General features: G+C 41.8%; 4 protein-coding genes across 23 annotated transcripts in view; 2 read left to right on the top strand and 2 right to left on the bottom strand.

Moving 5' to 3' along the window:
* Window positions 1-3,085: 3,085 nt before the first annotated feature.
* On the bottom strand, window positions 3,086-42,557 carry DCUN1D3 (defective in cullin neddylation 1 domain containing 3). Of its 6 annotated transcripts, none has more exons than XM_043560362.1 (6): window positions 42,446-42,557; window positions 40,162-40,262; window positions 37,632-37,718; window positions 18,737-18,867; window positions 10,134-10,669; window positions 3,086-8,377 (listed from the first exon to the last, which is right to left on the bottom strand). In XM_043560362.1, exons 5-6 carry the CDS (start codon window positions 10,562-10,564, stop codon window positions 7,894-7,896), a joined length of 915 nt encoding a protein of 304 aa, XP_043416297.1. In that variant the 5' UTR covers window positions 10,565-10,669; window positions 18,737-18,867; window positions 37,632-37,718; window positions 40,162-40,262; window positions 42,446-42,557; the 3' UTR covers window positions 3,086-7,893. The 6 variants fall into 6 exon arrangements, with proteins under 6 accessions (XP_043416297.1, XP_043416294.1, XP_043416296.1 ...); XM_043560359.1 differs by lacking the exon at window positions 42,446-42,557 and adding an exon at window positions 41,916-42,183; XM_043560361.1 differs by lacking the exons at window positions 18,737-18,867; window positions 42,446-42,557 and adding an exon at window positions 41,916-42,183.
* On the top strand, window positions 41,601-63,664 carry LYRM1 (LYR motif containing 1). 10 transcript variants are annotated; one of them, XM_043560374.1, is made up of 5 exons: window positions 42,701-43,420; window positions 52,975-53,113; window positions 56,925-57,084; window positions 61,416-61,508; window positions 62,628-63,664. In XM_043560374.1, exons 3-5 carry the CDS (start codon window positions 56,926-56,928, stop codon window positions 62,742-62,744), a joined length of 369 nt encoding a protein of 122 aa, XP_043416309.1. In that variant the 5' UTR covers window positions 42,701-43,420; window positions 52,975-53,113; window position 56,925; the 3' UTR covers window positions 62,745-63,664. The 10 variants fall into 10 exon arrangements, with proteins under 10 accessions (XP_043416311.1, XP_043416304.1, XP_043416303.1 ...); XM_043560376.1 differs by lacking the exons at window positions 42,701-43,420; window positions 52,975-53,113 and adding an exon at window positions 41,601-41,716; XM_043560369.1 differs by lacking the exon at window positions 52,975-53,113 and having other exon boundaries at window positions 42,316-43,420.
* A 3,371-nt stretch (window positions 63,665-67,035) lies between these two features.
* DNAH3 (dynein axonemal heavy chain 3) lies at window positions 67,036-231,585 on the bottom strand. The gene is made up of 61 exons (XM_043560338.1): window positions 231,102-231,585; window positions 226,501-226,605; window positions 225,744-225,966; window positions 222,539-222,611; window positions 221,287-221,461; window positions 219,246-219,435; window positions 217,315-217,510; window positions 212,876-213,001; window positions 211,510-211,705; window positions 209,655-209,834; window positions 204,213-204,349; window positions 201,874-201,979; window positions 201,512-201,690; window positions 198,331-198,515; window positions 196,997-197,120; window positions 194,098-194,251; window positions 193,165-193,309; window positions 187,713-187,924; window positions 183,284-183,375; window positions 178,521-178,635; window positions 176,441-176,557; window positions 175,472-175,651; window positions 173,955-174,091; window positions 169,880-170,081; window positions 168,633-168,725; window positions 167,179-167,289; window positions 163,895-164,009; window positions 160,446-160,644; window positions 158,857-158,965; window positions 158,517-158,630; window positions 157,584-157,760; window positions 155,481-155,572; window positions 154,163-154,382; window positions 153,237-153,371; window positions 151,410-151,521; window positions 149,316-149,557; window positions 142,577-142,677; window positions 141,084-141,189; window positions 138,779-138,908; window positions 136,078-136,323; window positions 118,560-118,663; window positions 115,987-116,281; window positions 113,792-113,971; window positions 109,601-109,724; window positions 109,354-109,510; window positions 108,980-109,123; window positions 107,362-108,028; window positions 105,952-106,117; window positions 103,766-103,982; window positions 102,030-102,212; window positions 95,864-96,062; window positions 90,653-92,794; window positions 83,571-83,796; window positions 80,885-81,129; window positions 79,188-79,304; window positions 75,171-75,325; window positions 74,174-74,341; window positions 72,380-72,522; window positions 69,839-70,043; window positions 68,822-68,959; window positions 67,036-67,434 (listed from the first exon to the last, which is right to left on the bottom strand). The coding sequence occupies exons 1-61, from the start codon at window positions 231,138-231,140 to the stop codon at window positions 67,081-67,083; spliced, it is 12,219 nt and encodes a 4,072-aa protein (XP_043416273.1). The 5' UTR covers window positions 231,141-231,585; the 3' UTR covers window positions 67,036-67,080.
* Window positions 231,586-236,535: 4,950 nt separating this feature from the next.
* Window positions 236,536-245,107, top strand: part of LDAF1 (lipid droplet assembly factor 1) — a 19,382-nt gene continuing 10,810 nt past the window's right edge. Inside the window, exons 1-2 of one of the 6 annotated variants that reach the window (XM_043560331.1) lie at window positions 236,536-236,684; window positions 239,265-239,464. In XM_043560331.1, the coding sequence (XP_043416266.1) occupies window positions 239,369-239,464 (96 nt within the window). In that variant the 5' untranslated portion in view covers window positions 236,536-236,684; window positions 239,265-239,368. Of the gene's footprint in view, window positions 236,685-237,410; window positions 237,505-237,525; window positions 237,588-239,084; window positions 239,465-245,107 lie in introns of those variants that run through there. The other 5 variants (XM_043560332.1, XM_043560334.1, XM_043560333.1 and 2 more) reach the window with 5 other exon arrangements.

Raw genomic sequence — 245,107 nt, 5'->3', positions numbered from 1 at the left:
TTCCTCCCACACCCTTCTAGGCAGCCAATGCAGAGCTGCCAAGGCAGCTGCTAGAGAAGCAGCTTCTCGTTTGTGGGGGAAAAAAGCAAGTCCCAAGAGTTTTTACAGAACTCTTGGTTTAGGCTTTGAACATATTACTCCCAAATTTCTAACCTCCTCACCCATAGAATTATTCAGGACACTTAGCCATGTGCAATTTCCTTTTGTCCCCCTTTTTGTAAAAAACCTCTTCCCTATTATAAAGAGGACCAATTAACGGCAACTTGGAAAATCCAGAAAAGTTAGTCACATCTGTTCCCACCACTTAGAGTCAACAACTGCCCCTATTTTAGTCTATCATACTTTTTCCATTATTTAAAAGCAGAGATTTTAACAGCTGCATAATATTCCAACATGTTGATATGTGCCATAATTTCTAAAACTGCCCCCTATTGTTGACACTGAAGTTGTTCCCAACTAATGCTACCAATTATATCCTTGCACAACATCTTTGACAGATAATATTTCTTGAGGAAACATTCCTAGAAGTGAAATTATTGGGTTAAAGAGTACTGACACTTAAGGTTTTTTTTTTTTTTAATTCCATATAAGCTTTTACCTTGTGTTTACTAACATGGATTTGTTTCAAATCTTGCCAGTTTGATAGATTAAAATAAAAATTAAAAAAAAAAAACTTTTCAGTACAGCTTTAATTTCTATTTATTTGAATATACTGTAGATTCACATCTATTTTTTTCAGAAGTTTTTTGGCCAGTTGTTTTTCTTTAAGGTCTCCCTATGGATTAAGTACAGTGTCCCATTGGTTCATTATTGTAAAAATGTTTCTACTTTTTAAAGATAGTTTTAGAAGTCTTTTATGATTTGTTCTATTTGCTCTTGTATTTAGAAAGTCTTCTTGATTCAGAGATTAATAGCCACTGACAAGTGTGTGTGTATATATATATTTTTAAATAATTTAATTTTTACACTTTTATTCTTCCTGTAATTTATTTTGGCATGTGACAACTTTTCCCCAAATATTTAGATTTTACCCATTTATCTATCTCTACTTACCCAATCACGGAGGATGTGTCCTTTACTATGTAAGGCCATGTATGCAAGAGCCTGTGTCACTGTTTTCTTCTGTCTTTTCTTACAAAAGGTGCCTTACCATTTTGTAGCTCTATATTTTAACATACTAGCAATTTCAGCAGCACCACCCCAGATAAACACAGGGCCATGGAGAGTCCCCATCAGCATGGATTATACAACACTACAGTCAGATGCTTTGTTGTTGACTGCACTGCTGCCATATTTCACTAGGACTTTTTCAGCACCCCTAAGGCAAGAGAATCAAGGTTGGAACATTACATAGGAAGAATATTAAGCCCAGATAAGAGCCTTATGGCTTTCAAAAGACAGGGCCTCCTGAGAAGTCATAGCAAAGGAAAGGAAATGGGAGAAGTTGGGCTGGCTCCCTTACCTTTCCTTTCCAGGCAGACTAACCCTTTTGAGCCTAGATCAAAACCCAGAGCTAAGAGAGGACTTCTAGAGGCAACCCAGCCATGTGCTTTTGGCAACTGGATTTGAGAAGAGAGAAGAGGCCAGTGCTAGGGTGACTCTTCTGTACGTCTCTGGACCCTTAGCACTACCTTCTGTTGTATCTCTCTTGCTACGAACTGTCCATTCTATATGCAGAGTTAAGCTCATCTCTAGTGTGAAGAAGTTGCTTGCCCCTCATCAAAAAATAAATTGGATTTTAGCCCTATATTATCTATACAGCTGTATAGCACCATAACAACACTTTGAATAGCTCCAGGCTCTATATAAGCACCCAAATCAGTATCTTTCACTGTGTAATTCTCCAAACCTCTGTTTGTTAAGGCCCTGGCTGGGCTCAATACCTCAGAAAGGCCAAAGCACAGCAGACACAAGCCCAAGAGCCAATTGGGGAATAAGTACATGTTTTGGAGATGCACTTTAAGTGAGGGGAAAAAAGTCACCACTCCTCCCCTAGGTTTCCTTCCAGCCTCCATCTGATGCTAACCTTGGTAATAAGGGTAAGAGAAGAAAAAAAATTCCAGTTCATTGAGGAAACCCTATAACCCTGTCCCTAGCTAGAGGATGTAGCCATGACTCCCAAATCCTTTCCAACTGAAAGGAAAAACAAAAGCACATCTAGTCCCACCACTGTACTTACTTATTTTTAGGAGATACCAACATGAGGCTGGAAGTCTTTAGGAAGGTCATTAGGGCCTCCATCAAAGAAGTGAGTAAGATGGCTGGCCAATAGCTTTCCTGAATACAAACAATAACAAGACAGAAAATACAATGAAAGGAAGCTAAGGGTCATAACTGGTCTACCATAATCAGACTTCTAGGATGTATGAGCCAAAGAGAGCCATCAGGGATCATGTTAGTCTAAGCACTCCCATCCCCCCACCCCCCAATTTGGCACAGAGGGACGTTAAGCCCCCAGGAGGGGTAGTGACTTGTCAAAGGTTATGTGTGATCATGCCAACCCCCCCATCTCCTCTTCTCTGGATTCCTTGCCATTACTCACCTGACATCCTTTTGGAAACCTTAAACTTACGTGATTTAGGTGCTTTTTATAAAGACTCTTTTAAATCCTAACACTCTGATGGAAATAGTCTCTTGAGTTTACAGATGAGTATAAGGAAACTCAGAATTTCACTAACTTGCCAAAGGTCACACAGCAGTGGCACTTGACAGTTTCAGCTGGTCTCCTTTGCCTTAATCACTGCCAACCTGATGTAGGAGCCATCCATTAGCACAGTGCTCACATTCACTTTTTGTTCCTCATGGGAATCCAAATCAGTTGTTCTGGTAAGACTATTTAAGTAGTGGCCCTCTGAGGACTCATTTGCCTTTTGCCTACAAGTATTATGACCCAAAGGCCTTTAAGTTTGTGAGTGGGAAGTCAACATCCATGTTTGAAGTCTGAGGATCCTGTACCATCTGGATTATTTTCCAAAGCATAGAAACTGCTATCCAATATCACGTTGGAAGAGGCTCCTGGTGGGTAAATCTTGCCCCAGAATTAAGTCACTGGTTTTGTTTTGTTTTTTTCTCTCTCACAATTGTCAACAGTCAGGTAAACAAATTTATTAAATCCAACAGCAGGTAACCTTTCAAATAAAAAAACAAAAACATCAAAAGAAAAATGTAGACAAAGACCAAAACGTGTGTAACAAGTTAAAAATATTCAAGGGGCCATTTGGAGAGTGCAACAGTGCAGAGAATACAAACAAAAGTATTGACCTTTGTCAACAAGTTTGTACAACCTCAAGAAACAGACAGACTGGTCACAAACCAAGAGGAATCCACAAAGGTGGAGGGTCACATGAGTAGTGGACTCATCACCTCAGTGGGTTAAGGCAGGGTATCTGTAGGACCAATTCATCCAAGCCCCATTTGCCTATTGCTTCAAATTCCCCCTTTGAAACCTAGAATTATATTCATTAGTGCAACAGGTAAGAGGAGTTTATTACAGATTCGGGGCTGGGGACCAGAGTCAGAGGGAAGACACTTCCCCCAGAATAAATGGCAGGGGTGGTGGGTGGGGGGGGAGGTGTGCTTCTGTTGAATGGCTTCCTTTGGCATTATCCAAGATTATATTGAAAGAAGGGAAGGTGCATGGTGGAAAAAGGTATCTATGAAAGCAGGCTTAGTTTCCAAGAGGAATAGGGAGGATGTGATGCCGCAGTACCTGACGGTTACTCAAAGCTATATAAATCATCTTGGCGTCTGCAACCAGTGCTCAAGTCTGTCTTTCAGTAAGAAAAAACACCTGCAGATCCTCACTAAAACACAGCCCCCAGTCCAGATTAAACTGGATATATGCTATAATTACAGCTTATAGGAATAAATTCTGAAAGGGGAACCACCCTATAAGATTCAAAAAACAGATTATGGAGTAAGTTGAGGATCAATGTGAATGTCCTCAAGTGAGTCTCAACATACTGTATTAACTTTTAATAGTCCTTTCTAAACAAGATACTGCTAGAGCCCACCACTGAAGACCTTTGTCAGTTGCCAAGATGTTCAGGTCATCACTAATCAAACATTAGAGACACAAGAAAAAGGCGAAAGCAGGCAGCTAAAACAAAACAAACCTAGCAGCATCTTCTCTCCAGCCCTTATAATTGCATAATTGGGTCTACTTCTGGGCTTCACTACACTCAAGACTTAACTTTAAATGGGGCAAACCAAAGTCCTAAATATGGATATTTTGGTTCTTCAACTTTTAGACCCAAGTCCTTATCCCAGTAATTTCCCACTATTGTTTAATGCAATTTGGCATAGTGTAGAGTATTTGAGGCCATCACACGAACTATGGAGTCCCACATCCTACAGGCTCCAGCAATGAGGGCTGAATTTGGCATCAGCCTCTGGGAAATCAAGACTGTTTCAAAGACTGATTAAATACTTTGTGGCTTAATCCCTTCTTCCTAAGAAGGCTAGTTTGTGCCTTCCTTAGGAAAGTTTTAATGTCAAAAACACTGCCCTGTACATTTTCAGTTGGATTTCTTTGGGCCTGTGGGCTTGGTTGAAATTGGGATCTTTACCCAGCTCTAATACTTCTTATCGGAAGGGTAGACATGGTGTCTGGGACCTATCTCACATCTCACAGATGTGAGCACATCTGGCACAGATGAGGAAATACTGTTGAGGCAACCAGCTGAAGCACAGCAAAGTCATTACAATAGGTGGGGTTAATGATACATTCAAATATGGCAGGGATGGGGGAAGAGCATTTCAATGAAGCAACACTTCATCTCATACAGCTTTCTAATCACTAACCACAAACTCAGCCATTTGCTGAAAACCAAGAATTTCCCAATACGTATTCAATGTATTGTAGTTCCCCTCAAATATTTGCCTATTTTCAAAATTGCATCCATATCCTGCCCCTCTTCACACCACCCTGGTGTTACATTGTTAAAGTGAAGAGTGCACTGGCTTACCTGAGGGGCACGCATTTGGCCTCTTCCACACAATTACTGCTCACCCATTAAACAGAAAACCTGTTTCTAGGTTAAAAGGACCAGAGACCTTTCACTTCCCAGAAATGACTACAAATCCTACATACACACCCATCTTCGATCCCTTTGCAAAACTGCTTTTCCTGTAGTCAAACATTGGCGCAGAGCTACTGTGGAAGCTTGAATTCCTTGCATCATGAAGTCAAACCTGGAAGGACCCTTTAAGTCCTTCCCTAACGGCTCCCTTTTCTGGTTTCTCATTTGCATTTCTGTAACAAATACATCATTAAAAATATAACCAAAAATAATTTCTTTACTGGCCCTTTTCTGGGGGGTGGGGAGGCTGAATAGTTAATTTACAAAATCCAGCCAGTCTAGTACACCTCATGCATGGAATGCTACCTTGTAGGCTGGGAAAGGAATCCAGTTTCTCCAGAGTCCTCAGGATCCTCAGTGCCTCCCTCTTTTGTGCACTTCTCTCCATATACCCTTGTCATCTAAGAAGAGAGCCTTACCGGACTAGGAGAAGCAGCCTGCCTTTCTCCCTTTTCAACCTTGACCCAGTCCAGAATCAGGAAAAACTAGAGGTCGCAGACTGGCTGGATAAAAAGGCATTCCCCCTTTAAGACCTCAGTCTGGGCACCCTGACTACAGTTGAGCCCACAAAACCCAATGGGCCCCTAAAAACTCTCTTTATTCAAGGAACTTGTGTCTTAGGCTAGAACAAAAGCCAGACATCTGGCCTGAGACCCTCTTCAGCTTTCCAGCAGTACTGCTAACTTGCTGTGGCTGATTTGAAAGTTTCCCTTCTAGTCCTCTAGAAGAAGCAACTGTAAGGTTTAGGGGCTTTAAAAAAAAAAAAAATCAACCCCCCAAGTACATTTCCTAGGTCATTGTCAATCTTAGAAAACATCGACCGCAGAAACTCTTTAAATAATCCTCTTTGGAAAGATGGGAGTCTGGAGCCATAGGCTACTAATAAAGGAACTCAAAATAAGCAAATTCTGCCCAGGCTGAGAAACATACCTGGGAGGCAGATGGGAGTAGTTAGGGAAGAAAACTCCAAATGTTTAATAGACAAACTCTCATTATCTCAAGAGTATAAATATTTTAAAAGTTTTTATTCAAAAGATTCCCTTTTCAATCTATTCCAAAGTGTTGGAAGCTGAACTATACAAGTTCCTGCCACCCACCCTTCCAGTACAGTTTTTTGAGGCCGTTTTTTTAAATGGAAAAATAACAAGAGGACCCTCTACTGAAACTGGGTAGGACCAGAGTCAGCTCCCGTGTGGCAGTATGGCCAAAGCAGACCTTATGGAGCGAGCACGTAAAGGAGTCTGGGGAACTGGCCCTCCCTCGTATGAGGAAAGGGCTGAGAAAATTCATCTTCTCTTTAGTGAAAATGGTCCAAATTCAGATTCAAAAGCCTCCATTTATGACATTCCCTGGCACTCTTCTTATGCTTTATATATTGAAGGCAGCTCCCTCTTTTATGGCCAGTTTTAGCAGGCAAAGAAATAAAGGAATATAGATACATATATGTGTATATATATATTTTATATAGGTAAAATATATACATATCTTATATATGTATATATACATATTTGGGGGTAGGGAAAAAGAGAGGAGGGTCATGTAAACCTAAACAGTTATCACATTACCCCAAATGAGCTTGACATTAACAAAGAAGGTAATAAATAACTCCTGGGGATTAAGTGACAACATGGGTGCAGCAAGAAGGGAAAGGGCACAAGTTTAACTATTAAATACACTTCTATATTTGTTTGGCAGAGTTCAGGCCAGTCCCAGGCTTCTGCACTTGCCAGACAAGTAAGCTGATGATAATCAAAAATTTAAAAAAAAAAAAAAAAAAATTCAAGCAGAGCTCCATACCACAGTTTTCCTTCAAGTCAGTTGGCCGGCAGGCACAGTTTTCCGACCACCAGGAACAGAAACTTTGGCTCCAAGGCAAATGAAAAAAAAAAAAAAAAAAAAAAAGGTATTTTCACCTACAACATGAAAATACAGAAAATTCATCAAAAAAAAAAAAAAAAAAAGAAAACTATCAAAGTCTACTTCCAGCAAAACTGAGGTAGCACTGCTTTCTCTGCATTCAATGCTTAAGTGGTTCTCAGTACAATGTGGTATAAAAAAAACTGCTCACTTGACTGACAGGTGCAGCATGTTGATGGATAAATGCAACATGAAATGAAATAGGTCAAAGAAGGAATGAGCAAGAAGTGAAGAAAAGGGGTTCGGATAAATTAGCTTAAAAGGGGGTTGTCACCAGACTACAAATGCTCTTGGCTGGCCTTGGCTCTCCAAGAGCTTTAAATCGCCTGGGAATTAATGCAATATGGTTAACAGTTAACACTGCTATTCAATTCTGTGTAAATCTTTTAAAATAATTATTATAACCTAAATCCAACCATGTAAACAGCACTACACACAGTACAGACCTGCCCTGAAAAACAGAATATGCAAAACTGAGATCTGGCACTGTATCATCTTGTAATGTTAATTCAACCTAACCATCCCATTCCCCCCTCCCTGCTCTATACCCTCCCCCACAAAAAAAAAAAAAAAAAAATCTAATTTGTGCAAGAAATGGCAGGCTTATTCTATCTGAAGGCTTCAAAAAAAAGATACACAACATGTAGCCAGGTTCAAATATTTTGGGGGAACCCCCCCAAAAAAAGAAATAACCAAAATAACCAAAAAGTGAAGAAAGTGCCTAAAACATGATACAGCATTTTAGAGCCCTTTCAGATACAAGGCAGAGAAAGGTGTAAAGTAGAAAATATCTGGATCTTCAGTAATTTCCAGAAAGGTCCAATCCCTCAGTTGGCTACAGAGCAGCAGGCAGATCCTTGCTGCGGCTGCTGCTGCTGCTCCTGGGATAGAGCCACTAAGTCTGCTCCTCGGGACACAAGCCCTCGGGCCCTGAGCTGAGTGCACCTCTCCCTTCCCCTTCTCTTTTCCTTCGCTCCATTTCCCACTCCACAAAGGTATCGAAGAGACTTGGCCAGGCCTCATCTTCACTGTAGTTGCTGAGGTCTGGGCCAATCACCTGAGTGAAGTTAAGGAACATGTTCCAAGTGTCCCGGGAGATGCCCTTGATCCCCGAGGGGTTCTCCGTTAGGAAGTTTAGCCATTGGTCCAATACTGGAGGATTGTTCTGGGTAAAGACTAGTTTCCACAGGGCAATGGCTATTTCCCGGTGCAGTGACCGCTGCCCTTCTTCAGAGTCCAGGCCAAACTGAAATGTAAACCGGTAGAGATCCTTGAATTTATCCTCTTGTTTGGCTTCTGTTAAGAGGCTAGGGAACCGTGCACAGATCCCATCAATGCTGTCTGCACTTATTGCTTTGCAGCCATCAAAAAACTCCTTCCTGCAACAGGAAGGAAGAGGCACAATTAATAATTGTAAACACTATCATCTGCTGAGAGGCAATATAGCATAGTAATTAAGAGCATGGCTTTGAGTCTGGATGGCCTGGATTTGAATTCCAGCTCCTCCACTAATTAAATTAGTCCTATTTCTTCATCTGTCAAATGGTGAGATTACCACCTAACTTCTAGGGGTTTGGTGAGGACTAAACAAGTTAATACGTGTCAACTGCATCTAACAGTGCCTAGCACATGGTAGACAGCTAATAGTGGCTCATTCATTCACTTACTCATCTTTCCAAAGATGAAACTCAAGGCTCCTGCTCAATTTCCCATTTGGCAGTAGTAATTAAGCTGCAGACTCCCCTCCCAGACAGGAAGTCTTCCTGCTTTCCTTTTGATTCTCCATGGGTTGTTTGTTTTCGGAATATTTTTGGTGACTCCCAAGGGAGATTTTTGGAGTCAAAGATTCTGGATAAACCTAGGTAACTCTGCCACCAGAGGCCAAAGTTCTGTTATTAAAAAATGAAAACTGGGGCGCCTGGGTGGCTCAGTTGGTTAAGCGTCCGACTTCAGCTCAGGTCACAATCTTGCGGTTTGTGAGTTCGAGCCCCATGTTGGGCTCTGTTCTGACAGCTCGGAGGCTGAAGCCTGCTTTGGATTCTGTGTCTCCTTCTATCTCTGCCCCTCCCCAGCTTGTACTGTCTCTTTCTATCAAAAATAAAATAAATGTAAAAAAAAAACAAAAAAAACAAAAAACTGTGGGGGTGCCTGGGTGGCTCAGTCGGTTAAGTGTCCAACTTCGGCTCAGGTCATGATCTCATGGTTCATGGGTTGGAGTCCCATGTCGGGCTCTGTGCTGACAGCTCAGAGCCTGGTGTCTGCTTTGGATTCTGTGTGTGTGTGTGTGTGTGTGTGTGTGTGTGTGCGCGCGCGCGCACGCGCGCGCGTGCCCCTCCCCTGCTCATGCACACTCTCTCTCTCAAAAATAAACATTAAAAAAAAAAAAAACCACGAAAACTGAATATGTATTTTTAATATCTATGTAGCATTTTTAGGTTCCAACAAGGTTTCTCACTGATCATCTTCTCAGAGATTGCTGTATCAGCTAAAGATATAAGGCATCTAAAGTCTGTCGGGTAATCTACGCAGGGGCTGGAAAATGGGGGGTGGAGGTGGGGGGGGTCTCAAAGTCACTTCTTGTTTATAACCCAGTGCTCTGGAAACCACACCTTGAGGTGACCCTGCCCCTCCGTCCCCACAAACAACCTCTACAGGGACGTATGACCATGGAGATGTGCACAACTACTGCTTGGTCACGGGGGCCCGCTGTCCTTTTTGGTGCGCATGCTGGCTAAGGGGCATGTATGCAAAGCTAGAAGGGGCAACTGGCTTCACGCAGTGACAGAGGCAGACACCAAAGGTGCTCCCCAAACTGGCACTCACAGCGCCTGGCACAGGAGAGGTGCATGGTAAGTATCGAGTGAGTGAGGAAGTGAGGGAAATGACAAGTGAAGGAGTGAAAGAAGAGATAAACGTCTGGGGCAACAGTGGGGCTGGGCAGCAGAGCTCCACGTGGGTTATTCCTCGCTTAACTTTAGGCAAAGCTGAATTGCTTTAGAGAAATCGGTCAGAAAAAGACAGACTTACCCAAAACCCTAAGAAGCCAACCCAGTTCTACCCCAACTGGGCACTACTGCCCAGTAGTACATTCTCCCTCCTCTGCTCACCTGGTGACATTAAGTATTTGTGACTAACCTGGTGAATTTGCACATGGTAGCAGCCTGGAACTTCCAAGCCAAGAGCAGCACTCGAAATTCCGTGGGGTCAACACATAAGTCATTGCAAAAGCGCTCCATGCCTTCCTCCAAAATTGCATCCTCCCGCTCGTCCTTGTAACGCCTGAACAGTTCTTCCAACCTCTGCAGGGAAGACTCCTCGGCATTGGACTTGGGCTCCCTCCCAGCATCTCCAGAGGACGTTGGCAGCTGGCAGGGTTCGGTGACAGCCTCTGCCTTCTTGGTCCCATTGACAAGGATATCCCCACCTGGCTTGCCACAGGCTGGTGGCTGTTCCTCGCGATGGCCTGCACCCCGCCTGCTGTGTGACTTGCTGCTGGGGTCACGGTCTCCATTCTTGCTGCCCAGGGTTGATGAGGGATTCTTGCACTTGGTGACGCACTGGCCCATGGTGCTGGTGGCCTGGCCTCTAGAGTGGCCCCCTCTGGATCAGATGCCCTCGCTGCCACTGGCCCATGTGCCTCAACATGCCATCAGCCAGAGGAGCTAGCCAACCTAGAAGAAAATCAGAGAACAGTTACCACTGGATAAGGAGACAGGAGTACAGGGACTGCGCCCCGGGGCCCCATTCTCTTTCATTGAGCCAACCATGAGAGACCCAGAGTTCATCACCACCTCCCCATAAGCTCTGTACCTTCACACTGGAAATGCAGGGCTGGGCACATATGGAGAATCAATAAGGAAAATTCCTAAAATTCTTAAGGTAACATAGGTTACAAAGAGGTTGATTCATGTGCAGAACACATCAGGGAAGACTGCAGTTTTGCCAGAAATATTCCAGAGGAAATCTGTCTTGCCAACTTGCCATCACATAAGAAAGTTGTTTGGTCCTGGATTCAGCCAGAAGGTGCAAATAAAAAGTTCATCTCCTAGTTTCTAATGTCAAAATCCTCAGATTTTCTTTTTAAGTAGGATGGGTAGGGAGAAAGGGTAGCCACATTTAAGAGTTTCATAATGGCCTGAAAATGAGGTAAAGGATTTGTGGAGTCAAGACTACAGTGTCCTAGCCAAATAGCTAAGTAAAATCTGTCTCTGATCTCTTCAAATTCCTCTCTGGGACTCTCTCATGCAGTAAGTGAAATGCCCTTTCTCCACCCTTCCTCTGCCCACCCACAGGAGCCAAACATCAAGCCTGTACTCCATGCCAAGGTTCCTGGTCTTCCAGTTTCTCTCTCTCCCCACTCAGGTCCTCCTCAAGGCTGTATGTAGAGTGCAAGCCAAGTCCACACTAAAATGGAAGGTCCTAGAAGACCTGCAAGCTCCGTCCTCCAAGAGGAGGTCTCCATCTTAAAAAGAAGTGCTGATTGGGGCGCCTGGGTGGCGCAGTCGGTTAAGTGTCCGACTTCAGCCAGGTCACGATCTCTCGGTCCGGGAGTTCGAGCCCCGCGTCAGGCTCTGGGCTGATGGCTCAGAGCCTGGAGCCTGTTTCCGATTCTGTGTCTCCCTCTCTCTCTCTGCCCCTCCCCCATTCATGCTCTGTCTCTCTCTGTCCCAAAAATAAATAAACGTTGAAAAAAAAAAATTTTAAAAAAAAAAAAATAAAAAAAAAAAAGAAGTGCTGATTTACCTCAATATAATCTCTAAATAGTAGGATAATTGCTAGCTAAAAAACAAGAGTGTGCGCTGATACAAACTCCTCATGGTGGTTTATTACTTACGTTATTTAAAAGTGTGTTTTGTGTGTCTTTAAAACATTGTTAGAAATTTCCTGGCCAGGGGTGAGGTGATTTCTCTGCAAACTGTGTCTTAACTAGTCCACAAGAAGATCCAGCCACAACTTAGTATCTAAAATACTACCACCTGCCATAGTAATTGCGGCCACCAAAGTTACAATGTTAACAGAACTTCAGACCAGGAGCCAGAAGTAGAGCAGGTAAAGTGGACCAAAATCCATGTCAGTCCCATGCCTGCTCCGCTCTAGGAAGCGTTCATGGACCTTTATGATCCAAATTCAAAGCTCTTAGGAGACAGGCAGTGGGGCAGAAGGGTGCTTTTCATGGAAGGTTGGAGCTTAAACTTTACCTAAAGAACTTTCCTCTCCTCCAAATAGTGCCTAGATACATTTGGGGCTATCTTCATAAGGAATTCTACAGGTAAATTCTGGATGTACAAGTTTAAAATGACCACCAGGATCACTCTTCTAGTTATCGGAGACTCAACTGTATCAGGGTGTGTCCTATTCTCCACCCTCAAAGAGAATAAATTGACAGAAAGACATGCCCATACGTGCCCTCAAAAGACTTGCAGTTCCACTTAGGCTTCAAAAAAAACACTGAAAGGCTGAAGGGTTTTGGTGTGGGGAAAGATCCAATTAAGTTTCCTTAAGTCTTTCTGTGCCTTAATAGTACAGCAAATAAGCCATAAGAACAAGCTATTTAAAATTTTAAAAGGCAAGGGGTTAATTCTTGGAAGACCAGCATGCAAGGAAAGCAACTGTTGGAGCCGAATTATCTCAAAACAAGCAGGACTATACCATGTGGAGGGTCTGGTTTCCAGATTGGTGTTTCTAAAGACTACAGTGCTAAAAGAAACAAAAGGCCCAAACTCATACAAACCCCACATGCTCACAGACTGGCAGCTCTAATTCCCAGGCATGCTGACTCACCAGGGTTTGCTGCTCAGCTCCTGCTGCAGAGGGAGGCCCGGGTACCTGGCAGAGTAAGAGGATTTCCTGGCCTCTGTCTGACCCACCTACCCCAGGCCTCTCACCCTCATCCCCACCCCCACGGGACAGATGCTTCCTTGTACCAGCTTCCTCCAAATCCTGGCGCCTAGGCCTTCAGGTAAGGACAGAACAGATGGGCCTCCCAAAGAGGCCCTAATCCCATTTACCCAAACGGCCCTCCACATAAGAGCATCTTTGATGACCTGACACAGCAGAACCTGAAGGCTTTTAACATGCCCAGCAGATAAGGAGGGGAAAATCAATGTAAACAGATGATCCATCAGCAAGTGCCAGAAGGTCAGATCTCTTTCTTCCATTCTGGTCCCCTTCTGTGAGATGCCCCCATTCCACAGGAGTGTAGAGGCAACTGATGACCTCAAGCCAGAGCACAATGTTTTCAGATCTGATGGGAAGTCCAGCCCCGATTATTCAATGGTCCCCCTTCTTTTGTATCTACCTCTTTCCTTGGGAAAACACTTATGCTCTCAGAGCTTTCTCGAGGCTGAGTCTCACAAGCCCTATGTCCCAGGCTGGCAGCACTTCAGATGTTTTAAAGTCATAAGTCTCCCTGGACTTGCTAGCTGTTGGCTAATAGCTAATAATAGCAGCTGTCATTTATTGAACCCTTGATAGCATGCCTGGCACTACACTAAGCACTTTATGGACATTAAAACTCGTATATGCTCACCACAACCCCACTGAAAGATGGGGACACTGAGGCACAAGGTAGATCATTCAACATCACATAAAGAGGACCTAGTATGTCTGGCTCGAGAAACCTAGCCTTTACCACTAGGCTGGGCGGCTGAGTCCACCTACGTGAGAGCACCCAGGGAAAGCCCACCAACGGATGGGTCCTGAGCTCCGAAGTCACCACACTGATCTCAGAAGAGTAAGTTCTACCATCAGCCACTGGAAAGAGAATGACAAACTGTCCCTGCCCAGTGCTCAAGAAGGGTGTCCTGCCCACTGCCCTCTCCCAGTGAGCCCTGCCACTGTGATCCAGGCAGTCAAGATTCCTTGGGCTCAGCCTCACCAGAGATGCCCTAAAGCAGTGATGTTTCAGTCCATCGACATGGTTCAAAGCTCCAGGTTTGAAATCAAAGGCCAACTCTGCCAGTTATTATTGCTGATCCTGACTGAAACCTTTTATTTCCTCAACCGGCAGAATAGTATCTGCCTCACAGAGCTGTTGTTAAGGATTCAGTCAGGTAATACAGATAAAGAGTACCTGCCACACAGTGCCCCACTCCCCAGAAAGAAATGATAGGACAGCTATCAGTCATTATTATTAACAGCAAAGTAATATCTGGTTACCTGATGAAAACCGCAGCTTGTCCCATCAGAACAATGGGTGCCAGGCTTCAGCTTTTCCAGATCCAGCCAGGACGCCTACCCCTGCCTTGAGTCACATGTTTGGGTCTTGCTCAAGAATAGTCTCTTGAGAGGCACATGTGTGGCTCAGTTGGTTAGGTTAAACAGCAACTCCTGATTTCGACTCAGGTCATGATCTCACAGTTCAGGAGTATGAGACCTGCAGTGGGCTCTGTGCTGACAGTGACGAGCCTACTTGGGATTCTCTCTCTCCCTTCTCTGGCCCTCTCCCACTCGTGTTCTCTTGCTCTCTCAAAATAAATAAATAAACTTAAAAAAAAAAAATCTCTTAAACCACAGCACTGACCCTGCTCAAATGTACCACTGCCCAGAAACACCTGGAGGGTTGAGTTCTCCACAGGATAAGACTGCCTTGTGATTGATGCTGAATAAAATCAAGCTAGGTATCTGCTGTGCTCTACGGACACCACGAATCCAATGGTTACCCCCGACCCTAACCTGGGGCAAGCTTCCAGCCAGTTCCAGATTTCTTCCCCTTTCTACTTAGTCCCAGATCTGTAGGTTTAAAAAAGACAGGATTTCTGGCTTACTATTTATTTATACTAATTTGATGGAACTGCCTTTCCAGCTGGTCATCCCAGCCACCTCTGAAGTAGGCAGCCTCAGCACAATCTGGGCACCCTCAGAGGCAAATTTGATCAGCAACAAAGCACCACTGTGTATTTAGTAGGATATTATAATAGCTATAAATGTAGCTCTGTGAAATGGTTATCCCCATTTCATAGGAAAAGAAATGGAGGCATACTAAGGTCAAGGAGCTATTCCAGGAAGGGAAAAACAGGAGCAGAGTAACGAAGAGGATGAGCTCTTGGAGCAGACAAACCTGGATGTGAATTACAGTGATGGCACCAACTGTGACTGTCAGCAATAACTTTAAAATGGGGCAGCTGTACCCCAAGTTAGAGTAAATGAGATAATCCATAGATGTTCTGCCCACACAAAGTATTCAGTACATGTTAACCTTTATCGTAACTGCTGCTGTTATTGCAAAGACAGTGACAGAATCAAGCCTCCCTGCTCCTAGAACAGTGCTCTTTTCAGTGGCCAGTGCAGCTCTTATGGGGGTGGGGGCAGCTCAGGTAAGCAGGACTCCCCAGGTACCCACAGCAGCAACCTGTTCTTGCAGGGATTCTGCTCTCCTGCTTTAGCTAAGAGGCATTAATGAGTTGAACAGAGCCAGGGACGAGGAGGGGCACGGAGAAAGCAAAGGCAGGAAGAAAAATGAAGAAAAAACAAACACACATACACACACACCCCTGGAAACCTACTTCTAGCACAATTATAATTTGGGGGTTTACCTGAAAGATTGATGCCAGTTATCTCTCAGCTCAGTTTATGCTGGACCACAATCAGCCTCCAGCTTTTCTCCTTCAATCTCAGCTCCAAATGATTCTGTCACCCTCCCTCTCTGCACATCAGCCCTAGTCTCCCCTCCCCCCCTCACAGTACCAGCCCTGGCTGCTGTTCATGGGGATGGGCTTGGCTGCCTGCCTGGCCCCATGCCTGGAGCCGGCACTGCTGGCCAGGGGCGATCCCAGAGGCTGTGGTCCCTGTGGATGCTCTGGCTCCAAAGAGGGATCAGGAGCTGATTTATCCTGTAGGCAGTTTCGTGAAGCGAGATCAGGTAAGTCCCTGGGTCAGGTAAGTCCCTGGGTCTTCTCAGGTTTACTATCTACCTGTTATGGAAGATAATGACCATGACGGGCTAAACCACACAAGGACACAGGGTGACTGGAGACAGGAAAAGGAGAGAGGTGTGTGAATTAGTGTTACGGAAAGAAAGGTGGAGGGCTGACTAAGGGGAAGTGATGTGTGTGATGTGCACAGGGCTGCACGCTTCCTATGTATCATCCGCCTTTGACCTCACAGACACCTAGAGCTTGTCAGAGTTTTTACAGATGAGCAAACCGAGGTTTCTTAACTACTAAGCAGGGGAACTAGGAAATAAAACCAGCCTGTCAGACTCCAAAGTTCACCCTGTGGGAAAGTTTCAGAGAAGCGGGTCTTGTTTGGTCTTTAAATGACTGGAAACACCACATGGAAAGAGTCAAGAGTCAAAGGGTCAATCTGGTTGGTCCATGTGGAAAGGAGATTTAAAACATTTAGTAATAGTGGTATCTTTTAAATTACACATATGTACTGAGGGGATTCACATTAACTGTCACATTTAACCCACTACAAACCATATGAGGAAGTTACTACAATTCTTTTTACAGAGAAGAGAACTCAAGAGTTTAAGGGATTTGGCCTCCAGTCCCAGAGCCAGTCTACAAAGGAAAAGGGATTCAAATCCAGGCAGTCTGATTTCTACACTCTCCATTCTTCATCACTGGCCTACTATTCTCTGCTATGACGTGTCCCAAAGATACACCTTTCTCCCATGGAGATGGGTACATTAGCAACACCTCAGTGTACCAGAGATACAGAGTAAACTCCCAGGAAGCCTTGGTTCTGGTCTGGTATCTCTAAGCAGTGTGGGACATTGAACAAGTCACTTAACCTCGCTGAGTCTGTGTGATCCCAACATTAAAATGAGGAGTTTAGACTAGTCCTTCCAAGTTTAATGTTCTGGGACCACCTTCACTTTTTGGCATGCAAAGAGGCTAACGATCAAAATTTGCAAGACTGCTTAGTAAACAGTTCTCTCTTGCCCAAGCCTGTCAGACCCAAGAGAAAATAAGACAAGAAGTCGTAAAGGAGGAGAGAGAAAGCGGGGGCTACTCCAGTCTGAATAAGGGGTGAAAGATTATACTATTTTTGCAGGTCTGCCTCTCTGTAGTCATCTTAGTTTGATCTCTTCAGGGTCAGCAATAGGCCCTGGCATATGGAAAACAGACCAGAGCGAGCTGGCTCATTGCTGCAGCTGGTTGGGTCAGGAAGGCTCACTCAGAGGAATGCTGTGTTGGCTGCTAATGGGGAGCCTGTCACCCAAGGAACAACCTTGTGAAATGAGGAGCTAAAACACAGGAGGCAAATGCTGGCACCAAAAATCAGTGTCAACAAGGCACTTGCAATCTACTTTGAGACTTCCTGGAGAGAAGGGACCAGTCTGATTTAACCATTCCATTCTGTTCCCATCTAGTGTCTATTCAGAAGCAAGAAACCACTGACAAATGCTGGTATTTCTATACAGTGACAATGAGAAACCCCTTTCCAACTTTCATCAGTCTGTGGAGCCAGCTGGGTGCATGTTTTTATGTCTTACTATATATGCCAGACACCAAAGGGCCAGAGAACATGATTTCCTCAGACAGCTTTTCTCCAACTGCCAGGGGCTAATGCGCTGTACTTGCAGAAACCATCCCCCCCTTGGGAGTCTCAAAGGAAGCCCACAAGAGCCTCTTGATCCCACCTGGCAGCTACAGATGCTGAATGACCTGAGAAAAAGATAGGAAATGGGTGGTGGCCATTTGTAAACTACTTCCTAGAAAGTAAACTTGCAAAAATAACAAGGAGGTTAAGAGTGAAGGAGTACTTTAAATGCAGAGTCGCCTGCTGTCACTTGGAACTTGGGCCTTACAAGATCACCTTTGGAGATTAGGTCTTACCCAGAGCTACTTGGGAGGGAAAGCTGTTCCCTCTGCCAAAGCAAACGAGACCCGTCTGCTGCTATTTTCATGCTTTTAAAAGACTTTTTGTCCTAAAATGTACTACAGCAGCAAGCTAAGACAGCACTTCCAGTTAGGGTTGGATAGGAACACATGACTTTCTACATCAACAAATCTCAAAAGCGCAAATGAAAAGGGCTTAAAGAAGGCGTTGGGGAGGGGGGGGACTTAAAAAAAAATAAACCAACTGGTTATATTTCTATAAAATAATCTTAGGTCACATGACTAAGACCAGCCAGCTTTCCACAGAGTAATTTTCTTTTCTTTTTAAAGTGTTCTTACTGTTCCTTACCTTGCATACTTCAAATATACTAGAGTAAGAATATATATCCAACTAAGGCCAGAGGACTGAGGCCAGTATGGGCTGGCTAGAACAAATACCACTTGCCAAATGCAACCAAGCCAACACACACATGTACTATAAAGTTTCCAAATACCAAATAATGAAGCATTTTTGGTCTCTGAGCTCCAGTAATGAGCTACATGTTTAATCCCATATGACTCAAAATAACCAAAAAAGGGCCATATCATTTTACTGACCCACACTTGGAATCTTTTTGCTATCACTATTGATCAGGACAAACTACCCACTTATGTGCAAAGTGGGCATCATTAAGGGGCACCAGATTTCTAGGTTGACTACTCTGTTTCTGTACAAACTTTTTCAATTTCCTTCCTGGTTTAAGACCTGAGGGCTGTCTTGGATCTGTGCTCTGTGGCACTGTAATAAAAATGGCATGCCTGCTTGCACTCTTCATCTCTGGCTCTACGCTGCTTGTTTTCTTTCTTAGGACGCAGCAGCCTCATTAGGCCCTGCTGAAGGTAAACCAGTGATTAGGCACTAATTCCCGGCTTCCAGTTAGCATATGGATACCAGCCACCCTAGAGGCTTACCTGATTGTGGTTGATTAGTCCTCAAACACCCAATTACCACATCACCTGTGCACTTTTCAGTCTCCTTCTGAGGAATTCAGTAGTCACAAATTGAAAATTAGTTAACTAGAGATCAGCTTTGTTTTTTGCCCCTAAGTAAAAGAAAGGCAAGAAAGGAAACTGAAATGAGTCAAAGGATGAGGAAGCAACCCAATATAAAGATGATAAATGACTGCATCCAAACGTCTAAAGGGGCACCAGAAGTACCACAAATGTATAGATGTGGTTTCTACAGCCACATTTCCTCTAAGAATGCCTCAGGTTCATCATGTGGTAACTAATCAATCTCTTAAATGTCTGCTAATTCTTTAAAAAAAAAAATCCAAATCCATTAAGGCCACATTTATCAGTTTTTTCCTAGAGGCCCATGATGGAAGCTGACTGCTAATGCACAGCAGACGGGAAGAAGCAGAAGGAGAGAAGAGCTGTATAATAAAAGAATATCTGTTTTCAACCACATCAGTAAACTGGTCAGAGAAGTGAGGCCACTAAGGCTTTCTTTCCTGCTGCCAAATTCACAAATATTACATAGTTAGTCTGTAAAGTTTAGAAAATAGAAGCATGAAGATAAAAAAAAAAAAAAAAAGAAGTCCCCTAGTATCCCACTACTTGCAATTAATATCTGAGTATGTCTTTTCAGTCTTTTATATGAGCACATATGGATGGCACAAGTAAAATACATGCATGTCCATATTATGCACATGGACTTTCAAACAAATGTGGGGTCATACCGTACATTCTATTTTGTAATCGTTTCCGTTGAACATTTTTTCATATAAATCTTGTGCTCTCATCCAACGCTTTTAAAGAGCAGCAATTCAATGGTAGTACTGGTATCACCACTAACACACTAGTTACGTTATGTAACCCAGAGACTATTTATAGCCTACCATTCATTCTGTCAAAAATTCGGTGCTGTACTGCAGAGGGTGTGCAAAAAAAAAGGTTGAGAGGGGCACCTGGGTGGCCCAGTCAGATAAGCGTCCGACTTCGGCTCAGGTCATGATCTCACAGTTCACGGGTTTGAGTCCCATGTCAGGCTCTGTACTGACAATTCAGAGCCTGGAGCCTGCTTCATTTTCTGTGTTTCCCTCTCTCTCTCTGCCCCTCCCCACTTGTGCTCTGTCTCTCTCTCTCTCTCAAAAATAAATAAACATTAAAATTTTTTTAAAAAAAGATTGAGATTCTCTGTTGAAACATATTTAATATTCAGATAAGTCTTCCCCTGAATGGAGGTACCATAATAGGCTGATTTATGTCTCATTGTTGGACATTTAGCTTGCTTCCAATATTCACTATTATAAATAATACTGTGATAATAAACAGAACAGGCAGTTAAAACTCAGCACATTTATAATTATTTCCTGAGAATAAATTCCTGTAAGTGGAACCAACAGATCAAAGGATTTGCAAACACACACACACACACATACACAATTCCAATCTGAATTCCAAAGAATATCAACTTGTATAATGGCAATGTACTGGGAGTGTATTTCTCCCAACATTATCTTGTGATATTTGTCAACTAATTCAACCTCTTTTGAAAAATCCTTACCAAAAGCACATTAAGACATTATATTGAAGGGGAAATATCAAACCACCAAAGGAGAATGGAAACAGGTAAAGAAAGATCACTTGCTTCACTGTAAATCACATCAAAAAGGCTGACAAATCCAAGGATTCTGGCTTCAAGGATTTCAAGACAGTGTTGTTAAATGATGCGGAGTGGGGGACAGAAAAAGATTACTCGTAAGGACACCTTTTAATTCTATCTAAATTGACACCCACTTGTCTGCTTCCTCAGTACCTAGGCTCTGCATCAGGTGATTACCTAGTTTTCACCAGGTAAGAGCCTTCTCTTGAACTCTTGGCCACATAGTTCAGGGGCTAAGAGTTCACCCAAGAGTTGGGTGGGGTTCATAATTGACTATGTGACTCAGGCCCACCAGAGCCTCACATGCCCTTGGCTTCAACTGACTGGGTTAGGGTTATGCAAGAGACCTAAGCAGACAGTGAATCTTAGCACTGCAAGTATGGGAAGTTGGAGCTGCTGTAGTCATCTTGAAAGGGCCACCAGAGAAAATAATAATGCCTATCAAAGAGTCACTGTGAGATTAAATGGTCCCTTCTTATCAAATGGGTCTCAACTTAAATGTATATAAGACTCAAGAATAAAATCACTGCCAAGAGACAAGGATAAAATGAGTTTTCAAGGCATTATCTGTACCCAGAATCCAACTGTACTACCTAAAGTCAGATCAAAGCCTGAACTCCAGTTATGTGAGCCAATAAATTCTTTTGCATAAACCGGGTATCAGGTTTACTGTCACAACAGAAAGAGTCCCTACCAACACACTGCTATGTCACTCCAAAGAAAGAAGGTCTGATACCTAGGCTCTCTGATTCATCATCCAGAACCAATTTACTAGGCCACAATTTCAACCCAATACATCAAAGGAATCCATTAGCTGAACACCAGGACCAATAATCCCAAACTCAAGCAAACTGTAAAATTCTATTACAAGTGGGTGGGCCACTAGGATGCCATTTAAAAGTTGATGTTACTAATGAGCAAAAGAACCTTTCCAACTGCAATTTTTATCACCTTTGGCCTCCTTCAAGCAGACAGGCCACAGAGCACTTAACAGCTGCTTTATTCTGTTGTGTATACTTTCTGTCATCTTCATGTTCCCAAGGAGGAACCTCCTCCCAGCACTCAGACACCACGTGAAAAGCTGTAAAGCAAGAGCTCCTGGAAGTCTTCCTCTGTATAGTAACAACATGATCAATCTTCCAGCTGAAATAGGTATCTCATCTAAACCACATCCTATGAAACTGAAAGACCAGATCTGACCAGAATTTGACTGCCCTCTTGGTTTCAGTTACTATTGCTGAAACCATTTCTCTTTGGTTTCAAGCACTGAAGAGCCTATTTAGAAAGTATTCCGGTTTTTTGACATCGAGCCCCATGTTGGGCTCCATGCTAGACTGGAGCCTGTTGAAGATTCTCTCTCCAGGGGCACCTGGGTGGCTCATTCAGTTAAGCGTCCAACTCCTGATTTCAGCTCAGGTCTTGATCTCACAGTTAGTGAGTTTGAGCCCCACATGGGGTTTTGCACTGATAGTATGGAGCCTGCTTGGGATTTTCTTAATGGATAAAATAAACTTAAAAAAAAAAAAAAAAGATTCAGGGTGCCTGGGTGGCTCAGTCAGTTGGCATCTGACTTCGGCTCAGGTCATGATCTCACAATTCTTGAGTTCAAGCCCCATGTCGGGCTCTGTGCTAACAGCTCAGGGCCTGGAGCCTGCTTCGGATTCTGTGTCCCCCTCTCTCTCTGCCCCTCTGCCACTCCAGCTCTGTCTCTCTCAATAGTAAATAAACATTAAAAAAAAATTATCTCTCTCCCTCTCTCTGCCCCTCCCCCGCTCATTCACACGTGCACCCATTCTCTCTCCCTCTTGAAAGACAGCAAGACAGAAAGCAAGAAAGAATTCAGGTTTTAAAAACTGTGACAGTAAATGCTCATTTTTGTGTGTCTTTATTGGAAATCCATTCCCTGCAGGCTGAAACTTGAGGCCCCGAGGTTTGGGCTTCCCCCAACCCCCCCCCCCCCCCCCCGTTACTTATTTCACAGATGCGTACTCACATGGCATGAAGCCAAAGTATTCATTAACACGTGTAAAGATAAGCAGATAATTAAATCAAAATAGACCCCTATACCTGATGGCTGGGATCACAGTATTAGAGACTTGGTAAAAGACACATCTGATGATTCCAGCCCAGTTCTTGCCCACTTCCCGCTCATATTGACCTGCCAAAATTGCTGCCACCAAATGGTCACTGCAAAGCTATCAAAACTCTGCCCTAACAGCTAGGCCCTATTTTCATAAAACCGATTATGAGGAAATCCTAAAATAAAGCAGCAGTACCATAAGCTCTTTTGGTCATCAGTATCTTTGAAAATCTGATAGGACAGCTTTGGACCCAGAATAATCTGTAGATACATACAAATACACGCAAAGCTTGCATCCAATGACTGAGGTCTATGAAAATACATGGAACTTTTCCAAAATGCATCAGGATTTTATCCACACTGCAACCACATTGGTTCTGTCCATCCAGAAAACCCACTTGCAGATAGTGTAGCTCCTACAGCTGCCCCAGTACAGTCTCATGCCTTCGGAGAAAGGCAGGACATGCTCTGCACACAGATGACTGAGTCTGTACAGTTCAGCTCTGTCTGCGCCCAGCACATACTTAATCACCCGTGCCTCAGTTTTCTCACCTAAAAACTAGGAAAATCAAAGGGTCACCGTGAAGAATAAATGGCTCCTTCGCATCAGGTGGGACTCAGTTCTAATGCTGAGATGCCTTTACTGTTCAACCAACCTCAAATTCCATCTCCATCCAATCTGACACACTATTTTATTTCTTCTCAGCACATTCCACTCTCTGAAATTCTTGTTAACTTACCTGTTGTCTGCTCCCACTACTAGAAGGCAAATGCCACAGGAGCAGGGATTTTATCTTATTCACCTGTTTGTCCTGTGCACCTAAGTTGTGTCACATAAGCAACAGTTTGATAAATATCTGTTGAGTGAATAACAGTCGCTGAGATCTACTGAACGCTTCTATACAAGGCACTCACTAGTCTATGTACATTAAGTGTATTAACTCATGATTGAATAAATGAGGAGTCCAACATACTTAGCACTGTCCCTAGCACAAGTTAGAACTCAACAACTGGTAGCCATTTATACCAATTCTATGATGTTACCAAATACTAAAAGGGGGATAAGCCCTAAGTATGGAGAATTTAATTTCACTTCTCCAGAACTGCTTCCTAAGGTCTAACTTCTCCTGGACTCCTCTCCTCCCAGTACTTCACTACCTTCAGAGAGAAGAGAGAGTAGGAACTGTCCCCTTATTCCCTACCTCATCATTTCCCAGATAATGTAAAACACAGCTTCTCAGCCAGCATATACCACTCTCCACATGCCACAAGCTAATTTTCACCTCAAACCCAAAAAGAGCCAAAGTTAAAGTTGAAATAGAACATGTTCATCCTGTCGAGCCTCTCTTTAACCTGCACCCCAGTCCCTTGGAAAAAATTCACATTAATGATGGATATCAATATCACTCCGGCCTCTCCTTTTAGCAAGGGAGAAAGTCCAAAGAGTTCATTCAAGCCACTGCCATGTGGCACTCTAGGAAGCTCCAAGGGTTTGCCAATCAGGTGAACTCCAGTAAAAAGCCTTCTGGTGCTGGTCTGAACTAGATCTTCTCTACCTCAGTAAACTAAGGCATCACACATTTAAGGTGTTTGGAGATGCAAGAGCAAAACCCAGCAGTTTTCTTGAATACTGCATACTGAACATGAAGGACACACAGCCATTTTATACTGCTATTCCACTGTTGTATTTACTAAAAGTCGCTTGATGACACAGTGGCTTTTAACTCTCAGGGTTCAAGAGCATACCTCATCAAAGATAGTAAGAGATACGGACCATCAAAGTCCTGCATCTCGTTAGAACCACAGGGGACAACGGACTATGTTTTAGATGACAGCAAGAAAAGAAAGGCCAAGAACGAAGGGCCTTCAAAGCTAGATGCATTTGCCAAGAAAGCAAAGGGCAGATTCCACCTCCGCTGGCTGGCAGGCAGGCCCACACATTCTGCTTAACCATGTGAAACAGCTAGCTTTTGCTCTCTCCGCCCCCGGGCCCAGTTATGATATTTGGGTAGCAACACCAGTGACTTTTCTAGGAGAGTGTTTTATAAAAATAGAGCTTCCAATTTTAGGTCTAAAATTGAAAAGAAAAATAGCCAGAATTAGAAATCTGTTTTAACACAATACATTGAAAATTACAAGTTTAAGTGCTGGTAGCTAAGGACGGGGATCACACCACCACATGACTTCTCAGTGAGTCACAAAAGATAGTACCGGTTTGTTGAACAGTGGACACCGGTAATAAGAGTTAAAGAGGTCCACTTGTGTCAGATGATGGAAAACCAAACGGACACTCCTGTATTTGTTTCAGCAATGGCAAAACAAACACAAATGAACGGCAGCAGCAATTTACAAGACAGAAATATTCATACACCTTTTGTGAGGCTAGTCAAAGAGGAAATATTTGAAACCCTGAATATGACTCATTTTTCAAAAGTTAAATCAGTTTAACAAGAAAAAAAGTCCTCTACACTATTAATAAATCACTAACTGAAACATTTCTGGATTTCTAATAGCCATTCTTGATTAACATACCTTTGTGTCAAAGCAAAAGCCAAGTGCAGGCATTTCACAGCAAACTGCTACCCTTTCAGTTATGAGAACCACTCTGGTGGAACTAGATGGGAGCAACAAGAATTAATCTTCAGGCCTAGATGGATACTGTCTTGATAATAAGACAATAAAGACCTCCCCAAAGGGCTTCTGGGTGCCATAAATTATATAACAAATCCACTTCTGCCAGGCAGCCAGGATTAACTCCTATTCACCCAGGGCACTACTCCTCAGTATCACCAACTGGCTTATCAAAATGAAAGTCATCATCCACCACTGCCCTGAGAAAGGCACAGCACGTTTCTCACTGCTCATCAGTTGGCTGACAGCAACTACTCACTGCAAGAGAAATCAACCTAACAATCTTATAAACAAATTTGATACTTGTTTCTTGCAGGCCAAAAGTTTTTTTTAATCCAGAAAGGAAAGTATTTTGTTGGTTTCTCCTCCAGTAAATTCTCCTGACTGAATTTTTATAGGAACTGCCTATGCTGACATTTTATTATAGTAGACAATTTGGGTGTTTTTTTTTTTAATTTTTTTTTTTATTCATTTTTGAAGGAGAGAGAGAGAGAGAGAGACAGAGCATGAGCGGTAGGAGGAGCAGAGAGAGAGAGACACAGAATTCGAAGCAGGCTCCAGGCTCTATGCTGTCAGCACAGAGCCTGACGCAGGGCTCAAACCCACGAACCATGAGATCATGACCTGAGCGGAAGTCAGACGCTCAACCGACTGAGCCATCCAGGCGCACCTATAATAGACAATTTGTTATTTCTATTATGCATTCAAAGCTTGAATGCATTATGTATCCTTTATCCTATTGAACATAAACATTCATGACACCAAAGCAGATAGCCAAAAATAACACGTGCACAGAAGATAAAGGATATTATTATTATTACATCTTAGATTACAAGTTCTAAGAAGGCAGGGAGTGTGCATGGTAACGTGAAAAGAGCTAACTGGCACCTAACAAACATTTTCTAAAGAATAAGCACCTACTTTGTACCAAGCACACCGCACAAATCTACCTACATGCATGGTACTAGCCAGTTTTACACAATCACGTCCACAAATGCTTACATGAGTTTTACAATGTACCACCCAACATTTTCAAAACATTTTACACTAATCCAACAATCATACCCTAGTAGGTAGGTATTATCATTGTTTTATAGATGAGAAAACTAAGACACAGAAAATACCAATAACTTATATAAGGGCACACAGCTAGCAAGTGGCAAAGCTAAAATTCAAACCCATGTTTTACTGTTTTTCATAATTAAGGATAATGCTTTTCAAACCCACAGTTTTTAAAATATGGAAATTTAAACTAACTCTTTCAAAAACCATACTAAAATAGTTTTTTGGGGTGCCTAGCTGGCTCAGTAGGTAAAACATGCAACTCTTGATCTCAGCGTTGTAAGTTCGAGCCCCAAGTTGGGTACAGAGATTACTTAAAAATAAAATCGTTAGGGGTGCCTGGGTGGCTCAGGCAGTTAAGTGTCTGACTCTTGATTTCGGCTCAGGTCATGATCTCACAGTCCTGAGACTGAGCCCCGTGTCGGGCTCTGCACTGGGCATGGAGCCTACTTGGGATTCTCTCTCTCCTCCCCGTCCCCCGTGTGTGCTCTCACCTCTCTTTCAAATAAAATAAAATCTTAAAAAAAATTTTTTTAATGTTTATTTATTTTTTAGAGAGAGGCAGGCAGAGTGTGAGCAGGGGAGGGGCAGAGAGAGAGAGAGACACAGAATCTGAAACAACTCCAGGCTCTGAGCTGGCAGCACAGAGTCCAATGTGGGGCTTGAACCCACAAACCATGAGACCATGACCCGAGCCAAAGTCAGACGCTTAACCAACTGAGCCACTCAGGCGCCCCAAAATAAATTCTTAAAAAAAAATTTTTTAAATAAAATGAATAGTTTTTTGTGTGGTATGTATAAGCTTTCAGTTACTGTGAAATGAGAGACAGAACAAGATCAGTGCCTTCCACTTTAACTGCAGCCTTCAGTGAGAATGAACACTACCCCCTGACCAAATACACATGTAAATACACATATAACTCAAAAGTTTCATGAAGCAATATTTACCTTACCCTCACTTCTAGGATGCACTATAATTTATTCCTTTTCTTTAATTTGGTTTTTAACTTTTGATTATACTCACTAGATATGACCCACAGTGAGAAACTCTCAAGATCAAACTTAAAGGTCCCCTTCAATAGCCTTATTGTGCCAGACAGAATACTAGGCATTTTAGAGTCATGACAGCAGTTAATCCCCACATCTACCCTACGAAGTTGGTACTGCTGATACACTGAAATAATCTCAGAAAAAACCCACTTTACCCAAATCCCTACACTGTGGCACAGAAAAGCTCACCAAATGGTCCATCTGCTCCCCCAGTTTCCCAGGTTCTTTTCAGTGAGGTGGGGAAATGTGTCTATTTCTGGCCAATGAGCTGTAGGCAGTTGTGATTCTTACCGTTTCTAACCCTAAACACTGAGCTGGCACGTGACATCTCAGCCATCTTTTCCCCTGCCATGGTTACCAAGATAGTACACAAGAGTGGAATCTCCATTAGCCTGGGCCTCTGAGTGACTGTATAGAACAGGGCACCCTTCAGCCTACTGACCCATGCGGGACATCCAAACAATAAAGTTTTATCAGATTAAGGCCGACTTTGTAAATTCTTACTCTTGACTATCTACCCATCCTCAGTAATTCTACAGTTCAGGCCCCTGACATCTTTATTGGAGCACCCTCACAAATAGTTTCCCTACTTCTGGGATTGCTCCCTCCAACCTCTTTCACACTGTCACTGGAATGATCTTTTACACACACACACACACACACACACACACACACACACACACACACTTGACTATGCTGCGTCCCTACTCAAAATTATTTAATAGTTCCCCTTCACCTACAAAACACAATCCCAAACTCAATAAGGCATACAAAGAAAGCCCTTCTGAGTCTGGCCTCAACTACTGTCATTCTCCCCATCTCATATATTCCCCATCCCTCAGCCATAAACACCTGCCATTCCCCAAAATGCCACGGCTTCTCATGCTTAGGTTTACACATCCTGTTACCTCTACTGAACGCCATCTCACTCTCTGGTCTATGTCTGTCAAGCTCAGCTGAGATTTTTACCTCCCACAGGACTCCTCTCCTGACTCCTTCAAGCTGACCTAGAGCCTTTCTGCCCCTCCACATCTTCATTTATGGCACTGATATTTTTTGGCAACGGTTTTACATTTTCTAGTTGTTCTTATGTCACTTTTCCTACCACATCATAAGGGCCTTAAGAACAAGATACACAAAAGGCACTTAAATGTACCGGAATGAATAGCTGGCAACCTATAAACACATGTTGTGCATCCAATCCTAGTGTCAGTCCTTTAAGAAAAATTCAGACCACACACACTTCATTTTGAATACAATGGTGAAAGCATCTAATCTGAAGGCCAAATTTTTCTAGGTTACAAAGCTAGTTTTGAGTTTCAGAAGTTCCCTATGAATGATCCACATCCTGTCTGGGAAAGCTGGTCCCCTTCTCATATACGTCTAATTTGAAAACTATATAGGATGGTTCTTAGAATATCTTGCATCTGTTTGGAAACTGAGAGTGCTATTAACAGTGTGTTTTTAAAAGTTTTGTTGGGGCGCCTGGGTGGCTCCGTCAGTTAAGCGTCCGACTTCGGCTCAGGTCATGACCTTGCGGTTTGTGAGTTCAAGCCCTGCGTCGGGCTCTGTGCTGACACCTCAGAGCCTGGAGCCTGCTTCCAATTCTGTGTCTCCCTCTCTCTCTGCCCCTCCCCTGTTCATGCTCTGTCTCTCAATAATAAATAAACATTAAAAAAATTAAAAATAAAAGTTTTGTTCTGTTAAGCTGCGACTGTAATCAAAAGCTCTTTCACTTCATTGGGCTGAGTCAGAAGCATTAAATGTAGAAGACCTGCAGAACTTGGTGTTGAGGGAGTCAACTTAAGCATTGTATGCAAATAGTAAAGCGACAAATCAGACTGAGGGGAAACTTAGGCCAAACTACACAGAGGGAAGGAAAAACTGTATCCTTCCAAATGGGGAAAAGGCAACTGGAAAGATTTTTACCTGTTGCATAACATTTTATTATCTCTTTCTGCTAGGCCGAGCAATGGTTTTGAGCTGGAACTTAGAAAAGCAAATGCCCTGACAAACTAAGTAATTCTGGTTCTTTGATTAGGGAGGTTTAGAGTTAAGAGTTAAAGCCGGCAATTATTATTTTTTTTTTTTACTTCAAGTTACCATGAAAGTTCAATTTCCAACAAGAATTAAAATGTTAGTCTTCCATGAGAACACCAGAGTAAGTCGTCTTACTTCCAGTAAGTGCTGGAAACATGGAAGAATGACTTGAGAAGGTTTGGAACTCTACCACTGTTTGTACATCTTTCATTCTGACTCTAAATTACATTTTATCTTTTTAAATGTGTGATCTTGAATGCTTACACTTCTGTGGAGATTCTACTACCATGGAGATAATTATTTGTATGACTGGGAAAGAATAGTATTTCATGGGGCTCTCATCTTTAAAGGCCCAACGACTCAGCTGCCCACAAGATATCTTAACCAAGACTCATTGATCCAATGGCAATTTTCCAAGAAGAGAAAGAAATAAACAACCTCACTCTAGCTTTGCAAATCCTAGTCTACAGACCAAGGGCAAATGTCACGACTCCTCTCCATCCCCTTTTAGGATTTCCCCCGACTCACCAGCAATAATATATAAGTAATGACTAAACTCTGCGCCAAGGAAAATGGACTCTGAAAGACATCTACAATGAGTAAGGTAGTCTTGTGAATCTGCACAAAGAATGAATGTCATCTATGTCATGAAACAGATTTTACTGGAGAAAAAAAGATTTTTTAATCCTGCAAAATCATAGGCCTGAGTAAAGGCTTTTTCCCTTTCCCAGTGTGCCCAATACCGCAAGTCACCACTTCTCTCAGGAGACAAAACTGTATGAATGACAAAACGAAAATTTACCAAGTATTGAGGGCTTGTGGCTTGGAACGTTAGATTTACCTCAGTTGGGAAACATCTGAAGAGTTTCTCATTATGAAACCAAGTAGAAACTCTGTATTAAATAAATGAAGGAGGAAAATCATCTTGGGCTACATCATTGTCACCACTGTGCTCAATTTTGACCTCATCTTGACTAGATAACACATAGCACGAAAGGTAATAGACACGGAACCATCTTTATAGCAATTCTTTTAAATTACAATTTGAAACATTAAACTATTACATGGAACTATACCAGATGCATGGGCCTTTATGCTGAAGTAATTACAGAACACTATCACTTGCAGAACACTGGCCAACAAGCAAAGTAGATAATGAAAGATGACAGTGTGAAGATACACAGAAAATGTCAAGGGAACACAGGTAATTAAGGTTCAAAACAAAACAAAAAAACAATCTCAAGAAAACAGACTACATGTGAAAGCAACTTTCTTGGCTCCTATTATGCAATCAAGATTTCAGTTTTATTCTAGGGTTTTACTTAAAAAGAAAGCACCTCCCACAATACTTTTGTTTCTTTCTTTCTTTTTTTTTTTTAAACCATTGCTCAGTTTACTTCTCAAGACCCCCATTGAGTTATGAGCCAATAAAACAAAAGTGAAATAAAATTTTAAATAAAGCTTGTCTCCGTGTTTAACTTCATTTTAGGGCAGGTGTCACACTATACCTTTAAAGAAGTTACCAGTAAGATTAAGATAGGGCACAGCCTCAGCCTTCCAGAACCTAGAATACATGCACTAGCATGCATTCAAGAGAGAGGGCTGGCAATAAATAAATAAATAAATAAATAAATAAATAAATAGTAAGTAGATAGATCGATAAATAAATAAGTAAGAGTGAGAGAGAGCACGAGGGTTGGCTTTTTCTCCCTCCCCAACAGAATAGGTCAGAATCCTAGCTGCTTCTATGGGGAGTCCCAACCTCAAAAAGTGAAAGGAAAAAAGATCAATCCAGGTTGTAGGAAAACTGCTTAGAGTGAAAGAGAAAGCATTACTACTTATTTTTCATTCGTTAAAAAAAAAGCCACCACTACTAACATCTACAATATTTTAAATTCTATACAGCCTACTTACAGATATCTTCACCATGAATGCAGAAATAGAAATTTGTCAATTTGCTTGAGTGAGGCAAGTCTTTAAATCCACTCAAATTTGAACCTGTTCTGCTGTGTCCCCCAGAGGACTTCATGAAGGTGTGGCACTGGAGCAGAATTAATGAACCTTAGAATTACAAACTTCAGCCTTTCCTAGACAGCCTTTATGATCTTACATATCCATTTACCATCAACTATTGTTCACCCAATATTTTTCTTAAAAGCATAAAAAAATCATATCCACTTTAATATTATCTTAAGCAACACTATCCATGAAGTCACAGGTCTGGGCATGCTAGTTTTGTTTTCATTAATACACAGTAAAATACAGAACTAGTAAACAAAAAGGTCTCATCTGTGTACCACCAAAAATCTTATGTACCATCAATAGTACAAAAAAAAACACTTTTGCGTGCTCATTTCAGCAGCATATACACTAAAAATATAACCAAAGCCACACTGTGCGAAACAGTGATTTCATCTCAAATCCTTTATGTCACAGTTAAGGAAACAGACTCAAAGAGGGCCTGTAACTTGCTCAAAAATACAGAATAACTGGTGGTGGAGCCCAGACTAGGATCTAAGTCCAGTGGTGGTCCCACCAGAGTAGAATCTCCAGATGGGTGAGCTACAGGGAGAATTAGAGAGCTGGCCTTAGGGGAGTTCACCAACAACTGAACCTCAAGCAGCTGGTAAGCCCTTTACCAGTGTATCTGGGCTTTTCACTTTCTCTGAGAAGCACACACACAACATAGTACTTGGCTAGCTGACTCTCCAAGGTTTTTCTAGACTGGCTGAAATAGACTTGCTGTTTCCTTCCCAAAGTCTCATGTGATTATGCCCAATTCAATGCACTCAAGGTATACTGCAAAAGATAAAAATGTCTCCTGGATCAGTTTCCCTTTTTTTTGGTTTAACAGTACCTTTGCTACTGAGCCCCAGTGCCCATTGCTAGACTCCTGCATGCTCTATAGTTTCAGGGAGATTTTCCATCTCTTAGTTTTAGGCCAGCTCTGGAAATGGGCTGGAAGTTTCCATCACAGAGTCACTCCTATACTTCCCAGATACCCAGAGCAGGTTTTATTTTCAAGTGACAGATAACCTGTGTCTACTGTGTGCCCAGCAATGTTTTATACGCTGTCCTATATGTCTCCCTATAAAAGGAAGTAAAATGATATAGTTCCTGGCCCCTTGGGACGTGCCAACCCAGGTGAGCTTAGCTATGTATGCACATAGCTAATAACAGCTGATGTTCTTAGATTATATATATATATATATACACACACACACACACATATATATTCGCATGCCAGGCACGGTGCCAAAGCCTTCAAATGGACTGTCTTACTGACTTACAAGTATTTGCTATGATTATCCTCCCTTTATACATGAAAAATATAAAAATGAGACTTAGAGATGTTAAGTGGCTCATCCAAGATCAACATTTAAGTAGGTGGTAAAGTTCAGACTAAAACCCAGACTAGGCTGATGCTCTTAACCAGTGCACTACGTACACCTGAATCTTTTTAACGTCACACCAAAAGAAAACATGAATATTGTGTAATTGATTTCTTATTAAGGGAGCTCATTTCTTGCACTAGGCAAGTCTAGAGCTACAGCATCTGTGAAATCCAAGAAACTATAACACATTCTGAGTATGCCATTTCATATTGACTGAGGGAGAAGTTTGTTCTTTTGTAATCTGAAGCTATTTAATTTGCACTCTCTTGACCAAAACCTCCATCAAATTAACAGTAAATGCATACTGTTACTTCTCACCTAAATTAACTTTAGGTAGCCTTCTCTAGGTAGCATCTACTTATGGAATGCAAAGCTGGATTATTAGTGTAGTAGAATAAAAAAATATATTTGGTCTTTGTCCCCAGTTTGTGCCAGAGCTCCTAAAACTCTTGGTATGTCCTTACAGATAGACGTGTCCTTTGTTATTCATAAGGATCCTGGTTGGACCACACTGGAACTTATGCTAATGAGGTGACTCAGGGTGGGCCCTTAGACACCTTCAAGGCAGAGGCTGGCCTCACCAGAAAGAGCAGACACAAGATTAAAAGGTTGGAACTTTCAGCCTCATCTCCAGACCACAGGGAAGGGGAGCAAAGGGTGGCTGGAGTTTAATCACCAGGCTGATGATTCAATCAGTTATGACTACATCAAGGAACCTCAACTGAAACTAAAACCAGGCTAGGGGAGCTCCAGGCTTGGTGAACACACTGGTGTACTGGGAGGCAGCAATAACCAAGGGGGGACATGCAAGCTGTACCAATTCAGATCTTGTCTTATGCCCCTCTTCCAATTGGCTGTTCCTGGTTTGTATCCTTTATAGTGAAACTGTAATCATAAATACACTTTCCCCAGTTCTGTGAGTCAAATGTTCTGGCAATTATTGAACCTGGGGGAGGGAGGTTGTGAGGAACCCCAAATTTTTAGCCCGTCAGGCAGCAGTGCAGGTACTCTGGGGCTACCTGATACTTGTGGCTGTTATCTGAAGTGGGGCAATCTTATGAGACTGAAACATTAACTTGTGGGGTATGCACTCACTCCAGGCAGTTTGTGTCAGAATTGAATTGTTGGACACTCAGGTTGTGTCAGAGAATTGTTGTTGGAACATAATTAATAACCTCAGAAAAAGAGGTTTACGTTAAAACCAATCTAACTGGTGCTCAGAAGCCACTTCCCTGCTTGATCTAATCATTAAATCTATAGCTGTCACCAATTCAGAGCACTACCTGACATTTTCAGTGCAAGCAGAAAATATGGCTCTATGGACAGATCTGCAGGTACCTGGTAGAATAAAATTTCTTTTAAAAGAAGAAAGCTCATGGACTAATTTGACCTGCTAAAGAAAACATGGAATGTTGTAGAAATTGAAACCAAAAATGATTATTCTTTAATAATTTAAGTTGTGATTTATTCCACATTTATTATAGTCTCCATGAGATTCTCTCCCATGAGAGAATCACGAATTACCTCGATAGTTTACATTAACTGTTCCCTCTGGATAGCAGATGATGCTAAATGACAATCACCACCCCCTAGTATTTGCTTCATTTGTACTTTTACCCAAACTCTAATGTGACCAAGGACATTACATTCCCTCCTGTTTACCAACTTCTGATTTGTCAAAAGTAAAATCAAAAGAGACAGAGATCTCAAAAAACTTAGGCCAGCACTCAGTAAGCAATCTTTAAGACCAATCTGGTCAAACCAGATACTGCATCCCTGCATTCACCCCTCCCCATCAGAAATATACTTTCCAGTAATGAGAGAGAACACTTGTGGTCAGAGACCTGGTCAGGGCCCCTGGATTACCCAACTCCACAGGTTCCCCGTCCCTCTCCTTGGGAACACTGTTCCCTGAAGTTGGGCAATCTTGTGGGCCTGCTCCTTCCCTACCCACTCTTCCCCCCCTAAGTGCCATAGTTAGCGTTTTCTACCCTTTCCCAGTTGGACCACCAATGGACATTTCTCTTCACCCTATATATACACCCAGTCCACAATACCACTACCACCACCCTGACCACCTCGCCTTCCCAAAGTCCTTCCCTACACACCCTCTTCTTCCACCACTGAACCCACCTATCTAAATGCCTTCAGGGGTGCCTGGGTGGCGCAGTCGGTTAAGCGTCCGACTTCAGCCAGGTCACGATCTCACGGTCCGTGAGTTCGAGCCCCGCGTCAGGCTCTGGGCTGATGGCTCAGAGCCTGGAGCCTGTTTCCGATTCTGTGTCTCCTTCTCTCTCTGCCCCTCCCCTGTTCGTGCTCTGTCTCTCTCTGTCCCAAAAATAAATAAACGTTGAAAAAAAAAAATTTTTTTTTTAAATAAATGCCTTCAGGGGGCACTTCAGTGGCTCAGTCAGTTGAGCTTCCGACTCTTGATTTCAGCTCTATTTCAGCTCGGGTCATATTCTTGGGTTTGTGGGACTGAGCGCTGTGTTGGGGGAGGCTGCTTGGGATTCTCTCTCTCTCTCTCTCTCTCTCTCTCTCTTCTCTCTGCCCCTCCCCCCCCAAGTAAATAAACAGTAAAATAAAATAAAATAAAATAAAATAAAATAAAATAAAATAAAATAAAATAAAATAAAATGAAATAAAATAAAAGCCTTCAAAAGTCTTTAGACTTTTCTCTTTCATAAAATGTTAGGAAACCCGCAAACTTTTCCTTACCATAGGCATTAGCCATAACCAACTGTTTTGAGTAAATGACTGAACAAATGACTAGTTGTTTCAAAAAAAACTAATTTACTAGAGAAAAAGAACCATGGAAACATTCTAAAAAATGGAAACAGGGCATTCACTCTATCACTTCTCACTTTTGAATTCTACTCGGAAGCAACAAAGTGTCATTCGAACTGAGAAAAATGTCTCCTCTGAGGACCTGGGAATTCCAGCGTATCCACGATCCTGCCACCTAGAACCCAGGCTACTAGAGTGCCAGCCCTCACTGCAGTGGATTCCTACCCTTCCCTTTCAGTTTAAAGAGCAGCCACTAGGTAATCAAGTAGATATAAAGCTAGAGTTTAACTGAAAACAAATTTGCTTCACAAAGAAAAAAAGAAAAAAAAAAAGGAATGTGGCCATTGTAGTTCTTTCCCAGAGCTGTTCTAAAACTGTTCTGTCAATGGATATACCCAGGTTTTCCTGTTCGGATTCCAGGGCAAGTCACTGGGAAAAGGAAGTAGTGTATTTGGTTCAGCATTTTGAATAGGTATTCTCTACAGCCCACTGGCTTAAGAAATTACAGAGATAAAGCCTCAACTCCTATTTGAGAGAACTACTGTCACTTTCAGGAATACTGAGGAGAAAGGGCCAGCTACTTACAGGTGCCATTACTCACTTATAGCCTCATTTCGCATATGCTTCAAAGGTGGTTATAAGGAGTCTTCTCTGAAAGAACAGCAGTTTGTGACAAAATGTTTGAGTAAAGAACTAAGAATATATAAAAGACCAAGCAGCAAGGATTTCAATTCAACTCAAACAAAGTGCCTACAAAGACACATATGAAGTAAAGTAAATGAGAAAACAAAATTAGCACAAAGAAGGCCCGATTCTAGTCCTATAGTTGCCAGTACTCCGCTCTGTAACTTCAAGCAAGTTTACTGTAACCTTTCTAGATTTCCATTTCCCGACTAAATCACCACTTTTCAACCTGTTTTTGGTCTCAGAACGTTTTGTTCCATTGAAATCTTCTGTGGAAGCCCAATATAAGAGAATATTAAAGTTAACTTTCACAGAGTGAAGCACAGTGGGCTGAAATGGAAGGGAGACAGCAAAACTCCCTCATCCCAACCACAAATGTACTCCAGCAACGACCCACAAGAGCTCCACAGAGCCCAGTTTGAAACAAACACCACACCAGATAGTAAGGTTCTTTGAGGGTCTTTTTCCGGCTTCTTCCTAAACTGGAGAAAGAGGAATGAACTGCATTCAATACATTAAATGCTATCACTTGACTCTTACTCAGAATCAAAATTATAGATCACACACCAACCCACTTTAAGCCAACACTGGAGAGACCAAACCCTTCATCAACCAACAAGAACTAAAAACTAGAACCAAACCCTGCTGTCCTGATAGGTGGAAGCAATCTATTAATAAAATAAGGGGAGGCAAGTCTTTCCAGCACACTGTCTCCTAGAATGACAAGCAGAGACTGGGGCAGTAGCTACAAAAGATGCTAAACAACTCTCCAAAAACAGAAGTCCTACACTATGCAGGGGGTACTATCCAAGATCCTCTGTCAGTCATATCTGGTCTGGCCTCAGTTACAGAATTATTTCCGGTCCTCAAGTCCTCAGGTTGAGCCCTCCAGCAGAGCATGGCACAACAGGGACAAAGAGAATGTTTCCTATAGCAATCTAAGCTTCCACACTGCAATTCAGCCCAAAACCCAACAACACAGCACAGCTCAAAGGATAGTCCTGAGCAAAGCCACACCCTCAGGAAGTCAGGAGGAGTCATTAACATGATGCCTACCTTTCCATGCACTCAGGCTGGTATATGGGCACTGGCCATAGGTGGCTTATTTTGCCACAAGGGCTAATCACCATCTCAACACTGACTTACTGATCTTCCCTATTCTGATGTACAGTATTTAAATAAAGTTTCATTCACACACATCTAAAAGAAGATCATGTGGGACTTTCTTTCCCCCTCCCATTTTTTCCTTTCAGCACATCACAACTTCAAAGAATTTGAAGTTTGAGCTTCCAACCCTTTTTCTCATTATTTTATTAAATTAATATGTTGAGTTATACTTTGTAATCGTTAATTAAATGGTGAGGTACTGTGATAATCTCTTTGTTCTCCCAAAAGAAATAAGACCTTCCATCACCTAGAAAAACAGACACAAGAACCAGTGAAACTAGATTTGAAGTGAAAGACACTAACTCAAACTCACTGGTCCTTTGTACAAAGAGCTTCAGAACACTGTGCAACATTTAGGGAGAACTGATCCTGGTTCACTGGTATCAACATCTGTAAAGAGACACAAAGAAGTAATTGTAAGTTATCAAGAGCTGGGGAAATAGGAGTTACCACGTAATTACCATTGTTTCAATCTGAGTTACCACATCTTCACCTCAAAACAACTGGCAGCCAGTGTACAATTAACTCTTACTACAGCACAGATACCAAAACAGCAAAATCAGATTAATTTTAAGTCTATTGCAATACAGCTCCAAAACTAAGTGGCATCAACTGGCCTCCTAGGTTGCCCACCTCTCAGAAGAGTTTGTCCAAAAGACCCCAAAGTTCAAGAAAGAAATCAACTGGTACCCTAGATTAAAAGGCCAGCTCAACTCCAAGACTCCACATTCATTTAGATTGGTGGATTCTTTCCCCAAACACAATCAGTGGCCAACGTAGGAGTCAATGGCTTCTCCCCATGTTCAAGTCCCCTCCTACATATCCACCCCCTTTCAGAAATTAGAAAAGAGCCACTAGTCTACAAACTAGCTGATAATATTTCAACCTACAGGATATTTTCATACCTGAGTTATAATAAGCCATTGAAATGAAGATGAATAGTAGACAGCTTAATAATCCATTGGCCAGAGCATCTGAAGCCCAGCATTAGCATACAAAGTCCAAAACTCTTTAACCTAGACATATATATATATATATATATATATATATATATATATTTAACCTATATATATTATATATATATTTAACCTATATATTTAACCTATATATATTATATATATATCATCAGTTCTCCAATCTTTGACTTAGTCTGCAGTACAGAAGAGTGGAGTCTATTGTTTTCCTGGTCCTAGCTGTTCACTTCAGTCACTTGCTTGCTAACTAAAAGACTTTCCATTGGTATTCAAGTCGGAATTCAGTAATTCAGTACCAGGCTCTATTCCACCCCCCTCATTACCCTGAGGACTGCCCAGCAAGCCCTATTCGTTAGTTCTGGCAATCCACCTACCAATTCTACTAAAGTAGCAGAACTTAAAACAGGTGACAAGTCCTCAATTTCAGATTTGTTTTCCCCCAAACACTAAAAGGTTTTACTTAGCATTTCTAATACCGACTTTACTACAAACAGCCCAAGCAACATTTAAGTCTCTCAACCACATGGCTCAAAGGGCCAATTCACTCAAAGAACACACTAGTCACTGTTGTGGGGTTCAAAAGAAGAAAACAGCGTATTCTTTCTGTTTCAGCCCACTGTGACATGGCAGAAGAGGGCCAAATCAAGGAGGAGTCCTGATTGGGCTTCTCAAGTGGACAATCTGGTCAAGGTGAGGCTGAAAAGCAGCTGACTATTGGAGATGAATGGCCCCAACAGAAGGCAAAAGTAGGTTACATCCCCTGGTTACATGCCAGCCCAAAGATGCCGACATAGTGGGATTCAGCCCACAATGGTCATTTATCTACTGTAATCCACCGAGTGAACTTTTAGCACCAACCTACACCTCAGCTCAGTGTTATTAGTCATCAGGCAGACCAGACAAGAGTGGAAATGTTGCAACATAAAACCTGCCTCCCTACAAAAAACAACTTCAAACTTAGATCCTGATGGACATCTTTGTAGACCAACGGGGTTATATTATTATCACTTGCCCAACCTTCAACCCTAAATTCATACACAGCTGGAAGCAAAGGAGGATTCATTTACTAGAACATATTCAGGGTACCCACTATGCAATTTTAAATAGCATACAAGACAAAATCCTCTAAGGAGAAAAAGTGTGCTCTCAGTTGAACATTTTGTTGAATTCTGAACACAGCTTGACATTTATCTGCCAGAAAAGACCCAGGTGACCACAGACGGCTCCTCTCCCACTCTCAGCAGGGCAACTTTTTTTTTTTTTAATTGCCAACAGTCCAACAGTACCTGCAAAACAGTAAGTGATAATACTCTACGAAAGGAAATAGAATTGATCAGAAAGGAGCATCACTTTCTATTTCCTTCTTCTTGCTCTTATTTTGCCTACCTGTTCTGAGCCTAGCCTCTACCTCTCTGACCTAGACTTTTTTCATTTCCTCTTTGCTCACTAGGCTCTGGCTGTTACTGCCTCCTCTTTCCCATCCTCCCTCACCTCCCTACCCCCTTTCCACCCCACCCCTTTCTTCCCAGACCCTGGAACTTGCCAAAGTCACTTCAGCCAGTTTCTGCACTAGCTAGTCCAAGAAGCTGGAAGGCTTTTCCCCTATACTTGCATGGCTGGCTTCTTTTTATTTAAAGCTCAGCTTGAGTGTTACCTCCTCAAGAAAGGTCTTCCTTGACTGCATCCCAATCACTTTCTATCACATCACTCTACTTCCTTCAGCATTTATTAAAATCTGATTTATTTGCTTATTTATTCTCTGTCCCCACACTCTCTAATGTAAGCTCCATGAAAGCTCAGACCTTATGCTTGTGTTCACCTTTGCCCACCCAGAACCCAAAATACTGGCTAGCACTTACTTGCTCGTCAATAATGCTTGCTGAATGAATGAATTTTGGACTTTTTATACAATGGTTCCAAATCAATTGTGAGAACAGTAGTCATTCTTTTTGTTACAGTTCTGTGAAACACATAAACAAGCTGTTACTTGTACAATCAAGGCATTAAATATTCTGTTTTATCAGGCTTGAAAGCCCTAATGAGTCGGATGGGACCCGTTATGATAATTCTCCTAGCAATATGCACATAAACTCAGTTATAGAGGGCCAGGATTTATGGACACTTTCTAATCAAAGGATCCCTAATATTTAGGCACTATCTATTAAAGTTCTTCAGAAAACACAGTTCAACATTCAACAGATTTCCAAAGAAAATATCAACACCAAAATAGGAATTCTTACATTTCACTCTAAAACTTCTAAGACAAGCTAAAAGAGCACTACTTGGTGATTTTTTTTTTTTTTAAACCAAGAGAACATCCATAAAGAGGTCTTTCCAGTCATTACCTGCCTTGTTCAAATAATTTTTGCACATCCGTTATTGGTTTGTATTCTTCTTTAAAACAACACACCACATTTTCTCATTTAAGACCACCTATACACAAAGAATCAGCTAAATAAGATGGAAATCAGCACAAATCATATGTGCCACTGAAGACCTGTGTGACCAACAAATGTAGAAAAAGATTAAAAACCTATTGTCCAACCGCAGAAACAAAAAAGTAATATGGGGTTTTCTGTTCTCTGAAGTGCATCATGAAGTGTGGGTGGAGAGAAACACAGAAATCCAGAATTAGCCTAACATCAAATCATTTTGGGAAGAGTTGACAACATGTAAATTCCTCACACATAAAGTATTTAGAACAAGAGACTTTGATTCCTGGGCTATGATGCCATTTAGGAATCCTTGCAAGGCCTTAGGAATTCCAGTATTCATAGGAGAAAATGCTCATCTTAATTTGGAGCTACCAGGCATTGAGAGGTACTCCCAATGTGACACAGCCTGTAACTGAAGTATTACAAAGCTTGCAGTAAGATCTGGGATAGAGGCTGAACACCAAATTCGAAAGAGGTAATCAAGGTACCAAGTGACATAAAGGGGGGGGGAAAAAAAAAGAAAAAAGAAAAACCACCATGATTACCACCTAGCCACAGAGAACTGAAGTGGAAACGAGGGGTGTATATGGGAGAAGAAAAGGGGTGAAAGGGAATGGAAAAAAAACAATACATTTGTCACCCCGTACCACTTCCTATACAGGACACGGGCAAAGCTTCCAGCCCCATTACCTCGGGCACAGATGGTTATCGTTTGTAGCAAAGGTGCATAGAAAGGCCTTCAGGTCTGAGCCCCTTAATTCCAGGGCTGTTAATGATTAAAGAGAAGGATGGGGGTGGGGAGTGAAATGAGGGAGGAGGGAGCTGGAGATTCACCCACCACCTCCCGCTTGGACTCCTACCTTACGGCGCTTACCCGGGGCATAGAACCAGAGTCTGCACCCTCTCCAGGGCAGCTCCAGCCCCCAGATCCCCAGGCCTGGGTTGAGGGGTGCTGGCGGTGGGGAGGCAGGGACCGTAGGTAAGTTTTCTTGAGCCCTGCGGCTGACACGCCACAGGCTCCCCTCACAGCCTCTTCCTCCAAAGGGACCAGTCCAGACAAGGCGCTGATTTCCACTCCTCCCCTTCCACCCCCTTTTCTCGAAGGTACCCAACCCCCGCCCCTTCATCTCTCAATGCTCCCCCCTTTTCCTCAAAAGCCCCCTCCCCCCCAAACTCACAGCTGCTCCAGAGGTTCCTCCAGTCAAACCCTTTCTGGAAACGACGGCGGCCTGGCGGGTCCAAACCACCTACCATCCCCGCTCGCGTTTCCAGGCTCCCTACCCGCGCCGCCGCCGCCTCTTCTTCCACCACTGCCGCCGCCTCCTCTTCATCTGCGGCCCACCGGCGGCAGCCGCCCCCAAACCCCGCCCCCTCCATCGCCTCCTGCATCATCACTTCCGGTAACCCCGCAGGCCGCCGACTCCAGGAGGGAGAATTGAAGAGGGGCGGGGAGGAACGGGTGGAAGATTGCGTCACGACGTACGCAAAGACGCACGAAGCTATAGCCAAGTAAGGGCAAAGACCTAGCGACGAGGAGGGAGGGCTAGGAGGTGCTGGACTGGACCATTTTTTTGACTAGAGTGGGGGGAACGATAGCGGAAAGGGTAAAGAGAAACTAGGGAGAGGATGAAGTTGGCTATATTGTTTGTATACGGCGGAATATGGGCTACAGTATGAAGTGTAAGGGACACTCGTGGCTACTCCCGACCTGGAACTAATGCTCCCACAGAGGTCCTCCCGGTGGTTTGGTCCGGCCTGGCCTACCGGACCTGCCCGACCTCCGTCGCCCGCGGCTCAGCTAGACTCCTGGCGCCGCCTCCTCCTAGCCCACGGTAGGCTGCGGCGCTTCTGTGGGTGGGGGAAGGCAGGACTGACGCAGAGTGAGTGTAGGGGATGGAGACGCTGACTCCTGGCGCGGGAGACTGGGGGAAGGGGTTGGCTCCCCAGGGGCAGGGATGGGGTGGGGGCGGGGGTGCGACGTTGCTAGGAGACGTGCTTGTGTGACCCCTGCCTCGCGAGGGCGGCTCGGTGTCATCGCCCCTGGCCTCGAGAACTTGCCTTGGGAAGTGGCCCGAAGGCCAGGAAGGGAAGGCCTGGTTTGGGGACTCTGAGATGCCGATTTGGGGCCCATCTCAAACTTTGCTGAATCGCTTGGATCCCCGAATATAAATAGGAGATTAACAGGGGCTATTCTGGGGCGAGAGGCGTCAAGCTGGGGAAGGTTGACCCAAACGAGGGCCCGTACAAGCTACGGAGACTTTCTAGGATACTGAGAACTAGCTTCTTATTGCCTCTATTTACAAATGAGAGCGAGAACGGAGGCCTTGCTCGGTGACTTCGAGTCCGGAAGAAAGTTAAAATGTAGAGTTAAAGTTAAAATGTAAATCAGGAAGGAAGATATCCGCAAGTAAGACAATAGTACCGGATGAAGTGGTAGAAGATAGGGGGAGGGCCACTCTAAAATGGGGTAGAGCTCTTCAGAGAAGGCCGGGTTTCACAGAGATTCGAGAAAAGAAAGAAGCTAGGGAATGGACTGTCTAGGTGGAGAAAAGAGCCAACCGACAGGGTTCTGAGGAAGGAAACGGCGAGAAAGCCAGGTTGCTGGAGCAGAAAAAACAAGGGCCAAAGTGGTCTGTGATGGAGAAATGACAGGGCCTGAACAAGCACAGCATTTTAGCCCAAGGTAAGGGTTTGGCTGTTGTGTTACCTGAGGGTTTTGAGAAGGGGAGTGACCTGACCTGATTTACATTTTTAAAAAAAATCACTTGGTTGCTAGACAGAGAAGGGTAGAATTTGTCAGAACTGTTAGGACCCTGTTACAGTAGGCCAAGAAGTATTGTCAGTGGAAATGCCGATCATTAAATTCAGAATGCATTTTGGAAGTAGAGTTTGCAAGACTTAATGCCTGATTGGGTGTGAAGTGTATGGGAGGAAGAGGAACCAAGGAGGACTACTAAGGGGAAACTGGAACGGAATATCCTAAGTTCTCTTGAATATACTAGGTTCGATAAGTCTACTAACCATCCAGGTGAAGATGTCGGAGAAGTTAGATATACAAGTCAGGGGAAAAGTCCCAGAGAAAATACACAGGAGTTTTTAGAGACATTCAGAGATTCCCCGGAGAAGAACAGAAGCCAGCAAAGGAGACTTGACACAGATAAGGCCTCAGAGATAAAAGCAGGATCCCTTAATATCCTGCAATAGTGAGACTCACTCTCATAATCCGTGAGACTCATTCACCCACCAGCCAGCTTCTATTCATCCTCTAAGCCCTGGCTCAAATCTCTTCCTTCCCTTCCTCCCCCAGCTGTCATTGCTTTTGGACTTGTGTGCAGGTGATTTGTGTCCATTACAGCAAGCCTGACTTTGCTTGTTAATTGTTATGTCTGACTCCCCTGTGGGCTATTTCTTCTTTGTGTCTTGCTTCTAGTATAGAGCTTTGCCCAAAGGGCCCAATATGTGGTTATAGCTAGGTAGGAATACTGTATTCATAAGGTATCAGTCACGGACTTCAGCAGCTCTGACAAAGGAGCTTTTGTCCTGCTGATGCTGCCACTGCCAGCCACAATCTAGATATGGTTAATCTCATAAAATCTAGAAAGAATATCAGAAGTATCAGAAGGCCTGGGTTTCAATCTTGGATCTGCTACTGATCAGCAGTGGCATTCATTGGAGAAGGTCTTTTTCTTTGAGCTGAAGGGGTTGGCCTAAATTAGAGATTGCAAATGGAAATACATCTATTGCCTACAAACATATCATTCAGCCCCCAAAATGATTTAAATTTAAATTCTTTTTAAAATTGACTTGCCGGGGCGCCTGGGTGGCGCAGTCGGTTAAGCGGCCGACTTCAGCCAGGTCACGATCTCGCGGTCCGTGAGTTCGAGCCCCGCGTCGTCGGGCTCTGGGCTGATGGCTCAGAGCCTGGAGCCTGTTTCCGATTCTGTGTCTCCCTCTCTCTCTGCCCCTCCCCCGTTCATGCTCTGTCTCTCTCTGTCCCAAAAATAAATAAACGTTGAAAAAAAAAATTTAAAATTGACTTGCCAACATTTAAAAATTAGACATCAAAATCCAGATTTTCAGCTTCATTGAAAAAAGAATCTGGCAACACACCTGGAGCCAATAAAGCTTCTCCCCGCCACCGCACCCCCCCCCCCCCCCCCGCCTTTGTATGTGGCTCAGTGCCAAAGGCCTCCTCTCTTTTCAGCTGTCTGCCTGACCCTTGTGGGCATTTGATTTGCAGTTCTTGGTCTTGAACTGTGCTGTTCCCCAGTAGCCACTGGCTACATGTTGCTATTTATTTTTTACATGTAGGTACTTAAATACACTTTTAAATGCCAGTTTCTCAGATGCAGTAACCATATTTCATGTGGCCAGTGGCTAGCTACCCTGCTGGACATCACAGTTATAGAATATTTCCATCATTGAAATACATTCTGTGGGGGTGCCCGGATAGCTCAGTTGGATGAGCATCCAACTCTTGATTTTGGCTCAGGTCATGATATCAGGGTCGTGGTATTGAGCCCTGGGTCAGGCTCAGCGCTGAGCACAGAGCCTGCTTAAGATTCTAACTCCCTCTGCCACCCTTCCCTGTTCATGCTCTAAATAAATAAACAAATAAATAAAGTAAAAAGGAAATACATTCTGTGGGTCAGCACTGAACTGCAGGAGCTTGAAGGTATTCTGGGTGCAATAGTTCCACACACATAAGGATGGACAGTCATTGCTCCTGCTGTCAAGGGATTTTGTCTAGTAAGGAGCTCTGTTGCCTCTGCAGATGAGAAAAGTTGCTCATTTGGTAGTTACTTGATAGGTGGAGGGTATTTGGAAACTGTTGTGAAGGCAGGGACCACTACTCAATGTGAGGTTATTCGTCAGATGGTTGGATCAAGGGTCAGGTGCTAGAAAACTCCAGCTGTATCTAATGTTATAACCAAAGCCCTTTTGTCAGTTTCCTAATCCATTTCCCTAGGAAATTATCACAAAGGATTTAAATGCTAATTTAAACTTAAGTGTTTCTTGCTCTGACTTTCCTAGTTCCTATGAAGGGGTGAAATTCTGGGTAGTTATGAATGAATGACTGGGGTTGATTTTTAGCGTTGACCTAGTTTTCATCTATTTCCAGCACACACACACCCACCCACACACATCTAACACCTCATCCTACTTCTGCTAACTGGTTCTTACCCCCTCTGACTGACCCTTACTTTTGTCTCTTAAAATATGCTGATAAGGAAACAAATACTTCCATTTCTTTTGAATTGAAGGGCAGAAACTTGGTTTCCATTCAGAATTTCTGTCTGAGGGGAAAAAGAGCTGTATCTCTCTTGGTTACAAAAGCCTAATTGGAGTTCCCCCTTACAAGTATAATCTTGTGTATGCTCCTATGCTGGTATATTTAGAATGAGCATACTTGCCTCATATGATTTTGTTTTGGATAATTTAGAAGCCTTTCAGACATCAGTATTTTTGGTTTTTCCCTGTGTTCTGGAGATTTCCCATATTACAGGGCCTAACCTAATTCTATTCCTTTAAGTAAAATGAAAACACGATCTACCTTCCACTCCCTGCCTCCTATCTCTGACACACCATATTGTCACTTTCTGTGTAAAAAGATGCTGTTTCAGAGAATAGCTGTGGTATGATTAAGTACACCACACAAGCATATCCTGAGATTTGCAGAACAGTGTGTGGCATTACACTTCCCTTTTTGGATTCTAGTAACCAAAAACTGAATCCAGGACAGGAAACAAGTCTGTGGGGTGTGTGTGTCTGCCTGTCTGTTAATTGAGAGGAGTGGAGGATAGAGGGCAGTGATGTGTGGGGCACAGCTTAACTTGAAGGTTATTCGATTTGGGTAAGGATGATACTGTATAGGATATGGGTGTACACCAGAAAGTAGGAAATATAAGAGATGTAGGAGAAAAACAAGCCAAAGGATAAGCAAGGAGTAAGAGATAAAGGAAGAAAAATAGGAAGTCTGGTCATGCCTTCAGTGTTGGCACCTGCATTATATTTCCAGTAAGAAGTATGTGCTGTGGTCTGAAGATAAGCAGTGCATCTGACTGGGTTATTTGCTCATACTGAAGAACAATAGCCCTTTACTGTACAGGGATTATTAATGATCAGAGGGAAACAGCTTTAGGAAAATCCATCAGTATCACAAAGCAATAAATTTGCCAACAGGCAACATGCTTCTTTTCCCACTTCTGCAGACAAAGCTTAGCATAGATAAAAGAGGCGTCATTGTTCCTCCTTTATTTCCTCCTATTTAGGTAACATTTGCCTTTGTTAACTCCCAATGCTAAGTGATTTACATGGATTATCTCTTGAGTAATCCTTACCCCAACTCTTTGAAGAGGGTTCTATTGTTACCCCATTTCACTTTTTCAGAAACTGAGGCTCAGGAAGACTTGACCAATGTAGTGAAGTCGGGATTGAAACCCACTTTTGACCATTCCAGAACCCATTTGTTCAATAGTTGCATTTTATCTTCTGTTCCTTACATATGTGGAAAAACTTTGAATGCCTAAAACCAAGACAATCATTCTGTCCTCTGCTTTCCTGGGCAAGAAAATCTGTTTGCTTGTTCCAAATAACAATTTTGGAGGTTGGTTTTGATCCCCGATCATTTGGTTGCAATAGATCTTATTCCCAAGAAGGATTTTTTTTTTCTCAAGAGAAAATGTGTCCGAGCCATATTTTTTCTATATGTTTGGTTCTAAGCTTCATGAAAACATAGTAAATCATTTCATTCCAGTGGACCAACACTTACTGGCTTTTAAAGAACTTCAGAGTATGGGTTACATTATTATAACTGTAAGGATGGAACTGATAAGGCCTCCTCCCCAAACCTGACACCCACAGCACCACTCTTGAAAACATCATTGTGAGGGTTAATTAGTATTTTTAAATGTTCTAGGGTCTTCACTTGGGAAACCTGGCCCACATACCACTGTGTGTGTTTCAGAATGAGAATGGACATTACTGGTGACTATTCTTCGTGTGTAAATGTATTATTCTTCTAACAAATATATTTCAAGCTCCAACGTTGTGCCCAGTCTTAAGAGTGTGATGAATGAGGCATAGTCCCAACCTTCTTTCTCCCTCCCCAAAACACGCACAGTGGAAGAAGAAAGGTAAGCCAACCAGAAAATTACACTAGAATAGAATGAACTTATGATACAAGTGTGCTGGAGGTGCCTGGAGTACACATAGCAGAGTCACTGAACCTGTTTCAGCATGAAGATGGCACCCTATGAAAAGTAATGGAAATCCAAGAATGAGAATCAACAGCTAGGCAAAGAAAGAATATTTCAGTTGTGTGAATTTGGACCTTCATTTGGCAAAAAGAAGGGGTGCCAGATCTAAGGAGATTGGGCAGCAGGACAGGGACTGGCCAGCATGGGTGCACAATGAACACATGAGACAGTGATTTCATTTGGGTGAGTTTCATAATCTCCACCACCCACCCAATCATAAAGTACTTGGGAGAGAAATTTAACTCTATTACATTCATTAGTTATGATGAGAAAAAGAAAAATTCCACCTAGGAGCAGATACTGAAAGAATGGCAAGTCTTTCCTTCTGCCTGGGGCTGGAAAGTCAGTTAATTCCCATTGCCTTTTCTGTCCCTTGTTTATACTGCAACACTTTTTCTTAAGTAGAAGGCAAAGCCTCATGAGAGTCCAACACTGGGAATTTTGACATTCCTGAGACCAGAGTCATACTTCTATAAATTTCATCTGGAGAAGGAATTTTCATCTCTGCTCTTAAACTCCTCAGTGTTCATGCTGTGATGGTCTTTCCAAAGGTGGGGGAAAGGGTGAAGTGGATAAATCCCCTAATACTAGCATATCTTCACGCAGACATCCCGAAAAGCCAAACCTAAACATGCCGTGTGTCTACACGTGCTGTATAGAGTGGGTTCTTGGAACCTACCAGACCTTTCACTATTTCCACTCATCACGGAGTAGAAGAGTGAGTAGGTGGTGTGTTTCGTTTGGTTTTAGGAGATTAATTACTGCCCCATTACTGACTCCAAAATAAAAATGGGAAAACTCTTGGTCAGGGAAATAATCATCTAGGTTTATTGGCTCTTAATCCCAAATCTCCTGTCAATTAGGTGGCATTAGGCAAAACTTTTTTCACCATGTGCAAGATACAATTTGAAATCCAGCACATTTTTTTTTAGTGTGTGTTTGTTTTGAGAGAGAGAGCAAGCACAAGTACAAGCATGGGAGGAGCGGAGAGAAAAAGGAGAACAAATACCAAGCAGGCTCCACACTGTGGATCAGGCTGTGGAGCCTGACATTGGGCTCAATCTCAAACCTTGAGATCATTACCTGAGATGAAATCAAGAGTTGGATGCTCAACTGACTGAGCCACCCAGGTGCCCCCAAATCCAGCACATTTTAAAAGATGTAAATTAAGGGCATCTGGGTGGCTCAGTCAGTTGAGCATCTAACTTCAGCTCAGGTCATAATCTTGTGTTCACGGGTTTGAGCCCTGCATGGGGGTCTGTGCTGACCGCTCAGAGCCTGGAGCCTGCTTTGGATTCTGTGTCTCCCTCTCTCTCCGCCCCTCCTCTGCTCACTCTCTGTCTCAAAAAATAAAACGTTAAAATTTTTTTAAAGGATAGAATAAATGCAAATTAGACCATGGTACTCCAGCTTGCTTAAAATCAGCCAATGTCTTCCTTTTGTTTTGTTCTTAGATTACAAGCTGAACTCCTTTCCAGGGCCTCCGCTCCCAACCTGTCCTAGATTTCTGCTCACCTGTGGCCCCACCTTCCCCACAGGTTCTTGCTGCATTAACATTGACTTGTTTACCACCTCTTAGCCTTTGTTGGTTGCCACCCTCTTCCTGAACCACCCTTCCCTTAACTCTTCCCTTGAATAGGCTCAGGCTCCTTCATGTCATTCAGGACTCAAATGGCACTAACTACCCAAAATAAAATAACCCTGCCTCTGTTCATTTGAATCCTATTACTGTTTCATTCCTAGAGAGCACATACCACCATCAGAAATTGTTTTTCTTGTATGTCATCTACTTGGCCACTAGAATGTAAGCTTCAGGAAGGCAGGGACTAAGGCTGCTTGTTTATCAAGGTTGTGTATCCCTAGAATCTCCTGTGTGTGGTCCCAGTGGGTACTGAAAGGATAGATGCTTGGGAGGGACCAGTAAGGCCTGCAGAGTGGTAGCACTGTAATGAGCCCTGGTGAGTCTTCTATGATGTCCACTCCTTTTGGAGTGATGGAACAGAGTTGCCATAGCAAATGGAAGAGCAGCCCAGTCCTGCCAGGTGCACAGCATCTTTTAATGTGCTGATGTGCAACACAATTATTAAGGAAGGACAATTGCCCTTCCCCCAGTCACTCATGTACACTCTTACTCTCTCAAAATAAGTAAGTAAACTTTTTAAAAAAGTCAGGAGTGGGGGGCGGTGTGCCTGGGTGGCTCAGTCAGTTAAGTGTCCATTTCTTGATTTCTGCTCAGGTCATGAATTCGAACCGAGTTGGGCTTCGCACTGACTGCTTAGGATTCTCTCTCCTCCTTTTCTCTGCCCTTCCCCTGCTCACAGTCTCTCTCTCTCAAAATAAATAAATGTAAAAAAAAAAAAAGCAAGGGCAGATGGCATATGGAAAACCTTATTAAAAGGTTATTCATATCAAGGTGCAAAACAATGGTTTTTTGCTGTTGTGGGAAGGGAATAAAATTGAGTTCCCTTTGTCACAAACTAGCCAAGCTCTTTAAAGCAGTTAACAGACATTCAACCACATTTACTGAGATTGAGCATCCTATTTAGTGATTAAACATTTGGGCTGGACTCTAGACTGTCTGGGTCTGGGTTTGAATCCTGGCCTCACCTCTTTTTTTTTTTTTTTTTTTTAATGTTTATTTATTTTTGAGAGACAGAGTGAGAGTGTGTGAGGTGCAGAGAGAGAGGGGAGACACAGAATCTGAGGCAGGCTCCAGGCTCTGAGCTTTCAGCATAGAGCCTCACACAGGGCTTGAACTCACAATCCATGAGATCATGACCTGAGCTGAAGTCGGATGCCAATCGACTGAGCCACCCAGATTCCCCGTTTTTTTGTTTTGTTTTGTTTTGTTTTGTTTTGTTTTGTTTTGTTTTGTTTTGTTTTGTTTTGTTTTGAAGTGAGGTCTACAACCAACTTGAGGCTTGACTCACAGCCCTGAGATGAGTCTCTGGTGACTGAGCCAGAGAGGTGCCTCCAGCCTTACCTCTTAATATAGCTGATGTGACTTTGGGCAAGTTACTTAACCTCTCTTTGCATCAGGTTTCTGCTTTGTAAAGGGGTAATGGTAGTTACCTACCTTATAGAATTGTGATTTGGGGAGTTAACATACATAAAGCACCTAGCAAAGCCTCTAGCACAGTTAGTACAGAGCAAAGTGTAGTATTATTATAATTACTCTAATGTGCAAAACAGTCTGAGCCCTGCAGGAATTCAGAGACTGTGAAGAAAAAGACACAATGAAATAGCAAAATATCAATAGCTGGCTTAGGAGAGAAGCAGAGAAAAGGGGGCTGCAGAAAAACTTGGGAGCAAATAGGTATCTAGTAGGTGGGGTGTGATAACTAGCAGAAAGCAAGCATTTTAAGTGGATGATAGAATAAACACCAAGGCATGACCCTGCAGGGTGCCTTAGAGCTGTAGCTTTAAAACTTGTGTGTTTCATACTCTGCATCACAATTTTTACTATTATTACCCATATTTTAGGCCAGCTTTAAAAACTTTTCTAATACAGGGGCACCTGGGTGGCTCAATTGGTTAAGTGTCTGACTCGTGATTTCAGCTCAGGTCATGATCTCACGGTTCATGAGCTGGAGCCCCACATCAAGCTCTGTGGTGAAGCACCAAATCTGCTTGAGATTCTCTCTCTCTGTCTCTGTCTCTCCCTCTCCCTGCTTCTCTCTGCCCATCTCTCGTTGCCCCTCCCCTGCTTGTGCATGCTCACTCCCTCAAAATAAACATTAAAAAAAAACTTTTATAATACATTCATCTCAAAGAAGCTCTATATTATGCTGTGAAATCAAAATCATGCTATTAAATTATGAGTTTGATAGGCTATTACAGTACATTATAAAATACTTGTACATCCAAAAAATAACCTCCCCAACCAATCTTTGGGACACCTGCTGTCGGGAAAACTTCTCCCAACTGTGACCAGAGACCAAACCACACTAGCAGCAACATTTATCAGCCTTTTCTTAGTGGCCCAGGCTTCACTTGGAAGATGCTTAGTTGTGAATTTTTTCTTGGTACTATGTATATATGGGGTACGATTTTAAGAAACGGCCAATTTCGAGGCACCTGGGTGGCTCAGTTGGTTAAACGTCCAGCTCTTGATTTCGGCTGAAGTCATGATAGTGAGATCAGGTTGGTAAGATAGAGCCTGGTGTCAGGATCTCTGCTGACAGCACGGAGTCTGGGAGTCCCTCTCCCTCTCTGCCCCTCCCCTGCTCATGTGCGCACGCCCTCTCTCTCTCTCTCTCTCTCTCTCTCTCTCTCTCTTTCAAAATAAACATTAAAAGAAGAAGAAGAAAAGGCCGGTTTCTAGTCACATTTCCTCCCAGGAACACTTCATATCTCTTACCTTTCCTCATTCTGGGGCTTTGGGGTTAAGGAAGTAAAGTGAAACAGTTTGACCAAATGTCAATCTCATAATCAAAGTTATAAAACTTTAAAAATTCTGTAAGAGATTTCATGGCCAGTTGAGTGAGACTGGTTCAGTTGTGGTCCTCTAGGAGCACCTGGCTGGCTCAGTCAGTGGAGCCTGCACCTTTTGATCTCAAGGTTGTGAGTTCGATCCCCATGTTGAGTGTAGAGATTACTTAAAAATAAAATCCTTTTTAAAAATGTGGACCTCAATAATTTGATATTTCTCATGTTGCCTGTGGGAAAATCCCAGCAGACCTCAGTACATTGGATCGACCCATAATACTAGTAAAGAAAAGAGCCATCTCAGCCTTGCATCAGTAGTGAGAAATCATTGATAGTTCCGGAGGAATAAATGTTGGTTTCAAGTCATTGAATCCATAGGAAGGAACACTCTTAGGGAAAAAGCACTTTTTCTAAACAGGTTGCTTCCTAGGAACAAAGACAAAAATATAAATCAAAGGGGAAAGAGCTTGGAAAAAAATTTTTTTATACGGTCAGTTTTGTTTCTAGAATCCCAAGCTTTCTGTATCATGAGATATTTTTATTTATTCAGCATTTGTGGAACACCAATTACAGACCTGGGTAGGTGCCAAGAATTGAGCAGTAAATAAGATGGATGTCATAACTGTCCCCATAAACGTAAGGATCAATTGGGAGAAGACAGGCACTAACAAACCATAATTACTTGAGTGGTAAGTACCACAAAGAAGAAATTCAAGAATCCATGGGAAGGTTCAACAGACCTGACCCAGTGCATGTGGTGACAGGAGGGAGAAGGATTCTCTGAGGTGTCCAGGTTTTCACTGGGAATTGAAGGATGAGTAGGGGTTGGTCAGGTAAAAGAGAGAGGGTCAGGAAAAAGCCTTCTAGAAAGAGGGAACAGCATGCGTGTATACCCCTACCTACAGTAAGAAAAATGTGATTCCCTCAAAGAACCGAAAGAAATCCAGTAAGAAAACAACAAAGGAGGCATTTTTCTTTTCTTGCCTATTCTCTGAAGATTGGGAAGTGTTGTTAAGCTAGACTTGCTAATAGTGCACAATGGGGAATACAGCCTTAGACCCTTCTCCGGAAATCTTTCAGACTTGGGTTTTCTGGGTCACCTGATGGTGGAGAGGGAGATATCAATCTCCCTTTCAGGATTAGTTTTCAAAACACTGTATACGTTAATTAAAGTGTTTTGAAAATAGACCTATTAAGTACTGATTGTTGGTACTGCCTATGACCTTGAGTACCCTAATTGCAGGGCTTGTGTATCCGATTATGGCATATGACCAGTTACAGTTTGAAGTTGTGGCTCTTACGAGTAGTAGAAAAAAAACAAAGGCTTTGGAGAAGGTTGCTACTGCTTTAATATGCCATACCTCCGTCACTTTCCTCAAGTGTCATGCAGTCAGAGACGTTTCATCTGTTAAGGAAGTGAAGCAATCATTAATCGTAGTTACAGACTCTATGCCCCTCACAGGAACTGACTCACGTATTTTCATATGAAACCATGGAGTTTTAGGGAGAACCAGAAACTCAGAAACCTGTTTCCTTACCAGGAAAAGTCATCATGTCATGGGTTTTTATTAAGATTAGCCACAAAGAATGATGTTCTCTCCTGGTTTTTATGAATTTCTTCTAAGCATTTTTTTCTGTGAGGTATCCATGGACATCAGAATTGGTGTTGATTATAACTTTCATCTTAACTTTGAATTGGGTGAAGCAGTGCTTTCAACCTTTTCAGCAAGTGATTAAGCCTTGGTTCATTACTCATTGCTTAAGAAAGGTCACCAGGGTCAGGGGACAGGGAGGCAATCCTATTCAAAAGAAATTCTAAGGTAAATACCTTGCAGGTACTTAGAACTTCTAGATGAACTCACTCTTCCCAGCTCCCATCTGCATTTACCTGCCCAAGTCCTCAGGAGCTCAGGACCACCCTAAAGCATACAGTCTCTGTATGTTACACCTCCACCTTGAGTTGGAAATGGGTCCTCTTCTCAAAGGGCAGTGAGCAGCCTACTTCCCCATCCTGATGAGCCTGTTTGAGGAAAGCCCAGTACTCGTGAGGTGTTCCAGTGCCTGGCCCTGCTACTCACCAGATGTGTTCTTGTCTTCCCAGCCTACCCTTTTGTTAAAGACCGTACAATATATTCATTCTCTAAAATGTGACTAATCAGAATCCTCTAGTTTTGAGACTTCTTTTTTCTGTCTTCCCTGAATTTCTTTTAGATATAGTAGTAAAGACATATATATAGTAAAGACATAGTCTGAAGTTTTTGCATAAGTAAAAAGAGAAAGAAAAAGGAAAACACCTAATGTCCCATCATTAGAACATTAGCAGGAGAAGAGACAATATACTGGGACTGAATTGCAGTATTGAGAATATATGAGCTAGGGTTACATGTAACAACATCGGTGAATCATACAAACATGAGCAAAAAAAGCAAGTTGCAGAAGGACATAATACCTTTTACATAGAGAGTTGACCCTTAAACAACATGGGTTTGAATTATGCAGGTCCACTTAGACACAGATTTCTTTTGCAAATACAGAACAGTACTATAAATGTATTTTCTTTTCCTCATGATTTTCTTAACATTTTCCTTTCTCTAGCATATTTCATTGTAAGAATATAGTATATGATACATATACATACATATGTGTTCATTGACTGCTTATGTTCTCAGTAAGGCTTCATGTCAACAGTAGGCTATTAGTAAAGTTTTGGGGAGTCAAAAGTTATTGTAGATTTTTGACTACGTGGAGGTCAGTGCTCCTATGCCCCATATTGTTCAAGGGTCAGCTGTATAAGGTTTGTAAACTTGCTAAGCAATACTATAGAATGTTAAGTGTAAAGATATGTGTGAGAAGATTAATAACAAGTTCAGGACAGTGGTTCCTTCTAGCACAGAGGAAGGGAAATTTGACTGGAAGGGATACAGTAGGGGTATATATATATATATATATATATATATATATATATATATAATTTATTTAAGATCCATTGTGAATATATGGCTGTTTAATTATATTCTCTATATCCTTTTGTATATCTGAAATATTTCATAATAAAAATAAAAATGACAGGAATTTAATTTTTTTTAATGCATATAGGGGTGTCTGGATGCCTCAGTTGGTCAGACATCTGACTTCAGCTCAGGTCATGATCTCATGGTCCATGGGTCACGTTGGGCTCTGTGCTGACAGCTCAGAGCCTGGAGCCTCCTTCAGATTCTGTATCTCTGTCTCTGCCCCTCCCACTCACTCTCTCTCTCTCTCTCTTTCTCTCTCTCTCTCTCTAAATGAATGAATGAATGAATGCATTTAGCTTTGGGAATATACTTAGGTTGGGACTCACTTAGCCAAGTTTCCTGAAATTAAAACTGATGTTTCAGAGTAAAAACCCAAAGAGGCCACAAGCTCTTTAGTCATCATCAGCAAGATCTTCCGTTATACTTACTGTATGGTTCTCACATGGACAAGGAAGCAGACCAACAATTTTGAGAAATATCTTCAACAAGGTTATGATGAACTAAAAGAGAGGTTGCAACCTGCCAGCCTCTGGGTAGAATTGAGCCTGCAGACTCAATGTGTTTGGCTTTCATGATACTCACACTTTCGAAAAGAATGAATTAGTGTCTTGAGATTTCACATTTAAAAAATATGGATTGCTACCTACTGTTAAACTATCAGGAAATCTGGCATTCCTAGGCCCTCATTTCTCCATGGCAGTAGCTGCCTGATACTGAGTAGCAACTGTACCTTTTGGGGGGGGGGCGGGGGGATTTCCTCTCCTGGCCATTGTCTCTACCTAGCCAGGTTCCCTCATTTTGTTACCTGCCAGACCCTGGATATGCTTGAATTTGAGATCCCTGCATTAAACTCAAGTTACTTAACTAGAAATTTTAGTTATTTGGGGCACCTGGGTGGCTCAGTTGGTTGAGCATCTGACTCTTGATTTCGGCTCAGGTCATGATCTCACAGTTTATGGGTTTTAGCCCCACGTCAGGCTCCATGCTGACAGGACAGAACGTGCTTGGGATTCTCTCTCCCTCTATCTTTTCCCCTTTTCTGCTCATGCTCGCGCATGCGCACTCTGAGAATAAATAAACTTAAAAAAAATTAGTTTTTCAAAATGTGCCTTTTCCAGGCACTCTGGTAAGTACTGCAATCTTATAAAAATACACACTAAAAGCATCATTCCCAAGATATTCTGGTAAAGAATTTACTGCTTTAAAGTATAGTAAATTTGAATTTTGGTTTGCCATGTTTGTAAAAATTGCCATCGTAGCAAACATGAACTCTGAACCATAGGGTGATATACCAGCATGGCTGAGAGAGATCTGGTGTTCCTATAGCACATTCTGGCAATGCTACCAAACAGATCTGTTGAGAAAGAGCAATTATTTCCAGACTAATTAAAAAGCTTGATTAAAAAAAATGTACATCTGCCTAGCTGCCTACTGTCAAATTGAATTTTCATGCAAATTTCCCCTCTTCTATTTTGGTGGGTCTGAGGATGACAACAGCAACACGACAAGAAGTTCTTGGCCTCTACCGCAGAATTTTCAGGCTTGTGAGGAAATGGCAGGCGGCATCAGGGCAGATGGAAGACACCATTAAAGAAAAACAGTACATATTAAATGAAGCCAGAACGCTGTTCCAGAAAAACAAAAATGTAAGTAGGCCCCAATTGGAAACTGTAAGGAGGAGGGCAGTGTCTTGTGATACTTGTTCTTTTTCGTCCTAAAATTGAGAGGACTGAGCAGCACAGGTCACAGTGGCAGAGTGTGGGGCAGGAAGGGCTCAGAGGCACGGCCCAGCTAGCTTGCCCAACTACTGGGAAGCAGAGCCCAGCCTGGGTTCCTCCCGTCATTTGTTTCAGGTCTCAGTCCAGCCTGTCAGTGTCTTAGCGTCCTCGTCCTTGTAAGACCCCATGAGCCAGGTGACAGGAGCCAGGCCAGTGAGGGTTTTCGGAGGAGGAGCAGTTCGCAATCACTGTGCCTGTTCCCGGCCCCTCCCACAGGAGGTGCACAGTGAAACTTTTTTTTTTTCTTCAACTCATAAACTATTCAAGGCCTCTAAGTATAAACCCATTCAGAAGAAAGAGAATAGGATAAAGACACAGGGTTCCCTTCACAACTTCACTCTGAACTCAAGCCTCTTTGGCTAGCAGAGTGAGTTTGCCCTTTGAGACCACAGAATTGGGTAAGAAAGTGCCTCCATTAAGTAGTTTAACGGAACTGCACACCTAGACATCAGGGAGCCAAAAACCATTTGTAAGAGGCTTGATGTGACCCATCCCACAGACTATAAAGCATTGGCTCTTAGCTCCTTACAAAGACTGCCTGGCACTAAGCATGGAAAGAGGCTTTCAGCTTCTTACTTTCCTTGCCTCCTTCTCACTGATCTCATGAAGTCAGTGCTGTCACTGTTCCCCTCATGACACTTCCTGACAATCCACTCTTTACTTTTCCTCTCTGACCCCTGTCTCTGTGTCCTTTTGGACACACCCTCCTGCCACACACCCTCCTGCCAGCTGTAAGGATCCTCTGAAAGTCAGCCCTCTGCACTGAGGCCCAGAGACTGTGCAACCACTTGATGGTTTCAGCTCCCATATCTGAAAACCCAGCCTCAGCCCCTCACCAGCCTCCTGAAGGGCCTTACACCAAGTGTAACGATCCAAAGCAGAACACCTCTTTCCACCAGGATGCCTCCCCTCTCCAGCTTGCCTATTTCTGCCATAGCTCCCATCACCACTCTGCAACTCTCTGCTCTCATTCTTTCATTCAGCAAGTATTTGAGTGCCCACCATGTGCCAAACATTGGACTAGATGTTGAGGACATAAAATGAGCAAAACCAAGACAGGATCCCTCAAAGATGTTTCAGAGTTAGATGGTAAGAAATTAAAAAAATTACAATTGGGGTAAGCACTACAAAGAAACCCTCCCAAACAACACTATCTTCCCCATCTCAGAATCTGAATCCTGTCTGCTTCATAAAACCAACCTGCTCAGGAAGCTTCTGCCTTTCCGGCCTTCCTCCAGCTTCTCCAAACTTTTCCATGCCACACATCACAATGTATATGCCCAATGAAGTCCTTAAACAGTTCTCTGAGAAATGGAAATAAAATACTGCAAGTGCTATTTCTCTTTATTTTTTATTGCATCCTTTAAAAATGTCTGTTCATGGGGTGCCTTGCTGGCTCAGCTGGGAGAGCATGTGACTCTTGATCTCGGGGTTGTGAGTTTGAGCCCCACACTACGTGTAGAGATTACTAAAAAAATAAACTTTAAAAAATAAAAAAAAATTAAAATGTGTATTTGGTGTATACTTATAAGGTTTTTGATGTATTTAATGCACTTATTAATATATTTTATAAATCAGTATGAGTACATGTATAGGAGCTATGGGCTCAGAAATTTTTACTGAAAGCAGTAAATAATCAAAAAGTTGGGAGATGTCTGTCCCTATGTAGTTGGTCACATTCCTTCTTGTTTGTTTCATTTATGTTGGTGTGGTCTCCCCAACAAGACTGCCACTTCCTCGAGCAAAGAGACAATGTCTTATACTTTCTTATATATCCCATGGGACCTGCCTTGTGGTTGTCACTAAATTCATGAGCCTTCACTCAACCCTGTGACAGTGACCTATTCTAAACTCCTCTAGAGCAGTCTGCAGCAGTCACTGCCCTGTTGATTACATGCCTCCATGCCTTTTCTGTAGCTTTATGCATCAGAGTTGTTCTGCCCATGTAATAACCTTGATAGTTGAAGGCAAGAATCATGGCCTCACAGTGTCTAGCCCGGTGCTGAAGAGATATCATAGCAGGATGTGCCCAGTAAACCTTTTCAGGCTCACTCATGTGAGGACTGATCAAGGCCCTTAGGGTTTTCAGTTATGGCAGTAATCAATCCTTCCTTTGCCTCAGCTTGGGCTGGCCCAGTGCGGTGTGAGTCAGAGGGAAGTGTATGTGCCAGTGATGTGACATAAATAAGATTATTTTGTTGTGTCTGGGGAGAAGGTACATGGGTTTTTAAGATACGTATTTTGCCATGTGTTAGAAAATAGCATATCAGATAACGCCACAAATATTATGCTTAGGAGACAGTACATTTAAAGAGAAAGCTTAATGTTAGTATAAATGGTATGTGGATATAGCAGAATCATGAAGGCAGCCAATGAATGAATTTGGAGAGCTCTAACCCAGATTTGTTCAAATGGACAGCTGCAGTCCCAGGAGCCCTCAGCCCCCTTAACCATACGTATCTTTATGACGGGCTTCTTTCTCCCCAGTCCCTTACGCAGACTTAAGTCGTTTCTTAGAACTTCACTTGCTGTGAGATTTTAATAATAATTCAGAGGTATCTCATGAATTGCTCTGAATCCTAATGGGCAAATGGGAACATGGAAATCTATTCCCAATGTGGACATCAGAGCAACAGCTTCTGAGAAGCAGAGGTCAGGAAGCAGACCCTCTGCCCCAGGGGACCCAGCTGTAGTTCTGTGCACTGCAGTTCCTAGAACTCTTCTCTGCTCCAAAAGGTGCCATAGAATAGGCACGCCCTTGGAATTTCCAAGCCTTTCTGGCCCAGACGTCACTGTGGGTGTCATCTGGGACTGGTGCAATCCCAGCTCTGCTTTGAGGCCCACTTGCAAACTCTTAGCAGAGCCACATGTTGACTCATTTTCCATCCTTGAAATGTAAGGGTTTCTCCCCTTCTACCTGGTGTTCTGTTTTTTAGAATGAATTTGTCATCCCTTTACTTGAAACTGGACTACCACAATTTGACTATTTGGGAATTTAAAAAGCCATTTCTTCCCCTTACCAGTGAACAAGGCAGTTTACAGTTCAAAATAAGAAGTGGATCATTCTCCAATATCTTACTTGGGGGGTTTCTGGACAGCACTTGCTGAAACAGTTGGGTTCAAGTTTGATCCACATGGAGAGGAGGTGGAGAAGCATTCTCATCAGGGTGTTGGTGGGACTATAAATTGGTACACTCTTAGAGGGTAATTTGAATCTAGAGGGAATATCTGAAAGAATTAAACATGCATGAACATACACCCTTTAACCCAGCAGTTCTCTAGGAATTTATCTTTTAGATATATTTGCGTGTAAGCCAAAAACAACTTTAGTGGGATCCATAACAGAATTGTTTATAATGGAAAAAAAACTGGAAATAACCTAAATATCCATCAGGAAAAGACTGATTAAATTATAACACGGCCTTATGTTTGAATTTTGTGCAGCTCTTAGAAAGAATGGGCAGCTCTCTGGGGCGCCTGGGTGGCTCAGTCAGTTAAGCGTCCGACTTTGGCTCAGGTCGTGATCTCATGGTTCTTGGGTTCGAGCCCCGCGTCAAGCACTGTGCTGACAGCTCGGAGCCTGGAGCCTACTTTGGATTCCGTGTCTCCCTCTCTGTCTGCCCCTTCCCTGCCCATGCTGTGTTTCTCTCTCTCTCTCTCTCTCTCTCTCTCTCTCTCTCTCTCTCTCTCTCTTTCTCTCTCTCTCTCTCTCAAAAATAAATAAACATTAAAAAAAATGGGCAGCTCTCTGTGTAAATATAAAAGGAGCTACACATTGTTAGGGGAAAAAGCAAAGTTCAGAGCAAAGAGAGCTATTGTGTGTAAGGGAAAAAAAAGTGTATATATACACATATGCTTTTATCTACATAGAATATCCCTGGGAGGACAAACACTGCCAATAATTGTGGTCCTTGAGAAGGGGGAACTGTGAGAGGGGTAAAAAGGAGACTTTGTTTTTATATTATATCCTTTTGTGTTATTTGAATAATGTTTTACTGTGTGCAGGTATTACCTATTGCCATAATTTTTTAAAAAGTTTAATCCACAGTAAATTTTATACTAAATTGCTTTTGATTTTTCAAAGTATCAGCATTGAATTTACTGGCTGGTGAGTTGAGAAAGTTGAAGAAGATGTACACCTCTACATAAGGAGCATTAGAAAGATGCTAAGAACCTCACCTGTTTTCCTCTTTTAATAGCTCACAGACACAGACCTGATTAAACAGTGTATAGATGAATGCACAGCAAGGATTGAAATTGGACTGCATTACCAGATTCCTTATCCACGGCCAGTAAGTGTGACAGTTAACATGTGGCGGGTACTTCTCCTCACCAACCCAGTTATTTCCAAGAACGTGTACCAAGAGGGCCAGTGTTTGTCGAGCAGTCTAGAGCTTCTGTGGGAGGCATGTTGGAAGTAAGCTATCCTTGCATGCCGCCAACCCATCACAACAAGCTAAAATGTCAATGAATGCCTGATTTCTCCTACTCATACAACTTTCCCACATATAGAAGGGAAAGCTAGCCCATATTTAGATAGCTTTCTCTTTTTGACTTTCACCTTTTTTATGGAAGTATTTTTATTTTCCTTATAATAAAAGTAAGGTTTGTTGTTAATAGCATTAAAAGAGTGCATGAGGTAGAAAGTGAAAATGGTCCAAAATTCTCACCCTGTGGAAGTAACCACTGTAACTGTTAGGTTGCACTATATGAAACTGCCAATATTCTACTCTTAACCTATAATACAAAAACAGCAATTTTACCCGGTATTGGCTCAACCTAATAGTTTGGTAATATCTTATATTTTTTTCTATATTCGTGTACCTACGTTTTCTTAAAGTACATGGGATCCTGGACATACTGTTTTCTGCTTACTTAGTTTATGTCATCTGTCCTGGCCATCTCTGCCTCCCATCTTTTTAAATGGTTGCCACTGGATCCTGTTACAAGAATATACCATAATTTACCCAGCAGCTCTTTAGTAGGCATTTAGATTACTCCCAGTTTTCCACTCTGCGCAGAATAGCTTTGTCTACCCAAACTTTTTTTCTCGCCTTCTTTGGATTCTCATCTCACCATGTGATTTGTGGTCATTGTTCCTTCCATGCAGGCAGTATGACAAAGAAGAGCACAAGCTCTGGAATGTGATCTGGAATGCAAATCTTGGCTCTACCACTTAATGTGTATATAAGATTGAGCAAGTTATTTAACTTCTGAGCCTCCATTGTCTCATCTATAAATATTATCTAATTCCTTATGAGATTATTGTAAGGATTAATGTGTGTAAGGATTTTAAGGATTAATGAGTCAGCGTAGATTTAGTGCTTAGCAGGGAGCACGGTACTTAGTAAATCCTCAATGAATAAGCTGCTCTGGTGATTATAATTCTTAATATTATTCTTCCTATTCAGATTCATCTGCCTCCAATGGGCCTTACCCCACTACGAGGCCGGGGACTTCGAAGCCAGGAAAAACTGAGGAAACTTTCCAAACCAGTATATCTCAAGTCTCATGATGAGATTTCCTAACCCAGAAGAAAATTTATTTCTCAGAATGATGAGCCGACTAGATCTTGAATGTAAACCAGATGATGAAACCCTTCTCTTCAATTAGGGGTAAAAATTTAAATATCTTCTTAAAAACCTCTAAAATATTGGTATTCACCCCAAGATCTGTGCTCACTCCTCCTGACACTTCATCAGGGTCTTGTTGCCTAAAGTGGATGACATAACCCTAGAGGTCATGGACCTTATATACCCTCACTGAAGCATCTTTGGAAACAAGGCCAAGGCCTGTAGAAGGAAGATAAGGATGACAAAGATTTTCATGGAAATGTCATTTGCCAGTCATGTCAGCTGATAGGAAGAAACCAGCCAGCTGCTGAAAGTCTTCGTAGCTACCATAAAACTACACTGCCTTCAGAATATTTTTTGGCTTCTTTCTCCCTAATTTTTGCTTAAAAAAAAAGGTTTGCTTAAAAGTGGGCTTCTTTGTATATGTTTTGCTGTCTTTTGACCATCCCAGTTTCCAGATAAACTACCCTTAAAAAGTGCATCATTGGATTTATCGTGGTTTTTCATGGAAATTTTACATGACACCCTGCCCCTGACATATACATACGTAAAAGTACTTGTCTTAGGTAAATGCGTATGTTTACTTTATCTTAAAGCCTGTGATTACTTAGGATCCACTTAGGATTTGAAAGGCTTACTTGAAACTCATACTGCATTCATTATGAATATTTTATCTTAACATAATTAGGAAGTACAAGGGCCAAGCTGGTTTTCAAACTATGTCTAAACAGCAATGGCACAAAGAGAAATCAAAACACAAAGGATTTATACTCCTGCATGTGTGGAATCCCATGGCAAGTCACACACACCTTGTTAACATTCCTTCTGACTTCCAAAGACGACGAGCATCACCAATAAAAACAAATTTTTATCGATTTTGGTCTCTCTGTATTCTTTTCCAAAATGGCTCCGAGACCCTCAAAAGTAGCATATGGTAACTTCCAGCCCATACCTAGATTTAGGATTCTCTTGTCACACAGTTCCTCTAATTCAAAGTAAGCATTACATTTCAATCTCAAAGCCTGCTCCTGTGAGCAGAAGCATACACTTTAATGCTGAGGGTAAGTATTGCAGAGTTTGGCAATGATGTGGAGAACAAATATATCACTGTAGTAATAGCAAATGCATATTTAACATGGTTGCCACATAAACCCCAGCTTGGCTTCAACTGGGAGACATCTGCTGTTCCATCAGTAACTCTCCTTCTATCTGGTCTCATTGTGGAAGCATCTCCCTGTTCAGAGGTGGTTCTAGTGTTTACACATTTTGTCATGCAACATAGGGCCTGTGAAATCAAGTCAAGTACTTCATCTGGGGGTCAACCATTGAAACAGTGATCTGTTCTCGCATTGGTGGAAAAACTGGCTCTGCTGGGCCAAGTGAGACGTGACTTGCCTATCTCTGTCCTCGTCCTTTTCTAAGTAACTCAAGGTGATTTTGACTGTGCAGTTTTTGTCTTTAACTCTGTTGAGTGAAGAAAGCAACCTTCCCACCCAGCCTCTTCCAAAATGGAAGTTGATCTAATTGCTAGCTAGCCTCCTGAGTGTCTTCTATGTGCCAGGAATCTTACCTAACTGAATTTTATATGACTAGCCTCCTTTGCAAAGGTGCATGTCCTATTACACAGTAACATAATTACCAATTTACTACCAAAACTTTCATATAAACAATGTTTATAATAGCTTTTATTTCTCCCATTTTCTCTCCAAGACTATAAAATCTCCATCTTCGTTCTTCTAAAGGCCAAACCTATCTTCCCTACATCCCCTCTTTCAATGAAATTTTCTTCCAGTACTGACAAGGACTGAAAATTCTTTACCCAACAGCTAGATTTTTAAAGAGAAATGACTAGCTTGGTGACAATGTTTGTCTGATGTCATCTGCTGCACTATTTATTGGCAGGAACTGCAGCTTCTCACCAAACTGATCTCTGGCCATCTCTGCCCCAAGACTCCAGCCTCTAACTCACCAGGATTTCTGAAAGAACATACAGCTCTTTCCCAGGGGGAAACATTAAATACCCCATCGGCCCTAGTAGAAAATGACCTCAAATTTAGGGCACTGTTTCTTTTCAAAGTGGAGGAAATTTTTTAAATTACAAAAATTTAATCCATCATACAGAAACATTCTGTCCCTTGACCCCTGAGGAATGAAACAGTCAGTCCCTGCCTCCTTCAGCTTTTTGTTGCTGAATCTGGGAGTTAGACAACTAATTAAAATCCAATTGTTCTCTTAGCAACCCCCTCACTGCCTTAAAACTTACAATACAACTTAGCCTAACCAGTCCAAGATTCAGGCAGTTGGGATCCTGACCATCTTTCCATCTCACATGACCAACAATCTTACTTGGAATGATAATGCAGTTTCAGCTCTCTTTTCATTCTGATTTTCTTTCCCTCATTGGAAAAAGTAAAAATTAAAAAACTGTCTTTCTCGAAAAAATAACTATTAAGCTACCTGCTTTGAGTTGGAAGAGACTGCTCCTCTTTATTGCCTCCTGGCAAGATTTGGAGAACTCCCCTTTTGCACTTAATGTCTCAGATCTCTCAGATAATTCTGCTGATCTCAGCATTTAGGGTTCTTTTTAAATTTTTTAATGTTTGTTTGTTTTTTGAGAGAGAGAGACAGAGCACAAGAGGGAGAGGAGCAGAAAGAGGGAGACAGAATTCAAAGCAGGCTCCAGGCCCTAAGACAGCAGAGAGCTTGACATGGGGCTCGAACCCATGAACCGTGAGATCATGACCTGAGCCAAAGTTGGACGCTTAACCAACCGAGCCACCCAGGCACCCCTAATTTAGGGTTCTTAATCAGAATTTTATCAACTCCATGTTTCCATGAAGAGATTTCTGGAGTATGTATGTTTGGTTCTCTGAAGCTTCCCACATTCAGGAAAAATAAAAAAACCTGAGGACCTTTCTTCTAGTGAAGAGGCAGAGAAACCGAAAGACACATTAAGACCCTCAAACAACTCTTAAAAAATGAGAACAAACTGAGGGCTGATGGGGGGTGGGAGGGAGGAGAGGGTGGGTGATGGGTATTGAGGGCATCTTTTGGGATGAGCACTTTGACAATTTGACAACAAATTTCATATATTTAAAAAAATACATTCAGAAACTGTTCTAAAAAAAAAAAAGACCCTCAAACAGCCTTATGTCTTTGCTCAACTATGAACTGACCACTGGAATGCCCTGAAGTCACTTAGAGCCAAAGAGCTAAATGAAAGAGTTAGTCGAGAAGTAATATATAAAGAATTTGATTTTTATATTCCTTAGGATTCTCTTTTAGCTGGCTCTGGGGGAAAACAGGAAAGTGATAAACTAGAAATTTTTTGGACATGGTTGTTGGAGCTACACATTTAAGATTCTACATCATAACATAGCCAAGTCATTGGCAGGGAGGCAGCATGTGGCAGTGAAAAATGCATGGGTTCTAGAGCCAGACAGACCTTGGCTCTGCAATGTCAAAGAGCTGGATGATCTTAGGCAAGTTACATAATCTCCAGAGGGAGAGACAATGGTACCCACCACATAGGAAAAAACAAGGTATCTAAAGGATATCTTGTCACAACCCATGGCACATAGTAGGCATGCAACAAATGCTGGTTTTTTCATGTCTCCTTCCTGAAATTTCTGCCCATTTGTCGCAGGCTAGTAGAGAAGTATTTGGGTTCCATTTCTATCACTGATGAGTTGTGAAACCTTGAACTAGTTGGGTTTTTTTTTAATGTTTTTATTATTATTATTATTATTATTATTATTATTATTATTATTAGAGACAGAGACAGAGTGGGAGAGGGGCAGAAAGAGAGGAAGACACAGAATCTGAAGCAGGCTCCAGGCTCTGAGCTGTCAGCACAGTGGCTCAAGCCTTTTTGAACCTGAGAGGCTGTGATGTTAGTGCTAGGAAACAGCACTAGGAAAGCAGCAATTAAAGTTCAGTGGAAGTTACAGCAAAACAACAGGAAATAAAACACAAAGGAGTTTAGCCAAATGGCTAAAGGTCTAGGTTGAAGAGTCCCATCATCTGTGTTCAAATCCAGGCTCCACTATTTTAGTAGCTATCTGATTTGGGAGATCTTACTTACCTTCTCTGTATCATGGTTTCTGTGGCCATAAAATGAGGATAATAATAACCTACTTTATAGGGCTGCTCTGAAATACTGACTCGTAGCAAGTGCTCTATTAATATAACTGCCGCCATCATCATCATACCATGTGTCTCTTATGAAAGGAAAGCTAGGTTGTGGTTGAGAATGAGATGCCTTTTATTTTCTGCATTGAGATGGATGCCATCAATTATCCAGCTGGCACAGAGAGGCTACCCCTCGGTTTATCCAGTGCTTCTGGGGCCTGTCTGTTGGGAGTTCAATGGAGAGGACATAGTTGGTGGAGTGGCCTGTGGTGGAGAGGATGCCTCTTCGTGCACTTGTTTTGTAGACTGGACATACATAAATGTTCTGATGTGGAAACATTGCACTTTTCCCGGGTTTCAGCCAAATAACGGGCAGTGGATCATAGAGAATTTTGGGGAAAGACTCCTCAATCTGCACTGTTTCCCTGTCCCAGCGGGCACCTTCTAAAAAGAGTCCTTTTATGTAGGCCCCATCTTCTGGGTTACTCTCCATGACTGTTTCTTGTGTGGTTACCTGGAAGAGAGAGAGCTGTAAGTTCCATTACCTGCAATTTCCCTAAATGGGGCAGCATCAAGAGATCAGAAAATCTGTTGCAATGTCTGCCTTTCCCAATATACATTTCCCAGGACACTGTGGCTTCTGTGATAATACTCCTGCCTTCACAAATGAACCAGGTCTGATTCCTAGTCAGCATGCTGTGCTCCTATATGGTAGGCATAGAGAATGCACTAAAGTAGGAGCTGGGGGATCACATTAACTGTAACTAGCTTAGTGACCTTGCACAATTGGGACCTGGACCCATAAAGTGAGAGGTAAGATTCAGATGCATGCTGGTAAAACAGCTGTCTGGCAGGGAGAAATAAAGCCTTGATTTGCAGTTTTTGTCAATTTCTATTGTGTACATGTTTCAGGCTATTAAAACTATGTAATAACCAGCTCCACCCGGGTCTGGTGAGTTGATATGAGCCAGCTCCAGCACACCACTGTTTAAATTCAGAGGTAGTAAAGTCAAATTCCTTAAGGTGAGTGCAGAAAATGGTCCAGGTGTAGGAGAATAAAGAGTGGTGGGGATTATGATGAACCAGAGAAGACAAGCTCCATTTAAAATCATTCAAACTCTCTTTCTGTTGTTGTGAATAGAATATTTTTCTCATTTTTACTAAGTACTTATTGCTAGAATAGGAAAGGCTATTGGTTTTTGTATATTTAACCAGTATCCGAGTATCCAATCACCATATCAGTATTCTGATACCTATTATCTATCAGTATTCTGACAGGTGTAGTTTTAGAGTCTTTAGGGTTTCTAGGTATACAATCATTTCAACATCAAAAAAGATGGATTTATCTATTTTCCAATATTTATCCCAGTTATTTTGTTACCTTATTGCATTAATTTCAGCTTCATGTTGCCTTCGAAGATTATCAAGTTCATTCATAAACTAAATTAAGACCTATCAACCAGTCTGCAACCTCTGGACAAGATGATCTTACTCTTTTCTCTCCATATATGGACAAAGGTGATACTTGATTATCGGTCATTCCTTTGACTTCACTCCAAGGAAAGCACTACCCAAGACCATTAACATCTTTCCAAATGAAGAGTCCACCATGATGAATAAACAATAGGGAAGCATGCTTTAATTTTTCTTGGTATAATGGTGGCAGAGTTTTTCTCTGGAAATATTCTTTATGTATACACAGCAACAAAGCCTTGGGAATTCTCTGATTCTGTCTGGAATAAATTTTGGAGCTATTTTTAAGTCATACTAAATACTTCACTTGTACCATCTCAGAAGCATTTGGGCCTTAACACATCCAAATGTTTGGACTCATTAAAAAACAGGCAACATTGCTTTCTCTGGTTGGTCCCTTGAGCTGGCCTAACCCAAAGTATGTCTACCTCAAACTCAAATCCGATGTGGTCAATGGGGATGGTGTATTTCCGGGCATAATTCTGAGAAACACCGGTCAAAAATGACTGTGTGAAGTAAAATCCAGAGATCCAAAAGACCACAGGGGGCCCGCGGTCAATCCATTCCTGGAGAGTCACAGAAATAAAAATTCAAAATCAACAGCACATCAAAGATAGTTCAAAGGCAGGTAATGTAAATGGGTTCCGTTAAGAAAGATGTTTTTTCTCTTTTTTCTCAAAACAGGTAGCCCTCTCAGTTTAGTTTGTATTTTCCCACTTTTTTCCCCCACTTTTGAAATGAAGGTACAAACATATATTTCTACTTTAAGAAAAGCACAGGTGCAAGCTGGTGTCGGGGTATAATAGACACTGGCAGGGAATGTAATGGTGGAAACTATGTGCCTTGCCTAAACTGAGCAACAGCCACTCATCTCATAATAGTTGCCATGCAGGAATGCAGGCTCATTGTTTCAGCTCTTCCTTTTTTTGCAGGACAAACATCTGGATTGTTATGTATAATAATTCAATGTTTACATGCTATCTCAAAAAATTTTAAATTAGGGGCACCTGGGTGGCTCAGTCAGTTAAGCATCTGACTCCTGATTTCAGCTCATGTAATGATCTCACAGTCAAGCCCCGCATCAGGGGAACAATGCCCCGCATCAGGCTCTGCACTGAGCATGGAGTCTGCTTGAGATTCTCTCTCCCCCCCTCTCTCTCTGCCCCTTCCCTGCACACGCTCACACATGCACACTCTCTCTCTCTCTCTCTCAAAATAAATAAATAAACTTAAAAAAATTTTTTTTAATTACCAGGCAGCCAAACCAAATATATCTATTAGTCAAATCTGGCCCATGAGCCACTAGTTTGTGACATTTATTCTAGTTCCGACTCCTGCCCTCAATTCTGGCAAGACTGTTTCCAGTAGTTGCTCAATCCATTTCAGAATGTCCTCTCTACCTGAATGCGTGTGCCAGGTGCCCAGCTGCCCTGACTCCCAGGTACCTGGAAGAAGGCCAGGCGGGCCAGCAGGTCAGCCACATAGCCCCCCAGGGGCTTTAGGGATGGGTAGGACTTGGCCATCCACATGGCTGGCACTTTACCCACGATCACGCTACTGAAGACATCCTCCAGCTCTGAGGACATCAGGACCTGTCCTTTGATGGCTCGGCCAAGATCAATGAGGCTTCTGCGAACGACCTTGGTCAGCCTGCAAGAACAAAGGAGCTGGCTCAGCCAGCTTCTCCAGCTTTACCCTACCCAAATACCCTGACTCAGGTCTCCTTTCACTTTTCCCCTCTTTGAAAGGTCAGACAAGTAATATACATTCATGATGGAAAAATTATAAAGATGAGAAAAAAATGAAATCACCTGGTATCTCACCACCTAAAGATAACTTTGATGTTTATCTTTCCAAATTTTTCTATATGTAAACATAAATTATTTTTAATGGTATTAACTATATTACTTTTTTGTAATCTGTTTTTCTCTCTTAGCGTATAGGGAGCATCTTTCCAATTCAATAGAGACCTAAATCATCCTTTTTTAATGACTACAAGGTATTTCATTTTATTTAACCATTTCCCTATTGCTGAAACATGTTATTTCTAGGTTTGTTATCACTGTTAACAACATTGCTAGGAACATCCATCCATATCAATCTTTGTGGAAACTTATAATAATTTTCCTATGAAAGGTAGAATTTCTAGGTCAAAAGGTAATACAATTTGAAGGGGTTTGATCCATATTGCCAAAGTTCTTTTCATAGATTATGAGGTCCATACCTGAGAAAAGGCAGCCTGGGAGATGCCAAGATTGCCTGCCTCTCTCTCTGGCCTCTACGTTTTGAGGCCTAGCTAAGCCCAGAGGGAATTCACCTGAGAGTGCCAAAGAATATGCCACCAGAAATAACTTGTCATCTCTAGCAATTTTTGGAATCCCAGCCAAGTGGATATGAGAATGATCATATGCAAGAAAGGGATTCCTAGACGTGTAATCACTTAATATTCATATTAAGAGGAATTTAAGGGTCAGAACTTTGGTTCATGTGCTTGGCTAAGGAGTCAAGGGGCAAAGTTACTATCTGAAGGATTATTCCACAGACCTTTGGCTATTACACCTAAAGACTTACTTGTAAGAGTTTTTCTATTTTTTTTTTTTTTAACTATGTGCTCTGCTAGTTTCAAGGTTTTAGGAAGTAACATTTGCCTCAGAAGACACAGTAATGATTCCCCTGAACTGGAAACTGAACTGTCACCTAATCATTTTGATATTCTCATACCACATGGTGAACAGGCCAAAAAAAAGTGATTGGTGAGGATGTGGGGGTAGATTACTCAATGTGATTAATCCTGACCGTCATTGGAAAATAAGATTGCTGTTACCCTGTTCTCTTCTATTACAATGACCAGTGGTAAAGGCTAGTGAAGGCCCCTACAACCACTAAGGAAGAGTTCCTGTGACCTTAGGAGAGGATGGATGGCAGAAGAGCAAAGCCATTAGGCTTGGCATCTGGATGAATGACAACTACATCCCATCATGCAAAGTATCTGACTCACAGCAGTGCTGCTGCATCCTTAGCTCACACCCTATACTTTGCTTCGTTCCCCCATATGGTCAACTGTCTGTTGACTCTAGAGTTGACTCTAATCCTAACACTGAGAAGGCAAGGAATACTTAGATGACATTCTTCCAGTTCTTTAGTACTTCAGAGTTTAGGGATGTCCCTAAAACTAAGCAATGATCAATGAGGCAAAATGGAGACAGTAACAGATGGAGAGCTGGGAGCAGTGAGAACCTTTGATTTGAAGACAGAAGTGATGAGTTTTCTCCTTTGGTATATATGGTCTTTGAGAACGCTTTCAGTTTTATTTAGAAGTCAAATCAAGATGATCTATTGGGTTCTCTGCTGTAGTAACTAGAGAAGTAAGGAGGGCCAGAGACCCTTAGCTCCATGGCCAGCCCATCACACCCCTTCTCTACCTGTGTGGTAGGGGCAATGGGATAAACTTCTCTCCACCCTTTTCTATATTCACCCTGATTTCACATATTGGGTAAGTGTATGGGCTCTGGAATCAGACAGCCTGGGTTCAAACTCCATTCTGTCACTGAATTACTGTATGACCTTGTGCAAGTTGTATAACTCTTCTGGGTCTGTTTTCTCACCTTTAAAATGGGGGCAGAGGGATTACTAACTGTTCCTATTTCAAAAGACTATTACATGGTTTGAATGCAAACACATACATGGTGCTTGGAGCTATACCTGGCACTAAGAGCTCAAGAAAAGTGGCTCTGATAATTACTTTTACTATGAGTCTGCTTGGTATTGGTTTTAAGCTGATTTTACAGGTGTACTATCAATGAGTGGAAGAGAATGACTAGAAAAATTGAGTTAAACTTGGGTCAACACATGCTGGGATGGTCCTATTCACAGCCCTCCCCATAGGTGGGGCAAACCACTTATCAAGTGCACATGTCAGTTACTGCCCATGAGATCATACCCCTACACTCCCACTCCAAGGATCCAAGTAAGACCATCCAGCCCACCTGTTGAATCTGATGAGCTCCTGCCTTAGGACAGTGTTCATGGATTCCTCATAGACCACAGGGTACAACTTCACGACCACTTCCAGGTCAAAGTCTTTGGGAAGCTTGGAGAGTATGTCCTGAGCCAGCTCCTCAATGACTTCCTTAAAGTACAGACATAGAGAGGTGAATGAGAAACAAGGCTGTGCACTGTGGCTTTGTCTGGGTAAACCTGAAGCAGTGAGCATTGGTCTTTTTAATCACAGCCTACAGGACCTTCCTGGGAACTCTCCTACAAAAGCCAATTCTGCCTGGGGGAAAGGAGGTCACTTACCTCTCTACCAGTCTTCTTGAAGGCATCACCTCTTGGCCCAGAAGGTAAAAAAACCTAAGCAATAAGAGCCCTATTCTTACACCTGAAGCAAGGTTCTGACGGCTGGATAGGTAGCCTCAGGCAGTGCTGAACCCAGCCAAACTCCTCCTAGGAGAGCATCTCCCACAGCTCTCTCAGCCAGCCCCTCATAACCAGCTCATGGTACAGATGGGACTCTTGCTCAGTGCCAGTGACCGTATAGGACACCTGGGAAAGCGGTAAGCCATTCCTCAGCATCGAGCAAGAATAGCCCAGGGCAATGGGGTTGGCCAAGTAGGGGAGGGGACAGGCCTAGAGGAGCAAGGAGTAGGACCTGGGTGTGGGAGAGACACACAGCTCTGCCATCCTGTGGATCTGAAAGGCTTGGAACACACACTTCCTTCCCTCTTCTCACAGTGAGGGGAATTTCCATCCCTAAACTGAAACCAAGCAGGCTGCTCTATCTTTATACCTATTATCATTTATGGCACTATGAGCCAAATCAAGAGAAACCCACAGCTGAGAGGGCTTGAACATGGAGTAGCTCAGAAGATGGAGAAGGGAAGGGAAGGATAGGAAAGAAGAGGGTGTGGTGGAGTCAGGAGATGGCAGTCCTGGATCTGGCTCTGCCTCTGAGTTGATGAATGCTTTGAAGCAGGTCTCTTCCTCCCACTGGGCTATTTCACCCCCATCTGTAGACTGAGGATGGTGGACCAGGTCTGTGCCTCATAAAGCATGGACTGCAAGAGGCACCCAAGCTGTTTCTAGGTGTTTCCAGGACATGGAACACATCATGTTGAATCACATGGTGATAAAGTCATTCTCTTTCCAAGTTTCAGCTGCCTTTCTCTTTTCATTCTTCTCAAGGACAAAGTCTCAGATCAGTGCTAACTAAACGCTCTGTAACACTGGCTGATCCTCCTCTTTTCACAAGCAGCCAGCAGGGCCTCAGCAACATAATCTGCGAAGAACCTAATAACCGTTTAGTTTTCATTTTCTTTTTGTGGCTGTTGTGACTTTATGGAAGTGACATTGGGTTTCCATTTATGGTACTGATGTGCAGAGCTTTTTTAAATATTTTATTTTTTAAGTAATCTCTACACCCAATGTAAGGCTTTAACCCATGACCCCCAGATCAAGAGTCGCATGATATGCAGTGTTTAAAAGAAATGTTTTTAAGAGATTTTGTTTTAAATATTATGTAAATGTAGTATAGATGACATATGGGTAGAGCAATGACTCCTGAGGGTTATATAGGAGCAGCTGACAATCCGGAAACACTGCTGCTCTTCCAGCTCTGTATTTAAGGACTCTCAGCAGGAAGACCAGAGCACCCATGCCCCACGGAGTCTGCCAAGCCTCCGATCGTCAGCCTTCTAGGTTATCATCCACAATCCTGCATGACCACCAGACGGACAACTGTCTGTGAATGGAATTACGTCTCCCACCCAAAGCCCAATTACCTGAGGGGACTTCCCACTCCCTCCTGACTGCCTAGGGAGGGTCAGCAGCACTCCTTGAAACAGCTGGTTGGTTTCCTGGTTGTCCTTGGTGATGTCAGCATTCTCATGGAGGCCAAAGACTTCTGGGTGGGTTGTGATGGGTAGGTTCCTAAGATACTCGATATAGGACTGGAAAGGAAATGTTCAGTTGACACAAACCCAGGTCCTCTGGGGTCCCAGAGATCACTCAGGGCTTAGCTGTCCCCAACCCAAGCAAGAATCACATTGGATTGGTAGCACAGGCCACATCTGCCCACCACCCCACACACCAACCAACCAACCACACACACACACACACACACACACACACACACACGGTGAATACACCCCAAGCTGTTCCTCATACAGTCTTCTGGGGAGTGAGTATGAAGGCAGAAGGACCGAGTATCTCCCCTCCCACCCCTAGCTTCTTCCTGCTCCCCCTGCAGTTCTGGCTTTACAGTCAGACTGAACTGGGTTTGGATCCTAGCTCTACTGAAAACTAACTGTGTAACCTTGACCCCCAGTTTCCTTATCTGTAAATGGGAAGATAAGTGAAGTTACAAAGTAATAGGCCTTGGCATATAACAGGTGTTTAATAAAAGAAATCCCTCTTAAAGCTCTTACAGATTTCCTGTTTTCTTCTTCCTGTTCTCATTCTCCCATCCAGTTTTTCTGTCCTTCCCCTTTAGCCACTTTCTGAACCTTTGTTTTCAAGTAGCAATTTGCAACCAGATTACTACCAAGGCTTCATTTTAACCATCCTTCCCCTTAACTCCCCAAGATGGGCCCCACATTTTGAAAAGATCTTGTCTATCAAATACCCAGTTTTCATTCAATAATAATAATGTCTCTCTTAGAGGCTTTTTGGAATATTGGAAATAACTTATGGTCCCAAGTCAGGAAGCCCAACGCTACCCCTGGCTCTCCTTGGCTATACCGCAGCCCCTAGCCACATGGAGACTGCCAAGCCCCTCACCTGGTAGGAGCCATGAGGAGGAATGTAGTAAGTGTCTCCAGGAGCGAGGGAGTAATGGTCCTGCTCAATTTCCTTACAGTAGAACGTGGACAGAAGGGATAGCAGGAGACGCCTGTCTTTGTCATCAGTCACTCTGCCCCCGTAATTACATTCCCCTGTGGACAACCAACAGGAAGAAGTTGAGCTCAAGGAAGGTCATAATGAACTTGGTCATTAACCTAAAACAGAGGATTCTTCCAGCCAAGAAACTCTGCTTAGATGCAGGGTTGCTGAAACCAATGCTCACATTGGGATGAGATCAGGCCTTTCTGGTATTATGTTTGCCACAAAAATAGTACTTATTCACCACATTAGAAATTAGGAAGTAAAAATAAACTGAAAGAAAAAACCAATACAATCACCAATAATTCCATCAAAGGTAACTGTGAACATTTAGGCATCTTCTTCATGTGTGTGGTTGTGTGTGTGTGTGTGTGTGTGTGTGTACATACATGAAAGGCATTACATAAAGGTGGTTCAGGGCAAGCACTTTGGCATAAGACAGTCCTGGGTTCCAATCCCAGCAGTTTCTCATCTGTCGAGAAGCAGAGATAATTGCAGTACCCATCTTACAAGGTTGTGGTTAATAATGCTTATAAAACATTTAGCACAATATATAGCACACAGAAAGTATTCAATTTATTACAGCTATTACAAATAAATATATTTTTGAAAATTGTGATTATCCCATACATACTGCTTTGGGATACTCCACCCCCATCACTAATATCATTCTCTGAGACTCAGGTTTCTACACTCAGATTTCTACAAAAATAATTAGGTAATTCTTTGGAAGCCACATCAAATCCATCTCGCCAAGCCCATGACGCATTTTCTAGCTGGTCCAGATTCCATAGTATGTGGGTGCCACCTGGTATTTGGTAGTTAATGGACAACACACTAGTCTTCAAGGAGGAAACACATCTGTGTGTATATGCATGTGTGGACACACATATGCAGGCTCATTTCCAATTCCAACCATTCCAGGAAGACACAGGTCTACAGACAAGAAACAGAAGGTATGGCCTAAGGTGGGGGCAGGAGGCCTCAGCTTCTCTTGGTCTTGGAGGGGTCTAAACGTGAAGGAGGAGGATATGGGTGGCTCATTAAGGGCAGAGTAAGGGCCTATTTACTTTTTGAGTAATTTGAGCCCTGCAGATGCTGTTTTACCTTAAGCCAGACCATCTAGATTTCTGAGGCTCTCTCAATGGACTTTTCCAGGCGTTTAGCAAAGTTCAGTTTGAACATTACAGTTGGTCTCAGCTATAAACAAGCTTTTGATAGCACTATATTAAATATAACAATTAAAAATATAACATCAAAGGCGCAGTGGTTTTCCCTCACTGAAGTCAGCATGGCAGAGCTCGAGGTCACCCAAAAGTGAACCCAAGTAAAGGTAAATCTCAGGCACAGAGTCATAGTGCAAGGTCCTGCCACCACACCCTTATCAGCAAATTTTCCTCCAGGGGATACCCTTGCAGGCTTTGGGTTTTATGTTTGTGAAGGAAGGTGGATTTCTTTATAGCTACTTATAGGTCTATTCTGGTATCAAGAGCACAAGTTCCTATGGGAGCCAGGATGTACTTTTGTCTTTTTTTAATATTTATTTTTAATTTTTTAATTTTTTTAAAGGAGCCCAACTATTTTTTAAATTTTTTTAATGTTTATTTATTTTTGAGAGAGAGAGAGAGAGAGCATGAGCAGAGGGGGGGCAGAGAGAGAGGGAGACACAGAATCTGAAGCAGGCTCCAGGCTCTGAGCCATCAGCACAGAGCCTGATGCAGGGCTTGAGCCCACCAACTGTGAGATCATGACCTGAGATGAAGTCGGACACTTAACCGAGGGAGCCACCCAGGCACCCCTTGCTTTTGTCTCCTCTAAGGTCTCTACTCTCCCTGCCAAGGCTGGGGTACCAGATGAATAATGCATTGACTTCGGCCCATTGAATGTGATAACCATTGTTCAAACAAGACCCGTCTCTTTGGTTAGTGTCAGCACAGAGTTCTAATGATCATCCACATCTGGTTTTTCTTTCCTTCCAGGCACATAGGCAAGTTACACTTCTCTGGGTCCCTTGTGGGGGCCAGGTATGGGAGACAACTTCTTGTGCATTTAATTCCTGGCATGAGCCCTTCAGTGCTATTCCTGTGGCAGTGACCACACAAGTATGTGCTGAGACATGGCATCAAAAGTGGGTGGAGCTTCTGCCAGCTGGTAGATAGATAATCACAATGAGCACAGACCTCTGCCATTTCACCCCAGACATGTAGAGTGGCTGAGAAATGGACCTTAGATGTCTTACACCCTTGAGATGTGGGGGCTTTTGATTCTCCTGGCCTAATTAGCCTATGCTGACTGGCCTAGGTGGGAAGTGAGTCTCCTCCAGTGGGCTGACACGGTCAGGGAAGATTGCTTTATGGGCTCCAGGAAGTCCCATACTAAGACCTTATCCTAGGGCAAGTATGCACTCATTCTGCATTCTGAAGAACAGCCCTGGCATATGCTTCTGCGTGACCTGAAATGAGAGGAAAATGACTCACTTCTTTAGAGAAGTTCTTTCACCAAACTAATATCCACTGAGCTTATGTTGTGCATGTCACTTGGGGTTTCATTTTAGGGGACAGCGTACTGCGTTAAGTAAGGTCTATGTGACCTTTTACAACCGAACTTAATCACTCTGAAGTACGATTTCTCAATCTTAGCAGTATTAACAGGTTGTACTGGATAGTTCTGTGTGGTGAGGGCTGTTCTATGCGTTGTGGGTTGTTCAGCAGCGTCCCTGGCCTCTACCCAGTAGCATCTCTATTTAGTGGTGGCAAGCAAAAATGTCTTCAGACATTGCCAAATGTCCCCTGGGGGACAAAACTGCCCTTTGTTGAGAACCACTGCTCTAAGGCCTCAGTCTCATTGACTCTAAAATGGGGTCACTAACATGAAGCTCATAAGGTTACTGTGAAGACTCAAGGTGATGATTGTGTATATATGGAGCATCTGCCACACAATCGGGGAAAGGATCCAAACTCCTTAACATATGGAGCTGAGGAAGGAACTTGTATGTAATCTTTAAAAAAAAATTTTTTTTAAATGTTTTTATTTCTGAGACAGAGACAGAGCATGAGTGGGGGAGGGGCAGAGAGAAAGGGAGACACAGAATCTGAAGCAGGCCCCAGGCTCTGAGCTGTTAGCACAAAGCCCGACGAGGGGCTCGAACTCACAAACCGCGAGATCATGACCTGAGCCGAAGTCTGACGCTTAACTGACTGAGCCACCCAGGTGCCCCCGTAATATTGAAGACACCAGGGTTTTCCAACTGTGCTTCATTTTGACCTTCCGCCATGGTATTCCACTCGCTTTACCCATCTATATTTTATCTCCTATCTCTGGGCCTACATGATGTGTTCCATGAGGGAAGCAACCAAGTTCTATCCATTTACATTCTTCTATATCATGTACTAGTAAATATCTGAGTGACTAATAAAAGGTCACTGTAGACTTCTTTAATATAAAACAGTAAGTGATGTTTTCACTTTAGGATACCTGTGCTAGGAATGCTTTCCTTCTTTTTTCCCATTGCCTACCCTGCTTTCTTCTTCCACTTGTAAAACTCCTATTCATCCCTCAAAACCCATCCTTTATGCCTTCAGGAAGTATTCCATGATCACCCCCTACCCCATCCCTGAGATTTAATCACTGCATTGCCTTTCGACTTTATAAATGTTTCCCTTGCTGAATTTATGACTGTACTGTCATTTATTTCTTTATATATATTTTTTCCTTTGTGGACTGTGAGCCACTTGAAGATAGGAATTGTATCTTCATTTTTTATAATATCTGTCATGGTGACCAGCATTAGTAAGAGCTCAATGTTTGTTGAAAGAATGATTGAGTAAATAAATGAATGGAGGTGGAACCAGAAGAGCAGAGGGGTGGAGTAGGATACTGGACATTTATAACTGCAAAGCTTCCTCCCAGAAATACCTGTCAGGTAAGTCAGAGCATCAAATGGCACCTCCTTATAGTCGTTCAGAAACATCTGGATCTGCCGCATACTAATCCGCAGGTCAGATTCATTGAATTCATAAGGAATATTCCAGCCTGCACAAAGCATAGAAGAATTAGAGACTTCAGTGCCAAGAGCTCATAATTCCACTCAGACATTGAGCTGTAGAGTTAAGCATCATGTGGAGCAGCAGCCTCTTTCAGTCCCATGAATATCAAGTACCAGGCCAACTATTAGCTCTGACATTTACTGCCAATGTGGGAGCCATTCTGCCTGAGAAAACATCCATTCTAAAATCAATTTTCTTATGGATCTCCCCATTTGTTAAGGTAGATGTTAATATGCTGGGATTTGTGGAATGAGAATAATTCACCCTGGCTGGAATACTGTGGTAATGCACAGGGTTCCAAAAATAACACTAAAGCATAGCTAGAGAGCAATATCTTATGATTAGGCAACAGAACTAAATCAGCTTAGAGAATTCCCCTCCTCATGCTCATGGGAAAAATGGGATGGCCAGCCTTGAAGAAACTATCAAGGGTATTTTCAAGGGTATAATGATAAATGCCCAGAAGGGCTGGAAAAGTGACATAAATATGTGAAGTGGGCACAGTGTAAGACAGCAGAGTTCAGTGGGATGTGTGCTCAGCAGGGACATTTAATTTCCTCCTGCACATTTACATTCAAATAAAAATTTAGCAAAATAAAAAGTTCGTGTTCTGGCAAAAAAAACACAACTGGCCTGTTGGCTCCAAGCCAAACTCTTACATGGATTTTTGGAGATCTGGCATGGGTGGGAGAATAGTGGTGAGAGAATATGGTATATGAAACACAGATGTGGTGGGAGTGTCCAGCCCAGGCTGTGTCATCCCTGTACCCCTCAGTGGAATGGTCAGGTGGTCTGGGAAGCTAACAGGGGCTGTGGGTGGTGGGAGAAGGAAAGGAAGAAGATGCTCAGAGAGAATCGCCAAGAGGACAGTTTGCCTCCATATTTAAGCCAAAAGAACAGCTGAAAATGCATCGCCTTGGGCCATTTCAAGGCTGTTGAACAAAATCAGAGGTAGCCCAACCTTTAAACCATGTGGATATGGAATCTGTATTTAGCAGTTGGATGTTCTGCTCTAACAAGAGCATTAAGTTAAGATAAAGTAGTAAGTTAGGCCATGGACAGGATATGTTAATAATGAAATTTATTTTTAGTTTTTCAAGAAGAAGCACAGGCAAATGTCCCAGTTGTACTTCCTTCATTGTTATGCACATGTTTAGAGAACGACTCAAAATTTCATAAATTACCTGGTGACAACTCCCTGGAAAATGGCCATTGTACCTAAGAGAGGCAAATACTCACCAAAGGGAAGGGCTTACAATTTTTTCATTAACATATTACTTCAATAATTAGGAGACCTCTAATTTTGGAGCAACATCTCTTTTCTTGACATTGATAGTGACCTAATTATAGGGTTGTCAAATTTATCAAATAAAAATACAGGACAGTCAGTGAAATTTTAATTTCACTTAAACAAATCATGTTTAGTCTAAGTATGTCCCAAATATTACATGGAATATACTTATACAGCATTTTACTGGCAACCTTATCGGAGTATAAACTTGAACACATACCTGCATTTGTCTGTGATCTGTGCCCCAGCAGCCCAGGTACACTGTCATCGCTTACCTAAGGGTCCAAAGTTTCTCCTTTCTTGAACAATGGCGTGGAAGAAACATAGCCCAAACAACAGCTTCTGCCATATGACTGCCTTTGTACAGCTTTGGAAAAACACGGGGTCCGAGATGGGGTCATTGAGATAGGAGCGCAAAAGGTTGGCCCGCAGCCCTTTGGGGGGCTCATTGGTCATTTTGATCCCATTTTGGAGAATGCTGACTGGAAATTTCTCTGATGGATAGCTGGTTAACCAGAGTCTGGAAGAACAACAGATCTAACTATTTAGAGCAATGCAGTAAGTTATATTAAAAAGCGATAACAAAAAATAATAGCCACCATTTATTAAGCACTACTGGATGCCAAACCCCATGATAAGAATTTAATGTATGTCCCTTCCTTGACCCTCTCAGCCACCCTATGTGAAGGGATTAGCTATTCCCTTATACCAGGGAGGAAACGGAGGCATGCAGAGGTCAACTGGATTTTTCAAGGACACACCACTTAAAAGCAAGTGAAATGGGACGTGAACTCAGGGCTCCTTGACTCCAAAGGCCATCTTAAACACCACACCATATTCCTCCCCTGCAAGACTACCTGAGAATCTACTAGGTCAGTGCGATACCTGGCACCCCAGGAGTTGCCAGGGGGGAAGGGAAGAGGCCATAAACAGGTAGACTGAGGTCCGACTTCAGGCTGCAGTTAGGTGATATTTAGCTCATACCATGCAAACCAATACAAGGCTACAACATAGTTTGAAGTAGCTGCCAACTTTTAAAAAAACTGGGACTTTCTTTTAAAATCCTAGATTCCCATATTCCCTTTAAAATAATGAGAAAATCTGAACACAAGGGGCCTGCACTCCTGCATGGCAATAGTCACTTGGTATTAGGTAGTCACTGCTCTTCTCTAAAGGTCATGCATGGGCCTCTAGTTCACTGCAGTCCCCACCACTCTCCGTTGATGTCCAACACTGAGGCTGACTGCCCATGATGACTGCCACTGTACTGTGGGAACTGGAATATCTCCTGTGGCCAAGTCCTCTTCATTCATATATGTTATTCCTGGCTCCTATAGGCACTTGGGGTAATAACTTTTGTGTTAGGATCATATTACAGAAGACCATAATATCAGCATAAATAATTTTTTGTTCAATGTTCATTGTATCATTGATGGTGCTTAATCAAGCCACCATCCCAAACCAAACAGAATTCTTGAAACTAATTGGATTCCTTTAAACTCTTCTATGGATTTTATAGGAGTCTTACATGTATATAATAAACCATTGCCTAATCTGGCTTTGTAAATAAACACCAAACACTTTCCTATTTTCAGGCAAACATGACTAAAATGAAAATAACCAGGGGCACCTGAGTTAAGCATCTGACTTTTGCTCAGGTCATGATCTCATGGCTTGTGAGTTCAAGCCATGGGTCGGGCTCTGTGCTAATAGCTCAGAGCCTGGAGCCTGCTTTGGATTCTGTGTCTCCCTCTCTCTCTGCCCCTCCCCCACTTGTGCTCTCTCTCTCTCTCTCTCTCTCTCTCTCTCTCTCTCTCAAAAATAAACATTAAAAAGAAAGAAAGAAAGAAAGAAAGAAAGAAAGAAAGAAAGAAAGAAAGAAAGGAAGGAAGAAAGAAAGAAAGAAAGAAAGAAAGAAAGAAAGAAAGAAAGAAAGAAAAAATAACCAGCAAACTTTGTAGCCTAAAACAGGAGTTGGCAAACCTTTCCTATAAAAGGTCAAAGAGTAAATTTTTAGGCTCTGCAGGCCATATGGTTTCGGTTAGAACTACTTATATTGTGAAAGCAGTCACAATAGACGGGATATGAAAGAGCATGGCTCTATTTCAATAAAACTTTATTTATGGACACTGAAATTTGAATTTCATATAATTTTCATGTGTCACGAAATATTGTTGTTTTGATTTTTTTTCAACCATCTAAAAATGTAAAAACTCTTCTTAGCATATAGGCCATACAAATCAGGTAGCAGGCTGTATTTGAACTACAGCCTGTAGTTCGCTGACCTCTTGCCTGGAATAAGAGAACATTTGAGTTGAAAAGGGCTTTGAAGTCTGTCTGGTTCATCTCATCATTTTGTATAAGCAAAAATTGAGGCCCAGTTTTTCTAGGCTTTAAAATTCACACAAAAAGTAGGTAGCTCTTTCCAGTATTGATTAAAATTCCACAGAGCCCAAGAAATACAGGTTAGAGCAGCATGGACATTGGTGCCTACACTACAGGTGAGATTTCTTCCATGACAATTTTAAAAATCAGATTTACTGACATTTAATCTACTTTCCCAGACACATCTCCTATTATATCCCCCAACAACTTCTCATAGTATATACCCCATATTCATAGAATAACTTCTCAGTGTTTCCTTCATATGCATCTTTGCTTTTATAGATGCTATCCCTTCCGGCTGGAATGTCCTTCCTGCAAAACTATCATCTTTCAAAACCCCAGGCAACTGTCAGGCCTCTAGGCACTCCCCAGCTTTCCCTTCCCTTTTCTGTGCTCCATGGTTCTTATTCAAACAAGTACAGCAGGTACTGCATGGCATCAACATCATTCATCCATGGTCTGTTTTCTGCTAGATGAGAACTGCGTTTGCTCATCTTAGCACTCCCAGCCACCAGCATGACATCTGGAGCTCAAGATTGGAGCCCCGAAACAGGTAGTGGTGGGGCAGCACCTCACCTGAATCTGATGTTAGTGCTTTCAGGAACAATCACCTCCTCACAGATCTTCTCCAGTGTAGGCATCCAGCTTGTGGCCAGGTGGCAGTTCTGTAACACCACCCAGGTCCCATCTTTGATGGCAGTGTTGATCATTTTGGCAGCAATTGAGCCTTGGCCTTGGCCAAGGGAGATGGTCTGTGTTCTGGTGCCTCCCATGCCAAGATCATCAGCAAACTTCAGCAGGCCTGAGACCAGGAAGAAAAGGGTTTTTTGAAAGAGGACAGGCCAGCTAAGACCATATTAACAGGGACTATGCAGAAAGAAGGGCTACATCAAAATTCTGGACTCGGAAAGAAACTCACTGGCTTCTGTCAATTACAAAAATAAGCATCTCTATGGGGAAGCTTTAGACTTCTTTTAAGAGGATGAATGAAGCTACTATTGATTCCTCTTTTGTTCTGAATACACAGACATTCTTTTTTTTTAAGTTTTAAAAAAATGTTTATTTATTTTTGAGAGAGAGAGAGAGAGAGGGAGAGAGAGAACATGAGAAGGGGACAGGCAGAGAGAGAGGGAGACACAGAAGCAGGCTCCAGGCTCTGAGCTGTCAGCACAGAGCCCAGCCTGGGGCTTGAGCCCACAAACCACAAGATCATGACCTGAGCCAAAGTCAGATGCTTGACCAACCAACTGAGCCACCCAGGAGCCCCTCTAAGTTTTTTTTTAAAGTAATCTCTACCCCCAGCATGGAGCTTGAACTCATGACCCCAAGATGAAGAGCCTCATTCTCTTTGAACTGAGCCAGCCAGGTGCCCCAGGCATTCTTTATTTAAAAAAATTACAAACTGAATTATACAATACAAACAATAACAACAACAAAAAAAAAGTCTGAGAGACAGAATTTCCCAGGTGCCAAAAATGAAGAGGGAACTCAAAACTAAAGAGATGAACACACAACCAAAGAACTAGAAACTGGGTTGTTACAAATGTATTTTACTAGAAAAATAGGTATTTGTACAGTGAAATTTCAAGTAAGTCTCTTTCTCTTCTCTTTTCCTCTGAGGCAGCCAATGTTACTAGCTTTTTGTGAATCCTTCCAAACATATTTTATGCATTAAATAAATGCATATATACTACTATGTGAACTGCAGAATACTACATTTGCTTCTTTCACTTAGATGTTTTCCACATCAATACAGGCACAGCTCAGAGATATTGCGGGTTTGGTTCCAAACCATCGCAATGAAGTGAATGATGCAATAAAACGAACAAATGATTTTTTTTTGGCCTCCCAGTGCATATAAAAGTTATGTTTACACTACAATATTACCCATTAAGTGTGCAGTAGTATTATGTCTAAAAAACAATGTATGTACCTTAATTTAAAAATATTTTATTGCTAAAAAATGCTATCATCTGAGCTTTCAGTAAGTTATAATCACTGATCACAGATCACCATGAAAAACAATGGAAAAGTTTGAAATATTGCCAAGAATTACCAAAATGTGACCCAGAGACATGAAGTGAGCAAATGTTGTTGGAAAAATGGCACCAATACTCTTCCTGTCATCTTGGAGCCTGTGGCCGCCTTCTGGAAACAGGACTCCTAAAACGACAAATATGTCTGGAAGGCTGTGGTCCAAGGCCAATTTTCTTTGGAACCAGAGGGAGCACACGGCACTTCTTAAAATTGAAGGTGTTTATGCTCAACATGAAACTGAATTCTATCTACGCAAGAGATGTGCTTATGTGTACAAAGCAAAGAACAACACAGTAATTCCTGGTGGCAAACTGAAGAAAACCAGAGTACTCTGGGGAAAAGTAATTCATGCTCATGGAAACAGTGCCATGTTTTGTGCCAAGTTTCAAAGCAACCTTCCTGCTAAGGCCACTGACCACAAAAATCTGTGTGATGCTGTACTCCTTAAGGATTTAAACTTAACTGAGAGGTACCCGGGTTGCTCAAATATTCGACTTCAGCTCAGGTCATGATCTCCCAGTTCGTGAGTTCAAGCCCCACATCAGACTCTCTGCTGTCAGTGCTGAGCCTGCTTCAGATCCTCTGTCTCCCTCTCTCTCTGTCCCTCCCCTGCTAGTGTGCACACATGTGCTTTCTCACTCTCAAAAATAAGTAAACATTCCTAAAAAAAAACTCTCCTTAGTTAGACATTCTGTCATTAAAAAAAATACATACATACATACATACATACATAAATGTGTAGATTTGTTCTCTTAAAAAAATAAGAAAAATGGAACTGATAGGTTGCTTGATGCAGGGTTGCCACAAACCTTCAATGTGCAAAACAAACAAACAAACAAAAAAAACCGGATCTGCAAAGTGCAGTAAGGTAGAGCACAATAAAACAAGTTATGCCTGTACATACAGAAAAGTCTTATTCTTTTTCATGGTTACATAGCATTTCACAATTGGAATATACCATACTTTATTTAACCAATCTGGACGTTGGGTGATTGTGGACATATAACTTTTGCACTCATAAGAAATGGGGGCTAGAACTGAGACTTTTGTAGACAGTTGGGACCTTCAAAGCACTGCACCTTTACGTTAAGGTGGCCAGAAATCTGGCTACTGGTCTAGAAGCAATGCAGAAGCTCATTGGTGGAAAAAATAACTCTCTGCTGAGAAAACAAAACACTAAGCCTATGCCACATGTGGATGAAGGGTGTGGGTTTATAGTACCTGTGGGTGGGATTCCCCAACTGAGAAATTTCCCATAAAATTGATATAGAATGGGGGCACCTGGGTGGCTTAGTTGGTTAAGCGCCTGACTGTCCATTTTGGCTCAGGTCATGATCTCATGGTTTCGTGAGTTTGAGCCCCGTGTCAGGCTCTGCACGCGCCTCTGTGAGGTCACGCACTCTGTGTGACAGTGTGGAGCCTGCTTGGGCTTCTCTCTCCCTTTCTGTTTGCCTCACCCCTGCTCATGTTGTCTCTGTCTCTCTCAAAATAAATAAATAAACTTAAAAAAAATTGATCTAGAGTGGCAACCCCCCCTGGGGCATCAGTGTTTGCATATGCAAAGTCTTTCTGTTAGGGCACTCCTAAAACCCAAGGTATTAGGAGACTCCCACAAAAGAACACAAGATTGCTGATTGTGAACTCACAATAAAAAATTACAAGCTACGTGAGGAAATATATCACTATAAGGGATAGCACATAAAACAATCAGGAGAATTAATACTCCACAGATTATATATGAACTCTGTTATGAGCCCAATTATGTCTCTTTCAAATCCATATGTTGAAGCCCTAATTCCCAGGACCTCAGAATGTGGCTGTATTTGGAGATGGGGTCTTTAAAGAGGTAATTAAGTTAAAATGAGCTCAACAGGGCAGGTCCTAATCCAACAGGACTGGTGTCCTTAAAAGAGGAGGAGACTGGAACAATGACATACTCACAGAGAGAAGACCATATAAAGACATAGGGAGAAGATGACACAGGGAGAAACTGGCCACAAACAAGCCAAGGTCTCAGAAGAAATTAACCCTGCCGACGCCTTGATTTTGGATGTTTAGTTTCCAGAATTGAGAGAAAATAAATCTCTCTTATTTAAACCACTGAGTCTTTGATATTTATTTATAGCAGCCCTAGCAGATTAATATAATTTCTGAAAAAGACCATGAACGAAATACATCTAAAAATCAATAAAGGAGGACCACAAAGCATAATAAAATTCACAGTCTTACGAAAAAAGAAATACATGGATTTGGAATAAAACAAATAAAACTTCTAGAAATGGAAAGCACTGTCACTGCAGATAAAAACTCAAAGTACTGATTAAAAGCACAGGGTAGAGACAGCCAGAAAGAATTAGTGAGCAGTAAGGTCTGCAATCAATGATCCATCCAGTAGTACTCATATTGTGGTTTCCAAATCCTGTGGCCTGTTTTGAAAGAACTGGAGTTCCTTAGAGAAATGTCTGTACAAGATGAGCCCAGAATACATGCTAATTCTATACGGCAAGGATGCTATATAAAACCACCGGGGTTATGTGAAAACTACTAGGCATGAAGGGGCCCCTACAGGCTAGAGACTGAATGATTTGAAAACCAAAAAGAATAGTAAATAATAAAACACCACCATGTTTGAAACACCCACTATGTTAAAAATCTATGCATTCACAATGGCACAAAGAAAATCTTATTGCTTAAGTAACTTCACAGGATGCCAGGGCACTAATTTATTAATATGAAGTTTGAGAAATCAAGAGAATGAACCAAGTGTCTATTCTGCTGGTCCTTTTTTTTTTATTATTTTTTTTTTAAATTTTTTTTAACGTTTTTTTATTTATTTTTGAGACAGAGAGAGACAGAGCATGAACGGGGGAGGGACAGAGAGAGAGGGAGACACAGAATCGGAAGCAGGCTCCAAGCTCTGAGCCATCAGCCCAGAGCCCGACGCGGGACTCGAACTCACAGACTGCGAGATCGTGACCTGAGTTGAAGTCGGACGCTTAACCGACTGAGCCACCCAGGCGCCCCTCTGCTGGTCCTTTTTGAGCTATAGTCAGAGTAAACCAAAGGGTTGACCAAGGAAATTTTTCTTCATAGAGGAGTTCCAGCGAATAAATGCAAACATAGTTGACAGAATTAAAATACCATTTTGTAGCCCCTAATGAAATAATGGATCTGGGGATTGATTTTTTTAAGGCCACTAAAATCATCAGGTCAGTTGTTTCCAAAACATACTGGAATTATCTGAAAGACTTCTTTTTTCTTTTTTTAATGATTGTTTATTTTTGAGACACAGAGAGAGAGAGAGAGCAAGAGAGAGCACGCAAGCAAGGGGAAGGGCAGAGAGAAAGGGAGACACAGAATCTGAAGCAGGCTCCAGGCTCTGAACTATCAGCATAGACCCTGACGCTGGGCTCAAACCCAAGAACCATGAGATCATAATCTGAGCCAAAGTTGGACACTTAACCAACTGAGCCACCCAGGCGCCCCTACCTGAAAAGCTTCTAAAACACAATGCCTGGGCCTCATTGACAAAGATTTTAATTTAATTGGTTGAGGGTGTGGCGTGCACATGGAGGTTTTTCTTAATCTGCCCCCTGCCCCTCAAACTAGGTGATTCCATTGTGCAGCCAAGATTGAGAACCATCACATTAGCTGTGAGGCCGATGGGAAACTTTACAAGGGAAGCAGAATGGGAAGGTGGATCACAATGACAGTGCCTGAGTCCACTGATAAAACTTAATCAGAAAGGGAAAGACAATCAGATAGTATATGCTTCCTGGTGTGAGGCACTACAAGGGACACAGTACCCGTGAGGTCTCCTGGGAAGTTATCCAAGTTAAATCTGATCAGGCCTCTAGCACAGACAGACAGGAATATGCAACATATGCCACTGGACACAACTGGCCCATCCTTTGCCAGCACAGCATCATTTTACAGACCATACTATGACCTTTCCTCCATTTCTCTTTACCTTTCCTGGTTTACCCTCATTGTTCTAATTTAAATCTGCCACATAAAGGACATAGGGGTTAAAATAAAGCTACTAGAAAGGGACCATGAATTTATCTTTGACAATAACACTGTGGTATGGGAGCGTGGAAAGGGTACTAGTTCGTTTCAGCTCCCTCCTCCGACCTCCTCCCTGGTGCACAGCTGCCAGCTTTCCATCCAGGTCAGGATAAGTGTCAAACACCTCAGGGGTTACAAAAGAATGGCAACCTTGTCATTTGCATTTCTGGTACTTTTCTTCATTCAGCCACAGAGAAAATGAAAGCTTTGAGATCCAGCGGAACAGAAAACAAATCTATTTCTGTCAATAACTCATACCTGTTAATATGCAATAATTGATTCCTGGAAAGATACACAAACCAGTAATAATGGTTACTTCTGGAAGGGTTAGGAGGAAGATATACCTTTCACTCTACACAAGGGTTTCTCAACCTCAGCACTACTGACATTTTGGGCCAAATAATCCTTTGTTGTGGGGGACTGTCCTGTGCACTGCAGGATGTTTATTTAGTAGCATCTTTGGGCTCAATCTACTGGATGCTAGTAGCACCCCCTACTTGTGACAAAAAACGTTTCACCACTTTGCCAAATGTCCCTTGAGGGGGCAAAATGGCCTTGGTGGAGCCACAGTCCTATACTTTTCCACATTGATTTTTTTTTTTTTTACTATATACAGTTATACACAGTATTAGTCATTACACTTTAATTGGGGGCACCTGGGTGGTTCAGCTGGTTGAGCATCTGACTCTTGATTTCTGTTCAGTCATGATCTCACAGTTCATAAGTTTGAGCCCCACTTTGGGCTCCACACTGTCAGTGCAGAACCTGCTTAGGATTCTCTCTCTCCCTCTCTCTCTCTGCCCCTCAACTCACACGCATGCATAGGCACACACTCTCTCACTTTCTATGTTTCTTCTTTTTTAAATGTTTATCTATCTTTTTGAGAGACAGAGAGACAGAGCACCAAGTGGGGAGGGGCAGAAAGACAGGGAGAGACAGAATCTGAAGCAGGCTCCAGGCTCTGAGCTGTCAGCACAGAGCCTGACACGGGGCTTGAACTCCTGAACCATGAGACTATGACCTGAGCCAAAGTCGGATGCTTATCTGACTGAGCCACCCAGATGCCCCCTCTCTCTCAAAATAAACCAACATTAAAAAAAACTTTAATTTAAAAATTAAAAGAAAAGAGAAAAGCCTAATTTAGAGAGGCAATAGTATTAGAAAATGATTTAGGATGAAGATGATAAACTACCACCCAGTAGACTAAATCTAGTCCTGGTCTGGCCCTCACAATTTTTAGGAAAGAATTTGAATGAGTTATCAGGATGTAAAAATGGGTGATTTCTGCATTTCTGATTTCTCTTGAAAAATCAGGTGACCTAGCCTTCCTGGACTCACATTATCAGAATAGCATGGTGCTTCGGGGCTGAAGAGGAGCTGCTTTCTTTAGGTGGGAAAAGAAATATTCAGTGGCCTCACCCTCACCTTCACCTGTTAACTGTTCACATTTCAAAGCATCTGAGTTTGAGATTCTTGCTGGAAGGGACACGCTGTTGTCATCCATTCATGCATCCTGGGGTATTTATGTTCTTCACACAACATTCTGCCCTTACCTGCCATTGGGTCCGCACCTGGAGACAACACAAAAATCAACGGTGCACAACAACTGGAATCATTGTAGGACTCCTGGAGATCAAAGGTAGGGGCTTCAATGTAGACACTGCCCATGTGCTCAGCGATGAACTCCCGAATGGCTGGAACCATTTTGTCAGGCCGCAAACATCGTAGGATTACCATCCTCTCCAATCCCTGAAGGAACTTCCAAGATCCAGGGAATGTCTCCTCATGGGGCCAGGTGGAGTCATAGATAAGCTTCCACTCATCAGCATTTTGTTCTAAATGTTCCATCAGGCCTTTCAGTTTGGGCAATGCCGAGGCACGAACCACTTCCGCCCACGCCTTCTCGGACAGCCATTCAGGAACTGGGTTGGGGAAGGGGTTGTCCAGGGCGACACCTCCAGTTAGAAGGAAATACCAAACCTCCTCATTAATTTGCTTTTTCTCTTTCATGATGCCGATGGTGAGGAGGAGAGAGAAAAGTAGCTTGTCCTTCTCAAACAGAGAGCGGCAGACATTGTTGTAGATGCTGAGGGTAAAATGTTCGATGATGTACTCAATGCGACGGTCCAGTTCTTCACTTTTATTGCTATGAGCCAGGGAATGCACATAGAGGTTTATGAACCATGTCAGGGAGTACTGGTACATTGGCTCAATGTGGGCCAGGTCAGAGATACAGAAGAAGATGGTGGCAGAATGGACAGCCACTGGCTTGTAGCCCATCCGAGTCTGATCGATCTGTGTTTCTGTCACTGAAGCAATTTTCTGTTTCTCAGATATCTCCTCAGACAGCATTTTGGAGGAGGACAAAACTTTGATGGCAGTCTCATCCTCGAGGATGTTGCCCTCAGACAGGGAGAGGACTTCCAAGATCTTATCTTCAATTTCTTTTAGCTGTTTCTTGTTCTTGGCGCTTTCTACAATCAACTCGTTCTTCTTCTCTTCCAGTTCTGGCTTCTCCTTGGCGGCCACAATGCCAAGGAGCTGATCCTGGAGACCTAAGGGTGTGATCATGAAGTTGAGCAGGCAGACTTTCACAGCGACTTCAGGGAGGTAATGTGGGTTCCTCAAATGGGTTGTGATATATAACTTAAAATCCCTGGAGTATTCAATGATGTTTTCACCCAGCCTCATGTACTCAACCCCTTGCTGCTTAAATGTGGACTTGAGTAAGATGGGTTCAATAAATGCATCCAGCTCCTCTCCAACATTTTCTAGCAGGACAGGGGTGCCAAACTGCAGGGCGTTTTCCAACGTCCTCACATAGCTGGCATCTGAGAATTTGATGACGGAGAGCTTATTTGCTTTCTCCATATTCTTGATCCACTTATTGGCCTGCCCCTGAGGGTCAATCATTAAGGCCCAGCGTCTGGAATTGGACACAATGATGCCATTGTCAATGGAGAAGGAGTCAATGGGCAGCCCAGCAATCTGCCAGGCCCGGATTTTTACAGGATCTCCTAATGTGTTGCTGAGACTGAAGTCACTAGAGCCAGGGATGACCTTGTCCTTACACTGCGCCAACCACTGCTTCTGACACCTTGCCCGATAATCCACTGTAAAGGCCCCCAGGTAAGCCACAGTCCCTGAGGACAATAGCACATCCCCTGTTAGATTGGTATAACGGATCCCCAGCTGCCGGGTGGCTTCTGTCCATCTGTCCTTCTCTCCCCCAAGACCACTGATCAGCTTTTCTGCTCTGATCAGTTTCTGGGAGCAGATCTCAATGTTTTCCTCCAAGGTCCTTTTCTTGGTGTTCATCTCCTCAAAGTCAAGATTCAGGGCCTGGAGGCGGTCTTCCACCAGCTTCAGTTCTGCTCGCTTCTGGTTCAGTTTCTGCATCTGTGCGTCCAGCTTCCCCTCGGCCTCTCTCAGCCGCTCCCGTTTGGGAGCCACCACTTTGGCCACGCGATCATACACCTCCATGGCCCTCACCCACTTGCACAGACCTTCGCAGGCAGATGACACATTTTTAATGACAGCTGGCTGGAAATCTGGGTGATCGATGAACCTTTCCCGGATCCGCTTCATGATCGTTGGAGGGATGTTGTCTTTGTCATATGTCTTAAGACTCTCCAAGAATTTCAGATCTCCAAGAATCTTTCTTGAAACTCCCCAGTAATCCTCTATCATTTTACCTATTTGGAACAAGAAATGGATATTGGACTGTTATTAAGACATTCTGGCTGAGACTTCAAGATTTGCAATGGCTACTCATATTTGGGGAAAAAAATCCAAGGTCCTACCAAACATTTTTAGTGCAGGAAAATACTCTGTTTAATAACCATAATGATGGATATATGTCATTATATATTTGTCCAAATCCATAAAATGTACAATACCAAGTGTGAACTCTAATATAAACTATGGACTCAGGGTATTAATGATGTGTCAAAATAGGTTCATCAATTTTAACAATTGTACCACTCTGTTACAACAACAGGGGATGCTATGCGTGTGTGTGGGTTAGGGGTATATGAGAAATCTCTGTACCCTTCTCTCAATTTTGCTGTGACCTTAAAATTGCTCTAAAAATATAAAATCTAAATTAAAAAAAAAAAAAGAAAAATCTAAGTTTCTTACCATGGTCCAGAAGGCCCACTGAACTCATCTACCTCATCTTTGAGGCCTTGCTCCTTGGACTTTAGTCAGGCAGAACCTTCTTCAACTCCTCAAAGTGCTTCCCTACCATAAGCCCTTGACCTAGACTGTAAATAGCATCTGCTGGCTCTCAACCAGACTTCAGTTCAATTGTCACCTCCGCTGAGGGGCACCTGGGTGGCTCAATGGGTTAAATGTCAGACTTCAGCTAAGTCCATATCTCACGTTTCATGAGTTCGAGACTCGCATCAGGCTCTGTGCTGACAGCTCAGAGCATAGAGCCTACTTCGGATTCTGTGTCTCCCTCTATCTCTGCCCCTCCCCTGTTTGCACTCTGTCTCTCTCTCCCTCAAAAATAAACATTAAAAACAATTTTTTTTTAAAGTTACTTCCACTGAGAGCTTTCCCCAGATTTCTATCACTACACTGGGCTACTCTATCCCTCCCCCAGCATTTTCTTTCATCTCAGCTGCTGGAATGTCGATTCCCTTTACATCATTTATCCAACGTGTAATTTTAATGTTTTATTTATTTTTGAGAGACAGAGAGTGACAGAGTGGGGGAGGGGCAGAAAGAGGGAGACAGAGGATCTGAAACGGGCTCCATGCTGTGCGGCTCCCAATGTGGGGCTCAGACTCACAAACCATAAGGCCATGACCTAAGCTGAAGTCAGATGCTTAACTGACTGAACCACCCAGGTGCCTCTGAATACTCCTTTTGAAGACTGGGAGGTGGGCTAGATGGTACCCAATCAGTCCCTGTGAGTGAGTCTAAAGAGAAAGAGCAAGGGTGGGGAAGCAGCATGTAACTGTAGAAAAGGCCATCCTTGCCCTGTCCAGAAACAAAGCAGGGCCCTTATTCTCCTCAGCACCCATCCTGCCAATGACTGAGCGAGTCTTGATCCCACCTGGGGCTGCATCCCTTTTGTTGACATGCTGGAAATGAGTTAGAAGCCCTTTTGGCTCACAGCATTGTAAACACTTGCCAACCTCAGGTTAATCAAAAAAAGTTATACTTGAGAAATCATATTAAGTACAATAGGTCAGATGTGTCCTGTTTCTAATGCAAGCACAGTAACCAAACAAGTATTTCTCATGAAGGTTTTTGTCTGCATTCAGGAAAATGATCTGGTTCATTTAAATTCAAGGTACCCAAAATGAATTAAATGGTCTTATGCTCCGTCTTAATGTTCTGGCTAAAGTTGTGTGGGATAAATGACTAATACACACAATTCACTTCAATTTAAAAAAAAAAGAAAGGAGGATGGTGGGTCCTGTGCTGATCAAGTGATCCAAGAAGAGAATGAACTTTCGTGACTTTGGCCATACTTTGCGTATCTTGGCAGTTCTCCACCCTGGCTGCACCTTAGATCACCTGGAAGCTGAATATATATATATATATATATATATATATATATATATATATATATACACACACACACACACACACACACACACACACACACACACAGCTCAGTCTGTACCCAAGACCAGTGGAGTAAGAATCTCTAGGAATGCAGGCACGGGCTTCAGCATTCTTTACACTCCCTAGGTGGTTCTAGGGTGCAGACAGGGTGGAGAGGTGCTGGACTAGCTCATTCTTACTCAGTCAACTTATTACACCTCAGCTGTTTCCCTAAGGGATTCTCCTGTGAAGTCCACTTTCTGCCTGTCCATTCCTGATCACCTGTATCTTCTTCATGTGGTTTTTGGCCTGCCACCAATCAGGGAAGAAGAAATGTTAGTCAGTGGGAAGCAGAAGCCAGAGGCTCCTGAACGAGGGATCAGGGATTTAGAACCTTTCAGAAGGAATGGAGGAAGATCAGGGCTGTTCCCAGGACAGGAGGATTCAAAAGGCAGAGAAATTACTGAGATGGGTTCTTAAAGTCCTTGTTTAGCTCTAAGACACTGTTATTAATAATACAAAGTTCTACATGTAATTTGGATTTTAAGGAGGACAAATATTCACCTACTAATGCTTCTAGGTTTAATTATATGAGGAGCTTTCTTTCCTCCCTTATGCCCAAGTCTCTGATTCCTTGTCTTCCTCCCTTTGCCCCTTTCTCTCTGCCTTTTACTGTTTCTAGCTCTTCTTCTGTTCCCTCTGCCTTCCTCCCTCCTCACATCTCGCCCAGTTCATTATCTCTTTGTGCACATATGCATGCCTGAGCATGTGCGTGTGAGTCCAGGTGCCTATCTCTTTCCATCTCCCTGTATCTCGGTCTCATTCTCTGCGTTTCTTTCTCTGGTTTTCTCTCAGTTTCTCTCTTTCTCTAGCTCTTTCTGTTTCTCACCCTCACAACCACACACTACTCTGTGTCAGCCTTTTGTCTCTGCAGCCTTCATTTTTGTAATGGTTTTCAGTCAGGGGCCTTGACTAAGCTCAGCTTTGCCTAAAGACGCCTGCCTTTTCCCTACTGATTGAGAGAAGTGAGAAAGGAGAGAGCTGTGTGGATGAGTATGCACCTCCTGGCACCTTTCTGATCTCTTCTGGGACTCCAGACCCTGCTTGCAGGCCTGGGGCGGTGGGTGGGGGCGTGGTACCCTCCTGCCAGGGAAAACAGCCTGTGAAGGCTGCTGGGAGGGATGGGAGCTGAAGGGGTTTACCGCTGCCGCTGGAGTCCGGCTTCCTCTCTGGTTTTAGCCCTTTCATGACGCAGATGCTCTCCATGACCAGCTTGACAGGGCTGGGTGGGTTCTGCATGGACTTCACCAGTGAGATGTCTGCTGGGTTCAGGGTGTCCAGGGCAGCAAGTGCAGCCTCCAGTGCCGGCATGGCCTCTGCCAGGTCCCCCTCACATTCATTCTGTGGGCAGCACAGGGACAGAGAGGGATGAGTGCCTGGCACACCAGGTGCTCACCTCTTGGAGGAAGCTGGAAGAGGCTCTTCCTGCCCCTCCATGTCCTTCCAGGACGGTGCCCCCTCCTGGAGTTCTGCACAGGAGGGTGGCTCTAACTACTGAGTGGCAGCAGGCAGGCATCCATGACTTTTCAGAGCTGTGGTTTTGATGCCTTGGACATTTGAGAATTCACCTGATTTGTGGTCTAAAAAAAAAAAAAAAATCAAGCTTTGGATTCTAAACAAGTTCCCAAGAGATATATCCAGTGGGTAACTTCGCACCCACTGATCAAGGATGGGTTGAGAAATGGAGTAAAGGATGAGGCCCAGGGGTTGAGTGACAGCTGGGAAGGGGATTAGGGCAAGCTTGGGGGAAAAATAGGCAGGAGGGGTGGGGGAGGGTCAGGGATGGGGTGAGGTCTGGAATGTACTGTAGCTCAGAGATGAGGCAGGGGTAGAGTCAGGGATAAGGTGAAGCTTGGGGATAGGGTGGAGTTTAAGGCAATAGTTTAAGGATGAGGAATGGGAACAGAGATTAATCCAATGAAATATTATTCAGTCATAAAAAGGAATGAAGTATTGATTCATGTGACAACATGGAAAACATGCTAAGTGAAAGAAACCAGACACAAAATGCCACCTGCTATATGGCTCCATTTACATGAAATGTGCAGAAAAGGAAAATCCATAGAGGCAGAAAGTGAGTTAGTGGTTGTCAAGGGCTGGGGGAGAGAGGAATGACGAGTGACTGCTAACAGGTTTAGGTTTCTTGTGGGGTGACAAAAATGTTCTAGAATTAATGGTGATAAGTGTATACCTCTGTGATTGTACTAAACACCTCTGAATTGCATAACTTAAAAAGGTGGAGGGCACCTGGGTGGCTTAGTCAGTTAAGCATCCAACTCTTGGTTTCAGCTCAAGTCATAATTTCATGTTTCATGAGTTCAGGCCCCACATCAGGCTCTGTGATGACAGTGCAGAGCCTGCTTGGAATTTTCTCTCTCCCTCTCTCTCTGCCCTTCCCCACCCTCTCTGTCTCTATCTTTCAAAATAAATTTTAAAAAGGTAGCTATTAATGGTATGTGAATTAAATCTTAATTAAAAAAATTTTTTTAATGTTTATTCATTTTTGAGCCGTCAGCACAGAGCCTGATACAGGGCTCCAACCCACAAACCATGAGATCATGATGTGAGCTGAAGTCCGACGCTTAACTGAATGAGCCACCCAGGCACCCCTCAATTTTTTTTTAAAGAAAGCTTAGCATTGTAAGATTTTAGAACTGGAAAGGACCTTATAGGCTATTTAGTAATCCAATTACCAAATAAACAAAAATAAAAACAAGGTCTCAGTAGGCAAAATGAGTTAGCCCCGGTCATGAAGCTCCAACTTTGGGACCCTGGTTCACACTCTGTGAATACTCTATTGGTTGCCCTGCCCTACAAATGGTCACACAGCCACAGCTGAAATGAAGCTTCACAAGAGAACAACAATTCTCAGGCAAAGCAGCATGTGTTGAAGTCCATATCCCACAGGTGTTTTGTAGGCAAACAAAATAAAGGTGGCATCACCTTCTTGCATGCACTTGTATGTATCTTCATGTGTGTATATCATGGATTCTTTATTTTAGGTTTTCTGATTTTTAAATAAACTTGCATCAATGTTTTGTTTGGCTTTATTATACTAAAACAACACCCATGCCCTCCATGAACCACGTCAGATGTTCCCAATATCAAAATGAAATGCTCCGCTTCAGATGGCAAAAATGGCCCAGTCCCAGGGGTAACTCAGTTTGCTCCCTCTTCAGTCCTAGGATAAGTGCCAGAGTGCAATGCAAGAGGAAAAGAACTGAAACCAAAGCCTGCTGTTTCTCATGGTCAGCTTCAGATAAAGTTGGTGGCAGAGGAGAACAAAGGTGTTGGCTCAGCCACAGCTTTGGATTCTTGGTGGAATTTCAATAATCCCAGGTTCCCACAGGTGCCACCAATAGTTCATGTTCCTTTCTTATCATGTGCCAGACAACCAGTGGCCCGCACAGGTTTCTTGTCCTCCAGTGGCCCAGGAGCTCTGCTCCCTTTCCTAAGGAGCAAGGCCTGGGTACCAGCAAGCTTGTTTGTCAAGTGATGCAAAAAGGCTCTAATTATAAGACTGTGTGTACCAATGGAATATTATGTGGCAATGAGAAAAAATGAAATATGGCCTTTTGTAGCAACGTGGATGGAACTGGAGAGTGTGATGCTAAGTGAAATAAGTCATACAGAGAAAGACAGATACCATATGGTTTCACTCTTATGTGGATCCTGAGAAACTTAACAGGAACCCATGGGGGAGGGGAAGGGAAAAAAAAAAAAGAGGTTAGAATGGGAGAGAGCCAAAGCATAAGAGACTGTTAAAAACTGAGAACAAACTGAGGGTTGATGGGGGGTGGGAGGGAGGAGAGGGTGGGTGATGGGTATTGAGGAGGGCACCTTTTGGGATGAGCACTGGGTGTTGTATGGAAACCAATTTGTCAATAAATTTCATAAAAAAAAAAAAGATCATATAAAAAAAAAAAGACTGTGTGTACAGTGATTCTCAACGCTGGTTCTGCCTCAGAGTTACCGAAGAACATTTAAGGCCATCCTCAGGGTCAGGCCCCACGCCCCGAGATTCTGATTCATTCAATCTGGGCGAGGCCTCGGCACCGCCTTTTTAAAACTCCAGAGGTGATTCTGACACACAGCTCTGTTGAGAGACTCCAGCTTACACTCTCGAAACCGAAAACATGGCAGGAAGGAACAGACTTTGGTGCCCAATGGGGGAATGGCTACTTGATGAGAGAACTTACTTAGAATGGTCACTGAAATGATTATATGACATTTTGAAAAAACAGGTGTGATAGGATGTTAAGGAAATAAATAAGCATGATGCAAACTGCAATTATGTTATGACTGCAATAATATAAAACTATCCATGTATATAGACAGAGGCTAGAAGGAAACTTGGGAAATCAAAAAGATGTTAAAGCTGAGTTCTTAAATAATCTTTCATACGTGTTATTACTGTTACATCATTTGTTTCTATGATAAAAAACATTGATTAAAAATGACCCCAGTTGCTTAGCAATTCAAGGAGCAGCAGGGCCCTTTGAAAGGTATAAAGCATGGTACACTCTCAAGAAACACAATCAACTCTGCAGCAATTCTGGAATCAGTTATTATCCTCATTAGGGGGAAAAGAAATGATTCATTCACTTAAAAGAAATGACTGCTGTAAGTGAACTATTGTACTTGGGAAGCAAGTATTTGGGCCTCTTTCTCTGCCAGTCTCCTCACTGTCCCTGGATAGATTCCACTTGCATGGCTGAGCCTCTCTGCTGCAGAGGCCACCACACTGGGGGCTTTCCCAGGTTACCTCCTTTCTAGGGGTGGGAGGAGATAGGAGGAAATTATAATCCTTGTATAGAGAGGGACTGTAGCTCTGAGAAGTTCAAGGAGGGGTTCTGGTCCTCAGGAAAACTCAGAGCAAGCACAGCATCTTCCTCCTTCCTGGGTACACCTCCTGACTCACCTCCAGGGTGTCATTTCCGACACTCAGGGATGACATGACAAAACATCAGACCTTACCCTTGACACTGAAACCCAAAGTAGCAGTTTACTGCCCAGGAATGGGTGTGGTGGGCCGTCTCCATGTCACCTCCCTCCCTCCTGCTCCAGCAAGTCCCTGTTTTCCCCTGACATTGTGGAGTAGAATCCAGTGATGGTACCCATATTTGGAAAGAGGCTGTCCTTTATTAAATAGGTAAATCCATGGGGCGCCTGGGTGGCACAGTCAGTTAAGTGTCCGACTTCAGCCAGGTCACGATCTCGTGGTCCGTGAGTTCGAGCCCCGCGTCAGGCTCTGGGCTGATGGCTCAGAGCCTGGAGCCTGTTTCCGATTCTGTGTCTCCCTCTCTCTCTGCCCCTCCCCCGTTCATGCTCTGTCTCTCTCTGTCCCCCCAAAAATAAATAAACGTTGAAAAAAAAATTAAAAAAAATAGGTAAATCCACTTGGTACAAGGTAAAGAACAGTTTTGGAGAATATGCACCACTAAACTCTGTGTGCTGGACATGTGCTACAAAATTTACCTGTTTTTCTCTTACTATCCCCACTTAATAGGCAAGAAAACTGAGGTTAGAAAAGGGACAGAAAAAATACTGAGCCTGATGTGCCCAATTATAATATTAAACCACGGAGGAACTGCCTACAGGGGCCAGGCCCATGATGTGACTGTGGGAAGTGGGCTGGGTGGGGCTTTGGGGAACTGGAAGACACATGGGGCATCATCTATTCAATACTGCTGATGGGTGTAACCCAGAAATGCAGGTCCAATGTGGCCAGAATGCTTGATTTTTTTTCCCCAAGAAAAACTGAACATTCACAATTTTTACTTGAAATCTCCTAACTTTTAAAAGTTGAAGATTGCTTCAGACTTAAAAAAAATACTGTGTGTGTCACAGGGTAAATATACACTCCCAAATTCAGTCACTTGGTAGCCACATGACCTTGGACAAATCATTTAAGTTCCAGTACCATAATTTCCTTATATGTAAGCTGGGAATGGTATCATTTGCCTTGCAGGGCTGCTGCAATGATAAAAGGCAATGGTATATCAAGTATGAGAGAATACAGTCTCCACGAGGGAAGGAATTTTGTCTGTCTTGTTCACTCTTCACCCCCCACTGCCTGGAAAGGCACTAGCACACAGCAAGTGTTCAGTAAGTATTTGTTAAATGAAGGACTGCAAGAAACCACCGTGGTGCTTAAGAGTAGTAGCTATTACTATCATCTTGTCACAGAATGGCAAAACACCTGCTGGATTATGGTTCCTGGTGGTCACCATCTTCTATGGTTCCAGTGGCCTCTTGTCTATGCCACTGGGACATGAATGAGCACACCTCTCTCACCCAGGACCTTCACTGTGTGACTCTGAGATCAGGGATTGGATCTAAAGGAACCTATGAGAGGCCAGGTCTCAGGACTCACTGGAGAAAAGCCAGTCTATAACACCTGTCCTTTTCAAGAAGGTGCCCCATGATGTATTTAACCTAGAATCCAGACATAAGCTACTTCCTATTCAAGCTCTTTTATGAAGAATGGTCAAAAGGATTTTCTAATTCTGAAGAGGGACAATTATCTTGAGCTAAGTGCCAACAGCGCTAAACCCACTAACTAGCTGTGCAACTCTGAGAAATCACTTCACCACTGAACTTCAATGTCATTAACTCTCAGATACTGATACCTGTCATTCCCAAGTCCAAGGCAGTTGTGACACTCAAATGGAATTGTGCAATTGAAAGGGCTGAGAAATATATAGCATCACATGAATGTTAATCAGATTTTCTTCTAATATCAGAATGTAGGGGAAGCCCTGCCCAGGGCTATTCTTTGATACAAGAATCACCTTCAAGTGGCATCTTCTAGGTTCAACATTCTGTTATTTGACAATGATTTATTCCACCCCTGTAACATACCAGGCACATCTGAGCAAAAGATGATGGAGGTGGAGGAGACAGGCAGAGGGACATCCAGTGCAAGGGCCCTGGGGTGGGAGTGTGCCTTTGCACTTATCCGAGGAATAGTTAGGACGCCAGAGTGGCCAGAGCAGAGTGAATGAAGGGAAGGTAATGAGATGAGGTTAGATCATGTTGGGTCTTGTAGGTCTTGACTCTGAGTGAGATGGAGAATATTCGGAAAACAGTAATGCTTCCTGGAGAGAGCCAGGTGTCACAAAGACTTGCTTCACCACTTACTAGCTGTGTGATGTATGAAAGTCAGTTGTCTTCTTCAGACCCCACTTTTCCCTGCAGGATGGGTCCGACCACATACACTGTGCAGGACTTTGTCAGGCTCTTGTGAGATCATGGATGAACCCAGAAAATGCTGGTTCCCTCCCTTTCCTCTTTGGCTTTTTATACCTTGATTCCTTGAGCAATGGCAGCAGCAGCGTTGGCTTCTTTTTCATCCGCCTGCACCAGAAGTTTCTTGGCATCAGCCTCTTTTGTCTCCTCTTCAATTTTCACCATCATCTTGGCGGTCTCCTCGGAGGTATGGATGAGCTGAGGCTGGAGAGCAGTCAGTTCTACTTGCATAACTGCCACCTAGCAAGAAGTGGGGGGGGGGGGGGCAGCGTCAGCTCTATCATCACTGAGAATGGCATGGTTGGCAAGAGTTGAAACCATTCTCCAACCTATGATATATGCAGAAAATACTAATGATTTTAACATGGTCCTGGGTATGTATTTGTTGGCTGGAGTCTCTCTCTTTGATCTTTCAATACTTAGTTACTGAATTCATACTATGTACTGTAAATTATCAAGTACAGGTGCTAGGCACTAGACATAAAATGGTAAACTTAAAATTTTTTTTAAAAGGTACAGTTTCCTCCTGTGCTCTTGACCCTACATTTCAGTGTTGGGGGCAGGAAGAGATAAAACAGAAGCAAGTTAGAAAAAAAAAAACTCCTACTTTTTTTTTTTTTTTAGTCTGTGAAGGAAGCATACATGAGATACCTAGGGTAGAAGAAACTTTCAAGGTCATTTTTTCCAAGAGTCAATGCCTTCTAGAGCATTCCTGTCAAGTAGTTTTCTGACCTCCGCTTGAGTTCCTCTAATGGTGGAGGGCTCACTCCCTCTCAGGACATTTGTGCCATTTTTCACCTACTGGCCCTGATTCTACCTTCTAAGGCAGCTCAGATGCATATCTGAGGAAGGTTTCATAATCCTGCTACCACAAACATGTGGGAGAAGCACAGCATGCTAGCCTGATTAGGAGCACAGGTTCTGGAATCATGCAGAACAGAGTTTCAGTTTTGGCCTGACTGTTCACACTGGCTACTCACGAGCCTGCATGTGTGATTTTGGCAAGTCTCCTGGTCTCTCTGCATCGTGGTTTCTTTGTGTGTAACATGGAAATGGTAACAGTACTTTCCTCATACACAGCACTGTCATATGGAAGGGCTCAAGGAATGTTAACTGGCACCATCATTCTCTTTTCTGGTCTAGACTGCCTTGCTGCTCCTCTAACAACATGGTTTGCTCACCCTTGCCTGGACAGAATCCAATTTTCAAAACCTCTCTAAGAGCCAGGGACCCCCAGGAACAGAACGAGGGAGGCCACCTCTGCTGTTCTCCCCCATCCTTGCGTCGTAGTGCTAGTGGGTTTGCTGTACTCAGCGGCAGGTCAACCTACTGCGAACCTCAATTAGCTCAGTTCTTTATTGGTGCTGAAAATCCATCCATTTATACAGCTCTCATTTTAGATGGTTTTTCAAGTGGCTCCAAGCACAAATTAATTACTAATTCATATGCCAGGTATTTTGCTATGGGCTGCACTTGTGTTAGCCCATTTCACCTTTGTAATAGCCCTATGATGTGAAAACTATTTTCCCTCCTCAGATCAAACTGAGGCTCCAAGGGGTGAAATAATGCATTCAGGGTTCATCCATGATGAACAAGATATCAAGACCTTAAAGAAAGACAGAATCTCTGAGGGCTGGGTTTAGGCTGAGGCAAGCAAGGTAAAGCTCTACAAGAAGAGGTGCAGATGCTGTCCTTATGTAGTGACCTCCTGAACTCTGCACCTGAACAAGTGCCTCACTGTACCCACCTAAGCCTGGACCTCTTTGTCTCTCTTCTACTTTGGCAGTGCTCACCTGTGAAGATGCAAATTCTAGTTTCTGCAGACCTGTCAGGTAACGGTTCCTCATCATCTCAACCTCGTGCCTCTTGGTATTCAGGAGCGTCTTGAAGGTTAGGATCAGTTCGAGGTAGGAAGTGGGGGTGACGTAGTTGTGTCTGCGAAGTGTGTTATAGTAATCAAGTGACAGGTCCTTCACACTTTCCTGGAAATATTTGCACATGGAGATGACCCTACCAAGGACACGAGGATGGTTAGGCAGGCCCAACGTCCTCTAGAGAGACCTACCACAGCTTTGGCTACAGATGTGAGGATGTGAGAAGGTACACACTGACTTTCGCCTGCTAGAGTCCCAAATTCTCAGAGACAGGCCAACAGAGCTGCAAGAAGGTTTGGAGAGATATATATATTCCTACTAGAATGATTTTCGAGCAAGTAATTTCTATTTCTGGTCACTTTGGGGAATCACCAGAGCTTTGAGTAAGAGTTCTTAATCTTAGGTAGTCTGGTGAAGCCTCTGGATTTTGCAGAATGATAGTCTCAAAATCATAAAAAAATACATAAAATTACAAAAGGAACCAATTATGTTGAAATCATTTTCAAAATATTGATTTTTTTTTTTTTTTACCGTTTTTCAGTTTTGAGAGAGAGAGACAGAGCATGAGTGGGGTAGGGGCAGAAAGAGAGGGAGACACAGAATCTGAAGCAGGCTCCAGGCTCTGAGCTGTCAGCACAGAGCCTGATGCGGGGCTGAAACTCACAAACCATGAGATCATGACCTGAGCTGAAGTCAGACGTTTAACCAATTGAGCCACCCAGACGCCCCCATTTTCAAAATATTTTAAAAAACAAATTTGCAATATATCAGCGGTCAGCAAACTTTTTCTGGAAAGGGCCAAATAGTAAAAATCAACGGGTCACATGGTTGAGTAGTGGTAACTACTCAACTCTGCTGCTGTTGTGTGGGGAAAAAAATGGCATGGCTGAGTTCCAACAAAACTTGATTTATAAAAACAGGCTGTAGACTGGACTTGGTCAGTGGATCATGGCTTGCTGACTCTGCATTAAATAATAAGATGAGGCAACAGGTCTGAAAACTACCACAACTTTGAAGGAAATGATACACTAATGCATCTGTAAAGACTGAATGTGTTATTTAAAACACACACACACAACTGGGACTCCGATTGGTAACAAGTCCTGCTAATCCTACTGGGGTTTACTGCCTACATTCATCATTTAAGGAAATGCAAAATACCAGTTGGATGTCAATGAAAATGAACATATAATTTTTCTCCATTCACATTAACTGACCCTCTGAATTCTATCCCTGAGCCCATGGACCCAAGTTAAGGGTCTTGTGGCCTAGAGAATAAAGTTCAAAGTTCTTAAGGAGGAATTTATAGGGATCAATACTCTGACCCCTACCTACTTTTTCATTTTCCATTCATTCATTTACTAAATAGCCATTGAATTACTATGTACCAGGAACCTGCTAGGCACTAAGGATATAGAGTCAGACAAGGCAGATAATGTGACTACTGCCTTCATATGGGGCACCCAGGTGGACCACATTCTCATCTCGTCCCTTACTCTAGCCAAAATTAAGGGCATTTTGGGGTTGTTTTTTGTATATCTGTGCTTTATACATAAAAGAGTAAGTTTTTTTTCACTCTCAAAACAACCGGTTTTCATCCCCTTGGTAGCAATGTCATCCCTACCGAGAATGCATGCTCTAAAATGATTGAAATTGCTATATTATTAGAGCAAGGTTCTCATAGCTATGACAACAGTGCATCCCCAGGACAATTCTGAACAATGAAATTTCATTCTTTTTCAGCAAAGGTGTTTTATTAAATATCTAAATAAATGTGATTTTCTCTTTTTAAATCTTTTTTTTAATTTTTAATTTTTAGAGAGAGAGGGAGAAAGAGTAGGGGAGAGGGAGAGAGAGAGAATCTTAAGCAGACTCCACGCTCAGCATGGAGCCCAAAGTAGGGCTCAATCCTACAACCCTGGGATCATAACCTAAGCCAAATTCAAGAGTTGGATGCCCAGCCAACTGAGCCACACAGGGGCCCCTAAATGGGATTTTCTATATATAAATCAAGAAATCATAAAACAATAGTAACAATACAGCCAATATCTGGATTTTCAATTTGGACTATTTGGTTGGGGTACTAAAATGCAGCTAATGCTTACTCTATCCGAATATTGTCATCAAGCTCCACATCTTCCAGAAATTTGTTGGCTACCAACTCCAGGGCATCTGTGGGCCAGGACTGGAACCAATCAATCGTACAACAATTGATCAGTGAAGGGAACATCCGCAGGCGGTTCCGGAAGGCGTCCCCAATTGGGCTCATGGCTAATGAAAAGCAGACTTGGTTAGTTTCCTTCCTCCAAGGCAAAGAGGCAGGCAGGTTTTTCCAAGGATTCTGGTGGGTAAGGGGTTGGTCTCCTGTTGGTACTCCAGGGGTATAATGGGAATAGTCACGATGAGTGCCTGAGAAGCACAGCAGAATCATCGGATACTTCCATGCAACTTTGTGATGGGAATTTAGTATATTATAATAGACTTCTGACTGGCCTCCCATACCTATTGTTCTCCTTTCCAGATCTTTTGCATCACTTAGCCAGCATGGTTTATGCCCTTTGATCCTCTTTCTCTATTTGTGCTGACTCAGATATAAGGGAATCATGGATGACCCATACACAGTTATTTACGGAAGTTGAGTGGGGCCATCAGCTTGTTTCTGACCCCATCTCCATCCAAGCACAAATTTTGGATAAATTCCATTCATTTTTTATTTGGTTTCAGTGTGGTAGGAGGAAGCATGATGCACAGGTGGGAAGTGTGAGGAGGTCATTGTAGGTGAAGAACAGAGAGAGAAGGGGGAGCTTGGTTTGAGAGGACAGTGGAAAGGATACAGGGGACAGTATGGCAGGTGGCCTTATAAATCCATAGATTAGGAATTTTGGTGTTTATCCTGATAGAAAGCATTTTAAGTGTTTTAATGTGTGTGTGTGTGTGTGTGTGTGTGTGTGTGTGTGTGTGTACACAATGTTCATATTTGCAGTACATGGGGAAAAACCCATTCTGGGTCAGTGGAATAGAAAGGTTTGGAATGGACAAGAGTGCACATAGAATAGTTAGAAGGTTGCAGAGATGAGGCTGGGCAAGATGCTGGCAGTTTAGCTAGTGCAAACATAGTGGAGATGGAGATAAATGGGTGGATATGAGAGAGACCAAGGAGGTAAAAATTGACAGGACATGGTAACGCGAGAGAAAAGTATTAAATAGAATGCCTCGGTTTCTGGATAGATTGGGGATGTCATTCACAGAGAGAACTCCAGATGTGAGGCCACCAGGGTAATGCACTAAAAGGAAGGAAAAGGTTCAGAGAAGAATTCAGAGAATTGAGAAGAGTGAAACAGGTTTAAAATAGTTGTTCAAGGAAGGGTAAGTTTCCACAGAAATTCAGCCATAAAGCCCTGGGTGAGTGCCATGGCTGGATCAATCCTCAGACCACTGTAAGAGGACCAAATTTAGGCACAGGAGACCCCAAAACACCCCGAGGAAAAGGGCAAAGTGAGTTTACTTCTTCTTACCAAGGACAATGTGAAGGTTCTTTTTCACCCTCTCAATAAAGAAGTTATACAGCGAAAGAGGAGTGACTTCGATCTTCTCGCCTTCTGTCCTAGCTGCCATTTGCATCTTCTCTACAAGGTCAGCTTTTTCGTCAGCCGGGAAGATGTTGGGCACATCTCCTGTGTTCAGAAGCATGTTGATGTCCTCGACGAATGATTCATCCTTGATCTGGCTATCAGCAAAGAGGAATACGGTACTTTTGGTGGCCACTCCGACCTGCAGCATGATCTTCTTCAGGTCCTCCCGCCAGTCGTGGGTTGAGTAGTTCTTGGTGATCTCGATCTGATAAAGCTCGTATGAGTTCATGAATGTGGACAGTTTGCTGGCACTCTGCCTCCCACTGCCCCCAATGCCCACCAGAAGCAAGTGGCCTTTGTCCTGTTTCAGGACCCTACAGATCCTGGAGATGTGCTCAATGGCAAACCTGAACATGACCAAGGACATGGGGGCCTTGCTGATGTTGTTGAACTCTTCTAGGTAGTACTCCATGACCACCGTGAGCTGTTTCAAGTCAGTGATCTCATCATAGATTTTTGGGTCACTTTCTGGCTTAAAGAAATCTCCAAAGAAGAGGCTACGGATATTATCATCGACAATCTTTCCAGTGGGTGACAGGTGAATGAGGACCTGTGGGAAAGGTAAATCTCAGCCAGGCATTCAGCCAGTGGCCCAACCAAGATGACGGTGTGAGGTACAGAGGGAGGGAACAAGAGATATGAGTGGTTCCTCTGAGCATATTCTCCAAAGTCAGCATTCTTTAATAGTTTTTTAAAAACATAATAGATGGATCTGCTGGTTGTAAAGACTTTAATGAAAGGACATTAGAGAAAAAAGCATGAAAGTGAGAGTCAATCTGTTTGCCAAATGGCTAAAATGTTGGTGGTCAGATTGTGAGATCCCAGTGGTAGTTGAAGGATGGCACCATTTTTTCAATAAACTTGCCCCTTCACCAAAGAGAGGTACAGGTGCTACCCCTGATCCCCACTTTGTGGCTAGAGTGGGAATGTTCTAGGTGCTTTCTCTTCCTGATTTTAGAACCTGACAGTGCTACAGCACTTGGCCTCTAGATACAACATGAAACACTCACAATTTTTCTGTGGAGAAATCACAGCTTCTTAAAAATAGAGGTAAAACTATACTATGTAAACACATAGGCTTAAAAACAACTTTTCTTACATCAAAAGGGAAAAGAGAAAATATTTACAAATGGGAAACTATGATAGTCTTCTACCTGAAGATCAAGTAGGATGTTGATCAAACCATAAAAATTTCACGGTTCATTTCTCAACTCACAAATTAATTAACCTTAAAAATGTATTTTAAGTTAATTATAAACAATTACATCAGATCATAAACCACTTTGAATGGATCCAAACGTATATGTTATCAGGGAAGTGAAGCAAAATTGGGCCAAATATAATATCACCAAATCAGGTGACTAGTTGACTCAATCCCATCTCCTGGGATTCAGAGAGCAGAGCTGAGTCTCCATGAGGAAGGAAACCTGAAATCTGAGACTAACATAGTCAAATATTTGGGGCCATTTCTGAGGCCAAATGCTCAGAGGGTCTGGCTTACCTTCTCCACAGTCTGCTTGAAGCAGTTGGATGTGGTTTCCTTCACCATGTTGAAGAAGACCTGTCTGTCCTCATCGTCGATCAGACGGTCATAGAAGACCCGATAAACCTCATGAATCCAAAGCCGGATAAATTTTTCTATATCCTGAAAATCCAGAGTTAATTATTTGAGTGGTACCTGAGGTGGTAGTTCTTAGTTTCTAAATCCTGGGGTTGACTGAGTATTAAACAAGATAATGCTTATAAAATACTTAGCACAATGCCTAGCATAAATAAAAGCTTAATAAAAGTTAGCAATTACTATTATCACTATTGATTCCATGAAGCCAAGGATACTGCTGAATGAACTGGATAAGAGAAATGATAGTGTCTGACCTGCAGGTGGGTGTGAGGGCAGAGCAGTACCCCTTGGATAACCCGTGAAAAGTCCCGCAGGTTAAAGACGTAATGTGACTTAGAGGGAGTTGGCAAGAAATTCTCCACCGCAGCTTTATAAATTGTCATAGTAGCTTGTACCAGCATCTTTCCATACCTTAGGAGGAAGGGGAAGGCAAATCCATCAAAGAGGGGCTAAAACTGAGGATCCCAGGCCAATATTGTGGAAGACACAGGAATCTCTTACCTTAAGAACATCACGTCAAACCCTTTCCCAAAGTGCCAGTCAGCAATTGAACTGAAAATCTTGGTTAAAATGTCATCCTCAAAGGCGTTGATGGAAACAATATTCAGATGGCGAGTGAATCGTCCTGGAAAACACACAGACTCACACCTACCTCCTGGGCCTTGTGATACTGGGATATGGAAGAGTAGGTTTTCTTCTGACTTCATGTTCTAGAGCTGTGTTGTCCAATATGGTAACCTCTAACCACGTGTGGCTATTTAAACTTAATTAATATTAATATTAAATAACATTAAAAAATAATTTCCTTAGCCTCACTAGCCACATTTCTAACATGTGGCTAGTAGCTGTTGTATTGCACAATGCAAATGCAGAACATCTCCATGATTGCAGAAATTCTATTAACAGCACTAATGTTCACGATTGCTTTTTTTTTTTTTTAATTTTTTTTTTCAACGTTTATTTATTTTTGGGACAGAGAGAGACAGAGCATGAACGGGGGAGGGGCAGAGAGAGAGGGAGACACAGAATCGGAAACAGGCTCCAGGCTCTGAGCCATCAGCCCAGAGCCCGACGACGCGGGGCTCGAACTCACGGACCGCGAGATCGTGACCTGGCTGAAGTCGGACGCTTAACCGACTGCGCCACCCAGGCGCCCCTCACAATTGCTTTTAAAAGTGAAGGCAACATGTGATCATTGTAAAATAGTGAACTCAGAAATACTTTTATAGAAAGTGAGCATCATCTTTGGCTTACCTCCATTCTTTCCCTAATTAACCACTATCAATGTGGTATCCTTACATATCTATCTATATTATGCCTGTCTAATGTTAGATATGTATATATTTATGTCTATATATCAGCTTTATTGAGATATAATTTACATACTATCCAATTCAACTACGTATACAATTCAATCATTTCTTAGTATTATAGTTGTGCAACCAATACCACAATCAATTTCAGAACATTTTAATCACCTCAAAAAGAAATCTTGTAACCATTAGCAGTCACTCCCCATTTCCTTGGAGTCCTTGGCAATGAATAGCCTATTTTTCATTTCTCTAAATTTGCCTGCATATCTTTTTTAAAAAAGCATTTGATTATACAAAATAAAACACAGATACAGAAAACCATACAAAAACAAATATAAAGTTTAGTGGATCATCATAAGATCAATACTCATACATCTACCATCCAAGTCAAAAAACAAAGCTTTGCTTACCTTCCACAGGTGCCCCTCTGCATATCCCATCTCAATCTTAGCTTTCTGTCTCTTTCCAAAGATTACTATCTTGACTTCTATAGTAATTTGCTTTGCTATCTTGATTTATGTCTTTTATCACCCAAGTGTTCATTTCTACACAGCACAGTTTAATCTTCCCAATTAAAAAAAAACTTGATTATGTCTGATAAATCTCTTTTAATCCATAGATTCCCCTTATATTTCTTTCATCTTTTGCCAGATGAGTATGAGGGCTGTTTGATGTGTAGCTTCACAGTCAGGATTTTGCTGACTGTATACTCATGGTGAGTTAATTCTGTTCTTCTGTCCTTTGTATTTCATACTAATTTGCAGCTGGATCCAGAGACTTGATCAGATTCAGATTACATCTCTGACCAGATGCTAGGTGGTGGTATATGCTTTCATCAGAGACATGATGTCTCTCCTTTTGTGATGATGGTAGCTACTGATGCTCAATTGGCTAGATCTATTAATTTATTGGGGATTGTAAAATGGTGATACTCTGATTCTATCATTTCTTTTTCATTTATTAGTTGGAATATTTTTGTAAAGAGATACTTCCCTCATCTAGGATTTGCTCATACTGTGGTACATTTCATATAAGAAAGTCAAGATAAATGTTTGATTACTTCCATTTATTTATCAGTTTTTAAGATAATAAATTGGTTCCTTACCATCCCGTGAAAATGGAGAATTATCATTTTTATTATAGACTTGTGGATTTAAATATATTTTGACAAATTTCAATCCATTAAAATTGCTATCATTGTTGAAGCTCAAATTTTCCCATCTTTGGCCAGTGAGAGCCTGCTTATGTTGACAACTGAGTCCTTTTGACACGACCGTTTAAACTTTGAGAGCTTTCTCGTTATCTGGTATATCAAGAAGTTACAAGCTCATTTTGTATTTTCTGCCCCAGATATGCAATCAGCCATTTCTCAAGAAGCTCTGGTTTCTTTCAGCAGGAAGTTGGATTTCAAAACAATCTGGGTGGTAGGCATGCTCATTGTTAGCGAGTTGGCTATTATTTCCTAGACCTAGTACATCAATGGACATCATGAGTTATTACTACTGATATTTCTAATTTAGGACTACAGGGTTTTCACTTAATTTCATCTATATTACATCTTGGTATTTCATACTGACACTTCTGATTCTCAAGGACACAAGGTCAGTAGAAATAAAAAATTCCTGGGTGCCTGGGTAGCACAGTTCGTTAAGCATCCAACTCTTGATCTTGGCTCAGGTCATGATCTCACAGTTCGTGAGTTTGAGCCCCACCTTGGGCTCTGTGCTGATTACATGGAGCCTGCTTGGGATTCTGTCTCTCCTTCTCTCTGCTCCTCCCTTGCTTGTGCTCTCTCTCTCTCTCTCAAAGAAAATAAATTTACTTAAAAAAATAAAATAGAAAATTCCACAATAACTCATTTGTATAATCCTACTCTATGCAAATCTCTCAGAATAAGAATATACTCACTACCAATTATGATAACTGAAAACGATTTGAAACTTTTTGTATTTGTTATCCTCATCCCCCCTCCATTTTCAATTGTTCTGTGTCTACAACATTGGGTGTTACAGCCTTTACATATTATAATCTCTCCCATGTAGTCTTAGTCCAACAAATAACCATATATTTAAAGCTTATGACCAGTTGTGATATCTATTTATTTTCCGTCATTTTGATCGTGTGAAACTCATTTTCTAGTAGGTTCCCAAGAAAGTGCCTGTGGAAATAAGTCTGAGTTCTTGCATGCTGATAACAGTTTTCCTTTTATATATCAAGGTCAGCTTTGCTGGCTATAAAATCCTTGCCTCTCATTTTATTTCCTTGAGTATCTTAAAAATGTTATTTCATTTTCTTGTGGCATAAAGCATTGTGGTAGAATAGTTTTAAGATGATCTAATTTTATTTTTCTTTTAAGTCACGTGCTCTTTTGTGCCTAGATGTCCAAAAGAATTTTTCCTTTTCTATAAAGTCCAGCAATTTTACTAGTGCATGTCTTGGTAGTGGTCATTTTGAGTCTGTATTCTTAGGTACACAATGTGCCAAATACGATTATCCTGTCCATTTTCCTTATGGAAAATTTTACAGATGAGAAAGCTAAATGCCAGAGGGGAGAGCAAGGTCAAAGAATCTTAAGTCTGGAAATGGTATTAAGATTCTTTTTTTTTTTTTTTAATTTTTTTTTCAACATTTATTTATTTTTGGGACAGAGAGAGACAGAGCATGAACGGGGGAGGGGCAGAGAGAGAGGGAGACACAGAATCGGAAACAGGCTCCAGGCTCTGAGCCATCAGCCTAGAGCCCGACGCGGGGCTCGAACTCCCGGACCGCGAGATCGTGACCTGGCTGAAGTCGGACGCTTAACCGACTGCGCCACCCAGGCGCCCCAAGATTCTTAAGCAAGGATGTATCTCAGAATTAAATGCAGATCCTTGATGAATCCAGTTACACCAGAAGCAAAATGTATTCCTAAACTGTTGGATGATGGGAGGAACTCTTACTTGTTTTGTTTGTTTGTTTATTATTATTTTGCTTAGGCCACTTTGGGTTAGTTGTTCTATCTCCGGCAATCTGAAGAATTGTAACAAACACAACAGGTGAATCTTTTTCCACCTGGTTGAACCTCTGATCTAGTCTCCCTCCTGGCACCCATGCTGGCCACACTGAACTCTCCTTTTCACAGGAGACTCTCTGTTTCTCCAGGGCCTAGCCAAAGACTTTCACATTCTCTTTCCACATTCATGTCCTATTTCACACAACTTCCAACATGAAGACTTCAAATTCCACTCCCTGGAGCTAGCCCAACCCCCTCTGGCTATAGCCTAAACATACTTTTCTCTACCTTCCATCAGGACAGAGTGTCCTGTACCAACTCTCCATCCACGAAGGTGGTCTGGTTCTGCTGGAGGATGAAGAGGAATGAAGTTTCTTTGTCACGTACCAGTAATGTCATTCCTTCCTCCCCCAGGGGGGCCCATGGCAGTCACAAGCAGCACATCCACAAAGTCCAGCCTGCTTGTGTCCTTCTTGTCAAACCAGTAACCGTGGTCAATCCACTGCCTCAAGAGCTCAATGGGGGGCTGGGCCCCATACACTTCTTTGGCTGGCATGTTGAGGTCATCTGGGGAAAGAAGCCACACATTCTAAGTCTAGGGGAGACAACAGATAACTATTCCCTCCATGGGAGAGGAGTCCCCTCTTCACTAGTTGTCCCCTCTCCACTCCAGGAAGAGCTTAGCCAGTGGACATACTGACCATATGGGAAGAAAATTTCTGGGCTCTCCTGCCTCATTGAGATCTCTGCCCATTGTGACATTAAGGATGCATGGATTGGCATCAACAAACAGGCATTTAATTTTTTCCCATTCCATCAACCACACTATATTGAATGTCTACTATGTGTTAGACACTGTTAATTTCTGGGGATATGATGGTGAGGAAGACAATCATACTCCCAGCCAACAGTGTGTATAATTTTACTGGCAGATAACAATTGAACCTCAATGGGAGAAAGGTTTTAAGCAAGGGTTTTTGAGGAGCAAAACCAAAATGGCAAGAAAAGATAGTGACTTTCTCAAGGGCAGGGGTTGATTTTCCTCAAAAGCAAATTGTGTGACCTAGTCACTGCACATAGAAGACACTCAATAGAATGAAAGCCTTTTAATTTTTCTCTAACGAACACTAACTGAATGCTCAGTTTATGTCACATAACATTTTAGTAGTTTTATACACACTATCTCACCTAATCCAAATGATGACTTTATAAGGAAGATAGTATTACCTTTATGTTAGAGGTGAGGACCTGAGGGTCACAAAAGTTAAGTCACAATATGCCTAGGGTTAGAAAGTGAGATTTGAACCTAGATCTGTTTGCTGCAAAGCTTAAATTGTTTCCGGATAGGAGGGTCTGGGTGGCTCAGTCAGTTAAGTGTTGGACTTCGGTTTAGGTCATAATCTTGCAGTCTGTGGGTTCAAGCCCCACATCTGGCTCGGTGCTGACAGCTCAGAGCCTGGAGCCTGCCTCAGATTCTGTGTCTCCCTCTCCTTCTGCCCCTCCCCCACTTACTCTCTGTCTCTCTCTCAAAAATAAACTAGCATTAAGACATTTAAAAAATTGTTTCTGTATATACCATAAAGATAGGAAGAGGGAAGAGTCTGGAGGAAAGGGGAAAGGAAGAAAAGAAAAAGAAAACAAAACAAAATTGGATCTCTGCCTTTAAGAAGGTAATGTTAGTGGGTAAGGATATAAATACATGCAATATTCACTATCAATACATGAATTTTAAGGACAGGATATGAGATAACCCAGAAGACTAGGGCATTACTTTTACTAAATGAAAACCCTATGAGTTAGCAGTAAGATAGTGAAAAATATCATGTATTTGGCACCAAGAAATCTGGATTTGGGTTATGGCTCTAGAATTTTCTAGATGTCTGACAGAGAATTTAACCTTCTGGAGCCTCAATCTCACTAGTAAAATGATAATGATGGTTAATAACCTCAAAGGGATAATAGGCTCAAACGAAATAAATGAGGAAGTGCTTTGTAAACAGGTAAAATCCTGGGGATATTCAACGTGCTTATTTCAAAATACTTATTTAGCAAATATTAGGTTTCTTCATTTACTGATAACATTTATCTGACAAAAAAAAAATGGAATAAGGAGTTTATCACAAAGTGAGTGTTGCTTTTGGAGATCCAAGAGGGTAAATACCCTTCTGGAATGAATTCTCACTACAAGGTAACCTTGCTTGATCCAAAGGCTCATCTTCCTCTCAGGAGAAACTTGGAAGTTACCTCAGGGCAAAAAGGCCTGGACTACAACTTACTTACTGAAAATATGACATATAGCACTTAATCAACAAATACTTGGTAATGAAAGAAGGAAAGGAAAGTCAAAATTAAACATGGGAGAGTGGGAGGGAAGGGGGAGGGATAAAAATGGGAGGAAGGAGGGAAGGAAGGACAGAAAGAAGGATGGAGAAGAAAAAGGGAGGGAAGGAACACTACATTAACCAGAAATATATTATGTCTCAGAGAGAGTAAAAGAATTGTACATTGGCCCTACAAAGGGAAGTTCTGGTTTGCTGCAGCACAGAAGCATCTGGTTGTTTAGATTCAGGCCAATGCCTTACCCACAAATACCACTGCTTTCTTCCCTATGGGAGGCCCAAAAAGACCCTTTCGCCGTCGATCCAGCTTGGACATGATGATATCTTGAGTTTGACTGGCTGAGGTTCTGGCAGAGAAATTGATGCAGTTGGGCAGGTAGGTGCTTTTGGGAAGGTGGAGAAGGAAATTGTTGGTAATGGCTGATTTGCCAGTGCCTGTGGGCCCCACAAATAGCACTGGAATTTCATGGTCCAGGTATGTTTTCAAGAAGAAAGACTGCCTGGCTGTCTCCATTGTGGAGATGATGAGTTCTGAGACCTGTACCGCAAAGATATGGAACAGTCTTATTACTGGGCCAAAGATGCTGGGTTTGGCATTCAGGATACTTACTATCCATTCAGCTCCATCCATCCCTTACTACCTTTATGACTTCAAGTGAGTATTGAACCTCGCCAAGGGCCTCTGTTTCTTCACCTTTTAAATGCGATAATAATGGCATCCAGTTCACTGACATGCTTTGAGGATTAAAATGAGATCATACATGTCAAAATGGGCATTATTGGCACTGTTTTGTAGGTGAGGAAACTGAGGTCCAGACCTTTTTGGACCTTGCCCAAGATCCAACTTGGGCAACTTGCCCAAGTAATACAACAAGTAAGTAGAAATACAAGGACTTGAATTCTAGCTTGTCTGATTCCAAAGTCTATATTCTTAACCACTGAACTATCAAGGAATAAACACCAATTACACTAATGATCAGTTTACAGTTGCTGCCCTCTGAGATCATTGCTCTGAACCAACCTGTCTGCCTTGCCCCAGGCAAGGAAGGTCCACCTCCCATATGTCATCTTCCATACTGCTTGGCTCAGGAGGGTGGGTTGTGACACTTAGCCCCCTTCCCTGCACTCACTCCTGTTCTGCCTTTTTCCAACACTTGGATCCTTGGTTCTAGGACCCACCCCCACTTAACCCTTTTTCCAATATGGGGATTACAACACTCTTCCTGGTTTTCAAACCCCAACTGGACTCTAAGGGCTTGGTTTGGAGTCATGGACTCCCTATTACTTTGAGTAGAATACCTTACCTTAGCTTGGCTTCTTTGAGCCTGAACACTGTCATTGACCATTTGGTCACATTTGGTCCTTCCATGGGGACAGAGGAAGGGACTGGAAGATGTATATCATATGCTGACATCTCCTTATGTTTAGTCTGGAAGGGGCTAGTGAACATGGAGCCAGTGTGTTGCACAACTCCAGAAAGTACCATTCCTACTGTGTTTTATGTAAATGGTGCCACTAAAGCAAAGCTAGACCACAATGCCAATGGCACCAAGTGAGTCTGTGCAACAAGGCAGCCCTGTAAATATCAGCAGAAAAAGGCTGGGCTTCTTTTGATAAGTAATTTGCTCAAAGGAAAAGGGACAAGGCAAGGGAATTGAAGTATAGAGGAAGAGCATTAATAGGTGTTGAGCTTAGGAGGCTTTGCCTATATTATCCCCTGCAGTTTTCCCAGTAACCCTCTGAGGTTGGAAGATTACTGGCTCATTTGTCCAAAGTCATGTGGCCAGTAAGTGGTGCTGAATACAGGGCCAGGTGAAAAATGCTTATTTTTCTATCAAGATGGAATTTAAAGCAAGTTGGGTTTCAGAGATTTTTATTTTCAAAGACAACAACACTTTGACAAGGGGAAAATTTTCAGCACAACTTAAAATCTTCTCTGCATAGGACTCTCTTATTTGTATGAATTCAGTGTGATTTCAACCCCCCCTGGAGGTTCAGGTGACTAAGCTCTTTAAGGAGAATTAAAGTTTTGGACCTCCATGCTCAGGGCTTCTGCACAACACTCAGCCCCCAGAGTGTGCCCAAAATTCAGCACACATCCACCTCTGCTTATCACACCATCTTCAGGAGCAGCTGTCACCCTGCTGGCTGCCTGACTTGACTGTCAATATTCCCACTTTTCTATACACTGTCCACCACTCCATCTGGGGCCTGAATGATCTGCAACCACCCCCAGAAAGGTAAAGTATGTTCACTAGAAACTACTAATAGAGGCAAATTTTCTACAAGGAGAAGTTGGAGCTGAGAAAAACAGCTAGACCTGTTTTTCTGAGAATTCTGATCAAGGAAATCTTTCTCTGGGAATTTTGAAGAAAAGACAATGATCCTTTTTGGCTGAGATGTCTGAGAGGTAAGACTGATGACCGCCCAGCATTGGACTGATGACTGCCCAGCATTGATAACTGACCACATGACAATGATAATAATCAAAATAGCAATCAACATGGATCTAGCACATGATGTGTGCCACGTGTTCAGGTATATTACCTTCAATTCTCTCAAACATCCTTCAAGTATTTTTTTTGCTATTGTGTAGCTGAGTAAACTGAGGCAGAGAGTGTGAGGGCCGAGTAAGGAATCTGTGCCTCTAATTCTAAAGTCCAAGCTTTTGAAGGCTGATCCAGCTCATGTTTGAAACTTTTTCTAAAGAAAGTTCTTAAAAATGCTAATAAGGAGTTGACGTTAATTCCTCCACCTTGGAGAAAGTTCAGGTCATTTTAGAAACCAAAGTTCCATGACAAATACCTCTCTTTTACCTTGGCATTAGCTGGGATATTTTCCTCTTCTTTAGTAATATACTCTGTCCATGTGTACCAATGTCCACTACCTTCCTTGAGGAAATAAAAATCATAGATGCTCCCTGGATTCAAAGAAACAAAACAGGTCATTAGCACCCCAGGGGTTTACATTTCATATTTGAGGTGTTTAACCACCTCAGTTATAGACATCTGAAAATGTGTATCTACCAGTATTAGCCAAGCTGTGGTAAAACTTACACATTAAAAAAAATTTTTTTTTAACGTTTATTTATTTGAGAGACAGGGAGAGACAGAGCATGAGCATGGGAGGGGCAGAGATAGGAGGAGACACGGAATCTGAAGCAGGCTCCAGGGTCTGAGCTGTTAGCACAGAGCCCAATGCGGGGCTCGAACTCACAAACCGTGAGATCATGACCTGAGCTGAAGTCGGATGTTTAACCAACTGAGCCACCCAGGTGTCCCTCTAGAAATAACTTTTGATGGCAATCCTTCTAGCTTTCTCTTTAGACACACAAGCACATTGAACATGGAAGGACAGATGAAAGGATTTGATAAGAATAAGATCATTTGACATTATATATTATACTATGATATATAATTATATGTGATATATTAATATAGAATTATATATTCTATTAATGTATACCATATATTATATACTTACATATCACATATATTATATGTATCACATACATGTTATATATATCATCTATTATACTATTTTAAAATAAAGATGTTAAATTTCCTTTTTTTTAATGTTTATTTATCTTGAGAGAGAGCAAGCAGGGGAGGAGCAGAGAGAGAGGGAGAGAGAATCCCAAGCAGGCTCCGTGTTGTCATCGCAGAGCTGAATGAGCGGCTTGATCTCACATATAGTGAGAGTGTGACCTGAGCCAAAATCAAGAGTTGTACACTTAACCAACTCCCTTTCCTTTCCATTCTCCTTTGTTTGTGTGGAGTCTTTTGTAGCAAATCCTGACATTATATTTCATTTGTAAATACATGTGACTCAATGTTAGACCAATTTCCCTGATTCATTCATAAGCTATGAGGTGATTAACTCACTTTTCCTTCCATCTCCTCTCCTCTGACTCCTTTTGCTGTTGATGATGACCATAATTCTCCCATTCCTTAGTCTTAGGTCTAGTTTCAATAGATTCATTGCTCAAATTCATGGCTTCTAACACAGTCCATTTAAAAGCTCTTTGTTTTGATCGATCTGTTAGTCGGAAAATTTATTTTCTTTCCTTTTTTTTTTTTCCCCCCAAGAAGGGACTTACGGTGCTTCATTCTCTCAGCTCTTGCAAGTTTGGGAGTATCTGCCAACTGATTTTGTTTTTGAACAATGACTTGGCTGAGAGTGATATTCTCAGGTCACATTTTCTTTCCCTCAGACTTCTGACTGTTCTGTTTCTCTGTATACTAAGTTGCTGTGTGGAAATCTGAGGTCCATCAGATATTTCCCTCTTCACTGACTTTTTTTCCTTATCTATATGTATCATGTAATTTCTTTTATCTGTAAATTTAATAATTTAATCAGGCTATGTCTTTTGGTCAATTATTCTTTATCACTTTTTCTTGAAACACGGCATACTCATAATCTGTAGAAACAGTTGTTCATTTGAGGAACAATTTCTCATATCTTTTTAAAATTTTTTATTTTATTTTTTATTATATATATAGAAGAGCAAGTGGGGGAGAGGGGCAGAGGGACAGAGAGAGAGAATCCAGGCAGGATCCATGCTCAGCAGAGTCGGATGTGGGGCTCGATCCCACAACTCTGGGATCATGACCTGAGCTGAAATCAAGAATCAGACACTCAATTGACTGAGCCACCCAGAAACCCCTCCTCTCATATACACCTTTGTATATATTATCTATACTATTTACTGGGTTACCCACTTAAGGAATCAGCATGGTTTGGCCTCTATATCAATCATATTGATAATTGCTTTAATGTATTTGTTTTTTTTTCTTCTATAGTAAGTGTAGTTCTCTCAAACCTCCCCTTTAAGCCATTTATGAGATACCTAGATTTATACATTTTATTTCTTGCTGTTCCTAATGTATTTATTAGACCACTAATGGTACTGTCTCATTGTCAGTTTGTTTTGTGGTTTTTCAATCCCTCTTTTCCTCTAATTCTGTGATTTTTTCACCTCATTTACAAACTTCTAAAAGATAGCTTTACTAAAAATGTATATGTGATGTACTAATATTCATAGTTGTGCAACTATACTATAACCAATTTTAAGACATTTCATTACATGAAAAAGAAACCCCATATCTCCTAGTTGTTACCCCTCATTTCCCCCTCCTACTCTCAGCACTAGGAAACCACTAATCTACTGTCTCTACAGATTTGTGTATTCCAGATGTTTCATATAAATGAAATCACACAATATGCGTTCTTTTGTAGCTGTCTTCTTTTACTCATTATGATTTATATATATTTTTAAGTTTATTAATTTATTTTAAGAGAGAAAATGCATGCACGAATTGGGGAGGAGCAAAGAAAGAGAGGGAGAGAGAGAATCCTAAGCAGGCTTGGTGATGTCAGCGTAAAGCTGGATGCAGGGACCAAGAGATCAAGATCCTGAGCCATCCAGGCATCCAGGAGCATGATATTTTTAAGGTTCATCCATGTTGTAGCATGTATTATTACTTCAATTTTTTAAATTATTGAGTAATATTCCATTATATGGATATTTTTATTTATTCATTTATCTATTGATGGACACTTGGATTGTTTCTACTTTTTGGCCTTTATGAATAACGCTGCTATGAACATTTGTGTAGAAGTTTGTGGGTAGACATGTTTTTGTTTCTCCTGGGCATAGAACTAGGAATAGAATTGCTGGGTCATATGGCAACTCTATGTTTAAGTTTTGGGGAACTGTCAAATACTGTTTTCCAACTCTGCTGTACCATTTAACATTTCCATTATGTATGTAAGGGTTCCAGTTTTCCCATGTTCTCACCAACACTTGTTGTTTTCTTTTTTATTATTCTCATCCTAGTTGTGAAGTGGTATCTCATTGTGCTTCTGATTTGCATTTCCTGATGACTAACAATGTTGTCACGTGTTTATTGACTCTTTGTGTATCTTCTTTGGAGAAATGTCTATTCAGTTACTTTGCCCATTTTTTAGTAGGGTTATCTTTTTATTATTATGTTGTAGTACCTCTTTATATATTCCAGATAGAAGTCCCTTATCATACATATGATTGTAAAAAGGCTTCACCCATTTTGTGGGTTGTCTTTTCACTTTCTTGGCATTGTCCTTTGAAGCACAAAAGTTTTTAATTTTGATTAAGTCCAGTTTACCTATTTGTTGTTATTGTTATTGCCTGTGATTTTGGTGTCCTAAGAAACCATTGTCTAGTTCAAGGTCATGAAGATTTGCACCTATTTTTTCTTTAGTAATTTTACAAGTTTTAATTCTTAAATTTAGGACTTTCATTCATGTTGAGTTAATTTTTGACTATGGTGCAAAGTAGAGGTCCAAATTCATTATTTTATGACAAATATTCACCTGTCCCAGCACCATTTGTTGAAAAGATTATTCTTTCTCCATTTAATTATCTTGGTACCCTTGCCAAAAAGCAAGTTACCATAAATGTGAGGGGCTTGTTTCTGAACTCTCAATTATATTCCACTGAGCTAAATATCTATCCTTTTGCCAGTACCACATGTTCGTCTATGAACTTTTTAAGAAATTAAATTGTTATAACTAAGTTCTTTCAACAGAAATATTTTATGTTTCTTAGGTAATTTTTCTTTTAGATTCATTCAGTCTGTCTGTCTGTCTGTCTGTCTGTCTCTCTCTCTCTCTCTCATGTTTGCAATTTCCATACCATTCTTGCTCTGTTACAATCAGGTAAGTTCTTGACATCTTTCCTAATGTTATTGGAGGCCAGTTTATCACCTCCACTTTCCTGACCACAATTCAAGGATTAGTGAGCGGCTTTCTTTTTTGTAGCATGAGGTTACATGGACCGGGTAAAAGAAAATTCTCAATTGCCCCTGCTAGGAAACCTGGGCTCTACACTCTCTTTCTACAATTTGGCCAAGGTTCCTGAACTATGGTGCCACTCCCATCTCAGCTAGCAAAATGTCCCACATTCCTGTATCATCATCTCACAACCCTGATGCAGCATAGACTGTGGAAGGTGCAAACCCTCGTAGTTTCTCCCACTTGTATTAAGATTCTACAGAAGCATGCAGGTGCTTCATGCCCAAGGATTTCTCATAGACATTCTTTGCATCTGCAGGCCACTGTAATCCACTTCTCTCCACAGGGGTGATTACCAGTGAGAACTCTCAGAATTTTGTCAACTCACCACCTTTCCTACCAAAACCACTCTTAGGAGGACAGGGGGGTGGTGGGGTCTAGGTTGGAAGATGCAGCATGCCAGATCTTAGTTTTACTTTTCCTGTCCATCACTTCTTAATGTTTGTAGACAGAATCAAGATGGAACATTTTCTATAATTATTGCTGGGATATTTTTAGGCTTAATTTTGTTGTTGTTTTTGTTCATTTCACTAGGTATTAAAGGAGGGAGCTCTGTTATCCTACACCCCTCTGCAGCTTTACCTAGAAGTTAATCTAGCAAAACACTTTTAGAAAGCAATCTGGCATTATGCTTACAGAGCTACAAAAATGTTCTGTAGTCTAAGCCAGAAATCCCACGTCTGGGAATTTATCATAAGGAAATAATTCAGAATGAAAATAATCTCTATACATGGCTATGCAGCACCATCTGTGATAGCAAAAATTTGGAAATAATTTACATGTCTCACATTAGGAGACCAGTCAAAATTATGTCTTATGAGATGAATGGAATATTTTGCAAAAACTAAGTATCAACATATCAAATTGCTTTCAAAAAGCAATGACAGATGAGAATAGAATAAAAAATAGAACATATGTCATTATGCTAAAGAGGTAAAGAGATTAAATCAGGTAGACAAAACAGAGAAAAGTTTTTCTGACATACTTGGGACAGGGTGGTATGAACAAAGAGATATTTTTTGGTCGTTTTTAAAAAATAGAACTGAATTGTTTTACAACAAAAAAGGAGACACTAAAAGCATGATTCAGAAAAGCATTTGTCTCCCTTCCCTGGATATTATGATTCAATAGAGCTAGTTTGTTGCTTGACACAGGAAGATTAAGGCCAAAGAGGAAAGCCTCAAGTGAGTAAAAGTAGATTTGTTAAGCGATGTGACCTTGGCCAAGGTTACCATTTGTACACCTGTAAAATGGGCCTGATTTTATGTGAAACTCAGAGAGTCACTGTAGAGGGTAAATGAGAGATATATGTGTCAAACATGTAGCATAGCTCTGAGCACACAGGCACTGAGAAGATTCAGCTCTAGGTCTCTGGTTCTTATCAGAGTAATGGCTCTTGTTCACTCTGCACTGTGATTTTAATTCAAACTCTGTTCCAAGTACAAGGGAAGAAAAGGAGAGAATAGTAGAAATCCAGGAAGGCATATTCTGTCTCTATTACCTCTGACCTCCCCCCCCCCCCCCCCGCACTTCACCCTGTGTTCTTCTCCAGCACTTGGGAGAATAAGGTTAACTTTTTAAAAAAATTTTTATGTTTATTTATTTTTGAAAGAGAGAGAGAGACAGAAAGAGACAGAGCATGAGCAGGGAATGGGCAGAGAGAGAGGGAGACCAGAATCTGAAGCAGGCTCCAGGCTGTGAGCTATCAGCACAGAGCCTGATGTGGGGCTCGAATCCACAAAGTGTGAGATCGTGACGTGAGGCAAAGTCAGATGCTCAACGAACTGAGCCACCCAAGCACTCCAATAAGGTAAACTTTTCAACAAAGGAGTGAGGTTTCAAAGGGCACACACTGAAGAATGAATAAAGAAGATGTGAGATACACACACACACACACACACACACACACACGCACACAATGGAATACTACTCAGTGATCAAAAAGAATGAAATCTTGACATTTGCAACCTGGATGGAACTAGAGTGTATTACGCTAAATGAAATAAGTCAGTCAGAGAAAGACAAAATACCATGTAATTTCACTCATATGTGGAATTTAAGAAACATAACAGATAGGGGCGCCTGGTGGCTCAGTTGGTTAACCGTCTGACTTCGGCTCAGGTCATGATCTCATGGTTCACGGGTTTGAGCCCCTCATCGGGCTCTGTGATGAGAACTCAGAGCCTGGAGCCTGCTTCAGATTCTGTGTCTCCCTCTCTCTCTGCCCCTTCGCCGGTTGTGTTCTATCTCTCTGACTCAAAAAAGTATATATTTAAAAGAAACACAACAGATAAACATAGGGGAAGGGAAGGAAAAAATAAGATAAAAACATAGAGGGAGGCAAACCCTCAGAGACTCTTAAATACAGAGAATGAATTGAGAGTTGCTGGAGGTGAGGTGGGTGGGGGGATGGACTAAATGGGTGATGGGTGTTAACAAGGGCATTTGTTGGGTTAATGAGCACTGGGGGTTATATGTAAGTGATGAATCACTAGGTTCAACTCCTGAAACCAATACCACACTGTATGTTAACTAACTTGAATTTAAATAAATAAATCAAAAAAAGATAAAGGGCATACAGTGAATAGATGAATAGATGGATAAATAAATCTCTTAGTTGACAAACAAGGATACATGTCAGATGATGTGAACCCAACCCTGAGAGAATCCCTCAAAGGTCTGTTTGCTTTCCTTAACGTATGCTCCCTAGTGTAGTTCCTCCATCATTTATCTCAGAAGTCTACTTATCCCACAGCTCCTGAATGTGAAAAGCCCAGAACGCAATGTCCCATAAGGTCAGGGAAGCCTCCCTGGAGGTCTTACCATGAGAATTTTAACCTTGGCTCCTTGTGGAAAGCCTAGAAAGGCATTTAAAGCTTTTTAAGGTGGTAATAAGAATGTATACTCAAAGCTAGACACAAGAAGTCACATACTCCATGATTTCATGCATATGAAATACCAGGAAAAGGCAAATGTATAGACAGCAGGTCAGTGGTTGCCTGGGACTGAAGATGGGAACAGGGATTAATTGGAAATGGGCCTAAAGGATCTTACCAGGGTGATGAAAATGTTCTGAAATTGGATTATGGTGACAGTTGCACAACTATGCAAATTTACTAAAAGCCACTGATTTGTACACTTACATGGGATAATTTTATGGTATGTAAATTATACCTCCATAAAGTTGTTATATATAAAAAAGCATACTTAGTACTTAAAACATGTCTTTGATTCAAATGGGTTCTGGCTAGGCACTTTGAAATTTCACACTAAAATACTTATTAAGCCAAAAGAAAAAGAAGTGGAATGATGTCATTGAAAATAAAAACTGGAAAAAAAATCTGAGCAGCATCTCCAGCTGGAATAAGAAATCTTACCTCAAGAGATTTCATGAGGGGGGCGCCTGGGTGGCTCAGTCGGTTAGGCGTCTGACTTTGGCTCAGGTCATGATCGCACGGTTCGTGGGTTCGAGCTCCATGTCAGGCTCTGTGCTGACAGCTCGGAGCCTGGAGCCTGCTTCAGATTCTGTGTCTCCCTCTCTCTCTGCCCTTCCCTTACTCACGCTCTCTCTCAAAAATAAATAAATGTTAAAAAAAATTTTTTTTAAAAGAGATTTCATGAGGAAAGGCAATAAAGGCCACTAGGATGCAAAGACTCAGGTTCCATCCCACACAGAAAATTGTGTAGCTGTTCCTTTGCCCTACCAGGTATTAATCCAGGAGTACTGTCTCATTTTCTCCTTATCCTTGCCTCTTATTTTTTTCTTTTAATTTTTAAATATTTATTTATTTTTGAGACAAAGAGAGCAAGAGAGAGAGAGAAGGAGCATGAGTGTGGGAGCTTGAACTCACGGACTGCGAGATCATGACCTGAGCCGAAGTCAGACACTTAACTGACTGAGCCACCCAGGTGCCCCATATAGCTGAGAAGTGCAGTAGGGTCCCAGACCATATGAGTAAAGAGGAGTCAGTCAGAACACCTTAAATTCAGTGAGATACGGTATTCCAGAGTCAAGAGCCACAAATGCCCCTCTGTTGAGAAACTTCCCTTTTCTAGAATGTTCAGAGATGAAACAAATAGAAAAGGCTGCCTCCAACAGATGGCATTAGTTGATCATATGTGGTCATTGGATCTTGGCCATCCTATCGCTTCTTACTCTAGAGCAGAGTTTATAGCATTTAGGTTTATTTTAAAAGTGTTATATGAATATTATTTACCCTGATCATGTCCAAAAGCTGTGACAATTTGGAAAACTAGCAGAAAGAGAGATGTGGGATTACCATGAAGAAAAAGTAAAGCTTAACTTCCCATGGACAGGTTTGCAATGATCACTTGCAAGGTGTCATTTTAGTCTTATGAATGGTCTTTTCAGAACCAAATTGGCTTTTAAGTAAAGTAGGTGCTGCAAAAGAAGATAGACAAAGAAGCCGTATATGTGGAATTTTTGTTTTAAATAGCACATCAGTTGAGTAGGATGTGGAGGGAGGACACAGGCCATCACAGTAGATAGGAGATGTTATAGGGCAAAGTTACCTAGAAACTGAGTGGGAGTTGTATATATATATATATCACTAGCCTGCTAGCTGCAGAAGGAAAGGAAAGATGTTGACACAAAGTGGGCCAAGAGTGGGGTCAAGGGAACTTCATGAACCATCTTTGTTGACACAAAGCATGAACAGACTGATCTGGAAGGATAGAGGAAGCAGAAAACAGCATACGGAAACTGTGAAAAAATACTGCAATATAAAGGAATATAATATGGAGGTTATACTTCAAGAGTATATCCTTGAACCTTGTTTAATGCAAGACTCAAAACCAAATTTCAGGAAACTGTTTGGAATCCTAAACAGACTACAAAAAGATGATGATGATGATGATGATGATGATGATGATGATGATTGCTACCATTTTTTTAATTTAATTTTTTATTTTTTTAAATTTACATCCAAATTAGTTAGCATAGAGTGCAACAATGATTTCTGGAGTATATTCCTTAGTGTCCCTTACCCATTTAGTCCTTCCCCCCTCCTACAACCCCTCCAGTAACCCTCAGTTTGTTGTCCATACTTATGAGTCTCATCAGTTTCATCCCCCTCCCTGTTTTTATATTATTTTTGTTTCCCTTCCCTTATGTTCATCTGTTTTGTTTCTTAAAGTCCTCATATGAGTGAAGTCATATGATTTTTGTCTTTCTCTAATTTCACTTAGCATAATACCCTCCAGTTCCATCCACGTAGTTGCAAATGGCAAGATTTCATTCTTTTTGATTGCTGAGTAATACTCAATTGTGTATATATACCACATCTTCTTTATCCATTCATCCATCAATGGACATTTGGGCTCTTTCCATACTTTGGCTATTGTTGATAGTGCTGCCATAAACACGGGGGTGCATGCATCCCTTCAAAACAGCACACCTGTATCCCTTGGATAAATGCCTAGTAGTGCAATTGCTGGGTTGTAGAGTAGTTCTATTTTTAGTTTTTTGAGGAACCTCCATACTGTTTTCCAGAGTGGCTACACCTGCTTGCATTCCCACCAACAATGCAAAAGAGATCCTCTTTCTCCACATCCTCGCCAACATCTGTTGTTGCCTGAATTGTTAATGTGAGCCATTCTGACACGTGTAAGGTGGTATCTCATTGTGGTTTTGATTTGTATTTCCCTGATGATGAGTGATATTGAACATTTTTCATGGTCGGTTGGCCATCTGCACGTCTTCTTTGGAGAAGTGTCTATTCATGTCTTTTGCCCATTTCTTCACTGGATGATTTGTTTTTTGGGTGTTGAGTTTGATAAGTTCTTTATAGATTTTGGATACTAACCCTTTATCTGATATGTCACTTGCAAATATTTTTTCCCATTCTGTCGGTTGCCTTTGAGTTTTGCTGATTGTTTCCTTCACTGTGCAGAAGCTTTTTATTTTGATGAGGCCCCAGTACTTCATTTTTGCTTTTGTTTCCCTTGCCTCCAGAGACGTGTTGAGTAAGAAGTTGCTGTGGGCAAGATCAAAGAGGTTTTTGCCTGCTTTCTCCTCAAGGATTTTGATGGCTTCCTGTCTTACATTTAGGTCTTTCATGCATGTTGAGTTTATTTTTGTGTATGGTATAAGAAAGTGGTCCAGGTTCATTCTTCTGCATGTTGCTGTCTAGTTTTCCTAGCATCACTTGCTGAAGAGACTGTGTTTATTCCATTGGATATTCTTTCCTGTTTTGTCAAAGATTAGTTGGCCATATGTTTGTGGGTCCATTTCTGGGTTCTCTATTCTGTTCCATTGATCTGCGTGTCTGTTCTTGTGCCAGTATCATACTATCTTGATGATTACAGCTTTGTAGTATAGCTTGAAGTCTGGGATTGTGATGCCTCCTGCTTTGGTTTTCTTTTTCAAGATGGCTTTGGCTATTTGGGGTCCTTTCTGGTTGATTGCTATCATTTTAATGAAACAGGAAAGAAAGCCGTAAGGAGAAAACAGGCTAAGATAAAAAGGCCACATGAGATTAAAAAAAGGAAGATGGATGAGCTAATAGAATGATGGTGACAATGATAAGACAGCAATAAAAATTGTTGATATTTAACATCTTCTATATACCATGCTTTTATTCCAAATGTGTTTACATTCTTGTAAGAACCCCATGACTGCATACTGTTATTATATGCGGGGGGAAGGGGCAGAGAGAGAGGGAGAGTGAGAGAGTGAGAATCCCAAACAGGCTCCATGATGTCAGCACAGAGCCTCATGTGGGGCTTGAACTCATGAACCCATGAGCCATGAGATCATGACCTGAGCCGAAACCAAGAGTTGGATGCTTATGTGACAGCCACCCTGGTGCCCTGTCCCCATTTTATAAATGAGGAGACTGAGAGGGGATAAGGAACTTCCTCACTACTAAGTATTGAAGGCAGGATTCAAGCCCTGACAATGTGACTTGTTTTTAATCATTACACTAAGAAAGGATCATAAGGAAACAATAGGTAACAACAGCAGAACCAACACCATGCAAGGCACTAAAAGCATAACTGAAGTTGTGGGTGACATATTAAAATGAAAAAAAAAACTATCTTAAAAAGGCAAAAACTCAAAAATAAGGAAAGAGATGATAGATATGGAAGCCAGACAATAAAAATTTCCCTCGATGATGGAAAGGCCTCATCACATTCCAGGGAAAATAGACAAAAGGAGACATACATCTAGATATAGTATGTTAAAAAGCAAAACAAAACCCTACAGTAGAATATTAAAAAAAGAACACAAACCATTCAGAACATAGGTGAAACAAACAGTTGCTTTATATATGTATATAATATAATTAATTATTAATTATATGATTAATATAATCTTAATAGTTATCAATTATAATATAATTATATTAATAATTATATAATCTAATAATTATAAAATAATATATAATCTAATTTCAATTTCTTCTCTTTTTAATTGTGAGATTTAATTATATATAATTATCAATTATTTATTTATTATAAATGATAATTTATAATATAATTTATATTACATTATAAGTATATGTATTTATTATATTGATAATAATTATTATTAATTAATAATAAATTACATATAACATATAATTAATAATTAATTATATATATATATAATTCAATCTCACAGTTAAAAAGAGAAGAAATTAAAACTAGATACTATTTTCGTACTACAAATGTGAAAAGAACACCAAAATACATAAGGCAAAACTGATAGAATTGCAAAAATTAATAGAAAAATCCAATTATTATAGTTGGAGACTTCAGTCCCCCTCTATCAGCAATTGACATTGGGTAGAAAATGAGTGAGGATATAGTTAAACTAAACAGCACCTTCACCATCAATTGGACCTCACTGACATTTATAGATTACTTCAACAACAGCAGAATACATCCTTTTCGAGCTCACATGGAACATTCTCCTAGAGAGACCACATTCTGGGCCATAAAACACACCTTAAAATTTTTAAAGAGTAGAAATCATACAGTGTATACTCTCAGTCCACAGTGCAATTAAACTAGAAATCAGTAACAAAAACATAGCTGGAAAATCCCCAAATACTTGAAGATTAAGAAAAAGACTTCTAGGGGTGCCTGGGTGGCTCAGTCATTAAGCATCTGACTGGCTCAGGCCATGATCTCATGGTTTATGAGTTTGAGTCCCACGTTGGGTGAGCACAAGCCCCACTTCGGGTGAGCCCCACTTCTCTCTCTCTTTGCCTCTCTGGGATTCTCTTTCTCTCTCTGCCCCTTGCTTGAGTGCCCTCTCTTTCTCCTTCTCAAAAAGAAAGAACAAACGAACGAAAGAAAGAAAACACAACTTTTCAAAATCTGTGGGATGCAGTGAAAGAAATGCTTACAGAGAAATTTAGCATTGAATGCATATATTAGAAAAGAAGAAAGCTCTAAAATCAATAATCTAAGCTTCCACCTTAGGAAACTAGAAATGAAGAGTGAATTAAATCCAAAATAAGCAGAATAAAATAAATAATAAAAATTAGAGTAGAAATCAATGAAGTTGAAAACAGAGAAAATCAATAGAGAAAATCAACAAAACCAAAAGCTGTTTCTTGGAAAAGGTTATTAAACTGATAAACCTCTAGTTAGGCCAACCAAGAAAAAAGAGAGAAGACACAAATTACTAATATCAGAAATGAAAGAGGAACCATCACTACTGATACCAGAGACATTAGGAAGATAATAAAGGAATATTATGAACAACTCTATGACCACAAATTTGATAACTTAGATGAAATAAAACAATTCCTCAAAAGACATGATCTAACAAAACTCATATAAGGAGAAATAGATAATTTGAAGAGAATGATATCTATTAACAAAATTGAAGCAACAATTAATAACCTTCCAAAAGAGAAAGTACCAGGCCTAAATGATGAATTCTACTAAACATTTAAGGAAAAACATTTTACAATACTCTACAATCTTCTCCAGAAAATAAAAGCATATTTATTCTATGAGGTCAGCATAACCCTGATCCCCAAACCAAAGATGCTACAATAAAGGAAAACTATAGATAATATATCTCCCCAAAACAGATGCAAAAATCCTTAACAAAATACTGACAAATCAAATCAACAATATACGGAAAGAATTACACACCACATTCAAGTGGGATTTATTCCTTCCAGGTATATAAGGCTGGTTCAACATTCAAAAATCAACTAATGTAATCCATTAGGCTAATGAAGAAAAAAAAGAATCAAAAGAAAAATAAGAGAAAACAAAAACACTGTAGTAGAAATGAAGAATGCATTTGGTAGGCTTATTAATAGACTAGATGCAGCCTAGAAAAGAATCTATGAGCTGGAATATATGACAATATAAACTTACTAACCTGAAATAAATGGAGGAAAAAATTTAAAAAAAGAACAGATTATTGGATAATTGTGGCCAATTGCAAATGGTTTAAGATATTAATACTGGGAATACCAGAAAAAGAAGAGACAGCAAAGCAGAAATATTCAATGTAATAATGGCCAAGAACTTTTGAAAGTTAATGATAGATATCAACCTATAGAACCAGGTAGCTCAGAAAATATGAAGGAAGAAAAACACCGCATATTCAACACCTGGGAATAATATAACCAAACAACAGAAAACCAAAGACAAAGAGAAAATCTGGAAAAACATCAGTTTATTGGGGAAGATCTTACCTATAGAGGAACAAAGATAAGAATTATAGCAGACTTTCCATCAGAAAGTATGCCAGAAAGAACAGAGTAGAGGGAAATATTTAAAGTGTTGGTGGAAAAAAACTCACCATGATAAAATTCTGTATCCACTGAGATTATATTTTCAAACTAGAGGAGAAATAAAAGCTGTCTCAGAAAACAAAAAAATGAGGGAAATCATAATCAGCAGGGCAGCCCCACAGGAAATAGAATTTTTTCAGAGAGAAGGAAAATGATATAGGTCAGAAGTTTGGATCTACATTAAAAAAAAAAAGGAAATCTTTTGGAGAAATAATAAATGAAGGTAATTTTTAAAAAATCAATTAATGTAATCTATTACAGAAACAGGCTAAAGAAGAAAACTCACATGATTATCAATAAATTCAGAAAAAGCATTTGACAAAATCCAACACTCAGTAAACTAGGTATAGAGGGGAACTTCCTCAACTTGATAAAGAATATAAACAAAACACCTACAGCTAATCTCATACCTAAGGCAAGGAACTAGATACTTTCTCCCTAAGATAACGATGCTCCCTCTAATCATACCTATATAAATCATACAGGATGTCTTAGCTTATGCAATAGACTACAAAAAAAAACCAAACAACAACAAAAAAGGAAATAAGATTGGGAAGGAAGAAATAAAACTATTTTTGTTTGTTGATGGCATGATTACCTATTCAGGAAATGGATTGGGAAGGCACAAGGGAAATTTAGCAATCAAAGCTTTAAAATTTTATTGATCCTTGATTCAGTTATTTTAATTCTAGGAAATTATCCTAAGAAAATAATCATGGATTAAGCAAGCAGGTGGCTACCGGAATACTGTTCATCACAGTGTTGTTAATGATAACAAAAACTAGAAAATAACTAGGAAATAAGTGCAGAATGATCCCATATTTGCAAAAATAAATCCATAGGCACATATATGCACAGGGAAATGTCTAAATGGATGGTTATCAAAATGTTAATTGTGGTTATCTTTTTTTAAAATATTTATCTTTTTTATTATATGACCTATTCATATTTTTTCTTAAAAAATCAAGAATGCACTTCACACTCGTCAGGATAGCTATTCCTAAAAAACAAGACAAAACAATACATGAGAATGTGAAGAAATTGGAATTCTTGCGCATTGCTGGTGGGGATGTATGATGGTACAAGTACTATGAAAAACATTGTGGCAATTCCTCACAAACTTAAACACAGAATTACTATATGATCTATAAATTCCACTTTTAAGGGGATCCTGAGCGGCTCAGTCAGTTAAGCATCAAACTCCTGGTTTCGGCTCAGGTCATGATCTCACAGTTTGTGAGCCTGAGACCCACATCAGTCTCTGGGCTGACAGTGCAAAGCCTGCTTGGGATTCTCTCTCTCCCTCTTTGTCCCTCCCCCACTTGTGCATGTGCTTTCTCTCTCTCTCTCTCAAAATAAACTTAAACAAATAAATTCCACTTTTGAGCACATAGCAAGAAGAAATGAAAGCAAGAGACTCATAAATATTTGTACACCCATGTTTATATCTGCATTATTCACAGTAGTCAAAATATGAGAGTAACTCAAATGTCTATCGACAGGTGAACAAAGGAACAAAATGTGGCACATACACACAACGGAGTATTATTCAACCTTAAAAAGGAAGGAAATTCTGACACATGCTTCAACATGGATGAATTTTGAAGTTATTACTAAGTGAAATAAACTTGTCAAAAAAGGACAAATACTATGCGATTCTATTTAAATGAGGTACCTAGAGTAGTCAGATTTATAGAGACTGAAAGTGGGATGGTGGTTGCTGGGGGTGGGGGAGCCAGAAGGAGGGGAGAAATGGAGAGTTAGTGTTTACAGAATATGGAGTTTTAGTTTGGGAAGATGAAAAAAGTTCTGGAGATAAATGGTGGTGAAGGGTGCACAACAATGTTTAACACCACTGAACTGTATACTTAAAAATGGTTAAAATGGTAAATTTTTATATTATACATATTTTACCAAAATAAAAAAGAATCTTCTAAATCAAAGAAGAAATAAAAGAGAAACGAGGAGGAGGAGGAGAGGAGGAGAGGAGGAAGGAAGGGGAAGAGAAAGAAAAGAAGAGAGAAGAAAAGAAAAAAGAAAAGAGAAAGAAAGAAAGAGAGAAAGAAAAGAAAAGAAAAGAAAAGAAAAGAAAGAAAGAAAGAAAGAAAGAAAGAAAGAAAGAAAGAAAGAAAGAAAACAGAATGATTGTACTACAATCTAAATATTGGATTGGCCCAGGGCCTCTATGCAGTTCACTGGGACAGATGACCATATCAGATAAAGTGTGCCTCATGTGCTGAGGAAGTACTGTGTGTACAGGGGCAGTGGGTGGCCCCTACTTGTTCATTCATTTATTATTATCATTAGGAAAAATTTCAAACATAAATACTGAAAACACTGTACAGCAAACACTTACATACCCTTCTCCTAAACTTTATGATTAGTTTTTACTTGTTTTATCATATACCTGCTCATCCATCTATCAAGTAAGCCATCTGATTTTTTGACAGACTTCAACGTAAAACATCTATACACTTCCCCGTAAACTTCAGCATTTATATCATTCACTGTTCAGTATTTGTTTATGCTTTTTCTCTTGATCTAAAATTTACATGCAATGAAATGTACAAATCCTAAGTGCACATTCACTGAGTTTTGACAAATGCACATATCTGTGTAAACCAAATCTTTCTCAATATACACATTACTATCACTCTAGAAGTTATTTCATCACCCTTTATCTACTATTTTATAATCACAAAAAGTAAAGCTATTTGGAAAGTGTTTACAGTATGATCTCCTTTTTGTTACAGAAATATAGAAAAAAACTTGAAGAAAAAAATTTTAAGTGTTTATTTGTGGGTAGTTGGATTACCACTGATTTTTATTTTCTGCTATTCTCTGTTTTTTCTAACTTAACAGAAGACCATGGGGGAGGGGAAGGAAAAAAAAGAGAGAGAGGGAGGGAGCCCAACCATAAGAGACTCTTAAAAACTGAGAATAAACTGAGGGTTGATGGGGGGGTAGGAGGGGGGGAAAGTGGGTGATGGGCATTGAGGAGGGCACCTGTTGGGATGAGCACTGCGTGTTGTATGGAAACCAATTTGACAATAAATTTCATATTAAAAATAAATAAATACATAAATAAATAAATAAATAGATAGATAGATAACAAGTTTAAATGTAAAATATTAAAAAATAAATTTTATATATCATTATGGTGTTAAGAAAAATAATAGTGAAATCCACTTAAAAGAAAAAAAATTTTTGATCTTTTAGTAAATGATGTCACACATAGAATATTTATAGATCATTAAAGTGATCACTTTGAAGAAAACGTATATGGCAAAAATGGAAACATTTCAACATGAAATTAGATTACAATGACAAAATTACTATGAATATTAACGCCATAATCAACATAATACGATGAATGTAAACACACAGAATAAGGCTAGAAGGGAATAAGAAAAACAAATGTGCTATATTTCTCATTCTGTCTCCTGGAGCCTGTTTGAATGATGGAATTATGGGTAATTTTGGGGAAAAAAAAGTTATATCAACTTTTCTAAATTAAAACAATAGTTAAGACATCCCATAAGACCCTGACTTTGAGCCATCCATCTCTTACACATGTGGGCCAGCTCTGAAGACCTTGAACCCACTCAGGCAAGCTACATAATGTCACCTGGCCATTGTAAAACCCTTACTTGGACCACACATTTTGATTGGATTTTGGAACCATATGATCCAGATTATTATAGCAAGACAAAACAAACAGGTACTAAGTTACCTCTTTCTGGAAAGATGTTGTTTTTGGTAAGTTTGACGCTTTTGGGCCTTGGATTGTTATCATCCATACCCATGATCAGGTTGCGGAAAAACAGATCAAATTTCTTTCTGCTGTCCGCATTGATGGTGCCGGCCACGGTCCACACCAAGGCAAAGAGGAATAGACCTTGCAGCCAGAGAAAGATCTGTTGGCTTGTTGGGCCTTCAAATAATTCACTTTCCTCCTTGTCTATTTTTCTGATTTCATCTAAAAGCAAGAAAAAGGAACCTCAGGAAAAGCTGCAAATATCTGCTTATATACAGATCTATAAACAATGTGAGCTGGGTGGTCTTGTCTGTGAGGGCTCTGGAGAGGGGAATGATAGTGGCTGAGTGGCCATCACCTGCCAGATCCTTTATCCATATATTTCTTCGTGCTAGTTTTAAAAACTTTTTCTAATTTTTAAAGGACATGGGCACCAACCTGAAGGAGCTCTCAATGGCTGAAGACATTTGAGCAACAAAATAACTATAGCATTGGATTATAACCCATAGGATAAAATAAATATTGTGAGTTCATACTTTAATCAGCAAATAACTGAATTAGCAAAGAAATAGGGAAGAGCAGTTTTTCCTTACAGAAGAATTCTAATTAGTAAATATAGAAGGAATACACAGAGAAACAGAAAATTAACATTAGGCAAATGCCGCCATAATAACTGTGGTAGGCAAGATCCAATAGATATTAAAATCAGTGGGTGAAAATTTGAGGAGCAAATAGGATATTTGCATGGTTTCAAATTGTCTCCCCTCCCCCAAATACTTATTAATTATGAAGGAAAACATAGTAACACTTCTCTTACAGTGGAGAAATGTGGCTCTGATCAAAGCTGACTTTGACCAGAGCCTTCACCAGTCATAACATATAGCAACATCATATGCCCCATGATGATGTACAGAGAAGGATACATCATCACTTTCGTGGTATTCTTACTGAAAATGCATAACCCCAATCTAATTATGAGAAAACATATCTCTTAAATTGAGAGATATTCTATAAAATAAATGACCATTATTTATCAAGTAACCAAGTTATAAAAGACAAGGAAAGGGGTGCCTGGCTGGCTCAGTCAGTAGAACATGTGACTCGATTTGGGGGTCATGAATTTAAGCCCCATGCTGGGTTTATTTTTTAAAAAAAGGCAAGGAAAGACTGAGGAGCTGTCACAGATTGAAGGACATGAATGAGATACAACAATTAAAAAAAAAAAGTGACCTCCTGAATTGCATCCTAGAACAGAAAAAGGACAATTTGTGGAAAAATTGATGAACTGCAAATAAAGTCTGTAGTGTAGTTAATAGTTTAGTATCAGTTTCAATTTTCTTATTTTGATCATTGTGCCTTGGTTATGTAAGATGTTAACTTTAAAGGAAGCTAGGTGAAGGGATATGTGACTCAACATAGTCCTTTAGCAATTTTTTAGCAAGCCTGAAATTATTTTAAAATAAAAGGCTAACAAATGTATTTAGTATTCCTTAGCTCAACGCCTTGCTGATTGATCATAGTTACCATACTCCTGCATTTTAGCACTGACAGAGGAAAAAGTTAGGGCTCTGAAATCAGACATGTCTGTGTTCATGTCCCCAGTTTTTAGTAGTTGTGTGTCTTTCAACACTCCTGATAGGACTCATGGCTATAGAGCTGGGAAGACAAGATATTAGGGCACTCAGCGCTGGGGACAATGAGTCCATTTCTCATGCGATGCCTTTTTTCCTGGAGGAGATACAACACAAGGACAGGAAACAGGGCTTGGGAAAATATGCAAAATTTGCAACTAATGATGCAAATATATGGCATTGTATGCAGTTAGTGTGCTTTTGAAATTGCCTGTAATTTTAATTTCAGAAAAATCACATAATATTTAGCCAAAGAAAGTCTCCACTCAACTGTTCATCATATTACATTTTTTTAATCTGTTCCTATAATGCCTTTGGAAGCAATGAGCTGAGAAAATGTACATGTAATGGAAGTTCTGGGAAGATCCATCTTGAGCCTGAATTATGTGAGATATTGAAAAAGAAATGTCATCCAGGAAGAAGTTCTCCAAATGGACACATGCTTTGTCATTTCCCACAGAATTCAATGAAATTTGATTTATATGAGATGGTTACAGGGAACTTCTCTAGGACCTTTAAACAAATAGTTCTATGATTTAGGTACTTCTCATGTCCTGGAGAAGTTCCCTAGTTTTGTAGCTGATGTGATCAGTTCTCTTGACTGTGTAACTATGTATTTTGTGAAATCAGATTTTTATAAGTTTTCTTAACACAGGAAAATCTCCGGTCTTATTTTTTGCAGAATCTTTTTTTTCTCAGATACATTCATATGTATCATATAAATTCATTTCCCTCCAGGATATCCTAGTTAGGTAAAGAGAGACAGAGATTTTTATCCTCATTGTGTGGACGAGAAACCTAACACAAGAAAAGATGGGGTAATTTGCACAAAAACATCCAGGAAATCAATCTAAGATTAATGTTAAAGCCCCCAAACATGGATTCTTTCCGCTAAATTCTACTATCTCCACTCCAAAGGCTTGTTTGTTCTAGACTAAAATGCCAGTCTCGTTGTGACTCATGGACGGGGCAGGAATAGAAGGGATGGGGAAGAGGAAGAAATATCCCGCATATACCCCACCTTCAAGAATCATAGTAGCACGTACCAAGCAGAGAGGAGTACAGTCTCATCATTGAGGAAGCAAGGTGGATGGGAGAAGTTTGGACCACAAATTTACACTGAAGGTGAATAAACTCCAGGCAGGGCTGGACAAGCCACATGAACATATCATTGACCTGAAAGTAGAAACGAAATTTGAAGATGTTATCAAAAAGTGAGTTTAAGACTAAGGGTTTGGTACACTTCTGGAAGGCCAGGGATGCTGGTAAAGTTGCTGATTATTTTTGAATGTAGGTGTATTGGGGAAAGGACCAAAGGTACCCAGGGCCCTGACTTAAACTTCCTACTCAATGGACAGGCAGCCCACAGACCATCCCTACTCCTCCCATTTTACTACCCAGAGCTGGATACTCAGAGGCTTGGAGCTACTGTGGGTCAGCTACAAGATGCATAAAGTAGTTTTAGGACCCAAACTGGGCATCTGACTTGTTTGTATAAAATCATTAGGAACCCTAAACAAGATTTTCAAATGACTTTAGGCTGGACTCCTGTATAAAGTGGCCATAGGAAGTGCAGAGCTAAGTTCAGGGCTGATTTTCAGTAATTATCTGTATGTATGTATGTATGTATGTATGTATGCATGTATATATGTACTTATTTGTAGGTATAATGATTCTCGTCTCTGCTCTTCACCCCAGTTACTCTTTCCAAAAAATTTTTCCTTTATCCTCTTATTTGGGATATTTTTTCATTTTTGTTAAAATATTTGTGGTTGTCACTGTAAATTATCTTAAGTCATTTTTTGGGAAGTAGATAGGTCATCACTAAATAAGTACATATATATATATACATATATTGATATATATCCGTATATAAATATATAGATGCATTTATATGTATATATGAATACATACACATGAACATATACATGAATACGTATACATGTGTACATTCATGTGTACATGAATATGTGGTATATTCATCCAGCCAACAAATATTTATCGAGTATCTAGTAATTACAGTGTTGTAGGTGCTGAGGATAAACAACTCACAAGATAGACAAGATTCCTGTCCTCTCAGAAATTACTGAAGGGTAGGGGAGACACAAAATAAATAACTAAACAAGCAAGGAAATAAATAAAATACTTACAAATCATGGAAAGTACTAGCAGGAAACAAATAAAGATGCTACAATGGGGAATAATGGGAAGGGCTTAGTAGGGTGGTCAGGGAAGGCTTCTTAGAGGAGGAGGCCTTTATGTTGAGATGATGAAGGTGAATCATCCCTCAGAAGATAAAATGGGACAACATTTCCAGGAAGAGGAAGAAAAGGTGTGAAAGTCTTGAGGTGATGAAACCTGGGGTCTTCTAGGAATGGAAACAAAATACAAGGGCTGCAGGGTAATAGGTTGAAGAAGAGGGTAGTGATGAGTTCAGAAAGGCGACAGGGTCAGATTGAGGTTTCAGAGGCCCTGATAAGAAGTTAGACTTTGTGCTAAGGACACTGAGGAGTCGCACTGAAGGCTTCCTGTGCACCTGTATAGATTGGTCTCTTGATGTGCATGTGGGCATGTATCTGTATAAGTATGTGATTATATACATGGTACATGCATATAAATGTGACAGGAATGGGGCCATCCTACATAGCTCATCAGAGTATTTCCACAGTAGGAAGAGAGCCCAACTATACCTTTCTTGGCTTCTTTGGTGAGAAACTTTGCTAGAATTCTATTAATGCAGGGAAAGACAAAAGCCACCAAAAGCTTGGGTTCTCCCTTCCTGATTCCCTAGGCTGAGAGTGTGCTCATGTACCCATTAACCTGAATGTTCACACCTCTTTTAGAAAGGGAAGAAGGGGACATATACTCTTAGTAGCTGCAATACAAGCTTTTCTAAGCTGGCTCCAGCTCCCTAGATATGAGAGGTATGAAGTCAAGGTCACCAGGATGGGGAGTGGCAGTACAGAGAGGAACACAGCTCTTCCTAATCTGGCCTATCTCTAGAGCAACTTCTAGAGATATTTCTGCTAGTGGAGCAATGGGAAAAGGAGTGACATTCCAGCCACCTTATAGAATGTTCTCAAGCATCAGAATTCTCCGCTGGGGAGATGGGGAGTGATGGAGAAGGTAGAAGAAAAGTAGAAATTGACCATATCCCATCCTCTCCACATGGAGAACAAAGTTGGAAAAATGGCAGGCAGCCAGGAAAGAAGACAACTAGAGGCAAGCAGGGAAGCCACTGCCTGTTTTTGCATCCTGGAATTAGAAGGTAAAGATGTGTCTAGAAGGCCTTAGAAATGAGGAGCAGGGAGACAGGGAGGGAGGGGAAGTAATGGAGTCTGATGGTCTCACCAATTCCTTGTGCTCCTCAGTGAGACTGGTGGGCAGGGTGTCCATATAAGAGTCCTTCAAGGGCTTCCAGCCTAGTTGATGGGGCTCCATGTAGATCATCCCACACCTGGCAAGCACAAAGAGAGAACCAGCCTGGTCCACATCTAGGCTCCCAAGCACACAGGGACGAGGTAAATGCAGGCAGTCATGGCAAGGTAAGGGGCTGTAGCTTGGGGTGGAGCACAGACCCTTGCCTGCTCTAGGCCAAAAGGAAGGTGCCCAGATTTTGTCAGCAAAGGATGGGGACCAGTGATAACAGCTTGGTCTTGGGAATAAGAGAGACCTGGGTTCAAATCCCAGCTCCAGATTCTACTATCTGAGTGGCCTTGGGCAAGCTTTCTTTACTATCTCTGAAATTCTTCATCCTTGTCTATAAATCAAGAAACAAAAAATATAGTTCATACGGCTGTTATAGTGGTTAAATAAGAAAATGCCAACAAATAATTCAGTGCCATTTCCAGGATATAGAAAACTCATAATCGATGGAAACTATTATCATTAGCATTAATAAGTACTGATATTTTATGTAGTACATGTTTTTTTTCCCCCCATTAAAATATGGCTGCCATTTATTGAGTATCTACTGCATGTCAGGCACTATGCTATGTCCTAATGACCTTTATCTTTAAGGATATCTTTATGGTCATGTTTTAAGACATGAGGAAACTGGCTCAGAGAGGCTAAGTGACTTGGAAGAGGCCACACAGCTAGATATTGACATGGCCAGGGTGGAAGACCAAGTTGGTCTAATTTGCCATTGCTCTTTCTATTCCCTGACATTGCCTTTGGGAATGTGGGCTGACTTTATTTTTGTATGAACCTCAGGTGCACAGGATTGGATTCATTGTCATCCTTGGCACACTATCAGTATCCCATGCAGGGCCTTTCTTATTTCTTAGTTAAGGGTTTTCAATAATTTAATGAGTATCCATGAACCCACCACCCAGACAGAAGCTAGGATCTTGACAATAACTTTCATCTAACCCATTTGGTCTCCCTTATCCTATACCCATGGCTTTCTCCACCTGATGTAACTCATTATCTTGAATTTCATGGTCACCTGTCTCTTGATTTCTTTCTTTCTTATATAGTTTTGTAGTATTTCTATATGCTCCTATAATGTAAATTTATTTATGTTAGTTGTTTTTAGCAGTTTAAATGGAGACACTGCACTATATATACTATTGTGTGCTTATTTTTATACATAACATTGCTAAGATTTTATAGTTAATAAGATTTATCCATAGAGTTCTAGGTCAGTATAATTTATTTATTTTGAGTGATATTACAGTTTGTTACAAAAACACTAATTCAAAGGGGGTACATGCACCCCTATGCATATTGCATCATTATTTACAATAGCCGTATTGTGGAAGCAATTCATAGATGAATGGATAAAGAAGATGGGTATATACATACAATTCCCTCAGGGTGCCAGTATGAGGCTGACTGACCTGCTTACAGTGGCTGGCGAGGCCTGCTCCAGATCCGCTGGCTCGAAGATCAGACTCATCTTGGGGCTCATCTGGATAATCTCTCCACTCATTAAACACAGCTGAAAGGGCAAAGGGGTTAAATTCTATCTGCAAGTGAAAGGCTTCAGTGGAGACAGAGATGGTTTAAATTCATTCAGTACTTCTTGAGTACTAACTATATGCATCAGGCACTGTTCTAGATATGTAGAATAAAACAGACAAAAATCCCTGTGCTCTTGGGATTTACATTCTGCTGGGAGGAAACAGATGATAAAATACATAGCATATAACATGATGAAAGTGCTTTGGAAAATAATTAAGTAGAAGAGGAGGCTGGAAAATGCTCAGCCAGGGCCAGGAGATTTTAAATAGTGAGGTCAGAGAGTCAATGAATTGCAGCCTTAGATGAAGGATCAAGAAGTTATCAGACTACATCAAGTTTCATGGTTCCTTCCTTAGCATTTAATATAGATGTAACTGCACACCTTTCTCCTGTTTTATTTGCTCAAGTTTCCCATGAAGGACTCCTTTTGGGATCTCCCATGAACTGGTGTAAGTCTACAGGGACAAGAACATCTCCACAAATCCTTTCTGGAATGGAAGGAAAGACCATTGGAAATCCTAGTGTTTAGAGGGTATGTCCCTGTAGAAAGTAGTTCAAACACACAGGGGAGACTCAGTGTACGTACAAAGAAGTGGTACTTCCTATTTGCCAACATGGGTTCAAGTGAGATCTTTAAGTCTCACTTGAGATTGCCTGAGGCTTCGGTCTCTCAGTGGCAAAGAGGAAACCCCATTACTCCCTGCTGTTCATTCAAAGTTGTGCTTAAAAGTTCTGTGTACATTACCTGGCCCACACCTGGAAACAGGTCACTAGAATCAGGTCACTACATGCATCCCCAAGAAGGTCAATAGCCATTATGGGGCTGACACCACCAGCAGTATCATCTCTGAATATCAAGAAAAGTAAAAGAGACCCATACCTCTGACGGTAGTTTGATTTACACCCAGTGACAGGAAGAGCCATCAGGAATTCATGGTTTATAACTCTTTATACTTCTTATCTCAAAACCAACAAATACATTTGTACAATTAGTTTATATCACATAGCCTATATAATATAACATTTCAATTTTTATATGTTATGTAATCAAAATTATGCACATATTATAATTAGCGTATGTGTGTAATTTGGATAATTAGGCCTTCCATTGAGCATGACTCACTCATAGTCTTGTGAAATTTAAATGTAGTAGGAAAGTATATTTTGATTCAATAATCATGTATATTCAGTATAGAAACTTCCTTAAAATGGTGATAAATTTCATTTCATTTTTCATCACCACTAAACCAGCCCTACAAGAGATCCTAAGGGGGATCCTGTGAGACAAAGTACCAGAGACATCGCTACAAGCATGAAACCTACAGACATCACAATGACTCTAAACCCATATCTTTCTATAATAACACTGAATGTAAATGGACTAAATGCTGCAGCCAGAAGACATAGGGTATCACAATGGATAAAAAAAACAAGACCCATCTATTTTCTGTCTACAAGAGACTCATTTTAGACCTGAGGACACCTTCAGATTGAAAGTGAGGGTATGCAGAACTATCTATCATGCTACTGGAAGTCAAAAGAAAGCTGGAGTATCCATACTTATATCAGACAAACTAGACTTTAAATTAAAGGCTGTAACAAGAAATCAAGAAGGGCATTATATAATAATTACAGGGTCTATCCATGAAGAAGAACTAACAATTATAAATGTCTATGTGCCAAATACAGGAGCCCCAAAATATGTAAAACAATTACTCACAAACATAAGCAACCTTATTGACAAGAATGTGGTAATTGCAGGGGACTTTAATACCCCACTTACAACAATGGATAGATCATCTAGACACACGGTCAATAAAGAAACAAGGGCCCTGAATGATACATTGGATCAGATGGACTTGACAGATATATTTAGAACTCTGCATCCCAAAGCAACAGAATATACTTTCTTCTCGAGTGCACATGGAACATTCTCCAAGATAGATCACATACTGGGTCACAAAAGAGCCCTTCATAAGTATACAAGAATTGAGATCATACCATGCATACTTTCAGACCACAAAACGATGAAGCTTGAAATCAACCACAGGAAAAAGTCTGGAAAACCTCGAAAAGCATGGAGATTAAAGAACACCCTACTAAAGAAGGAATGGGTCAACCAGGCAATTAGAGAAGAAATTTAAAAAATATATGGAAATAAACGAAAATGAAAATACAACAATCCAAACGCTTTGGGATGCAGCAAAGGCAGTCCTGAGAGGAAAATACATTGCAATCCAGGCCTATCTCAAGAAACAATAAAAATCCCAAATACAAAATCTAACAGCACACCTAAAGGAAATAGAAGCAGAACAGCAAAGACACCCCAAACCCAGCAGAAGAAGAGAAATAATAAAGATCAGAGCAGAAATAAACAATATTGAATCTAAAAAAACTGTAGAGCAGATCAATGAAACCAAGAAGTTGGTTTTTGAAAAAATAAACACAATTGGTAAACCTCTAGCCAGGCTTCTCAAAAAGCAAAGGGAGATGACCCAAATAGATAAAATCATGAATGAAAATGGAATTATTACAACCAATCCCTCAGAAATACAAGCAATTATCAGGGAATACTAGGAAAAATTATATGCCAACAAACTGGACAACCTGGAAGAAATGGACAAATTCCTAAACACCCACACACTTCCAAAACTCAAACAGGAGGAAATAGAAAGCTTGAACAGACCCATAACCAGGGAAGAAACTGAATCAGTTATCAAAAATCTCCCAACAAATAAGAGTCCAGGACCAGATGGCTTCCCTGGGGAATTCTACCAGACATTTAATGCAGAGATAATACCTATCCTTCTCAAGCTATTCCAAAAAATAGAAAGGGAAGGAAAACTTCCAGACTCATTCTATGAAACCAGTATTACTTTGATTCCTAAACCAGACAGAGACCCAGTAAAAAAAGAGAACTACAGGCCAATATCCCTGATGAATATGGATACAAAAATTCTCAACAAGATACTAGCAAATCGAATTCAACAGCTTATAAAAACAATTATTCACCATGATCAATTGGGATTCATTCCTGGGATGCAGGGCTGGTTCAACATTCGCAAATCAATCAATGTGATACATCACATTAATAAAAGAAAAGATAAGAACCATATAATCCTGTCAATCGATGCAGAAAAAGCATTTGACAAAATTCGCATCCTTTCTTAATAAAAATCCTTGAGAAAGTTGGGATAGAAGGAACACACTTAAACATCATAAAGCCATTTATGAAAAGCCCACAGCTAATATCATCCTCAATGAGGAAAAACTGAGAGTTTTTTCCCTGAGATCAGGAACACGACAGGGATGTCCACTCTCACCACTGTTGTTTAACATAGTGTTGGAAGTGCTAGCATCAGCAATCAGACAACAAAAGGAAATCAAAGGCATCAAAATTGGCAAAGATGAAGTCAAGCTTTCACTTTTTGCAGATGACATGATATTATACATGGAAAACCTGATAGACTCCACCAAAAGTCTGCTAGAACTAATACATGAAATCAGCAAAGTTGCAGGATACAAAATCAATGTACAGAAATCAATTGCATTCTTATACACTAATAATGAAGCAACAGAAAGACAAATAAAGAAACTGATCCCATTCGCAACTGCACCAAGAAGCATACAATACCTAGGGATAAATCTAACCAAAGATGTAAAGGATCTGTATGCTGAAAACTATAGAAAGCTTATGAAGGAAATTGAAGAAGATATAAAGAAATGGAAAAACATTCCATGCTCGTGGGTTGGAAGAATAAATATTATTAAAATGTCAATACTACCCAAAGATATCTACACATTCAATGCAATCCCAATCAAAATTGCACCAGCATTCTTCTCAAAGCTAGAACAAGCAATCCTAAAATTCATATGGAACCACAAAAGGCCCTGAATAGCCAAAGTAATTTTGAAGAAGACCAAAGCGGGAGGCATCACAATCCTAGACTTTAGCCTCTACTACAAAGCTGTAATCATCAAGACAGCATGGTATTGGCACAAAAACAGACACATAGACCAATGGAATAAAATAGAAACCCCAGAACTAGACCCACAAAAGTATGGCCAACTCATCTTTGACAAAGCAGGAAAGAATATCCAATGGAAAAAAAGACAGTCTCTTTAACAAATGGTGCTGGGAGAACTGGACAGCAACATGCAGAAGAATGAAACTAGACCACTTTCTTACACCATTCACAAAATTAAACTCAAAATGGATAAAGGACCTGAATGTGAGACAGGAAACCATCAAAACCCTAGAGGAGAAAGCAGGGAAAAACCTCTCTGACCTCAGCCGCAGCAATTTCTTACTTGACACATCCCCAAAGGCAAGGGAATTAAAAGCAAAAATGAACTATTGGGACTTCATGAAGATAAAAAGCTTCTGCACAGCAAAGGAAACAATCAACAAAACTAAAAGGCAACCAACAGAATGGGAAAAGATATTTGCAAATGACATATCGGACAAAGGGCTAGTATCCAAAATCTATAAAGAAATCACCAAACTCCACACTCAAAAAACAAATAATCCAGTGAAGAAATGGGCAGAAAACATGAATAGACACTTCTCTAAAGAAGACATCCCAATGGCCAACAGGCACATGAAAAGACGCTCAACATTGCTCCTCATCAGGGAAATACAAATCAAAACCACACTCAGATATCACCTCACGCCAGTCAGAGTGGTCAAAATGAACTATAAATGCTGGCAAAGATGTGGAGAAATGGGAACCCTCTTGCACTGTTGGTGGGAATGCAAACTGGTGCAGCCACTCTGGAAAACAGTGCAGAGGTTCCTCAAAAAATTAAAAGTAGACCTATCCTATGACCCAGCAGTAGCACTGCTAGGAATTTACCCAAGGGATACAGGAGTACTGATGCATAGGGGCACTTGCACCCCAATGTTTATAGCAGCACTCTCAACAATAGCCAAATTGTGGCAAGAGCCTAAATATCCATCAACTGATGAATGGATAAAGAAATTGTGGTTTATATACACAATGGAGTACTACGTGGCAATGAGAAAGAATGAAATAATGGCCCTTTGTAGCAACGTGGATGGAACTAGAGAGTGTGATGCTAAGTGAAATAAGCCATACAGAGAAAGACAGATACCATACGTTTTCACTTTTATGTGGATCCTGAGAAACTTAACAGAAAGCTATGGGGGAGGGGAAGGAAAAATAAAAGGTTAGAGTGGGAGAGAGCCAAAGCATAAGAGACTCTTAAAAACTGAGAACAAACTGAGGATTGATGGGGGGTGGGAGGGAGGGGAGGGTAGGTGATGGGTATTGAAGAGGGCATCTTTTGGGATGAGCACTAGGTGTTGTATGGAAACCAATTTGACAATAAATTTCATATATTAAAAAAAAACATAATTTGAAAGTGATTCAAATACAAAAAAAATAAATAAATCCATTTAGCTATCTTAAAAAATTTTTATTTCATTTTAACATATAGTAAAATAGCACTTATTAAATGATAGGTGCTATCAGAAGCATTTTGAAAATATTAACTTATCTAATCTTCCTAATTAACAGTCCCCCTTTACAGATGATACAGCTGAGACACAGAGAGACTAAATAGCTTGCCTGAGTTTATACAACTGGTAAGCGGCTATGCAGGATTGGAACACAGCCTGTCTGGCTCCAGAGTCCAAGTCTTTAGCCAATATATAAATGTGGCAGAATATATTTTCCAAAGACTGCTGTAGCAGTAGCTTCCATCACATGAATGCTGTTGCAATGTGACCTTGCCCTGCTCCATCAAGAAGTGGAGTCTCTTTCTCCACTCCCTTGAATCTGAGTAGGCCCAGTGACTTCTTCAACTGCTAGAATTCAGAGAAAGTGATGCTATGCCAGTTCCAAGCACAGCTCTTAATTTCCTGGAAACTTTCACTTCCTGCCTTTTGGAAAATTAACCACCATGTAAGAACTATCACTACCCAAGACCACTAAGTGAGACACCTGACACATGTGGAGATGCTTGGAGGATGAGATGTCATCTGAAGAGAAAGAAAGACAGACAGAGACAGGCCAAGGAGGAATGAGCCCCAGACACTGAGTGAGGAAGCCACCTTGGTTGTGGATCCTCCATCCATGGCTGCCCTAGCTGACATCACAATGATTAGCTGAGCCCAGCTGACCCCTTCCAAAATTTCTAATCCACAATATCATGAGCAAAGTAAATGGCTATTTTAAGTCTTTAAATATACCGTAATGGATAACCAAATACATTCCATATATCAGTGACTTTGTGCATGCTATCTTATTTAATTGTCAATATCCCTATTTTATTACTACCTTTTTACAAATGTGGAAATTGAGATTCAGAGAAGTTATGTGACTTGCCCAGTACAAAAGCTCAGTTGTAGAGCTAGTGGTCCAATATGATGCCAACACCAATGCTTTTAACCATGATGCAACATTATCCCTAAACAGACAGAGCTTACCTACAAGTACAAATAAAAGCATAATTCATAAACTTAAATTTCTTGTGGGGCATTTATTCTTCATGTAACAAATGTATGTATTATATAGTTTGGGTCAATTACTCACTTGAAAAAGAGAATTTATAACCTACCTATATAAAAGAGATATGAGACTCAGTAGGTACCTTTTTATTGTCATCCAGAACTGTGTTCATATTTTCGATCCAAACAGCATCTACTGGCCCATCAAATATAATCCATTTGCGTTCATCAGACATTGAAGATGCTTGCTCCCGGAAAACATTGGCTAGGACACCATCTGTCCATTCATGGCTCACTTGGTCAAAGCACCCATAGAGCTGCCCCATGGTGATGGCCTTGGGGTTGATGATCAAATACTCCACAGCAAATTCTTCCATCTCTTTGGCTGAGCAAGAAGGTTCAACATGAGTTACAAAGGCTCTGGAGAGACCAGAACATTAGACAAGAGACAATGCCACCTCAAAGGCCAACCAACCTTTATGATTATGTCATCCATGCAGAGTCCTTATAAAATTTGTACTCAGTTCTTATAAAGGTTAGGATATCTGGATGGGCAATGACTTAAATTATTAGGTTATTATGCCCACTAGTTTCTCACCAAATTTTCTTCTGAGTCTCATTTCAAACAGGGCAAATGTTCTGGTCAGATCTAAAGAAATCTGTCTGGGTCTAAATGAACTCAAGCAGTAAGGGAGAGAGGTCCATGTTATCAAGTGTCTTTATGTACCTGACTCTCACAGCTACCCTAAGAACCTTGGCTTTGACTTGAAATGAAGGAATAGCAGACATGTAAATGATTCTGGAAAATATTGACTACTTTTCTTTTCTCTATCTGAAGGACTAGTTTAGCCCTGACACCTCTTCTTTAGCTGCTCAGCAAGTATCCGCTGAGAAATTCACACCATGAGAGTACAAGGACCCAACCGGAATACACAGGCTGATAGATGGCACATCAGATGCATTCAATAACAGAAAATAATCACACTTTTATATGATCCTTCAAAGTAAGGAAAAGTTGGAATGCTTGAACCATGAGCTAAATAAAGAACCATTTCTGCAGAATCCCAAGGCAAAAACGATGGGATAGCCTCTTTTCTCATTTAGTTTCCTAAACTGTATGCAAATGTTGAAAATAGTAAGTTTGAAATGCTTAGTTACTAGGCCCTAATTAGTTACTAGGGCCAAGTTAGTCACCAAAACAAAAGCCTCAAAAATCCAACAGCAACTCAATCATCAAAAATTATTAGAAAAAAATATGTCCGTCAGTTAAGCAGCCAACTCTTGATTTCAGCTCGGGTCATGATCTCATGGTTTGTGGGATTGAGCCCCATGTTCAGGCTCTGTGCTGACAGCATGGAGCCTGCTTGGGATTCCCTCTCTCCCTCTCCCCAGTTCATTCTCTCATTCTCTATCTCTCTCTCTCTCTCTCAAAAATAAACATAAAAATGTTACAAAAAGAAAAAAATATGTTGAAGTACTGGAAGGGATTGTATAAATACAAGGCATTGTTTTTCAAAACAATAGGCTTACGTTTTATAAAAGAAAAAAACCCCAAAACTCTTTCTCTGGCAATAAACACAGCTTCCATTTGTTGATCAGAAACTGTGCTGGATTACTTTCCTGCATAATCTCACTTAATTTGCGCAACAATCCCATTTCACAGCTGAAAAAGTAGAGGCTGAGAGAGGTTTAATCACCGGTCCAAGGTCTGGATCTGACTCAAAAGTCTGAGATCTTATGTTCTACATTAAATAGCAGTAAGGAAGGGGAAGAGGGAAAGGAAAGAAGGAGGGAAAGAAGGTAGGGAGGAGAAAAAAAGGGAAAAAAAGGGAAAGGGAAGCAAAGGAAAGAGAAGGGGAAAAGGGATAAAAGGAAAAAAGGAAAAAAGGAAAAGAAAAGAAACCATGCAATAATCAGCTTTTAAAATAATTTGTTCAGGACACTGATAGGAGTTTCTCTCTCTCATTGGGAAACCTTTGGAGAAGCCCCTATTCAGCATTTGAGAAATCCGAGAAAATTCCTGCACTTAATGACAGGCATATAAAATTCCTGTTAGAAGCTCCCACCCCACCCCCCTTTATTTTCTGCCTGCAGACATCTGTGTGCCATGTGCTATTTCTGGCTCTGATGTCACAATCCAGGGATGGCAAAACTAATAGCCTGGCATTATCTCCATGGAGCCAGCCAACTGACTGGGGAGTTCTGTGCTCCCAGGAAGCCAGGGATGTGAGCTTTACCTGCGTATAAATCACCCAGAGCTGCAGCCAACACTTTATAAGCACAGGTCTTGCCACCCATGGGGTCTCCAACAATCATATAGCCATGTCTCACCAGCATCATCTCGTAGATCTGGGAGGAGACATATAAACAGTTAATCATTGCAAACCTTCCAGAGCTACAAGTCAGTCAGATGTCAGTGAGGAACGAGGGACTAAAAGGGGATTTCCATAGTCCCTTCAACCCCTGGTGAACTGTGGTCCTTTTTATGATTTGTAGTTTAAATACCTTTGGGGTAAATAAATACATGTGTATGTCTCATATGTTTAAGGAATGGGACCTTCTATTTGCTCTGCACCTACCCATGGGTTAAGCATTGAGTGACTTACATAAATTATTTCATTTAATGCACTCAGGTATCATGAACTACCTTCTAGTGGTAGGAATGCTGAGCCCCAGAGAGGTTACATAACTTGCCCACACTCATCAGTGGTGAAGCCATGATTTGCACATGTGACTGTCTAAGTTTAATGCCTCAATTTTTTTCATTAGGCCATTTCTATTTGCTTCTATTTTTCATTTTTTTAATGTTTATTTATTTATTTTAATAGAAAGGGAGGGGCACCTGGGTGACTCAGTCAGTTAAGCATCCAACTTCGGCTCAGGTCATGATCTCAAGCTCGTGAGTTTGAGCCCCGTGTTGGGCTCTGTGTGGACAGCTCTGAGCCTGGAGCCTGTTTCAGATTCTGTGTCCCTCTCTCTCTCTCTGCCCCTCCCCTACTCATGCTCTGTCTCTCTCTCTCTTTCAAGAATAAACACTTTTTTAAACTTAAAAAAAAAGAGAGAGAGAAAGAGTGTGTTTGTGTGTGAGCTGGGGAGGGGCAGAGAGACACAGAGAGAGAGAGAGGGAGGGAGAGGGAGAGGGAGAGGAAGAGGGAGAGGGAGAGGGTAAGAGAATTCCAAGCAGATTCTTCACTGTCAGTGCAGAACCTTACTTGGGGCTTGATCTCATGAATCAAACCATGAGATCATGGCCTGGGATGAAATCAAGAATCTGACCCTCAACAAACTGAGCTACCCAGGCACCCCTCTATTTGCTTTTAAAGGGGAAAGGGAAACAGCAGTCATCTTAGCACCCTGCACTTCAATTGGAAACTTCCTTTTTTGAGGCCTAAATGCAGTTCTGACTTGATTAGAACTCTCAACAGATAACAGGTATTTTCCAAGCCAGGCCCATGCTGCAAAATATAAATGATCTTCCTTGTAAGTGATTCCAGGGTGGTTTTGTGACTTTACCAGCACAATTCAAAGTTAATCCTGAGACCTTTACTGAAGCCATTTGGAGAGCAATGCTCTTTTTCCTTCTGGGCTTGAACCTGGGACAATCTAAGTCTGAGGCTGCTGGAAACCCAACTAAGAATGAAGTTTTAACTCAGAGACAGAGCCCAGAAATGAAGAGAAAGTTTCCTGGATCCTGCTGTTCCTAAGGCCAACACACATCTGATTTTTCAAGTTAGGTAAGTGAACAGACTCCCTTTTGTTGACTAAGGCAGTTTGAGTTGGGTTTCTGTCACTGGAAACTGATAAGGTCCTGACTAGTTCAAGCCCAGTGCCCCCAAAGGTTTTGTTTCATCCCCAAATTTAAAAAAAGGAACCCCAAAGAAGATGGTCAGAGGAAAAACATTGGATTTTAACTTCAATTCCTGGAAATGAGACCTGAAGGCACTTCCATTTCTATTTTGGCTCCTGTGGCTGCCATCACTCTGCTCCAATCAACCACAATTCTAATTCCTGACTTCAGCGAATAGAAAAACACGTGCATTCTCATATAGATACAGGGAACCAACCTGGATAATTTTCCCAATAAACCAAGGTACCGGCTGGAGTTTCATCTTTTTGATGTTCTCATTCAGCACTTCCATAAAAACTTCATAGTCTGGCTTTGGAAGAACAACTCCAGGAAACAAATCTGATATAATTCCCTGTTAACAAGAATTCGAGAGAAGATGGAAAGGGTGAATTGTCAGGGGGTATGACCTCGACATTTTCTGAAAATGAGATTCACAGACAGCAGAAGTCTTTGTAAAATTCCAAACCTCATTTTTCTATGCCAAAACTCATCCAACAATTGCAAATTCCAACACAATCTGTAAAATATGATTTCCCTCCCAAATAATTTAAAAAGCCCTCAAATATTTAATAAGTCTGTATTATCTTCCAGTTATTGTACTAGGAATGAATTAGATAGTCATAATTTCTGTCTCTATGGAGCTCACAGCCTGATAAGGAAGAGAGGAATTAGAATAATTACAAAGGAAAATTACATTTGGTTAAAAAAAAAACCTACCCCAAACCAATGGCAGATATTATTCTATCAGTGAAATCATTTTTATTAAAATCAGGAACTAGGGGAGCCTGGGTGGCTCAGACAGTTGGGCATCCGACTTGGGCTAAGGTCATGATCTCACGGTTCATGAGTTTGAGCCCCATGCCAGGCTCTGGGCTGCCAGCTCTGAGCCTGGAGCCTGCTTGGGATTCTGTGTCTTCCTCACTCTCTAACCCTCCCACCCCTTCACAAAAATAAATAATAAAAACATTTAAAAATTTTTAAACCAGGAACTAGACAGGGATAGTGCTATCACATTATCTAACTTTTGGGGGAGGGTATCTGGTGGTGGGAGTGCTGGCTGGAGATGGAGAGGGTGCCAGAGAAATAGTTCATCTTCAGAAACTGAGTCCCAGCACTTGGCCAAGGTCCCAAAGCACTGCATACCTGAAACAGAGGGACATCTTGAGCCAAGAACTTGGCCAGGTTGACATCAAGCAAGGCCCGGAGCAACAGAACACTCTCATCCTCCTCGGGATACTTGAGCTTCAGGTTGCCAGCAGCAGTGAGCACAGACTTGACTGCACGCATGCCATAGTCATAGTGATGCTGTGAGGACAGCTGCTCCGAGCACAGACGGTAGGTTGCGACAATTTTCTGGGCGAGACTGGGAGGGCAGAGACATGTCTGCAGACCGCCAGAGAGGACCAGCTCCTGCTCATCAGACATTCCCAACATCCTTGTATCCTGTCCCTTCAGGAACCAGACCTATTCATGGACTTGATGGAGAAGCCCCATCATCTGAAGTCCTTTTAACAGTTACCAGGATGAGCTAAGGAAGAGTTCTCTTTCAAAGTTTGGAGGAAAAAGAGTAAGCATACACACATGTGTATACAACCTACTATACAAGAAATTGTATGGGTATATACTTTTATGTGTATATGTGAATATATGAGCACACACACATGCACAAACACACATTTTAGAAGAAACATCAAACTATCAACAATATTAACCCCTGGAGAATGGAACTCAGGGTCACTGAGAAGAAACTTGCTTTTTTCACTTCTATAACCTAACAATTTTTTCCCATATCCATTAAAGTCAATAAACAGGGGAGCCTGGGTGGCTCAGTCAGTTAAGTGCCTGACTTCGGCTCAGGTCACGATCTCACAGTTCGTGGGTTCGAGCCCCGCATTGGCCTCTGTGCTGACAGCTCAGAGCCTGGAGTCTTCTTCAGATACTGTGTCTCCCTCCCTCTCTGCCCCTTCCCTGCTCACAGTCTGCGCCTCTCTCTCTCTCAAAAATAAAATAAACATTAAAAAACATTTAAAGTCAATAAATGTTATGCTGTTGACAATGTTAATTCTAAATCATATTAAAAATTTCCTCTTTAATCTTGGAATAATTTCATGTTTTAAAGTCTTGCCTTAAGCTGTGTGTGTGTGTATGTGTGTGTGTGTGTGTGTGTGTGTGTGTGTGTGTGTGTGTTTACACAGGGTTGGGATAAAGAGAAGATGAGTGGCCGATTTCTTTAGCAGAAGTCCACGTATATATAAAGAGAGAGGAGGCTCTTTCTTGGGAATTTGGACCATTTCCTGGTCAGGACCAAAGCCAGGGCTAAGTTGCTGTCACATCAACAAGGGAGCCAAAGTCCATTTCTTGTTTCTTTTTTTCTTCCAATGGACAACCTAACTTGAATCCACCACACAAAAGGCACTCTTTCAGGACCTTTAGAACCTATTGGAAAGCCAATATCACATACCTTCTGGAGTCCAGAAACCCCATGGAATAGAGGGAAATTTCCCCAATGAGGGCATAATCTGGCACCATCATGGCAACTGTCCGGAATAAGGCCTAGAAAACAAATGGCCAGAAAAGAAAAGAAAAGAAAAAGCCACTGAGAACCTGAACACACACAGTAAACTTTGGGAGAAGGTGTATTTACAGATACAAAGAGAAGCAGGAAAGTCATTCACACCATTCCAGTGAAATCAAGGAAAGAAAAGCAGGAGGACAAGTCAATGCTGAGAGACCGTCTTTGTTGGGCAGATCCACTGCCCAGCTAACCTCCCCACTGGCCCTGTCTATGTACATGTTGCCACATTGGGTCCCTCAGTGGTTATGTGGAAGGCCTTAGGTGCTGGTATTCTAATAACACCTCATTTCCCTATGCCAAATGAGTACCATTCAACTATCAGACCTTTCCTTTGTTCATTAAGGACAGAGGAAGTCATTTAGGAATGCAGGACCAATATATATCTGAAGAATCTTGAAGTCAGACAGATACTGATCTGAGTACTTGTACTGCTGCCTATTGGCTGTGGGCAAGTAATTTCCCTCTAGTTATTTCACCTCAAAATGGGCCAACAACTGTATTGTTCTCATGAGAACAAATGATATCATATGAGTGAAGTGCTTAGAACAGTGTGTGGCACATAAGTGAGTGTTCAATAAGCATCAGCTATTGTTATTACCTTAGATCTTACAGAAGTCCAAACAGTCAGTTACAGGTAGAGCCAGGACTAGAACCCAGGCTTCCTGACACCACCCCCTGGTGATTTCTGCTATACCACACTATCTCACGAAAGCTGCTTATACAGACTTGACAGGGTTGCTGGCTGGGAGGGGTGTGGCAGGGGGTGGGGGAGATTACAACCGTTGGGTGGTAAAAATGAGAAATGTGGATCCATATTGCACTTTGGTGCTCATTGGCCTATCCTGGCCTAGACGGGAGGAGTCATTACTAAGGATCTCCCTGACTCTTTTCCATTTGGGGGGCAGTGAGAAGAAGTGTCTCAATAAGATCGCAGAGCACTAATCAGACGTGTTTCTGGCACATGAAGTACTCATATGGGTTTGTCTGGGTCTCTCTTGTGTCTTCCACTCTTGTGTCTTGTGAATTCTACTCATGGAATTAATAACGTAGAGGAAAATCCATAAAGAAGCAGACCTAGAAGTCTCTCTCTGGTCCCTCTTTTCATGCAGTTGGGGTGCTAGGGTCTCCTCGTACAGGAGATCCAGCCATTTTGTACTTTGGGTTTTTTCCTTCCATCAGAGCACAATATACAGCCTATTCCCTTGAAGATGGCCTGGTTGACTTTCCCTTCAGAGGCACCTTCCTTCTCTACTAGCAGCAGGACCAGTAGCTGTTACAATGGCTGCAACTCAGGCCAGCTCAGCAGTAGGCACTGGGGACATACATACTTCCTTGTCCTCTCTGCAGCTGGTTGGAACAGCCTGTTTTGATATGGACACCACTTCAGCTTAAGCAGGCTGGTAATGAAGAGGACCTCCATGTGGTTCTGCCTAGGTTTCCCAGAGTTCTCTGTGACTACCTTTGATGCTGTCTTATGAGATGTTTTTGTTTGGCCTACAGTGATTTTTTTTTTTTTTTTTTTTTTTTTTTGCATTTAGCCAGGATCACAACAATCAGATTACATGTAAAAATCCAAATGTCTGGCTTCTCCTGAAAAATGAGAAGATGTGACAATTCCTGCTTGGCAACAGTAGGCTGGCGGCTAAGTAAGGGCTGCTCCCTCTAGAGGGGGCATTTGTCAGAGTCCCTACCACACCCAGCTGGTTCCTCTCATTGACCTCCTGTAGACAACAGAAATAGTGACTCTTGTTCTAGTGTTCATTGTCTTCTAATTGCCATTGTTCATTATGGATATATGCCCCTCCCCCACGAGACATTGTTGGGGCAACAGTTAGGTTCTGGGGACTAACTTACTACCATTGCTCCACTATTAATTCTCACAGCTGAAAAATGCCACCCATTATTTGCCTTCTCTGTGAGATCTTCTGTTACCTCCAGAGGTTTCTACACCATAAAATACATGCAGAATTTATACACGCTCACGTTTACCTTGAGGTTATCTGGCAGCTCAGCCCTGCCAGCATATCCAGGGTTCATGGTGATGAAGACAGCGCAGGTTGGGTTCAGAAGGAGCTCGGTGCCTTCAAAGATGAATGTCTTTAGCTTCCGGATAATGGCTTGTTGAATGCTGAGAATCTGCTGAGCCACCACAGATAGCACTTCTACCTGAAGTGAGAATAGTGGGCAGATGTGAGCTCTTGCTCTGACAGCCACCACCCAACTCTGCCAGAGTCTCCTTCACTTAGCAATGAAAAAACCCAATCACCTAAAAACCAGACTTTCACCTTCAAAATTACAAGAATGATTTGGGGTTTTGGTAAAGAAAAAGAAAATTGGTGTGTGTGTGTGTGTGTGTGTGTGTGTGTGTGTGTATGTGTTACTAGTTTCCATAGTATTTTATCTCTGTTCCAGCACCTAGCATAATGCTTGACCCATAGTATGTACTCAGTGTTTATTGGTTCCCATTGCATGTTTACATTTCCTGACCTAAATTCCCTACCCAAATAGAATTAATCACCCCCTCTCTTTTGTGATGCCTCTTTTGTACCACTACCATAGACTTCTATCATATTCTATGTGCTTCACTTACTTTTTATTTCCCTTTGCTAAATTCTAACACTCAGAGGGCAAAATCATTTCTTACTTATCTTTGTGTCATGAACAATTGCGGAGTATCTGACATATACTAGCTACTCAATAAATTTTTGAATGAGGGAGCGAAGGAATGAATATACTGAGGATCCATATGTATATAAAATATGCACTTTGTCTCCTTGGGACTGTTTTTGTTTAGTTCATTGAGTACTTACTCTGTGCAACAGTCTTAGAGGAGACATAAGGCACTGTCACTGAGCACCTAAGAGCCCAGAAAAAGGCCCCTGCATATCCAATCCCTGCTCTGTAGTCCCGTTGCAGCATTACCTCAATTCTGTTGAACTCATCAAAGCAGGCCCATGCTCCAGCCTGGGCCAGTCCCTTGAAGAACTTCCCCATGGCTTTGTAATCCAGACCATCTGAGCAGTTGAAGACCACACACTAGAGAAGGAGAATGTGGGCACCATTAGGGGTGGGTTCCCTCATATCTGAATTACCCTGCACCATAAAACACGGGTGTGGCTCTTCTCTTCCTATTCCACTGTAGGAGCTGGGGCCCAACTCTGCCTCTCTCACCCTTAACCATCTTGAACTTAATGCCCACTCCCCTGATAGGAGTCTAGACAGGGATGACAAGAGAGGGTGAGAACAGACAGCATTTCCCTACCTGCTTGGCCAAAGCTTTGGCCAGATCTTTTGTGGTTTCTGTCTTTCCTGTACCAGCTGGTCCCTCCGGAGCTCCCCCAAGGTTCAGCTTCAAAGCCCCCATCAGTGTCCTAAGGGAAGAAAATAAGAATTCGGTGCCCAAGTCCTAAGACACAGGGAAGAAAGAGACTTTTGCTTTATTTTGTTTTGACTCCTACAAATAGCTTTAAATTTTTTCCCTGATTATATGACCAGGATATCATCATTGTAAAAAATTCTGTTTTACTCAGTACTGTAATCTTAGAGCCTGGTGCATGGGTGGCACCCATAAACATTTGTTTTAATGAATGATTGAATGGATAAATGAATACATACACAAATGAATCAAATAAAGGTAAAAAATCTTCATAAACTCCACACATGAAAGATCACCAGTTCTAATGGAGTGGTGAAAATAAATCCATTTCTCCCACTGGATTATGAACTCTTGAGTTCAGGACCTGTATTTGATTCAGTTTGATACAGTAGGGGCAAAATAAATATTAGAAATTAATGATGTGTTAAGTGTGGCGCTACAGTCCATTGTATGGGCCTCTATAGTGTCAGTTAACACACCATCTTATAATCATCTATCTCTCTCCCCTGACCCCATTAGATTGAGGGTTTCTTGAGGTCATGCATGGGGCACAGGAGACTTTAAGAAATGACTAGTGAATAATGAAACAAATGAATGAAGAACAAAAATCACAGAACACAGAAAACAGGTGTTTGAGGACTTTCAAAGGACAAAATACTCAGAAATTGTCTTTTTAATTAAAAAAATTCCACTTTAAGGAATATACAAAATCAAAGAAAATCTAAACATCACAAAGTTGACACATTCACAAAGTTCACATTTCTAATGTTATGAATACCAAGGAAAGTGGAAAAGCACTTTGCTCAGCATAGAATGACTATGTCTCTCCATCAGACTGGCTGGCTGAGCTTAGAGACTCCTTGCCTGAGTCCTTCACATGGCCCCTTTTGATTCTTTTGTCTATGGGATCTCCAGGCACCATCTTGATTCCTGCCACTGGAGAGCTTTCTACTTAAATACTGTGGCATTTTTTTTTTAAGTTCATTTATTTTGAGAGAGAGAGAGAGAGAAATAGAGCACAAGCAGGGGAGGGGCAGAGAGAAATAGAAAGAGAGAGAGAGAGAACCCCAAGCAGGCTCTGCATTGTCAGTGCAGAGCCCGATATAGGGCTCCACCCCATGAACTCTGAGATCATGACCTGAGCTGAAATCAAGAGTTGACGCTCAACTGACTGAATCACCCAGGCACCCCAGTACTGGGGCATTTTTAAGGACAGGCATCAACATTCTGCCTGTTGGTTTGGCCACATTAATTTGCATTAGGATTCCTACTGGGTTCTCATTTATGGCCTAAGGGCTAATTTCCACGCCTGTTGTGGGACCATGATAATTAAGGACAAAATTCTACAATCTGAGTATCTGAAATGTAGAGGGTAAAGGTTACAAACTCAAGATGCTCCACACCTTCTTCCCCAGAAGGTTTTCCTTCTGGCATTCTATTCACCCTTCAGGTCTTGGGGGAGGCCCAGAGGTTACCTGTAGCAGCGGTCGGTGAGGGGTGTAATCACCAGCCGGGGGGAGTTCCCCAAGTACTCATAGCCATATAAGACTTCTGTGGTGATCATCTGCACCTGTACATCCTTTGAATCCCAGTAGTAACGCAGCTGGGAGATCCACTGGAAATCATTTAGATCACAAATATTATCCTCAGATAACTTGGCCACCACGTCGCGAGCTATTGGAACAGATGCAGATGTGGAAACACACAAATGCAGAGCCATCAGCATACTCATATGTCCAGAGACTGCTCAGGATGTCAGGACATTATCCAGGCCACCCTTCACTATCCAAACAGTTTCAGGCTCAACTAGCTTCCCTGCCCACTCCTAACCTACAGGCAGCAATATCTTTCAGAAGCTGGACTTTGCTTCTCCCAAGAAGCCTGGCAGAGAACATGCTACATTGTCTTCTCTCAGACAGTACAGCAGGGGCATTAAAAAAAGTGCGTACTCTGAAGTCAGACTGCCTGGATCCAAATTCTGGTTCTGCCATTAACTAGCTACGTGACTTTGAGCAGGTTACGCAACCTCTCTCTTGAGTTGCATAATCTGTAAAATGGGGATAACATGGTACCCACCTTCTAGGGTTATTAGAAGGTTATTAGGAGGATTAACTGTATATACAGTTTACCTTTGGACAACGTAGGGGTTGGGGTGCCTAACCACTGTAGAGTCAAAAATTTGCTTATAACTTTCGACTCCCTTCAAACCTAATTACTAACAGTCTACTCTTAGACTGGAAACCTTACAGATAACAAGTGGCCAATTAACACATATTTTGCAAGTTATATGTATCATATGCTGTATTCTCACAATAAAGTAAGCTAGAGAAAATATTATTATGAAAGTCATGAAGAGACAATACATTTACAGTACTGTATTGTAATTATTGAAAAAATTTGCTTCTACGTGGACCTGTGCAGTTCAAACCCAGGTTGGTCACAGGCCAACTGTATACACAGACATGAATATACACACATATGTACACATACATGTGTACATATATAAATATATCCACATATATATGCAGATACAGATAGATGAAAGAAAGAAAAAAGGAAAGATTATATAAATACTAGCTATTGTTATTGTTCCTAAATTCTGGGGGGACTGACCCAGAGAGATTTGCAATATGTAGTTACCCCAAATGCTGTCAAATCCCCAATATGGTCCTTTTGACCCTGTTCCAGGCTTCTAGGATATCCCAGGAGAATACAGTCAGCTTGGCCTGATGCAGTTGGCAAGGGAAGGGGTCCCTAGAACCCATGGTTACATATAGTCTTTCCATCTCGGGGCCTGAGAAAACAGATGGGAGATATACTTCTGGGTGTCCTTCTTTCTCTCATAGGATTATGAGCCTAATTTAATTTTCTCACAGTTATGGGAGCCCTGAAGTTGAAGAATAAATAAAGGTTTATGAGAATCATTAGTTATTTTTTATGGAATGCTTGGATGAGAGCTATTGAGATCTCATAACTAGGACAGTAGCCTGAATTTAGTATCTCAGAAACATAACTTTGCAAAGGATGCTTCTGTTAGTCTACTGCCCCTCTGTGAAGAGAAGTCTTCTTCATGACAGTAAAATCCAAAACCCTCCGGAGAAGAGTCCTTGAAGATTACACCAATAGCTCTTCTGTACTTCCTGAGGAATGTAATTCCCCTCCAGGTTCTTCAGAGAAACCACAGAGTAGTAGCAGGAATAGGGGTCTCCATGAGGGATCCAAGAGGAAGATGACTCTCAAGGGACTGAGTATGGGGAATGCCTGCATGATGCAGCATGTGTGTGTGTGTGTGTGTGTGTGTGTGTGTGTGTGTGTGTGCGCGCGCGCACGTGTGCGTGCCCGAGTGTGTATGTGCAAATGTGTGAACACAACCATTCTGGGGAACCCTGGGCAGTAACCACACATGCACTTCTTACTCCTACTAGATGAAGTTTGCATTCTCCCTTCTCTCTCCCTGATTTCATGCTTGTCTATCCAAGCAAAATTAGATAGAAATGAGCATCAATCTTAAGGAGAACAAGATGCCACAAAATGCCAGGAGGCAGCTGGGTGTATGAACAAGAGAGACACTGTTTCCAGGCAACCAGCTAGTCCAGCCCTAGTTTCCTTGGTGGTGATGGAGTGAGGGTGAGGGGGTGGTTTGTTTTATATAAAGGCCCCAGTTCTTCCTCCTCCTCCTCTCCTTTTTTTTAAAAAATTTTATTTTTTATTTTTTTAAATTTACATCCAAATTAGTTAGTATATAGTGCAACAATGATTTCAGGAGTAGATTCTTTAGTGCCCCTTACCCATTTAGCCCATCCCCCCTCCTACAACCCCTCCCGTAACCCTCAGTTTGTTCTCCATATTTATGACTCTCTTCTGTTTCGTCCCCCTCCCTGTTTTTATATTATTTTTGTTTCCCTTCCCTTATGTTCATCCGTTTTGTCTCTTAAAGTCCTCATATGAGTGAAGTCATATGATTTTTGTCTTTCTCTGACTAATTTCACTTATCATAATACCCTCCAGTTCCATCCACATAGTTGCAAATGGCAAGATTCCATTCTTTTTGATTGCCGAGTAATACTCCATTGTGCATATATATACCACATCTTCTTTAACCATTCATCCGTCGATGGACATGTGGGCTCTTTCCATACTTTGGCTATTGTTGATAGTGCTGCTATAAACATGGGGATGCACGTTTCCCTTTGAAACAGCACACCTGTATCCCATGGATAAATGCCTAGTAATGCAATTGCTGGGTTGTAGGGTAGTTCTATTTTTAGTTTTTTGAGGAACCTCCATACTGTTTTCCAGAGTGGCTGCACCAGCTTGCATTCCCATTTTTTTTTTTAAAGGAATTGCTGGAAGGCATTATCTCTCACCCGTTCTCTCCCTGCATACACTGCCCATTTCCAGTCTCTTGGGTTTGGAATCAGACAAAGAATTACCATTAAATCAATGACATCACATTACAAAACAGCTTCTGCTACTTAGTAGCTGTATTCCTCTCTGGTGAGTTATTTAACCCTCTAAGCCTCAGGTTCTTAATTTGTTAAGTGTGTATAAAAACAAGATAATGTATGTCAAGCACTGAGCATAAAGCCTCGTACCTGGTGGGTATTCAAAAATATTAGCTATGGTCAGCCTCAAGAAAATGTTCCAAGTTGGTGAATCTTAGAAATGGCTTTGGCCATCATGGTCTCAGTGAGAGGGCCCTGCTTAGGGGTTCCCTGGAAATAAGGGTGGGGATGGGAGAGAAAAGGAGGTGGAGATTCATAGAAGCCTTGACTTCTTACTCCCTCACCTTACTTACAGTTAGAGAAGCCTCTCCCTAACAGGAAAGGAGACCCTGAATCACTCCATCCAGGAGAATGGAGAGCAGCAAGCCTGGTTGCTATTCCTAGACAGACAGAAATGCCAGAGAAGCCTCCTTGCTCACCATGGACATCGATGACCGTGAGGGCCCCGAGGGTGAGTCGAGCCCCACTGCTTAGCTTCCCTCGAACCAGCTGGACAATCTGTGCGATCTGATTGTTGCTCTTTTTCAGAAAATCCTGGCAGGGGCACAGGAGGGGACATCTGGTTAAACTGGATTCTTCTCTGTAATCCCCTCTTGGGGAATGGCACCATCCACCAGCCCATGGCCCAAGCCATCCCTCCAGCAACCTTTCCCTCACTCTCTTCATTAACCTCAAGACAGATTTCAAATGCATTATGCTAACTGAAAGAAGTCAAATTGGAAAGGCCAGATATCGTGATTTTATTGTTATGATACTGTGGAAAAGACAAAATACAGGAGCAGACAACAGCTTGGTAGTTGCCAGAGGCGTGGAACAGGGGAAGGGATTGCTACAAAGGGAGTGAGGGAACTTTGGGGGGCATGCAACTGTTCTGTATCTTGATTGTGATGGTGGTTACACGAATGTATGTATGTGTTGAAACTCAGAATTGTACACTAAAAAGGGTGAGTTTTACTGTATATAAATTATGCAGTAAATCAGAATTTTAAAAAATGGAAACTTTTTCAGATTAAAGGAGACATAGGAGATGTGAAAAGTAAATGTATGTAAACCATGATCCTGGGACAGATTAGATAAGAATGTATCTTGCATCAATGTTGGTTTCCTGATTTGGATAATTATAATCATATTGTGGCTATTTAAGATGTTAATTTTGGGTGAATCTGGATATGAGAACTCTTTGCATTATTTTTGCAACATTATTTGTGAGTCTGACATTACTTCGAAATAAAGAGTTAAAAAATACAAATACATTTTAAAGAGGGAAAAAAGTGAGACCACCTTAGGTCCATAGCTCACCTTCCCCACTTCCTAGCTATGCAGTTCTGGGCAAAATAGAGTAACCTGATGAGTCTTAGTCTCCTGTTCTGCTGAGTCTAGATAATTTCAGCTATCTCTTGGAGCTGTTTTGAAGATTAAATGAAATGGCGAAGCACTTGGCACAGTGTGAATAAAGCATCCAGTAAATACTGATGGTTGTTATTATTATTAATAAGGTACCTGACACATAGCCAAAAAAAAAAAAAAAAAAAAAAAAAAAAAGCCTTTTCAATGCCTCCCCATTGCCCTTGCTGTGAGTCTGGAAAACTCTTGGTGATGCATCTTTTTTTTTTTTTTTTTTTTTTTTTTAAGATTTTATTTTTAAGTAATCTCTACACCCAGTGTGGGGCTCAAACTCACAACCCCAAGATCAAGAGTCCCATGCTCTGCCAACTGAGCCAGTCAGGCACCCCTCCCCACATCTTTCTTAACCACACTCATTCCACGGCTATTCTGGACCAAAGTGCCTTCAGTTGCTGGAATGCACCACATTTTTCATCTTCAGACTTTTGCACATTGTGGTTTCTCTCTCTCTCTCTCAAACACTCTTTCTCCTGTTTTTTTGCTTGGCTAATCCCTGTTTATATTTTAGGTCTCCTCTTAGGCACCATTTTCCTGGGAAATCATCTCTAATCCTAACCTCTCTCTTCTCTCCTTCCTTCCCATGCTTCTTGAATCCCTAAGCTTTCCTTATCACACGCCTACTGAAGAGACTTTTTATCTCCCCCACTAGACTGTAAATTCATGAGGACAGGGACCATGTTGCTCTGATTCACTTCTAATTCCCTTTGCCTAGTAGCATCATTTCAGCACAGGGCAGATGTCAAACAAATATTTATTAAAGGAATACTGGATGGATGGATGGATGCATGGGTGGTGATCCTGTATCAACATTTGCTTCCTTTAAGACACTGAGCCACATCATTCAACACACAGGTACTCTATGGCACTGATGTGTGATGGGAAGCAGGCTCTCCTTTTACAGGTAGGAAAACTGGGGCACAGAGATGCAGTCACAAAAATCATAATTTTTTAGTGTTTCGAAAGTGTGAAATGAAATACATGAAAGCAGTCAGCAAGTGTAAAGTATATTTGTAGGAATTATCGACATGGAATCTGTAGAAATTTGAATGCTGGCTAAGTACTAATGTTCTAATTTTAAGGTATAAAACAAAATACAATAAACTAAAATATTTTCTTGTCTGCAGCCAGTCATCTACAGGGGGAATAACAGAAGGTCTAATGGGATAAACATGGGAAAGTATGTTTATGGTAAAAAGGTTGGGAATGGAGTTACAATTCATTTGTTCAGCAAATATTTAGCACCTACTATGTGCTCAGCATTGCAGTAACCCCTGAAGATATAATAGTGAGCAAAACAGACATAGCCTCTGCCCTGTGGGATTCATAGCCTGGTCTCTAGCAGTGACTCATTTGCTAGTATTTCATTTAACTCTCCCACAGAAGAGTATGATGTTGTACTACAATGTGGTGCACTGTGGCGCATTGTAGAGCCAAGGAGACCAAGACTTAGATTAAAAAACTTGCTCATGGTCACACAGCTAACAAGGGAAAGTACAAGATATGAACCCAAGTCCATCCAGGTCTTTTTTTTTTTTTAACTTTTATTTAGAGAGAGAGAGAGAAAGAGAGAGAAAATGTGTATACATATGGTGGGGGTGGGGGGGGTGGGGAAGGACAGAGAGAGAGAGAATCCCAAGCAGGCTCTGTGCTCTCAGTGCAGAGTCCAACATGGGGCTCAAAGCCATGAACCATGACCTCAGCCGAAATTAAGAGTTGGATGCTTAACCGACTAAGCCACCCAGGCACCCCCCAAGTCCATCCAGGTCTTGAACTCTCAAGCATTGGCCTCCACGGAAGGAATTAACTGGAAATATGCATGTCTGGATCTGAGGACAAGGAGGACTTCAACATTCTTAGTCTTAAAAGAAAGCTGAATGAAGAGTTGTAGGTGGGTTTGTGTTGAACTGCAGGTGGCAAGAAGTGGTAATGGTAAAGGAGGAGGGGAAAACAGGACCAGGTGGTATTTGGGCCCAGGAAGAAGATAAGAGGTCTCTGTTGATAGAAATTTTGCCAAGCTGACCCCTGGAAGTGAAGACTGATAAAAATTTAGTATATTACAGCCTAGTATTTCTACCTGGGAAGGATCATGAGAGGTGTTACACTAGAGAACTCCAGGATAGCCTCAATTCCAAATCCATCCCACCATCCCCATGAAAACCCTGGCTTTCCCAATGTCAGAGTTGGATGCTATGATTTTTTCTTGTTGTTGTTCAGAAAATAGGGCTATTTTAAGTATATGTCATTCAAAGCTTAATCGAGCTTGAATCTCCTCTACAAGCTTCATGACAGGCTCACTTACCGGTAGGGTCTTTTCAACCAGGGCTTGGGACACCTCCTTGGTCCAAAAGATGGAAGAGACACAGATAACCACCTGGCCAGGCCACTGCAAGACCCACTGATTACGAGAGACCTGGAAAGGTGTGTGTGGGGGCAGGTGGTAGGGTCATTTCATCTTGTGTGACTTAAATCAATGTCTGAAAAACATCCCCCACCACCTTACCCCCTCAAGAAATACAAAATCCTCCTCCACCCTCAGAAGCTACTAGGCTTGACATCTCTGGGATTACTGATTTATGTCTTCCTCACTGAATTTTATGAAAAAGAAAAAAAATCATCAGCAAGCTCAACTCGTTTTTTTTTCTTAAATTCCCAATCCAAGTATTATTTTAAATTCCCAATCCAAGAATTTTACACAGTTATAATCAAAGGAGCTGTTTAGTGAGTTTTCATACCCATTCTTTTTGATGTCTATATAATATTGTAGTGCTGTGCCAGGTTCCTTAGCCATGCCCAGCAACTCCTCAAACTTGTTTTTAAACTATAGATTTTACAAACTAAGACCAGAGGGCTGAATCTGGCCTTGCTTCTGTTTCTGAAAATAAAGTTTTATCGTAACACAGCCATACCCATTGTTTACCTATCATCCAAGGCTGTTTTTTTGTGGCCCACAGAGCTGAAGACACTATAAAAACATTTACATTGCAGAAAATGTTTGCTGACTCTTGCTATATATATATACACGCAACTGCATGAAATATTTCATACTGGTAGCCATTTTTCCTTAGTTTTTAATTTAAAATAAATCGGAGGACAAAGGATAGGCCTTTCATTTACAATGTACTACTACCAAGAGGGACAGCAGGGTCAGTACCCTGTACTTTAGTGGGAAGGTATTAACTGAATATTCTTTGGTTTGATGGAAAGGGTCATGGGGGTGGGGCCCTGAAAAGTAAGGCAAAAAGGCACCCAAATCAAGGAGCACAAAGACCTGATCTGCCTACATTTAGCCTTGCTAGGAGCTGGCTGAAGAGTGATTGCCACCAGCTCTTTTTCTTTTGGCTTTCTTCGGTCATACCTTCTTTCCCTAAAATTTTGGGAGTTTAATGAGTTGTACTGTTTAGGGCTTGTGTAATGGAACCTAAAAGCCTGGAAGGGAAAATGCTTAATTGGAAGGGGCTCTAAAAAAACCTCCTACCATCAATTCATTTCACAGAAAGGACTTGGCAGGGAGCAGCCAGAGGGTTAAAGCTAACCATGTTGTCTTGTCCCAGCTGCTTCTATTTCATCGGAAATATGTACATCACCCCAAGATTCACAGGGAAAGAAGAGAGGGCACAGAGGGTCAGGTGTTACCCAACAGGATTAGCGTGGGTTTTGGTAGAAGACAGAGGGGTGGTTATAACTGATCCATTTAACCCAGAGTTGTGGTTGCTGTACCAACACCCTGGCATGTATATCCCAATTCTCATTTACCTGGACATATGCTTCGATCCCAAGTCTAATAACTTCCTGCATACTGGCAAGCATCATCTGCTCCACCTGCTGGAGCCACTTTTCCACCATGCCCTGTGGGGCGAGACAAAAAAGGAGCAAGCTAGCTAAGCCCAGAGGGACACATCATGGGCAGAACCCAAGCTCTCTCTGGACCAAGGCTGGAGGGAGGCCAAAGGTCTGACACCCCTTCAAGCCAATATTCTCTAATTATATGTTTTATATTTATTTAATTATTTATATTTTTTCATTCTAGGAAGTATGTGTCACGTAAAAGGGGAAATGGGGGATTCTTGACACATATTTCACGTAATTTTCTGAAACAGACAACTTCTCAGGAAGCAAATGACACATTTATGTTTCAGTTCATAAAATAATTGCTCATTTCTAATGAGCAGTTCTAATTCTTGCCTTATTCCAGTGGTTCCCAAACTTTGTTGTGCACTGGAATGATTTGGAGATTCTTAAAAAATATGGATACCTGACTTCCACTCCCAGCTGTTTCAATTTGTTATGGGATGCAACCTGGGCATTTGAATTTTATTTAAAGCTCTACAGGTAATTCAAATATGCATCAAATTATTCAGTTTTAGAATTTCAGGTAACTTCAGGCACCTGTGAGCTAGCTGGTATCTATTTGGTAACGTGATTCCTGGTTATTACAACTTATATGTGTGGCTGGCAAAAATGGTTAACAAAGCAAAGCCAAGAGTGCTTGTCTACTTCTAGTTGATGGTGCCATCATGTTCAGCAGAAGAGGGAGTAATTTACATCTTACTCATTATATAAGGACACTTGTATCAAAACCTGAGTAAAATGGCATTGATTCCATAATGTTTTATTGACCTTTAAAAACACCTGCCCCAGAAAGCTGTCTGACTAGATCACTTTTAATTGGGCTTTGATCATGGAGATCTGAACAGCATCGGCTGTTGGGTCTGATGCCTGTTACTGCCTCCACATGAAGTTTGGTTGAAATCCTTCCATAAATTTAGTGTGTCACTTGGATTGCAGTAAAACCCTCATCTTAGAGATGGGCAAATGGAGATTCAGAAAGATTAAGCAATTTCCCAAAGTCACATAGTCCTTAAGCTGTGGAACTCAGGTATTCCACACCCCGGCAGTACGGAAGTCGAGTCCAAGTGCTTAACCTATCAATATGCTCTCTGCTTCTCTCTATATTGCTCTGTTATGGAGAAAAGAATGAAAATGAGTAAGAGAAGAGTTACTTTGGCTTGAGCTGGGTAGATTTTCTGTTTGAATGGAATGGTTTCTTTTTCTGAGCTTATCATGCCTACAATCTCCAGGCTGTCTGTAAACTCTAGCTTGGCAATTCCTTCGAAGCACTTCTTCAAGTGTGGCTGCACGCGGAGGGGGTCCTTGGTCTCTGACAAGATCTCCAGCAGCTCATCGTTTGACAGGAAGAAGAACCTATTTTAAAGCAAAAGAAGATGGCAACTGGAATCTCTTTTGAGAACCTCTTTTCCCAAGAAGGTGATACTCCCCAACAGATAGATGACACCCATGAACACCAGATATATTCTAGAGTCTTCTGTAAAGCATAGAGGGTGGAGACAGTTTTGACTCAGAGCAAGACAAAGGATGAAAGCTGGTATATGTGAGTTTAATATGGCTTGGGGGCAGGGTGCCACCTTTTGGAGGAAACTTGGATACAGCAGTGGTTCTCAACTTCGCACTCTAGAATCACCTGTGGAGCTTAAAAAAACCTCCAATGCTAAGGTTCCACTGCCTCGAGAGTCTAATATAAGTGACTTGGGTTAGGTCTAGGGATCTATAGTTTTAAAATCCAAGGTGATTCTAATATAAAATCAGTACAGAACCATTATTAGAAGGAGAGAGAAGACTTCCTTGTCTTTCCTTATCTCCAGGTATGACAGAAAATGTTAACAGTGTGAAATAAGAAGTACATTATTGACCTATCTGATGTGGAGAACAAAGGCAAAAGGAAATGTAGATAAAATTAGATTTCCTTACAACTCGCAGTCCATTGCCAAATACTTAAGACAGGCAGAGTATGATATTCCTCCAGGAACTCACAACTGTCTTAATGTTAATACTTTTCTAGAGGCAAAGACAACCTTCACTTGACAATAGCCAGACCTCCAGGATCCTGTTAAGTCTTTAACATATGAAAATCCTTTTGGAAACTTCATTTGTCTCTACTCACCTCCCCTCTCCCAGCTCCAAAGTATATAATCAATTGCTCCTCCCAATTCCAGTGCAGCTCTCTCTGCCCATGGGTCCTGTCCCTGTGCTTGCTTTCTTTTCTTTTCTTTTCTTTTCTTTTCTTTTCTTTTCTTTTCTTTCCTTTCCTTTCCTTTCCTTTCCTTTCCTTTCCTTTCCGTTCCTTTCCCTTTCTTTCTTTCTTTCTTTCTTTCTTTCTTTCTTTCTTTCTTTTAGAGAGAGTGAGTGGGGGAGGGGAGGGAAAAGGGAGAGGTGGGGAAAGGGAGAGGGAGGGAGAGAGAGAGAGCGAGCGAGCAGGCTCCACACTCAGTGCAGAGGCCAATGTAGAGCTCGATCCCATGACCCTGGGATTATGACCTGAGCTGAAATCAAGAACCAGACACTCAACCCACTGAGCCACCCAGGGGCTCCTCCATGCTTTAATAAAACCAAATTTTTTGCACTTGAAACATCTCAAAAATTCTTTCTTGACTGTTCACTCCCAGACCACACATCACATCACTATCTATATGGAGAGGACTTTACTTCATGTTTTAAGTTAGAAGATGGTAGAATCATTGTCTTGCTCAGGCCCTTAAGTCAGCAACCACAAACTTTTAGCAAATGTTCAATAGACAAACCTCTATTTTACAGACAAACTGTAACCATCAACATGAAAAGTCCCATATTGAGGGACCATATATTACAATCTTCACTGTATATGGTCATGATATTTATGGCCATGATATTTATGGTTCCTCTTTACAAGAGGTCGAATCTATTTTTACATGTCTCAAACTTGGCCGGGCACTGTGTCCTGCTTTGGCCTACAGACTATAGCAAACACGCATTTGTGCAAGTTCCAAGCCTAGACATTAAGAAGCCTTACAGCTTCCACTCTTGGCTGGCCTTGGGAACCCTGCGACCACCACCATGTGAATAAATTCAGGCTAGCTTTCTGGAGGATGAAAGACATGTGGCCCAACTATCCTGGCTGCTCCAGCCAAAAGGAAGCCAACCACTAGACAAGTCACTGAGGCTATCAATTGCCAGCTGACCAGGCACATAAATGAGCCCTGATGAGACCAGAAGAGCCACCCTGCTGATTCCAGCCCTATTTGCAAGTCCACAGGATTATGAGCTAGATAAACAGTTGCTGTGTTAAGCTTCTAAGTTATGGGGAGGTTTGTTATGATGCAAAGCAAACTAATGTATTATAGCTGCAATGTTGAGCAGATAGGAAGAGTGCAATAATTATTTGTTGGCTGACTAACATACCAATATCTAATGAGGATATCAATTTCTCTCACTGCCAAGGGAAATTAACACAGGTGATCTATGTGGACTCATCAAGTGTGACAATGAATAAGGCTCAAAGGCCATAAGAGTAATAATTAAATTACTTGGATAACTTAACATAAAATCATTATTTAGCACTCCATATTTTCAAGACAAAATTAATTTCAAATATGTGAAATTATTCATTAACATTTTCAAAGTGTTTTCTGAGAGTGCATGACTTTATAAAAATGCGTAAGGAAACTGAGATATTCATGGTGAGAGACAGAGAGAGAGAGGGAAAGAGGGAGGGAGAGAGAATAGAGTGTGCGTGCGTGTGTGTGTGTGTGTGTGTGTGTGTGTGTGTGTAATTTAGGGAGAAAAGCAGTCTCAGAGAGATTAAATAACAGGGTATCTTATACAGACTGCCTGGATTGAATTCTAGCTTGTCCATTTACCAGTCTTGTGTCTTCTGGCAAGTTACTGTTTCCTTATTTGTAAAAGGAAATAATAATAATGCTTCCAACTTCATAGGATTATTTTGAGTTTAAGTAAGTTAATACATGTAAGGCACCTAGAGAAGTGTCCTGGTATATGGTAAATGCTGTGTTAGTGTTGGCTATTGCTCATATTTTTATAAGGAATAACAGGACAGGGTATAGGACTAAAAGCCCAAATCTCAGGGGTTTCCTCTTCCTAAGTTTTGTACTTCCAAGTTCAGGTTCCTTCCATGATTTGTGCTGTATTTGTGTTGTCCAAAACTGAAGCCATGAGCTGTACGTGGCTATCTACGTTGCAAAATTAATATTAAATACATTAAAAATTCACTTTCTCAGGCACGCTAGCCACATTTAAAGTGCTATATAGCTACATGCGCCTAATGGCTACTGTATTGGACAGCACAAATACAGAACATTCCTATCATTGTAGAAAGTTCTATCACACAATGCTGCACTGCATAGACACAAGGACATTTGTAAATCCTAAACAAACCATTTTTAAAAAATTTCTGGTGGAGGGGCACCTGGCTGGCTCAGTCAGTACAGAATATGACTCTTGATCTCAGGGTCATGAGTTTAAGCTCCACACTGGGCATGGAGCTTACTTAAAAAAAATTTTTTTTAAGTTTGTGGTAGAAAGCAGGAAACTAATTTTGTCTCCATAAAAGGGAACACAAAAATTTACTTTTCCTAAAAGCAAATTTGGATCAAACCAACATCCCAATTCAAGTCAAATGACATGGATAGATATCAGCAGTGAGAATCCTCTTTCTGAAACCAACACTCTAAAATGACTGACTTTTACGCAGAAGCAAAAATATAAATATTTCACAAGAGTCAAATATTTAAAAACACACCTACCAGAAACTGCAAAATTTGATGTCAAAAAACATTTAACTGTTTAAATGGCTAAATGCTTTACATGCATTATCTCCTTGATCTGCACAAATATATGAGGTAGGAGCCATTATTATATTTCTATTTTACAGTGAAGAACCTGAGGCTCAGGTAGATTTGCTAAAAGTCTCAAGATTAATAAGTGGAAAAGCTGGGACTCAAACAGAGGTCTGTTTAACTCCCAAGTCTAGGCTCTTAATCAGGACTACTATATCCCTTCAACTGGGTATTTGACCATGATTTGGTTCCTACTGGTGTCCATTCAACCTCACTCTAAGCAATGACCAGAAAGACATGCCCTACTCCTGAAAGCTTGTGGGGAATGGAAAACCAGGAAAAAACTATGAAAAAGATTGGTAGAAGCCAACCCTCAGGATGAAAAATGTAATTCTAACTATACATGGGTCAAAAAGGTAACTCCAAACAAAAGAATAGTACTGAATACCTGGGGAAAAACAGTCTCTTCTTCTCCAAGTAATCATTCAGCCCCTTCTGGATGTCCTCTAAGAGGAGGTTGGCTTCCTGAAGCCTCTCAGCCATCCGTGGCTGGTCTGCTGCCACCAGAACCCTGGTATCTTTCACCTAGGTTCCATAAAAAAATGAGAATCACCACAGGGTTCCTAGATTCTGAGACTGATCATTGAGTATATGACCAAGCTCATCAATTGCTGACTTCCCTGCCCAGCTAACTGCCTCCTAATCCCACAAGGGTGAATGCTCATACAACATGATCCTCTTCCTCTGGACATGGTCGACTCCTCCTTCTATAAAAACCTTCCAGGGCTCCTGGGTGGCTCATTGGTTAAGTGTTCAACTTTGGTTCAGGTCATGATCTCATGGTTCATGGGTATGAGTCTCGAATCTGGCTCTGTGCTGACAGCTTGGAGCCTAGAGGCTGCTTTGGACTCTGTGTCTCCCTCTCTCTCTGCCCCTCCCCTGCTTGCGTGCTCTCTCTCTCAAAATTAAACATTAAAAAATTAAAAAAAAAAACTTTCCATTTTGTACAACTCCTTTGAGCATCCTATTATTTGTTAGATGGGATAGTGCCCAATTTATGAATTCTTTAAAAAAGCCAATTTGATCTTTAAAATTTATTCAGTGGAACTTTTGTTACTGAACACTTGCAACTGAAGAATCTAACTAATATGGAGTTGGAGGAAGCAGGATATCATGAAAACTGGCTCCACTGGTTGGGCAATATAAATTCCCACTAACACAGATAAATATTCTTGAGATAAATTCTTTATAAGTGAGCCCCAATTTGAGTACACTTGACTTCAAAAAGGAAAAAGGTATCATCTCTTAATGGATACCCCTGATTGCCCTGTATGCCCAGTGAACTCATCCTAAAAGGCTTGTTTCTGATGTTGCCCCCTTTGCAGCCTTTCTTGACACTCCCAGGCAACTAAACCACTCTTCTGTGTTCTAAAAGGTGTTTATATATACTTCTTTTATAGCTCTCTTATTTACCTCTGAGTCTCTCCTCACAAGACAGTGAATTTTATAAAGGCAGAAATCATATACTAGTCATCTTCAAGTTGTTTTCTGACTGTTAATTCAATGCTGGGTATTGAATAAACATTTGTTAAATAACTAGGTAACTGAATATGGAGAATGATTTGAATTCTAAAATGATCCTCAATCTATAAAAGTTCTATTGCATTATCATGTGACACAGTCTTCTACCTCATTAGGAATGAGAACTAAATCATACAAACTACTAACAGTTGCCTCTAAGGAGGTAGGCTTTCAAAAGGCCTCCACTCTCTGTATTACATATTTATACATTTGAATTTTTAGTAACAACTTTCAAAATTAGAAAAAAATTTAAAAAATATCAAATTTGAAAAAATCTAGTTTACTTATAAATTTCAAGGGACATGGCTACGATGTGCAGTGAGGAACATCTGTACAGCATCCCACATTCCTGATGGAGAGATGTGCTAGGGAGGAAAAACTCACCGCTTGGGACATGAGTGATTTCCAGTAACTATCAACGGTGGCAAATTTCCTGCCCTCTTCTGGCATCTGGGCTATGATGTCCTCTGAGCTGAAGATCGGTTCCAGGTACAGCCAGGTGGCTTGGCATTTCAACCAGGCCTCCAAAATTTCCTGCACACGAACCAGCTTCTCTTCCCATTTCTGCGAATTTAGCATTTCATATCTGAATCATTAACCTGCCACTCTGCAACACAGACCCATTGCCTGAACAAACTGGATGGATTCATTCATTCATTTGCTCATTCACTTGTTTAAGAAAGTACTTATTATTTGCCCCCAGTGTTCTGGTCATTAGGCAATGTGGATACAGCAATGAAAAAAACAAGAGTCCTTGCCTTCATGCAGTTTTCCCAATGGAATAATATTAATAGCAGCTATAATGCTTACTCTGTGACAAGTGATGGTCTGAGTGCTTTACATATATGAAACCAGTTTAATTCAACAGATTTATGAGGGAGATACTATTACAAATCTCACTTTACAGATGCAGAAATGGACATAGAACAGTTCAAGTAACTTTCCCAAGGTCACACAACAAGGTACAAAGCCAGAATTTGAACCCAGGCAGTCTGGCTCCAGAGTGGCCTTAGCTTATGCCACTTCCACAAACACTGAGGCAAGAAAGGAGCCTAAACCCCTACTCTTATGTAGTTTATATTCTAGATTACTCTAGCTCATAAAATACTTTACAAATGTATTTTTATTCAGTGCATTAAAATCATCTCATCTTCTCTTTTGGCAGACTACTGTAAAGGCTCAGAGTGCCATATGCTTACTTGGATGGTTATTGCTTTCAGTCTTGAGTTATGTATTTTTTCCAATCAGGAAAAAGTGAGCTTCTTTGTTAACTGAACTTAAAAATCTTCTCCCTCCTCCAGCAAACCCAGAGCTAATGAGACATCAAGAACCCTCAATCTCATTTCCTCTTACCCGGCATTCTGCTTCTATTGGTTTGATGAATGGGGAGCCACACATAGTCTGGGTCTTTATCACGTGATCATCAAGTAACAGCTGAATGTCATCAACCGCACACAAGATGCTTGTACCCTATGAATAAAGATTCCCCGACCGTTCAAAACCACAAGCCCTCCCTCCCCGCCCCCCACTTTTCATGCTGATCTCCAAAGGCCCCACAGCTCAGATCTCCACCCAAGTGGGACAGAAATCTGTCTCACAGGGCATGGAATTTCTATTCTCTTCCTCGAAAGTGTTCTTAAAGACATTTATTTTCTACCTCCTTTGCAGAAATCAAACATGGTTCCAGCCCAGACCTACAACTAGTAGCTGTTGGGGACTGGGTGGGGGAAGGGCATATTATTCTAGTCCCTTCTCTATGTTCCTACTTCCACTTGCTTTGCTGGTTCTCTCTCAGGTAGGATGAGCTGCTAATCTGACTGGTTGGACCTTGACCTGTGGTTCCCATACTGTGTGCCAAGGTACCCCTGGGCGCTGCAGCAAACTAGCAGCAATTAGTTGTGGTTATTTAAAAATGAAACACAAATGTTTTTTTCTTTCCATTTATATGGATTAAAAAAAACAGTTGTTGAAATGACACAAATACTTATTAAAGTTGTTTGAACCTTATTACTTCATAAACAAAGCTGTTAGGTGTTTCTTTCAGCCCGGGGAGGGGAACTATAAAAAAACAAAGTTACCGAGACACAAAGGTACCACACACAGAAAAAAGTTTGGGAACTTCTGCCTATACATTTACTGGGCCATATTTTACTAGGAGCTCAGGTTACTGTGCCTTGGAGCTCAGCCCCTGTGAATGGCACTCTTCTTCCTTCTGGGCCACTGTGGTGAGCAAGCTGATAAGGGTCTGCCCCTGTCTGGCAGGTCTGGCCTTTCTGGGTCTGTTTTCACTTCCTTCAAGCCCACATCTGGGTGGTTAAATTGGAGCTAGGATATATTCTCTCATGTACCTTCTACCAGTAGCTCTGAATCAGAAGGTGTGTCTAGCTCTTGATAAAGTGCTACTGTGACTCCCTTTTGCTGTCGATCCTTGTCTATAGTTGTGTCAGTCCCAAACTCTGAAGATGGGCCAGGTGCAACTGACCTGTTTCCAGGTTCCCCAGGTTCAACCTCTCACCCCAGCCCAACAGCCCCTAGCAGTATCCAATCCCATCAGGTGATGTAGCACCACGCTACTGGCACTGTCAGTGGCCTGGTCTTGCTGAGAGAGGCCACAGTTCTCTTCCCTTACATTGGCTCAGCTATAGTTCCTATCCACGTGATCAAGGTGCCGTGACCATTCAAGTTAAAGCAGTGGAGAGTCACAAAAGATAACATGCAGCCTGGGGGACAGGGAGTTTCTTAATCTGTACTGCACGTTAGAAAAAAAAAAAAACAGGAGTGCTTGAAAAATACAGATTCTGTGGGTAAGAGGAGCCAGAAAGAATCAATTGCGGATTTTTTTTTTTTTAAGATGATCTAAGCATTGTTTACCCAGGTATGCTTCTGAGAGGCCTGGGGAGCCCTCCCTGGGAGATGCTAACTCAGCACGCTTACTCAGTTTCTTTGCACTGAGAAAGCCTGTAGCTCTCAATCAAAAGGCCTTTCTCATTTAAAAATGCACCCTTCCGGTGGGTGGGCTGGGGAGGAAGAATGACTGGCACGTGAAGGCAGATGGGAGGAAACAATCTAATGCACAGGATAGTGATTATAGACAAGCCGGCAAGAAAAACTCCAAAGTTGCTAAGAAACTGGATCTTAATTGTTCCTACCACAAAAAAGAAATGATAATTATGTGACATAACAGGGCTGTTAGCTAACACTAGGGTGGTGATCATATTGCAATACATAAATGTATCAAATCAACACATTTTACATCTCAAACTTACACAATGTTGCATGTCAATTATATCTCAATAAAAATAAATTAAAAAACAAGACGTTAGAGATCCCTCCTTCCCAAGTGCTGTTGCAATTCTGAATGACTCCCCTCTGTCACCTGCTACATAATCAAGGGGCTGCTGTCAGGGAGCTGGGCAGTTGGACTAACACTCACAGTGTCCCTGTACTTCACAAAGTTGAACATCATGTTAACCCAGTCTAACTTCATTTTTTCCAGGTTTTTCTCCAGAGAGTATTCCTTACTGGCGGCTGCACCAATGGGCTCCAGTCTAGAGAGAACACAGCAATAGCAACATCAACAGGAGGAAGGAGGGCAGTGAAAACATGGCAGAGGAGTAATTTTGGTTCATCCTTAAGACAAATTCAAAATGCCCTTAATTTTACTAAAATGTTTAATAACACCCGGCTCTAAGACGTGCTGGTTACCTCCAGTGTTTTGCAGAGTTTCTCACCCTCAGCACCAGTGGTGTACGGGCTGTGTTATGGGCTGAATTGCATCCCCCCAAAAATCATGCATTGAAGTCCTAAACCCCAGAATCTGAGAATGAGGGGTATCCCGTTTGGAGATAGGGTCTTTACTTTTATTTTTGAAGTTTATTTATTTGAGAAAGACAGGGGACATTGTGAGTGGGGGGAGGAGCGGGGGGGGGGGGTTGCGGAGAATCCCAAGCAGGCTCTGTGCTGCCAGCTGTGGAGAACCCAACGTTGGGCTCAAACTCACGAAACCGTTGGATCATGATCTGGGCGAAATCAAGAGTCAGACGCTTAACCCACTGAGCCAACCCAGGTGCCCCAGAGATAGGGTCTTTAAAGAGGTAGTTTAGTTATGTACAGAGTTGTTGATCACTATATTGTACATCTGAAACTAATATAACACTAATATACTGGAATTAAAATCTTAAAAAAGAGATCAGTTAGAGATAGTTCAGTTAAAATGAGGTCATTAGGATGGGTTCTAATCCAATATGACTGGGGTCCTTACATGAAATTAAGACAGACACACACAGAGGTAAGACCATGTGAGGATACAGGGAGAAAGCAGTCTTCTGCAAACCAAAAAGAGAGTCCTCACAAGGAACCAATTCTGCCAATGCCTTGATCTTGGACCTCCAGCATCCAGAACTATGAGAAAATAAGTTTCTGTTGTTTATGCCACCCAGCCTAAGGTATTTGTTATAGCAGCCCTAGCAAACTAATACTAATTAACTCTGTTGGGAGAGGGGGCTGTACATCCTCCTGTACATTGGAGGATGTTTAGTAGCATCCTTGGCATCTACTCAATAGATGCCAGTAGCAGACTCCCCCTGCTCCCACCTCTTGCCAGTTGTGGCAATCGAAAATGTCTCCAGATATTGTCAAATGTTTCCCAGCGGGGGTGGGGTGGATTGTCCCCAGTTGAGAACCATTCTTTCAAAGCCATTAAAATAAGACCCCCTTTTCTCTATTTTCATTTACTCCTTATTTCCCCCAGAATTATTATTGACTTCCTATTTAGATGTTAGAACTTCTATTAATTTACACGATGGCTTTGTTCCACTTCCTGTCCCTGCCCTTTTTTTTTTTAAACATAATCTGTATACCCAATATGGGGCTCGAACTCACAATCCCAAGATCAAGAGTCACATGCTCTACCAAGTGAGCCAGCCAGGAGCCCCTGCCCTACCTTTTTAATTTTAATGTTTACTTATTTTTGAGAGAGAGAGAGAGAGAGAGACAGACAGAGAGACAGAGACAGAGAGAGACAGAGAGAGAGAGAGAACATGAGCGAGGGGCAGAGAGAGAGGGAGGCAGAATCTGAAGCAGACTCCAGGCTCTCAGTTGTCAGCACAGAGCCCAACACAGGGTCCATGATCTCATGGACCAAGAGATCATGACCTGGGTTGAAGTCGGACACCCAACCAACTGAGCCACGCAGGTGCCCATGTCCCTACCTTTTTAAAAATCACTGCTATTTTCCTGATATGCTGGGTTCACATCCATAGCCCCTCTGTTCCACAGAAAAGGGGAAGACAAGTTCCTTTCTTCTTGCTTCCACATGGAGAGTTGGGGTCCTAAACTCAGGTGTGGCCTGGGAATTGGGAAGAACCAGGAAGCCAAGTTCTTGGAAGGAGAAGGAGGGATTATTCTCTCTGCCTCGGCACTTGTCTTTCATTGCAAGCTTGACTGGAGATGACACTATCTGGTCTTTGCATATAGGCAACTGAAGCCCAGATGAAGCAAGTGATAACCCCAAAGCCTCAATTGCAGCCAGGGAGTGCTGGAACCAGGTCCAGACACTAGTTCCTCTGACTTCCAATCCAGTGTTTCTTCCTCCTCCACTATGTGCCTTTTCTCTTCTCCTTATCAGAAGGAGCAAGAGAATTGTCCACACGTGGTCAGCCAAATAGGGTCAACTAAACAGAGCTGAGAACCTTTGCTCAGCTTCCTTGAGGGTAGTGGATGAGGCCCATTCCAAAGAATGACTGATCAAGACTTCAGCAGCATGGTCATCATCCTAAACGTGGCCTTCTTGGGAGATGACAAAATGAGTGTGCATTTAGGGAATAATTAATAAAGGCAGGTGCCAGCCCAGGTGGGAGTGAGACAAAGAGGCTGTCTGCATGTCTGTGACCAAGTCACTCAACAGGCCGTAGTGGGTCTGCCTCTGCACATATCAGGGGTTGTTGGTATAATTAAATAAGATAAAATGTTTGCAACATGCTTTATGACTTATAATTATGCAAAATATTGCACAGGAGAAGCATTAATAAGTTTGGGCATCCCTGAAGTCCAGCAACAGTTGACCTTAACCAAATGTGCTAAAGGAGCCCACTAACAGTGTGATGTGACAAAGTTGCATTAACTATGGGATGATGGAGACCTGGGACTGCACGCCTCATTAACAGGTTGTGGCTGAGAACTTAGACGTTAACTCAGCTCAGGTTATATGCCTTTCCTCATAACACTCAACATGACTCTAATTGCCCAGCTACTATTCTTCTTCCCATTTTACAGATAAGGATACTGAGACACACAGAGGCAAACAACTTAGCCAAGGTGTCACCACTTCTGGGTTTGTCACAGTGGGGCCAGCTGGCACGGAAAGTGGCAGAGTTGCTGTGTGTTTGCTTGGTTTCCATCTCCTTAGAGGAGTTTATTTTTTAGGCAGTACAGGGTAACAATACTTTAGGCTCTCGAATCAGCCAGTCTGGGCTCCAGTCTTGGTTCATTGAGTTACTAGCTGTGACCTCTGTCAAGTTACCTAAACACTCAGATCAACTTGCTTCTTCATCTGTAAAATAGGAATAATAGTAGCTACAACATTAGGTTATAGTGATGGATAAGTTGGTTAATGTTTATTAAATGTTGGTGCAGCATAAATGTTCTATAGCTGGTCTCTCTTAGAAACATCTATCTTATCGGGGAAAATGAAGCCTTTTCATGAAATAACCTACACCGTTTCTGTGGGTTTTATTTCATAGCCAACAATCTCACTAATCTGTCTCTAGGCTTCCTCCTCACAAAGGGACTACAATGGTGGTATTAGGGGGGTGGGAATCAGAGCATTCAGATGGCAGAGAGATTTGGGGGCCTATCCCACAGGGATGGAGAAAGGGGTTCCAAACTCTGGCGTGCATCAGAATCACCTGGAGCAGTACTGCCCATTCTAAATAAAAGGTGGGTCACATGTCACTTTAAGGTTTCCAGTAGCCATATTTTGAAAATGTAAAAAGAAACAGGTGAAAAAATTTTTAATAATTTATTTAATTCAGTATATCAAAAATATTCATTTCAACATATAATCAATATTAAAACTCATTAGACATTTTGCTTTTTTTTCTTAATAAGCCTTTGAAACCCAGCCTCTATTTATATTTGCCTCACCTCTAATTCAGAATAGTTACATTTCAAGGGCTCAGTAGGATATGTGGCTGGTGGCTTCTGGACTGGACAGTGCTGATCTGAAAAGCCGGTTAAAGCATAGATTGCAGGGTCCACACCCAGAATTTCTGATTCAGCAGACTGGGGTGGGGCCTGAGAATATACAATTCTAATAGGTTCCCAGGTGATGCTGATGCAGCTGGTCTGGGGCCACACTCTGAGAAGCATGTGTCGAGTTAGACCTGAACCCAGCTGTCTGACAGGGACTCCGGTCCAGGCAATACAGTATCTCCAATCCCCTGCCCTGGAGGTGTGGACAGTCAAGGTCCAACGAGTCTCTGGGTCCTGAAAACAGCAATTCAAAGAACACAGTTTCTGGCACACAGACTCTAGGGGCATTTGGAGAAAAGGAGAAAGCAAGTGAAACATTCTCTCACTGGACCATGTTTCCCGGACTCTAAGAACTCAGAGAGCTGCTCCTGTTTATTGCTGGTTTTTTGTTCAAAAGAGGAAACTGGGGGCGCCTGGGTGGCTTGATCGGTTGAGCATCCAACTTCCACTCGGGTCGTGATCTCACGGATCATGAGTTTGAGCCCTGCATTGGACTCTCTGCTGTCAGCACAGAGCCCACTTCGGATCCTCTGTCCCTCTCTTTCTGCCTCTCTCTCTCTCTCTCAGGAGGGAGGGAGGAAGGAAAGGAGGGTGGGAAGGAGGGAGGAAGGGAGGAAGAAACTGAAGCCCAGAAAAGGTGGAACAGTTTTACCTGAAGTCACTGAGACCTGGGCTTGGAGCTCAGGTTCCAAGAGCTTTTTTGTTTGTTTTTTGTAATTTCCCTTTAAAATAAAATCTCTGATTCAATTTTCTAGTTATAATCCATCATCAACCCAGCAGCTGAAAGTGAGTTTCACCAGTAGCTAATCACCCAAGGTGGAGGTTATTAAAAATGCTTAAGTTACCCCGAACCATAAAGAGAAAAACAGCCTGAGGTCAGTCATATCCTGTAGGAACTTAGATACTTTGATGGAAAAGCTTCCTGAAGGAGAGAAGGAGTCTTACTTGTCAACAAATTTGCCGAATCCGTATTCCAGCATATTTGAAAGGCAAGTTGTTTCTGTGGGTTTTATTTCATAGCCGACGATCTCACTGATCTGCAGAAAAAAGAAGAAAACAAGTGTGTACTGTCCAAGGTAGCACTGGCCAGTAGGCTTTCCATGATGTTGTACTCTGCACTGTCCCTTACAGTAGCCACCAGTCACATTTGGCCATTGAGCCCTGGAAATGTGGCTACTGTGATTGAGGAGCTGATTTTTTAAATCTATTTTTACTTAAAATTGAATAGCTGTGTACAGCTAGTGGCAAATGAATTGGATGGTGCAGGTCTAAAAATGTGGGAGGCTGCCTAGGGCCCGCACTGCATTCCATCTGGCTTACTGGGGGTCTCTACCCAGCAGCACTCGGTGGTCTTTGTGAGGACCAGTGGTGTCAACTTGTGAGCATCCTGGGGGTGCAACCGGATCTGGTTTGTTTTCGTGCTCCTAGTGCAAAGCCTGGTCCGTGACAGAAACTTCAGTGTTTGCTGAGTAAAAGGAGGAAGTCATGAGTACACAGACCCCCTCCACACAAATTCTGTGATCTGAGGATGCCGAGAAGGAAGAAATCCGCTCTGTCCAAATATCTTCCTTTCCACCCCAGTGTGCCAACTTGTTGGAACAGTTCGCAACTGTGTCCATTCCTTTGGTGTAAATACTACCCCAAGCTTGTCTTTTAAGTGAAAACATCCCTGAAGAAGGTCTCACTTGAAATCTCTGATGGCTTTGAATACTTTTCTCAAAGACAGAGATCTGGGGGAGGATGAGGGTTACATGTGCTCAAGAGGAGGAGCAAGAAGACTGAAGGATAATGAGGCTCTGTAAGAAATCTCACCTACTGCCCAATTTTGTCTCTGTTCAACCCCAGGAGGACTACAGAATGTCAGAGCAGAAAGCAATGTGAGAGGTGCAGGCTGTTCTGTCCTACTTAGCCCTGTGTCCCCAGGGCCTGGCAGTCAGTAGGCATCAATAAATATTTGCAGAGCAAAAGCATGAGTGAACCAGCTAATTCAAATGGCTTCCAATCTGGGTCCTGAGGACACCTGGAGGACCACTAGCATAGTGGAAATCAGAAGTAATAAACACTTATTGAGGGCTTACTATGAAGTAGGCACTGTTTTAAGACTTTTATACACTCATTTCATTCCCTCAATATGACGAGGAAGATACTAATGTACTATTACTCTTGTTTTACACATAAGGAAACTCAGACAAAGAAAATAAGTACCTTGTCCAAGACCATCCAACTAGTAAATGGAAGAATTGGGACTTGGACCCAGTTCTGCCTGAAAAGCTCTTCTTCATCACATCTAGTGGGGCTCTTAGGTCTTCTATGTACAGTTGTGAAGGTTATACACTGCATAACTCTAAAAAGTACAATTCACACTGTAGCATACACGAACAGCATTCCCTAGAGTTGTGGATTGCAGTCTGCACAACTGTTCCTGGTGGCCTTGGACTTTGATTTATTCTCATACCTGAAAATACGGCTTAGAACACACACTATCTCTAGGATTAAATGACATAACTACATAAAGCATTTGGCATAGGACTTGGCCAACTCAGAGATTAGTAGTTTTATTTATTTATTATTAAAAAATTTTTTTCAACATTTATTTTTGATAGACAGAGCATGAGTGGGGGAGGGGCAGAGAGAGAGGGAGACACATAATCTGAAGCAGGCTCCAGGCTCTGAGTTGTCAGCACAGAGTCCTATGCAGGGCTTGAACTCACGAACAGCGAGATCATGACCTGAGCCAAAGTCAGATGCTTAACTGACTGAGCCACCCAGGCGCCCCTATTTTTTTTTTTTTTGTAATTGCTTTTGTTAATTATAGAGACTAACAAAACATCTGGCTTTCTAATTCTAAGAGCTTGCAGCTGCCCTGTCTACTATGGAGCCACTAGCTTCTTGTGGCTATTGAGAACTTGAAATGTGACTGGCCCAAACTGAGATCCGCTCTAGGTGTAAAAGAATACCATGTTTCCAAGACTTAATATGAAAAATATGAGATCACATTAACATTTTTTTACATCGACTACCTATTGAAAAAATATTTTGAATATGTTTGGTTAAATGAAATGTAAATTTTTTTCATCTGTCAGTGCTTTTAAAAAACATGGCTACTAGAAACTTTAACACTAGACATATGGCTTGTATTATTTTCATTGGGCAGCATGGTCCTAGAGGGCTAGCTTTAGTATACACCACCGTGGTTTCTTCCTAAGTCAAATGTCACCCTGTTCCATCTTGTTTTAAATCACAGTAGCAACCCCTTTGCTGATATCAGTGCCCCAAATAAAGGGACTAGCCCTACCTGCTTAAGTTCTGGGAAATGGTCAGAAACCACAGCACAGCCACCCTATGACCCCAGAAGTTACATTTGGTAGCCTTGACAGCAAGAGGTGGTTTAGCCTTCAGAGCCCCCTGCCTGAGCCAGAACCTGTACAAATGGTTCTCTTGAGTTAGGCATTTGGGCAGAGAATGGTTCCCCTAGGCCGGTGGCTGTCTCTAGGGTGGCTTGTGGTTTGACCTACAATGCAGGCAGGACAGGCCTCTGACTGTGGGCACGCTTTTATGTATCTGGTGGCCTCTTTCCTGTCTGAGCTCACTTGTAACTGTTCAGCCCACTGGGGTTCCACTTTCGGGGTTCATTATTCAGGAGCCACCTTCTTGGGGCTATATTACACTCTTACCTACAGCTTACTGTCCCCTCTGACCTGATATTTCTTTCCCCATTCCCCCCATCTAGGCTGAGTCATAGACCTAGATTCCAATTCCCTCTCCCACCACTTACTAGTCACATGACCATTTACTTATTCTCTCCAAAGCCTCAGTTTCCTTATCTGTGAAGTGGAGATGATCATCCCTACTTCAAAGGGTTGTTGAGAGGATAAAATGAGGGAATCCACACAAAGTATACAACACAGTGCCTAGTTTATAGTTGGTATGAACTATGTTTGAGCTATTACTGTTATTATTCTTCTAAGGAATTTTTTCCCATTCTGTCCATCTAAGTGATCTGTAAATGAGCATTATGAATGTCTAGGAATGGTTGGGATTTTTAAAGTGTCTACATGTGGGAATAGCATCATCAAAGGGAAAGGACCAGGTGGAGGAGATGGCTTTCCGAGTCTCCTGAGGGGTTTTTTAAAGGCCATTGATGAGGGCACTTTCTATAGTGCCATCTCATGGAGAGACCTAGCACTACACCAAAGGCCACTTGTCTATCCAACCTCCCCAACCCTCCAAATGGGCCAATGTACTAGTCAGGCTAGGTCCATAGGGGCACCCTATGAGCACCAAGTGGGGGCAGGTGCTCCTGTGCAGCCCTCTCTGCTGGGACAGCCCAAGACCATAAGTCTCCTAAGAGGACCTCTCCCCTGCCCTCCTTTACACCCTTTACTTAGGTGTTGAGTTTCAAGGCTTTCTGGGAAACTGAAAGCAGTTCTTCTTTACAGAAAAATCCAGAATCTCTGACATATCAAGATCTTGGTCTTCCCAGAGAGATCAAAATGCTCTGAGCTCAGACTTCATTCTCTGGAAGGTAATGGGTGTGCTCTCAGATTAGGTCCTTCCAGAGACATGTCCTCAGTCTTGTGCATGTTTCCAAAAGAGGGAATTCTAGGCCAAGTCACAGAGAAATCTGCCTATGGAGAGGCAGTTTCAACTCCAACTCCCTGGTAGAGGACGTTTCAAGGCCATTTCTAGCCCTTGAATGTGATGATTATTTTAGAAACACAGTCAGTTTTCTTTTTTCTGCTTAGTGTTCACACCACACTTATCACCCTCACACTTAGTTGCTTATAAAAGTCCCAACTATTTTTAGAGGAGAATATTTATTATTCTCATTTATAGACTCAAAGGGCTGAAAGAAGAGTGAGGTATTATTTCCGAACATAGCCTGCTGGACGATGAAGCTCTACAATATCACTGGCCCAAGCAGGAATCATCTGGCATTGTCAAGAGGCCCCAGGAAAAGGCATGGCTTTCTCTTTTGTGTGTCCTTCATCAAGGGACAAATCCAGGCCCCTCTCACTGTAATTCAATGCCCTTATCATCCTTTAGGGTCCTGAGCAGCCACTTGCTTACAAAAGCAGACTACAAGAGTCTTTCTAGCCACTGGCTGAAGCAATATTCAATCATCAATAATGGGATCTCCAAAGAAAGGGGTCAACCTGTTTATGTGGAGAGGCAGGCATTTCATCCTGTATCCTGCCTATTTCCTTCCTTTAAAAGACTTTCCCTCCCATTATTAACCCCTTGGCTTCAAGCAGATTTTCCTTTCAGAAAGGAGAGGCTTGACCCAGTAATGGTTCCTGCCTTCCAAAGGGCGACCAGGACCAGGTAGGCATAGGCATTGACTGGCTGGCTAGAGGTGGATAGTGACAGTCACCTGCTGCCAGTGCCGGTCTTTCATCCCTGGGTTGCAGGAAATGCTGAGGATAGGGATGTGTTGCTTGAATTTCTCAATCTTCATTTTCACATTCTCTGCTAACCGCCTGGGTGCAGGTACATCAGCTAGAGTCTTGGTCAATTTATATATCGTTCTCCACATATTCCCTACTTCCTCTGAGATTTCCTCAGCATTCAGCAAAAAGAGGGGTCCTGAAATAGAAATCATGAGAGAAGGGTCAGACCACCAAGTAGATGTTAGTCATGGGTACACCTTTAATTCCCTGAATTTAGGATTCTGCGTATCTATGGTATGGATATGGGAACAAGCATAGGCTTTGGAGTGGGGTCTGGATCTAAAACCTCTCCTTAGCCAATGAAACATTGGGCATGTTTGTCTCAACTTTTCTAAGCCTCAACAGTATCACCTACGATACAGGGGTAATAACGGATACCTTGGCAAGTGACCATAAGCAAGGTAAGTAAAGTGGCGAGCACAACATAACGCCTGCTGTGTAATGCAAGTGTAGTCATGGAATCAGTTGTTAGCCCTGGTTGTAGATGCCATTACAGAAGCAGTAAAAGGTGCTCCACAAATACTGTGAAATATTAACAACTGGAGAATGTGGGTGAACGAGGATATGGGAGTTCTTTGTATAGCTCTGGCAACTTTTGTGTAAGTTTGAAATTATAGTAAAAAGATTCTTTTCAAAACAAAAATTCACCCCTCATTAAAAAAAAAAAAGTGCGCCAAAACATTAATTTCCTTCTCCTCCTTTTCTTCATAGGGATCCTATAGCATTTGGGTTTCACATTTGGTCAAAATCCTTCCACGCTGCTGCTTTCTTCCCCGAGGATATATCAAATCGGTGTTAACTCTTGTGTCATGATGTTGCTAATTTACTCAAAAACTCTCTTATTTCATGGCTACCAAGACTAAATAAAGCTTCGTTAATTTAACTTGTTTCATCAGCCCAACATTTGTGAGTTGAGTGATCAAAAATTAAAACTCTTTGGAGCACCTGTGTGGCTCAGTTAAGCATCTGACTTCAGCTCAGTCAGGTCATGATCTCACAGGTTGTGGGTTTAGGCCCTGCATCAGACTCTGTGCTGAAAGCTTGGAGCCTGGAGCCTGCTTCGGATTCTGCATCTCCCTCTCTCTCAGCCCTTCCCCTGCTCATGCTCTGTCTCTCTCTGTCTCTCAAAAATGAATAAACATTAGAAAAAATTTTTTTAATTAAAACTTTTTGAACTGTACATAGTGTACAGGAAATATATAAAAATAATAATACACCATGTCCAATTGGGGTTTTTTATGGTAATGTGAGGCTTGTTTAATATTTGAAAATCAAACAATGTAATATACTCTATTAACAATCTAAAAAAAGAAAATCACATGATAGTATCAACAGATGTGGAAAAAGCATTTGAAAAAATTCAGTATCCATTTATGATAAAAACCTCTAAACCAACTAGAAATAGAAAGAAGCTTATCAGCTTGATAAAGGGCATCTATGAAAAACCTATACTACCACCATACTCTTGTATATTGGAAATATGTATGGTTTTTTACATGTCAATCATACTATATCAAAGTGATTTTAAAAAACAAAACCAGAGGTGCCTGGGTGGCTCAGTTAGTTAAGCTTCTGACTTCAGCTCAGGTCATGCTCTTGTGGTTCATGAATTCGAGCCCTGCATCAATCCCAACTTCAGATCCTCTGTCCTTCCTCTCTCTCTGTCCCTTCTCTGCTCATTCTCTCTCAAATGAATGTATGAATGAATGAATACATAAATAAAATTTAAGGCTTTTCTATAAAAAAACAAAAAAAAAGGATAAAGAATAGAGAGAAAGAAAGAAAGAAAGATCCCTAACAGTTAATGGTGAAAGATGGAATACTTTTTCCCTAAGACAAAGCAAGAATTTTCACTCTCATAATTCCTTATCAACATCATACTTAAAATCCTAGACAGTACAATGAGGCATGAAAAAGAAAGAGGAGGCATACAGATTGGAAGAGAAGAAATAAAATGTCTTAGTTTTCCTGATGACATGACTGTTTATACAGGTGATCCAAGAAATCTAAATAACAACAATAATGAAATCTTTGCTGGAGAGCAAAAACACTGTAACAGAAATGAGAATATATCTGATGGGTTCATTAGTAGACTAGACGCAGCTGAGGAAAGAATCTTTGAGTTTGAGAATATGTCACTAGAAACTTGCAAAGTTAAAAAGAAAATAAGATGGGGGAAGAAATGGAGCAGAAAGGCTAAGAACTGTGGGATAGCTACAAGATGTGTAACACACTGGTAATGGAACTACCAGAAGCAGCAGAGAAAGAAATGGAAAAAATATGTGAAGCATTAATGACTGAGAATTTCCTCCAAATTAATGTCAGACACCAAGCTACAGATCCAGGATAAATGCCAAAAATGACACTTAGGTATATGACATGCAAGCTGTAGAAAATCAAAGTTAAAGAAAAAACTTGAAAAATGCCAGTGGGGGGGGGGGCAGGGGGAAACACCATACCTTTAGAGAAGCAAAAATAAGCCTTACATTCTACTTCTCCTCAGAAAACACACAAACAAGAAGAGAGTGGAATGAAGTATTAAAAGTATTGAGAGAAAAAAAACCCAACCAACCTAAAATTCTCTATCCTGAGAAATTATCCTTCAGAAGTGAAGGAGTAACAAATACTTTCTCAGACAGAGAGAAATTGAGGGAATTTGCCAGTAGGTACCTTGCAAGAAATGTTAAAAGAAGTTCTTCAGAAAGAAGGAAAAGTATTTGTCAGAAACACAGATTTACTTAAAGAAAGGAGGAACATTAAGGAAAGGATAAGTGAAGGTAAAATAAATACTTTGATTTTTCTTATTCCTAGATGATCTAACAGTTTGTTCAAAATAATAAGAGCAACAATATATTTGATGATTACAGTTTATATACAGGTGTAATGAAGAACAGAAATGACACAGCAGATAGAAGGGAAGAATTAGGAACACTTTGCTTTTACAAGGCATTTTTGAAATGAAGTTATATATAAACTTTAAATATGGCCCAGCAATCTATTCCCAAGCATTTATCCCAGAAGAACAGAAACTTATGTTAACATAAAAACTCATGCATGAATGTTTATAGCAGCTATATTCATAACAGCCTAAAACTGGAAACAGCCCAAATATCCACCAGTGGATAAATGGGTAAACAAACTGGTATATCCATGCAATGGAACACTACCTAGCATAAAAGGGAAGGACCTATGGATATATCCAAAAACTTGGATGAATCTCAAAGTAGTATGCTGTGTGAAAGAAGCACTCTCAAAAGGTCTCAAAAAGACAAAACTATAGTAATAATGAAGAGCTCAACAATGCCAGGTCTTCTGGCTGAGGGGAGAGTGTGACTACAAGGGGCAGTACAAGAAATTTTACTGAAACGATGAAACTTCTGCTCTCTGATCGTGGTGAATCTATACATGTGTTAACATTTATATACCAAAAAAAGTCCTTTTTGTTGTATATGAATTAAAAAAATTAAGTGTAAAAAAATTAAAAAAAAAATTTGTTTTTATTTTTGAGAGAGACAGAGTGGGAGCAGGGGAGGGGCAGAGAGAGAGAGGGAGACACAGAATCCTAAGCAGGCTCCAGGCTATGAGCTGTCAGCATAGAGCCTGATGAAGGGCTTGAACTCACGAATGTGAGATCATGACGTGAGCCAAAGTCAGACTCTTAACTGAACCAAGTGCCCCTAAGTGTAAAAAAATTTTAATACAGTATCTCTTTCTAATAAAAAGACTTGGTCAACTATAAATATTTCTCTGACACCATAAAAATTTTGTATCTTAAACCAATGAAAAGCATCATGTTTAAAGGTGACACTCTGCAGGAATTCCCATGAAAATCAGGAAGAAGACAGAGATGCCCATTATTACCACTGTTTATTTTGGAAGTGCTGGTCAACACAGAACAGTGAATAAATAAAGGGGTATGAAAATAAATAAAGAAGGTAAAATATATTGTTTAGATATGACTGATAACCTGGAAAGTTTAAGAGCATCAGCGAAAATGCAAGTTTTTTAAATGAAAAAGAAAATGCCAATTTAAACATAAAATCAACAGAGGTGCCTGGGTGGCTCAGTCGGTTATAAGCTTCTGACTTTGGCTCAGGTCATGATCTTGAGGTTCATGGGTTCAAGCCCCACATTGGGCTCTGTGCTGACAGCTCAGAGCCTGGAGCCTGCTTCGGATTCTGTGTCTCCCTCGGTCTCTGCCCCTCCCCTGCTCGCGTTCTCTTTCTCTCAAGTAAACATTAAAAAAATTTTTTTAATGAAAAATAAACATTAAATCAACAAAACTAAATTAAACAAACAAACAAATAAATAAAATAAATCAGCAAAAAGTTTTCAAAGCTATTATTTCCCAGGTTCATTGAGGGTGTGAAGAATGGGCACTCAAGTGCTGCTAGAAGGGTAATAAAACATAACTTTTCTGGAAGACCATAACAATATCATCATCATCAACAACCAGTTTTTAAAATCCTAGTAATTTTCATTACAATAGCTTTGATCTAGCCATTTCACTTTCAGGAATTTATCCTAAGAAAACGATCAAAATTGCATCCAGAAAACTGGTGCAAAGACGCTCATCACAGTTGTGCTTGAAATAACTGCGGCACTGGAAACTGAAGGCTCACCTTGAAGGGTCCCTGTGTTTGTCCTCTGCTCTTATGCCCTCTCCCCAGGTGACATCATTCATGCCTTTTACTTGTAATCTATACTCAATCATTCCCCAATATAAATCACCCCCCGCCAAACCTATAACTTAACTTCAGGCTTATTTTCTCAAATGTTAGTTAACGTTCCCATTTGGATGTTTGCAGACACCTTAAACCCAGTATATTCAAATTGATGTGTCTTTTTCCCCAACAAATTTGTCACTTCTCTCGTTCAGTGGTGGCAATATCCACCAAACTGCTTGGGCTAATAATCTGGAAATCACTCCAGTTTCTCCCCTCTCCCTCCTTGCCCCTTACCCCTTTGAAATCAATCATTAAGTCCTGTTGACTCTACCTTAATTTCTCTCTAGCCTCCAGGATCTAAAGAAAAAGGAGTAGTTTACAGTTATCTGTGGCACTCTGGCCTTTCTTGAAGCAGCACAGTAGTGCAACTGCCATCTTATTCTCCTCTCACCTGCCTCTCCACAATCCACAGCTCTGGGTGGCTGCCCCTTCCATTCTACCCTAGCAAAAGGTCTTGGCTCTTCAATCCCCACTTCCCATCATTATCACATTGGAAAAATCCGACTGTGTGGCTGTGTTACTCTAGAGTATAAGAATATGATAAAAAGTCCAGCCTGAAGCTAAAGTCCAAACCCTATTCTAGAACTGGCTAGGTTGGATCCACTATCTCATCCCTACCCTGTCCCAGGAGAGTGAGCCTGCAACATACCGTTCATCCACTCCTCTGACTTGATGCTAAACTCGTATGTCGTCAGCCACAGCTGCTCATAAGGCCCTTTGTTGGTCAACACGGTTTGCAGGAGAGGGAAGGTACTCTTCTCCTTTTCCAACAGATCCTCTTCCTTATTGATCAACTGCAGGGCAAAAGGGGATGCTGTTTATTGGGTGGCTGGTTTTCTGAACCCTGGAAGCCACCATGGCAAATTCCTCAGTGCTTTGAACACCAAGTTGAGGAAGATGCTTGTTCATCTAGAGAGCGAGAGAGAAAAATAAGGCATGGACTCAAGTAAGACGGTCCCTCTGCTACCTCTGAGGGCCACGACAGCTAAGATCTAGCTGGATGAAACCCTGGGATAATTTGCCACTTGCTCCATCATCTTTGATCCTACTCTACCATATCCACGTCCCCATTTTCACAATTTTCTTATGTACATTAGCTGTCTACATGATATTGCCTTCTTATGTGGACTTACCTCAAAGATAAGGACTTTAATGGTTAGAGAACTTATTTGCTGACCTTCAGGGAAATTGCCTTAGCTTCTCTATGCCTTAGTTCTCTCATTTTAAATAGAGATAAATAGGGACAATAACAATGCCTACCCCAAAGGTTTGTTATGGGTGTTAAGTGATATATTGCATATGAAGCCCTTTGTATACTGTTGAGCACATAATAAATACTCAAAATACGTGAGCAATTATTCTACTGTAATTTCTTCTTTGTGCACTCAGCAACTAACAAAAAAGCTGGTATAATGGGGATATAGAAAAAGGTAGCTGAAAGCACCAATGAAAGAAGTGGTCAACCAACCAATCAACAGTATCTACCTGACAGGTGATGTTAGGACAATGCAGAACCAAGAAACAGAATGAAGAGAGCAGGACAGAGTCATAAGTCTCCAACCCAGACCCCTAGACCCCAAACCTCAAATTCCACCAGTGCTTGATCTAGGTTCTTTGAAAGCTCGTGAAGCTTTTCAACATTGTTCTTCATTTCTTCTGTAGTCATCACTTCACGTTTCCTAAACCCTTCCAGTTCCTTGCTGTATCCCTCAAGTTTCGACTCAAATTCTGAGCACCTAAAAGCAAAGGACATCCCAATCACATCTGGACTTTCCAATTTGATTTTCAGAGTATCAGCATTGCTCACTCATATTCAAGCCTGGGGAGAATCTGATATGATGTATGATATAATACAATATATTAACTTTTGATCCTACCTCTCAGAGATGCCTGCTATGAATCTACTGGTGGTTAAACATTTCCAGATGTTTTCCTGTATCGGTAAATACATGCGTGTGCACATGTATGAAATCTATATACTATATACATATATATAAAATGTATGTATACACATATTATTGTTATCCATTAGATATTTATTCCTGAGGGCTTAATGCATTCCAAGGACTGCTCTAGGCATCAGGGACATATTTTTGATGTACACTAGCCTCATGGAGCTTGCATTTTAGTTTGAGGAGACCTAGACAAGAAATACACATGGATGGATGGGTGGGTGGGTGGAGAGATGGATGGATAAATTCACACATAAAGATAAAATGTTGTGTTTCTGATGGTGATAAATACTTTGAAGAAAATAAAACAGGGAAGAGTGCCTAGTGGATGGAAGTACAAGGCTACTCCAGCTAGAATGATCAGGGAGGACCTTTTAGCAACAAAGCAGGTCACAGATTTATTTTTCCCTTTTTCTAACAAGGTAGATTATATTATATAGTGTTGAGTTATAATTGCTTAGCACATTATAGTTTCCAAAGTATTTTCATGGCCATAATAAATACATAGGCACATATTTCATATAATAATACAGTTACTAGTAAATAGTAGGCACTTGGGAAACTAGGTTGAGTAAATGAGTTGTATTTGTGGGACCACCTGGAGTCTAAGAGAGGATAATTTAGGGATTTCAAGATGGTGGACTGGTCAGAATTCTGGCATGAAATGGAACTTACTCCAATGTCCGCAGAGAGAGGCTTTAATGAAGAGACTACCTACAGAGGTGAAATATGGGTAGCCTTACAGGGAAGCCACTATGACCCCTTGGGCCAAGGGAACAATGGGAACTGAGATGGGGACAGCAAATGGAGAAAAATTAGCACCAAAGCCAAAAATTAATGTGGGCTGGGAAAACAGGTCAAGTTTCTTAGAGAGGGAATGGGGTTGCTTTCACAGACAACAAATGAATCAATGAATATTGCTCAGCCCTCCTCACACATTGTTGTCAGCACTAATGCAAGAATGATGGACGTGAGTTTTAAGAGTTCACCAAAGAGAAGGCTGGACCCAGGGCTATGGGGTTCTCCTAGAGGTGCTCTTGTGCTGAATCCGCTGTTGAGAGCTCAGGAACCAGTCATGCCATCAGGCTAAGAGTCGCCCCTCCAATAGTGTTCTCCTCTCACCATAAATGACAGTTCACATTTCTCCCAGAGCCACCCGTCACTCCTCTGAACTTTAACAGCATTTGCTGCCTCTGAATAGTCTTAGAGCACTGAGAGTATGCTTGCAAGGCTGTGGTCTGGGGATTTTTTTCCCCAAAGAAGTCATTGTCCAAAGGATGAAGGAAGCAGATGGTTTCTGAATACCTACCATGTGCTGGGTACCTCTCAGGCACAATATCACATCGTCTCATTTCATCCCTCTGCACAATGATACGTCTCAGGAAATGAGATGATCTGAGATGGACTCTGTTATCCCATTTTCTGGATGAGGACACTAAGGCTCAAAAAGATAAACTTTCTCCTGTTCACAAACCTGCAAATCAGTTCCATGGTGGAGGCTGTGCATAAGGGGCCATGGGGTAAATGGGAACTCTGTACTTTCTCACTTTTGTTGTGAATTTTAAAACTGCTCCAAGAAATAAAGTTTATTAATTAAAAATTTTCAGTACCACCTACTGGGCTAGTTCTAGGTTCTGAGGACAGTATTCATTTAGGTAGAGAGAAAAGGCCACTGGAAGAAAAAATTGTGGGCAAGTTTTCTCCTTCAGCCCAAACTCCCATTCTACGTAAAAATTTCTTTTATCTACATTTTTCCTTCCTTCTAAGTATTTTCAGGGACTATAGGACCTAAGGTTGGGCAGTGGGCACTTCACACGTGAAGGGGATAGTAACTGGTATGACCACAGTTCACAAACCAAGTGTTAGAAGCTGGGATGGGTTTGTGTGCCTGCGTGCATGTCTTTGCCCTGTACGTCGCACTTGGCCCACTTCACTCAACATTGTTTGATTTTTCAGTATGCCTATATTTTCTCTGCCTCTGGATTAAAATCTTTATTTAGTAGCCAAACACACTTACATGTCTAGAATACAGCACAGCCCATAGTAAAAATCCTTAATAAATACTGGTTGAATTGACAAATAATGAATGAATAAATGATACAGCCACATTAGCATTGAACAAGACCAGCTGCAAAATAGGCAATTTCTCAGCCTCCTACCATGCCTCTATTATCCCTGTCTTGATAACTCAGAGATTTGTGGTCTCCAATGTAAGGCTGACAATTTTGCTATTATTATTGTGAGGCCATTATTACATGCCACTATTTTTGTCTTTTTCTCTCTGTACCACCAAATTCCAATTGTTCAAAGCAGGGAGAGAAGGCATTGGCAGGGTCACCACAGTGAAGCAGGCTTAAAGAGAACATCCCTCAGTGGGAAACAAAAGGAAATTTCTTCTCCACCATTTGTCTTCAGCCTTCGCCCACGCATTCCTGTGGGGGGTGGGGGGGCTCTAGGCAGAACCAGAAACATGCAGTGTGTTACAAAGCTGGGTATCATTTCTGAAATAACCTCAGACTCTCCTTGTACCTTTTAATGAGGTCCATCTCAGCCTGATCTCTCTTGCTAAGGAGGAAATTTCGGCTGTTTTCAAAGATATCTTCAATCTGGTCTGGCCAGAGGAAAAGAGTGCTGTTCAGTTTGATGTCCTCTTCTGCAAAACACATACAGTCTGCTCCAGGACACTGTTCAGCATAGGTCAGCATTCAGGGAATTAATTCAGCAGAACAAGAAGTCAACAGAAGTGGGTGTGGGGGTGGCAATGAATGGATGGGCCCATTATGGATGAATGATAGCCAATGTTAATCGAGCACTTACCAAGTGCCAGGCTAGAAGGGCAACAGTATTATCATCCTTGTTCTTACAGATGGGAAACAAAGTTTAGCCAAGTAATCAAGGTCACACCACTAGAAGGCAGCAGAGACGATTTCAAACCCAGGTCTAACCAACTCTAAAGCTAATGTTCTAACCATTAGGCTTCATTGCTTTCCCAGGGTGCATCTGAGTAGAGTAGAAACTTGGGCTGAAGTTCCATTTCTTTAAATTGTCACCTCATCTGAGTCTCAGTCTCCCTTCTAGTTAAATGTCAGTAATAAAATCAGTATCACTCTAAGGCTCAGGTCAGCTGAAATGTCCTGGGCTCTCTCTGTACCCTGAAGAACGTAGGAAGCAGAGGTCCAGTGTGTGTTCACATGGTCAAGGGCACAGCTCATGAATGTGCAAGGGGATGGTTAGGGCAACCCCTCTTTCAGTCCCAGTACCCATCTCTCTCTCCCATCACTCTTTCCCCCAAATACCATGAACACCAGGTAAATTCACAGGTATATCCAGATGGAAGGAGGATCTGAAAACTTGGCTTGTGGAGAGTGTATCAGTTTTTCCTTCAGAACCTGGTCCTTACAAAACTCTAACTTGGCCCAACAAGCCTTGAAAGGGCCCTGGCCATTTCTTTCCTTTAAAGATATTCAGGAGCATGAAGGAAAGTGCCCTGGCCTCTCCTCAAAGGTGAAATTGTATTAAGATTATAGATAACCGAAATCTATCCATTTATAAAAGGACTCTGCATTTGGAAGTGATTTTTTCCAGAAACCAGACACAAGATACCAGGACAGGCATCTAAGAACTCAAGTCCCTAGATATTTCTTCTTTTAGTCTAACAATAAGAAATCCCTTTGTTTGATTCAAATTCCTGAGGATAAGACCATGGAATTGGTGCCTGTAACGTATAAGGACACTTGAAAAGCAGCACTCCCAATATTGACATTTAGAGGTAGGACTGCCGACTCTCCTTCCCGACTCCTTACCTCTAAAAATATAAATATACAGGTACGTTTGCACACAAATCTACATGTCATTGGACTTACGGGGCAAGTCTGCATAGTCCATCAGGAACTCTAGCCGTTCACTTGCATCCCTAAGTTGCCTCCGGAGTTTGAACACCGTGACATCACTGGATTTCTTTAAGAATTCAATGAGGAATACCAGCTCCTCAGTGTTGGCAGGAATTTCACTGACTTTGTCTGCAATGGTGCTGTACTGATTGCAAATGCTACAGGGAGAGAAACAGCCATCATCATCTCTACCATCTAAAATCACTTTCTTTTAAGACGTTTATGCTAAACAGGTATAATTCTCATCTGGAGACTAGAACAATGGTTTCCAACTTTTCTCTACCTGCAGATCTGTGATAGGTAATATTCATGTGCACACCACACCTCAAGAATACAAACAATAGTAAAGGAAATAACATCTCATAGGTTTTAAGCCCTTTACTACGTGCCATGCCCTATTCTAATCAGTGAATATATATATATATGTATATATTATGTATACATACATACATATATACATAACATATACATATATGGGTGTATGTATATATATATATATACACACATAAGATATATATATATATATATATATATATATATATATATATATATATTAAACTTCACAATAATTCTAAGGGGTAGGGACTGTTATTATCAACATTTTATAATGGAAGAAAGTAAGGCTGAGTAACTCTGTCCAAAGCAACATGCTGTGGAGGTGTCAGGGACAAGATGTGACCCTGGCTCAAACGATTCCAAAGCTTGTACTCTTAACAGATATGCCATGGGTAGAATCCAGATTTAGACCCAAACAACAAGAATACCACCACCACCACCAGCAATAGCAATTCCTTGAATTTTACGCTGAAGTAGAACACTAAACTAATGGTAATCACTACTGTTTATAGTATGTCAGCAAGTTTATCCTCATGTGCTAGAGGTAGTTCCTGGTTGGCAAAGAGAAAGTGACATTCAACCACTGGGACCACTAGACCTAACTGCCTGCTTCCCAAACATAAGACTATGAGAAAGGATGCTATCTTTTTTTCAAAGTTTATTTATTTTGAGAGGGAGAGAGAGAGAGCGAGCAGGGGAAGGGCAGAAAGAGAGAGGGAGAGAACCCCAAGCAGGCTCTCACAAACTGAGATGACCTGAGCAGAAACCAAGAGGCAGGTGCTTAACCTACTGAGCCACCCAGGTGCCCCAAGAAAGGATGCTATTTAAGGATAATCTGAATGTCCCTAACTTATGCAAAAGCCAGTGATGACCATCATCAGTATTTTAATTATAATTAGGAACAAACTGCCTGTAATACATCCATGCCTAGCACATAGTAGCCCTTAAGAAATGCTAGCAATAGCTATCATAATTTTTATTAGTAATTGATTATTACATGTTGACATTCATGCATTATAAAAACCACTCATTCCAATATTTTCAGTCCTCAATATTCCTTCTTTTGTTGTTTTTGTTTTTTCAATTGAAGTATAGTTGACACTCAATATTCCTTCTTAATGTATAGAGACCCCTCCATAGTGAAGCTAATTACATCAAACTGAAGAAAAAACGATTAAAACATCTTTGCAGACACTTCCAGGATCTTAAAAATGATTTCTACACAATTTAAAAACTTTCTGCAGGGAAAATTTATCTACTGTACTACATAGGCTCAATATTACATAGTATTTTCCACTTTTTGGACTCAGAGCCACATTACACGTCCCAGCCTCCTTTGCATTTTTAGTCGGGTATTTTAACAGTAAGCTTGGGCTACCATAACAAAACATCACATACTGGATGGCTTAAAAAACAGGAAATTATTCTCTCACAGTTCTTAGAGGCTGGGAAGTCCAAGGTCAAAGTACCGACCAATTTGGTTCCTAGTGAAGGCTTTCTTTCTGGCTTGCAGACAGCTGCCTTCTCACTGTGTCCTCATGTGGGGAGAGGGGGAAAGAGCTCTGGTGCCTCCTCCTCTTCCTACAAGGGCAACAGCCCTATCGGATTAGGATCCCATCCTTATGACCTCATTTAACCTCATCATCTCCTTCAAGGCCTAGGCTTCAAATACAGCCACACACTGGGCACTAGTGTTTTTGCTACAGGCTGAATGTTTGTGTGCCCCCAAAATCCTTATGTTAAAACCTATTCTCTAATGTGATGGTATTTGGAGGTGGCCTTTGGAAGGTAAATAGGTCATGAGAGCTATGCCCTCATATATGGGTTTAGTGCTCTTATAAGAAAGACCCCAGATGGTTGGTCTCCCAGCCTCTTAGCATCTTTCCCTCTTCTGGGAACTACACCCTAAGTCTTGGGATACCCCCACCCCAAATTCACATGGTTCACATAGGCAGACATCCACCCCAGAGATGGGACTGCCACCCGATCTAAGCCATCTTCTTCACCATGGCATTTGGTTCAGTGCTGCACAAAAGACCCAAGTCAGGCTAGTGTCACACAGGCCAGGACTTTTTGAGGTAACTGGAAAGACAGAAACCACTGACCCCTCTGGATGGGAATCAGGGAGGATGTAAGCCTGGAACTGCTGGGCCCACAAACAGGAGAAACCCTGAGAGAGAATGAAAGCCCAGTAGAGGGAGAGAGACTGCATCCTAATTGTAGTGTTGATGGCCTGAAGCTAGCAATTCCTCAACTTTTCAACATGTGAGACTCAAATTACCTTTTCCACTTTGGCCAACCTGTCTGGGCTTCTATTCCTTAGAACCAAAAACGTCTGGACTAATATATAGTCATCAGTGAAATGAAGGTATGACATAGAGCTTAATTAAGACCAAATGACAGAATCCTCAGATCTGTACAGCAGAAGCCTGCATAGGAGTGGTTCTAGGGGGGTGCCTGTAAGCACCCTGTGTCTCTGAAAATGTACTACATGGCCAGGGAGAGGACCTCTGATGGCCAAACCCAAGAGGCAGCATCTCCCTGACGGTGCCTCCAAGGAAGCAAACACTGAGAGATCAGAGATGGATAGCCGCAGGATGCTTTCCACACTCCTGTTCCAAGCCCCATGTAGTTTTTTCCCTACTGATCACCTTCTAGCCTGAACCTGAATTCCCTGCCACCCTCACTCTGGGGGCAAAAACAACTTGAGCTAGAAGTTCTGTCTGGTCATTAATAGAAGGTGCAAGTTTTGTCCACTTTTCTATTCTCCCGTTCATGCCAAATACTGTTGCTACTTCTCTACCCACAATCACGATACCTGGTATTGGTGTGCCGGTTTACATCCACTTGGAATTGAATCAGACGGTCTTTCAAATTTTGGGCTCGCTCACACAGGTCATAATTCAGGGTCATGGTGTCAAGGCAGAACATGGCCAAAGGCACAGTAATGTGCATGGAGGCAATTTCATTTCTCCGCTTTTTTATGCTACTGATCCTCTGTAGAAAGGAGCACAGTCAGTAGCTTGATTTGCCTTTAGCCTCCCTGCTTTTGCCCCAGCCTCACCCCCAGCCAACCCAGTCCAATGTTGAGCACAGCACAATGTATCGAAATACACTGACTACTCATTGGACTGTCTGCAGCACACGTCTCCAAGATATATATCAAATTACTTTCCCTACCGTCACAAAATCCTCGATATCATGATTTTCTTTCAGAAACGCAGTGATGCTTTGTTCAGCCGTGTTATCCAATAAGTCATCGTATTTTTTGTATACATTTAAGTATCTTCCATAATCGAAGAGTGTAAAATCAGACAAGCAAATACAGGTCACCAAATCAGATTAGGCAGAGGGGAAAATGAAGACATAAATATAGTAAAAATTAGCCCTAGCCAGGAAAGGGAAATATAACGTTGCAAAAGGTACAGTGAACTGGGAATTCAGAACTTTGGCTTCAAACTCCAATCTTGCCACTTCTTAGCTATATGAACTTAGACAAGATATTTCTCTTTTTTTCCAAATGTCAGTATCTTTAAAGTAGAAATAGTAACACCTCATAGGATTGCTGTAAAGCTTACCTACAATAATATACATATAAAGCAACGAATGCTTTGCCCAACATATTAGCTCCTATCCTTTCTTCCAGTTCTAAAACCCTACGTCTAAATTTTAAGATGAAAATTTGGAACTAATGAACCTAACATCTATGGGATAAATTTAGTTTTCTGCTCTGTCATATCATGCAAAAATAGCTGGACAGTTTCTCCCAAATTGGAGGAGGATGTGTTTGGGATGTTCTGACTTAAAATACGTTTGAATTAAGGATGCCTGGCTCACAGAGTCAGTAGAATGTGTGACTCTGGATCTTGGGGTTGTGAGTTTGAGTACCACATTGGATGTAGGGATAACTTAAAAATAAGACCTTTTTAAAAAAAGTTTGAATTAAAATAAGAAGGTATTAAGTAAGAAGAATTAATTTTGGGGCCACAGTGGTATACTTCCAAGAGTTGGCCAACACTTCAGAGATTCTAAATGTTTATTATTTTTACTTATTTTGAGGAGAGAGGAGGAGGAGCAGAGAGAGAGAGGAAGAGAGAGAAAATCCCAAGCAGGCTTCATGCTGTCAGTGCAGAGCCCGACACAGGGCTCGAACTCACAAATTGTGAAATCATGCGCTGAGCTGAAATCAAGAGTCGGACGTTTAACTAAGCCACCCAGGTGCCCCAACACTTCAGAGATTCTAAAACTGAGATACAATCTGAGGAGCAGTCAGTCCAAATCTGTCAGTCCAGAAAGACAAACTGTGTCAGACTCCAAGAACAGGGAGAACAGAGGTTTCAAATAGATGTCCCTAAATCAAACTCATAAGGGCAGAGCTTCCAAATCTGAATTTATGATTCTCAGACTAGATCAGAAGTAGTTCTAAACTGAGGGCGATTTGACCACTCAGGGGGCATTTGGCCATGTCTGGGGATGATTTTGGTTGTGGGAAGATGGGTATAGGCCAGGGATGATGCTAAACATCCTACCATGCACAGCAACTCCTCACAATACAGGATTTTCTGGTCTAAAATGTTGACAGAGCTGCAGTCAGGAAACCCATATATCCTGGTTTTCCTGGGACAGCTTAGATTTACACTTGTTGTACCATGGTAATTGTTAATACCTTTTCACTCTCAAAGTGTCTCAGTTTGGAAGCAGTATTATATAAATGATCACCCTAAACTAGGGACTGCTCACATGAGCAACTGTGAGATATTCTATAGTATGATGATTTTAAGTTTATTTATTTTGAGATAAAAGGAAGGGGGGAGGGGCAGAAAGAGAGAGAGAGAGAGAGAGAGAGAGAGAGAGAGACAATTCCAAGCAGGCTCTGCACTGTCAGTGCGGAGCCCAATACAGGGCTCAAACCCATGAACTGTGAGATCATGACCTGAGCTGAAACCAAGAGTCAGACCCTTAACCGACTGAGCCACCCAGGTCCCTATAGTACAATGATTAAGGAGCATTCAGATAACTTGTCCTCAATGTCCTTTAATTCCTAAGTCCAAAAGCTCTGAAAACAGAAAGCTGCTTCAAAATTCATTTGATAGCAAAAGCTGGTGTAAACCGATGTGAGGATACTTGTGTGAATAGTCATATTTTTCACTCCAGAAATATCAATAGATTTAACGAAGGGGTGCAACCTGAGATCTTGCTGAAGCTGCATCATAATATCTGAAATATGCATTATGTTACTTTGCTAAAATCCAGCAATTTCTAAATGCCAAAACTTATCTGGCCTTGCAGCTTTCAGATAGTGGAGGCACACCTGTAATTGAATTCTGGTTCTTTTATTTATTTGCTGTATAACATTGGGAAAGTTTCCTCATCTGTAAGATGGGGATAAATAGTAATTCCAATGTAAGTGTTGGCTGTTCTTACTACAGTGTGTTTTGGGTGCATGGGAACAGCAATTATTTATTTGATGACAAACAAACCAATGCCAAAATGGCTAAGTTACAACTAAACCCACTTACTTGCGGGGGCCGACTTGATTTTTCTGAAATACCTCGAAGGTTTGATTCACAAAATCAGAAACCAGTTTTTCTTCAGGGTTAATGGTTCCAAGAATCAGATTATATCCTTTCAACTCCGGGAACAGGATAGATTCCACCTAAAGGATTAGAAACCACTTTTATGTAGTGACACATCCACAAGACACAGGAAGGGAGATGGTACCAAAGGTAAAATCTTCTGCAATGGACTCCCTTCCAGAGACACCAGTTGCATTGACACTTGTTTCCCCTTGGATAGTGCCAGGATCACCCTCCTGGTCCCTTTACCTCTATCCTCTCTTCTCTCCCTCTTGGGTTACTCATCTTTCCCTGCCCCTTTCAGGTCTCCTGTCCCTGGAGAGTCCCCTGGGCCTCTAGTTAGGATGTTAAGTTTCCCTGCTTAAAGGTCACATTCTGAACTCTTCCCACTCAGCACAACTGTAATGAAATAATGTATAATGAGCCGTTTTAGGTTTGTCATGGGATATAAATACCACGAGGGCCTGGATCGTGTCTGACTTCTTCACTATTGTGAAGAGTTCAACAAGAGCTTGGCACATAGTGGGGCACCTGTGTGGCTCAGTCGATTGAGCATCTGACTTCGGCTCAGGTCATGATCTCACAGTTTGTGGGTTCCAGCCCTGTGTTGGGTTCTGTGCTGACAGCTTAGAGTCTGGAGCCTGCTTCAGACTCTGTGTCTTCCTCTCTCTGCCCCTCTCCCACTCAGGCTCTCTCTCTCTCTTAAAAATAAACATTAAAAAAAATTTTTTTAAAGAGCTTGGCACATAGTAAGTGCTCAGTAAATATGGTGTGACTGAATGAGTATTATAGTGGTGGCTCCCTGTCCCCCTGATCAGCTTTTACTAATGAAGTTATTGGAGACATGGGTTCTAAATCTGATTCTGCTGCTAATTGACCATGTGACCTGAGCTAAGCTACTTCTCTCTGAACTTCCATTTTCTCCCCTGAAGAAAAGGAGAGACACTAGATTCTTCTCTCAGATCAGAGGGGGAAAAAAGTCTATAGCTAGAACAGTATCTTTTCTGATAATTCAAGTACTCCTTTTTTTTAAAGTTTATTTATTTTTGAGAGAGAGAGAACATGAGTAGGGGAGGGCAGAGACAGAGAGAGAGACACAGAGAGAGAGAGAGAGAGAGAGAGAGAGAGAGAGAGAATCCCAAGCAGGTTCCACACTGTCAGTGCAGAACCTGATGTGAGGCTTGATCTCAAGAATCGTCAGATCATGACCTGAGCTGAAATCATGAGTTGGAGTCTTAACCGAATGAGTCACCCAGGCGCCCCAAGTACTCCAACTTCTAAATGGCATGTGTGTATCCCTGGGAAATGTTCTCACTTGCATGATTCAAGAAGACTGCCAAGTCCGTGCTGGGTACCCAATGCCCTCCCTAAGAAAGCTTATGGTGATGGGTCCCAGAAAAGACTGTCAGAGTGCTCTAGTCGGTTACAGCAATTATACACCATGGATGAGAATACACTGACTTAGAAAGAGGGAAAGCCCAGTGCAAATGGTCTGTATCCTCCTTCTTTGGACAATTCCAAGGTTTTTAAGCCAGCAGAGGAACAAACAGCTTCTTTGCTGTGGCCATGCTGCAGACAATGGAGGAGTGATCCTTCTCCAAGGAGATGGAGGATAGGGCATTGGTCAAGCATATGGATTAAATGATTTAGGGAGGGGTGCCTGGGTGGCTCAGTTAAATGTCCAATTTCAGCTCAGGACATGATCTCACAGTTCGGGAGTTCGAGCCCTGTGTCAGACTCTCTGCTGTCAGTGCAGAGCCCACTTCTGATCCTGTCTCCCTCTCTCTCTGCCTGTCTCTCTCTCTCTCAAAAATAAACATTACAAAAAAAAAAAAAAAGATATGGTTTAGGGACACACAACTGGTACATCCAGGCCACTCAACAGATCACATGTGGACAGATAAGGGATTGTTTCTTGAGGGTCTTCAGTCAAAAGAGGAAGTAATACCTTTTATTGCCCTTTAAATGTGGCAGATTCTCCCATGCTCCTTAGTAGTCTGTAAAACTGAGCTGAGATCAATGGTGCCCTTCCCAGGTAATCACTCTTACTATCTTCTAATCTCCATGGTTCTCTGATCCCTGACTTCCTGGTCTTGTCATCACCCTCAGTGCTTATGCCTGCACACTTCTCCAAGTTTGGGATTTCCCTGGCACTCTGAGTGAGAAAAGTCTCCCATCAGGGAGACTCCATAGTAATGTGTGTGTGTGTCTGTGTGTGTATTCCTGATTACGAAAGTAATGTCTTGACATGGCTGCTAATGCTGATTTTTTTCCTTACTGCATTTTTAGTTTTAGAAAACCCTTCCTTATTTCACCCCACCTCATTTTATTTATGCCGCTCATTCACCTGTTTTCATTTCAATCAGTATTACAACATCTATGTCTTAATTTTTTTGCCAAGACAAATACTTTCTAATATGTACTTTGCTTTCCTTTAGTAACTTTCTCATAGGTAGGCTTCCCTTCTATACCTTGAAACTTATTTTCAAAACTTCATGCTGACATTTTTCCCAACTTAAAAAAATTTATGTTTAAGGGAACCTGTGTGGCTTGTTTGGTAAGGCATGTAACTCTTGGTCTCAGGACAGTGATTTTGAGCCCTACATTGGGTGTAAAGATTACTTTAAAATAAAACTTCCAAAATAAATAAAATGAGGGACATCTGGGTGGCTCAGTTAAGCATTCATCTCTTAATTTTGGCTCAGGTCATGATCTCACAGTTTGTCAGTTTGAGCTCCACGTCGGACTCTGCCCAGACAGTATGGACCCTGCCTGGGATTCTCTCTCTCTCTCTCTCTCTCTCTCTCTCTCTCTCTCTCTCTCTCTCAAAATAAATAAACACTTAAAAAATAAAAATAAATGAAATAAAATAATATTTATGTTCAACCATAAAAAAAGGCAGGAAAGGTAGGGATTAGGGGTAATGTCCATCTGTTGCAGTTCTTAGATATACTTATTAGATACTCAACCTGAGGGGCTATTCTTTTAAAGTTTCAATACCCAGTTCATGAGGCACCTGGGGCACCAGTTCTTAGGGCACTCAGTTTCAATACCCAGTTCACGGGGCACCCAGTCAGTGTTTCAAAAACAATAAATTGTGTTTCATAAATAAATAAATAAATAAAACACATAAATAAGTTGTGTTTCAAAAACAATAAACATTAAAAAAAAATTTAAGTTTTGGGGTGCCTGGGTGACTCAGTCAGTTAAGCGTCCAACTTTGGCTCAGGTCATGATCTCACGGTTCATGGGTTCAAGCCCTGTGTCGGGCTCTGTGCTGACAGCTCAGAGCCTGGAGCCTGCTTCAGATTCTGTATCTCCCTCTCTCTGCCCCTCCCCTGATCATGCTCTGTATCTCTCTGTCTCTCAAAAATGAATAAATGTTAGGGGCGCCTGGATGGCGCAGTCGGTTAAGCGTCCGACTTCAACCAGGTCACGATCTCGCGGTCCGTGGGTTTGAGCCCCGCGTCGGGCTCTGGGCTGATGGCTCAGAGCCTAGAGCCTGTTTCCGATTCTATGTCTCCCTCTCTCTCTGCCCCTCCCCCGTTCATGCTCTGTCTCTCTCTGTCCCAAAAATAAAAAAAAATAAAAAAAAAAAAAAAGTTGAAAAAAAAATGAATAAATGTTAAAAAAAAAAATTTAAGTTTCAATACCCAGTTCAGAGACAGAACCGTGTGAGGAGTTTGACACAGGAGCCAGTGCTGTGGGCATGTCTAGATAGAGAATGCTGAGACTGGGCTGCTTTTTCTCACAGTCTGATAAAGTCATTGGCATTCACTTGGGCCTAGCTTTCAAACCTGGTACACACTATAACCTGTAACTACATCTTCTTGCCATGGGAATCCACTAAATTCCACCACCCCTGCTGGGTGTTTGCAGGAGCGATCACATGAGCCCTTGGCTCTCCCGGCCCAGCTGCTTGCAAACATTGCTAATCAAGATCAGTGAAAGAGAACTTGAGTGGTATGTATTTTATCTGTCCCCAAGCCCCACACTTATCCTTCCAAATTACAGGGTCTTCTCTTTCATTTCCTTTCTAGGGATATCGATTGTAGGAGAGTTGCCCACTGTTTCTTTCCCTTCCACACACCCAGTTTTCTTGTTAACTAGGCATGGTTGGGTTCAAAACCCCAAATTTAGAGTTATCTGGTGAAATAGACTAGAGCATTTTGGCCTCACATGTTTCCCTACAACACCAAACTCTACTCTTGAGCTCTTGGAACCCTCTAAGCATAGGACTGCAAAGAAAAGAGTACTTAAGAGTACCTAAGCATCACACATAATGCCTGGGCAATGAGGGAGGGGGAGAAAAATAGAGAAAAACACCCCATGGTTCCCTTTCCTGTGTGGCTCTGGACACTGGCCTTCTTGCCACTTCAGCCACCCAGAGGGAGTACAGAGTACAGAAGAGTCACACTCATGTGGGTGATCCTGCCCAGCACTAAAAGTCTGCTACGTGTCTGGAATATGATTACCAATCCCACTCTGGAAAGGAAGCTGGAAAGGTCTTGGATCAGGAAGGGAAGCTTCAATCTCTCCCCTTGATGTCTTCAGTGGTTAAATAAATGGAACTTCAAGAACTAAATTAGGTATCATTTCATGAAGATTCTTGGTGAGTTCATGGCGTTGCTCCATCATGGATTGTCAACCCAAGTTGGTTACGGCTTGGGACACATCTGTCCCTTTGAAGTTGGCGTCATGTTGAGGAAAAGGGGAACTCTACTTGCTGACAAAATAATTCTTAAAAAAATTTTTTTAATGTTTATTTTGAGAGAGACAGAGAGACAGCATGCATGTAAGCAGGGAAGGGGCAGATAGGGGGATAGAGGATCCGAAGTGGGCTCTGTACTCACAGCAGAGCTGGACACGGAGCTTGAACTCATGAACCGTGAGATCATGACCTGAGCTGAAGTTGGACGCTTACTGGACTGAGCTACCCAGGCGCCCCATTAATGCTTGTATTAGAAGCACAATTCTCGGGGCGCCTGGGTGGCGCAGTCGGTTAAGCGTCCGACTTCAGCCAGATCACGATCTTGCGGTCCGTGAGTTCGAGCCCTGCATCGGGCTCTGGGCTGATGGCTCAGAGCCTGGAGCCTGTTTCCGATTCTGTGTCTGCCTCTCTCTCTGCCCCTCCCCTGTTCATGCTCTGTCTCTCTCTGTCCCAAAAATAAATAAACGTTGAAAAAAAAAAAAAAAGAAGCACAATTCTCTAACGCGTGGACATTTCTTTATGGCCCAAATCTTCTGTCTGGGGTCACGGGAGGCATACTCAGGATTGAGCTCTCAAAATAAAAACTCTTCTGACTACCTTGTACAAACAGTCACTTTAAATATATTTTATTCGATAAGTAAATAAAACTATAAATGAGTAAGTCAGTACTATACCTTGGGGATCTCCCTAGAGTTTTTAATAATTTCCAAGAAAGAATTGTGTATTAATTCCCAGCAGTCATCAAAAGATGGATTGAAGATGATAATGGGTTCATGGACTTCAAGTTTGATCATGATTAGCTGAGGTATGAAGAACTCCATCTCTTGGTAGGGCTCCTTGTAATCATTCCCATCCTTCAGGAGATATAAGATATGGCAGCTGTCACAAGATGGGGCCTTCCAGAATCAAAGGAGTGATTTTTACCCATTCACAGTATTACATGAATACCAGAAAAGGAAATGCAGGGTACCAGGCACTGTTCATGTTCACATAAGGTCTGGGTATGGCTTAGCCCACCCTGAGCTTATCCACTCCCCCGTTCCAGAAGTTTTAATTCAGTATATTTTCTTTGCTTAGATATTCCTGCATTAATTATTTCCAAATCCTTCCCACCCTTCAAAATTCAGTTCAAAAGCCCCTGCTCTAGGAAGCTTCTCTGTTCTCTAGCAAGATATAATCTCTTTCACTTCTGAACTTATGTGTTTCTATTTCCTTCATGCTATTTTAGCTTTCTCTGTTGCAGAGATTTATAGGTACATCTTATTTTCTCTACTCTAACCTCAAGGGCAGGATCTGTCTGAACCCTGTACTTCCTCTGAAATCTCCAAGGTAGCATTTAATACATAGTTGATGCTCAATAAAAATCTGTTGACAGAATCCAAAAGCATAAATAGTTATCTGTATACCTCAAATGGAGCTAATGAGTGTATAGTCTATTTTAAACACTCAAAATGTCAACACTCCTACAACAGAAATATTGGCATGGAGATATCTACAATTCCCTATGAGGGTAGTAATAGGAGATACCTCTCATAAACTACCCTGCCTAATGAAATTGTCACAGGGTAGCTGGAAAGTATTTGCCTAAGTCAGTGATGTTAGACATCTCTAGATCTGTTTAAGGATGATTGATAAACATTTGCTGAACAGCTACCATGTATCAAATACCCATAAATCTCCCCTTCTTTCAGACATATAAAGATTTAACTTTTCCCTTTGTGGGGAATTTTAGAGTGGGATTTGTTCCACATCTTAGCCTCTTCTGCTTTAGCAAAGTGGATGATTACAGTGACATCTATTGATTGGTCCTTGCTACAAAGCTAACATCACAGTCTAAATTCAGCAACATTGGCTTCTATACTTTTTTTGAGCAAAAGGACAATTGTTCATCTTTACTTCATTTGTAAAAATACTTAGAACTTAACCTTTTATAACCAGGCAATTATATCATTTTATTACTCCTTTTTAGGTAAAATGTGCACGTGGCATAAAATGTAAACAAATCTGCCTTGGTCCATAGGTTATCTAAGTTTAGGGGATGCTATGATCTTTTGAAATCCAAGGCTTAGTGTTTTTAGCTTTTATTTTTACTTCACTGAAGTAGTTTCATGAAGAAAGTTATTAATTAGGTCAACAAAGCCTTTTGTTTTCAGAGATGCCCCTTCAAAGACCAAAGAACCAAAAGCCAATGTTTGCAATGATACATACAACACTCCCTAAATATCAAGCCAAAGATTGATAACAAAATTTTTTCAACACCTTCCTTCACAGAGGATGAAAAAGTGACCCCATTCCCTCTCATAGGAGGTATGAATTCCATTTTATTCTATCTTCTTTCAATTTTTGTAACAACTTCTCCACTTCTGGAGATCTTTGGCAATTTAGTATAGGCAATTACCTCAGGAAAGCTTGCTGTGAGTCACAAAACTCATTTTCATGAACTAATGTAGCTGAAGACCTACATGATGGAATTCTGATTCTGTCTTGGTTGTTTCCCCTCAAAGGGCCTACTGCTGGTCCCCTACATACCTTGTGTATCATGAAAAAGGAGATGAGGTCCTCGAGAGACTTAATGACCAAGTCCCTCAGCTGGAGGGACATGAAGGAAGCAACAGAAGCAAAATATTCCTCAATGTTATGAGAGGAGTCATAGTCACTCTTGGGAGCAAAATGGACCCACTGCTCCTTCTGTGAGATGAACAGCTGGGCACAGGTGGGGATCCACCTGTGAAAAAAGAAGGGCAGAGAAGTAAGAAGCTCTTCTGAGCTCGGAGAAATCCTATCAGATGTTCCCCACTCTCTGTAACAAGGAAGGTGGCTCATTCCCCACTAAGCAGCTTTCCAAATCGGTACTTTCATATCCCTGGCCACCTCCCCTGCCAACACCTCTTTCCTGGAAATAAAGTAGTAAGATTTGAATTGAGAGACTATTCATCCAAAGGCACAAGGGATGCTGGTGGCATGTCCTGCTCAAAGAGTCTCTAGTTTCTTCACTATAATCAGAGATTGGGGTGAAGGGGCATAAAGAAATGGAATGTTCTGTCCAACTTCTCTCCCTGGCAAATGCCTGGCCTCTGATTCAGACTTTATAGGGGGAAAGTGAGGAAGAGGAGAAAAAGAAGAAAACTTAAGAGAAACTCTAGTGTGGTGATAGTTGCTCAGAAGTTGAAAGTGAAAATAAGAAAAGAAAAAGAAAAAATGGATGTCTCATTGTTCTTTCTTCCTACTTCGCCCAATTTTTAATTCCCAGTGGGAACCACTGGCCTTTTCATCCTACCACATCTCTTTTATGATTGCTAGGAAGGTGCTACTCTAACAATCAGAGAAGTACTAGTAACAGCCAGAGTTGTAAAGACAATAACTATGATATTTATCAAGCAGCTACTATGTGCTATGGCATATACATTTTCTCTGATAATAAAAACCCACTGGTAGGTATTACCACCATCATTTTACATAAGGGGGTTTCTCTAGCTCTGGACATCATCCTGCATGCATTTGCAAAGGGAAAAGGAATAGTCTAAGTGACTGAAAACTCTCTGACCCTGGAATCTTGCAGCTGTTTATCTGGGCCACCTGAACACAAGTTATTCAAACTCAAGTCATGTAACTTAGCAAGACCTCACAGATTTCAGAGGGAGGGTAAAGAAGTGGTAGCCCAACAAAGAATGGTAATGAGAGTTTCAAAAAGGCAGAGGGAGAACAGGAATGAGGGTTGAAGCATGGACCTGGGGAGACACAAATACTGGTGGGATGGAATGTAGAAGGAAAGGGACAGAGAAAGATGTCAGTGAGAAGTCAGCAAACTGTGCAACCTCCAGGCTGGGAAACCAGTTTTCCCTCCTGAGAGTTTATGATGTTGTGACGAGGTCCCATTCTGAGGCCAGATACTGACTTGTTGAGAAGAATTTGGCGTGCTTCCATGCAGTGTTTCTGGATCACATCCCAGTACTCATGAGGCTGCAAAGGCAATTTTCCTGCCAGTAATTCTGCTGTTCGAACAAACCTGAGGTCTTTAAATCTGCCAAAAGAGAGGGAGAACCGTCCTGGGCTGAGAAGACAATAATGAATTCTCGAGGATGGGTTCAAAGGGCACACATCCTCACTTTTCTTATCTTTTTGTTTGTTTATTTTGGGAGGGACAGAGAGAGAGAGTGTGTGCAAGTGCGAGTGAGTAGAGAAGGGGAAGAGAGAGGGAGAGAGAGAATCCCAAGCAGGTTCCGTGCTCAGTGCAAAGCCTGATGTGGGGCTCAAACTCACGAACTGTGAGATCAGGACCTGAGCTGAAATCAAGAGTCAGACACTTAAACAACTGAGGCACCCAGGTGCCCCATCCTCACTTTTCAATGACAGTAAAACCATTTATATTTGAAAAATATGAAAGTCTGAGGAGGGGTAGACAGTCCACAAGAACCTTGCAAAGAGGAGATAGATGAGCCAACTGAATTGGTGTTTGCTGAGCCTTCCTATCTGTCCTGCTCCAAATAACCCATCTGAGGAGTGGGGTTTTGGCAACAACCTGGTTATTTGCCTGCCTGGGAACTGGGATATCAAATGGACAAATCAAAGTTCTTTACAACAGCAAAGACAGAGAAGACAGGTCAAGCAAAGCACCACCTTCATGATCAAGTGGGTTCCATCTAATCCTCAACGTGGCCCCTAGATAAGCTACTCAGGACAACTTGGAGGACTGCTTTGGTCTAAACAAACAAAAAAACCCTTCAGAGCTACTACCCCTGATGGCTGGCAGACTCACCAAGACATGCACAGCATACCTTGGCACAGTCCCTCACACAATGCAGGCATGCAATATTTGTTGAATGAATACACGAATCTCCTTCCACCTTCTCCTGTGAGGCTCTTATCTTCTCCTATTTCTCTCAGATCAATGGATGTGTTGCCCTTTACCACATTCCCCAAGGCCTCTTTTAGCTCACAGGGACACCATATCTCTTCCTGATATCTATTCCACTCATTTATAAATCACTCTTTTGATTTTTTTAATGTTTATTTATTTTTGACAGAGAAACAGAGGATGAGTGGAGAAGGGCGGAGAAAGAGGGAGACACAGAATCTGAAGCAGGCTCCAGGCTCTGAGCTGTCAGCATAGAGCCCGACGCGGGGCTCGAAACTCACGGACCGTGAGATCGTGACCTGAGCTGCAGTTAGACGCTCAACCGACTGAGCCACCCAGGCACCCCTATAACTCATTCTTTTAAATAATCACTGCCTTTCACTTCCTCAATTAGACCTTTGCTCACTTTCTTAGCTCATCTCATGTCTTGCTTCTCATTTTCATTATCCACTGTAATGACCTCTTGGGCACTTTTCTCACCTTTCTTAAATCCCACAGCCTACCCTATTCCTATTCCTAATCCCTATTCCTCCTTGGTATAGGTGGTGAACTTGGTCCCCATCTTGTCTGGCCAGTCACAAAGCACTGTTAGGGGAGGACAGAATCTGAGACCTCCCTCACCACACCTTTGATATCCAACCTGAGTATGGCCCTTGTCACCACTTGGTAATTATGCTACTTATCTTTAATTCAGTTCTAACAAACTTCCGACAATGGCTTTTTAGACCACAACCCTATTTGAGCCCCCAGGTCCTTTACCCTTTGCCAACCACTAGGTGACTCCTTAGAATTTTTAAAATTAATCACGCAGGCCATAAAGAAGAGCAGTCTGTATCATTTCCTTAACAAATCTTTCTCATTGTTGATTTTTTTTTTTTTTGGTTCAGCTGACAAAGAGCTTCTAAATGGCTTTGTTTGTCTTTGTTGCCTACGTAATCTTTAGGAAACCCCTAAAAGCAGGCGGTAAGAATTCTTTCTTTTCAGAAGCTATGGGTTCAATAATTTGCCATCTTCACTACACGATCAAATTAAATGCACATGTACATCTTTTTGGCTTTGAGCATTTAGCAATTTACCATCCCTAAGACTGACCTTTTTTGTTAATTTCTAGGTTATTTTTTGAGGCCATAAACATGCTTATAATTAAAGCAGCACCTTCATTTATTGAACAGCTATATGCCAAAACTGTTCTAAGCAATTCATCAAACAACCCATGAGGTAACTGTTATTATTCTCATTTCACATATAAAAAAATAGAGGCCTACAGAGATTAAGTTCCCCCAAATCACACTGTTTGTTATTAACAGAGAGAGAATCAGAATGTAGGCAGTGTAGTTTTGGAGCCCATACTATAAATTATTACCCTATATGCTTCTGCCTCATTAGAAAATGACTGTTTCTTTTCAGATTCCTGAGTGGCACCTCCAATGACTTAGAAAACTGAATACAGTCCAAAGAAGGGAATGTGCTTATTTAACATTGGTGGGCTCCATGCTAGCTTGACTTCCCTTTCCATTCCCTTTTAAAATATAAGTAAAACAAAGAATGTGATAAACAAGGAAGTTCTCCAGGTAACAAGCCTCCCTTAAGACTGAAGACACTCAGAGCTACAGAGCCTCCCCAAAATAAAATATTTGAGCTACTGGCAAGTTTAGCCAATCAAAATTAAGTAAGCATATTTACCTTCAATTTTTCTTTTATTTTTTAAAGTTTATTTTATTTATTTTGAGAGAGCGAGAGAGAGAGAGAAACGGGGGTGGGGGGTGGTGACAGCAGGGGAGAGGCAGAAAGAGAGAGAATCCTAAGCAGGCTTCACACTGTCAGCACAGAGCCCTATGTGACCTAAGATCATGACCTGAGCTGAAATCAGGAATCGGACACTTAACCGACTGAGCCTCCTGGCTCTCTACTTTTCATTTTTTAAGTAGGCTTCATACCCAGCATGGAGCCTAACAGAGGGCTCAAACTCACAACCCTAAGATCAAGACCTGAGGCAAGATCAAGAGTCAGACACTCAACCAACTGAGCCACCCAGATGCCCCAGCCTCTAATTTTTCTAATAAAGAACTCAGATGATGGCAGCTCATCATGTCATCAGCCTGACCTTTCAGTGAAATCTGTTGGCCTCATGTTCCCACCAGGATTGGCACCTCCCTTGATGGACTCCCCCAAAATGACAGTCTTTCTCCACAGCTGATGAATGGATAAACTCAACAGGGTGTAGCCTTTCAATGGAATAATATTCAGTCACAGAATGGAATGAAACACTGATACATGCTTCAGTGGTGGATGAACCTTGAAAACCTGATGCTGAGCAAAAAGCAACTAGACACAAAAGGTCACATATGGTGTGATTCCATCTACATGAAATGTCCAGGATAGGTTACATCTGTAGAGACAGAAATCAGGTTAGTGGTTGCCAAGGGCTGAGCGGAAGGGGGATGAAGGAGTGACTGCTAATGGATATTGCATTTCTTTCTGGGTTGTACAAATGTGTGAGTGCACTGAAAACTACCGTACTGTGCACTTAAGAGGGATGAATTTTATGGTATGTGGATTATATCTCAATTTAGAAAAATGATAGAAAAGGGATTCTTGCATCCTCTAAACTCCTCCACTTCCTATGGCCAATTCAGTCACTGATGAACAAATTTTTTTTTAACTTTATTTATTTTGAAAGAGAGAGAGAGAGACAGCACGCCAGCTAGGAAGGGGCAGAGAGAGAATTCCAAGCAGGTTTCCCACTGTTAGCACAGAGCCCGATGCAGGGCTTGAACTCATGAACATGAGTTTATGTCTTGAGCTGAAATCAAGAGTCAGACACTTAACTGACTGAGCTCCCCAGGCGCCCCACTGATGAACATAACAGACCACTGTTTGCCATCCCTGTGCGGGTAATGAGTTACCTAAGGAATAAGACCCAATCTCCCATACATCTCGTAGGCTAGCGAAAAGACAAACTAGCAAACACATAGTTGTAATTCAGTGTGGTACATGCCCTCGCAGAGTTAATGGCTCATTCACACTTAATGGGTCAGGCACTGTTCTGAGTACTTTGCATGTATTAAGTTATTCATTCCTCCTACCAGCCCAATGAAGCAGGAACTCTTACTGTCCCTAATTTAGAGATCAGGAAAGCAAGACCCAGACAGATGATGTAACATACCCATATTACCTAGGAAGCCGCAGAGTGAAGATATAGCCCTTAGCAGGCTGGCTCCAAGTCTGTGCTCTTTACTGGTATGCACCAGGGCTTAGAGACTGGCACTGGTACGCACCAGGGCTTAGAGACTGGCAAAGAAGAGTACCTTCACTGTGCACGGAGAGCTGTCATTTACAGTTCATATGCACTTTTGGTCCAGGATTTTCATCATTTCCTCTTAAGGGCTGGGCTACCCTAACTGTGCCCAGCATAGGTAGTCTCTTATGTGTGTAAACAAGAAAGAAAGGGAAGAAAAGGGAAGGGAGGAAATTCTTACTCTGTAAACCACAGTTCTTTCAGGCTGAGCATCATGGGGTTCACTGTGTGCAGATGTTCCTCGTTCCACTTCTTGGCATTCCTGTAGACACTGTGCCAGGGCACAGGCGCCCGGATCACTCTTTGAGGAAACATACGGGGAATATTCTCAATGAAGAGTCTTTTTCTCTCTATTGGGTCCATGAGGATGTAATCAACTATAACAAGCAGAACAAATACTTTGTTAGTAAGGCAGGCCCTGGAACACTCTGTGCTCTGAGCAGCAGCATTTAGAATGTAAATGAGCCTCTGACCGGTTACACTGATAATACCCATTATGTTGATAAACCCCTGGGTATAACTAAATTGGGGAAGCTCCACTCTGTTGGTTTGTTTTCTTTCTGAAGATATTTCAGGGAGAAGGAGGAGTGTAACTTCACAGTCTGGAGCTTAGAACCTGGGGTTGAGACCTATTAGGATATCTAGCATCATGCATGACAAGGAGCTACTATTTGATGATACCTCATTCATCATTAATTGATTTCTCACACCTAAATAGCCATACACAAAAAAATCAACATAACAGATGATACCATATACTCAGAATTGGAAATTCAGAAACCAAATATTTCACACACTAAGGAAAGAAAGATTGGTAAAAGGTTCACAGAGGAAGGGACATTTGAGCTTGAATGTGAATAATGAGTAGGCATTTGCAGACAGGATAGGAAGGAAAGAACATATAACGTCCTTTGGAAGAACCAAAGAAGTAACAGCATATAATGAAATGCAGTTCTATGACTTTTGTAAAACATGCTGAAGGATCTGGGAGTTATTTTGTAGCTGAAATATCAGATGCAAGTGGTCAAGTTTAAGGGGATAAGACTGCAGAAGTACATTGAGGCTGGAATTTAAAAGACTTTTACAGGTTTAACCTTATGAGTTTGGTTCTACCCTAGAGTGGACAAGGAGCCATTACCCTGACACCATTAGAAAGTTAATTAGGAAATTAAAAATAACTAGATAACTTGGTAAACACAGCTACTGGCCAGAGAAAATAGAAAGATGAGGAACTAATATCATTATGCCCCTTCGATGTATTTCTCACATTACTCACCATCATTAAATATTTCCCAATGACCTACTGTGTGTATAAGACATGGGCCTAAGGAATGAAGGGGAGCTAGAATCAATAATATGTCCTTCACGGTCAAAGAACTGACAGTCTAATAAGGGAGCCAAGACCCACGAGAAATGAAAAGACAATGACAGTGTGAAATGACAGAGGAGAAATAATGGCCCAGAGATGGTCCAAAGTAGGGTGAGTTAAAAGTAGAGATAAGAAGTGCTGTGCATGCAGAGGGTGGAGGGACCACTGTGGGGTGCAGAGAGCTAAAAGTACTTACGAGGCAGGTCTTGAGCTAGATTTTAAAACTTAGGTAAACCCTTGCTAGTCCTAATGTTGCCCAGAGGTGAGCAAGCATCCATATCTCCTGGTAGCTTGTTAGAAATGCAGACTCTCGGGCCCTACCCCAGGTCTACCGAATCGGAATCTGCTTTTTGAGAGAGAGAGAGAGAGAGATCGAGCGCACGAGCAAGTGCAAGCGGGGGAGGGGCAGAGAGAGCTGGAGACACAGAATCCAAAGTAGGCTCCAGGCTATGAGCTGTCAGCATAGAGCCTGATGTAGGGCTTGAACTCACAAACTGTGAGATCATGACCTGAGCTGAAATTGGATGCTTAACCAACTGAGCCACTCAGGCGCCCCCCGGAATCTGCATTTTTTTATAAGATTCCCAGGTTATGTGGGTGCCCATCAAAGTACAGGAAGTGCTAGTGTAGACCTTAGTGATGGGGGGAGAGCATCTGAATGAAAAGGAGGAACCAGAAGGTGGACTGATAAAGACAGTGCCCTCCACATGGGAGCCCCTTGAACCGCTTATACCCAACCTTACCAATGCTTTTCATGATGCTACTATAGTAGTCATTTTCCTTCTCCTTCACCAGGATGATCATCAGGGGTGCCAGGAAGGGACTTGTCAGCAGTGTGTTAGAAATCAGCTTTGAAATCCGAAACATCACTTCATCCTCCTCAGGGGCAATCATATCTTTTCGGATGCCATTGGTCAAATAGTAATAGTATCTCTTCCATAAACAAACCACCAGCAAGACAATGATAGTGATTGGTTAACTGTGCCCACCTGCCCACACCCATCAGCCTCCAAGGGGCCCTGTTCACACAGCACCCATCTCCACCCTTCACTTGCTACAATCAGGTTTTCTGGGACCATCACCACACACTTTCTGCAGTGTGATGGCGGGCAAATTTTTCCATGACTCTGGAGGACTGACCCAGAGCCAGAAATTTCAGTGGGTTATAAGGAAGGACTTGTCAAAAGCCATGCAGAGAGGAACAGTGGAATGACTACTGAGGCCAGGACAGAGGCAGCCCATCGGTGAACTTTAAGAACATAATTAATGAGCTCCTCAAATGGACCAGATAATTCACCGTCCTCAACAACAATGGTGGTCTACAAAGGACTTTGATCCTGTGGCTTGTAGCGGCCAGTGAGGGGAAATTCCCCAAGTCCAAGTGAAACTTACAATAGTTCTGATCAAACCATGGGCTTCTGAGTTTAGGAAAGCAATACAAACACACAAACTAAACAAAAATAGCCAATGTGGTGGCACCTGGGTGGCTCAGTCAGTTGAGCATACAACTTTGGCTCAGGTCATGATCTCACAGCTCGTGAGTTTGAGCCTCACGTGGGGCTCTGTGCTGACAGATTGGAGCCTGGAGCCTGCTTCGGATTCTGTGTCTCCCTCTCTCTCTGCCCCTAGCCCACTCGCATTCTGTCTCTGTCTCTCTCAAAAATAAATAAACATTAAAAAAAATTTTTTGGGGGCGCCTGGGTGGCGCAGTCGGTTAAGCGTCCGACTTCAGCCAGGTCACGATCTCGCGGTCCGGGAGTTCGAGCCCCGCGTCAGGCTCTGGGCTGATGGCTCAGAGCCTGGAGCCTGTTTCCGATTCTGTGTGTCCCTCTCTCTCTGCCCCTCCCCCGTTCATGCTCTGTCTCTCTCTGTCCCAAAAATAAATAAACGTTGAAAAAAAAAATTAAAAAAAAAATTTTTTTTAATGGCCAATGTGATCTGGTTGATTTCAGGAAGTTTTGTTCGTTTAGGGCTCTAAGCTGCCAGATGGCTGAATAGCTCTAGAAACAAATACTTTAAGATGGGTGAGAAGCACAAAGTGTAGGAAATTTTGAGCTTTTGTGACAACTGTCTGTAGTCAGAAGAGGCTGAGCTCACCTTCCTCCAACCTTAATGGAAGCTGCTTATAGAGAAGAAACTTCCAAATACAGGATGCATTGGGATATACTTATACTTTTAGTATTTTACTATAATTTTTAAAATTATTTATTGTATATCTGAAATTCCAATTTAACTGGGTGTCCTGTTTTTTGTTTTATTTTTCAAAATTTTGCAACCCTAGCTTATGGGTCACCATTTTGCAACCATTGTTTTTTTGTTTTTTTTTTAAGTTTATTTATTTATTTTGAGAGACAGAGAGAGAGCATGGGGGGCAGAAACGGAGGGAGGGAAAGAATCCTAAGCAGGCTCCCTGCTGTCAGTGGAGACCCTAACGTGGGGCCTGATCTCATGGTTCATGAGATCATGACCTGAACTAAATCAAGAGTCAAATGCTTAACTGACTGAGCAACCTAGGTGTCCCACAACCTATGTTCTATAAGCACTCAAAGGTTTCTAAGACCTACTAAAACAATTCACACAGACACACACACACACACACACACACACACACACACACACACAAATACACACATACCCTTATTCAGTAGTCTGTCATGGGGTCTGGACTTTGATATTTTTAAAACATTCCCTGGGTGGTTCTGCTATTCTCCCTGAGTTTAGAATCCCTGAGCTGTCAAGAATAATTCTTAGCAAACTGAGAGAAAGGAAGCAACAAGAACATACCTCTAAGTCTGATTCAGATGGTTGGGTTTCTTTACCTTCTATTTCTATCTCCTGCTGTAACATCACACCAATCTGTTCTTCTGGACTCATTGGTCTGCTTCCTGGCAGGGTCAAAGATGTCACTGCCTCCTTCTTTATGGATGATAAGGCTGAGATATTGTGGGCCAGCTTGGTCCTGAAAAGTAGACACATCTTTGGTTCTCTGCAGAGGTGCTCTGTGTCAGGCCTACTGTCTCCAAGCTGCTGAGTGTCGTTCTGCAATGGAAACCCCTCTCCTCTGTGTCATCTAACAGTATGGATGTGCACTGCAGTGACAGCCTCTAACCATGGAACATCCATAGGTATGCTAGCATTGGTTTTGCTCAGATGGTAAATTTATTTTTTTTTATTTTCATTTTTTACTTAAACATTTTTTTAATGTTTATTCCTTTTTGAGACAAAGAGAGAGACAAAGTGCAAGTGGTGGGGTGGCGGGCGGGTGGAGAGAGAGTGAGAGACAGAATCTGAAGCAGGCTCCAAGGCTCCAGCACAGAGCTTGATGCCAGAGCTCAAACCCATGAAGCGCAAGATCATGACCTGGGCCGAAGTCAGACACTCAACCGACTGAGCCACCCAGGCACCCCTAGTTTTTTTATTTTAGAGAGAGAGAGAGAGAGAGTTCGGGAGATGGGTAGAGGGAGAGAGTGAGAGAATCTTCAGCAGGCTCCATGCTCAGCACAGAGCCTGATGCAGGGCTCAATTCCAGGACCCTGGGATCATGACCTGAGCTGAAAACAAGAGGTGGCAACCAATGAGCCACTCAGGTGCCTCTGCTCAGTTGGTTACTTTAGTTTTATTTAGAGCCTTAAAAAACTGGGTTAAAAGAGAGCACATGGGTGGCTCAGTGGGTTGAGTAACCGACTTCAGCTTTGATCATGATCTCATGGTTCAATGAGTTCAATGACTCATGGTTCATGAGTTCGAGACCCACATTAGGCTGTGTTGACAGTTCAGAGCCTGGAGCCTGCTTTGGATTCTGTGTCTCTGTCTCTGCCCCTCTCCTGCTTGTGTTCTGTCTCTCTCTCTGTCTCTCTCTCAAAAGTAAATAAACATTTAAAAAAATTGAGTTAAGAGCACTGGTGGAAAAACACATGAGTTACTTGGAGTCTGGGAATGCTTTGAAGTCAAGAAGCAGAGCATGGTTAATGAGACCACAGCCTTCTTCAGTTCAGCCAGGTGTCCTACAATCTCCTGCACCCACAGGGATACTTACCTGGTGGGATTCTCTTTGTCTCTAGAGGAGAACTTTCTTTTCTTCTTGTTGGGTTCTGATGAGCAGTTAGTTGCTAGAAGAGTGGAGAAGAAACACATTAGGGTCATCCTCTGTCCACAGGACAGTCCCAGAGCATACTAAGGGGAATAGACTCGGTGCAATGGGGATAAGGCAGGAGATGGGCCGCCTGGTTCTACATGCACCACTAATCACCTGTGTGACTCTGAAGCAGTGACTTCATCACTCCAGGCCTCAGTTTCCCCAACTGTGAAATGGGAATGCACATACCTTCTATTCACCCATACAATTGTCAAGTATTAATATCACTCCTACTCGATTCACTCCCTAATCCTGTATGCCCTATTTTCTAAACGTTGGAAATTACTGTTTAATATTTCTAAGTAGGTGAAGACTTTTACACTTGGCATATTTATTTTAAAGGAAACATATGATTATCACAAATAGAAAAACCAGTATCATGCACAATACAAGGTAACTACAAATGAATTCAATAGTTGATATAAAACTAGATTATAAAGCTTTAACTAGATACTGTTACTTAAGTCTCCAGCCTAAAGGAATTAATAAGTAACAGAGAAGTGTCGAAGACATAATATTAAATTGACATTTTGAGAGGCTCCTGGGTGGTTCAGTTGGTTAAGTGTCTGACTCTTGATTTTGGCTCAGGTCACGATCTCACAGTTCATGAGATCAAGCCCCACCTCATGACCCACGTCAGGCTCTGAGCTGGCAGCACAGAGCCTGCTTGGGATCCTCTCTCTCCATCTCTCTCTGCTCCTCATCCTGCTCATGCTCTCTCTCTCAAAATAAATAAATGATCTAGGTTCACAGCACAAAGCCAGGACTGAAGCAAGGCTGCCCTATCCATGAAGACAGGCTGTCCTATCCATGAAGACAGCACTGTCATGCAGATAAAGCACAGGGATCCTCAATTCTTATGTTGGCCAGAGATAACAGAGACAGCCCAATAATAAGGAGGCCAAGTTTCACGCAGCCTCAGTGACCACATCTACAAGATCTCCAAATATCACCTAGGATGGGAGTCCCAAGCCACCAATATAAGGTCTGGTACTAATTTGGGGTCCTAAGAGGCCAGATGAAGGTATAAGAATAAAAACGTTAGATGAAGAAGTATGTGTCAAAAAGGTACACTGATTACATTTCTAAGTGAAAACAATCAAAATTAATCTATGGTGACAAAAATCAGAAAGCAACTACCCTAGAGTGGGATGGTTTTGGGTAGGGAAGAGAACTCACTGGAAATAAGCACAATAGAGCTTTCTCTAGGGATGGAAATGCCCTATATCCTGTTTGGGTGGTGGCTACATGGTATAAACAATGGTCAATGCTCACTGAACTGAACACTTGAGATCTATGCATCTTATTGTATGTAAATCATACCTCAATAAAAACAATGGGGGGGGGGATGCAAGTCACAAGAAGGGAAAAAACTCTCAACAGAAGCCTGCAAATTAAAATCCCAGACCAGACCATATGAGAAAAACCAATAGTAAGAAAGACAGTTAATTGACTCAACAAGCAAGGGATAATTTTGCAAAGTAAAAATAATACAGCAATCAAACATTGCTCCAAAATAAATGTTTAAGATCTTACCAGGAATATTGAAAGAGCTAAGCCTATAAGAGTAAAATGACAAATTGGCAGGTAGAATCAATTAGAAAATCTGAAAATGAGGGGCACTTGTGTGGTTCAGTTGATTAAGCATCTGACTCTTGATTTCAGCTCAGGTCATTGTCTCATGGTTCATAGGATCAAGCCCCATGCAGGACTCTACACTGACAGCATACAAAGCCTGCTTGCGATTCTCTTTCTTTCTCTATCTCTGCCCTTCCTGTGCTTGCACCCACACTCTCTAACATAAATGAACTTAAAAAAACTTTTTTTTTAACGTTTATTTATTTTTGAGACAGAGATAGACACAGCGTGAACGGGGGAGGGGCAGAGAGAGAGGGAGACACAGAATCGGAAGCAGGCTCCAGGCTCTGAGCCATCAGCCCAGAGCCCGACGCGGGGCTCGAACTCGCAGACCACGAGATCATGACCTGAGCTGAAGTTGGACGCTTAACCGACTGAGCCACCCAGGTGCCCCTAAAAAAACTTTTTTAATTAAAAAAAAGAAAATCTGAAAATGAAAAGATTTTGTCATGAAAGTAAAAAAAGTTCATTAGACATGATAAACTCAAGGCTCAACACAGTTGAGCAAATTAGTGAATCAGAAGATACATCTGAGGAACTTACCCAGACCCAGCACAGAGAGAAAAATGAAAAATATGAAAATGAGTTTGAGACAGAGGGCAGACTGAGAGGCTCCAACACACATGTAACAAAAATTACTGAAGGATAAGCAGACTTATGTGTGCCCAGCAGGATTAAATAAATTAATACATATAAAGTACTGTGGTAAACAGCTTCCAAGATGGCCCCCAATGATCCCCACCTCCTGGCATCATGGCCTTGTGCAATCCCTGTGCGTGCAGGCTAGACCTGGTGACTCACTTCTAACAAACAGAATACAGCAAAAGTGATAGGCTGTCACTTCCAAAATTAAATTCCAAAAAGAGTGTGGTTTCTGTTTTTTTGGCTCTCTTCTGTCTCTTGCTCTCTCCCCTATTCCCTATGAGGGAAGCCAGAAGCCATAATGTGAACTGCCCTATGGAAAGACCCATGTGGCAGGAAACTGATGTCTATGACCAACAGCCAGCAAAAACCTGAGGAAATGAATGAGCTTGGGAGAGGATCCTTCCCTAAGTGCCCTTAGAGGACTGTGGGGCTAGCTGACACCTTGATTGCATGCTTGTGAGAGACTCTGAGGCAGAACTATTCGGTTAAGCCATGCTCAGATTCTTGATCCATAGAAACTATGAGATAATAAGTGGTGGTTGTTTTAAACCATTAAGTTTTGGGAATAATTTGTTATTCAGGATTCAATAACACAAGTACGCAGAAAAGTGTTCGGAGTGTGGTAAATGTAAGGGACACGGCATACAGTAAATGTAATGCTAGATATTACAATCATTCCCATTTCATAGATGAAAAGACTGAGACCCTATGAGGTTATCCAAGGTTAGCTTCAGCAAGCAATGGAGCCAGAACTAGAACCCATGACTAAAAATCTCACTGCAAAGCCCCATTTGGATCTGGTATGGCACACTGCTACAATTACCTAATGGCAGCCCCTTTCTGGTCCTTTCCCTGGGGACATTGATAGTGACTGGCTGGTAAACCTTCAGCAGGTCCTTCAGCTTCAGGTCCTGGGCCATCAAGGAGTAGTTGTTGGCAATGGAGTCGCTGGGTCCACGGTAGTGGTGCTGCTCTTTGAAGGGTGCAGCCAGGGTCCACGATGTACGTTGCATCAAGGGGGGATAAAAGCTGTGCGACATGATGGTCTACAAGGAAAGAAATGCAGAGTATGACGAGGTGAAGGACATCTCTTGGAGGAGCTTAAGTTCCACTCACATGGAGACTCAAGAGAGTCCTGCATGCCCTACGCTGTTTCTACTTCCTGCAAACTCAGCCATATGCTTCCTGGATGTTCACCAATTGCACTTCTCCAACCACCATGGGCATGATTTCTGATGTCAAGGACAAAAGCTGGCTTTCAATAAGCAGTATGTTTGTGCATCAGGTGATTTACTTCTATTGTCTTTATTCTTTATGGACATGGCTGTAAAGTAGAAATAATCATCCTTATATTTTTCACAACCGAAGATGCAGAAGTTCAGAAAGTCTCAATAATACAGCAGGGAAGTGAGAAGGCTGGATCCTAACTCACCTTTGTACTACTAGATAGCTCTTTCTCCCCACACTACCATAGCCTTTTCTGGTGGCAGAAGTGACCAAAGCCATTGATCCCACTCGTCAAGCCTAGCTGTTTGTCTCCCGCTAATATCAGTAGAACAGCAGCAGCCCAGTGAACATACCTGGTAGAGCGCAGATGGTTCCTCATTAGCAGAAGCAGGCAGAGGGGGCAGCTCTGGCCGCATCTGGGAGTGGCTCATGTGATGTATTGAGTCACTTTCAGGGATCTGTGGGAAATGGGAACAAAGCCGCTCTTCAGGAATCAGGAAAGATTTCCAAGCCTCTAGGTTGGCAAGGAGTAAAAAGATCCCTAAGATAAGTTTTAGGGACAGAGTTATGCCCACTAAACACCTTCTCACCCCCATCCATAGTGTAGGTTTCATTTTTAAATCAGTGATGTCTCTCCTCCAGCGTCTTCTCCTTGGCTACCCCTCAATGAGCAAATTTAGGGTAATATTTTTCCCCTGGGAAGACCCCAAATTCTGAGGGAAGTTACCCTATCCTGGGTTGTGATTAAAGGGGTTAACTTTAAACAAAAAATAGACCCTTGCACTTCACAAAAACACAATTCCAAATAGAAATTTGCTTATGTGGTGGCATTGTACTTTGTGTGTTTAACACACACATGAGCAACTCTCTGTTCTGCCTGCTTTGAAAAATAAAAAGAGTCACTTAAATAGTATGGGTGTCTGAGTCCACCATTCCATTCAGTGAGGGTGCACTTAGGGGTGAGCCTCAGGTAGGGGTGAACCTGCGGCTCCCATGGCCACTCTCAGTTCCCAAGTACCTCTTCTGAGCAGAGCTGAAAGTGACAGCAGTATTGAACAATTCTGTGTATGTTTCTGTCCTAGGACCCAGCCTCTATGTGCACGACAACTACTTATCTGGGGCTGTGACAGAGAAGGTACAATTTGTTCCAAAACTAAAGGAAAACTGTGGGTTGTACTTACTGAGACATGTTGCTGTATAGCATTTTAAAGATGGTCTAAGGGGCTTTCAAGGGCAATTTTGGCTCTCCATGATTTTTCACCTAAGGCAATGACCTTGGACTAAACTGTGTAAGACGAGACATTACTGGATTCATTTGATTTACTTCAATCAGCAAATTATGTCATGCAGGGGAACTGGCAGGGGGTAGCAGATAGGGAGTATATGAATAGGATGTCAGCCACCCTCACACCCTAACCAACTGCTCACTGATGACTCAACCTCATAAAATAACAATACCACTATAACTTTTTTAACGTTTATTTATTTTTGAGACAGAGAGAGACAGAGCATGAACGGGGGAGGGGCAGAGAGAGAGGGAGACACAGAATCAGAAGCTGGCTCCAGGCTCTGAGCCATCAGCCCAGAGCCCGACGCGGGGCTCGAACTCACCAACCGCGAGATCGTGACCTGAGCTGAAGTCGGATGCTTAACTGACTGAGCCACGCAGGCACCCCACCACTATAATTATTCCAAATTATTACGTGCTAGGCACTGTACAACCTTATGAGAGGTTTTTTTTTTCCTTATGAAAGTTTTTGATAACCATGTTTGACATGAAGAAACTAAAGCCCAGAGAATATAAGTAATGCATCCTGGCCACACACAGGTGCTTTTAAATACACATGACTCTAGGGGCATTTGGGTGGCTCAGTTGGTTAGGTGTTCGACTTTGGTTCAGGTCATGATCTCCCATTTTGTGAGTTCAAGCCCTGCATCAGGCTCTGTGCTCACAGCTCAGAGCCTGGAGCCTGCTTCAGATTCTGTGTCTCCCTTTCTCTTTGCCCCTACCCTGATCACGCTGTTTCTCTCTCTCTCTCTCTCTCACACACAAAAATATATAAACATTAAAAAAAATTTTAAATACACATGACTCTGCATCCCAACACATTGGAAACAGCGAGTACTGACAACATGGCAAATTACTTTAGGAAGGTGTTGATCTTAAAATTCAACAAAAACATGCAAACCCATAAATAAAGATGCACACCAAGCCTGAGATCTTTAAAAAACATACAACAGGCCCACTGGTCTAATGGCCTAATCTAGTTATTGTAAAAAATTGTGGCACATCACACTCACCAATAGAACTTTATTAAAAATAGGGATGCTTGGGCTCCAACTTAAACGGGAGGAGTTTGAGACCTGCAGACTTTGCTGTTTTTAGAGAACTCAGTTTGTTGAGTTAAATAACCGTGTCTATCTCTCTTTTTTTTTTCAATGTTTATTTATTTTTGAGAGAGACAGCATGCAAGTCTGGGGATTTGCTCCCGGGGAGGAGCAGAAACAGAGAGCGAGAGACACAGAATAGGAAACAGGCTCCAGGCTCTGAGCGGTCAGCCCAGAGCCTGAGGTGGGGATTGAACCCACAAACCACAAGATCATGACCCAAGCCAAAGTCAGACATTTAACCAACTGAGCCACCCAGGCGCCCCTCTCTGTTCTTGACCTCAGTTTCAAGGACCTAAGAATTGATCAATTATCTCCAAGATGATTTTTCGGTACTGAAATTAGTATCAGATTTGCATTCATCAGGTGAACAAAAGGATAGAACTCCAGCATCAGCCTGAAAGGAACCTGGTCATCCAAACTGGGTACCACACCATCTGAGGTCGATTCTGGCAGTGGTACTTTCAGCGCTATGAAGTCATTCATGATTTCCATCAGGATCCCAGATGTACAGCATATAATGATTGATAAGTTCTGGCTGCCTGTTTTTGTTTTTTGTTTTTTTGTCTTTGCAAGCAAGAAAGTTTTATGGTCACTGGAAATCTTTCCTTTGGCCTAATTTTAAATATGTTTCAAACAAAAATCTTCATTAAAAGAGCAACAAGCAAACACCACAAATTTCAGACATCTTGAGTAAGTTACAACAAAAATGGAAATGAGTAGTTAAACCAAAAAACCTTGAACTCTTACAGTCAAGTAGGACGTTAACATTATTCAGGAGGTGTCTTGCTTCTGCTCGTGGCTGGGGTAAACCTGATGTCATCTCTGACACCAATTGGGAAGTTATTCTCCCTACCAAAATTAGTAGGGCACAGCCCTAGTGGACAAAATCAGCTCTTCTCCAATTTCAGTCCGTGCTATACAGTCACCTGATCCCACCCAGTCCCTGGCTCCAGGAAGCACATGTGACATAGGTCAGGCTAATCAGGGTTCTCCACCCTCCTAGACACAGTGCTTGGCTCAGGGACAGGCATGTGACCTAAGCTGGGCTCATCAGTCTTTCCTGACAGTTTCACTAGACCTATTGAGAAAGAGGCACTCTCAATAAACATCTTTGCCTTATGTGGAAACAAAGCTTTCATTAGAATACAGCTAACATAGAAGCAAGACTCCCAGAAGGCAAAAGATAGACTCCCAGTGACATCGGCTGGACTCCTGGATCCCATTTGGACTTCTCGGTTACTTGAGCCCAGAGATTCCCTTTTGGGTTTGAGCTAAATTATATTTATGCTCCTTCATACTGAGAGATGTTCATCCAAGGGGCAGACACAGAGGCAGCTGAATCATCATACAAAGACATAAGCCATTCTTGGGAAAATAAAGAAACTGAAACATTTTGCAAGAAGCAAGCCAATATTAAGAATTTTACAGCATATAATAGAAGCAGAACCTTTGGAGAACAAGTTAAAAATTTGAGCTTGTTCATAGGCACAGACTAAGACTTAGACACACAGAGCCAGAAATACGGAGAGCAGAAAACATCTCAGTGCATGGGACAGGGATACATGGAACACACACAGGATCACCAGATCTAGAAATCAATTCCAGAACAGAACATGACCATACCTAAGAATGCTCTGTGGCATCTTGAAGGAAAAAGAGATTGATTTTTGTAAGAACCACCTTCATTTCATAAAGTTTCAATTTAAAATGCTCCTCTGGTTTGGGGAGCCTGGGTAGCTCAGTCAGTTAAGCTCAGATCATGATCTCACCACTTTGAGTTCAAGGCCTGCGTCTGGCTCTGTGCTGACAGCTCAGAGCCTAGAGCCTGCTTTGGGTTGTGTCTCTCTCTTTCTCTTTCTCTCTCTCTACCCCTTCCTTGTTCATGCTCTGTCTCTCTCTCTCTCTCTCTCTCTCTCTCTCTCTCTCTCTCAAAAAACAAATAAACATGAAAATGCTCCTCTGGGCACTTTAGGGTATGGCAACCTAATGGATCTTGGCTTTGAACACCAAGATTCTGACATCTAGATGGAGTAACACTATCACTTTCAGATGGATGATTTCTGACTACACATCATGTTTGCATGTTCTTCTTGGAGGCCGATCTCAAAAGCTCACCTGCTATAGCAGAATCACTCAATTCTTAGTTAAAAATACAGATTCCGGGACCCCAATCAAGTCTTCTGGATCAGAACCTTTGGGAGTGAGGTCAAGTCTCTGTTTTCAAGATGCTCTCTAGGATATTCTGATGTACATCTGGGAACTGTTGGATGGAATATATGGTCTAAAGGCCTCGGGAAGGGAAGGGAAAGGAACAACAGGTATCTATTCCTGAAGTTTTCACAGCAAAACCTGAGGCTTTTAGTCCAAAAGCCTAATTCAGCAAAAAGCATATTTCAAAGGACAAAGCATAAAAATGTTAACACAGTTGCTCAGTCAAGGGGATCTAACATGGCAATTAGTCTATGACTGAAACATCCCCTTCCTGCCCACTCCCAAATTCCCTACATGTTGAAAATACAGGTTTAAAAGAAAAAAAGAAATACACCTTAAAATTCACACCTACCTTCTGAGATGAGCAATCCACGTCACTCATGTTGTCCATTTTAGTTGGGTCTATTACAAAATGAATAAAGAGCTCTCAGTTTCTCTAGGGATGATCCTCTCGTACCAGTGGCTCTGAAATTCACACTTGCTTATAGCATAGTGAGGTGACACAGAAAATGGAACTTTCTAAATGTTCTGAAAGCTCTGTTCACAGAGCTGTCTCTCTGAGGTCATAGACTTTGGCCCCCTGAGGAGCTCTCTGGTAGAAGAAGAAAGAAAGAGAAGCTAGAGAATGAAGAAGGGAGAGCATTGGGGTTCTGCAGGGCTTTTCTGCTGTGGTTGCAATGCCTTCTGCTCTGGCCGCTCTTCCCTTCCACTGAGCAGCTCCTCTCTTAGAACTTTTCCAGGAACACACCGAGTTCACTGTAGAGGAAAAATGGAAGCAGAGTTACATGTTAATACAGATAAGAGGGAAGAAACACCTCCACTAAACAATACCCTAGCAACCTGAACTCTTCTCTCTCCTCCTCTCTGGGCTGTTTTAACATTGGAGGTGCCTGCACCCAGGCCTTGGGGCCGGTAACCAGGCTTCAGCGTCTGTTGCTAAGGAAGGAGGGGGCCTCAGCTGTGCCCAGATACAAGACTGGGCTTGACTCAGCTGGTGTCTCCCTTTGCTGGAGGCCTGGCTGGGCAGCAGAAATTGGTGGTGACAGAAAGGAAGATGGGAGGGTGTTTAGCAAAGATCCGGGAACGTAGAGATGAGTGGCAATAAAAGACTACGCCTTTGGTAAAGTCTAAATGCCTATAGCATGGTGGTTAAATTCTCAGGCTGGACCCAGCTGGGTTCAGATCCTGCCCTTCCCATTAATTAGCTTTGTGGCTTGACGAAGTTGCTTAATCTCTCTAAATGTCCTTCTTAAATGTAAAATGGCAACAAACGTGAGTACCTACCTCACAGGGTAGGTTGGAAGGTTTAATGAGATAATGTCTGTAAAGCAATCTGCACAGAGCAGGAGGATGACCAACTCATCCCAGTTTGCCTGTGACTTTCTGGGTTTTAACACTCCAAATCCTGTATCCGGGGAACCCCCGCAGTCCTAGGCAGTGGGATGGTTTGGTCACCTGATATAGGAGGCACTCTATAGATGTTGTGGCTAACCTAATTCTTTTTTTTTAATATAATTCTTATTATAAACACAGAAATACACATACACATACTCACACACATGTATACTTGTGTACACAGGTTACAGTATTAGCTGCTGTCCAAACATTCAAAGCACACATTATTTGGTCGCTTGAGTTCCCTCAAAACCAAGTTAGACTTATTGAGCTCTTTTGGGGTGCCATGCTTGCATATCTGTTATTTCATTCGATTTTCCCCAAAATGCCATGTTGTTCCCATTTTATGGAGGAGAAAACCAAAACTGAGAAAAATACATAACTTTCCCAAATTGATGCAACTCATAAGAGCTAATAGAAGTTGAAGCCTGTCCTTATGACTCCAGAGTCCATTGCTCTTTCCACAAAGGACCTATCCAGAAAACAAACATTTCTGAGATCCTACCAGCACAGCACCAAGTACTTCTGTTTCTCCTTTTTCTTACTTTTTTGTTTTTTAAGTTTATTTATTTTTATTTTGAGAGAGGCAGAGTGCATGAGCAGGGGAGGGGCAGAGAGGGGGAGAGAGAGACTCCCAAACAGGCTCTGTACTGTCAGCCCTGATCCAAGATCAAGAGTCAGATGTTTAACCAACTAAGCCACCCAGGCACCCCTCTCCATACTTTGAAAATAACCTTGTGCTTCCCCATCTCTTTTATTTCTACTCTCTACCATCAGACATATATGTAGAGTCTGCTTTTAGGCAAACAATCTTGAGCAATGGAATGCAGAAAGGGCTCACAGCGACCTCCTGGCTGAATATAGACAAGACCATCAGGGGACTCACCTCAAAACATCCATAGGCCCTAACTAACCAATGGGTTACTTACAACCAGGCACAGTTACCATAAAGTCTCCCTTTTTTCCATACATCCCCATTCCTCCTCACATTTCCCTTTTAAAAATAGCCCCCACCCACTGCCTCTCCTTTGCTGTCCTGCCCCTCCCAACTTCCCTTGAGGTGTATTTCGTAAACTTCTAGCTTCCTTGTTCTGCCTCAGGTGAATCCTTCACTGCCCTTGCCACTGTTTTCCACCTGATCGTTACCCCACAACTGGGGGCCCCCATCTTCTGGACAGACACGACATTTAGATAACACAATATATACAATTTCAAATAGTATCTGGAATAAATGAACTAGTGACAGGGTTTGAAACTTTGGTTTAGACAGAAATGGGGTTATTACCAGGCCTCCTATAATGGGGCATGAAACCCAATGTCACACAAAAACCAGTGGCTGTAGCCCAACAAAGTGAAACAGTAGAAAGAGACTGGTATGGTGCTAATAAGCCCCATGACCCTGTGGGTGAGGAGGAGACATGCCTCCATCTGAAAGTTAGTGAACTCTAAGTCTACCTGTGTTCAAAAACATCAAAACAATGATTATGACTTCCATGTATTGAGCTATACTATCTGCTAGCACTGTGCTAAGCATCATCTTTCCAAATCTTCTCAACAACCCAGAAAATAAATACAATTATTATCCCAAGTTTTATGGCTGAGGAAACAGACACAGGCAGGTTAAATCACTCAGCTAGGTTGGTGGCAAAGTTGGGACTTGAACCTGACTATGGAATCTGTTCCCTAGCTTTAACCAAAAACCTACGTGTGGTCTGTTAACGTAGAAAATAAGTAAATAGGGCGCCTGGGTAGCTCAGTCCGTTAAGTGTCTGACTTCAGCTGAGGTCATGATCTCACTGTTCAGTTCCTGAGTTTGAGTCCCAGGTCAGACACTGTGCTGCCAGCTCAGAGCCTGGAGCCTGCTTCAGATTGTGTGTCTCCCTCTCTCTCTGTCTCTCCCCTGCTCATGCTGTTTCTCTCTCTCTCAAAAATAAACATTTAAAAATTAAAAAAATAAAATAAAATATCTACTAAGGAGAATGAAAATGCCATCTCCCCCCAACACACTCCCCAGCCACCTCATCTGCACCAGAATTGTCTGACTTAATCTTCTGTCTGATAAGTCCCAAGAGGGACGCAGGCTTCAAATCCCTCAATCCCTCAACTCTAAGTACACAGGGTTGCCAGATGTAACACAGGATGCCCAGTAAAATTAGAATTGCAGATAAACAACAAATACTTTTTTTAGCATAAGTTTATCCCATTCGGTATTTGGGACATAATTATGTTAAAAAGTTATCTGTTGTTCACTTGAAATTCACTCTGAACTGGGTGTCCTGGATTTTTATTTGCTAAATCTGGCAATACAGGGAGAAGAGGTCAGTTAGAGTCTGGTTTGTCCCCATCTCTGTGATATAAACAGCTTAGGATCTCAATGTGTTGTGGGGAAATTTTCAGACATTTCTTATTCAGAGCCCAGGGCTCCTGGCAGATCTTTTCTAAGACCTGAAATGGTTGCTCACCCAGAGTAAGTAATCTCTGAAAAGCACAGAAGAGGCTGCATATGGATATATCTTATTGACCCATCAATGGTCATCATGAGCCTAGTCCTGATGCTATGGAGAGAGCTAAGATCCTAGTCATCAGAGTATACATAACATGGTGCAGAAGGCAGCCAAAGCACAAGGATAAAACAAAACCTGGCTGTCCCTACAATGACAGAGGTGGAGGAGGGGGAAGTAAAGGATTCACAAAGACGCCCCTAGATGGCACTCCTGAACAATCCCACGGAGGACCCAGTTCAACTTTCGAAAGGAAATAAGAATGATGGTTGTAATGTTTTATTCTAAAGGAAAAAACCCCACAACCTTTTCTTAGATGGGGCACCCATCATACTGCAGCAAATCAAAGTGCATGAAGCCACACAGGATTGCCTGAAACTTAAGGATTTAGGGACACTTATCCTTACCATTAGCTCCTCTTTTCTTGGCTGTTGTGGAGGTAGAGCAGGATTCCTTAGCTTTTTTTTTTTTTTTTTAAGTTTATTTACTTTGAGAGAGAAAGAGAGAGAGAGTGAGCAGGGGAGGGGCAGAGAGGGAGGGGGAGAGAGAATCCAAGCAGGCCCAGCACTGTCAGTGCAGAACCTGATGCGGGGCTCAGACTTACAAATTATGATATGAGATCATGACCTGCTTAACCAACTGAGCCACCAAGGCGCCCCCTTTAGCTTCTTTTTATTCTTACTAACCCCAAGCTTATGTCTTTATCCACCAGCCTGTTTATTTCTAGAAACATTAGTTGGTAAAAGACTGTGCCATCCAATCTTTTTGAGTCTCTTTTATACTCCAGATAGGTATTAACTTCTTTATAGCTATTATTGCACATGTCCTCACTAAAACCCTGTGACTGTCATCCAGGTCACAGAAGAAAGTTTGGTCAACATAGGTCCCTGGATGGAAAGTGCCTGAAAACTATGTAGTAGCAGGCCAATGCACGGGCCTATCATTTTACAGACAAAGCCCAGGCTTAGAGAGGTAACTCACCAAGGTCACACAGTAAGCCATGAGATCAGAGCCCAGAACTGTTGGGATCCCCCTCCCCCAGCCATGGTGTTTACGGATACATTCAACCCTCAATCGCAGTGGGTCTCAGCTGGGGACGATTGTGCCCCTTCACAGAACCTGTGGCAATGTGTGGGGACATTTTTTGGTTGTCACAACTGGGAGGAGAGGGATTACTACTGGCATCTAGTGGGTAGAGGCCAGGAATGCTGCTAGACATTCTACAATTCACAGCCCCTTAATACAGAATTTTCCCACCTACTAAGTCAATATTGCTGCCATTGAGAAACCCTGCTCTATGGGTTTGGGGCCAGGGAACGTGTCTGGCTCTGATGTAGAACTGAGGGACTTAGGTTTAGACTTTTTCATCCATTAAAAAAAAAAAAAAAAACAGAGATAATAGCTGAACTCATCTTTAAGGATCCCGCGGGTTCGTGACTTCTGCATGAAAAGTAATGGCTAACACCTTCCAGTAAAGGCCATACCTCATTGTTGGGTGTCCTGAACTCCAGGAATGCTTCCAGAAGAGTTGGTAGAGGTGTAGGCATTTAGGCAGGGGAAGCCCTAAGACTCTACACAAACCCGTGCTCAGAGGCCAGCCCACCTGTGTTGGCGGTGGCATGGGCACTCTCACCTCAAGCCAAGGGTGGGGGACGGGCAATTCCTTTTGGGCCTCAGTTTCCTCATCTGTAAAGCTCTCAGGGCCTGTTGGGATGGCTCCAAAACGCTGAGGCAGAGAGCACGCTCGGCGGAGCGTGGTGCGCGAGGCCAGCGCGCGCCTTTGCTGGCTCCGGCTCCCTCCGGCAGCAGGCGGGAAGAGCCGAGCCGAGCGAAGTTGGGGTAGAAGTCGGCAACCGAGGGGCGGGGGAAGGGGCGGGGCGACGGCGGAGAAGGGGCGGGACGCGGCGCAGGGAGGTGGCCGGCCGGGACTGGGCAGGAAGCCGGCCGCAGCTCCAGTCAGTGCCGAAGAGCCTTCCTTCCTCCTCCTCCTTTACCTTTCCGCCTTTTCCCATCTCCCTCAGCTCCGGTCGCAGACACCGGTAAGTGTAGCCGCCGGGCCTTGGTGAGAGCTCGAAGCTTGGGTGGTAGGATACAGCATGCCTGGGCTGGCTAGACCCCCTCGCGGGGAAGGGCAAATGAGAAGGCAGTGGGTGCCTTGCGGTGTGGTCCCCTGTCCGCTGTTTAGTGAAAAGGGACGTCTTACCCCTTCGAAGCCTTAAAACGGGCTTGGAGTGCACACACACCCTCACATCCACCACTAGATTTGATAGCAGACTTGCCAGTCCCATCCCACCCCCGAAACCCTGCCCCTTGGGGAAACCTGGCTGGGGAGTCTCTAAACCCTTTCCGCAGGATTATTGAAAATGGGTGCCCACCTTCTCAAGGGGTCCCTCCTCTCTACCGAGGGACCCTCTCCCTTGTCACTGCAGAGAGGGGAGCTCCAAGTAACAAAGGTGTATTCTTTCCCCCCAAATTAATGACAAGAGTACTCCACTCGCCCCTGAACTTTCGTTTCTCAGCCTCCGTGCTCTCTTGTAGGCGGACCACCCTCTCCACCTGCATCCCTGCCGCTTCCCCCAATGCCCATGGATCCCTAGAAGCAGGGCGCCTCCTCCCCCTCGCGGCTTCGAAGGCTGAGAGACTTGGAAGCTGATGGGGAAGCGGCCTGGGTAGGCCCGAGGCGCCCCGCATTCCTTTTCCCCAAAAAGAGATGCGCCGCCGCCTTGCCCTTCTAGCTGGAACGCTCCGGGTGGCCGTTAGCCCCGGGAGGGGCGGGAGTGGAAGAGCCGTGGCCGGGGGAGGGGGACGGGAAGGTTGGTTAGTGATCTCTTTGGTCAGCCGGGAAGGCGGAGAAGGCAGGTAATTTATGGGCTGCGCAGGGTTAAGAGATTGCCGCCTTCGGTTTGGAAACTTCTAAGTGCCTGGGGAGACCCCTCCGTAGAGTGAGTGATTAGGCAGTCTGGGGATTGGAAGCCAGGTGGATGTATTTCACGGCAATGGCCCACGGCCTTCTACCCACTCTGGTTCCCATCGGACTTCCCTAACCGGTCTGGGTGGCCCTTGGGTTCCCTAAGGCCTCTGGAGACCAGTAAGGGGAGCTGGGCTTGTTTCTGCCCGCTGCAGAGATGAGATTAGGGGAGCTGAGTCCTGGGAACATCCCAAATCCAAAATCTGGTCGAGTAGCAGCTTCAAAGACAGAATATGGCTGTAGAGGGGTTAGTCCTTTACTGTGCAAAACGTTCCTGTTTCACAAACGGGGTTGTAGCAGAAGCACTCTAGCTGGGGTAATTAAAATGGACTTTAATTTTCATTCTAGGCCCTAGTGGTATTAGTAAGTAACCCCTCCCCCCTTAACTCACATAATTACCATGTGGTATAGTCAATATGGTAAACAAATGTCGGCATCACTCAGTTAATTTTGGCCACTGTGACAGGATCTTTGAGGCTTTTTTACTATCAGTAGCAAGAGGTCATTTGTAAGGAAGAAATTGTGTCCAGCCCTCCAGTTTTGGAAAATACAAAATAAGAACAATATGTTTTTTGTATGAAAATCCAGTAAGGGTTAAAAAAAATAGATATCTAATTGAACAAATTGGTTTTATAAGTTATATGTGATTAGGACAGTCCTGGAAATTAAAGGCTGTTGAGTCAGGGAGTATATTGTAGCTAGGTTTCCCCTTGAGGCACCTCTTGTTAGGAGATTTACAAGTAAATAGAGAATGATTTATGATGCTGTGTAATTGGGAGCCAACCTGTTAATGTGGGTAGTGAATAAAGTGACCACCATCATTGCTTAAGAAAAGCTTTCTGGGGGGAAAAAGGCAATGGGACTTAAAATAGTGTTTCACCTTTCACCTTTCTTTGCAGCAGTTTGTCGGGCTAAAAAAAATAAACGTAAGCCCCCAGAGATAATATCATTAATATTTTGGTATTATATGATACATATCCTTCTAGGTCTTTTATTTTACTATGGAATATAGACGTAAAATACTAAGGTTTACGTAACAGTGTGGGATATCTTGTAATTTTTTACTTATTACCATGGATGTATTTTCATATCACTAAATGTTCATATTATCATTATTTAAAATGATTATTTGTTTATTTTGAAGGGGGTGGAGAGGGGTAGGGAGAGAGAATCCCAAGCAGGCTTTGTGCTGACAATACAGAGCCAGATGCAGGGCTGGATCTCACAAATTGTGAGATCATGACCTGAGCCAAAAGCAAGATTCAGACATTTAACTGACTAAACCACCCAGGCACCCCTTCACATTATCATTTTAACAAGTAACGAATACTCCATTTTATGAATTTGTCATTATTTAACCAATTTCTTACAGTTGGCTTCTTTCCAATGTTTTGCTGCTTATTACATACTATAAATACGATTGCACTGCACATCCTTTTTGTATGTTTTGATATATCTATTTGATTATCTCCTTCAGATTCTGGAAAATGAATTGTTGGAAGAAGGTGTGTGCACTTAGAAATTTTGATACATACGGCCAAGCTACCCTCCACCTGCACACCTACCATCAATGAGTGAGGATAGTAGAAGCTTTTGTTGAACTGGCTAGGTGAATACTACTAATGGTTTAAGTTACTTCCTGTTTCACCAGTGACAGCAAGAGACAGGGTGACATGAGAGATTCGACTGCACCCTGCCCTGGACAGCTTACAGATAGAAGAATTAACCCGTAAAGAGACTGAAGTGGGTTTCAGGATGGCAAAAGAAGACCTCCCGAGTACCTCAAAGGACTTGCAGGAACTGCAGAGGAAGCTGTCTTTGCTGATTGAGTCTATCCAGAATAACTCAAAGGTCAGTTTCCAATCAGGATATGTAATGGAAAAATCCCAAAATAACACCAGCTTGAACAGCATAGAAGGTTATTTCTGTCTGAGGTAGAAGGAATTTGGAGTAGGTCAGGAATCTTTCTAATTCACCACTCTGACATGCCTAAATTGTGATCTTCAAACTCATTGTCCAAGATGGCTGCTAAAGTATCAGCCACTGTATTCACATTTCAGGTTACAGGATGGAGGAGGGAAGGGGAGAAAGACTTGCAAGCCACTTCTAATTTAAAGGGCCTTCCTAGAAGTCACACACAGGCAGCACTTCCAATTATATCTCATAGAACAAAATTTAGTTGCAGGTCTCCCCTAGGGGTAAATGCAGTTCTTTAGATATAGAGGGTGGCTCTCAGTCTTTGCCACAGATACCTTCCTGTTTTGTTTTGTTGTTAATTTTGCCCTGTTATCCTGAGACTGAGGGGCTAAAGCCTACTTTAAGATTTGAGTCCAGTTTTCCACTAGAAACCCAGTGTCCAATAGAAGTATGATAGAAGCCACATATGTAATTTACAATTTTCTAGTAGCCACATTTAAAAAGTAAAAAGTAGGTGAAATTAATTTTGATGTATTTAGTCTAATATATCTAAATATTTCAGTATGTAATCATTATAAAAAATTATTAATGAAAAAAGTCATTGAAACGTTCTACATTATTTTGTAGTAAGTCTTCAAACTCCAGTGTGTATTTTACGCTTAATGGCACATCTCCATTTGAATTAGCCACTTTTCAGATGTTCAGTACCCATTCAATGGCAGTGGGACTTGATATGGTATATTCTGCTTTCTTGAATTTTTATCTTTCTTGCCTTCTTCTGTGTGTCACTCAGCATTTTGTCCGGAAAAAAAAAATAACAGCTCTCAGAGATAATATTAACATTGTGTTGTATTTCTCTCCAGACTTTCTTTTTTCCCATGCAGTATACCCATAAGGTACATAACGTATATGTAACGAAATGAACTAGTTTGTGATCTGTTTTTTGTATTAGACAGTACAATTCCCCTAGGGTCTATTTGAAGAGCTACCACTTTGCAGTCTAGAGCAATATACTCCGGAGCGATCTTTCCTGGACTCATCCCAAAATGCCTCTGGCCCTCTTGGTGGGTTTACCAAGCTATTTTTAAATTGGCCAAGCAGCTTTCTAGTCAGCAGGATGAGACTCTTGTTACTAAAAGTTAGCTTAGTAGGAAAGGTCCTTGTGCTCATCTTCATGTGCATTTGATTCTCATTAGATGTGTTAGTTAAGTTCTATGAGGTCACCTCAAACAATGAATTCGCAATTTCTCCAGGGGAACTACAGGATTAGGCTCTGGCAAATGTATGGTCACAATATACTCATCAATTGATAAATACATAAACTATTGCATGTGTATTTTTGTTTGAAGGTTACTTATATATATATTGTTCATTCGTTAACATTAAACTCATGGCCAATAGCACTAGAAATCTTGCCTGAACAAAGTATTTTCTCTTAAGGCACATCACAGCCTTCTTACACTTAAGAACGCTAGACAGTATTTCTGCCATTTTGAATGGTGAAATTACCAACAAAAAACAAAAATGTAAGAAAAGGTATTACAGAACCTTCCATCAGATTGACATAAGCATAATTTATAGAAACATCTACTTGTTTGGAGCATATTTAGATGATTTATTTCTCCCAAATAAGTTTTAGCCTTTCCTCAGAGTTAATCAGCCCTTTAAATTCCAGAAAAGAATAGATTGGCTTCTACACAGAGTATTTGTGAAACAACTCCCATCATTTCTTCTAGGAAGCCTCTGGAATGTCAAGTCTTTGTTGTCTTACTTTTAGGCTGAGAGAGTCAGAAACCTGCTCAAAATAGCTTAAGCAAATGAGTAGTGAGGCATGCTGGGACTTTGGAAATGGGAGGCTATCTTAGAAGCCAAGGGCAGGAAGTGAATCAGGATCTGGCAGGTCACGGGGGTTAGAGGTAACTCTCAACATCTTCTCTTGGGCCATGTTGCTCATGTTGCTTCCAGTTACCGTTTTTCCTTGTGCATCACCTTCATTCTCCTCTCTCTACAGCCTGGCTTTCTTGACTCTTCCATTCACATGGGCCAGTGTGACTCCCCAGGCTGGTACCTTCAACTCCCTATGTCTCCCTCCCTGAAGCCCTTTAGGAGCCTTCTCTGGGAATGTCTGATTCCTAGGATCAGGCTTGACCAAGTCACCTGTGGCCAGGTTGGTGACAGCTGGGTAGGGGCTTCTCATTTCGTGGAGAGAAACATGGCTCCAGGGGCCTACCCCTATTGTGGGAAGGGACAGTGTTCAGAGAGGTGGGAAGAGAGAAGGAACATGGGCTGGGCAGATGCCCCCTGATGGCATTTTCACTTGTGGATTACCTATGACTAACTAGTTTTGCTCCCATGCTGGCCCACAAGGGATGTTTTTGAACTAACCTCTGAATCACGTACCAGTGGGCACCCAGGGACCGCGGTCTGGGAGAAACTGTTACCCAGCACCTTGGAGTTGTCTTTACCACTGGTTTTATTTATTTATTTTTAGTATGAAATTTATTGTCAAATTGGTTTCCATACAACACCCAGTGCTCATCCCAAAAGGTGCCCTCCTCAATGCCCATCACCCACTTTCCCCTCCCTCCCACCCCCCATCAACCCTCAGTTTATTCTCAGTTTTTAAGAGTCTCTTATGGTTTGGCTCCCTCCCTCTCTAACTTTATTTTTTCCTTCCCCTTCCCCTTGGTCTTCTGTTAAGTTTCTCAAGATCTCACATATGAGTGAAAACATGTGGTACCTGTCTTTCTCTGTATGACCTATTTCACTTAGCATCACACTCTCCAGTTCCATCCACATTGCTACAAAAGGCCATATTTCATTCTTTCTCATTGCCAAGTAGTATTCCATTGTGTATATAAACCACAATTTCTTTATCCATTCATCAGTTAATGGACATTTAGGCTCTTTCCATAATTTGGCTATTGTTGAAAGTGCTGCTATAAACATTGGGGTACAAGTGCCCCTATGCATCAGCACTCCTGTATCCCTTGGGTAAATTCCTAGCAATGCTATTGCTGGGTCATAGGGTAGATCTATTTTTAATTTTTGGAGGAATCTCCACACTGTTTTCCAGAGCGGCTGCACCAGTTTGCATTCCCACCAACAGTGCAAGAGGGTTCCCGTTTCTCCACATCCTCTCCAGCATCTATAGTCTCCTGATTTGTTCATTTTAGCCAGTCTGACTGGGGTGAGGTGGTATCTGAGCATGGTTTTGATTTGTATTTCCCTGATGAGGAGTGACGTTGAGCATCTTTTCATGTGCCTGTTGGCCATTGGGATGTCTTCTTTAGAGAAGTGTCTATTCATGTTTTCTGCCCATTTCTTCACTGGATTATTTGGTTTTCAGGTGTGGAGTTTGGTGAGTTCTTTATAGATTTTGGATACCGGCACTTTACCAGTGGTTTTAAATAATCCGATGCCTTTGTCCTCCTTCTCTCTGGTAGCAAGGGACACTGATTGTCTTTTGCATTCTGACACCAGGGAATTGGCCTGTCTCCTAAACAGTTCCATATGGAGCCTTCATGTCCTTAAATACTGGCCACATCACCCCTACTTTGGAACCTGCCATACTCAGGCAGGTTTAAAATAAATTGTGTGCAGTTTAAAATAAATTTCCTTTGACCTTGGGCAAGTTGCTTAGGGTCTTTGAATCTCCATCACCTCTTCTCTAAAATAAGCAATGCCAGGCTCATTGGTTTGTTGTGAGGTGATCTCAGAAGCTGTTTAGAAAAGCTGTGGCACAGAGCCTGGCACATAACAGTGCTAGTCTGTCCAGCCTGGCATTCCTGAGTTCTTCAGCACAGCACCCTCCCTGTAAAATCCAGGTTGGATGACATGTGCCTGCTTCCAGGATAGGGATGGAAAATTGCAGTTCATGTTACTGAATAATAAGCTGTCCCACTTTCCATCCTCCCATTGTATCCCCCTCTATTGCCATGAGAATAAGAAGTTAATTGCTATGTTCCAATTCCCTGGATTTAAATAAAGTTCCTCCTTACCTGCCTGTGAGTGTCTTAGGGGGAAATAAATGAGGAAATACATTGAAAGCACTTAAAACCGTGCTTGGTGCCTGAGTGTTTCATCAATGTTCTCTATTATTTTTTTTTATTTCCTTTTTTTATTTTAGAGAGAGAGTGAGTGGGGGAGAGGGGCAGAGGGAGAGAGAGAGTATCCTAAGCAGGCTCAGCAGGACCCCGTTGCAGGGCTTGATCCCACAATCCTGAGATCATGACTTGAGCTGAAATCAAGAGTTGGATGCTCAACCGACTGAGCTGCCCAGGTGCCCCTCTATTATTATTAGGTGTAACTGAATCCTATCCTCCTCTTCTATGACAGACTGGCCTAAGTAGGGCCGTACTTCTTAGGGGAAGACAATTGCTGGGCTTAACTGCATCTTAAAATGGTCTCTCTGCATATCTGAATGATTCTGTTTGTTGGTTACAGGGCCCAGACTCAGAAGAGGCTAAGAAAAAAATAGATTCTTTTAGGGTCTGGAAGAATAGTCCTACTTTTCTCCTTTTGGATCCCCAGGCCAAACTGTCCCCAAGTCCTATTGATTTTTCTTTTGTCATTCCACTTTCATATTGCCATCAGCCTAGATTTGCCCATCAGTGTCTCTTGCCTGATTTCAGGCGAATTCTCATAATTGCCTTTTGCACATGACTGCCAGGTTCATATATCTTAAATTAGTACTTTCATGATATCATAGTCCTGCTCAAATGCCAGCAGTTTGCCTCCTGTTTTTTTTCTAGATAAAGTTTAAACAAGTGCTTTACAGTGGAAGTACTGTGCAATGTGTGTATAGAGTTTTAAATTTGCTAGTAGTCCTATTAAAAAGCATGAAATGTGAAATTACTTTCAATAATATATTTTATATAACCCAAAATATCCAAAACAATATCATTTCAATATGTAATAATATAAAAAATTAGTGGCGAAAGTCTACATTTTTTTAAGTTTATTTTTTATTTTAGAGAGAGAGCCAGCGTGAGCAAGGAAGGGGGGCCAAGGGGGAGCGAGAGAGAGAGAGAGAGAGAGGGAGGGAGGGAGGGAGGGAGAGGAAGAGAGAGAGATCTCAAGCAGGCTCCACGCTTAGCATGGAGCCCGACTCAGGGCTGGATCCCACAGCCATGAGATCCTGACCTGACCTGAGCTGGAACCAAGAGTTGACACTCAACTGACTGAGCCACCCAGCCACCCCAGTCTACATTTTTAAATATACTTAGTGCACATCTCAATTCAGGTACTAAATATCCATTGAAAATACTTGATCTCAGGGCGCCTGTGTGGCTCAGTCAGTTGAGCGTCCGACTTCGACTCAGGTCATGATCTCACACCCTGTGAGTTTGAGCCCCGCATCAGGCTCTGTGCTGACAGCTCAGAGCCTGGGGCCTGCTTTGGATTCTGTGTCTTCCTCTCTCTCTGCCCCTCCCCTGTTCATGCTCTGTCTCTCTCTCTCTGTCAAAAATAAATAAACATTAAAAAAAAAGAAAATACTTGATCTCTTCAGATTTCATGAAATTTACATTTGAAAATTTATTTGAAACCTACTTGACCTATTTGAAATGTAATTAA

This window comes from Prionailurus bengalensis, chromosome E3 (assembly GCF_016509475.1).
Source record: "Prionailurus bengalensis isolate Pbe53 chromosome E3, Fcat_Pben_1.1_paternal_pri, whole genome shotgun sequence".
NCBI classification, from domain to species: Eukaryota; Metazoa; Chordata; class Mammalia; order Carnivora; family Felidae; genus Prionailurus; species Prionailurus bengalensis.
Note: the sequence above shows the minus strand (reverse complement) of the source record. Positions and strands in the feature narration are given on the sequence as shown.

Bases quoted from the DNA above. Each gene is read 5' to 3' on its own strand.
- DCUN1D3 (XM_043560362.1), bottom strand. From the start codon at position 10,564: ATGGGCCAGTGCGTCACCAAGTGCAAGAATCCCTCATCAACCCTGGGC. The intron at 8,378-10,133 runs GTTAGTCACAAA...TTCCTGTTGCAG, and splicing joins ACCATGTGCAAATTCACCAG to GAAGGAGTTTTTTGATGGCT.
- LYRM1 (XM_043560367.1), top strand. From the start codon at position 42,455: ATGCTCCCACAGAGGTCCTCCCGGTGGTTTGGTCCGGCCTGGCCTACC. The intron at 42,618-56,935 runs GTGAGTGTAGGG...GGATGACAACAG, and splicing joins GAAGGCAGGACTGACGCAGA to CAACACGACAAGAAGTTCTT. The intron at 61,509-62,627 runs GTAAGTGTGACA...CTTCCTATTCAG, and splicing joins AGATTCCTTATCCACGGCCA to ATTCATCTGCCTCCAATGGG.
- DNAH3 (XM_043560338.1), bottom strand. From the start codon at position 231,140: ATGGACAACATGAGTGACGTGGATTGCTCATCTCAGAAG. The intron at 201,691-201,873 runs GTAGGGAAAGTA...TCCTTTCTACAG, and splicing joins ATATCGAGGATTTTGTGACG to AGGATCAGTAGCATAAAAAA. The intron at 68,960-69,838 runs GTACCTGGGAGT...GTGACTCTCCAG, and splicing joins CCCGCCTGGCCTTCTTCCAG to GAATGGATTGACCGCGGGCC.